This window comes from Euleptes europaea, chromosome 4 (genome assembly GCF_029931775.1).
Source record: "Euleptes europaea isolate rEulEur1 chromosome 4, rEulEur1.hap1, whole genome shotgun sequence".
NCBI lineage: Eukaryota > Metazoa > Chordata > Lepidosauria > Squamata > Sphaerodactylidae > Euleptes > Euleptes europaea.
In genome coordinates, this window is record NC_079315.1 from 63,554,689 (window position 1) to 63,843,046 (window position 288,358).

At 41.1% G+C, this 288,358-nt stretch overlaps 2 protein-coding genes across 2 annotated transcripts in view; one reads left to right on the forward strand and one right to left on the reverse strand.

The window, feature by feature from the left end:
• The first annotated feature begins 28,921 nt into the window (after window positions 1-28,921).
• Window positions 28,922-234,986, forward strand: FBN2 (fibrillin 2). The gene is made up of 65 exons (XM_056847979.1): window positions 28,922-29,184; window positions 31,696-31,778; window positions 42,887-42,985; window positions 46,258-46,353; window positions 65,401-65,496; window positions 84,960-85,157; window positions 91,440-91,565; window positions 107,730-107,855; window positions 113,020-113,172; window positions 114,166-114,399; window positions 118,134-118,271; window positions 122,106-122,225; window positions 123,659-123,784; window positions 127,664-127,786; window positions 128,270-128,392; window positions 130,147-130,299; window positions 133,741-133,794; window positions 135,590-135,715; window positions 136,218-136,343; window positions 144,426-144,545; window positions 150,011-150,148; window positions 153,994-154,044; window positions 154,899-155,024; window positions 158,719-158,946; window positions 163,426-163,551; window positions 169,034-169,162; window positions 169,771-169,896; window positions 171,402-171,527; window positions 171,904-172,026; window positions 172,723-172,848; window positions 174,899-175,024; window positions 176,984-177,106; window positions 179,244-179,366; window positions 180,851-180,976; window positions 183,520-183,642; window positions 183,995-184,117; window positions 185,040-185,201; window positions 186,263-186,331; window positions 187,218-187,343; window positions 187,932-188,057; window positions 188,847-188,999; window positions 189,998-190,066; window positions 191,015-191,140; window positions 191,924-192,049; window positions 192,910-193,035; window positions 193,322-193,438; window positions 194,176-194,304; window positions 195,167-195,286; window positions 200,054-200,179; window positions 200,982-201,134; window positions 201,861-201,926; window positions 202,403-202,528; window positions 202,627-202,746; window positions 204,038-204,160; window positions 204,546-204,677; window positions 213,418-213,543; window positions 214,923-215,129; window positions 222,499-222,624; window positions 223,773-223,895; window positions 225,381-225,497; window positions 226,146-226,274; window positions 229,196-229,315; window positions 230,333-230,564; window positions 233,100-233,265; window positions 234,134-234,986. Exons 1-65 carry the CDS (start codon window positions 28,922-28,924, stop codon window positions 234,497-234,499), a joined length of 8,733 nt encoding a protein of 2,910 aa, XP_056703957.1. The 3' UTR covers window positions 234,500-234,986.
• An 11,092-nt stretch (window positions 234,987-246,078) lies between these two features.
• The window catches only part of SLC12A2 (solute carrier family 12 member 2), a 65,824-nt gene continuing 23,544 nt past the window's right edge, over window positions 246,079-288,358 (reverse strand). Inside the window, exons 6-27 of the mRNA XM_056848036.1 lie at window positions 286,798-286,908; window positions 284,633-284,741; window positions 280,235-280,362; window positions 279,573-279,657; window positions 274,441-274,592; window positions 272,822-272,929; window positions 271,992-272,115; window positions 270,633-270,734; window positions 270,041-270,196; window positions 267,907-268,006; window positions 266,490-266,601; window positions 263,142-263,282; window positions 259,119-259,225; window positions 257,071-257,150; window positions 254,612-254,737; window positions 252,963-253,010; window positions 250,878-250,991; window positions 250,667-250,778; window positions 250,118-250,204; window positions 249,100-249,235; window positions 248,869-248,936; window positions 246,079-246,278 (exon numbers count right to left, since the gene is read on the reverse strand). Of these exons, the coding sequence (XP_056704014.1) occupies window positions 246,143-246,278; window positions 248,869-248,936; window positions 249,100-249,235; window positions 250,118-250,204; window positions 250,667-250,778; window positions 250,878-250,991; window positions 252,963-253,010; window positions 254,612-254,737; window positions 257,071-257,150; window positions 259,119-259,225; window positions 263,142-263,282; window positions 266,490-266,601; window positions 267,907-268,006; window positions 270,041-270,196; window positions 270,633-270,734; window positions 271,992-272,115; window positions 272,822-272,929; window positions 274,441-274,592; window positions 279,573-279,657; window positions 280,235-280,362; window positions 284,633-284,741; window positions 286,798-286,908 (2,442 nt within the window). The 3' untranslated portion in view covers window positions 246,079-246,142. The remainder of the gene's footprint in view (window positions 246,279-248,868; window positions 248,937-249,099; window positions 249,236-250,117; window positions 250,205-250,666; window positions 250,779-250,877; window positions 250,992-252,962; window positions 253,011-254,611; window positions 254,738-257,070; window positions 257,151-259,118; window positions 259,226-263,141; window positions 263,283-266,489; window positions 266,602-267,906; window positions 268,007-270,040; window positions 270,197-270,632; window positions 270,735-271,991; window positions 272,116-272,821; window positions 272,930-274,440; window positions 274,593-279,572; window positions 279,658-280,234; window positions 280,363-284,632; window positions 284,742-286,797; window positions 286,909-288,358) is intronic.

A 288,358-nucleotide genomic window follows, 5' to 3' on the forward strand; every position in this document is an offset into this window, starting at 1 on the left:
CTCATGCCACAGCCACTATTTTCAGGAAGGGAGTCTCAAGAAGTGAGTCAAATTGAGGTGCTAGACATACTGTAGAAACTCAAATCTGATAAATCTCCAGGTCTTGATGGCATACACCCAAGAGTTCTTAGGGAACTCAAATATTAGATAGTTGATCTATATTCAGCTGCTGCACCAGAATACCATAGAGTAGCAAATGTTACACCAATTTTTAAAAAGGGGTCCCAGTGCCAGCAGGCAACATCAGGGGTAGGCCTCAGCCCCTGTGTCCTGTTGCTGGCCCCCAGAAGAACTGGTTCGCCACTGTGTGAGACAGGATGCTGAACTAGATGGACCACTGGACTGATCCAGCAGGGCTCTTCTTATGGGCTGAAATCAAGGTGCTGGTGCGAACCTTTAAAGCACTTTATGGCCAGAGAGCCACCTCTGTTTGGTAGCTTCATTCATCGCAGCAGTGGTTTCTCTCCCCTCTTTTTTAATATGGACAGCCATGGATGAAATTTGGATGTTTACAGCTGCTGCCTCCAATTTATGTAGCCTCCTTAAATATATGAGAGAAGCAGGTTAAGTTGTAAGGGCAGAAGAAACACAACAGCAGCTTAGAAGGGCATTTGGGGACTCGTAGAAAGGCAGCAGTATGGAACTGATGAATGGTGGCTGGCTTTGAGAGCAAGTTTTAATTTTATCTTTAATTGTTTTAAATTGCATATTGTTACCTGCCATGAGTCCCAGATGTCTAGGAGAAAGGTAGGCTTATCAATATTTTAAATAAATATATATATTATGTTAACAGCTGTATACCTTAATTGCAGTAATAATGATATTGTAAATGGGTGTATGAGTGATGTTATTCTTTTCCTGGAGAATAAGGGTTATTTAGAATTTAGCTTTTAAACAAGGATGTTGCAAAGTTTCTTTTGCCTGTGGCTGACCAGAATTACATTTTGCAATATCTATTTCCTTGGTAAGAGTGCGAAACATATGAAGCCACTATGCCACGTAGCTCAATAAGAACATATGCCTATTAAAATAGAAAACATAGTAATAGAAAACACAGTTAAGCAAAGAAAATTGCCAAATGGCATGACTAATGAGTGGAAGGAGGGTGGAAGGAACACTTGCTGTCCATTGTTGGCAATGAAATATGAAGCAGGAATGCCATTTGCAACTTTTCAACTCAGTCCATGAACCTGATACACAGGAGCCCTTGGGTTTAAGCCAAACTCAGTGGGATTAATCAACCTAAATATAAGTATTTGTACTTGATTGTATTTATGCATTAGGGTTTGGTTATCCCTTTTGGTATCCCTTTTTGAAGGTGGACAGGACTCACTGTTTGAGTTCATGATTATCACTTGAAGCTCTTTTTGACATAATTTTAAATATGAGAGACCAAGAAATTAAAATTATGTCATCATTCTAAACAAAAAAACACTAGTACACATTCCCTTACAAGCAAAGGCATTTTGGGGGAAAATTTAAAATGTACAGTTTTCTGAGTTCCAAGTAATAATTTACAAGAAATCTCAGTGGCTTGTGTTAATGTAAGGATTGGCAGTGTCTGATGGAGGTGGTAATTGTATCTGAATGGACTGAAATACCCCCTGGCATTGATAACTTACCTGGGTTGCTCTACAGGTCAAGCCAGCATCACAGTTTCTTCATATTGTCTGAAGTACTCTATGGATTGCCTCCTACCAGCTTTTTGGCTGGAAAAAGAGGGAAGATGGGCCTCTTTTGATCATCAAAAAGATTGTGTGGACTAAAGTCATGTGGGATAGATGCTGTAATAAGGAGACAAATCAGGTAAGAATGAGCAGAAAAAGTAGTATGACCCAACTATATATTCCAAGTGTTTACACACTTCTTACCAATAGAATTAGGTCTAATAAAAGGTATTGTCTGTCCTAATATGGGTCCTTTGTTCTCTTAGACCAGAGCTGAAGTAAATGCTGTGCAGAAGACCAAAATGACGGGCAAGCAGAATGGATTCCTGCCTCTTGGCCTTGCTTCTGAGCTCTATGTGTTCACTGAGTCATCTGTTGGTATGCATGTAAGCTTTGTGCCAAAGACCCAGTCAACTGCATAAAAGAGGCATGGTGTGTGTATGTGTGTATATTTAAATATGTGCAACCAACTTATGTCTACCCCAGCAAGGGGCTTTCATGGCAAGTGAGAAGAAGAGGTGGTTTACCATTGCCTTCTTCTGCAGAGTCTTCTTTGGTGGTCTCCCTTCCAAGTACCAACCTTGCTTAGCTTCCAAGCTCTGACAAGATCAGGCTATTCCATGCCACCTTCCCTCCCACACATAGATAGAACAGGGTACTTGAATAATAAATTTGCATTTATTGATTTATATTCAGCTTAGGGCACTATTTTCCCCTCCTACATTTTCTCACAAGAACAACACTGTGAGGTAGGCCAGGCTGAGAGTTTTTGAAGGGCCTGAGGTCATCCAGCAAGCTTCCATAGTAGAAGAAGGGATCTGAACCTGGGTCACCCAGGATCCTACTCTGCCACTCTATCTACTACATCATACCAGTTTACAGGCATACAGCATGTACATGCATAGGCACTGTACACAACAGCTAATACATTTTAAATGCCAGTGGACAGTTAATATGCATATAGGTTCTGTGCAGAGTACCCAATCAATATGTCGAGGCCAATGGGCATCATCCCACTCACCTTTCTATGCACAGAGGAAAAAGATGAAGAAGTTGGTTTTTATATGCCGACTTTCTCTACCACTTAAGGGAGAATCAAACCAGCTTACAATCACCTTCCCTTCCCCTCCCCACAACAGACACCCTGTGAAGTAGGTGGGGCTGAGAGTGTGTGACTAGCCCAAGATCACCCAGCTGGCTTCATGCGTAGTAGTGGGGAAACAAATCCAGTTCACCAGATTAGCCTCTCATGTGGTGAAGTGGGGAATCAAACACTGTTCTCCAGATCAGAGTCCACCACTCCAAACCACTGCTCTTAACCACTATACCATGCTAGTCATCTGCACAGGACTACACAGGCAAATAGATTGGTGGTTTTGTTTTATGATCACAGCCATCCAACATGGCATGTTCACCTATCAAACAAGTTTTCTGAAAGTTTGTGTCATCCCTATCCACACGTCTACTGCCCTGTCTGTCTTCAAGCATGTGCAAGCAAAGCCCCCTCCAAGCAAACCTCTACTCCCTGCCTACTGTGAGATGGATAAGCCATTATTCACCATATCTGCTGCTTCTTTCCAGCCCTCCCCAAATATAAAAATCAGGTAGGGTTAGAGGAGAAAATGAGCAGAAGCTGTAGGCTCTGCCTACCCACACCCCACAATATATCTGATATCTTTTGCCCACTCTTTCTCTGAGGAGATCAGAATAGCATACATGGTTGTTGCCCTTCTTCATTTTATCTTCACAACAACCCTGTGAAGTAGTGTTAGGCTAAGAGACAGTGACTAACCTAAGTTCAACTGGTGAGTAGGGATTTGAACTCAGGTCTTCTGGAATGTCCAGGGTTAGCAGCACCAACCTGGCCTCCTACTCCCCCCCACACACACACACCACCATCACCACAGCTTCCACACTGATCCCAACAGCCCTAAAGCCAAGCCTGATGCCACCACCGGACCTGATGCCACATGAGCCCTCCGTCTACCTTTCTCCCCTGGCAAAGATCTCAGCCATGGGGGAAGATGCAGTATGGATGCCTAGGAGTGTCCCAGGCTCCCCAACAAGGAGCAAACCCCAGAGGTCCCCTCAGAGACTGCAGAGCTGCAGTCGCCTGAGGAGGAGAGGTAATCACCTTGCTCCTCAGCAGGCTCAAGGATGTGGGAGGGAGGGAACCCTCAATGGAAACCAGCTGTCAGTTTGGCAGCGCTTGCTACAGCCAACAAGAACCCAGCAAGGACACCTGAGGCCAGGAACCAGCCAGACAGATCACCATGGAGGCAACAGCCTAGCATAAGGGGCTGCAAGGGTGAGGAAGAGGGCCAGCCAGGTTGGAAAAGGCTGTTTAAAGGGATGGTTCTCCAGCCCCTAGCCCAAGTGGTGAGGGCCAGGGAGATGGGGTTGTGGCTAACTGAGGGATCAAGGTGAGGCATTTAGGAAAGCTCCAGTATCATATCAGGAAGGAAAGAGTAGGTAAAAGGAGCAACCTCCTGGGGACGAAGGCAGGCTTTGGTGCTATAACTTTTGCTCCTATCTCCTTCACCCCTGTTCTGAGCCTTAAGGAGCCCAAAAGAAATAACATGTGATGGTGGAGGAAAAGGGGGTGGCCCCAGAGAGAGAGGACCCTCATACAGAGCTTAGTTGAACATGCTCGGTAAGCTTCTGGTACGCATCTCTGTTCCTGTTTTATTATTATTATTATTATGCAGTATATTTGTTTTAATCTTTAAAAAGCTGTAGTCCTTAAAATGTACTCAGCATTGTACTTTTCAAAATGGCGTTCTACTTTTGAAAGTATTAATGGACTTTGATTTTACAGAGGGAGTAAAGGCTCATGAATAGGAACACAGTAGTAAACAACTAGACATTTTACAGCTCACTAAAGAATTCCTAGAGAATTTTCCATTACAGATATGGCCTTTAAAGGCTATATGAAGTCGGCCATAACGTAAAGGCTTGGTTAGTGGAATGACTACATTGTTCACACGTGGTTTCACCATTAACAGGTTATGCAGCTACACTCAGTTTAGTACTAAAAACTGTTAGTAATGTCAACTGTGTCCGAGAACAAAAGAGAATAAGATGTCTTATGTGGGGAGGTACATATCTTACAAGTGTATTGTTTAAAGTCATTCATCATTATATTTTATTTATCAAGCATGTCAACTTTCTAAGTACAGTGTAAACTCAAGGCCCTACCCATAGGTCTGTACTCTTACAATATACAATTGAAAATATAGTATCCTAGCACACAATTCTGGTCTATGTTTATTTAAGATAGGCGTATCCTTACCTTTTGATTGAAGCAGCTATGAAAACATAACCTAAATTTAAATTAATTAAAATAATAAAATAAATATTTAAAACAGCAGTTAAAAACAGTAGCATTATACAGTGGTACTACTAAAATTCTACTTTTCCTATCTATCAAAGGCTTCAAAGATAGGCTTTGTTTCTCTTGTACACTAGCAAAGAGAAGCAGTAACAAACCTCGTGCGGGGAGTTTGTGTCAGACAATTGTACCCAATACCAAAAAGGCCTCTTCCTTCCTACAACTTTCTTGCTACTGAAGAAGAATGCACACATTGCAGGGCCTTTCCCAGAATTACTATTGATCTCCAAACTACAGAGATCAGTTCTTCTGTAGAAAATGGCTGCTTTGTAGGGTGGACTCTGGGGCATCACATACCTACTGAGCTCCCCACCCTCCCTAAACTTCACTCTATCCAGGCTCCACCCTCAAATCTCTGGGAATTCCCCAACCCAGAGCTGGAAACTCTAATCATGGATGTATGTATTTGGAGGTAGGTTCTATTGAAATGGCAAACTGTACGGGTGATGTGACTGTTGGTACACATTGACACAAGAAGCTGACTTATACTGAATCAGACCCTCGGACCATCAAAGTCAGTATTGTCTACTCAGACTGGAAGCGGCTCTCCAGGATCTCAGGCAGAGGTCTTTCACATCACTTGCCTGGTCCCTTTAACTGGAGGTGCTGGGGATTGAAGCTGGGACCTTCTGCAAGCCAAGCAGATGCTCTACCACTGAGCCACAAACTAACATCCCATTCATGAGCCAGCGGGCCAAACGGGCTTAGGAGGTGACCATCACCTTATGCCGGAGTCCGTGCCATATTGTGTGGCCCTTAGATGCTGGCTCGGCCTCCCGCTGGCATCCTGGGAGGGGTTCCTGGGTCATTCTGGGAGGCAAGCTGCCAGTAGGCAGCCTTCTAACCCCTTTCAGCCCAGGAATGCCCCCTTCAGAAACAGTAGTGCTTTGCCAGCTTTTTGTTGGCACAGAATCACTGTTTTCAATGGGGCTATTTTCCCTATTTTGGAATTTTTATTTTTAAAAGGTTTTTTTTTCACCTGCAGTGGCTGCGAATCCTCTTTGGAGGCACCGCAGCAGCACCTTGATCACGCCGTCCCCAGTCACTGCAGGGCTCAGGAATTATCTGTATGTAGATTCAAATGCCATAAAAAGTCGCTTGAACTTTAAATCTATTGGGAAATGTTCATGTCGTAGATCTCATTTTGGACATTGATTGGCTTGTCATGACAAGTCTCATCCTTCAGCAGTCAAATAGAAAAGAGAGGAGTTAGTTAAATATTTAATTGAAATGGCAGGAAAGAACTTGATAGTAGCAGCTGCATCTCATCTAGCTGAATGACTCTCATCCTTTGGCTTTTACCGTGAGGGTTGCAGCCGTGAGCTGGTAGGAAGATCATTCAGGAGAGAGAGGAAGACTTCCTCTGTACTCAGAAGCCTCCCCTCTCCCCTATATTTTGTTCTCCGCTTTGGGTACCCACTAGAGAGAAAAGCGGGATACAAATAAACAGGCACTGTTCACATTTACCACTAACTTCTTATAATATTCAGAATCATAAATAAATACAACACAATTGCAATTCCTAACACACACTGCTTCCACAGGGACTTTTTCTCCACCTTTGCTTCCAAACTCCTGAACTGTTCTTTCTTTTTGTTTTTGGAGCACTGACATCTCTAATGGTCCACTTTCAGTGGTTTTCCTCATCTTCTGTATGCTCTTTCTCGAAATCTGCTTTACCACAAGCTTTTTTGAATGAATGCAGTCCAAGCATGTGAGCACACCATCTGGATGGGAAATTTCACATTTTTGAAGGTCCTGCCCACATCGGGGCCATTTTTCTTTTGGCAATCCCTTGCACATGCCATTCTCCTACTGTGCCATTGGGTTTCTGAGGTCTTTCTTTAAGAAAAAAAAATCAATGATTGCCATAGCACTACAGAGTTACCAACTTTTACAATGCCCTCAAAAATCCCTCTGGAGGCATGATGGGGAAAATGCAAGGGAAATGGTGACTGAATGAGGCAAGTGCATAGAAAACTCCCAAATGGATGCTCCATGGCCAGTCCATTTGCAGCCGCAATGAATACAAAATGAAGAAGAGAATCTGTGGATGCAGCACATATTCATCTGTGGCAAAATTACCGTTTATAGTCAAAATGTAGGACTTGAAAATTACAGTTTATAGTCAAAAGGTAGGACTTCTATAGAAAATTCCCCTTACTAAATCCTCAGCTAGCTGTACTGATTTATATATCATATCCTTGCTGGGGTTTTTTTTTTGGGTAAAGTATTACCCAAATACGGAAAGCAGTTGGCTTGTTACTTGCCATATAAAACCATCCATTGACATCAAGCATATATTTTACAGACTGCTCACACAATGATGTCAGCAGTTATGCCACATATGAGATAAGAGCACAACAAACACATTACACCAAAGTAGGTTAGCTCAAAATAATAAGCTGCAGCACTCACATTTTAAGTTTCAAAAAATAAAATAATTTGCACAACAAATTATTTTAAATTACAACAGAATTTTTCACAATGAAGTAGAAAGGACTGAAACTGAAAGAAATGCCTTTGTGTGTCGTCATCATGAGAGCTGTTCAGATTATCAAAGTTATACAGGAAAGCAGGATCCACCTGTAGGCCATTCTTATGACTCGATCCCCACTTTTTGCAAAAGTCAGATGGAAGAACCTATAGAGCTCTCTGTAAATATTTATTTATTTAAATATTTGGCTCAATGTAGAATCATAGAATCAAAGAGTTGGAAGGAACCACCAGGGCCATCAAGTCCAACCCCCTGCACAATGCAGGAAATTCACAACTACCTCCCCCTCCACACCCCTAGTGACCAGAAGATGGCCAAGATGCCCTCCCTCTCATCATCTGCCTAAGGTCACAGAATCAGCATTGCTGACAGATGGCCATCTAACCTCTTCTTAAAAACCTCCAGGGAAGGAGAGCTTACCACCTCCCGAGGAAGCCTGTTCCACCGAGGAACCGCTCTGTTAGAAAATTCTTCCTAATGTCTAGACAGAAACTCTTTTGATTTAATTTCAACCCGTTGGTTCTGGTCCGACCTTCTTGAGCAACAGAAAACAACTCGGCACCTTCCTCTATATGACAGCCCTTCAAGTGCTTGAACATGGTTATCATATCCCCTCTCAGTCTTCTCCTCTTCAGGCTAAACATACCCAGCTCCTTCAACCTTTCCTCATAGGACTTGGTCTCCAGACCCCTCACTATCTTTGTTGCCCTTCTCTGGACCCGTTCCAGCTTGTCTACATATCTCTTAAATTGTGGTGCCCAAAACTGGTCACAGTACTCTAGTTGAGGTCTAACCAGAGCAGAGTAAAGCAATACCATCACTTCGCGTGATCTCGACACTATACTTCTGTTGATGCAGCCCAAGACTGCATTTGCCTTTTTAGTTACAGCATCACACTGCTGACTCATGTTCAGTTTTTGGTCTACTAAGACCCCAAGATCCTTTTCACACGCACTACTGCTCAAACAAGTCTCCCCCATCCTATAATTATGCATTTGATTTTTCCTACCTAAATGCAGAACTTTACATTTGTCTTTGTTGAAGTGCATTTTATTAGTTCTATCCCATTTCTCCAGCCTGTCAAGATCATCCTGCATCTTGGCTCTGTCTTCTACCATATTTGCTATTCCTCCCAATTTAGTATCATCTGCAAATTTAATAAGCATCCCCTCTATTCCTTCATCCAAATCATTTATAAAGATGTTGAACAACACAGGGCCCAGCAAAGATCCCTGAGGAACTCCACTAGTCACTTCTCTCCAAGTGGACGAGGAACCATTAACTAGCACTCTTTGGGTACGATCTGTCAACCAGTTGCAGATCCATCTAACAATAATAGGATCTAACCCACATTTTCCCAATTTGTCAACTAGAATACTATGTGGAAGCTTATCAAAAGCCTTACTGAAATCTAGATAAACTATGTCTACAGCATTCCCCTGATCCAGCAAGGTAGTAACTTTCTCAAAAAAGAAGATAAGATTAGTCTGACATGACTTATTCTTGAGAAACCCATGCTGGCTCTTAGTGATCAGATCCATCCTTTCTAAATGCTCAAGGACGAACTGTTTGATGATTTGTTCGAACACTTTTCCTGGTATAGAAGTCAAGCTGATGGGTCGGTAGTAACCTGGATCCTCCTTTTTCCCCTTCTTGAACATTTGCCCGCCTCCAATCTTCTGGCACCTCACCTGTTTCCCAAGACTTTTCAAAAATAATGGACAGAGGTTCAGAAATTACATCTGCAAGTTCTTTGAGTGCCCTTGGGTGCAATTCATCTGGCCCAGAGGATTTTGTTTCATTTAAAGAAATCAGGTGTTTGTGCACTACCCCAATGCCAATTCTAGGCTGCAAATCCCTTCCCTCATCACATGTTCTGTTTATGCCATGTTGAGCACCACTTCCCTCACGAGAAAAAACTGAGGAAAAGTAGGAATTGAGGAGTTCTGCCCTCTCTTCATCTCCTGTTACAATTTCACTTTCCGGTCCATGCAATGGGCTTATCTTGTCCTTGTTTTTACTCTGTACATAGGAAAAGAACCCTTTTTTGTTGCGTTTAGCAACTCTTGCTAGCCTAAGTTCATACTGAGCTTTAGCTTTCCTAACACTCTCCCTACAAGCAGTAGTTATTTGCTTATATTCCTCTTTGTTCCCTGTGGTTTTCGTTTCTGTACTTACCTGTGAGTTTATGTTTCCTGGCATACATGCCATGATATTAGGAGTGGGCGAGCAAGCATGATCCCACTCTCATGCGTGTGTACACATGGAACATTCTTTAAATGGTGAATCTAAAAATACAGAAACCAGAGGTACTATAGAGGATAAGACTACAGTCACTGAATTGATAATATATACATTATGTTAAAGTAGGCAATAGTTTATTGCTTTGGGACATTAATTTTTCCATAGTGTTTCTGTTTATATGGTGCAGCTTACATTAACTTCCGAATAGCACATTTTTAATTTAAGTTCGTAAATTCGGGGGGTTTGATGGTACTCTATGGAGGCACAGCACAAACATTCATCTTTGACATGTATGCTTGGGAGGTTCAAAGAAAGGGAGGCCTGTGCATGCCTCCAATATTCCCATGTTGAATCTGGATGGCATTCACCTCCCTGGGGATGCTGAGTCCACACAGAGAAGGATAGTGACCAATGCCCATGTTTATAGATGAGTAAAGTACCGTATTTTTCGCTCCATAAGACGCACTTTTTTCCTTCTCAAAAGTGAGGGGAAATGTGGGTGCGTCTTATAGAGCGAATGTGCGCACAGAGCCGGCTGGGCGCGCTGGGAGGCAGCCGGGGAAAGCTGCCTCGCGCCGTTCCAGCGCGCCCAGCCGACTCTGTGCGCTTGCTCGCCTCCCAGCTGGGAAGCGGAGGCGGGGCGGCTTGGCGCGCCCGCCCGCCTCCTCCTCGCCCGCTCTGAGCGCTTGGCGCGCCTCTCCCGCCCAGCTCCTCCCAGCTTGCTCTGAGCTCTTGGAGCGCCCGCCCGCCTCCTCCCCGCCCGCTCTGAGCGCTTGGCGCGCCTCTCCCGCCCGGCTCCTCCCAGCTCGCTCTGAGCTCTTGGAGCGCCCGCCCGCCTCCTCCCCGCCCGCTCTGAGCGCTTGGCGCGCCCGCGCGCCCGCTCCTTGCCCTCGTTTTTAGAGGAGGAAAACAAGATTTTTTCTTGTTTTCCTCCTCTAAAAACTAGGTGCGTCTTATGGAGCGAAAAATACGGTAAGTGAAAGGGAAGTAAAGTGAAAACATAAGGCTATGCTCTTGCAAGTTCTTAAACTATGGTGAGGATGAGGAAAGCACAATTTGCATTTCAATGTCTTTTTATGAAACTAAAACCTGTTCACACATTCAATTAGTTGTGTGATCTTATGAAGTCACAAGAGAAGCTTCAAGGACAAGTTGCACAGTTTCATGGTTACCTTACTCTGAGATAGCCTTTTATTCAATTTCATTTCATCCAATGATTTATCAAAGTTGACCGTGCTAAGATGGAATCCTTCTACAGCTATGTCTTCTATGGACACAGAATTGTATGGTCGCTGGGCATGCTGTTACACCAGCACTGGAAGCACAGAGATAACTGGAGCAGTGTAGGTTGCCAACTGAATCCTGCTGTTCATCAAATATATTGCTGGAAGTGCCCAGAGCCATGTTTTGGCATGAACATATCATTGGATATGGGGGGATATCTTTGAGTTACTCTGGCAAAGGGCTTAGCTGGTATTCTAAGATGTTCAGAGACGGCACTTAGCTTTGTGGTGTTAAAGACAGCTGTTTAAGACATGCTGCAAATTGTAAAATGGGAAATTTCCCACTTTCTTCAGCAGCTGCACTTAGTAGTTGCCATCCGGTAGGAGAGCTGTGCAACATAAATTTTATGACTTTCAAAGCATTTCAGGTACTATTCCATTGTACCAAGCTTTCCATTATTTTTGGCAGTAGACATTAGGAATGTCTGCTTTATTCAAACATAGCTTTGGTGCCAGCATCATGCTGGGACAAAAACAGAGACCTGCATATATATATATATATATATATATATATATATATATATATATATATATATATATATATATATATATATATATATATAAAGAAGGGTCTGAAAAAGCCCCTTCTACAAATTCACTTGCACAATAATGCAGTTAATATGCCACATGACCACTTTGACCATTAAAAAGTTAGAATTTATAAGCAAGACCGAAAGGTGTCTCAGAAGCTTTTATAGGTATCTCATTTACTTAGTTGGCTGAAGAATGCAAAAATGACCATTCATGCAGATGAAAACCAGACTTCAGTTACTCCAGGCTGGGGGAGGGGGACCATAATTGTAGAGTGTAATTGTCAGAAAAGCACCTGCTTAGAACACAACTACATACTTTTGGCTTATTAATAAATTAGCTAAATGACTGATAACTCCAAAGATTATTAAAATACTGTTGAAAGAAGAGACCTACGTAAGTCTGTGTCTAGACTTATATTATGATGGAGGTAATGAACTCCCTATGCTTAATATAATTGTTTGGCTATTGTTTCATTAGACCTTAAGGCTTGGTATTTTGCCCAAAAGTGCCTGAAACACAGGTCTTCTTGCCTAGCTGTACTTCAACACAGGGAAATTGTTTTCCAGTGACAGATCAAATGTCTTTTTTTCTTATTTTAAGCAGTGCAGAGAGCACAAAGTTTTCCCTAAAACAAATCTAATTGAAAATATCAGACACATAGGAGGCTACTGGAGTGCAGTTTGGTTCTAGCTGCATGGATGACAGTTTCAGGCCTGATAAAATACACAAACTGCTTGGAAGTGTGTGACTCAAACACAGGAAATGGGTTATCCCCTGTTCTGTGTGGGTCTTCACTCATGCTAAAGGAGCAAGTTCATACCTTGGGGGTACTCCTGGACCCAAACATCCTGTTGGATAAAGTGGTGGCCAGAGGTGCCTTTTACCAACTTCTGCTAGTTAGCCAGCTGCAGCCCTTTCTGGTCAGAAAATATCTTTCCACTGTGGTGCATGCCCTGGTAACATATAGATTAGATTACTGCAATGCACTCTGTTTGGGACTGTCCTTGAAGACTGTCAGAAGCTACAGTAGGTGCAGAATGCTGCAGCCAGAGTGCTGACTGGAGTAGGTCTTAGGGATTATTTCACTCTAGTCTTGTTCCATCTATACTGGCTTCCAATTTGCTTCCAGGCTCAATGCAAGGTGCTGGCATTGACATTTAAAGCCCTGGACCAACATACCTTAAGGACCACCTTCTCCCATACCTGACATCTTTGGAGGCCCTACTTCAGTTGCTCCCACCTCTGAAGCTAAATGAGTGGCAACATGAGAAAGGGCCTTCTTAGTCATGACACCAAAACTTTGAAACTCTTTCCCCAGGGAGTTTCGTCTGTCTCCCTCTATTGGTGTCTTTCACCAGCAGGTGAAGACTTTTTGGGTTTGTCTGGCATATCCCAAATAATGATTACTGGCCTTCCTTCTGGTGTTTTTGATTTAATTGATTTAATTGTGTGTTTTAATTGAATTATTTATCATTTTAAAATGTATTTTTAATTGCTGAAATGTTTTGATGTTTCTATGTTTGCCGCTTTGTGGATCTTGATCGGGTAGAAAGGTGGCAAAAATGTTTTAAATAAATAAGTAATCTAGGTGCAGCTCTTGCCCTTTGTCATTTTATTTATTTATTTCATTTATATTCCATCTTTCTCACAGAGACTCAAGGTGGCAGGTTACAAAAAAAACCCAACGATACAATAAAACAATAATACAATACAATTTCAAAAGCTAACAATAAATACCTATATAGAATATTTCCACACATATTAAAATTGCAACACTATTACCCTTTTATGAAGCCCTCCTAGAGTAGATTCATTATCCCATATGATGTTGGAATGCGATAATTCTTATCGCAATCAATGGATTACCCCTATCTTAATCAAATTTCCTGAAACCATAACAAAAGATAAAACAATCCCCTTTTTTGCTGGCGGCTAGAGACCCAAGAACAACATTGGTGGTAGCCAAGTATCTATCCACCATATTTTCCTTAATGAAATAAAGGCTTCCATTTTACTGCTCAAGACCTTTTGGCCAAAGGAGCTTGAAAGAAGGAAAGAATAGTGCCCTCCCGAACTGTCATCCCCTTTCGCACATTCAAAGGAACGAGAGTGGGGTGGCAGCCTTTCTGACCTCGTCAGCTCTCTGGACCAGCTCTTGCTCCACCCACAGAATGCCCCCGGCTCTTCCTGTGCCAATCTCATACAAGCATTGTCAGGTTCCAGCTCATCTGGACATCAAGTTAAACTTTATAACACTGAAAACGTTAAACTGCACATTATAGCATATAATTGTGAACACAATTAGTCATATTTACACAATATAGATGCTTGAAAAAATGTTGTAGTTATCTATAATGTACACAGGAATTATCTAAGGCTGTAGATTATTTTATATATTTTTTTTTAAAAAACTTCATGCTTCACATTCTGAGTAAGTAAAATCTTGTCTTAAAAAGTGTTAGGCTCAGTTAAAAAAGGAAAATATTTCATAGGAGTACTCCCCCAAATGTCTATCCCCCCATTTTTCTCCCTTTTCCCCTGGGCCTTCCAATCCACACTTGATACTATTTTTGATTGCTTGAGATTTACCAATTCTCCAGCCAAGATACAACATTAGTCCGTTAACAAACATTGTTTCTGCTTTCACTCTATTTGGATCTTACTCTTCTTTTCTAGCATGTAGTCACATTCACCACTTTGTCCAAAATCCATTATTGCAATTATATGGGTCATTGCCTACATTTTGGGCATCTTTTAAACTGGGCATACAGCAGAAACCAGCAGCTTATTAGGAATGAGAGCTAGCAGGTGATTTCACAGGTGATTTCAGTGTGAATGAGCTTGCACTGGAAAATGGGCCAGCACAAGTCTAGTGATCACTTGTATTTTGCCCACACACAATAACAAAACATGGAGGGTAGTCCACCCATAGGAGGCAAACACTTCCACGCCAACCACCTCTCTTAGTTGCTTCAATTATGAAATTGCCTTCCCTTCATTAATGAACATTGGACACTGGTTGAAATCACTGTGAGAATCCATTTTCTATGCTCAGTCAACCATAAAATCTTTAACCTCAATACTCGCTAAAACATGGGGCAATGTCTAGAAACCTTGAAGATGTATCAGGACACCTTGTAAAGCATCCATGTTTTCAAGCCATGGAATACAAAATAAACAGTCTGAAAAGAATATGTTTTGGAGATGAAAAAACAGGAACACAGGCTTCAACCATAGATGAAAATATGCATATATTCAAAACTGTCATGTCTGGCTTAAACCTGAGCACAGGCCCTGGGTATTGGTGTTGATTTGCAAAACCATGTAGGAAGGAATTCATCCATTCTTCTTGTCCCAGTTTGAATTGAGGCCCTGTACAGGTGCTTTTTCTAGTTTTAAAATCCAATCACAGATGTCTACAATCTTACTATCATACAATGACGTGACATAAAAGTTAGGTTCCAGGTCTCCCTAAGAGCAACCAATGGGACCTGACAGAACGTTAGTGAGAGGAACAGCTGGAAAACAGTAGTTAAGGGAGTTAAAGACAGCAGTGAGGGAGTTGAGAGTGTCTGGCTGAGTGAAACTGTGGAGAAGAGCTGCTTAAAGCTAACTGAAAAAAGAGTCAGTTTGTAACAAAAGATCCCAAATGCTAGAATAGGGAATCAATTAAAAAGTTCAATGGAAAACAAACTTTGTAATCTCTACCTGACTTTCTCAGTGTTATGTTCAAACCATAAATAAAAGTTGACTTTTTGTTTGTTTAACCCTGTGAGATGGTTATCTCTGGGAAACACACACACACACACACACACACACATGCTAAGACCTTGGTCTACATATATTTTAAGATGTGAATAAATGGTGGCAGTGTGTGAATGAAACAGTGTTTGAGTCCCCAACCCCAATAACTGTGTCTGAGTGAGGGGCAATTATTAAAGGGGGCAGGGTAGACATGTGATGGCCTGACCTACCTGTAACCCTGAACCTGAGAGAGGTTGTAGAGGGTGTGAGAGATGAAGCTGTATCACAAATGCCCCTGATTCAGAGTTTTCTTTGACTAACACAGAGAGGTCTCTATACATAATTTCTCTTGATTAGAGGGAGTAGTCCTGGCCATGCAATTTTTTCATGTACGCAGAGCTGGAATGGATGGGGAAACCCCTTGTGCAAGATCTGTAAATGTACATCACAAATCCCATATCTGTAATGAAATGCTGGGTCAAGTGGTGTGCCTGGGTTTCAAGGTTCAAGCTAATGTTTTATTTCTAAAATAATCAAAGTTTCAGACACTGTATGAGATGTAGATTTTGTATATGTCTGACTCATTGTTTGTATTGGATTTATATTTGACATTTGGGGAACTATCCAACTAAAAGGGTGTAAAATTTAACAGATTGTTTTAAAGATATATTTTACTTGCTATGTTGTTTATTTAAACAGTCAGAAAAATATTCTGGTTCTATACACACTGGCTGTATCTCCTATATTTTGGGATCTGTAATTCCCTTATGGTTAGAAGTGCTGAGTAGAGATTTTTGCACAGCTGCACTTTTGTCTTGTCATCTTAATTTCGACTGCATATTACAAGTCTCAAGAATGTAGATGTAACACAGAACATAACATGGAACAGAAAGAGAGCTAGCATGGTGTAGGGGTTAAAGTGTTGCACTAGGATCTGGGAAACCCAGGTTCAAATCCCCACTCTGCCATTCACAGAAGAAATCATGGTCATCTGTTGGTGGAAAAAATTTCCAGAGGTGAAAATGGAATGAGCAATGAGATGCACATACAGGAAATAAGATAATCAGTGAGGGGGGGGGATTAGTCCAATGCTCCAGCATTCTTGCGCTAGTCACAATATAATCAATTAAAAAAATAATGCACAGGGGGAACAGGAGGGAGAGGGAAATCCAGTCCTTGGGATTGTTTGGTGCAGGAAACATATCAGATAACACTACATCATGCCCCTTTCGTGGGTTATGTCTACTATAAAATGAAGTAAGCAGCAAAATCAACCGGGGGGGGGGGGTTAGTCCAACGTTCCTACTATCCTTCACTAGTTGAAATATATTAAATCAGAAAAAAATTAAAAATAGGGAAATAGTTGGTGGGCAGGGAGGAGAGGGGGAAGGGGGGATGGGAGGGAAATGGGCAACAAAGTGGGTGTGGACAGTAGTGCCAGACAGATTGAGATTATTTTAAACTATCTAGTTCAGGTAGGTAATCTTCATTATGAACTGTACACTTTTATAAATTATTATTTGTTTCTCTGCAGGCTGATTTGGATAGATCGATAGATAATCAACTGATCAATTTAGTGTAATCATACATGTACTGTATTGCTTTTTTCAAACCAGAGATCGACTGTATGTTAAAAAAATTAAGAAGTGTGTTGTCCCTCAAGCACCATTCCATTTGGTCCTCTCCCAGTTCTCCCAGTTTCCCTTCCTATGGTGCCATTCTAAGGCTGCAGCTAATGTCTGTGTCTCTCACTATCCAGAGACTGGTTACCACAGAGACAGTTTACCGCACTTTCGAATTTCCAATGAAATAGTAATTTACCAGCTGACCACCCTGGCACCCATTTTGAATAGCATGTTTGAATGGTAGAGTTCTATGTGGTACTGAGAACAACCACCATTGTGGAAAATAGAAAAGAATTTATTAAAGTAAAAGGTCCACACACATAGTCTCTGCACAGCAATAGATTGAGCAAGGAATTTTTTTTTAAAAAAAAGGCAATTCCCCTGGCCCTCATGATGACCTTATTCTAAGGCAGGCTCTTTAATTTAGAAGTTTCAGAGTTCTAAAATCTTCCCAATACTTTGGAGTCTTTGTCTAGGCAGCCAGCCTTTTGTCTGCTCCACATGGCAATGGTGCCCATCAAAGGTGAGCTCTGGTATGAGAGTGCCTTCTTCCAGATGTAATCTGGCTATTAGCTAAGGCTATTAGCATTTCCAAAGCTTTGGTGGTTGGTACTTGGCAAGTCTTGGGAGCAACTAACTTCCCTCCTCCCTGTTGTCAGCTAGGAGCCACAAAAGTTTTAAAAGTCAATGTGGAGGTTTTATCAAGCTCAAACCTCCAAATAAGACGCATTTCTCCACAAGGTGTTTGTGAAGTATAGAGGAAAATGACTCCAGGTATATATATGACTGTTCACATTCAGTGACAATAATGTTGCATAAATCTTTGTTAAAAGAAGCATCAAAAGTTATAGTAGCTATAACTGAGAAATCTGATGTCATTCACTTTCTTCTCTAAATATTGCCTTTTTTGAAATTGCTAGTAGCAGTCTTCAGTGAACATGGTGAAAAAGAAAGGAAAAAACAGAGAACACAAAATCTGCCTTGTTAAAAATAGGAATGCATAAAAAATACAAGATTCCTAAAGTTTAATATTTATAAGCTGTGTCTACAAACAGGGATTTTGCAGCCACTTGTACCCTGCAGGGTTTACAGTTTTCATAGATAATAGAACATTCCTGGAAAAACTGAGCCTATTCCTAGAATGAACTTACCTTACAAAATCTGCCCCAACGGACTATACATTGGTCTAAATAGAGACAGACAATATTTTTAAGAGAGTTGAAGACTGTTCCTCATAGTATATATACTGTTACCATATACAATCAGGGGCTGTGCGTGGAGCTTATTTTCTAATGTTTTCCAAAAACAGACCTTCCTTCTGTTTCCTCACACTCTAGGATTGCCAGCGCTGGCCTGGAAAATTCCTGGAGATTTGAGGGTGGTGCCTCAAATGGTTAACCTATGGGATTTCCGGAAGACTGGGGCCCTAATAAATGCCATGTCCTGTTATGAACTATTTGTTAAACTTTTCTTTAAAGATTATATGAATACATGAATGTTTCATAGTATACAGTAAGAAGTTCTAATCTCATTCCATGATGATATCTTTGAACTTTTATGTATCTGAAAACTATCCATATGTAGGTTTTTTTAACAAACTGTTTTCAAACATAAATGTTTATGTAAAACATTTTTACAAATATGGATTTGTATTAGCCTGCTTTCTTTGGTCATGTGGTGGTAGCTTCAAAGCTGTTGGGTTCAACTGAGGAGAAAAGCTGGGAAGAAATAGGTAGTCATCGCTTAGTCTTTGTGCCTGATACTTTACTTTACAAAATTTGTTCTGTTCATACAACTCTCAGCTGCATTTCCTAGCAGAATGACTTCAGGGGGGAAGTGGATCACAGAAACTCCCACTACATCTAGACCAGCAGTGATTCTTTACACCTACAAATTGGCTCCTTGTATTCATCTGCCCACATCTAGTACAGTTTTCCAGATTTTGGAAATGTACCCAGTGGGGAGGAAATGTACCAATAAATTACCTGTGTATCTGGCTATAAACCTAGACAGAATGTGGCTATACACCTAGACAGAATGAATTCAAGAAAAATAAGACAACATGGGATGAATGAGGTACAATGATTCAAACCCAATGAAATTTTGAGTTCCAGATGTTCGTTTTAATTCAAGATTATGAGAGAGAACAAACACTACTGGGGGAAATGTATGTTGATGGCAGTAATCCTGGAAAAACAGACTATTATGAAAGATTTTGGAAGCCTACAGGGGAATAAAAATGGCACATTGAAAATGTAGTAAGAAAAGAAGTGGAAACTAAACTGAAAAACAAGCAAAGTAATGCCATCATCACCAATAACACTGCATATAAGAACACCTGCTAGAATAGTATTCTGGCATTTATTGGCTGTTTGTTGCCAATCTAAGCTTAAACTGAAATGTTTATAGTTATTTAGCTGAATTTAAAGTTACATGCTTAATTGTTTAAATTTTTAATTTATGGTTACCCATTAGATTCAGATTCAGACACCTTTATTGGCATTGTAAAATAAAACAAGGGAGCATAAATAAAGGCACCCGCAAGGATTCACAAACAACAACTGACCAAAACTCAGCCATCAAGTTAAAACACTTCAATCTAAAAACCATAACAATACATAAGAACATAAGAACATAAGAAAGGCCCTGCTGGATCAGACCAAGGCCCATCAAGTCCAGCAGTCTGTTCACACAGTGGCCAACCAGGTGCCTCTAGGAAGCCACTAACAAGAAGACTGCAGTAGCACCATCCTGCCTGTGTTCCACCGCACCCAAAATAATAGGCATGCTCCTCTGATACTAGAGAGAATTGGTATGCAGCATGACTAGTATCCATTCTAACTAATAGCCATGAATACCCCTCTCCTCCATGAATATGTCCACTCCTCTCTTAAAGCCCTCCAAGCTGGCAGCCATCACCACATCCTGGGGTAGGGAGTTCCACAATTTAACTATGCGTTGTGTGAAAAAATACTTCCTTTTATCTGTTTTGAATCTCTCACCCTCCAGCTTTAGCAGATGACCCCGTGTTCTAGTATTATGGGAGAGGGAGAAAAACCTCTCCCTGTCCACTCTCTCCAAACCATGCATAATTTTATAGACCTCTATCATGTCTCCCCTCAGCCACCTTCTTTCCAAGCTAGACAGCACTAAGTGTCTTAACCGCTCCCCATAAGACAGTTGCTCAAATGGCTGAATGGGGTTCCAGTCAGTCCAGTTCGACTATTAACTTTACGGATTCACTGTGTTCTGAGCAAATACATCCATTTGGTAGTGCTTTGGTTGTGTTGACTGATGTGGGGCAAGTTGCAGCCTTTGGACCAGGTGATCCCATTGGATCTTTGACAAGGAAAATTGGAGACACTTTTTTACTGGGATCACTGTTGGTCTCATATAAGCTGAGGCTCTGAGGCAGACTATTTAGTAATTCCTCAGATCTATGGTGGTAATTACAAGCCTGGACGATGTAATTAGGCACTCTCTGCCCTTTTTCATCTTTAGAGAGTTCTGGGATCCGATCAAACAAGGAGGATGGTTACCCATTGCAAGTTTTCAATATGGACATGCTACTCATTCACATAAATAAAATAAGCTTCAACTGATGTTAAATTTATTTCTAAGAAAATCTGTGTTTTTTTGCAGCGGATTATGTTACTGATGAGTTACTTTTCCACTTGATTCACAAGCTCTTAATAGTAGAATCCTAGTGTTTTTGCAAATGGCATTGCCTCTCATAGGAGTCAGAATTACTCATTTACATCATAGTTCCCTGATGATATGTTTGTTTTTATTTACATTATTTTGCTGCTATTTATTGTTTAAAATGACTCCAGTATTTGTCACAAATGTTTTCTCTGGAAGAAGTTCAGTGCTAGCACTGGAGCAAATAAGTGATCAGAAAAGTTGTATGTGTGGCTGTAGGGTGTTTACTGTTGGAAGAACTTTTGCTTGCTTTATAACACATCCTTTAGAAAGTAAAACAAAAAAATTATCTTACATGCATTCTATGAATAACAGCCCATTCCTGAAAATGGGCTGAAAGTCCATAGGAGGCAGCGTAATCTCTCCACCAGCGTAAGTGCGTGTAATTACACACACTTACACTGGTGGCGAGCCAGGCCCACCAGCGGCAGAGAGCCGCGGGACCACGCCTCCCCCCTCTGCCGGCGCGGCCTCTCTGGCGCCAGCCACAGCGTAGAGAGGCCGTGCTGGTGCAGGGGGGCATTCTGGGGTGGGCCGGGGGGAGGAGTTAAAGAATAATTCCACTTGGGAAATCTCATCATTTTTGTCTTCTCACATCTACTAAAGCACATATAGCAGCAATCATGAGATTCTTTTATCATTCAAAAAGGTAATCTACTCCATTAGCTCTGGAAGTCTATATGGTAAAAATTAGATCACCTGCTTTATGGAGCTCCAATTTGGTTTCCCACATTTTCCTTTAAAATTGAATCTTTGCAATCAAAAATTTTACATGCCATCTTTTAAGCACCTAATTGTATCTCAAACTCGAACTTATACTGGGCTCCATCTCCCTATTAGCATGGAAAGCTGTGGTGAAGTTCAGTTTTTTTCTTTTAGATCAGGACTTTCTTCCTGATCTTTTAAAATGGATTGAGCTTGACCCTTTTGTGTCCTCTTGGACACAGACAGCAGATAAAAACTTTCAAGTTTACAGATTTCCTTTCCAAGTTTTCTCTCAGACCTCCCTTTAGTAATGAAACAGATACAGATTTTGAATGTAGGGACCATCTTAAACTATGTTGTGATGCCACAAGGAAATGTGCACCCTCTTTCTGGGGACAGAGTACCCCATCTTTTCCAGTGCTACCAGACTAGAATTCTTAACCATTCCAACCTTTCAAAGACTTTTCCTCTTGGCCAGATGCAATGCCTTACTCCTCAATGAATTATTTGGCAGATTCCTAGATAGCAAATTCAAACACAGAGTCTGCCCATGTGGAAAGGCAAAGATAGAAACACCCATTTTTTATTCAGTTGTGATTTATATTCTTCTATGAGATCTCTTATTACTGTATTTATTTCACTTTCCTGTTTGTTCTCACGACTATCATTTAATCCATCTGCTGTCGGGTAAAGATAAGGCTGTTACTCTATCCGTAGTTTATTATTTAATGGCCACTTTGAAGAAATGCCAAATGTTATAAGCAAGTTACACCTAAATGCTTATTTGCATACAGGTGCTCTTTTTGCACTGGAAATTAAACATTCCACTTGAGTTATACTGTGTTTCAAACACGAAGTCATAGAATTCAAAGATTTTTTAATGTAAAATGTATAGAAGCAAAACTCAAGAAATTGGGAACTTAGCTAAAAATGAAGCTCTGCCAAGATCTGTTTTATTTGGGAAATGTGACAAGTAGAACTTGAAACTGAATGCACTTTACATGACTGTCATAATTTCAAAAGCATAAGAAAGTTGCCACTAGGGATGTGCATCAAAAATGGTATTTTTCAGATACAGGTATATTGGAGCTGAAAAAATATCAGCATTCCTAATATCCCTGAATTCCAATATGGGTACAGGATTCAAACTTCCAGTTTTATTCAGGAATCCAAATTTATTCAGCTCCATTATATAGGGAAGTTATCTGGCGGTCGGTGGGGCTGTTTTTTAAGCTAGCTGTACCAAATATGCAGCAGAGCTGCTGGTACCTGTTGTCCACAGAAGAACCACCAAGTTTCAAGAAGATTGGGTCAGGGGGTCCAGTTGTATGGGCCCCAAAGAAGGTGCCCCCATCCAGCCTCCATTGTTTCTAAAGGGGAAAAAACAGCCTTTTTTCCAGGATGACATTGCTACTTTGTTCTTACTAGATGCATTTTTGTTTCATAGATGGTACCATAGGGATAGAATTGTATATTTTGTAGATATCTGTTGAAATATAATTATTTGGTTTATTGTCCTGTATGCTACTGTTCAACAGCAGCCATCCCACAAAAGCCAGTGCTGTGTAGTGGTTAGAGTTTCAGACTAAAATCTGCAAGACCCCGGTTTGATTCCTCACTCTGATGTGGAAATTCATGGAGTTAGCATGGGCTAATCACACATGCTCAGCCTAAACTACCTCACAGGGTTGTTGTGTGGATAAAAGGAAGGATAGGAGAATGATGTAAGCTACTTTGGGTCCCCATTGTAGAGAAAGGTGGGATATAAATGAAGTATATACATAATAGATTTAGCTGTGGGAGGCAGATAAGAGGTTGGCTGATTGGTGGGAATGATAAAAGGAAGCGGGAAAAGTTGGTGGTATGGGGGCTGCCAAAGAGAATGGAAAGAGGAAGAGGAAGAAGTATTGGAAGGGGGTTCAGGGGGAAATCAGGTGCCCCATGGAGGTCCTTTTGAATTCCCCACCATGCAACTTGGCCGAGCCTGGGTAAAGGCTGCCAGGGGAGCAAAGGAGGAAAAGTGGAAGACAGTGGGGAAAATAAAGGTTGGTTGGCTGGTGAATGTGAAGGAGAGAAGGAAGCAGGAAAAGGGGAAGGGGCTATGGGGGCTTTTAGTGAAAAGAAAGCAGAAATAGTAGGGAAGGGGGAAATTAGATGCCCCCTACAAATCTTGCAGGTCTCCCACTTGTATATATTGAAAACTGGAAAAACTTCCTTTGGATTATAAGAAGGAAGGAGAGTAACTAGCTTTTTTTTTTCAGATTGAAAAATACAGGAATGCAATAGCACATCTGGATGGAATTAGTATTCTTCCTTCCTACTAATTCACAGGACTGCAAAGCTCCAATCTGTGATCAGAGCCCTTGATCGCTCATAATGCCAACATTCAGCATACCTAAGAGTTGAATTATTGAAAATTGGATATGAGCATGTTAAGAAACAAAAGGTACTATCAAATTGCATAGGATATCCAGCACTTCTATATACTTAAAAATTTGCCATAGGATATTGCACTATTGGGACTGAACATAAACATTTAACAGTTGACAAGTACTTTGGTTGTGCTGAAAGGCTTTCTGTGTCTGTTGCAGATTAAGATTTACAAATACAATTAATATTAAATACAAAGTTACCCATTTATTTTCAGCAATGTGCGCGCAGAAAGGAAAATGTACTTTGTGCACTTCCACTTGCGCAAGCGGTAGCACAACAGCTGCAGTAACACATAACGCTTTAATATAATTTGCAATGAAATAACAATGTAATGGAACAATGGAATGTACAACAGATGGCCCACATGATTTCATTTAATTTGGTTTGAAATTGTATCCAAAGAAATACCTTGTGCTATATTTTGTTAACGTGGAAACAATAGTGGGGATACAATCACTTTTACTTAGCAGAAGCAGACAGCAAGGGGTAATCTTAACACATCAACTTGCACAAGAACTGTTGTGCATGCAAAAATATTCCATGAGATGCAATCCACTATTTGTATTCTATGTCAATAATAATGTTCTTATTATCCTCTTATCAAATACTTATTCCATATCAGGGAAGACATAATGTTGGTATAAAGAATTTTGGTAAACTGTTACTGTTCTGTAGACTTACTAAAAGTCTGAAGAATTAAATTTCTGATAAATGATTTAGAGGTTACTTCTTAATGCTGAACAATCAACATGCAACATTAACTGTTGTACTGTTAGAAACTAGGTGGATTCAACTTCAAAGTGTTAATGTACTTTTTACATTTACAATGAAATCCTAAGAACACTTTCCTGGCAGTAATCCCCACTGAACAGGCCTGAGTAGGATTCTGAGCAGACCTGCTTCAGTTTGCTCTTACAATGAAGTAATGATTAGTAAAATTGTAATTATGTCATAAGTAATGCCAGCTCTAGGCAATGCAAACAGAATCACACAAATGGTTAATTAATGTGTTATTGTTTCAGAAAGAAAGTCGTAGTAGTAGTAGTCACCGACTTATGGCAACCCCTTTTGGGGTTTTCATGGCAAGAGACTAACAGAGGTGGTTTGCCAGTGCTTTCCTCTGCACAGCAACCCTGGTATTCCTTGGTGGTCTCCCATCCAAATACTAACCAGGGCTGACCCTGCTAGCCTGGGCCATCCAAGTGTCTGACATAGCTCAATGTTATGTCAATAGGGGATCTTTGACGGGCCCTGGGAGGGCTGTTTTTTAAGCTAGAGGCACCAAATTTTCAGCATAGCTGCTGGTGACTCTCCTTACACAAACCCCCAAGGTTGGTGAAGATTGGGTCGGGGGTCCAATTTCATAGGCCTGCATTTTTTCTCCATTTGGGGGCCTATAAATTGGACCCCCTGGCCAAATACTTGCACTTGTGTCTTAAAAATCACTGTTGTGACTGGTTTCAAGCAAGCATAATGTATGGTTGTTAGACCAGCTCCACAGTGTATAACAGAATCACATTAAAGGTTTATTATTATTCTTTTACCAAGTGTGTTGCTACATAGTAAAGGCTCATCATCTGCTGCATCAGAAATTTCAACTTCCCATTTATTTTATGGGACAATGTAAAAATCATATCTCTGTGTCATTGTGAGTCCAGCTGCGTGCCTCCGGCCCAACTTCTCAACCCTAGGTCCCAAAGGGGACCCCTCCCTTCCTCCCCTGCACTTATCATCAGGGAGGGAATGCCGCTGCAGCATGGCAGCTTGGCCCAGGAGCCAGCTGCAACCCCAGGCCTACTGCTACCCTGAGTCCCGGGCTGTTGGATGAGGCCACAGGACCAAGACGTGGCCAGGGGCAGGAAAGGCTTCCAATGGGCTCAGACGACATGTTGGGCTTGCGGCAGTGTCTGGTGAAGGTGTGGCCTCATCCCGACCCAGCCCCCTCTCCCAGGCCTTCCAAGGCCAGAGATCAGGCTGCCGGGTTGACCCAACATGGCATCGGGAAGAAGGGGAGGGCCCAACTAAGATGCCCAGCCTCCACAGACGGCCGGGGGATGTAGGGCTTGAAGGAGGGAAAGGCAAGGGAGATGGAGGGGATGAGCAGGGCAGGGAAAGAGGGTGCACCTGGTGAAGGGGGTGGAGCTAGAAGAATAAATGGAGAAGGAACCACCAGCCAGGGCGGGAAGGGGTGTGTGTTGTGACTCATGGGAGAGAAGGAGAAAGAGTGAGTACTCTGTGAGGCAGTATGCTGAGGGGAGGGAGCTAAGAGAGCTTGGCTCAGAGCTCCTGTCCCCGCTTTGAGGCTGGTGGAGGTGGCAGCAGGGTCAGAGATGGCCGAAGGGGGAGCACCAGAATGTGACAGCATGGTGGAGAATGTGGGCACTGGCCCCACGCGAAGGTGACCCCTCCCAAGGATTCCTGCACCTGCTGGGTGGGGTTGGTTCCACCGCTCTCCCTGGGCAGCACAGACCCATCTCCCGCCTGATTCCAGCTGCTCCTTGGATAAAGACTCTACGGTGGGATACAAGTCTCCCTGTGAGGACATGGATTTTGCCCAGTTCGGCTAACAGATGGCTGAACAACAAACATGATTGCTGAGGGACAACACAGCACAGCAACAGGAAGCCCAAGCAGCAGGGTCAGAGGCAGCCAAAGGAGGAGCGAGGGATGTGGCGGGAGAGCCAGAAGAAGAAGAGTTGGCTTTTATATGCCAACTTTCTCTACCACTTAAGGCAGAATCAAACCGGCTTACAATCACCTTCCCTTCCTCCCCCCACAACAGACACCCTGTGAGGTAGGTGGGGCTGAAAGAGCTGTGACTAGCCCAAGGTCACCCAGCTGGCTTCATGTGGAGGAGTGGGGAATCAAACCTGGTTCTCCGGATCAGACGCCACCGCTTCAAACAACAACACCACGCTGGCTCTGTGGTGGATCCATGCTTTCTGTGGTCTGAAGTACACGTGTTGATGAGATTTGTGATTTAACAGTTGATTTTGGAGAAGTCCCATAGTCCATGTGAAGTTCATGTAAAAATCATGATCCATTTCATGCAAAAACCATGAGGATCTAGAGCTCGGATCCATGCTTTTGTGCCACAGTGGCACTATGAAGCAGTGCTTTTGTGCTTTTTAGGACGTAGTCTTTGGCAGGGAGTTAATCTGTGATTTGACTGCGGATGGTGTGTGTGTGAAAAAGTATGTTAAAAAATAGAAAATCTGTAAATCTGGCTTTCACTCCTACCCACCATTATAAACTTCAGTTCCATGCAATGTAGAGGATTATTTCGAGGTAAGACTTGTTTGCCCCCCCAACTGCTATAAAGTTCAATTAGATGTGACCATTCAAACAACTTTACATGTCTGTTTCCCTCACGAATGCTGATGAACATTTCATCTGGTTGGAATAATCCTTTGGGAATTCCCATCCTGCAAAATCTTGTTGGTTTTACACCCACAATAGTACTCCTGTTATACAAGTGACAAAAGACTAGACTGCCTAGTATCAATTTCCAGTTATTACTAGTTTGCGATGCTCGGTTCCCCTGTCTATCCAGACGGCTAGGAAGAGTGAGCAAGCCATTTTCTTATGCGGTAGAAACAGCGTCTCCACTCCGCTCTTTTGAAACTGAAGCAGGGCAAAAAGGCCGCTGATGGAAGGTGGCCAGTTAACTTGCCCTTCCCACTGAGATTCAGTTTCCTTAAGAATCCCAGGACGGTCTGCAGGACTTCATCCAGCAAGAAGCAAACGCTCCTGCATTTCGGGAGCCCCGCACCGAACCCTCCTCCGCATCTGCCAGTTACCCTGACCAAAGCTCACCGAAATAAGCATTCCCATTGTCACCAAGCGGCTCTGGCTCAGATTCGAGCTGCATGTGGTTCCTTTTACAAGGGGCGTGGCCTGGGGGTCTCGCCAGGCCTCTGGGGAATTAAGCCTGCCAGAGAGACAGGCCGGCCCCGGCCAGAGATCTCCAGATACCCCCGCAGCCCAAATACCGCATCCTTCCCCCAAGGATGGTAGACGTTTCCGCAGCGGCGCACTCTGGCCCGAAGGACCCATCGCTGCAGCCTTTTCCCCTTAAAGTCACTGAGAGCTGGTAGGAGAGGGAGCCGGGAAGCGACGGGGACGCGCCCCCCTGGGTGCTGGCTCACCGCTGATCCCTGGGCGCAAAAAGAGGAGAGGCCGCCCGAGCCGGGGAACGAGCCCGGCCCCTCTTTTCCCTCCCCGACACCCACTGCCCCCTGACTGCCTGCCCGCCGCCCCTCCCCACTGCCCCCTCGTTTCCTTCTCCCCCGCGAACCGAGCCTCTGCCTCCCCGCCGGCCCCTTCGTCACCGCCGCGGAGCCTCCTCGCCTCCCTTCCTCCCTCTGCTCCGTATCCTCCTTCGCTCCTCCGGCGGGCTCCTCTCCCACGTGTTTGGCGCGGCTCCCCTGGCTCCCCTCTGACAAGCGGGCGGTCTCCCTCCCTCCCCTCCCCTCCCCTCCCCTCCCGTTGCCCCCTCCCCTCATTCTTCTCGCCTTTCCCTTTCCCGCGGGCGGCTCGGAGCGGCGGCGGCAACTTGAAGGGGACCCCTTCCCCTTCCCGCGCCTGCCCTCGAGGTGGACGTCGTCGCCCGGTCCAACTTTGCAGGGGAACTGGCGCTCTTCCCTTATTAGCGGCTGATTGAGCGAGAGCGCAGGGGAGGGGAGGGGAGGGGAGGGGGGCGTCTGTTCTCCACACGGGCAATTGGGGCCTCGCTCCGGAGTGGTCGCGGTCCGCCGGGAACCCCCCACCCCCAACCTTTGAGAGAATCCTCTTCTATTTCCGAGAGGCGAACTGGAAACTTTGCGAACTCGTTTTCTCGACGCTTCCCCCCCTCCTCCTCCCTCCCCCCCCCCGAAAGCCGCCTTCCAGGGGCTCGGGAGGGCCAGAAGGGGAAAGAGCGCAGGATGCCGCGCGGAGTGACGCCAGCAGCCCCCCTCGCCGCCGATACGGCCCGCGGAGCGTCTCGCTGAGGGGAGAGGGCGGCGGCGGCGGCGAGCGGCGGCGAGCGGCGGAGTTTGCCTGGCGCGGGGAGGAAGCGGGCCGAAGCGGCGGGGCTCGGGGCGTCGCTGGCGACCATGGGGAGACGGCGGGGGCTCTGCCTGCAGCCCTGTTTCCTGTGGCTGGGCTGTGTGGCGCTCTGGGCGCAGGGAGCAGCCGGGCAGCCCAAGCAGCAGCAGCAGCAGCAGCAGCAGCAGCAGCAGGTCCGTCCCGTCGCCGCCGCCGCGGATGGAGCAGCAGGCGGCGGCGGCTACCCTGCCTTGGAGAGCGTGGCCAGAGGGGGCGCAGCGCCTGCCGCCAGCCGAGTCCGCAGGAGAGGCCAGCAGGACGTGCTGAGGGGGTAGGAAAGCGGGGTGCCTTCGCACGCCCCGTAGGTAGGCCTAGTTCGCACGAAGGACAGGCGAGGGAGTCACGCCGGGGCTGGATTGCACCTCTGGAGACTGCAAGTGGGGGGTGGGGGGGTGGCTGATACGACACTCCCCCATGCCCAAAGCAAAATCCTGGAACTTCGACCTAGGCTCTGGGGATGGGCTGTGGCTCAGTGGGAGAGCCTCCGCTTGGCGTGCGGGAGGACCCAGGTGCCACTGAAAAGGACCAGGCAGCAGGTGATGGGGAGGACCCCCACCTGAAGCCCCAGAGAGCTGCTCCCAGTCTGAGTAGACAATGCTGACCTTGATGGGCCCATGGTCTGATTCAGTAGAAGGCAGCTTTGTGTGATTTCATTTGATGTCACGGACAAAAGAGTTTTAGCTTATCCTCGCCCTTGGCTTGCTAGTTTAGAGTGGGGAGGGACCTTTGGGGAAGGTTGAGACATCCTATCATGTGATACCTTCACCTGTAATCTGAGGTGGTACAATCCAGGCACCGGGTTACTACCTCTTCTGCGCTTCCTGAGAACTATGCCACACACCTGCATCCACACCTTTACTGGGACAACAGCCTCCAGCTTCTCAACACCTTTTCAGACTTAAATATACCCATGTAGCCTCCTTCAGTACAATCCAGATGTTTCTGATTGTCTCAGGCAAAATTCTCAAGTACTCTTTCATTCTGCATCCAGTTATAATTCCCCTCTCTTTTCTGCAGTGCTCAGTATCTCATATGCCATCTCGGGTTAACCACCCAGCTTACAATATTGTGTCTTCCAGATAAATCCTTGTACTCTCGAAACGTTGCAAACATTCTGTTCTCAGAAAAGGTTCAGGTTCCAAGACCGTACTTTGGAGCATTCATACTTCTCTCCACCCTGTAACATACAGTAACTTCTTAGTCTGTCCAGGAAATTCATTAACTTTCTTCCTGATTCTCCTTTCCTCAAGCACTTAATGCAACTTGTAGGTTAATTTTTGCTTACTCTCAAAAATTTTGACTAAATCATTACTTGATCCTGACTCCATAAAGTTTGCATGCATCTGATAGCTACTTCATCAAAAGCTTAATTATCATGGTCAGTTCCATGCAGTCCATAATGAATCATGACATCAAGTCCCAGTCAATTTCCTAGCACATTCTCCTTAATCTCTAAGTGGTCTTTATCCCCCTTTTATTAAAAAAAGAAAAGAAAGTAGCTGTCTTTTGATTATTTTAGTCCACTAAAGCAATCCTGACTGCTACTGTCCTCTATCTCTAAGCAACCCAGTTACTTGTCTAGCATCTTCCCTGAAAATTTCTCTTCCCTGTGGTCCTGTTCCATCCCACATCCCGAACAGGGTGATAATGTGCTGTCTTTTAAGCATTCTAATGAAGCATTGCCATGCATTTGGTAGGGCTTTATAGAGCAACAGTAGTTTTCTATTACATAATGTGTTACATATTTGAAAATCAAATGGGCTTCCCTCAATTTCTATTCACCCAGCCACAGTGTCCCTTATTTCTGAAGTTTTTCACTACCTGATCCACAGTAGCATCTGGTTTATGGCTTGATGTGTTGGGCAGCCGGTTCCGTACATTCCACTATATCTTGCCCCATGCTGTACCAGCATGTTCTGTGTAAGCTCCAGCCATATCCTTGCTGCCACCTTTCTATACAGCTTGTTTTTCCAATCAGTCCTGTAAGATTCATCATATATCTGTGTAGTCTCTCCAGACCTTCAGCACAAATATTTGCAGTTGTCTCCATTTACTCTGCTCTAAGTCTCTTCCTTCTGTAGCTGTTGGTTTTATTTTTTGAAATGACAGTTCTATTTTAAATGTTAATATTAACTTTTGGTAGGTTGGAAAGTTTCTTGTGTGTTGGGCATTGCTATGTGGTGCAAAAAACATCTGGCTTTTGCACCACACTAATAGCAATACCAAATGTGGCAAATCTTGCCTCAGTTTCATGATGAAGTTTCAAGGGTCTTTAGTATAGCAATGCTTGCGGGTGATTTCAATTAAAATCTGCTGAAGAAATATGTTTTTTTTTTCAGATTGGGTGAGTGAGACTTTAAAGTGTGAGGTTATAAAATCCACAGTGAATCCTTTCAATTTCTAAAATATGCAACTTGTATATCAGTGTTACACATAACATGTAATTCTTGTTTTAAGATGGACAATTTTAATGTAGGTGTCTTTAGAGTGAGATTTTACTCTGTAAAAGAGTCATAGTAGGCAAAACTGTGCTCCATTGTTCCTTCTCATGCTTTTGAAATCCTTTAAAAATGGAGCCCTTACTAAATACGGAGTCTTTTTTTTTTGTTATAGAGGAGTGTTCTTTGGAGGGAGGGGTCTGATTAAATTAAGAAATAGGACTATGAAATACAACTTGCATTGTTTCTGTGGCCAATTACATGTTTATTTTGCATTGCTAAAATTTGAATTGATGTTTTTACTGAACTATTTTTTTATGTACACACTTGTTTGCATGTGACAGGCCAAATGTGTGTGGCTCCAGATTCCACTCCTATTGTTGCCCTGGATGGAAAACACTCCCTGGGGGAAATCAATGTATTGTTCGTAAGTGTTTGACATTAGACTTGACTTCAGATTTTATAAGCTCTGCATAATAATCTACCCCCAAAAGAATTGTAACATCTCATTACACATAGAAGTAAGTAAGACATGAATCAAGTTTGGCTGTTTAGGGTTTCATTTTGTATTTAACAAACAGAAATTGACATTCTATAACAGAAATACTGGCAGTAGAGCAAATCTGTGAATAACAGAAGCATTTTAGAAGTTCAGAAATAGCTATAGTAGTTACCTTAAGTATTATTTTTATCTGGAGTAAGGTGGCCATCTCTAGGTTGGGAAATTCCTGGAGCTCTCGGGGTGGACCCTGGGGAGGGTGGGGTTTTGGGAGAGGAGGGACCTCATCAAGGTATAATGCCATGGAGTCCACTCTTCAGAGCAGCCGTTTTCTCCATGGAAACTGATCTCAGAGGTATGGAGATCAACTGTAATTCTGGAAGATCTCCAGCTCCTTCCTGGAGGTTGGCAACCCTAGAGCTGTGTTTCAGCACATTCAAATTAACTAGATTAGAACTTTTAACAAATATCTTAATAGCTCCATTATTTGTTTGGGTTAGTTAACTGTTGTTACAATAAATCTGGCTATTGACATAATTTGGCAAAAACATGTAAGTCAGTTGAACAGATTCTTCATGGCTTTGTTTCACCAGAGCTGAGCCTTAGAAAAGTTGTTGCTAAGGCCAGCCCTGACGGGTACAGATTTGCACTTGTGCTGAATGGTTTTATTTCACTAGTGATCAACAATATCAAGCCATCACACCTCCATGATTAGAGACGTGAAAACCAGACTAGGAAATCTGGTTTTTAAGGTTGGTTTGAATTTTGGCAATAGCTAATTTTGAAGAGTGGTTTATGGCATGATGTGAGGAATTGCTACTTTGACACAGTAACAGTTTGTTAGATCAGGTTCTAAGCTTCCAGCAGTAGTGCATGGGCACAGTCTATGCCTTTACACTAATACTGGGGCCCTAATTCCTTTTTTTTTTTTTTTTTTTTTTTTTTTATAATTTTTTATTGAATTTTACAATATAAAAAAAAAAGAAAAGAAAAAAGAAACAAGAAAAAAAAGAAAGAAAAAAAATACATATATAGATATAAAAGGGTATTCACATAACATATTGAATACATTTCATTTTTTAATACATTCATCAAAAGAAAAATACCCTTTCCCCCCACCCACCAAAAGTGACCCATCACCATGACTTCCATAGAAGTGTCCGGTAGCTTTATTTATTTATCTAAATTCTAATATTGCTTAAAGAATAATTTTCTATAGCTCACTAAATAACAAAGTAAAATCCATTTTTGCCAACTTATCCCAATATGAGGTAGCCTTAAACCATGTTAACTTAAATTCTTCCAAATCATTTCCATGCAGAATTTCTGTTAATCTGGCCATCCTCATATATAACCACACTTTCTCTCTCCATTCTGTAATTGAGGGTTTACTTGTTTGTTTCCATACTCTCGCTATCACAATCCTTGCAGCAGCAAAACTATATTGACAAATAATCCTATCCCGATCATGAATATCGTTTGTGGGTATTCCCAATAAACAAAATAATGGTTTTCTTTTCACTTTACTATTAATCAAATTATTTGTTTCTTTTATTATTTTTTTCCAAAATTTTTTGATTTTTTTACAAGTCCACCAGACATGCATATAAGTTCCTCTTTCTTTTCCACATTTCCAACAGATTCCTTTATCTTGACTGTTCATTTTAGATATCATAAATGGGGTTATATGCCATCTATAAAACATTTTATAGAGATTTTCTCTAATTTCATTAGTTATTGTAAATTTAAACTCCCTCTTCCATAAATTTTCCCATTTATCCAGGTCTATATTGAATCCTAAATCCTGCATCCATTTGATCATGACTGGTTTAATTCTTTCTTGTTCTAAATTAATAGTCATCAATAATTTATACATCCTACCAATCAATCCTTTATTTCCTTTATCTAATATCTTTTCTAACTCGGATTTATTTTTACTGAATCCAAGTTTACTATCTTTATTAAAAATATCTTGTAGTTTATAATATAAAAACCAGTCTTTTATATTTAACTCTTCCCTGCTTTTTAAAGCCCATTTACTCTCCTTCCATTCAATAATACCCCTATATATCTCTATATCTAAGTTTAATTGTTTTCCCCTCTTCATATAAGCTTCTATTGGATTAATCCACCCCGGGGTCGTATTTTCTAAAGTCTTCTTATATTTTGTCCAAATTTGAAATAACCCAGCTCTAATAATATGAATTTTAAAATCTCTGTTTACCTTTTCCTTTTCATACCACAGATATGCATGCCAGCCATATCGAAGATTATACCCTTCTAACTCTAATAATCGATAATTTTCTAATTTAATCCAGGTTTTTAACCAGAGAAAGCAGGAAGCCTCATAATATTGTTGCAAGTCAGGTAAACCTAATCCTCCTGTTTCTCTTAATTGAATCAAATTTTTATACGCTATTCTATGTTTTCCTTTTCCCCACAAAAATTTTTGAATATCCTTCTTCCAAATTTTAAAAACTTTGAACCCCTTAATAATCGGTAAATTTTGAAATAAAAAAAGCATCCTGGGTAATACCATCATTTTAATCACCGATACTCTACCCCACAATGATAAGGGTATTTTTTCCCAATTTGTCAAATCGGTATTTATTTGTTGCCATGTTTTTTCATAATTATTTTTAAATAGGTTAAAATTGTTAGGAGTTAACCATATTCCCAGATATTTTACTTTATGTTCTATACCAAAACCTGTTACTCTCGCTAATTCCTGCTGCTGCAAGAGTGTAATATTTTTGACCAATATTTTAGTTTTATTTTTGTTTATTTTAAAGCCTGCAAGTTTTCCGTAAACCTCAATCATTTTGCTCCATTCAGCTATCTGAGTAATAGGATCAGTTAAAAAACACACTAAATCATCTGCATATGCCTTAACTTTATAATGATTTCTCCCTATTTTATAACCTACAATCTCTGCATTCATTCTAATTTTTCTCATCAATACCTCTAAAATAATAATAAACAACAGTGGTGAAAGGGGGCACCCTTGTCTGGTGCCCTTTTGTATTTCAAATTGTGATGATAATTCTCCATTAATTATTAGCTTAGCAGTTTGACAAGTATAAATATTTCCAATAACCTTTTGAAATTTATCACCAAAACCCATATATTCTAACACTTTCCTCATAAAATTCCAATTTACATTGTCAAACGCTTTTTCTGCATCTAAAAATATCATTGCAAAAGGTGTATTATCAAATTCTGCATATTCTAGCAAGTCTAACACAACTCTAACATTTTGATTGATTAACCTCCCCGGAAGGAATCCTGCTTGGTCTTCATGTATAATACTATTAAGAATTTTCTTCAATCTATTCGCTAAAATCATCACAAACATTTTATAATCATTGTTTAATAATGATATTGGTCTATAGTTTTTAACTTCCATTAAATCAGCGTTTGGTTTAGGTATTAAAACTATATTTGCTTTCTTCCAGGTATTTGGAATGGATCCTCCCTGTATACAATTATTCATAACTCTCAATAAATTTGGTGATAGTTGATCCATAAAAGTTTTGTAATAAAGATTTGTGAAGCCATCTTCTCCTGGTGCTTTGTTTAATTTACTTTTCTTTATTACTGATTTTAACTCCTCTAATGTTATTTCTGCATCTAATAATTCTTTCTGTTCCTGTGAGATTTTATCCCATACAAATTGTGTTAAATATTTTTCTATCTCTTTTTCTAAAACTATTCCCTGTGTATAAAGATTAGAATAATAATCTATAAAAGTTTCTGTAATTTTTTGTTTATCTAATAAAATTTTTCCATCCTTCCTTATTTTCAATATTGGCTTTCTCCTCTCTTTATGTTTAAGTTGCCATGCTAACATTTTGCCTGGTTTATTTGAATGTTCAAAAAATCTTTGTCTATTATATAATATTTTTCTTTCTATATCGGTAGTTAATAAAATCTCATATTGTTGTTGCCAAGTTTTTATTTTATCAATCTGTTCTTGTTTAAGTAATTTGGTTTGTGCTTTTCTTAACTGTATTTCCGCCTGTTTAATTTCCTCCAGTATTTTTTTCTTTTTTGACTCTCTTTCTCTAAACCACCGCGAGTTTTGTTGTATTAAAATGCCTCTTATCACTGCTTTCCCCGCATCCCAGACAACATCTTCAGATGTGCCTTTATTTATGTTATCTTGAAAATAATGTTGTATTTCTACTTTTATTTTGTCTGTAATTTTCTTATTTTTTAATAAATATTCATTAATATGCCAAGATTTGTTTTTCTTAATTCCCAAATTCATTTGCAACAACAGTGCATTATGATCTGAAAGAACCTTCGGTAAAATTTCAAGGTCATCTAGTTTGCATATAATATCTTTAGATAGCCAAATCATATCTATTCTAGAGTGAGATTTATGTCTTGAAGAGTAAAAAGTATATCCCTTTTTATTACCTTTTTTCATTCTCCACGCATCAAACATTTCCCATTGTTCTGTTAAATGATCAAAAATACCAGGTATTTTACCTTCAAATTTCCCCTGTTTTTTTTTTGCTGATCTATCTAAACGAGGATCTGTTACTCCATTGAAATCACCCATCCATAACATATTTTCCGTAGCATATTCAGCCAATGTCGATATTAGATCCATATAAAATAATTTTTGGTTATTATTAGGTGCATATATACCGACTAATACTATTTTTTGGTAACCACACAGAACCTCTACCATCAAAATCCTCCCTTCCCTGTCTTTATACAACATCTTTGGTTCAAATATTAAAGGAATGTACATAGCTATTCCATTAACCTTTTTCTTATCATTACATGAAATAAACAGTTTACCTAATTTATTTTGTTCTAATCTTAAAACCTCTTTTGTTAAAATATGTGTCTCCTGTAAACAAAAAATGTTAGCTTTTGATTTCTGTAGATGATAGAATATTTTTCTCCTCTTATTTGGAGAGTTTAAACCATTAACATTCCATGATAGTATCTTCATCATTTGTTGGTTAGTAACTCAAATTTTCCCCCAGGTATAATACCCCTTCCCCCCCTCCTCCCCCAATAGTATCCCCATCTCCTTCTCATAAATCCTCAGACCCTAATTCAGTCTGTGTCCTCTTCTTCCGTCAGAGATTTTCCTCCTGAAGCTTCTGCAGCCTTCTCATTCTCTGTAAGATTCTTTTCAACCAGTTCTTTAATTGGTTGTTGTGGTGGTTTACTTAATTCTCCTTCATATCTCCGAAAGAACTGATCAACTTTAGCCATGTCAGTAAGTTTGAACCTCTTTGTTTTGAATATAAATGAGACTCCTTGAGGGTATTCCCATCTATGTTGTATTCCATTATATAACCATAGTGCTAGGTTATGATTGTTATGAGCTGTCATCAGTGGTGCTTCATCATTTCCTCCAAGTCTCTGCAAGTGTAGTGGCAGTACTAATGGTCCCTTCTAGTGGACCCCAAGGGCTGTTGAAGAATTCCCTTGCTTGGTACCCACCTGTTTTGCCTATTCAGAGAAGTAAAGTCATCTCAGCAAGTGAGACATAAACACATACTCTGTCTCATCTCCATTGCCATTTGAAGGTGCCAGCATAGCTGTAAAGGCCAATGTGGTTGTTAAGGAAACACACAGGATTGTAACGTTAGAGGAAACCGATAAATGAAAATAACATTAGAAGGATATTTCTGCTAGTTGGGTTATAGCTGGTTTCAGATGAGTGCTCTTTTATGCTTTGATCATCAGTTCTAATGAGGCCTTCCTTAACAGATCATTGGTTCTAGTCCATCATTATTTCACTTTTTTTTCTTTCTGTTTATTTGTCATAGCTCTCTTGCTAGTATTAACTGTGCTATACATCCCAGGTTTATCTCCTGGTTTTACAGATGAAATATAATTGCATATCTTGTAACTGAGAAATGCAATGGAAAGGTTGCTAACTATAGTAACAGTGCTGACCATAAATTCAGTATTTAGTACACTTTTTCAAGTGGTGGAAAACTCAACTTAATGTTTATTTTAACTTGGGTCTTTGTTAGGGATTATCTGTACACACAAAGTTGTTTTTATATTGCAGCCCTGTCTCCACAGAGCATTTTCATACCTGATGTTTAAATTGGATTGGATCCAAAGAAACACGAGTGAATCTTCCACTATAGAATGGATTGCCACCTCTCTCTTCCTATTGCAACCCTCTGCCTGCTCTCAAAGCTTCTCCTGGTAGTTGGGCAAACCCTATGGCACTGTAGGTGGTTTAGAGTGCATTCGTAAGGAGAGTTACTCCAGTCTAAGCCTGTTGAAATGAATGGGCTTAGACTGGAGTAACTCTCCTTAGGGATGCACTGTTAGAAGTCTGCAGAAGGGGGAATAGATGGAACTCGCTTCTCTCTTGAATAAGTGGAATTATTATATCAAAGATTCACAATTAGCGGGTACAATTAACAACAGAAAGCCACAACGACATATTTAAGATCATATGAGAAAAACTTTCAAAGTACTATTACTTAATATTGGTGAAGTGTTTAATAGAGGTGATCCGTCTGAGTTGGGTCCATCAACCTATTAAACCCCTCCCCCCCAATAAATCAGTGTGTATAATCGTTTTTAAAAATATTCATTTCCATGTTCCATTCCTGTTTTTAAAAATATGCCCGAAAAAGTATAAATTGTAGGCACTCTTATGATGCATCATTTCTTTTTTAAATAATTTTTATTGAAATGCAACAGTACATGATTAGAACCAGTATACAAAGCAAACAACATGTCCAGTTCACAAATTAAAAACAAAGGTAGAGAATGTACAGAGTTATTCCTTTCTTATCTATTCATTTCGAGCAGTTTAAGGATTATTGTTGGGCATAATTTCCATAGTGCCTGATTTTAAATTTCTGTCAATGCAGTTGTAAGAGTTGCACCTTTATAAGCAGTAGAGGTTGATCCATTATGGTCAATGGAGCAGTACCACACCAACTTGCACTAGCCCCAGCCCTCTCCTGTAGGTCTCCTTACTGTCCTCAGCAGAGAGCGTGGAGGTGCCAAGTTAACAGCAAAGCCAGTCTCTGATGTCTGTTTTAAACTCATCACTGTAACCAAAGAATCTCCCCCTAGGGCCAGAGGCCCCTCCCGCTTAAGCCAGGCCCTTCCACACTAGTACGTTAATTTATTGGGCAAGGGGCCATCCTTATGTTTGCACCGCCCCTGAGGCCAAAAGATTACCCCAAATAAACTTCCTGTTCATATTCCAAAACTCTGTATAATTGCTTAAGAGTGTTTTTTAGCTGATTGCTTCATTGACCAATTAATCATATGGCCTTGATAGGGAAAAATATTCAAAATGATTTTGTTATGTTATGTTCTAAACTCAAGAATGGGGATACAGGGCATGGGGTATGGATATTCTTCTTGTAGACCCCACCCCTTCCCCCCTGTTTCTCCTCATTCAGCCCATTTACAACAGACATCTTGTGTGACATTGGAGAAGCTCTTTGGCAAATCTTTTGGCGTCAGGGACGGTGCAAACTTGTCCATTTGGAATACATTAAAAATCCTATCTGTTCTGTGAGTAAATTAATCTTCTCAAATATTGTTGTAGGGTTTCTGAAATTAAAAGAGTTCGGGATGCTAGCATGGCTAAAACCTCAGATCTCTTATTTTGAGTGGCATTCTTTTTCAGAATCTCAATCCAGGGCATCCCACTTGATTAAAGAGTCCTGTTGAAAACATACTGAAAGATCATTAAAGCTGGAGGGAACTGGAATATCATTAAGTAAAGGATCAAATCTGTTGGAAATAGTTATTGGTGAGAGGTTCTTTAAAAATCCATCCATTTTACACTAGCGAGCATACATCCATTTCTTCCCCATGTGAATATAATAACTATTTGCTTTAATTGCCCAGCTTAATTACCAAATTAATCTCCTCAAATTTGTTGTTACTTATTAGCTGCAGCTTGAATAAACAGAAAATATTTAATAATTAACAATTGTCCCCAATAATTGTCCCCAAATATTATAAATATAACATACAAGATAAAATAAAATTTAAAACCCTGTATTAGCCTAGCAACTTTATTTTATTAATACTTGTAAATCTCTTATTATTACAACTAAATCTCCTGTTTATTTAAAATTATTAAATTAGATAAAACTAAAATCTCATCAGTTCAAATCTCCTTTTACAAGGAGAAAATAAAATCAAACAACAACATTAGTAGAGGCTCATTATCGGAGCTACTCTCCAAACCCAGTGTAATAAAACAAAAAACAAGCCAACAGCAACACAAGGCTACGTCACCAAACACAGGACCCCCCCCCCTCCCAGGTTGGTTATACTAAGCCAGCCCTGAATGTGGATTCAGCTGTGCTCAGAAAGAAATGCCCAGGCTTACCGAAGCCAACTACTTCCCAAGTGACAAACAAGCTTTGAACTACAAACTTCAAAAGATAAACCCAAACAAAAAGAGAAAAACCAATTAAAACCTGGTAAACCCAATAGAAAACTACCACTAAAATTTAAACTAAAATAAAAGAAGAGCTCTTCCTGGAGCGCACATCTGCAGCAGCACCCAACCAGAGCCAGAACCTTTCTTTTTTGCTATATCTGCACTTTTTGTCAATTGACCTAAATTATGTTAAAAGGATCCCAGGGTTTATAAAGGGCAAAAGGTTTAAATTGCATCCTCCTCTGAGAATCCCTTCATTGGTCCTTTCTAACCAGAAATACCTACAATCGTATTTTCCAAAAGGAAAATTTTTTGCTAGTGAAGAGCATGGCCCAGAGGAGGAGAATGGAGGCCAGCAGCAGTGGGGGTATATTAATAAATAGAGCTGATAAGCTGCCTCGTCAACATCCTGCAGACAACGAACCACTTATAGATCTTACTACCACCGCTGAAAGGAGTAAGAAGTCGGTCAAGTCTGCAGTAAGGAAACAGTTGAATAGTCCTTCCTCCTTGAAGAGTACTGTAAAGCATGATGCTTTTGAAGAGGATCTACTTGCTTCTTTTGGCGCATTACCCATTCATGAGCAAGATCACATGCTTATGAGGTTACAGTTGCTCATTCATGCTTTAAGCAACATTAAAGGTCAATTATCCTGGAGTAAACATGCTGAGATCACCCTGATTTCAAGACTTGGTTACCGTATATACTCGGGTATAAGCCGACCCGAGTATAAGCCGACCCCCCAAATTTGAGGCCAGAAAAGGGAATTTCTTATTGACCCGCGTATAAGCCGAGGGTCAATAAGAAATTCCCTTTACCGGCAATGCTGCGCTCTAAAATGCCGGCCGCCATTTTAGAGCGCAGGGCCCCTGCCCCAGGTCGCCCTCCCGCCGGCCTCCCAGGCCCTCCCACCCCACCCCAACCCACCCCACCCCAACCCCAGTGCCATCCAAGGGGGGGAGGGGGAAGAGCCCCTGAACACCCTACTTACCGGGAGACGCGGCGAATCGGCGGCGAGGCCTTCCTGGGCCGGCAGGAGGCCTTTCCAGGCCCCTGCCGGCCGGAGGAAGGCGCTTGGGCGCGTGGGTGGCGGCGGAGCAGCTGGCAGAGACCTCCTGCCGGCCCCTCCAGGACCCTGCCGGCAGGAGAAAGGCTCCCTGCCGCCTGGGCGGCGGCAGAGCGGCCGGCAGGGACCTTCTGCCGGCCCAGGAAGGTCCATGCCGGCAGAAGAAAGGCTCCCTGCCGCCTGGGCGGCGGCAGAGCAGCCGGCAGGAACCTCCTGCCGGCCCCTCCAGGCCCCTGCCGGCAGGAGAAAGGCTCCCGGGCGAGGCTGCGAGCGGTAAATTCCTCCCTCCCTCCTCCCTCCTCCCTCCTCTCCCCTCCCCTCCCCTACCGTATTGACCCATGTATAAGCCGAGTTCGGCTTTTTCAGCCCTTTTTTTGGGCTGAAAAACTCGGCTTATACACGAGTATATACGGTATCTCTTTATAGTGACTATTTCTCTACTTTTATGGAAATAAGATTGTGTGTGTCTTTAATGCCCTGCTTTGAAATAAGTATCATATCAGAATCCATAGTGCAGTGGTTTGAAGTCATCTGGGTGATCAGCATACAGCCTAACTACTTAGGGGAGGGGCCGTGGCTCAGTGGTAGAGCCTCTGCTTGGCATGCAGAAGGTCCCAGGTTCAATCCTCGGCATCTCCAGTTAAAGGGAGCAGGCAAGTAGGTGATGTGAAAGACCCTGGAGAGCGGCTGCCGGTCTGAGTAGACAATATGGACTTGGATGGACTGAGGAGGGTCTGATTCAGTATAAGGCAGCTTCATGTGTTCATGTATGTTCAGTGGAGACTATCTTTGCAACCCTGTATTTAATAACAGACCTTTTCTGCATCATATTGTCGAAGGCTTTCACGGTCAGAGTTCATTGGTTCTTGTAGGTTGTCCAGGCTGTGTAACCGTGGTCTTTTCTGCATGGGTTATTTGTTCCCCATCTGATGTTTTTGGGAAGCGAGTTTTTTCTCCCTGCAGCATTTTTTTCTGATCTTTCCCATACCTGTCTTGCTGCAAAGTTTTGTGAAAGATCTTAGCAATGCCTGTATGACTTCTGTGTTGAGCAGGAGAATCTGGATTTTTCCAGTCCTAGTGATACAAAAGTCATTTTTTCTTCCCCAGTCCCCATGCGGACAACCTCCCCAACATTGACATATACTGATATAACTGTATTTCACATTATCCATTATAGGTATTTTTTTTAAAAAAAATCTCGAACCCCCTCAATTGTATGGTGGGGGGGATGGCCACCACAGAGACTGGGAGAGAGAAAATGTGGGGAACTCGTAATCTAGAATCCCTGTTGCTGCTATACTGCATTGGCAACTGCAGCAACAAGGTGGCTTTCAAAGGAAAATGTCACTATGTGGAACAGTCTGCAGAGAAGGAAATATACTAAAATAATTTAAAAATGCAAAGGCAGCACATTTAAAAAAACTTTATTGTTTCGGAATATATACTGTTGTGTATGCGCTTGCTTTTTTGTGACTCTTTTAAACAACAGATTTCCCCCCCCCCCCCAAAGAAAACACCTCAGGACTAGAAGTATTACAATAAATTGTTTTCTTCCACAGCAATTTGTAGAAATAGTTGTGGCGACGGATTTTGTTCCCGCCCTAACATGTGCACTTGCTCCAGTGGACAGATATTGCCAACCTGTGGAACAAAATCAAGTAAGGATTGAGAATATATTTGATTTTTGTTACTCTTTAGCAGTTTTCCATTTTAATGTTTAGAATAAATGTAATATTTTAAATGCTTTAAAGTATATAAATATTACAGTTGCAGTACAATCTCCCTTTTTATCCTGCCTACGCATTCCTGCTAAGTTTGACAGTTCTGGGTGGGGAAATACCTGGAGATTTTGGGGGTGGAGCCTGGGGAAGGTGGGGTTTGGGGAGGGAAGGGACTTCAGCATGGTCAGTGCTATGGAGTCCACCCACCAAAGCAGCCATTTTCTCCGCGAGAACTGATCTCTATTACCTGGAGATCAACTGTAATAGCAGGAGATCTCCAGGCCCCACCTGAAAATGGGCAATCCTAATTCCTACCTAGGTAGTTTAAATTTATATGCTGAAGTGTCCTGCCTGATTCCCTTTTTCCACTCATCAGACCTGTGTTTAGGGAATAGTGGTACATATCTGATGATGAGTGTAAGGGACTGGCTGATTGTGTGCTATGACTTTTGTATGTGTGTGTATATACATATTTATATAAATAAAATATTCACCCTGATTCAGCTGGAGGCTATATGCATGAAGAAGCAAATTTCCATGTGTGTACATGTAGCTTGATGAGGAATTATGTATTCAGACTGATGCAGTGTACATAGTTCCTCAAGCAACCCAGCAGCCAAGGCCTACGCACTGATAGCAGAAACTGGCATTTTGCCAATTATTCTGAAGTGGAAGAGAGCCTGGATTCAGTCATCCTCCCTCACTCTGTTGTCCTTCCTCACCAAGTCGATTGGCTTATTTTGCTTGGCCAGAAGCGCACACCCTGGGAAGTTACATGCACTGCATATATTTTGAGAGTAGTGTTCAGAGTCTTTAAATAAAAGTAACAGTTAATTTGTTCTGCTTTATAAATTTTAATACTGTTTTCTGAAGGTGTAATTGTATACAAGGCACCAGACATAAAATAAAATACGCACAGTTCTAGAACCTAACAAGTATAAACAAAGCATAAGTTCAGGGTAATCACTTGATTACAAGCTTTGTTATATGAATAGAAGGAGTCGTACCACATTGCCATTTGATACTGATGCTGTCAGAAAAGGTCATGGGAGAGGGGAAGAAAAGAATAAAGAAAGTATTTTGTTATAAAAAGTAACAACATGGAGATTATTTTATACAATAAAACAACAAAGACAAATATCGGTGGGGGAATGAATAAAGTTAATTATGTTGTATTATATTAAGTGAAGGGATAAAATATATCATTTGTGTATTTATTGCACTGTTTCCTCACTTTTTGACTGCAAGTCCACCAAACAGCTCACAATATATATAAAATGCAAAATTCTGTTTATGTAACAAAAATACCTTTCAATATATTGAAACCATAAAATAAGAGGATGGGGAGAGAGGAGAGCAGATTGAAAATTTTAAATATTAAACTTAAAAAAACTCAAAGGAAATCAGAAAAATATATGAATAAATACCATATTTACTTGAAAGGAAGATGACCCCAAATGTAAGACAGCCCCACCCCCAAAAAAAGAGAAAGGGAAAAAGGAGAAAAATTATAACTACACATTCAACATGCTTTGCTCTTCTCCCTTGTACCTTCTGGCATGAACTGGAAGGCACAAGAGCTCAGGGAGGAGCTTGCCGCACCCCCATGACTTGCTGGACTGCAAGCAGCCTAGCATGCCATTCCAGGGAGTGGGGGTGGCGTGCTTCTCTCTCTGCTTCTCTCTGTGTCCTTGGCTACTGTGGAGGTAGAGGGACTAGCTGACCAGCTTCAAGTGGCCCAGTGAGTCAGCCAGTGGGAAAGGGTGTGGCACACTCTTCTTCATCCTTGGCTACCACTGAGGTAGAGAGAGGTGTCTACCAGCTAGCTGTCTGAACTTCAGACAGCCCAGGAAGCAAGATGTGGAGGGGTTGACGTGGAAGCAAGTGGATTAGGAGATCTCTAGGACACACCACCAGAAGTCTTGCTTTATAGAAAGCAGTGTTGTTTAATTTACAGTGCACAAAAGACAAACTGTCACGTACACTTCTCATCCACTACTACTTCCCCGCGACAGTGTTATGGTTACATAATAGACTGATATACATCCCAGCACCTGAAATCAGTTAGGCCACCTGCAGACCTGGCCACAGTATTACATCACCATACTGCTTTAAACTGGTTAGATGCAGTTCACCTGGGACCTTCAAGACTAATTGCTACCTCTTGCATCAGCTTAGATGTCCCAGATCTGACAGCACCTGTCAGCTGTCTGTCAGATTATTATGATCAACTTGATACTCTGACGGGTATGCTCCTGTCCACCTCCACGGCTTCTGCAGCAGGCTGTAAGTTGAGAGAGAGGAATGCTCCCCAGGAATGTACCCAAATGGAAGAGGACATCCCATTTTTTGCAAAGCAAAAAAGGAAGGAAAATATTGTCTTCCATTTCAGTAAATACAGTCATCTTTCCCACTAATGGAAAACATGGGATAGGGAAGGGATAGAAGGTGGAATCTAAACTGAGCCAGCAGCAAATGTCATTGTTGCAAACAATTAATTGCAGTAAGAATGGTGAAGCCATTAACTTTAAAGGGAAACTTAAAGTGACACCAGAAAGTGCAAGGGCCTGCTTAGAGATTTAAGGCGAAGCTGTTATGATCAGAAGAATTAAAGGAAAGAACACTTGCATATGGCAGCCTACACTGAAGAGGGGAAGGTTATAATTGTTTATTTTTTATAACTGCTTAAATCAGAGCACCATATACCGGTATATTGCCTTTCTGGAAAAGAAGCATCACTGAGAATACTGCATGTCTGAGGGAGGAGAGGGCAAACAGAAACATGTGTAAAGAATAATGGTGGTAGTAAGAGATCTGCATGAGAGAGGGAGGAAGAGAGAGCCCAGAGGTAGGCAGAGAGATAGGTTTGCGCATTGGGTGTAGGAGAAGTTGTGTGTGTTGGATTTTAACTGCCAAATGGCTGGCTACATGCTAATTGTTTATATTGTTGTACCTTAAAATACTGCAACAAATGCTTTATAATTGCCTTTTGATGTGCCCAAAAAGTGTGGTTATTTTTAGGGTGATTACTTGTCGGAACTTGGTTTATGTTGTAGTACTTGTCACAAATATTAGAATCGTGTTCAAATATGTATTTTTATTCTTGTAACATTGCATGCTTGTTTGGATGCCTGTGCTGTTTAGCTATATTTAGCTCCTTGCTATAATATAAGTAATTAGTATAATGAACTGTTTGTGTTTTACTGCAGTACAACAGTGCAGTATCAGATGCATGAATGGTGGTACCTGTCTGGATGACCAGTGCCAGTGTCAGAAGGGATATATCGGCACTTTCTGTGGACAACGTACGTAATTTTTTGTTGTTGCTTGAGATCTGTTTGAGTAACCCTTACTTATGTATGCTAGTCCTGTTAATTTATGACAATAAGAATTGCTTTGCTGAATCAGAATACAGACAATAGTCAACAATAGTCAGCCAGATGTTTCAGCAAAGCATGATTGAAGTCTTCTTGTCCTGTGGTAAGAGCCATTTAATAAATTGTTCATCTAGGCCAGATTTACCATAGCTTCAAATAAACAAGGCTATCCCAGCCTGTTAAAAACTTTATTTTATCCATAATATATATACAATTTTTGATTTTTTTTTCTATTTGCATGATAAATAATGTTAATAATCCTCTGAATATTGTTAGACAGCATCTTTTAATAAATTGGTTTATATTTATATAATTAACAGCTATTTAATATTACTGTGATATATTTCTGTTTAAAGTTTATAATCCAGATTGCGGATCTTTGTCTTTCTTACTAATCACTGTACCATATTAAGATAAGACCATGAAAGTGTATCAGGTCAGCTGTTTAAAAAGTCTGTTAATACAGGAACTGAAATTTGCCAGAAGTGTTTACTTTTCTAGCTGTATGAAAACACACTGGTTTTTTGGCGGTACAGTCTGTGGGACCTGATCTGGATGACTCAGGCTCGCCTGATCTCATCAGATCTCAGAAGCTGAGCAGGGCCAGTCCTGACTAGTACTTGGATGGGAGACCACCAAGTAATACCAGGGTTGCTATGCAGAGGAACACAATGGCAAACCATCTCTGTTAGTTTCTTGCCTTGGGGTCCTACTGGGTTGACATAGGTCAGCTGTGACTTGATGGCACTTTACATACCACAGTCTGTGGACCTGGCTGTGATATGTGATTTGATGGTAAGTTTGGGGTGAGCCCATCGAACAGTCATGAGGATGTATATAAAACCATCTGGTCAGCTATGTAGCATCATGAATGAAATCCAGCGTTTTTAATCATATAGAAAAATGTTCTTCTTGACTGTCCATCTCACCAGAGAACTTCCAATTACCCACTGGAAAAAAAAGGAACAGACTTACAACTTTTGCAAGTGCTTCCATTAGCTTTAGAATGTGTGCTTAGAATGGTGTCATGCTGAAATTGAACCTCCAAATAAATCACTTGGGGAGGGAGGTGAGGTTTCAGCTGCTGAAACGAAGCCCCCCCCCCAAGGGAAGACATTTATACTCTAAATTAGCATGATGTTGATGTATCTAGTACAATATTAGCAACTATTGTGCTATCTACATTGAAAAATCTAGAATCTGTGTTAGAAAAGTGCTGGGAAACTGAAAGAAAGTTCAGTGTAAAGGGTCCATTGAAATAATTGTGGGTTGCCCATCAAAAAACACTTGAGTACAGTAAGGTTTTATAAATTGTGTGAATACTGAATAATGGACAGTAAATAATGAGAATTTATCTTATAATATTGTATGTAGTATGTGTGTCTATCTGTGTACAGGTTGAATTTCCTATCAGTGTAATTCTGATGAAGTGTTAAATTTGTATAACAGGAGATAAAACACTTGAAATTTCCATGAATACACTATCAGGCTTTGAGAACCTTTAGCAAAATTAGTTTCTTGTATTTCTGTAGACTTGTCTGCTCACTGAGATATTTTTTATATTACTTATTTATACCCTTCCTCTAAACAGCATATTAGTTGCATAGTGAACAATTAAGTTTCACTGAAAAACAGTGATCTTTCCAGGGCCTTTCTGTTAAATTGATAGTTGCATGTGGATTTGAAATTCATGCAATCAGTACACCCCTCCTTTACATGAAAGGAATATTAGGTTTCTGCCCACATGCACTTTCTTGAATTCACTTGCAAGTTACAGTTTTGAACAGTAATTTTAAAAATCCCTTTTCGATGGGGAGTGGCTGTGGCTTAGTGGTAGAACCTCTGTTTGGCATTCAGAAGGTCCCAGGTTCAATCCCTGGCATCTCCAGTTAAAGGGATCAGGCAAGTAGGTGATGTGAAAGACCTTTTCTTGAGACCCTGGAGAGCCGCTGCTAGTCTGAGTAGACAATACTGACTGATGGACCAAGAGTCTGATTCAGTAGAAGGCAGCTTCATGTGTTCATGTGATACAAAGAAGCCAGACTCTATGTAAGTTTCTTTACCGGAATTGTTTTACATTCAGGGTCATCATATTTTCAGGTTGATATAGTACTTGCTGTCAAACCCACAAATATTATTTTCCTTCTTTTCATGCCAGTGTGCTTAGAAATGGATAAAAAGAACTCTGAAGATTTGTTTTATCAGTATGCTATAGTATATAGTGCATTGAATAGGCTTTTTGGGAAGTGTGAAGGCGAACGGAAGTGGGAGTAGCATTCAAAAGTGTCAAATTTTAAGGCTCTCAATCATTGTATGGAAAATATGGAAAGACTTGTTTCCGTCAACTGCAGTTGAACCATTGATCTAAAGAATGTTCCTTTCATTTCTTATAAAACTAAAATGACCACCAGATAAGATAGGGGCATTGTGAAACCCCTACATAGCTTGGGACCAGGGTATCTTCTCCCATATTTTTCTGGGAATTAAGATCACAGGGAGAGGCCCTGTTGACTGTCCCATCAATCAAAGAAGCACTTTTGGTTGGTACACAAGAGAGCCTTTTTTCAGTGGCAGCCCACAATTACAGAACAACTTCCCCAGGGAGGTGCACCTGGCTCCCTCACTTTCAGTTTTCAGGAGGCAGTTGACAGTTTTATTTAGGACTGCATTTGGTTAAGTTTATTAGCAGTCCTGAATTGTGATTTTAAATCTTGGTTTTTATGTTTTTAATGTATTTAATGTATTTTATCTATGCTGTAAACCACCCTGAACTCTGTAAGGAAGAAAGGCAGTAAATAAATAAACTATATTGGTTCTTGTAGGTTATCCGGGCTGTGTAACCGTGGTCTTGGAATTTTCTTTCCTGACGTTTCGCCAGCAACTGTGGCAGGCATCTTCAGAGGATTAACACTGAAGGACAGTGTCTCTCAGTGTTAATCCTCTGAAGATGCCTGCCACAGTTGCTGGCGAAACGTCAGGAAAGAAAATTCCAAGACCACGGTTACACAGCTCGGATAACCTACAAGAACCAATGAACTCTGACCGTGAAAGCCTTCGAAAATAAACTATACATAAATTTAAATACATAAACGGGGGTTAACAAATTACAGCCTTTCCCCTCAGAATTACACAACATGATTTATGGAGCAGCAGGCAGAACTGGAGATTTTATTTATTTACCAATTTTCTAACCATTTTCTAGACCAGGCGGTTAATGATTGGTTTCCAATGAAGAAATAATCAAAGGCATTGCTTCCCAAAACAGGCTTTGATCCTTCTTAGTAGGGTGCAAATGATTCCAAAGACCAGCGTGGGAGCTCCTAATCAAGGGATTAAGCCAGGCAATGTCAGCAGTAGTTGGGCAGATAGGAATCCTCATTCAACTCCAAGTTACACTGTTGTTGAGTTTGTGGAGGAGGAGAGCAGAAGTAGTACACTCATACATTTCGTGTTTTTCCCCTGTTTTCTCTCTTCATTCTGTTCCCTCCCCCTTTCTTCATTTGATTTCTTTATCCTCCTTTGTTTTTTAGTGGTTGCCTCCCACTGAGAATAAAAATCTGATCTTGCTATAAAATATACATAGCTTGATCTCTGTTCTAGTGAGGCTGCTTTGCAACATCAGCGTTTGAGGTTATTTTTGTGAAATGTGCAGATTAGGGTTATGTATACCAAAGTGCATTTAATGTGAAAATTAGAAAAACATTATTCTTTCAAAATATTGTCGAAGGCTTTCACGGTCAGAGTTCATTGGTTCTTGTAGGTTATCCGGGCTGTGTAACCGTGGTCTTGGAATTTTCTTTCCTGACGTTTCGCCAGCAACTGTGGCAGGCATCTTCAGAGTAATAACACTGAAGGACAGTGTCTCTCAGTGTCAAGGGTGTAGGAAAAGTAATATATAGTCAGAAAGGGGTTGGGTTTGAGCTGAGTACTGTCCTGCAAAAGTAATGTGCTAATCATTGTCCTGTAAGTATCAAGATAATGTGCTAATGAGGGTATGGTATGTTAATATGGAACCAATTGTATCCTGAAGTGATCTGTTAATGTGTGTAATCCAAAACTAATCTGCATGGCTATTGTTGAATGTTGTCTTTGTTAGTCTGGAGGTTTTCAGAACAGGAAGCCAAGCCTTATTCATTCTTAAACTCTCCTCTTTTCTGTTAAAGTTGTGCTGATGTTTATGAATTTCAATGGCTTCTCTGTGTAATCTGACAAAATAGTTGGTAGAATTGTCCAGTCTTTCAGTGTCTTGGAATAAGACCCTGTGTCCTGTTTGTGTCAGTCCATGTTCAGCCACTGCTGATTTCTCAGGTTGGCCAAGTCTGCAGTATCTTTCATGTTCTTTTATCCTTGTTTGTATGCTGCGTTTTGTGGTCCCGATGTAAACTTCTCCACAGCTGCAAGGTATACGATATGCTCCTGCAGAGGTGAGGGGGTCTCTTTTGTCTTTTGCTGATCGTAGCATTTGTTGTATTTTCTTGGTGGGTTTAAACACTGTTTGTAGGTTATGTTTTTTCAAAAGTTTCTCCATCCTATCAGTGACTCCTTTAATAAATGGCAAGAATACCTTTCCTATGGGAGACTGTTTTTCCTGAGTTTTCTGATTTTTGTTTGGTTTAATGGCACTTCTGATTTCATTCTTGGAGTAGCCGTTTGCTAGCAGTGCGTGATTTAGATGATTAGTTTCTTCCTTGAGAAACTGTGGTTCACAGATCCGTCTTGCACGGTCCATTAATGTTTTGATTATTCCTCTTTTCTGTCGGGGGTGGTGGTTGGAGTTTTTGTGTAAGTAGCGATCTGTGTGAGTTGGTTTCCGGTAGACCTTGTGACCTAACTGAAAGTTTGTTTTACGGATGACAAGGGTATCAAGAAATGGGAGTTTACCCTCAATTTCCTTTTCCATGGTAAACTGAATGTTTGGATGGACCAGACTGTAGGTTTGTAAGGTGCCGATTCTAATGCTGTCTTTTCAAAATATTCCATGTAAAAGTTTGCTATGGGAAGTCCACTCAGTCCTGTAATAGCAAACTTTTACATGGAATATTTTGAAAAGACAGCATTAGAATCGGCACCTTACAAACCTACAGTCTGGTTCAGGTTCGTAGATGATACATTTACTATTTGGAGCCATGGTGAAGAAAAATTAATGGACTTTCTAAACCATCTTAATAATATCCATCCAAACATTCAGTTTACCACGGAAAAGGAAATTGAGGGTAAACTCCCATTTCTTGATACCCTTGAGAAGAAACTAATATAATGCTGCTAATATAACTAAAATATCCATAATATAATAAACCAAGCACTACTCTATCTAAAATCTGCCTGATTGTCACTTCCCTCCCTCACTGCGATTTACACATTGGAGTGTTTTTTCCATCTTTGAAATTGTTACATTCCAGCAAGCGTCCAGTTCTTCTGTATTTTTGTCATTATTATAATGCATTATAATAAGCATAGGTTTCTTTAACCTTATCAAGCCAATTATTTAAATCAGGCAGTTTTTTGCCTTTCCAATATCTTGCAAGATTTGTTCTTGCAACTGTTAGTATATGGAAAAACATAACTTGAAAATAATTTAATAAAATTGTTTCTGGTCTTACTGGAATAACAATTTCAAGGCTGCTGGATATGATTTCAATCACTTTCATCCAATATGTTTGGGTTCTACTGCAGCTCCACCACATGTGTAGAAAGGTAATGCCTGCTCTTGTCAGCTCTTGGAAGCTAGCAAGGTTGGTACTTGAATGGGAGACCTCCAAGGAAGACTCTACAGAAGAAGGCAATGGCAAAGGGAGACATTATGGGGGTTGTCATGGAGGGGAAAGGCAAAATAGTGGTGGAGGAGAAATGAGATGCCCCCCTGCAAGTCCTTGTATCTAAGACACTTGTCTTAGCTATTATCTAACAAAAGTGAAATTCCCCATCTGAGCAGAATAGGGCTGTCAAAAAAAAAAAATTCGGTACAGTTCGGATTCGGCCGAATTTGGCCCTTGTGGGTTCGGTACGTGCCGAAGTCCAAACTCCCCCACTTCGGATCCGTTCAATTCGGCGGGAATTCAAAGTTCGAAAAAAAATTCGGCCGAATATTGCCAGTTAAAGTCCAAACAATGAGTCTCGGGTGGCGGCTGCGGGGGGAGGGGCATATTTTGAGCGGGACGTCCAAAACTTTCATCATTGCTTATTTTGACCCTAAATGAAAGGACCACCAATTTTGGTAACGATGGGTTCCCAGGGAGGCGAGATATGGAACCGGGAACCCCCCCCCCATTGCCCATCGCAAAGCATAGAATAGACCGTCCGTGACTCGGCTGCATTTGCAAGTTAGAACAAATGATGCAATGCAACACATTGGACTCAGAGAGCCCACACACGCAATTCACATACTGCATCCCGGGGTGAGGCGCGAAAGATAAGCATTGCACGACTAAAAGTGGTTGAAGGAAGGGAAATACATTGGCCCCCCTTCCTTTTTTCTGTGTGTTTTCTCCCGTCTATATCTTCCACTTTGAGTTGTGGCCGCTGCCCAGCGGCTTTTGGCAAGCCCCGGTTGCAAAGATTGGAGGGGGTCGGGGGCGAAAGTAACGCTGGATTCACGACCATTAAACGCGACTTCCCCTGCCTTTCAGAATGAGGTCCGTGGTTGCCTAAGCCGTTTGATGGAGAAGATGGATCACAGGCTGCAAGCGCTGCGCTGCAGCTCGCTGTCCACGTTACGGACAGCCTAGTAACTGAGTGAAGAAGCTGCCCACCCCAAGTGGTGGTGGGGGCTTCGGAAACATCACTGTAAGGTGATGCCCCCCCCCCGCAAAAGATGGACATCCGACTCAAAGCCCAACCTTCTTTTTAAATCAGAAAACCAGGTACCATTCGCTTAGGTGAAAGCAACCTTGTTTGATAGCTGTCAAATCGCCGGCCGCAGTCAGAGACCGAGTGCTCCCGGCCGTGAAATTGACATGTGCTAGACCGGTGTCCGTGACAGCTCTGTCTGTGGCGACTGGCGAGGCAGAAGTACCCTACACCTCCCCAAGGAGTTGCAGTAGCAGAATAATGTTAGACCGTGAAGAATTGTCCTTGTGGCGGGGTGAAACGGAAGCTCAGCCAGGCCAGCTGTCAGTCACTAACCCCAGCGCCCCAATCTCTGAGAAACGGTTTTGGGAAAGGAAGAAGGGGAGAACGGAAAGCTTTGCTCCCCCACCTCCCTCTCCCTCTCCCCCTCCCCCTCTGAGGAAGTGTTTTCTCAGTGTGCTTTAGACTTTCAAATCTCCCCCCCGGCAACTCCCGTCATTCCCCATCCCCACCCCTACACGCCGCGCGTAGCTCCGCCCCAGCACTGGTCCTCGTGCAAGAACATGGTGGCGAGAGCAAGACACGCCCTGCATTGGAGGGGCGTTGAGATGGAGGAGATGCTGAGGATCATTGTCCGACGTGGGCTGGCCTTTAAGGTGACCATCAGCGACCTCCCCCAACGCCCCTTCTTTACGAGGGTGGCGCGACTTCTCTCTCGCGCGGGATACGCGCGGAGGAGCGCTGCTGCCTGTTATAGAAAGTTCAACCTCCTCTACAACTCCCTCCTGAGATACGAGATGGAGGGGGGGGAAAGACCACCCCACTACGACCGGCTGGTGGAGGTTCGCGATGCGTCCCACACGGAGATGGACGTTCATGTGGGTGAGTCAATCGCTTTACCTAGATCTTTTGTTTTGAAGTAATGGGCTTGTTTTGTTGGACTAATGACACATTAGGGACCATTAACGCACATTTACACAGTTAAATGGGAACATCTGGTCCTGCCTCAGGCTTTTATTCCAACTTCAGGTGACCTTGTAGTTCCAGGTTGAGTCACTCTCCCTTCTCAGTTTTGGATTTGTATTTGAAAGCCCTTTGACATATCCCGGGGTGTAAGCTTTCAAGAGTCCAAGCTCCCACCCTCAGACCAAGGGGATCTTAAGACATGACACTCTGCAGATCTGGTTGGTCTTCAAGTTCAAGGTGCTTATGGAATTCAATTGAATGACCTCGCCCTCCTTCATTCTCCCTTTCAGGGCACTTTCTTTTGTGGAATTCCCAACTCTAACTTCCCCTTCTCTGCATTCTGGTGAACCTCAGTCACCTTTGCAAAACCACGGTTAGGGTGGGGGTGCAGGTGAGGGTTTCCCTGGAGAATTAGGGGTGGAGCATGAGGAGGGTGGGGTTTGGGGTGGATGGGCATTCCTTGGGTTAAGGTGCCATTGAGAAGACCTTTCACAGTTGCTGTTTTCAAAGTGTGCTGGAGATCCAATGTGATATCTCCAGCTACCGCCTTGAAGATGGATAACCCAAGCACTCTTCAAACCAGACCCTGCGCCCTCACACCTCCTGCCCACTTGCCATCCCTGTGTCACCTTCTCATCCCAACCTCAACTCTGCACAGGAGATTCTATCATGTTCCTACCTCCTTGCATTCCTAAGCATCAGATTCACAGGCACTCAAGCAGCGCCGTGAAGGGAGGACAATTTCATATTCTTCCCATCATGGTAGCTGGCCAATGATGCAAGGAATTAATTGGTTTTATTTTTGCCCCCGCATCATGGACAGAGAAGGTCCAAGCTTCTCCTCCCAGCTTCATCCAAGCCTTGTGGAATAATTTTCTGAAAGTTACCACTTACTGGTTTTTGTGCTGCATGCATGTCGAATCGTTGATTATTGTGTCAGATGAGCTCTGGTCTTCCTGATAACCTAGAAAGATTTGGTTTCTCCCTTCTGAAATGTTTGCACTCTCCAAGTGAGTGCATGGTATGAACCGAAGAAGGTGAATGTGTCAAAACAGTGCTTTGTATCATGGGCCAGGTATGAGGACACCACAGAGAAGCATATAAAAGAGTTATTAATTTTTATTCAGGCGGCATCACATTCCTGGCCAATTTTAGTGCACAAGGTGGGGTACAATGTTTCCCTCAACTTGGGATCTCTCGCATTTAATGCCCCTTCTCATATCATGAGCATTTGCCCGTCATCGCAGAGTGTTGATCTCCTGACCCGGGATGCAGAAATCATACCCTTAATGAAAAGTTTGGCATTTTGAGGGGTGGGTGGGGTCTCAATTGGGACGGCCACTTAAATTCCCTCCCCTTACCACTGCTCCCCCAGTGTTGTGAAGTGTTGATTGTCTCTGCCCAAAATGTTCCCTGCTTGGAGCGACGATTTAATGAACCGGCATGCTTCCAGAGCGCATCATAATGAGTGAATCAAGATCAAAGGATTCAGCAGGGTAAGACTAACCTACCTGCTGAACTTTCCAATGAGAATGCCACATTACTAAACAGTTTGAGCCAAAGTCTGGAATTGGATAAATTAACAGGGGTTGCAAGCCACCATTACAACTCGTCAAAGCGGGCAGCAGCACAACGCTAACTCACACATCCAGAGAGGAAGTCAAAGAGTGGCACTGAGTGCAATTTCTGGGTGGCCTTGCGTTATAGTAACCATGCTCCTTCTCTCTCTCCGTCTCCCCACAGAGGCGGAAAACCGAATGGCCATGGCGGGACGCCAGGGCATTCATCAGTGGCTCCACGAGCGGTGAGTATGGAGGTTACGCTGGGTAGAACCGTTATAGGAAATGTTGCCATCCCCCCGTTTGCCATCATTTCACATACCTTAAAGGCCCACTTTCTGTGCCCCTTTCCATCTCCCTCCGACCCGCGGCTTTAAATACACAGTGTGTGTCTCGGACTGTGTCCTGCCCTGCAGTTAGCAGAGACACAGCGAGCCTATGAGCGTCTGCCCACACAGCATGCTTCCCCCATGAATGGCCGCTTCTACATGTCGCAATGTCATAATCTGGTCTTTATGTCAATTGAAAGTATTGATCCATTAACAAGGCCAAGAGTACAGTAGCACCTTAGAGCCTTACAAAAAAAGTGATGGGAGGGTATGAGCTCTCGTGAGCCACTGCTCACTTCTTCAGATAAGACGGTGAGCCGTGGCTCACCAAAACTCATGCCCTCCCATCACTTATTTCTGTAAGGCTTTAAGGTGCTACTGGACTATTGCCCTTTTTGACTGCCACCAGAAGACTAACGCGGCTGCCCCCTGTGAATAATCTCACTGAACAAGGTTTTCCTCTTACAGAGACCATGGCCATGGGACAGATTGCGAACTCTGGGAGGTGGTGGGAGAACTGCGTGCCTCCGGTGAGTCCTTTCAGTGATTTGACCTATCTTTCTAGATTAAGAGGGACCACAATTGAAGCCCACATTGCTTAACCCACTTAGAAGAGGCCAGGCTACCACTATCTGTGTTCTCTTCTCCAAATCTCAAATCCCCCCCTCACCCGCACGTGACTTGCCACAGAAGCATAGCTCAACAGTTGATCCTGTACGCTTTCAAAGGTTTCTATTTCTAAGAAAATTTTAAGCTACATGGCGAGCTTTGACCTGAGGAGCGCTGGGATTTTGGTGGCAGCTCAGGTCAGCCAACGCGTTGCCCACGGAAGGATTGTGACTGGCATTGCTTCCCCCCCCTTTCAACATAGTAAAGTTGTGACCTGACATGTCAACACTACTGTCTCTCCCCCCCCCCTCTGCAGTGGAAAACCTAGAGCAACGCGTGTTGCACCTGGAGGAGGAGCGGCGCCAACCAGAACCACGGGGAACCTGAGGAGAACACAAAGTTAAAAATTGTTTTTATCTTTCTACATGTTTGGGTTACACTGCTGTTATCATGAGGTTTTTTAAATTGTTGAGTTTGAATAAAGAAAAATTTAATCTTTTGCATTAAACACATTTACTGATTAAGACAGATTAGGTTACAGACATTTCCCCAATGTGTCCCTTTTTTTTAAAAAAAGGTGAGAAGCCTCAAAGTTTAGCCTCTTTGCTCGGGCAGCTGTACAAAGCGTTTTATTTATAACAGTAATCCAATGTGGGGTTTTCAAGATTGAGAGCTAAAATTGACTAGTCCACCATGAGATGGTGATCAGACCAGGGGGGCCAACAAACACCCACGTTGAAACCGTTAAGGGAAGGCCTCAGAGCAATGGGGGGAGGGGTTTTATTGCGCCTGTGTCCAGGGCAGCCCTCTCCGGCGCAACACATCAACAAGCAGCGTGCAGACGGAGAAGCTTTTCAGTGTGCGTGCCCACGATGTCATCACTGGCCTTCCTGTTCAGGGACCCACCCCCCAACCCACAGAAGCATGCTGAACGTTGATGGATACGGCCCACACCATGCTGTGGGGCCTTTGGAGCTGGGGGGAAAACAGGGAACGTGTTCCTTTGGAACTAATGGGTCATGAGAGGCGTGGAAGCTCACGCAAAAGATCAGGCCCACACTTCAATTAGATGGCGCTCAGTGACGGTGGAGGCTTCCTGGATGGCTCACGCCAGAAAGGAAAATCTGACCTGTGAAGGAAAAAAAAAAGGGGCACATGAAGAAGGGAAACTGATTGCCAAACAGCCCCAAGTCTGCAGAAATTAGTCCTTCAGTAATGAGAGGTTTTTCTCCTCCTGCAAAATCAGATCGGGGACGATGCGTGATGCAAGCTTCTGGACTTGAATCAGGAACAGTGGTGGGGAGCAGACCAGAAGTGGCTGCAGGCCTAATTCTTACACAGACGTTCTTCCCCCCACCGCCCACTCCCAAAAAGTAAAATGGCAAGTCATGAGCATTGCGCGTGAAGGGGTCCCCCTTATGCTCCGTGTTGTTCGAAAGTGTGGAGAGAATTCCTGACCTGACACATGACTGTTGGGGGAGAAAACAGGCGGGGGAGGCCATGACTCTGATAAAGTCTCACCTTTCTGTGCCTGAAGCTTGGGTGGAGTAGAAGCCTCCAGGATGGCACCCAGCAGAAAGAAACACCAGAGCTCATCAGGGATGCAAAAAATCATACAGAGAAGGTGATTAGACAGGTGAGAGAGCTTTTTGAGTTTGAGTCATTACTCTAGATTTAGACCTCATTTTGGGTTGTCAGGGGTCAAATAAGTCTGGAGAGGGGAACTGATGCTCTATCCTGTCCATTTTTTAATCGGGAAAGAGCGCTTCACCCAAACCCCACCGACACAGTCCACGAGGACATGCGGTGACAACACGCTTGTGCTCACCTCATGCTTCCTCAGTGTCCAGGTCGGGGAAGCCAAACACGGGCAGGTTGACCTTTAGGAATGCCAACTGCTCAGCGTGCCAGGGTGCCAGGCTTGCACGTTGTGGGCGAAGAACTTCACCCAAATGTGAAAATAGGCTCTCACTCTGGACGCTCGTTGGAGGGCAGGAGAGGAGCCTCTGGGCCACGAGAGCGAGGTCCGGCCAGACTGACTGTTTCGAGGCCCAGTAGCTCAGCGGACACGTCATCTGCGACTCGTAGGGCTCTGAAAGGTACTCCCTCACCATCGCTTCTCCCGTGTCCTGTCTCCTGCTCCTAGACAACACCTCGGAGGGGCCAACTGCCCACTCGATGACGTCCATCTCCATCGAGGTGGTGGCCTGCAGGGGGACGGCACGAGATGATGAAGGCGGGGGATGGGCAACAAGGGAGTCGTCCCCCTTCTCCACCTCCTCAGTGGCAATCCCCCTTTGGGCCCGCAATCGCTCCACACGCTCGGAGAGCTCGTCTCTCCAGCGCAGAAGCTCGCTGGAACGCTCGGCAATGCTGCCCTTGATGCGCGGGTCACACATGCTTGCCAACATGTAGACCGGCTCCTGGGCGACAGGCAGCAGATGGTTGGACACACCGTCCAGAAGCCTCTTCACTAGGCCAGGCAAGGCTGTCATATCATCTCCACGTTCCTGGTACTGCTGCAGAAAGGCGCTCATCCTCGCATGGAGCCTGTGGGCCATGGGGGTGAACAGAGCCAGCATCGCCGTGTCAGACGAGAGCATCTCTGTGCAATGCTTGAAGGGCTCAAGCACTTCCACAGTCTGAGCGATAGTCTGCCACTCACGTTGGTTGAGCTGCCGATCAGACCCCACGGAATCTGATTCGAGAAACAGTGCTCTGAGGGCCCTCTTCTGCTCCACCAAACGCTCGAGCATGGCGTGAGTGGAGTTCCAGCGCGTGTCGACGTCACCCTTCACACGGTGCTCGGGCACGCCTTCTCGGACCTGCATCTCACGCAGTGTGTAGTTGTCCTTCAGAGAAGTGACTCGCAAGCTGCCGGCATTTCACCATGAGCTTTCGGAAGTTGCGAGTCAACTCATCCTGCTTGGATTCTGGTTGGGATCCGAGGCCCAGGGCATCTTTCACCACGAGGTGGTGAAGGTGGGCCGCACAGTAGATACGTGCCTCAACGCCCAATTGCCCTGCCGCCGCCCTGATGTTGGCGCCGCCATCCGTCACCATGAATCCCATGGTGAGTTCCCTGCCTAACCAATTCTGTATGTGTGGCTTCAGGACGGCGACTATGTTGGCCGCCGTGTGCGCCTCCGCGAACTCCTCCGCGTGTAGCATGGCCTTGCAATAGCCGGCCCGGCGCCAGTCTCCCTGCCTAACGCTGCCCACCCCACCCCCACCCACGAGGTCCTGTGGTTGCCACCAATGCGCGGTGAGGGAGATGAAAGATTCTGCATTCAGACTTGTCCAAATGTCGGATGTGAAGTGCACAGTCCCGCCGGCAGCGCGCGACAGCTGCGCCCTCACATGCGCCTTTGCGCCCTCGTACAACGATGGCACAATGGATGTTGCCATCATATTGCGAGAAGGTAACTTGTACCAGGGCGCAAAGAATTGGATCAGTCTCCGGAAGCCAACCTTCTCTACAACACAATAGGGCATATCGTCCACGGCAATCATTTCGCCGAGCAGACGAGTGCCCTTTTTCGTGGCTGCTCTGACCCCACCTCTCGGCATCCTACAGACGCTATCCCCCACACCAAACATCTCTGAAAGAGTGGTTTGGCGGCTCTTTTCTACGGGCGTCGCAGCACGGGGCGCGATAGGGAGAGCACCAGACGATGGTGGTGCCCTGGCCGTGGGCCCCTTTGCCAGCGAAGTACCAGCCTGTCTCTCCTCCTGGAGCAGCACCGCGTTGTGGTGCTTCCGGAGATGGTTCCGGAGTGCGGTGGTCGAGAGATGCTTGAGATCTTTCCCTCGACTCACCCACGCCCTGCAGAGCTGGCACTCGGCAATGCGGGGATCATCCTCTGCCACCTGGAAATGCTTCCAGGCCGAGGATGTGAAGTGGCTCCCATGCGGCTTGTCCACGGAGGTTGCCGCAGGAGCAACCTGCCTGGAGGTGCTCGGGGCAGACTCGTGGTGTCTAGGGACCTTGCGGGGAGGGGACGGCGGGGGAAGGGTTTGAGATGGCTCCAGCACCAACAAACTCTTCCTCTTGCGACTCCTCCACCCTCTCCTCACATTCCCTAGTTCCCAAACTGCTGCTGGGAGTTGGAGAAGCAGGCAAAGTCGGCGGGCTGTCCATCGACCGTGCAAACTCCTCCACCACTCTTCTTGAAGTGGGGGTGAGATACCTCAATGCATCGGTATCAAAGCATTCAATCCCCAATTCCTCCCCAGACAGCACCCCCTCCTCCTCCTCCCGCTGCTGCGTGACAGGCTCCTCCACGTCAGCAATAGGAGGAACAGGTCTGGACAGCAGCAGCAGTCCCTCTTCCAGTGCCAGCATCACCTGTCTTCACCTGTGCAGGAATGGCAGCTGCGGAGGCACCCTCTGAAAAGTCGATCCGCCACTGCACCCTGGAGGGTGCCACCGAAGCTGATGTCCGCACAGGGCGGGGGTGAGCCGAAGCCCTCCCCTCCCCCCCTCTGGTCTTCTGCAGTGCTTTCCCCCCAGGGCCCCTGTTTCCTGGACGCCTGGCACTCATCTTTCCCCTTGGCAAAACCCAGAGGCAGGTGTGCTGGATCAACTCAGGTGGCACCCAAGCACGGTGGAGGGGGTGGGATGGGGGCGCGCAAGCCTCGGCGGCGAGAGGGTCCTCGCACCTCCGCACGGAGACCCCTCCTCGCCCTTCTCAAGCCAACCCGGGGGGGGGGAACCCAAGCAAAGCGACCACCCGCACAACTCAAAGACCCCAAGACAACCCAGAGGCAGGTGTGCTGGATCAACTCAAGTGGCACCCAAGCACGGTGGAGGGGGTGGGATGGGGGCGCGCAAGCCTCGGCGGCGAGAGGGTCCTCGCACCTCCGCATGGAGACCCCTCCTCGCCCTTCTCAAGCCAACCCGGGGGGGGGAACCCAAGCAAAGCGACCACCCGCACAACTCAAAGACCCCAAGACAACCCAGAGGCAGGTGTGCTGGATCAACTCAGGTGGCACTCAAGCACGGTGGAGGGGGTGGGATGGGGGCGTGCAAGCCTCGGCGGCGAGAGGGTCCTCGCACCTCCGCACGGAAACTCCTCCTCGCCCTTCTCAAGCCAACCCGGGGGGGAACCCAAGCAAAGCGACCACCCGCACAACTCAAAGACCCCAAGACAACCCAGAGGCAGGTGTGCTGGATCAACTCAGGTGGCACCCAAGCACGGTGGAGGGGGTGGGATGGGGGCGAGAGGGTCCTCGCACCTCCGCACGGAGACCCCTCCTCACCCTTCTCAAGCCAACCCGGAGGAGGGAACCCAAGCAAAGCGACCACCCGCACAATTCAAAGACCCCAAGACAACCCAGAGGCAGGTGTGCTGGATCAACTCAGGTGGCACCCAAGCACGGTGGAGGGGGTGGGATGGGGGCGCGCAAGCCTCGGCGGCGAGAGGGTCCTCGCACCTCCGCACGGAGACCCCTCGCGCAAGACCGTGGAACCCCAAACCAACCAACCACCCGCACAACAAAAACACCACCAAACACCCTCAAACCAGTTCCGATTGATGAACTCGGGTGGATCTCTCACAACTGCAACAATTCTGCTGGCTGGATCTCGCCACCAAAATGGCAAACACTGGGGAAGGGAGGGATGGACGGCAGGCGTTTAAAACTTTCTCTTGGCCAGTTCAAAACTTCAAATCAATGCTCTGATTGGCCAGGAGAAGAATCTGCTGGGCTACCATTGGCCGTGGGAGAAAGCGGCCGGATCAGCTCCTGCGCATGCGTCTCCGCCGAACCACCGAATTTGCCGAATTTACTCGCCGAACACGCCGAACATGAAGAGTTCGGACTCCCGGATTACTCTCATTTTGGAGTTCGGATCCGTCCGAACTGAAAAGCGCCGAATCGAGGAGAATTCGGTTGATTTTCAGTTCGGACCGAACCGAATTGACAGCCCTAGAGCAGAATACAAGAATTATCTGTAGCAGGTACAGAAACAAAGTTATTCAAAGTTCATAATAACTAGATCAGCTAAAGAAAGCACAACATGTTTTGAGCCACCCATGGTCCTTTTTTCAGGAAAATTGTGTGGATTAAAAACATACCGACTTTGATTTGTTGGGAGATATTTTCTTTTCTTCAAGATCTGTTTGGTATGTTATAAAAATACAAACTTCGAATAAACAAGGGAGTAAATAAGCGTGCTGGTATGATAATTTATTCTCTGTATATTGTGAAAACAACAGAAAATATTGTGTAGGTCTCTGGGAGCACAATTTCATTTTGTCTCTTGCTTATTCAAAGTTTGTGTTTTCTTGCTACACTTGTCCAAATTGACCTTGGAAAAAAGGGCTCTCTGGTCTGCTCTTCTTTTCTGCTCCATTCCCCTGATAAAAGGCTGGACACCCTGGACATCTTGAACTGATCCTTAAATTTATTTTAACCTTCGAATACATTTTTTTATCCATTCACTTATGAGCTGTTCTTGGGTTGCCATCTCTTAATTATGTGCACACATTGGTTATCACATGCTTGTGTCTTCATAACTGTTTCCCCTTAATTAGTAAAGAAGATATGCAAAGATAGGGTAATTTTCATCCTCCTTAGCATCACTGTTAAGAATTACAGGAGATATGTAGACTTGATTCCATCCATGGAGCATAATTTTTCTGTCATTCCCTCCTGTGTCAGCCCAAAGCCCCCCTGTCATCTTGTTCCTGGGGGTCCTTATCCCTCCAACTAGCATGGTGTACTGGTTAAGAGTGGTGGACTGTAATCTGGAGAACCAGGTTTGATTCCTTGCTCCTCCACATGACCTGCAGACTCTAATCTGGTGAACCAGGTTGGTTTCCCCACTCCTCCACATGACCTGCTTGGTGACCTTGGGCTAGTCACAGTTCTCTCAGAACTCTCTCAGCCCCAAGGTGTCTATTGTGGGGAGGGGAAGGGAAGGTGATTGTAAGCCACTTTGAGACTCCTTAAAGGTAGAGAAAAGCTGGGTATAAAAACGAACGCCTCTTCTCAGAAACAGAATTGGGGGATGGGGGATTTCAGTCTGCTGTAAGGAGAAAGTGAGAAGGTTTTGCCATAATTTCCAGGTTTTGCTAGCACAGTTTTTCAGTCTCAAACATATGTGAGCCTTGATTTATGTAGAACTGATTTTATGCCATTGGCATTTGTTCAACAGTTTTAAAGAATTAGCTATTTTTTCTTTCCAGTGTTTTACAGCTAAAGTCACACTTACTCTGATCTGGTCAAAAGAGGCCTTTACTTCATTACTTTTCTTTGCCTCCTCTTGCTATCTGCATATGTGTTTCTGGTCTGGGTATTTCCAGACTCTGTGGCACTGCAGACAAATATCATTGTCCCCTGAGGTGTTTAGATATGGAAGGGAGAGGAGCGGGTTCTGCTTGTTTTCTCAGAGGCCCAGTATGAAATCTTAGGGGTTATAAAAAGAAACTTTTTGAGAGAATGTATGCCTTTTACATAAGTTAATGTATTTGTGATTTTATCATCGTGAAATATCTATTTCAAATAAATTTGCTACATTAATTCACAAATATAATTACTATAGAGATTCTTTTACAGTTCTTTTTTTTCTACTGAAAGAAATTATAGCTTGCAGTTTGTTTCTGTATTATGTATATTTTTGGTAGGGGAAACTTTATGCTGTATTCATGTAAGAGTTTTTTAGTGCTAAAATAGCATATTATTTTCATGATTGGTTTGTTGTAAGATTTTTCTGTTCAGCTATTAAAAATGTACCTTTGAAAAACTGATGCAACTTGCAGGGAATGTTTCCATGGCATTTTACAAGGTTGAATATATGTGGTCACCCTCCATATTGTCTTTTGCTTAGTTATGTCAGAGACCAGGTTTATTAGCAAATTGGACAAATTCATAGACACTAATTATGACAGATAGTATTGTGAAAATCAAGTGGCAGCCAAGTGTAGAGCATGCCTGATATCGGTGAGTTCATTGATTTAAGTGGATTAAAACCTGCTATTTGGATGTATTCCATCATGTTTTAATCCCACTTTGACAATAGATATTTTCCCCATTTCATACTGGATCTGTGTGTGTATATGAGTGTGCTGCCGTCTCTACTCATCCATTGCAGTAGACTTTTGGTTATAAAAGCTCATGTTCCAACAATCTTTGAGGTTACTTGGGACTTACTTTGGAGAAAATACTTTTGTGATCATGCTGCATATTGTTATAGGAGTTTTGCTGAAAGTGATGATTATAGCTGTTCTTTTGGAATCTGTTCATACTAAGTTCCTCTTTTTTTCTTCCTGTCACTATGTAACAAAAGTGCTAGTTGATAGCAAGCACAACATATATAATAAAAACAGATACTTTCTAATTATATATTGCCTTTATATCATACCGTTCTTGCTTGCAGAACTCAAAGTATTGATCTTCCATCCAGGCACTGATAAGATCCATGCCTACTTAGTTGAGGAAAGATTAATGTATCAGCAGGTTTTCTGAATCATGCATCTTCAACCATAGCTTGGGACGAACTGTTAAAGCTATGTGAAAGCCTCTTTGCAGATTTGGCCTGATTATTGTGTTGGATGATGCCTTGGGTACCCTGAGTTGGGGGGAAAGGTGGCATAGAAATGTTTTAAATAAAGAAATTATAATTAATAATAATTATGATTAGAAATTATTAATTTACTTATGCAGTGCCTTAAGTAACCTTTCAGTATAAATAAGTTTCATATTTTTTATGTTGAACACAGCTGTCTGTGAAAATGGGTGCCAGAATGGTGGTCGTTGCATTGGGCCCAACCGATGTGCGTGTGTATATGGATTTACAGGGCCACAGTGTGAAAGAGGTAAGTATTTATTTTTTAAAAGGAAAAATTAAAGATACCTAAAATCTGAAGACATGCAATATGTTTATGTATCTGCACTGAGTGCATGTGTGGGAGGGACTTGTAACGTCAGAATCTATCTGCCTTCTAAATATTTGCATTATAACACCAGTACATAGACTATGGTGTTCTTTACACACAGGGTCACACTTGTGTGGTTTTCCTGTTACTGCTGTGGCCACAATAGGGTAGCAGAAATAGGGCTTCTACATGGCAAATTCCCCTTCATTTTCTCTGCCCCAGTCCTCTGGTACAGGGCTTCTTAAACTTATTCCACTCACAACCCCTTTTCGCCTTAGAAATTTTACATTTTCCCCATCCGAATTCTTAGAGCTCTACATGGGGGCTTATTTTTGAGTTTTAAGAATTTGGATGGGTAAATATGCAACTAGAGAACAGCAAATCCAAGGCAAAACCTCCCATGCATCAATGGCCATACAAGTATGTGTACATTCTCTTCCTACGTGATTGTTCATTCCAGTTGTAAATTTCAGAAAACTTTTAAGTGAAAAGCCAGTTGAAGAACAGACCTCAGTATTTCTTTAAGTTATATTAAGTCTGTACGTTCAACATACTAATTGTAATTCAGATGACATTCAAACACTGCTTTGTTTAGCAAGCAGAGCATTTATATTAATGGATAGACTTTAAAGGTTTGGGTCAGCAAGTTGACACAAGCCATCTAAGGAGGAAATAGTAAATAATCAACATGGTGCACAGGTGTTTATTATTTCGGATTTAAAGGAAATGTTATCAACAAAAGTAAAATGAATCCTTTATTTCATAGCTAAATAACAGCCAGTAATCTTTAGATCAGTGGATGCAGGTCTCCAATCAGTCCAAAAGACTCTTCCTGATTTTTGTTTTCCAAACAAAACAGAAAAATCTTCACTCACTGACAGAAGCCACCGATAGAGACAGACAAATTTCCCTGGGGAAGTTCCAAAGTTTTGGTGCCACAAACAAGAAGGCCCTTTCTGGGGTTGCCACTCATCTAACCTCAGGTGGCAGGGGCAACTGAATCTGCACCTCTGAAGATGACTAGAGTGTACTGATTCATAGAGGAGGCAATCTTTAAGGTATGCTGGCCCCAAGCTGTATAGAGCCAACACCTTGAAGCAAATTGTGAGTCAGTGTAAATGGAACAGGACTGGAGTGATATGGTTTCTGTGACCCACTGCAGTCAACACTATTGCCACAGCATTCTGTACCAACTGTAGCTTCTGGACAGTCTTCAGAGACAGCCCCATGTATTACGCAGTGCAGTAATGTAATCTAGATGTTGCCAGGGCATACACCACAGTGGCAAGATCTTTTGCAGCTGGCTCACCAGCTGAAGGTGCTGAAAGGAGGCCCATGTCCAGAAGCACCCACAAGCTACAAACCTGCTCCTTCAGGGGGAATGCAACCTTATCCAAAACAGGAGATAACCTATTTCCTGGGTCAGACATTCCTCCCACCAGTAGCACCTCTGTTCTGTTGGGTTAAGTTTTAGTTTGTTAGCCCTCATCCATTCCAAACTGTCTCCAGGCATCTGTTCACAGTTTCCACAGCCTCCTTGGGATCTGCTGGTAGCGTGAGTTAGAGCTGAGTGTTATCTGCATATTGGTGGTAACTGCCAAAATCTCCAGATGATCTCTCCCAGTGACTTTACATAAAGATTAAAATGCCTGAGGGACAAGAAGAAATACTGGGGAACCCTGTAGACCTGCAGCCTTTGAAGTAGGACTGGAACCACTGCAGAACAATCCAGAAGGCTACCGTGATTGATGGTATAAAAAGCTGCCAAGAAGTCCAGTAAAATTAACATTTCCTGTTCATTTCCCAGCATGTCATTCGCCAGGGCGACCAAGGACATTTCGGTCCCATAACCAGGCCTGACAACCCATTTCATTCAGAAATCCCTGAAGTTGTCCAGCCATGTCCAGCCATGATATTTCTTTCTGGGTTTTCTAAATATTCGTTAGAGACCTTTAAGAAGGCGAATACAGGATGTCTTTCTGCAGGTATTGCTTGCTTAGTTCCCGTGAACTTGGCAATTAAGGTCACAGAGCTTCCTAGTGAGCCCACATTGGTGATGGCTCTCTATTTAGAAATATGTAAGTTCTATTTAGAATTACATAAATTATCTTTGATTATAATTAATTCCTGCATTCCACCAGTAATGCATTAATCAGATCTGGTAAAATATTGGGGTAAATTGTACAAGTTTATCCAGAAGATTACCTACTTGTACCCTTCAACGGCTCTTATACTGGCAGATCTACATGCCTGTACTGGCAGAATTAATTAGGATTTACACCCTTAAAAATTTGGGCAACAGTTATCAAATAATTCCATCAGATGTTTCTTTGAGTCATGCAAACCTAAGGAGAGCAAAATAAATAGCTCTGGAAAAAGGCTTGCATTCCTTATTGTTAAGAATGGTTTAATTCTTAAAATAAAATAATCATGTAAATGGCTGCCTTGAAATGACAGAGAAGGGACTACATGTGTAATTGATTATTTTATTGAGTTAATAGAGTTGTTGAATGTAATCGAAACTTTATGTGTTACTGACTACAGAGGGAGTGACCATCTACCCTTACAACTTTTATTAAACTTGCAAGGACATAAATTTTCCTCATTTGCTTTTTATTATCGATGAAGTGAAAATTGTGATAATCTCAGTCCTTTAAAATGGAATAAAGATATTGAGAAAGCAGTGGTGAGATTAATGACAGGTTTTGAGGCCAGACAAAATAATAATCTTTTTGACTCTGGGTTAATTGAGGCTGTTTCAACCACTGTATACATCCCATTTGCAGAACGAAGATACCTACAGCTGGATGAATTGTGAGGAGGGGTTGTATGATTGTATGGCAATTAATAGGGTGATCCATTATAAACACAGGAAATTTAGGTCATACAACAGTAAAGAAACACTTATAGAGTTGCTCTTGCTTAAGTGTGAATTTTAAAAGTTAGTAAAAGCTAGAAAAGGGTGTGTGGTGTTGGATGAATGGAATTGTTTGATCCGGGCAGTAAATCCAAATACTAAAATATTCTGGAATATAGTGGTGAACAAGTTAAATTGGAGATCTCCTGTGACTTTCTATATTCCTCCTAACTGCTAGGAAGAGCATTTTACAGCTTTATTTGCTGCAACCAAGATGGATACCAGTGATATTCCAGTCTAATCTTTTGAGATGGTTGAATGGCCTTTAATAACTAAAACAGACATATTTTTTTTTAGATATTTTTATTGATTTTTAAAATTATCTGGGGATACAGGAAAGGAAAAAGGGTAAGGGAAGTGTAAAGAAAATACGTTTGTTACCCCCTAACATAGTTTGCTTAGTCATCATTTTTTAACATATTGTATTTAATCACCAAAATCATTTTCATAACATTTAAAAGAATCTATTACTGTTTTCTAATCTTGATAAAACAGACATTAAGGGTCTAATAAATCAGATGAGAACTGGTAATGCACCAGGTCCTGACTTGATTGCTCCTGAATTTTTCACTCAAATGCTGATTGGCAGGCAGAAATTTTTACCCATTCAGTGAGACTGGGTTAATGCTTAGGATATGGCACTATGTGATAATGGTGCCAAGCTAAAGGGTGATCCTTTAGATCTGGATAATTAAGTACAGGTAATGGTCCCCTGTGCAAGCACCAGGCCATTCCTGACCCATGGGGTGACGTCACATCCCAACGTTTCCAAGGCAGACTTTGTTTATGGGGTGGTTTGCCAGTGCCTTCCCCAGTCGTCTTCCCTTTACCCCCAGCAAGCTGGGTACTCATTTCACCGACCTCGGAAGGATGGAAGGCTGAGAGTCAACCTTGAGCCGGCTGCCTGAAACTGACTTCTGTCGGGATCGAACTCAGGTCGTGAGCAGAACTTTTGACTGCAATACTGCATCTTAACACTCTGCGCCACGGGGCTCCTAATTACCATCCATTAATTTGTTATCCGTAGTGGGAAAGCTGTATAATTCAATTCTTTATATCAAGTTATCAATCTGGTTGAAATAGGCAGTTCTGGGTCTAGAACAGGCCGGATTCTGGAAGGGTATTAGTGCTGTTGATCATTGCCACATCCTCCAGTTATTGATAGACAAATATACTAACTTTAATGAAGGATTGCTGGTGGTGGCATTTATAGACCTCAAGGCTGCTTTTGACTCAATACCTAGAAAGAGGCTCTGGGATAAGTTAAGGAACACTTATGGACAGAAGATTATTAGTTTTGATGCAACAACTCTGTGATTCTCCTGCTCAAGTGAGGTGTGACCCCCCCCCTCCCCCGGTTAACTGTCAGGTCAAATTATGTTGAATAAGGGTGTGAAGCAAGGTTGCATCTTTGCATCACTGCTATTTAATATTTATATTAATGATTCGTGCTCTCCTGTCCCGTAATTATTTCCATTTACCATACTTTGCCTCCCTTAAGTTGCCAGCACTACTATATGTTGATGATGCAGCATTGCATTCAAGATCAGAAGTGGGAATGCTGGCCTCGACTGGGGTCAGGGCTTTTTCTGCCCTGGCCCCACCTGGTGAAATAGCCTCTCTAGTAAGACCAGGGGCCCTCAGGAACTCAAAGAGTTCTGCAGGGCCTGTAAAACAGAGCTATTCCACCAGGCTTATGGTTGAGGCCAGCTATGGTTCCCTATATATAAATGCTGGCCTGCCTAACCTCCCCACTGCAGTAATATCTTTTCTATTCAATCTGGTATTTATTCCATCTGCTTGGCTAAGTTGAAGTTTGTGTTTTACACTCTAGAGGAGCCTTAGGTAAACTAGGATAATGTTTATATGATTTTATAGGGAACTTTTAAAATGTTTTAATGCTTTTACTGATTTAATAGGACATTTATATTTTGTAAGCTGATCTGAGCCAGGTTTTGGTCAGGGAGAGCAGGGTAATAAGTGGAAATAATAAATAAATAGGTGCAATCATGTCAATTGCCTGTGTCATTTCCTCTTTCCAGAGGTCAACCAGGGCAGTGACAGGAGTGCCAACCATATCAACAAGAAAATACCCTAATGCCACCTGAAAGCCAATTAGATCCATCAGGCTTTGAGGGCAGATAATCTTAATTGATCCCCACCCCTGCAAAGTCTTGGTATCCCTGTAAATGTAATTCCCAGCAAGTAGCTATCTATCTATGACAAGGGGACCATCTTCAGTCCCCTCCCCACCTTCAGATCACCTTCTTCTTGCCCAGAGCAAAAAACAAACAAACAACAGATCAAGAGTGCTGCCTGCAGTGTCTGGGACCTGTTATATTACCTGAGACATGGCCGTGGTTATCATGGAGATCATGAATCCTGAGCCACTCCAGACAAGGTAGCCTCAGCATGGATGTTGAAGTTCCCCAAAACAACCAAGCCTTGGAGTCCTCAACACCACCTCCAAGACTACCTCCACCAGCTGAGACAAGGAGGCAGTTGTGCAGTGGGGTTGGGTGGTACAAGAAAATTCCAGTCCTGTCTTGCAATCCCAATTTAATTTTGAAACTTGTGCACTGTTAAAGGTATCTTATCACACTGGGGTCTTCCAGGATTTCAGTTACAACTCTTTAGATTTGACCACACCAGTGCAGTGTTTAAGATTGATCGAGTGCAACCTATGGATATACATATTGCACTTCAGTACTTTAAGAAATGGCACTGCCTGGGCCATGTAAATATTGGAAAGTTGAAATCTAATATGTTTCTATTTTCGTACATGCCAGAATCACTGGTTCCTGGGTCATACATCAAAGGCATGCAAATACCATGTGATTATGGTCTACAGCAAGAGTGAATAGTCTTTACAAGACTATGTTGGTTGTGTGAAGCTCCTATAAAGATTTGTATTATTCATCTGTTTCCATGTGGTTGCCAATATCTTCTAATCAATATTTACTTCTTGGAGCTTGATGTTTAAAAGGCAATTAATGACCCGGCAAGTTATTCTGTTTCATTCAACATTGCTGTGGTTTGCAGACATATGCAGGTTGGAAAGTTTGTGTGATAAAGTTTTTAAAAAATAAAATTAATGTTTTAAAAAGTTTGTGTGATAATGCTATACCTAGAGAAGAGAGTGCAATTGCCATTCTCATTAAGAATGGCTGGGAACTGGGCAGTGGGATTTGCATCTCACTTCTAACTCACTGCTGCTCATGCACCCTTAATTCACTCTTTTTATTTATTTGTTTGTTTATAATTAATTAATTAAGTGACTAAAACATTTATACCCACCTTTACTTAACTGACAATATAGTCAATATAAGAGGGAATTATAGGTGAAGCACTTGCAGGCTGTGAGAGGAAAATAAAAATCCAAGATTCTGGTGACTCCTGTTGAAAATTAATAGCTTATTTGTGATCTCTTAAGTGTCTATTACCTCACAAACCACTGGGTGTGATTTAACAACAGTTGTGGCTGTTTGGGCAAGTTGGACCTTAAAGGGCTGCTTGTGACCTTATTCCCCTTAAAAACTATTGAATGCAGCTGATGCGTTACTGAAGAGCTTTGCAGCAATACCAGTAGTCCTCTAGTGCAGGGCTTCTTTAACCTTTTCCACTTGCGACCCCTTTTCGCTTGAGAAATTTTTATGCAACCCTGTGTATGTAGGTATATAAAATAGGTATACAAATCAAACATTTACTGATAATAAATCATAAAGAAATTTATTTTAAAACAATTCATTGGTATACATATAATTTTACCATTTTCTGTTGCCAGATTTTTCACAACCCCCACATTCAGTTTCCCCATATGGGGTCGCAACCCACAGTTTAAGAATCTTTGCTCTAGTGCTGCTGGTGGAAGCTGGTGATAAGATCCTATGTTCCACTTGGTTTGTGTAGCAGAGTATAGGTAAAAGGTAAAGGTAAAGGTCCCCTGGGCATTCCTGACCCATGGGGTGACATCACATCCCGACGTTTCCAAGGCAGACTATGTTTACGGGGTGGTTTGCCATTGCCTTCCCCAGTCATCTTCCCTTTACCCCCAGAAAGCTGGGTACTCATTTTACCGACCTCGGAAGGATGGAAGGCTGAGTCAACCTTGAGCCGGCTACCTGAAACCAACTTCTGTTGGGATCAAACTCAGGTCGCGAGCAGAGCTTGGACTGCAGTACTGCAACTTACCACTGCGCCACGGGGCTCTCAGCAGAGTATAGGAACAGCCCAGAAGTCAGGAAATTTTAAAGTTCATTCATGATCCATTTCTGATTTTGATTAAAATATCTATTTATCTTTTCCCCAACAACTGGAACTGAATACATTTTAAAGATAATCATGCTAGGAAAAGTTGAAGGCAGTAGGAAAAGAGGACGACCCAACAAGAGATGGATTGACTGTATAAAGGAAGCCACGGCCCTCAGTTTGCAAGACCTGAACAAGGCTGTCAAAGATAGGACGTTTTGGAGGACATTGCTTCATAGGGTTGCTATGAGTCGGGAGTGCCATGATGGCACTTCACTCACACACACATTCTTTCCTCCATATGGCTGTTGTTTGTCTGTTGTTGCTGGCTTTCAGCACAGTTGTTGTGCCACCTAAGGTAATTATGCTTGTTTGTTTGTACTAGGAAAGATCAGCTAGGACAATGGAAATAATGAATGGAAAGTTGAAAGAGGCTCCCACTAAACTAAAAACATCTGAAAATAATCAAATATAATAATGAGAGAATTTTTTTTCCAGTTTAAAATTCTAGCATGCGTAAGTTAGACATCTTTTGTTTTTATGGGAAATAACTTCTCTTGTGCTGGAATTGTCTGAAAGCCTGAAAATTACAAGTAAGCCAAACAATTCAAATGTTGCTATGGCTTACCCTATGTGAAGCTAATATTTAATTTAAATGTCCTATAATTACTATTTGATTGGTTTAAAGAACATGCTGCATGTTTGCTTTTATTAAGCATGTTTAAATTCTACTTCATTAATGGCCTATATTAAAATAACATCCTTAAATATTAGGGAAAAATCAGTATTGTTGTTTTTGGTATTGTTATTTTGCTTTAGTTTTTGAAGGTCAGAAATATGCACACTCACCCAGTATGTTAAAAGCATGTTATATATTTTTTAAAGCACAACTTCTCAAGGTTTTCCCTTCCTTTGAATAATCCTTCACCATTTCAATTTAAACTTTAAATGTTTAGCTTATGTTATTTGATGACTACGCACTTGTTATAGTTGACCTGTTGTACAAAGCCTGTGCCGGAAAACTTGGGAGGCAGGTTAAATTCTCTTAGATATTGCTCACTCATTAAAGTCAATGGCTTTAGAAGGGTGCCCCGTGGCACAGAGTGGTAGGCTGCAGTACTGCAGTCAAAAGCTCTGCTCACGACCTGAGTTCAATCCCGCCGGAAGTCGGTTTCAGGTAGCCGGCTCAAGGTTGACTCAGCCTTCCATCCTTCTGAGGTTGGTAAAATGAGTACCCAGCTTGCTGGGGGTAAAGTGTAGATGACTGGGGGAGGCAATGGCAAACCACCCCATAAACACTGCCTAGTAAACGTCGGGATGTGACATCACCCCATGGGTCAGTAATGACCCGGTGCTTGCACAGGGGACTATTTTTACCTTTTACTTAATGCTGTTTAAAGTTAAACTGTTAGATTTTTAGATTAAGCCCACTGGTGACAGAATGCAATTTGTTTTCTTGTCTGTCTGATATTAAGATCATGGCTTTGTTGTAGTGTGTTTCTACTCTTTTAAATGTTAGAGTTCCAGGGTTCCAACAACATACAACATATGTAAATGGGAAGTAGTGTAGCATGCTGCAAAGGCCTGCTGCGCAAAATAAAACCACTTGCAACTCAATTGGTGAGAATATTTGTTTTGAATCTAACCAGACTTTTCCCGACAGCAGCCTGTATTTAATGCACTCAGTTTCACAGATTTGAGGCTCTCAGATGCCTGGATGGATTTTTATACTGCTCCCTAATTTTATTACTTTATTTTTAGAACATTTGTATGCTGCCTTTCTACCCAAATAGGGTCCCCAAGGCAGTGAACATTAAAACATTTCAACATTAAAATGTTTAAAATATATATAAAAAAATTAATAAAACATATAAACACATGTAACACCAAATGGTGTTATACAATTTATAGTTGTGTGTTTATACCTAAGCGTGCACCCTAATTATCTTTTTGTTGGTGTGCGGTGATGAGCCATTTTATGTCACCTTGCCAACAAAAGACATTAAAGCAACAATTTAATTGTTAAAAGAGAATAAGAAACATTCCAAGAATGCTGATCTACCTCAGTGGAATTTTCAAGGACAGCTCTAGATAAGCTAAAACATAGAACTCATAAGAACCATTTTGTGAAAGTTTTTGTGAGTTGCTTGTTATTTCCTGGCATGTGCAGAAGTTGTTTTCACAGAGTGGAGCTTAGAGCTTAGCTTTATTTTAGCAAGACCTATAAAACTAGCTCTCCCTGGGTCATATCATGTATTTAGCCCTACCAAATCTAAGGTAAATCTCTTGTGTTTGTGGTATCAGGTAGAATATAACAGAGGACATGACTAGTATAATGGGTATAAATTACAGGTATTGTGATATTATTTTGTTGCACCACTAGTTCATGATAGGGGTTTGATAGTAATTCACATAAAAAACAAAATGTAAATTGTATGAAAGTCAGTGATTAAAGTTAGTTTTCTTAAATAGTGCCCACCATGTAGTTTACTTGAGATCAGTAGAATAACTATAAGCGTACAAAAAGGACTTAAATGTTTTCATTAACTTACACAAGTGCATAAAACTTAGTTGTATTTGAGTTGTATTCACTGTCTGAAGGCAACTTCCAATGTATTTTCCCCAAATGTATTTTCTCCGATTTAGTTTCACCAAAAAACTTACCTTTGTGGGGTAAGAAATCATTGTTTCAAAACACCAGATCCTGTCAAACAATGAGCATTATTGATTACTCCCCCCACCCGCATTTGTGCTGTTATTTTACTACCTCATGTGCTGTTCTGCACTTGGTGAAGTAAATGCTCCCCAGTAAAAAAGGATCACCAACTGGCCTGAAGAAAAATGCAAACTGAGGGCCATGGCTTCCTTTATAGTGTCAGTCCATTTCATGTTGTTTCTTCCTGCCGCCTTCATCTTTTCCTAGTGTTATTGTCTTTTCCAGTGACTCTTGTCTTCTCAGAATGTGACCAAAGTACAACAGCCTCAGTTAAGTAATTTTAGCTTCTAAGGACAGTTTGAACTAGAACCCACTTAATAGAACAGTTTGAAATAGAACCCACTTATTTGTCTTTTTGGTAGTCCATGGTATATGTAAAACTCTCCTCCAACACCACATTTCAAATTAATCAGCTTTCTTCCTGTAGGCTTTCTTCATTGTCCATGGCATGAATTATCTTGATCTTTGTTGTGACACATTCTTACACTTAAGAATTTTTTCTAGCTCCTTCATGGCAGCCCTTCCCAGTCTCAATGTCCTTTAATTTTTAAATTTATTTTATTTTATTGATATCCTGCTCCTTTCCTGGCAAAGTCAGGCTCAGAGCGGCTTACAACAAACAAGGCAACCATAAAAAATTAGAAAATACACACCTTTTCATCGATTCAATAAAAATGATAAATACATTAATAAAATATTTCTGTTCAGGTTTATCTAGCAAGGCACCCCAACATTTCTGATTTCTTGGTTGCGTTCTCCCTTTTGGTAGATGATGGAGCCAAGGAATAGAAAGTCTTGAACAATTTCAATTTCCTGATTGTCAACCTTAAAGTTGGGTAATTCCCAAGTAGTCATTGCTTTTGTCTTCTTGACGTTCTGCTGTAGTCCTGCTTTGGCACTTTTCTGCTTTAATTTTCACCAGTGGTTGTTTCACTGTTTTCTACCAGTAATGTAGTATCATCGGCATATATCAAATTGTTAATGCTCCTTCCCCCAATTTTCACTCCACCTTCCTCTAAATCTAATCTAGCTTTCCTTATGATATGTTCTGAATAGATTGAAGAGACAGGGAGAGAAAATGCATCCTTGGCTAACACCTTTGCCAATTGGAAACCTTTCTGTTTCTCCACATTCTGTCCTAACAGTAGCCTCTTGTCCAGAGAACCGGTTGTGCATCAAAAACAACCAGATGCTGTTGCACACCCATTTCCTTTAAACCAGCCATAGCTTTTCATGATCCACACAGTCCAAATCTTTGCTGTAATCTATGAAACACATGCTGATTTTCTTCTGAAATTCTCTCGTATGCTCTAGTAACCAACATAAATTTGCAATATGATCTCTAGTTCCCCTTCCTTAATGAATTCAGCTTGAACATCAGGCATTTCTCATTCCATATATGGTAACAGTCTTTGTTGTAAGATTTTGAGCATCACTTTACTTGCATGAGAAATTAATGCAATAGTCCAATAGTTGCTGCAATTTTTGATGTCTCCTTTTTTTGGAATTGGAATGTAAATTGATCGTTTCCAGTCTGTGGGCCATTACCGTATATACCCGTGTATAAGCCGACCCGCGTATAAGCCGAGGTGCCTAATTTTTCCCAAAAATGGGGAAAAATTAGGCACCCGCGTATAAGCCGAGGGTCAGCTTATAACCCCTCCCCCCCAGCAGGCTTACCTTCGCTCCAGGCCCGGCGAAGGTGGCGGCGGGACCCCCCCCGCGGCCGCAGAAGGCCCTTCCAGGCCAGTCCAGGCGGGGGGGAGCCGGGTGCGCCCGGCGGAGGAGGAGGCACGGCCTTCCCGCATCCGCAGGAGGCCCTTCCAGGCCGGTTTAGGTCTGGGGGAGCCGGGTGCGCCTGGCGGTGGCACGGCATTCCCGCGGCCGCAGGAGGCCCTTCCAGGCCGATCCTGGGCGGGGGGAGCCAGGCGTGCCCGGCGGCGGCGGCAGGGCCTTCCCACGGCCGCAGGAGGCCCCCACAGGGCGCTCCTGGCCAGGGGAAGCTGTGCGGGCCTGGCAGCGATGGCGGCGGTAAGTTCCCCCCTCCCTCCTCCCTCCCTTGTCTACCGTATTGACCCGCGTATAAGCCGAGGCCGGCTTTTTCAGCCCTTTTTTTGGGCTGAAAAACTCGGCTTATACGCGAGTATATACGTTATTTTGTTTTCCATATTTGCTAGCATATTCTCATTAATATTATTGATGGACTCCATTTCTGTGGCTTGGAATAGCTCTATTGATATCCCATTTGCTCCTGGTGATTTGTTTCTCCCAATTGTTTTCAGTGTGGCTTTCACTTTACTTTCTAAAATTGTAGGTTCTTCTTCAGAAGATTCTTCTTGGAAGGAATCTTCATCCTTTCATCTCTTCTGTATATTGTTCTCCAGTGTATTGTTCCCACCATTTCTTTATTTTGTCCTGTTCAGTTGATTGTTCAGCGTCCCTAACCATGCTTTAGATTTCCCCTTGATTTCTTGATTCTTGTGGTACAAATATCTTGTTCTTCCATTTTGTTGTTGTTGTTCTCTTCTATTTCTTTACAGTGGTTATTATAATAGTTCTTTTTGTCTCTACGTGTGAGTCACTGGAACGCTGCATTTAGACTTTTGATTCTGTTTCTGTCACCTTTTACTTCTCGTCTATCTTCAGCAATTTTAAGAGTTTCCATCGAGGCTTTTCATGTTGTTTCTCTACAGGAGTAATCTTTGTGCATTCTTCTTTAATAATATATCTAGTTTTAACCCAGTTCACATTCACCTGAACTTAGTAAAGCAAATTTCTTCAGGAATGTTGCTTAATTTGCATTTTGGCACTATGAATATTTTGGTGTTTAGCTTTATTCTAATTTTTGATATTAACAATTCATGGTCTGTACCATAGTCAGCTCCTGGTCTCGTTTTAGCAGAGAAAATAGAGCATCTCCATCTTCTGCTTCCGATTACGTAATCTATTTGATTTCTATATTAGCTGTCTGGTGATATTGACGTAAACACTTGTATATTTGGTTGCCTGAAACATGTGTTTGCAATGAACAAATTGTTGTCATCACAGAATTCTATGAGTCACTCTCCTGCTTCATTTTGTGGTCCTAGCCTAAATCTATCAACAATATTTGATACAGCTTTGTTTACTACTTTTGCATTCCAGTTACCTATATGATCATCAGCACATCTTGTTTAGTTTTGTGATCAGTTTCTTCCTGGAAGCATAAAAGCATTAAATTTCTTCTTCATCAGTATCTGTGGTTGGGGCAGAAACTTAAATGATGGTTATGTTGATAGGCTTTCCCTGAAGTTTGATTGATATTATTCGGTCAGACTTTGCGTTACAGCCCATGACAACCTGTGCTACATCTCGCCTCACTATTAATGCAACTCAATTTCTTCTGTTTTTGTCATTCCCTGAGTAAAACACTTCAGGTGAAAACGCATGGTCGCTTTAGCCTCCTTTATTCCCTGTTTCAGCCAGGATTCAGCCAGGATCAAACGTACGTTTGGTGAAATGCATGCGTTCTATCCTGGCTGAACCCTGGCTGAAACAGGGAATAAAGGAGGCTAATGCGACCATGCATTTCCGCCCTTTGTAATTTTCTGACTGAAAATGTCCTGACCCAGTCCAGTTTACTTCATTTACTCCCAGGATTGAAATGTTTAAACATTCCAATTCTCATTTTAAAATTTCAACCTTACCATGATTCATGCTTCTCATGTTCCATATATTATTATTTGCATCAAACAGCTTTGGACTTTCCTTTTGCATCCATTCACATCAACAACTGAACATTCTGTTTGCTTTGCTCCATTCTCATCATTAAGAATAGTGCAACTCATATTTGCCCTCCGCTGTTCCCTAGTAGCTGACTGAGTGCCATCCAACCTGGGGTACCACCTTCCAGCACGATATCTTTTTTCATTTTAGATTGTCTCATCACAGGGTTTTCGAGGTAAGGGTTGGTAAGAAGTGGTTTACCGTTACCTTATTCTGCGCAGTACTAACCAGGGTTAGTTGTAGCGGCACTGCCGTTGTCTATGGACTATCCTCCACCAGTGTCACCTTCTACTACTGCTGCTGCCCAGTAGCTAGCTTTCAAGGATTCCTCTGCCCCATCACCATTGAAGTTGTCTGTTCTCATCTGCTGATGTGGCCGTTGATCCCTGAAGGGGACGGGCACATCTTAGTCTGGTGTCTCAGCTGTCACCATTCTTCTTTGAGTGACTCTGCTAGGAGTTTAACCTTGTGACAGAGTCTAGACCCCTTACTGTATTGCTCTCAGCTTCGTTGACACACACAGATCCAAAAGAGGGAATAGAGGCTTAATAAGATATTATTTAACAGGTGATGTTTACCTTCATTTCTAATTCTACCCATTAAGGTCTGTTAAAGGACCAGACTTTATTTTTCTAGGTAAGTTAGTAACAATAAATGTGTGACAACCTACAGACAACTGTAACACTTCACTTTAACACTGCTCTGGCTCAGTTTTCTTTGCAGAAAAGCAACGGGATTTTGTTTTACCCCAATGCATTACAAAAAGCACTCAGTTATCATAATCAGTAGATTTTTGAGGGGTTGTTTTATGCCCCAGCTGTTTTTCTATTTACAAAAAAGATAGGTAGCTTTATTTTGGGTATATTTTTTACTAATGTGCTGGGACAATTTCCTAAAAGGACAAAATTATTGACTCACTTCTCTGTTCATTCAGCCTACCTAAAATGTAGCCAGAGTGACTTTTTACTCTCATCCTAAATATTTGCGCAAGCGTATTTGCCATTGATGCTAAAGTGACATCGTTGCAGTGCTAATTTGGTTTGGAATATTTTTTCTCACTTTATATTCATAGTATTAGCTAGGCAAATATAGAAATGTCTATTTGAAAAGCCAGAGTGATGTAGTGCTTAGAATATTGAACTAGGATATAAGAGACACAGGTTCAACTCCAAACTCTGGCATGGAAGCTTTTTGGGTAACCTTGGGCCAGTCATGTGCTGCATCTGAACAGTTTTCAAAGGCAAAGTATAATAACCTCATCTTAAATGCAGATTACCAGTGTTCATCAGGGTTTAAAAGTCACTAAGCAGGCTGTAATATATAACTTATATTCCATATGACCGAATTATTACCATAGCAACAGAGGACAGAAATAAATTGTGAAAGTCATAACATGACACTTATCTGTGATCAAAGAAAATATGATGAAATTAACTTTTATTTATGTTAATTTTATCCTTAATTTAATTACATTCAAGTAAAAATTGTCATCAGCCTAAATGTGGTATGTACTAAGATGTTCTTCTCTGTGCTATGGTAATAAATCATATTACCAGTTTTTAATTGGTTGCTTTGAAATGCCATTGAAGGTATGTGTCTGGAGAATATCTGCAGATTCTTGTAAATGTGGGCTTCTAGCTCTGATACACTGGTGACATGCTTCTCACTGCCCTCACAAGGAGTTCAACATATGAAATTCATACCCTTGTCCTTAATTTCATAGGACAATAGATGATATCTTAAATTCCCCCCCCCCCATGATAGCAGGAATGATTTAAATGAAACTACCTCGGCAAGTCAAGCACATCCAGAGAACGGTCTAAAAGCTGTCCCTTTGTTAAAGCTAAAAAAGGCTTAGTATGAACCAATGTTTCCTAAAGAAAGGACAGGATATAAAAAATAAATCCTAAGGACGTTGCTTGAAAGTGGCCTGCTTTGAAGAAAAAGAAACAGGCCAAATGCACCATAATGAAATATTTGTGTAACAGGAAGGAAATAGGCAGGATACAGTTGATTCAAAATGAAGTAAACCAGAGTGCAGCTGTAACTACTATTTTTTGGTGAGGGTCTAGAAGTGTAGGGCTGAGTTTCCAGGAAACATATCTTCATTTTATTCTTCATTGTGGAAGAAACAGAACTATTTTGTAGAACACAGAAAAAAATGTAACAAAAGACCTTGTTTTCATTATTTAGCAGTAAGTAACTAAACACAGTCCAAGTTGGCTGTTTGACAACATGCAGACTGGAACAAAATTAAGACAAACCTAAACACAGCAGTGGAGCAGAGTTAACAACAGCTCAGGGGTCTTTTGATAAAGTCCCCTCTTGACTTACAAGCATGTCAGTAGAGGGGCCACAGCCATGGTAGAGCATCTCCTTGGCATGTGGAATGTCCCCAGCATCTCCAATTAAATGAATCAGTTTCTTCAAGTAGACCATTAAGCTGAGGTTAGATGGCCATCTGTCAGCAATGCTGATTCTGTGAACATAGGCAGAGCATGAGAGGGAGGGCAGGAAGGGTTGCATCAGTGTTTGGCTCTTGTGGCCCTTTCTTACATGCCCAGGGTAATGTCAATTGCCACTTGGGGTCAGGAAACAATTTTTCTCCAGATCAGATTGGCCAAGGATCCTGGAGGGGTGCTTTTTTATTTTGCCATCCTCTGGGCATGTTGTAGGGGTCACTGGGGGTTTGGGAGAAGTAGTTGTGAATTTCCTGCATTGTGCAGAGGGTTGGACTAGATGACCCTGGAGATCCCTTCCAACTCTATGTCTCTATGATTTTTTTGTGTATTACATGCATTTGGATGCTGGGATCATGGCCTCACTCAATTTTTTTAAACCTTCAGTGTGTCCTCATATGACTTGTTTTTGAAATCCTTTTGTAAGAGGTCTCTGAATGCTCTCCAACTTGCTTATATTTTACTTAAACTGTTTCAACCGAGACCTACCTAATATAGCTTTCAGCCTCGTTATCTGCCAAGATTTGCCTGAAGTTGTTTTTGTTATTGTGGCCTGTCTGGAAAGAGGCTTGGACTTTATAAAGCTGAATATAAAAATTAAATGTACAATGTGGGTTCATAGTCTTCACTTCAGCAGCAAGAAATTAAAGCCAAAACTATGTAGAAGTTTCATTGCAGACTCAAATTCTGAATTCTGAAACACTCTGGGGGGGTTTTCACGGAGGTTTGCAGCGGTTTCAAGTCTAATTACCGCGCTGCTAATTTTTGATTTTTCATGACAGCTTCGGATTTGGCCAAAAAAATCGCGTCATCCCCGCGTCTTCTCAAACCTGTGTTGGTGCGATCTTTGATTTTGCCGTGCGGTTTTTGCCACTGGGCTCCATGAAAATTTTTTCCTAGTTCAAACTTCACATCAATTTTCCCCGCCCATGCCGGCTAATTTCTCCTCCCCAGTGAACGGCGATTGGTTGGGGGAGTTTCGCGCTCGTACAAGAATACCGTCCTTTTTGCTGCCTGCCTGCCTGCCTGTGTGGAGTCATGGCACTTCTCTCCCTCCGTCCTGGAGGCAGGCGGGCGGGCAGGCAGCATGCCTTCCCCGCCCCTCGCCCGGGATGGGCCTTGGAGCCGGGCCTACAATTCCAAGCCCAAGAGGACGCCGGACGGACGGCTCCAGGGGGAGGCCAGTGGGGCCATGCCATGTGGGGGCGGCTCAGTCTAGGGCAGCTGGACCCGCGGGGGGTTGTTCAAGGGAAGGGGCTGTTGGCCCCCCCAACCCAGCGGGGAGGGGAGGGGGGATTTTTGAGAATTTGGATGGGAAAAATGTGCATCCTGAGAGCAGAAAACCCAAGGCAAAACTCCCTCCCATCACCATTCTGAAGAGGGGCGGCCTGCTGCTCTGGGTCTCCCTCCTCTCTCTCTCTCTCGATGCACTGGGGCCGGATCGGGGCCGGCGCACAAGCCAGGGGGCTTCTTTCCTTTCCCCCTCCCATGCACATGGGCTGGATCAGGACCGGCACGCCAGCTAGGAGCCCTCTCTCCTCTCTCTCATGATGCACTGGGGCTGGATCTGGGCCGGTGCGCAAGCCAAGGGGCTTCTTTCCTCTCCCCCTTCCGTGTACACGGGCTGGATCGGGACTGGCACGCCAGCCAGGTGCCCTCTCTCCTCTCTCTCATGATGCACTGGGGCTGGATCGGGGCTGGCACGCAAGCCAGGGGCCTTCTTTCCTCTCCCCCCCCCCATGCATCCTGTGCATCCCCAACCTGGTAAAATAATAGAACAAAGGAACTATGGAAATCTTGGAAAAGGGGGAGAGCAATGTGTCCAGTTCGGCATGCTGCGAAGGGAAGGCAAGGGAGACTGTTTGGTCATTAATGCATGGGAGCATGATAAATAGAAAAATTATATCAGGAAACCAGAGGGACTGGTGCTTTTTTTATTTGTATATGAGTGGGGGGACATACTCTGGGAAATCGCTTTAATGTAAGAGGTTTATGCATGGGAGGTTTTGCCTTGGATTTGCCGCTCTATAGATGCACCTTTTCCCCATCCAAATTCTCAAAATCAGCCCCCAGGCAGAGTTTTGAGAATTCAGATGGGGAAAATGTGCATCTAGAGAGCAGCAAATCCAAGGCACTCCTCTTGAATCGGCACAGGTTGGAGATGCTCCATTCCCACTTTCTGCTAAACACTTCTCTGGGCACATGGATGCAATTCCTGCCCCCCCCCATCCTGCCTGTCATTGAAGGGCAATGGGTTCCACACTTATAGAAAATAGAGGGAAGCTTTGAGGAAAGCGCTGCCTTGCCTCCCCCCATTGGAATCTGACTGTTCTAAAAGCAGAACAGAGCAAGGGTGGAAGAAAAATGTAGGGACTGGTGCTTGTTTTTTGCGCTGGGGCCGTGCCCACAGAGGTGAACTGCATGAGGTAATCTGCTGGGCGGACTTGGGACGGAGTTGGGAGCGGGCATAAACAATGAGCTTGCTGGAAGGGGAGGCCTCCTGCAAAGAGGACAGACCAAACCCTTGTCGTACTTTGTTTTATGAAAAACCAAAACTTCATCAAGATTGAGGGGGATAAATCGCGGCCATGAAAAAAAAATCGGTTTGTTTTTTTTGCTCTGTGGCAAGACAGCTTCAAAATCGTCCGTGAAAAGTTGGCCTCTGAGAAGGGGACAGTTTTAGTGCAGAATAGGAAGGAAGGGCTTAACTCTACCTCTGCCAGCTGTGCTTTAATCTTCACCTATAGCTATGTTTAGTACAGGGCACTTATGTTTGTGAGGTAAATATGGATTCAGAAAATTTATAAAGTAAAAGCAGCTTTGGGAGGAGGGCTTGGGAAAAGTGGCCAGCAGGGAGAGAGTTAAGAGCTCCTTAGAATCTGGTCACTCATGTAAATGAGAGAAGAGCCTGTTGGAGCTTTTCAGTATAATGTGTAGTTTGCTTCTAAAGCCTGGATATCCTGGTTTATGATGGTTCACTGGGGAAACTGTGAAATTTTGAACAAGTTTTATGACACTTGCATAATAATCCATGCATGCATACTTAATAGTAATGATCTTTGTAAATCCCTTCCTTAATTAAAAGATAGGATATTTGTTCTAATTTAATTTGTTCTAATTTAAAATGGCACAGCATTCTGTGAAGTCTTAAAACTTTTTTGTGTCATGAACATTTACAGATGTGTGAACTACACTGAGAAGTTGCTGTGTTGATATGTGCGTGTTTGTGTTGTATGTATTGTGTCAGAGGTCGGATGATGCAGTCCTCAAGCATTAAACTGTTTTCTTCCATTTCCAGATTATAGAACAGGCCCGTGTTTCACTCAGGTCAACAACCAGATGTGTCAAGGCCAGCTTACTGGAATTGTGTGCACGAAGACACTTTGTTGTGCAACCATCGGACGTGCATGGGGCCATCCTTGTGAGATGTGCCCTGCTCAACCTCAGCCATGTCGCCGAGGTTTCATCCCCAACATCCGTACTGGTGCATGTCAAGGTAAGCCCTTTTGAATAAATAAATTACTGTAACTGAAATGTTTTCTTCCTCTAGAGCAGCTTCGAACAAATGACTAAAGCCAGATGACTATTTTGTATATTGTTTACTATTATTCAAAACATGAGACATTTCTGGTTTTTGTTGGGCTGCATTGATATAATAATGAAACAAAAATGTTTGGGAAAGAATTAATTTAGCCCCACACACTATAAATAAAATGTGGGAGAGCAAAGAACTGTCTGGTACATTCACTCATTTTGATACTGTTCTGTTTGTTGGAATAGATGCTCTTTCTGTTTCTCTGCTCCCTGTTATCATGTTTATTCAGTGCCTTTCATTTGCACTGAAAAGTACAATAGCTGCTTTTGAACCATCTGTTTTGTGATATCTGAGCTCAATCAGATATCCTTAACTAAATCAGACCATTGGTCCATCAAGATAATAATTGTCTACTTAGACTGACAGTGGCTTTCCAGGGTCTAAGGTAGAGGTTTTTCACACCAGCTACTTTTTTTAATTAGCCAAGGATTGAACCTGGGACCTTCTATGTGAAAAGCAGAGACTCTTCCACTTAGCCACAGCCCCTCCCCACCTTGTGATTAAGCATACAACTCACCCACTAACCCTTTCTATCATATTTTTATCTCACCACTGGTCACTTAAACACAGGTAAAAAAAGTATAAACATTTTGAAATGTTCACATCTTGAATTTCAGGTTTTCTACTCTGTTGCAAATTTATGTACAGGAAGACACACATTGTCTTTAAAGATACTTGCAGTTTCACTATTAGAAAGCAAAGCATTCAGTCTTTTGAAAACCTTCAGTATTTGCATTTTTGTACTGTGGTACACTTTAATAGTAATACACAACTGGGGAGCCTGAAAGACTTGTGGGGGAGAATCTTATCCCCCCATTGCCTAGCCTGGCACAGCCCCAGGCCCCACCGCCCACCCATGGGGCTCAGCAGCAGTGGTACCTGGGAGCTGCTCTGAGCATGAAGTGGCTCCAGGCGTCCTGCGCTGTGGTGGCCAGGCCTAGAGCAGCTCCAAGCGTTTTTTGCCAGGGCAGTCAGGCCCAAGTGGCTCCTGGCATCTTCTGCCACTTCATCTGGGCCTGGATTGGCTCCTGACATCCTCTACTATGGCAGCCAGGCCTGGAATGGCTCCTGGTGTCCTCTGTAGCTGGGCCTGGAACCATTCCCAATGTTTACTGTGACTGGGCCTGGAATGGCTATCTGTGGCTGCGGACACCTGCTCTGCAGGTAAGTGGATTGTAGATATCTACAGATTGGGGATTGGATTGTAGATATCTACAGATTGGGGCTACACATCTTTATTTGAAATATAGGTACTGTAGAATTGATAAAGCTCATGTGGCCTCCTTTTGTCTAAAGTTAGAAACTCCCTCATAATATTCTTTTGTCTCATCTTCATGGAAAAAAGACATGCAGAGAGAAATAAGCAAGCAGTTACCTGATTAGAGATACAACTTTGTATTGTATGGTATATTTAGTTTATTTTTCCTGTTCAGCGTGATGTGGATCTCCTAAAGAGTGGAGGAGACTCATGTTACAAAGAGTTGTATATGCAACTCCTCATGGTTAACTGAAGTATTGGTGAATTCATTGTGAAACAATATTAACTGAAACATTTCATGAAAAACTTAGCTTGTTGCGCCCTAATGATCAATGCTTGGAGCCCTTGGTCAAGACAAATATTTTTGAATTGTTTAATTAATATAGTGATGCTATATTAATCCAGATTCACATATTCCATCCATGTTCACCTTTCTGCTGGGATCATAATGAGGATAGAAACTACGATATCTAGTGATGGACTTACTGTACAACAGTAGGCTTACTATAGGGTTGGACTGTAGTTATTCCTGAACAAAACCAGTTTCTAAAGTGATTTCTTCAGTATTACACCAAGAATTCACTTGCGTTTGTAGTTTCAAGGCCTTTGAAATACTTTTTCCGGTCTTTCAGAGCTTTGGTTGCCAGTTAACTGAGCGTGACAAATATTTCTAAGCTATCCCATGAACAGTTGACATTGTTGCAAAATTACACAATGAAAATTGAAAACAGTGTGGTAATTTAGCCTGTGAACACTAAGTGCTTAAAACAGCTTTCCCCCCTCCAAATTCTAAAGTATGTAATTTCACATTGCTTTTTAGGAAGGGCTGAATACCCTTCATTCAACATGAATTAGGATCTGAGCTACTGAGCAGCTTGTGGTCTCAAATCTTTAATGAAAGAAGACAAACATCAAAGGCAGAAAGAAAGATAACATCAGAATTTTGACAAGGGATAAATCCTGAGAAGTGCTGAGTATCTGTAATTTTCATTAAGCTAGACAGAAAGGCCCAGCTGTAAAGATAGGCTGTAAAATTCCTGAACTATGGATGGACTACTGATTCCAACTTTCTTCTAGCCACCAGTAGTCAAAATTTAGGGCCTGGTTATGCATAGTATTCATTCAGTTATAACAGAGGAAGAATGAAAAAAGCCCTCTCTTTTCATATAATAATGAACAAAACCTTTGTCAAACTGGAGATTCAGGCAGAATTGTTATTTTTGATTTTAATGAAAGAAACATTGAGACTTGCAGAAGCAGCAGTTTTACATTGCGCATCCAGATAAGGGTCTCAGTTTTTCTTTTACTCATGTAATATGTATAGTGCTTGTTTTGTTAATAGGTGTACCGGTGCTGATGTATGCTAAATGCCTTCCAAATATATATCTATTTGAATGTTTGGCTACTTTTTTTTCTTACTTTCTACTAAATGTCTTTCTCTTTCTTTCTTTCTTTCTTTCTTTCTTTCTTTCTTTCTTTCTTTCTTTCTTTCTTTCTTTCTTTCTTTCTTTCTTTCTTTCTTTCTTTCTTTCTTTCTTTCTTTCTTTCTTTCTTTCTTTCTTTCTTTCTTTCCTGCAGTCTAAGACCATTCATTTCAGTGGGCTTAGGCTGGAGTAAATATGCATAAGGTTCCACTGTAAATCATATAAAGCTTTTTCCTGAGTAAAACAAAATGTTTTATTCAGTACTTTTAAAAGCTAAAACTAATCCTTCAAGTCTATGAATATAAGCTGCTGTTCAGTGTTTATTTAAAAATATTTTATGAAGCCTCAATTTGTATCAGCATTTCTGATCTTTAAACTTGAATATAAGCTACCCAGTCATCAGGAGGAGAAGTCAAAGATAGCTGTTTTCAGAAGTGTGTGTTCAAATCTCATAGGTAGTTATCATTTACTTAGAAAACTGTCCACACAGGAAAAGAGCCTTTTTTCACTTGCCAGATATTATCAAAATCAGGAACACATGGAAACATTCTACTTAATGTATAGCATACTGAACCTTTTGGAAAGTACAGCTTGGCCTGCACAATAAATTATTTGGTGTTGTTATGACATCAAAGCTATTTGGCAGCTTATTTGATCCTTAAAAGCATAAATAATTAGAAACTGGACAGTATGAGAAACTAAAAAAGTGTCTTATCAGGTTGTTTCAGGATTTTGTAAATTGAAGTAATACAGTTTTGATTTAACATTGATAGTTTGCTCAGCCAAACGATTCCACAATCCCTTCTCAGAGTGTGGCACGAGAAATATCATAATCTTTAAAAGAGCAACTTGCAGAAATTGAAACCAACATGGCATGTAACCAGTGACCTATAAAACCACTGAAAATTAATTTGCCACAATTGGACAGACTCAGAGCCCTCACTGTGTAAAGCTGTGTGATGTGTCCAGCAAAATTTATGCACTTATCTCCATATGTATTAATAGCTTCTCTGAGGCCTTAAGAAAAAGTACATTCATAGAGCTGTGCAGCATAACATGTCACTGGCCTTTCCTTTTTCTGAACAGATATTATTGTAAATTGGCCTAAAACTGGGGAAAAAAGATTTAATAATATTTCTCCAACATTAAAATGTTTTTTCTTCCAAGAGCGAGGAAAACTTAGCATCTTTTTATTTCCTGCTAACATAGTAATTAATTTTAATTATTTAATACCGTCATCTCATTCAGCTTTGAAATCCCATGTGAGAAAGTGAAACAGAGACCCTTTTTGTAGAAGTAATGGTCACCAGAGGACTTGTATATTGAAGTTCGGTCATTAATTTACTGCTTACAATATCTGTAAATTGTTAATATTAGCTACTGCCCTGCTGATACAGTTGGCTACATTTGAATAATCAGCATGGGCAAATGAAAGGTGTACTTATGATGGATACCAACATCTATTATGTACACATTGAAATACAAGGCCGAAGGTCGAACACAGTACATTACAGTTAAGAACTGAAAGAAGCTATTGGAAATACTAACATACCTTGTTTCTAATGAAACAGAACTTTGAGTGGTTAATACAGACTTTTCCCCCTACAGAGATTTTTTTTCCTTACAGTATTTGGACTTCTTCAAATGCATGCATATATGTCACTAGATTTCTCACCATTTAATTATTCAGCAGATAAACTGAATAATGCCAAATGCCTGAGTTGACTCCATTCAAACCTGTTGGGTTTGAAATGATGTGAGCAGATAAACTGAATAAAGCCAAATGCCTGAGTTGACTCCATTCAAACCTGTTGGGTTTGAAATGATGTGAGGTAACATGAAAATGTTGACTGTCGTTTTATTTTGAATGTCTTGTTCACGAATGCGGATACTTAGGAATGAATCTTCAGGTGATGAACCAGCATGTATGAAACAGCTCATCATGTGGAAGGAATAGTAGAACTAGGGATGTACTTTTCCACAAGCTTCCCCTTACTTTCAGTTTGTGATACTGCCAAATCAATGGAACACTATTCAGGAAAATGAAGGTGCAGTGTGGCAATAGCATTCTCCTTCCAATGTCATACTTTGTCCATATGGACTATGGCACAGCCTGTATCTATTCGGATCAGGGTGGTTTGCATATTGCTAGTAGATGGGTTGAAGCTCTTAAATGTACTGAACTGGCATTGCTATCACACAAGATAAATGTCATTGTCACATTGCCATAGATTTTCTCAATGAATGATTAGCTTTGCAGCCACCACACAGACAAATGTCAACCATCTAACCTCTAACGTGGAATGGTTGCAGAGTCCACTGCTCTTTGGGCCTCTTCAGACAATCAAGATCCAGTGCACTTGTACATGTGAAGTATTTCTCATTAGGTAGGAAACCTGAGCAAGGCTGGTGGGACATTTTGGAAGTAATCAATTCATAGGGTCACTATGAGTTGAAAGAGACTTGGTGGGCACTTGGAAAGCACACACAGAAAGAGAGAGAGAGAGAGAAAGAGAGAGAGAAAGAGAGAAAGAGAGAAAGAGAGAAAGAGAGAAAGAGAGAAAGAAAGAAAGAAAGAAAGAAAGAAAGAAAGAAAGAAAGAAAGAAAGAAAGAAAGAAAGAAAGAAAGATCAAATCAAGCCTTATTTAAAGTCTCCCAAACAGGTCAGACTTTATATCTTCTGGGAAGGATGTGCAGGAGTGCACATGGCTTTACCTCATCTTTAGTCTAAATGATGCATTGGGAGTTTGTACTATTCTAAATAAACTCAGTACAGTTTTAGGAACATAGTATAAACATTTACTGCAAATTTACTTAAATTGTTTGGCAATCAATGGTTATGATAAACTGTGTTTAACTAAATTACTACATCCAAAAGTCTTCTAAACTCTTCTTGTTTGCACTGTTCATGCCTTGGTCACCAGATCCCTGGAATGGAGAATGTTTTTTAAAATAAAACATTTCTTATTAACAATAGGTATCAATATCAATGCACCCGGAGACCTCCAAGGAAGACTCTGCAGAGGAAGGCAATGGCAAACCACCTCTGCTTAATTACTTGTCTTAAAAACCCCACCAGGGGTCGGTATAAGTCGGCTGCACTTTACACACACATCAATGCATCTAAATAAAAGGGGAGATTCTGAGGCAAATGTAATAATTAATTTTCAAACTTTTTTTGAAAAAAAAAACTTTTATGAACATGAAAAGCAATATATTTTTTGTAAAGGAATGAACAGATGATTTTCTAATATAAAACAGTGAAACTGGTCAAATGCATATTTTAAAATGCACTACCATAGCTCCTTCTTACCGTTGTTATCATCAGTTAGAATACTTTCCGTGTAAGTGGTGGCAGCAATCAGGTGAAATTGCTACCAACCTTTATGTACATTGTGTATGTGGTAGTAGCAATCAGGTAAGAGTTATTTTATAGGATTGCTAAGGACCTAAAGACATTCATTATTCAAACCAGTTTTAACTCCCTATTTTCTTTGCAGATGTTGATGAATGTCAGGCTATCCCTGGAATCTGCCAAGGGGGAAACTGCATCAATACAGTTGGATCATATGAGTGCAAGTGCCCTACTGGCCACAAACAGAATGAAGTAACACAGAAATGTGAAGGTAAATCTAAATTACTTTGATGGTGTTTATCGTCTTAAGTTGGTTTATGGTTTTAAAAGAAGTACAAATAACTAAATTAAAGAACAGTGATTGGCTGCAGAGGTAATTATCTGCCTTTAGAAGTATAGGCAATTTTTTTTGCTGATTCCCCCTTCCGCTGTAGCCCCCCCCCCCACAATTTTGTTGCCTATACTGTTCCCCAGGAACAGAATTTTGTGTTGTTCATGAGTTGCAGGGGGTGGGAGGTGGGAATTAATGAAAATCTCATCCCCCATCATAAATAAGTTACATCAGTGAAAAATAACCTTGGGTTTAGTTCCAGATCAAAAACAAAAGTTTAGCAGTCTTCAAATGTTATAATGTGTTGTGATAAAGTCTGGTAGAGTTAATTTGGTTCAGTTTTTGTAAGGAAGATGGTGGAGAAGTAGCCCAGGAGCTAGGAGATCAAAGGGGATGGTGCAGAACAGCCAATGGACTAAGAAAGAGGATTAGAAAGGAAGAGTCAGTGAAGAATAAGAAGGAAAGGGAAGAGAAAACGGAACTGCTGCAAGAAAGATCTGAGATTCTGAGGCAACTACGCAGCATGAACACCCTCCCCCAGGCCAAGAGAAACTGCATACCCAATTTATATCCTATAACATGCAACCATGGTTATTTTTTAAAAAGCTAAAGTTCTTTAGCTTCTGTATAGGCATTATCTGACATTGATTAAGAGTTGGTAAACAACATTATTGACAGAGTTCCTTTGGTAATGATACTAGAGTTGAGTTTTCTTCTGTAGTCCCAGCTTCATATGCTGTGGTTCTTCAAACATCTTAGTTCTTATCCTTGCTTCCTTCTCCTTCATTGTTCTCTTGTTGAAAATTTGCCAAGGCTTTCCTCCTGCTTCTAGTCTGTTCAACAATTTCAGGACCATGGTATAGATTCTGAACTCCTTTTTCCCATTTGGCTGTTTAAACATCTTGGAAATTTTCTGGAAACTTCCCCTAAGTTCAACCACTCTCCCTTGGCTCCGTCTTCTGCTATTAAATTAAGGCCAAAAGTCTCAGTCCTTTGGATCAAGGAATGCTCTGCCAGCTCAAGGAATATTCTGTTTCTTCAGGACAGCATGGTAATATAATATTGTTGCCTGGCATATAAATGTATGTGCTTGTTTATGTGTGTGTGAATTATCTATTAACCCTTACTAGTGAACCATGTATGTATTAACTTTTTTTTTGTTCATTTTTAATATATCCACAAAAGGAAAAACAGGGGGCTTTCATTCCTAGTCTATTCCCAGATACAGCCCTGGGAAAGGGACTACTGTAACAGGGACAAGGTATTTTCATATCTGTAATGTTCCCTAAAATTGTTAGTTGCTTCTATTCAATATCATAAATAATAGATATATGGACATCATAAAACCAATAAATCAGTACTGAATTTGGATAGAACAAGTACCTTATTGAGGGCTCTCTGTGAATGCTCACCAGGCTTCTTTAGAGTTCCCTACTCTTATGCTATTCCAGACTAAAGGCGAAAATGCATGGTCACTTTAGCCTCCTTTATTCCCTGTTTCAGCCAGGATTCAGCCAGGATTGAATGCACGTTTGGCAAAACGCATGTGTTCGATCCTGGCTGAATCCTGGCTGAAACAGGGAATAACAGAGGCTAAAGTGACCATGCGTTTTCACCCTAAGCTAACAATCCCTCATTATAGAAGAGCATTTATGCTTCCTCAGTTAAATTGTTTCCCCTCAGCCATACTAAAAGGCCAGTTCACAGGCATAGCGTTTTCAGACAGAGTTTGTTAAATGTGAATCTAGTCAGCTTGAATCCTTAGAACATATTTAACTGGAGTGTGAAATCTGGTCTGATTTGAGAGAAAGGTCTTTTTTCCTTAATAGATTATGTGAATGTACCTTCTCAAAAATCATCTAGTTTTTCATTGTAGATGAGGGTTGGTAAACCACCTTAGCAGTCAATAAATATTTAGCTGCACTGGTTGCCTGTAAGAGTGATGGATCTCGATCTGTTCAAGACCATTGGGTCAAAAGAACAGTAAAATAGAAAGAAGAAATAATAGATTTGTAACTATAGATAAAACCAATTAAGCTTAACAAAAATGCAAGCAATATATTTTTTTTATGACTCAAGTTTTATTAAATGAAAGAAAAACATTTTGTACAAAGGTAGAAAAGTACTTACTTGGAATGGTATCATAAATAAATCAGATATGGAATAAATAATAAAGTTAGTGATAATAATAAATAGAGACATTGTATATTTTCTCTGTGAAAAACCCTTCAGTCTTTACTGAGTGAAAATTTGAGGACATGCTGTTTTCATAATAGCAGCAGAAAAAAAGAGGTGAAGACAGCTGTACTTGCTAAATATAACTTCACAGAGTACGGGTATCACATAGACAAAGTAAGTGTGTCTGTGTTCTTGGCTTTTGTGCTATACAATGGAACATTGCTTTTTCACAAATTATTACTGTATATAACTATATTTCAGTTTGGGTATTTTTTACGTAAACCTTAACTTGGGTAAGGAATGCATGTGTGGTACTGCTCCTTCTCTGAAATGAACAAAAAAAGTCTTCATATGCATTCTACATCAACCTGCATGAATGACAAGTTAATTATTACTAGTGAACAGAAGAAAAAATGCAATTACCACATTCAGTTTTGTATTAAAATCTTAGCACTTTCCTTTTGTTTCTACTAAAATGCCACAGCTCTCATTGATAACATTCACAAGGAAGTCATCTGTGAAAATTAATTTATTGTATGGAAGACTCCAAAGCGTAGTGTTGATTTAACTGCCCAGTCCTGCGAAGCTCTGATAATTGCGGCAATTTTAAAAACTGGTTTGCGCTGGCTTACTGATGAGCCATATGGTATCTCCTAAGCATCCTTCCCTGTATTTCACATCTTTACTGTGTGATGAAGCTGATGCTGGGTGTGCTGAACACAATCATTCCAATGGATCCCAGAGAAAGTTGTATAAGAAGGTCAAAGGAATGTTTTACATCTTACCTGAGCCTGTCTTGCTGCATCTTGACCAGTGTTGTTAAAGGGCCTGTGCAATGCATTATATATTTAGAAAATGTTTGTATCTGTTGACCCAGCACTGTTTTAGTTCCTGTCATAAATGCCCTAGGAGTCGAATAAGATAAGAAGAAATTAACTGAAAGTTAGGTTATCACATGTTGCATATGTATTATCTCGTTGTGATCCGCCCAGAGCCCACCTTGGTGAGAGATGGCTGAATATATTATTGTTGTTGTTGTTGTTGTTGTCGTCATCATAAGTGATGGAATTTTATTTCTTTGTGAACAGTTCTACAGAGTATATTCCTGCAGAAAAAGTGAATACCCCACGTGCAACTTGCAGAAAACTTACATTAACTGACATTAAAGAAAATTATAATTATGTGAGCAGCATGAAGTTTTAAAAATGTTCAGTCTACAGACAGGGCAGGTCCTGAAATTGTTGCAGACATTACCTATTCTTGGCACGAACCAGCTAGAAAAACAAGATATTATATGTTTTAACATACAGTAATGTGAATACCACAAACCTAAGAATATTCCTCATTACACATGGGTTGAGCCCTGGAAAGTCTAGTGAACCATGTAAATATACTTTCAAATATATTTGTAGTTAAACCTACAGAATTATTATTCTTGTGTGTTTAGAATGCAATGACCTTGAATGTGGCAGGCAAGCTTCTCTTTTTATTAACCTTTCCAAGTATATGCTAGTGGGAACAGAGCACATATTAACTAATTAATAAAAAGTTCTACACAGGTGAGTTGACTGCTCAGACTTTGCCTTATGGAAGAAATATAATTGTATGATTTGGGAATCAGGTCTTAGCTTCCATAAAAGATAATTTTCTTGGTTCTTTGGCATATTTTGCCTTTTAACTGTTGCCTGTCATGGGAGTCTCTGGTGCCTAATGGAAGACAAAAGAAAGCCTACAACATCTTAGTAGACACAGAAGCAGCCCCTGTATCTCAGTAGAGAAGTCTCCTAAAATAGAAGTCTCCTAAAATAGGACACCATGTGAGCATCTGGCTGATAAAATATAGTAATAGAACTTTACACTCTTGCATAAAATATTGTTATATAAGTACAAACTTGATTATCTTAGATAAGCAGCATCACCTCCTCCCTCACAGCAACCATACCCCTTTGTCTTTGGGCATGCGTGTGCCTTACTGCCACTCAGCTTACCCTCAGCTTGCCAGCAAGATGTCACCATCCATTACTGGGCTTTTGACAGTTGGCAAAACAAGCTGATATCATCCTCATGGGCCTTCTTCCCCTTCAGCCTGCCTTGCGCTGTCATAGGCCAGCTCTGCCAGAGGGCTCGTGGGCAGCTGGCATGCTTGTCTGCCTGCTTTGTGGGGGGAATGGGAAGGTTCCTATCAGGTGTGGGGGCTGTCTCCTTGGTCTTCCCAGTAGGGTGTCTTTGGTTGCTGCCAATTCCTCTGAGTGGCAGAGCAGTCAACTTGAGTATTTGCCACACTTGCAAGCAAACTGGCAAGCCCTATTCCCCACGAGTGCCAGATAACATTTTTATAATAAAGTTCAGGCATGTTTTACTTCCCAGCTCAATATGGTGAGTCTCCTCCTCCTGTCCTACTCCAATATGAGGGCAAAATGTCCATCATTCAGCACTCTCAAGTGCTGATATTGCAGCAATTCTATAATGTTCATGAACATTGTCTCTCAAAGTTGATACAAAATGGAATCAATCATTTATGACCTCAAGATAATTTCATAAAGATCTTCAAAAAACATCCAAATGTATATGCAGAAGCTAATTATCCTATTCCATAAGGCATTATTCATGAGCATAAAAATCATACAATATGTCTGAGACTTGGTAGTCATTCAATGTACAGAATACTTTCACATCATAATCTACAGAACCTGCTTCAAATGCAAATTCCTATTGAGATAGTAAAGAATATGTTTTCTTTATTGGCTCCTTTTTTCTTTTTTTGGTAGGCTACTTGTAGCCAAAATTTCAAAATTTAAGCGCAACTTCTCAGTAGCATAACTTCTGAAATATGGATGTGATGGTAAATTTCTGTGTTTTCTAACACAATCTCTCTCTCTCTCTCTCTCTCTCTTTCTGACATACACACATTTACACACTGTACTCAGTTGATAAAAGTTTCTTTGATTTAATCTGGATTTTATTTAATTTTTTTTTTTACAGAAGTGTTCTCACCAGTAAGCACTCTGCCCACTCCCTTCCCTTCCTCCAGTACATCAAGCCAGATCAAACATTACAAAGGGGCAAAAGTCTTGCTTAGGCAAGATGCCAGTTTTTAACAGGAGTGGTATTACTTTGACATTAACTAGCCAATTTTTTTGAAAAAGAAAATAAACTAGTAGTCATGCAATTTTAATTTCTTTTTCACCTTTTAGACTTCAAGAACCAGATGTGCTTCAGCTTGCTTAAAGGAAACCTTTTTCCTGGCAGTAATGTGAATAAGTGTTCACATTACATTGTCAATACCTTGCTGACCAAAATTGTTTAAATAACTTGAGTGCACAAAACCTATGGTAACTTAATCGAACAAGTACCCTTGTCCATTTCCTGTGGATGCATAGGTTAATTAAAGTTTGTACTCTTGACAGTTTCTTTTTATTCCCAAAGTTTTCTGTTTGTTATAGTATTATAATATTAGGGAGAAATTGCAAAGGCTTAGTGATTTCTTAATGTTATATGACTCAGATGTAGTATATATTTGTTTAGTTAGTGAAATTATTAAAATATTTTTTAAAAGTCAGGAAAAGTAACAACATTAAAAAAAACTCATACAGTGTTTTAAATTTATAGCAGCCTTTAAAATCTGTTTGTGTGTTAAGTGCTGTCAAGTCACTTCTGTCTTATGGCAACTCTATGAATTCATGACCTCCAAAACATTCTATTGTTAACAGCCTTGCTCTGGTTGCAAACTGAAGGCCGTGGCTTCCTTTATTGAATCAGTCCTTCTCATGTTGGGTCTTCCTCTTTTCATGCTGCCTTCAATGTTTCCTAGCATTATTATTTTTTCCCAGTGACTCTTGTCTTCTCATAATGTGACCAAAGGATGATACCCTCAGTTTTGTCATTTTAGCTTCTAGGGAGAGTTCAAGCTTGATTTGATCTAGAACCCACTTATATGCCTTTTTGGTGGTCCATGGTATCCATAAAAGCCTCATCCAACATCACATTTCAAATGAATCAACTTTGTTCCTGTCACCTTTCCTCATTGTCCAACTTTCACACCCATACATAGTAACGGGATGTACTATAGTATGCATTTTCTTGATCCTGGTCACCAGCGGCACATCCTTACACTTAAGGATCTTCTCTAGCTCCTTCATGGCTGCCCTACCCAGTCTCAGTCTCCTTCTAATTTTTTGGTTGCAGTCTCCCTTCTGGTTAATGATTGAGCCAAGGAATTGAAAATCTGTAACAATTCTAATTTCTTCATCATCAATTCTAAAGTTGTATAATTCCTCAATAGTCATTACTGTTATCTTGATGTTCAGCTGTAATCCTGCATGGTGTAGTGGTTAAGAGCGGTGGTTTGGAGCGGTGGACTCTAATCTGGAGAACCGGGTTTGATTCCCCACTCCTCCACATGAGTGGCGGACGCTAATCTGGTGAACCAGGTTGGTTTCCTCACTCCTACACATGAAACCAGCTGGGTGACCTTGGGCTAGTCACAGCTCTCTTAGAGGTCTCTCACCCCAACCTACTTCACAGGGTGTGGGGAGGAGGAGGGAAGGTGATTGTATGCCACTTTGATTCTTCCTTAAGTGGTAGAGAACGTTAGCATATAAAAACCAAGTCTTCTTTTTTGGCACTTTCTGCTTTAACCTTAATGAGTAGTTGTTGTTTTCTGCCATGTTAATGTATCATCTGCATATCTCAAATGGTTAATGTTCTTTCCACCAATTTCCACTATACCTTCATCTAGTCCAGTTTTCCTTATGATATGTTTTTGTATAGATTGAAAAAATAGGGAAATAAAATACAGCCTTGCCTGACATCTTTGCCAACTGGAAACCATTCTGTTTCTCCATATTCTGTCCTAACAGTAGCATCTTGTCCAGAGTACAGGTTATGCATAAGAACAATCAGATATTTTAGCTTAACCTTTTCTTTTAAAAGTAACCATAGCTTTCAATGATCCACGCAGTCAAAAGCTTTGCTGCAATCTATGAAACACATGCTGATTTTCTTCTGAAATTCTCTTGTATGCTCCAGTAACCAACGTAAATTTGCAGTCTGCTCTGTAGTGCCTCTTCATTTTCTGAATCCAGCTTGAACATCTGGCATTTCTCATTCCATATATGGTAACAATCTTTTTGGTAAGATTTTGAGCATCGCTTTATTCGTGTGAGACAGTCTCAGATCTTGTGGAACTGATCTCTTGTTCTTCCTTTTTTGTCGTTCTATTCCTTTGCACTGTCTATAATAGTTCTCTTTGTCTCTGTGTTCCAATTGGTGGAACACTGCATTTAGACTTCTGATTATATTTCTGTCACCTTGTACTTTTGCTTCTCGTCCACCTTTAACAATTTTCAGAGTTTTATCGTCCATCGAGACTTTTCATATCTTTTGACTACAAGAATAATCTTTGCATAATCTTCCATTACAGTATTTCTGGTTTCAGCTCATAGTTCTTCTGATTCCTGTTCACTTGAATTTAGTAATGCAAATCTGTTCTTTACAAGGTCTTTAAACTTTTCAAGAATGTTGTGTAGATTGTATTTTGGCATTGTAAATGTTTTGGTGTTTCTCTTCAATTTTATTCTAATTTTCAATATTAACAATTCATGGTCTGTACCACAATTCATGTAATTTATTTTATTTCTTTATTGGTCATCTGGTGATGTCCACATGTACAATTGTTTGCTTGGTTGCCTGAAATGTGTGTGCAATGAACAAATTGTTGTCTTCACATAACTCTTTGAGTCACTTTCCTGCTTAATTTCGTGCTCCTAGCTCAAATCTTCCAACAATATTTGATACTGCTTTGTTTCCTAATTGTGTATTCCAGTCACCTATGATTATCAGCACATCTTGTTTAGTTGTGCGATCAGTTTCTTCCTGGACACTTGCATAAAAGCTTTCAATGTCTTCCTCATTGGCATCCGTAGTTGGGTCATAAACTTGAATGATGGTTGTGTTGATAAGTTTTCCATGAAGTCTGATTAATATTATTTAGTCAGACTTTGCAATTTAGCTGCTGACTGTAGTGCTACCCCTAGTCTCACTATTAGAGCAACTCCATTTCTTCTGTTTGTCATTTCCAGAGAGGAACACCTAGAAATTTTCTGATTGAAAATGACTTTAGTTCACTCACTTCCAGGATTGCAATGTTTAAACGTTACTTTTCTGGTTTTACGATTTTGATTTTACACTGATTCATACTTCTCACATTCTATGTTCCTATTATATGTGTTCAACTGCTTCAGACTTTCCTTTTGCATCCATTCACATCAACAACTGAACATCCTTTCAACTTTAATCCAGTTTATTTATGATTGTATCCTTCCACCCATCCACAGTTTCACCCATTGAAACCACCTACAACTTTTCAAACCTAAAAAACATGCAAAGAGGAATGTTTAAAGATGCAAAATCATGATGAGATAGAATGATTGAACCCCCTCTCTGTTCTCTTTGCAGTCCTGATCTGAATTGGGGATGTATAGGAGGCTAGAAGATACAATCATGGATCTCCTAGCATCATTGGTCTAGTATAAGCACTTCTAGTTGTTTCAGGAGCCCTGTGGCGCAGAGTGTTAAGCTGCAGTACTGCAGTCAAAAGCTCTGCTCACAACCTGAGTTCGATCCCAACGGATTGCTGGGGGTAAAGGGAAGATGACTGGGGAAGGCACTGGCAAACCACCCCGCAAACGAAGTCTGCCTTGGAAACGTCGGGATGTGACGTCACCCCATGGGTCAGGAATGACCCGGTGCTTGCACAGGGGACCTTTACCTTTTTAGTTGTTTATATGAGATGGCACCTATGTTCTTTAGGCAAATTCCAACTATGTCAGGGAAGAATCATGAAAATGGCAGCTTCCCCTGATAGACTGTAATTGTCTCAGACCACTTGGGTACCAGTAAACATAGATGGCTAACTGCATGGAGATAGTTCGTTTCCTTTTGGGTTCCTGAAAGTAATAAGGTCAGAAGTATAATATCTTAAGCAGGCCTCAGTATCCATGTGCTATTCATACTTTTGTTAGAGCATTAAAAAAACAAAGAGGCACAAAGCAGGTAGTGGTCTTTAAGTTCTACAGAGACCAATCTATGTAAAGCTTTAGAGCATAAAACCCAGCACCTTGACTTGTACCCAGAATGATGAAGGAAACCAGTGCAAACATATTACTGTAATAGGCTCTTGGGGGTCGAGGAGGCAGGAGCTGCTGCATTCTGCACCAGCTGCAACTTTTGAGCACCTTTTAAGTGAGGAATGAAATTGGTCAGAGGATTTGAGAACCTCTCTTGTTTTTTGAGGACAATACTCTTAGTTTTCCTTTTCAACCAACTTAAAAGGCAGCTGAGGGAAAATTATTTGGCTATAGATTGAGACATGAAAACCCCACAGAGTTTCACATAGCTTCAAAATGGAAAACATAAGTCAGTTCAAGCTTTATGGAAACTTGGCTTAAACTTGATTGAAATTAATACCAGTTTAAACTTGGGCCCACCTCCAAGTGTGTTACAAAACCTGAAAGCTGGCATCTTAAAGAATGGTGATAGGTTTTATGAAGAGATGTACATTACCAGAAGTCACCATAAAACTGTAACTTTATTAGAAGATAGGTATTAGAAATGATGCAGTTGTATGATTAAGTGAACTAGATATTAGGGGTATGCACTTGAAAATAATTGTTTAAACTGTGTAATAATTTCAGAAAGGTCAGAATTATCATTTTCAATAAATGTTGGGAGTGTGTTTATTGTATCAGAATATCACATTGGGGAAAATTTCCATTTTCATTAATGTCAGATCAGATGCCTGCCCAGTATTTCCTATGGGGGGAAATGGCAGGATTTCTAGAGCAGCTAATTTTTCACCCCATGACACCAAACTTTCAGTGCATCTAGTCCTCCCTCTGTACTAAAGACCTCCTAGGTTTAAAGTGAATTGGACATTCAATTTTACAGCACCCTAAGGAAGGCACCTCTACCTATCCTTCTATTATAATTCCTTATGGGGGGAAATGGCAGGAAAATGGTGAATTTTCCAGTGTGGCTATTTTTGCACAAAATGACACCAAAATGTCAATGAACCTATGCTCCCTCTTGACTAAAGACCCCCCCCCAAGTTTCAAGTGGATTGGACAAAGGGGTCTGATTTCATAGCCCCTGGAAGAATGTGCCCCCAGCCACCCTTCTCCCCATATGGGAAAAATGATTTCTGGTACAACAATTTTAACTAAATATATCCCCCAGGAAAACCTCCCACATCAAATGAACAGGTAAAATAAGAACAGCATGTTAATAGCAAATTAGCAACTCCCCCCACTTCAGAAAACACAAGTGTGTCCCCTTCATAACTACCCCCACTCGAGGGGGGAAAGAAAAATGTAACATTTTGCTTCTTTTCTGAGACCCCACTTGTAATTACTCCTCTCTGTAGTGTTCTGAGGTTATGTGTGTTATACTTTCCTTAGCATTTCCTACTTATTTTCACTGCCACCAAAGTATCTCGCCTTAGACATCTTAGTTAAACCAAAAGAACAAGATGGCTTAATTATATTTGGTAGAATGACACAATGGTCAATGTGTGGGGATGGCTCTGAGGTAAAAGTAATGTCTAATTCACTTTACTCTAAATAAAAAAGCTGTTTTCTCTTGAACAGAAACAGAGTTTATTTAGAAGTATAACATCGTGATGGTTTCAGTATGGTTCATAAATGTAATGGTTTCTGTCTAGGATAGAAGGTCTCCCTCCTTACTGAGCCACAGCTCTGTGAACCCTCCCACCTTGTTTTGCCAGCAATCGGGTAACAAAACTCCCGCTGAGTCCACTCAGCATCTTCGGTAGCTGCCACCCCCCTTGCTTAAGACTTAATTCAGGCTGAGGCCAAGGTCACCTCAGGCTGACCCACACGGTTTAGAACTGAAAAACACATCGACCTTGCAGGGAAACTCTTCTGCAAGGTGGAAATAACAAAAGGGTTTGATTTGGTAAGCGTGCTGCCCCAATCAGGACCACTAGATTTAGTTTGAAGCCAGTAACGTTAAGGAGTCAGACAAAACTAAGGTTAATAATTTATTCAAACTTGCACTCCATTCCAGTTTAAAATATTCATAAGCACAGCAATTAAAAATAACAAAGCTAAACAAAACATCTAACTATACAGTAAGGTTTAGGTGTTGCAGAGTCTTGGTAGACCAAACCAATAATTGGGGTACATCCCAGTTCCCTGGACCTCACCAGTCTTGGCATCCAGGATGGCATTCAGAGAATCAAACAGCCAGAGTCCTTCCTGCTAAATGAAAGGTAACATGGGGATAGTCTCCATGCCCACCAGCATTCTGACAACTACCTCTCCCCCCCTCTAAACTAGCCCCCAAACACAAGATGTTTATCCTTCGGACCCAGATTGGGTTGAGCTCATAGCCAATCTGGCTCCGCCATGGCTGTTGGCAGGTGCCATTCATTTTACTGAGTCAGTAGTTTCCTTAATTGCTCTCCGGTCTTGGAGAATTGACTTGGGATTGTTCCCAGCTGTACACTATCCACAGAGGTGTAAACCATTCCAGGGGCCTTAAGACACCCTTCATGTACCAAAATGCCTCTGAGACTCAAACAGGCCCAAATTCAGGCCTGAACCAAGGAATGATTTGGACAAGGAATTGTGGCTGCTCAATTCCTTGACAGTTTCAGACAGGTACAGTTCTTTCTCTAAAGTTCCTTAAATAGACAGGCTCATTTCACAAAGGCTCATTTCCCTCACTTGCCACTTAGGCTAATAACTTCCACAAAGAACACAAGCTTCTCTCACTCTCCAAAGCGCCTCACTCAGTCTCTTTTCCCACTCAACTTTCTCCTCCCTTCTCCCAAACCTTCTGAACAAACTAGTCAACTCTGCCCCCTAGGCTACCATCCAATCATAACACACTTCATTCACCCACCTAATCCCCCACTTTCTTACTGAATTTTAAACCACATCAACATGCACATAAAACCCCATATTAACAGCGCATTCCTGAGAGGAATGCCTGGTGCCAAAAATCCGTGCAACCCTCATAGGGTTGCACGTGAGATACGCTGGCACTGTAATGCCCCGGGAATGCCTCCCGGGATTAGGGCTGTTGAAAATTTTTTTGGGTAAAATTCTGGTTCGGCAAAATTCGGCCCGTTTTGATTTGGGAAATGATGAAGTCCGAACTCCCCCCGATTCGGATCCGTGGAATTTGGCGCGAGATTTGGTGTTCAGGGGAAAATTCGGTCGTTTAAAGCCATTAAAAACACATTAATGCCTTTCCGTGGCTCCGGGGGGCATTTTGTGAGGTAGAGGTCCCAAACTTTCAGAATAGCTTAAGGAGACCCTTCTTGCAAGAACCCCCAAGTTTTGTAAAGATTGGGTCAGGGGGTCCTGAGATATGGGGCTCGGAAAGGGTCCCCCCAAAAATCACCAATTGGAATAAAGGTATTAAAAACACATTTGCGCCTTTCCGCGGCTCTGGGGGGCATATTTGGAGGTAGAGGTCCCAAAATTTCAGTGTAGCTTCAGGGGACCTTTCTTGCAAGAACCCCCAAGTTTTGTAAAGATTGGTTCAGGGGGGCAGAGTTATGGGGCTCGGAAGGGGTCCCCCCCATCTGCCCATTGGAATAAAGCCATTAAAAGGGATGTACTAAAACGAATGACAAGTCAGCCCATTGGAAGCAATGGGAGAGGCTGCCCAGCCCATTGAAGATAATGGGAGAGGGGAATGTTGGTTGACTTGCATTGACTCCACATTACAGGGGATGTACTAAAACGAATGACAGGCTAGCCCATTCGAAACAACAGGAGTGGGCTGCACAGCCCTTTGGAAACAATAGGAACCAGCCAGGGAAAGACTCACTGACTCACAGTTAACTCCACACGAAGTTGGCAACCGGTGTAAACAGTAGAAAGCACAGTCCCACACAGAGGCAATCAAGCCCACCCCCAGCAGAACAGGTAAACCCATCCCCTTTGGCTTCCCCCCTCTCACACACACACACACACACACACACACACAGAATCTTCCCCACACATACACACACACAGGAAAAAATGGGTCTTACTGTGGATGTCTTCTTCTCTTCTATCAGAAGCAGGGACTGGGAGTCAGGACTCAGGAGTAATCCAATATGATTCTTTCAGACTCACACACACATACTCTCTGGCACGGGAGGTTTTGCCTTGGATGTGCCGCTCTCCAGATGCATATTAAGGATTGCCTGCTCCCATTCATTCCAATGGGTGGATGGGGGGACCCCACAACTCGGGATTAATTGCCTTTTAGTCAGACCCCCGTGCCGGGGTAATGGTACAGCCCAACTGCCGAGGCAACCAGAACCCCGGGCTGGGGTAATGGTACGGCCCAACTCAAATGTGTTTTTAAAGGCTGTAATGGGCAGATGGGTGGGGGGACCCCTTCCAGGCCCCATAACTTGGGACCCCCTGCCCCAATCATCACCAAACTTGGGGGTTCTTGCAAGAAGGGTCACCGCAAGCTTTTGGGGCTTCTACCTCCAAAAATGCCCCCTCAGAGCCGCAGAAAGGCACAAATGTGTTTTTAATGCCTTTATTCCAATTGGCGATTTTGGGGGGGACCCCTTCCGGGCCCCATATATCAGGACCCCCTGACCCAATCTTTACAAAACTTGGGGGGTTTGCAAGAAGGGTCTCCTCAAGCTACGCTGAAATTTTGGTACCTCTACTTCCAAATGTGCCCCCCCAGAGCCGCGGAAAGGCGCACATGTGTTTTAATGCCTTTATTCTAATTGGCAATTTTGGGGGGGACCCCTTCCGGGCCCCATATCTCGGGACCCCCTGACCCAATCTTTACAAAACTTAGGGGTTCTTGCAAGAAGGGTCCCCTGAGCCCCTGAATTTGCCGAATTTATTCGGTGATCACCCCGAACTCGCCGAATTTGGCTTGTTGTTTTACCGACTTTTTAAAATTCGGTTCCATGCGAACTAGAAACCGCTGAATCGGGGAAAATTTGGCTTTTTTTCGGTTGGGGACAAATTGAATCAACAGTCTTACCCGGGATGCTGTTACACCATAGGAACGCCTCCCGGGTCGTCGCCACGTCCTTTGCTGCCGTCCACACACCGTCAGCAGGCTCCATCGGCGTACGGGCCCAGCGCTGCCACGGCAGAGGCCAGAGACCAGCGTCTGGCCCTGCATGCCGGCGCTGGGGCCACAAGCGCCAGCGTGCGCCTTCCTGATGCCAGTGCTGTAGGTCCTTGCGCCGGTGTGAGCCGTTGCCAGCCTCCAAAGGCCTTTGGCTGCAGCCGCTGGCGAAAGTCAGGAATACGCGGTAAATTACAGAACTCAAACTCACAATGTAGGAGTCCAAAGTCCAGTGTAACAGTTTAAAGTAGAACCTAGTAAAGTAACCTAGCACAATCCTAGTGACACAAATCCCTATTAGAGGATAAAGGGGGGTGTTTTCTAAATTCAATAAAAGGACATCACCCCTTGTGAACAAATGTGAAATTGCTTCAAAATAATAAGGTAGCAAACATTTAATACAACTTATTAAACATTTAATGTAACAGTACAACTTATGCAACTTTAAGTAACTAAATAATTACTATAAATATAGCCACACTATACAAAATCTTCAGTACCCTTCAGGAAGGGCACTCAGAACATTGGTAAACAACACACAATTCCCAATAATAAAGAGAGGAAGAAAGAAAAGTCCATAACTTTAATTCAAAATGCAGGGCTGTTTTTCCCTTTGTTTTTGATTAATCCTGCTGCTGAAGCTGCTGCAGACACTCTTTCTCCAGTCTGACCTGTAAAGGGAAATGAGTAGTCCCCTCAGTTGAACTCTGGGCTTCCCTTTTCCTTGCCAGCCCAACTGACTGAGGGGTTAAGAGTTTAAACTATACCTTAAAACCTTTTTATTATCATAATTCTTACAGGGAAAATTCTAATGCCCCCCTTTCTTTCTAACTTGGCCCACACATACCTGTAAAGGAAAATGATTAGTCCCCTCAGTTGAACTCTTCCTTGCCAGCCCAACTGACTGAGGGGTGGGGCTGATGCAGTTAGTAACGTATCTAACTGTTCATGCTCTGTGAGCTCCCCAGGTCCTAAAGTCCACAATATTGGCATGGGTTACACTTGGTAAATCACAGAACTCAAACTCACACAATGCTTACATAGTGAAATACCACAGAAAAGCTATCTACTGCTGATAAAGCAAATCAAACCAGTCTCTAGCCCTGGTGAGGGTCCAGCGTAGGAGTCCAAAGTCCAGGCCTGGGTTTGCATACTGCAAGCACAGTGCAGGCAGGGGACTTAAAAGTAATTCACGGCATTTTCACAGCCCACGCCACCAAAGGAGCAATGGGAGGAAAATTGCTGCCTAGGATAGCATGATTGGGCAAGGGCAGCTCTACTAATCCCTTTCAACAGTTAGATTGGCTGTAGAGTTGCCTATCTTTTCCCCATCCCTCCCTTTTGCAGAAAGTATGAACAAACTGCAAGCAGAGAACAGAATAAGCCTCGGATGAAAATTATCATTGTTTGGAAAGCTATGAGGAAGCTTTTTTGCTATATTGAATATTGCCTGTCTGATCTGATAATGGGGAAGTTACATGACTTTTAGGTTTGACAATATCTGATTGCACACCCCTACTAGACATTTCATAGTGTCCATTTTAACTAAGCAGTAAAAATCTCTAGGCTCCAACTCTGCCGGTTTACATCTGTTCTTTGCCCTTTTTTAAAAGAGGAAACGGGAAGAGATGCTTTGCCACAATGTCCCCCCCCCCCCAGAGGTAAACTATTGGAGGAAAAGAAAATCAAAGATGTATTAGTCCAATACTTAGCAAGCTTTACTAGTGTGATGGTAACAGCATAGATCATAATATTTGAAATAAAAACTATATAAAAATATTTTTCATCTACTTCTATCTACAGATATTAATGAGTGCAGCCTTATTCCAGGAATTTGTGATGCTGGCGAATGCTCTAATACTGTTGGAAGTTATTTTTGCCTCTGTCCACGTGGCTTTGTGACATCTACAGATGGTTCACACTGCATTGGTAAGTGTAACAGACAATTCTGACATTCTCAAAGCTAGATAACAGCCATTTCAGTAATCCTTAATCTTTGCCTACCTAGCACTTTTCATGTGGTCTGTACTCTATTAACTGATTTGTTAAGTCTTTTTCTATCTCACAAAAATGATGCCTTTCTGTAATTTCTCCATTGTAATGGAGCAGTGATCTTAAATGCAATGGTCATGAAACAGAATTTGCAAGTGCATTTCAGCCTACCTCAATATATTTTGTGTGAGTTTCTATTTGCATATATTCAAGGAGATAACTTGATTCTCAAATAGTTGTGAACAGACATGAAAAGCTAAATCATACTATTAAATACCTCTGCTGTGGTCAAAACGAAAACTCAAATTAGTATGCATTGACCCTAATTCTGGTTTTTGTTCAGTATTTTGTGGTTTGTCTCTGGTGATTAAAACAACAAAGGTAGTGTTTGAAAACTATTCATACAAATAGCACCGCTCCATTGTAGTCTATGGGGAATCTTTCCGGGGCTCGGGGGGCATGTTTTTCAGGGTAGAGACATCAAATTTCCAGCATAGCTGCTGGTAACTCTCTTGAGAAGAACCCCCCCATGTTTGGGTCAGGGAGTCCAATTTTATTGGCTCCCATATGGAGGATGTATGGGGGCCCATAGAATTGGACCCCCTGACCCAAACTTTACCAACCATGGGAGTTCTTCTAAGGAGGATCACCAGCAGCTATGCTGGAAATTTGGTGTCTTTTCATTTAAAAATACCCCCCCCCCCCGAAAGATTCCCCATAGACTACATTGGAGAGGGGTGGGATTTAAACACCTGCAGAGGTGGGGTTTTTTCTTTTAGTGGCTGTAGCCAGCGATCCTGAAATGATCCCCCAAAAGCTGGATTTTTCAGTATTGCTGGCTACAGGTTAAAGCCACATTTTTTTTCCAGCCCAAAAAAGGCCAAAAAATACCGATAAGGAATTTTTGACTCTTCTCCTGGTTGGGCTTTGTCAAATTCACACCCCTAAAAATTATAAAAATATGATGTAGCTGATCTGGCAGTGCATATCATATATTTACAGCCAAGTATGCCCCCCACACCATACATTAAAATAAAGATTTGCAGAAAAATATGAAAATTTAAAAACTCCAAAGCAGTAAAAGTGGTGTCTGTTCATGAGCAGATGTCTCAGTGAAACAAAAAAGTATTTTAGGTAGCAGTTTGGGTTGCTTCAAAATGTCATCAAACAGTGAAAGGAGGTATGTATGGAAGGGGGTGGAAGGAGGAAGTGCAGGCAGTATGAGAGGGGGAAAGTAAATGAATGATGGGGGAAGAAATGGCAGTGGAGAAAGCTGCCAGGAGGAGGAAAGACGAAGTGGGTATCAAGAGGGTAGCTGTCCAGGAAGGGTGAAGAACATGGCAGGGAAGAATTGGGTATGGAGTTAAGGGAGGGTGCTGGGAAAAGGAAAGATTAAGCAGGTGGTTGGGTTAGGAAATGAGCAAAAAAGGGGGAGGGTAATAGGTGACTGGGGAAAAGGTGTGCGTATGAAAGTGGAATGGAAGGAAGATGGCAAATGAAACTGGAGGAAGGGCTGGGGAAACAGACAGTGGAGGCTACACTCTTAATTCCTTCTAGTTGATAAAGAGTGTAACTTTGAAAGATGGAGTGAAGGCGAGTCCATAGGCCTATGCATTGCCACTACCAAATATGACTAAGGTTCAGAATGGTTGTCTATAGCTTTATCAGAGGCACTAATTGTTAAGAAGCAGCTAGGTGTTTGAAGAAAGAGCAACCATTGTCTCTACTGATTAAAACAAAATAAATCATGATATGTTTGTCAGTTTATGAAACAGTTGCATTCCATGTCAAGTTTTTTTCTTCACACGCACCTTCTGGGAGAACTAGGAAGAGTCACCTCCTCCAAACTCCCATAGATACTTTACAGAATAATCAGGAAGCTGTCTCTGAAAAATTAGTGCCCATTGAGAAAATAGCTGCAAACCATTCTGACTAATTACTCTAAGAAAAGCTATGTCAGGTTACATTTGCAGTAAGACTGTTACAGTTCAAAGAGGTACATTTGCTCTGAGTCCCTGACAGGGTTGCCAGGCCTTGCCTGGCATTCTGGGAGGATTGAGGGCAGGAACATGGGAGGGGGAACTCAGTGTTGTCTTTGCCACTTACAGGGAAAACATGGAAGTGACGTAGGGTACCTCAATAGTGATAGTGGGGATGTTAATACATTTATAGACAAATAAAAACAGTAACTTCTTAAAATAACATGATAGTTCCAATCCTGTTGTCCTGCTGCATCCTGCTGTCCCTTCAGAAGTTGTTTTCTTGGTGGTAGCTGGACCTCTAGAAACAGACTTGGGGACCAAGTAGAGGTCTTCAATGGAGGAAGAATCACTGGAAATCCCCCCCCACACGCACACAAATTTTTTCACTGGTAGGAGTAGCTTAGTCATTTTCTTTAAATCTGCAAATATTATTGTTTCCTGTATTCCTATTATTTGAAACAAGGGGAAACCTGCAAGGAAATTGCAGAAGTGGCCATCCTATTCCCTCTGGTTTTGCTTCCTTTCCTCTCCCCCCCCCCCCACCTCTTGTCTCACTTTCTCTCTCTTTGGCCATTTTTGCAAGGTAATTAGCAGCACGTTCCAGGCTTAATTGCCCCACATATTTTTTTGAATTTTGCATGCTGAACCGTCATTCTGGAAGTGACTGCGAAGCCGGCGCATACCTGCTTTGCATTACTAAAGAGCCCATTTAACGCGGACTTTGGTGTTTGCCGTGAACAATCCCCCTCAAGGAACAATGCAAAACAACAGAGACGTGTTAGCTATGCATATGCTAATGGATATGCAAACAGGAACAAAGGAGCAGGCGAGTGGGGGGAGTGGAACTTCTTTTGCGTCAGGACCGTGAAAAGGCATTTTTAGTTGCATTTTTAAAAAAGAGCTTTGAGCGAACATCAAAATTAATCATGCAAAAATGGCCTTTCTCTCTTTTGGTATTCTCTCTCTCAATCTCCCTCCCCCATGACTTTCTTTCTTTATCTGTCCCCCCAACCCCCGTTGCCTCTCTCGAAACACACACACTCTCCCCTCCCCCAGGGCCCCATCTCATGTACACACTGCTGTAAATTTCTCTTTCTTTTTGCATCCCTCTTGTCTCTCTCTCACACACAGTCCTTAATTTCTCTTTTTTTATCCATCCCTCCTTTCTCTCTCTCTCACTCACACCCACAAACTGTCCTTCCTTTCTTTCTTTCTTTCTTTCTTTCTTTCTTTCTTTCTTTCTTTCTTTCTTTCTTTCTTTCTTTCTTTCTTTCTTTCTTTCTTTCTTTCTTTCTTTCTTTCTTTCTTTCTTTCTTTCTTTCTTTCTCCCTCCCCTCTCACACACATACACTTGTTAATTTCTTTCTTTCTCCATCCTTCCCATCACACACACTCTCTCTTGTTACCTTATGTCCTTCTTTCTCTCCCCAACTCGCTCACTGGTCCAACCACTCACTGGCTCCTGCCGTTCCCCCCTGTGCAGCTCAGAGGGGGGAGGGCAGCAATTCCCACTCCTCCTTCCCTGCCTACCTGCCTGCCCACCAGGCGTGCCACCTCTGCCTCAGCCCCCCGGCTCTTCCTCCCTTTCTCTCCCCTTTTGCTTACAGTCTCCATTGCCTAGCTTAAGTGGTGGCAAAGGCCTCTACTCCTTCAGCTGCCAGGCACGGCCTACCCTCCATCTGCTGCCTCCACTTCTAAGAGGGAGATGAGGCCAGCTGACAGAATCACATTCTATGTACATGTTCAGACAACCTTACTGTGTTTTGGGGTAATTTAATCCCCCCCTCTATTTTTGTTTGAGATTCTCTGACTTTTGTGCAAACCAAGGGGTTTTCTAAGTTTGCAGAAAATCTGTGCAATTGGGCCTGATTTGTGGATTTAAGTATCTGCAGATGGCCCCTCCTTCACTGTTAGATGGAGATGTACATGAAGACTAGTGAGTATTTATTAATGACACTGAGCGTGCATACATTAATTCAGTTTCTGTAGCATTGTTGATGTTGTTCACTAAAGTTTACACATAGTTCATGAAATTTACGCCAAACACTATTCAGTTTTCTGCCGAATAATAAGAAAAAAAGAATTATGCCTAAGATTAAGGCACAGGTGCTGCCCCCTCAGTTCAGGGAAAGGGCATGGCGGAAATGGATGCAGTCTCTCTGGCATCTCTAAGAATGGCCCAACCCCAACATTAAATACAAAACCTGCTTTCTTAGCATACCAGGATCTCCCTCTGCCCCCTCTGTAACTCAGCCAGTTTTCTTGAGGTGCCAGATGCAATCCTGTGTGCCCACTGTATAACTCTGCCTTCCTTTTTTGGAGTCCAAATGCCATCCTGTGCCTACTCTGTAATGCTGCCTGCCTTCAGGAGGTATCAGGTATTGGCCTCTTCCCACTCTGTAAATGAGAATTTAAATTACTTTTAAAGCGTGTTCCCCCATCTGCCTGAAGTTTGAAAAGGATCATTCCTTTGATGAAGTTCCATTCCAATTAGATGGAAAGCAAAGCAGATACCACTTAGCAGTATTCCCAGTTAAAATGTATTGATCATTGAAACCAATGGAAAAACAAAAAACAATGAATGCAGCAACAAATGAAACAAAAATAAGTGCATTTCTAAAAACAACAAACCAAAATAAAGAAGAAGAGTTGGTTTTTATATGCCGACTTTCTCTGCCACTTAAGGGAGACTCAAACCGGCTTACAATCACCTTCCCTTCCCCTCCCCACAGCAGACACCCTGTGAGGTAGGTGAGGCTGAGAGAGAATGACTTGCCCAAGGTCACCCAGCTGGCTGTAGGAGTGGGGAAACCAACTCAGTTCACCAGATTAGCCTCCACCACTCATGTGGAGGAGTGGGGAATCAAACCCAGTCCTCCAGATCAGACTCCACCACTCCAAACCACCGTTCTTAACCACTACACCATACTAGAGAAGTTCAAATGAACTTCTCTAGTAGCCAAAATTATAGCACACACCACCACAAGCGTCTTTTTCTATGTTGATTAATTTTACATTTGTTTACACTGTTTCTTTAAATGCTGTTCTTAGATTAGGAAAATTTTTAAAATGTCTCATACAAAAGGTCTACTACTAATTTTCTCATTCTCAATATCCAGATCAAAGAGCAGGAACATGTTTCTCTAGCTTGGTGAACGGCCGCTGTGCACAAGAACTTCCTGGGAGGTTTACCAAAATGCAGTGCTGCTGTGAATCTGGGCGATGCTGGGCCCTTGGGTCCATTCCAGAGATGTGTCCTGTCAGAAGTTCTGGTGAGTGTCTTTAGATGCCCATTCTGGTTAGTGTCACCCTGATGATGCCCATTAGGTTTGGCTTAATAATATCTCGATTGTTTTAAAATCCAGTTTTGGGGGCGGGGGAGAGAAGAGTTCTAATAAAATTCAGCTTTAAATTTTTTCCTCACAACCTGCTCAATTCTTACGTAGATCCAATCTCTTGTTGGACACATTTTTTTAAAAAAAATTTTTTTATTGCTTTTTTATAATTAAACAAAAACAAAACAAAAATAAAATCATAATACAATACAAAAAAATACATAAAAATACAAAATCACACAAAGGGCACTATTACATCTATAACAAATGCTTTCCATGCTATCCTTTATAAAGAAAACATTTTTTGATAAGTAGGATTCTTTTCAGGAGTCCATGCTCATTTGCATTGAAAGAAACAGCTACCATTTCATTTCTTCATACTAATTTGAATTTTCAGAGTACAGTACAAGATATTTTGCTTCTGTCTGTCTATTTAATTTTTATCTGTCCCTTAGAGTAGTAACATCCTTGTGATGTAGGTTAGGCTGAGAGAGAGGGTGATTGGCAAAGGATCACCCAATAGGCTTCGTACCTAAGTAGGGATTTGAAACTGGGTGTTCCAAATCCTAGTTAATCACTAACCATTACACCACATTGGCCTTACTTCGTAGTTGTCATCTGTCTTACTGTACCTGTTTGAGTATCCCATGATGTTGCTGGCGAAGCTGGGGAAAAGTCCACTTCTAACACTAGGATGAAACTGCATGGAGTGGATTGAATGGCAGGAAGTAAATTTAATAATATAATATACTAGATTTGCAGGGGTTATTTATACTCAAAGCCAATTGTAGAGGCAACATCTCCATTCAGTTTTAAAAATGTTTTAGAATGAGGATTTTATTTTCCAAATGGACACACTAATGTATATTTTTGTCTCTTTATTAAACAATATCATGATGCATCTTGATGTTTGTGGTTTACTTTTTGTAGATGAATATCGGAGGCTTTGCATAGATGGCATTCCAGTTGTAGGTGGTACCAGACCTGGTGGCACAGGAGCAAACGGCTTCCTTCCTGGTGGAAATGGAAATGGCTATGGTCCAGGTGGAACAGGATTCATTCCAATTCCTGGAGGAAATGGCTTTTCTCCAGGTGTGGGAGGGACTGGTGTAGGGACTGGTGGTCAGGGCCCCACAGGGAATGGCCCCATCATTACAGGGCTAAGTAAGTAGTTTTTTTGGTTAATTTTTTTGGTCCTGTAGTAAACACGTTTATGTATCTGTCTCTTTCCACTTGAAGTTATGTGCTAACATTTGGATATTTTTCTTTTCACGCTTTAGGTTTGGAAACAGTTCATTTCTCAAGTGTGACCATTTTCTCCCAAGCTACTTTTCAGTGTGATATATGTATCTAGTTCTCAAGTGCAAAGTAAAAGCTTTGTTATCTGGCATTATTCAGAATGCTCAGTTGACTGGCACTGGGCATAGGACAAGCTCCCCTTCCTCAGCTGTCATAACATGCCAGGCATATATGCACACCCCACTCCTGATTTTTACCCATCCAGCTTGATACCTGTGACCATTGTTGACCTTCTGATGTCATCCCCAGGTGCCTCTTCTTTCCCCTCAGTTTGCCTCGAGCAATCAGGAGCAAGTTCTGCCTGAGGTTTCCTGGGCAGTTGGCCCACTTTTCTGCCTGCTTCATAGGATGGTTCTGGTTCAGGGAGGAGAATCCCATAAGATGTGGGGACTATGGCCATGTTGTTCTAGGGTGGGGATAGTTGCTGTGGATTTCTCTCTTTAGGGGCTGGTGCATTAATTCATTGTATTCATAAAACGCTTGGCAGTAAAAGTTACAGCTTGTGATGCAGATTAGCAGGAGAATCCACTGAAATGTTTTGCTGAACTGGGAATTGGAGAACACAAAAACATTCAGCCAGCACACTGCAGCACAGCACCATAGTCAAAGTTTTTGCATTCATACAGTAAGAGAGACACTTCATATTTCTGTATTTTATAGCCTAATGTGACTGGAGTGAGAGGTAGTTTATGTAAAAAATGAAGTACCAGAAACTTAAATGTTGCATGTCTGGAGTCTTCCGTTTTAACTAAATGATGGGGTTAAGAGATCAGTGCTGTGAGCCAGAATCAAGAATTGGGGTGGCTGAAGTGATTGAAAATGTGGAGGCAAGTAATAAGGTAAAAACTAAACAGAGAGAAATAGAAGAATAAATGTTTAGAACAAGTATCAGCTACTGAAGGCTCCAGGTGCATTCCCTGCACAGTACATACTACGAACTCAGAAACAAGAGAGGTGCATGAACGGAGTAGTAGTTATGGGCTTTCTGGTAGTTCAGTTTGGGAATGGGGGTACAACCCAGTATCCTACTGCACTCTGCTCTGACAGAGAATTCTTTCTTGCTTAAAAAGCAGCAGTGCAGCTCCTAGGTTAGCAGAGATTATATCTAGGCAACGAAATTCTTGGCATTTGTAGTACAGGGTTACCTATCAGAAATATACATTTTTGTCTCTGGCCTCAGCCTGGTGGAATGCTGTGCCCAGTGAGTTTAGGCCCTGTGGGTCCTAAAACAATTCCATAGGGCCTGTAAAACTGCACTGTTTCACCAGGCATATGGTTGAGGGCAGTGATGGGCTTCCATCTAGCTGGCCTCCCCTTCTCTTTTTCCTCCTCCTCTTCCACCTCCATTATCCCCCCACAGATAGTAAGTTCATGTATTGCTGCTCTGGTCCTATGTATTATTAATTGCTGCTGTGATATAAATGAGCACCTGGGGTTTTAAAACTGTAATCTATGAATAAAGCTGTCATCTAGGAATAAAGTTGTCATTCCAGGTTTAGTCTTCCTTACTATCATGGGTTTCCTTGATACATCATATATGTACTAACTGTAGTCATTTTTTTCATTGTTTAGCAATATTTTGCCATGAGGAATATCCTGAATGTAATTTATATATATATATACACAAATTGTGTGTATATGTACACAAATTGTGTGTGTGTGTGTGTGTATCTATATACACACACAAGCAGGGGACCTGCAAAGACTTGTGGAGGCACCTCATTTTCCTCTCTTCCACTGTTTCTTTTTTTGCTTTCCTGAAAGTCCCCATAGCTTTTCCCTTTCCCTGTTTTTTACTCTCATTCCCATCCACTAGCCAACTTTCTATTATCTGCCCATCTGTCTTCAACTTTCCCCCCTTCCCTCCCCTTGGCAGCCTCTCCCAAAGAAAAGTCTGGCCAAACATGGGGCTTTTCTCAGGTTTATAGGAAGATATGTTTTGTTCATCCATATCCCCAGTCTCTGGATTTAAGTATCCACAGATGGGGCCATGTTGAGAATCAGATATATCAATGCTTGCCACTAAAAGACCACCAAGGAGAGGACAGTAGGACATCACATAGCCCAGAAATTCAGAAAAAAACTGTCTGTAATAGAATTGTCTCAGAGCTTTAACAGAAATTGGTAAGTCGGAGACCATATATCTTGTTCGGTCCAAGAAATGCTGATTGTGTTGCCTTGATTTGCCTTAGGGCTGTGCAGGGAATAATGGGTTAATCATTCAACCTCCACTCAGTTTTAGAATTAGAAGCTAGGGTTCCTCTTTTGTTATTAGCATTTTAATTGAGAAATTTGTCCTTCTAAAAAAATGTAATTTCCCATCTTTAAAATGCTAATAACGAAGCAAGGAGACTGATTTCAATAGTGAACTGAGTGGAAGTTCTGAGTGTTGAACTCTTCCTTCCCTGCCGGCCCTGATGCAAATTGCATGAATCAGCAATTTCCATTTTATGGATGGAATGAGAAGCATAATGTTTTCTATTTGAGCCATTACAACGCCTTCTAAAAACCAGCAAAGAAGAAACCCTCTGAACTTCCTCCGGGAGGCCACTCGAGAGGATCTAGATTGTGACGGGCAGCGGGATGCAAGGGGGGGGTTGATTCACTGGGGATGGTGCAGCCATGGCACAGCCAGGCCATATCCTGAGCAGCTTGCTGCACTGAGGTGAGCAAGCCACACAGCCAAACTCCTCATACACCTGTGGAACTGCTGTATGTAGTTCCAGGGTCTATGCCACCATTTTTGTTGGTATAAGTTCACCCTGGCAAAAATGGGTGTTCCTGGGGCAAAAGGACCTAGGGAGCTGACTAATGTCAGCCCCTGGGAACGCCCCTTTGGAGGAGTGCTGCCACCAAGGTGTCTCTGTTGCCTGTGCCTCACACTGCTGTGCTGCTCCCTGGTACTGGCATAATTGCCCATTTACATGATGCAAGTGACACTTATGCTGGCACAGGGGTCACACCGCCTTCAAAGGCCTTCTCTCCCACCCCCCCAGGATTGCATTGTAAGTCCTGCAATCAGGCTGATGATGATCTCACAATCCTGTGACATAGGACAGCAAGCCACTAGGGGGAGTGAAGCTGTGACACAGGTACATACCAAGAGAAATGGCTCTTCTTCAGTATCTTTGCAGTTCTACATAAGGAACTGGAACTATGCAGGAACCTTTAGAAACTTTAGGTGGGGAAAAGCGCTAAGAGTTTTGTAGAATATCCATTGATGATTTGAAGAGGTGCAGTACAATATTATGAACTACAGAACACTTAAGTTACAGGTAAGCAACTATGGTTTGCTTTCTGCCACAAATATAAAACATATCTTCCATGTCAGTGTTATTTCAAGGCAATAGACAATATTGTTGATTATATATGAAAGTCAATATAGTATGAAAAGAAATTCAAACTTGTTTATTATTTGGACCCCAAACTCTTTGATAAGTCCTAAGGAGTTAACCAAGAGGTAGTGGCTAGATTGAAATGTATATGATACATATTAATCCTCAAAGTTCTGCTAGTGGTAACATGAAATCATAAACACAAGTATAAAAGAAAATTTAGTTTCATGTTCTAATAGAGCTTGGTTCTTTATTTTTTCTTAGCAATACTCAATCAAACAATAGATATCTGTAAGCATCATCCAAATCTTTGTTTAAATGGGCGCTGCATACCAACCATTTCCAGTTATCGTTGTGAATGCAATATGGGGTATAAGCAAGATGCAAATGGAGACTGTATTGGTGAGTATAGATTTCTGTTTGGCTCTTATTTTTCTTGCTAAGCATCCTCAACCCAAATATCACTTTCTATTAAAAAAAAAAACCTCTCATTTCTTTTAAGCTGAATTTATATATCATTTCTTGGTCTTCTACTGTGCTCTGGAGCCTTCATCATAATGAAATGAGACAATTGCACATGAGCTTGTAACAATGAAAAATTGTGTTAGTTATTTGTACCAAAGTAATATACAATGAATATTTATTAGAGGAAAGTTAGGTTAAATATTTGTTGGCTAGCTCTTGCTCTTAAAAATGTTGCACATTTTTTCATAAGTAACATAACTGCCCATATTGCAGATTGGCATACAATTTTGCACTGAAAAATGACTAAAAGATGCTAAGGTTGCTTTGGTTCACATAAATTAATGAAAATTATACTAAACTCTGTGCAATGTCTAGATGATCTGATGGTCTCCCAATTAAAAAAAACAAACCTGGAACAGTTTTAGCAACCTCATATCAGGAGAGTCCTATGAAGTGGAAATAGTTACTGAACTGTTAGAACACATTTGGAAGCAAGTGTTTGAGATTGCTTCTAAATTATTGCAACAGATCAGTAACAAATGACCAATAACCGTTTTGAACTAAACCCTTGTTAATTTATAAAAGCATTCATAAGGAAACTGTTTTTGAAGTTACTGGATTGTTCTTTGGGAAAAAACCATAAACTGCTAAGTACTTTGTAATGAACTTCCACAAGAGCTAGGGTACTAAGGCTAGCTGCAGGGACATTAAGAAAATTGGAAGGTGTTCAAAGAGAAACAGTTTGAACAGTAATAGGGTAAGTTGGGTGGTACAGTGGACATATGATAAGGAAGGCAAAATTGCACTAATTGAAGTACAGAATGTGCTTTCATGTGGAGATTCAGTTTTTGTACCAGAAGATTCTGTTTCTTTGCTGTGATTTTCAACAAAAATCAAGAATTTATTCAATGTTTTATGAAAAAGCCACGGTGCATTTATCTTTACTTCCTTCTATTACCAGTATGTAATAATATGGGAATTTCTAAGTTTAAATTGATGGATCTGAAGAGAAATAATATATGTCTTCTGTGGAGGTCATGAAATAAGTGACAAAGAATTGCCCCTCGTAATTCAGATTTGTTATCATTTAAGGCAAATAGTTTTCCATATTAAAATAAAAAAACATGAACATTTCTTGCAAATTATGTTTTCACTCCAAGCTATGTCCTGTTTATTAATACCTTCTGCCCACAAGCACATTAAGAGCTCAATAATGTACATTCTTCCAAGATAATCTTTTATTTTTATGTAAATGAAAGTTACAGTTATGAGTTATATAAGCTATTACATACCAAACATTCATATCTTCATATGGCTTTGTATGAAATAATACATAAAATGATGAGCTTTGTTGTGATGAAATTATGTTCAACAGTATAGTACTGAGTGCAGAATCAAATCCAAAAGGGCAGCTTCATTTGCTGGAAGTGAGAGTAACAGTTTTCTTTATGTTTGACTATAAAGTAGTATGGGGATAAGGAGTATAAACTGCTGCATACAGTTCAGTAGAAGATTCAAAAAGTCTGTGCTGAAAGGCATCTACATTTTCAGAGCCATCCTATGGTACACTGCATTGGTAAAATGCCAACATTAATGTAATTTAAGCCACAGTTTTCTCAGAAATCTCTCAGCCCACGTGGAGGTAGGCAATGACAAACCACCTCTGAGTGTCTCTTGCCTTGAAACCCCTATGGGGTTGCCGTAAGCCAGCTGTGACTTTACAGCACTTTCCATCACCAAGTGTAGCTTACTTGGTGCCTGTGTTATGCAAGCAGAGGAATCAAAAGAAAAATTGTCACCAGAATCTAGTCCATTCCATTCTATAAACCTTTAATGGCATAGACATTATGACAAATATCACAAACAGAAAACATACATCTTAAAATCGGTACGATAAGATCAAAACTGAGAACCATAAGTATCAAAGATTTTAAGGTTTTGGATTTTCAACACTTCAACCAAAAACTTGGCTACATCCACAGTGATCTCTGGAGTTACATCATTCATTAAGAATTGGCATTTTATTTTATTAGGCAAGTGAGACTTGGCATGTAGCCTATTTCCTAACCATTTCGCACGTGGTGATACATATAAAGAGCAGTCAAGTAATATGTGATCAAGCGTATCCAGGGAGTTAGAGTCACATGGGCAAATTCGATCCTGAATTGGAATTTGGTGAAACCTTCCGTACAAAATTCGAGATGGGAAGGCATTAACCCTGGCAAGAGAAAATGCTCTCCGAAGGGAAGGAGTATCCAAATTATAAAAATATTGGGGGATACTTTCAGTTTTAGTCAAGAGACCCATCATTGCTGACAAACAGACAAAAGGTTGAGTGGGATGTAACCACTGAAACAGAATCTAGTCACATTGCAAGTATCAACCAAACATGAAATGGCATGTTGCAGCACCTACATAAGCCATGGAAGGAGCCAAGGACACATAGCAACAGTAGCCCACCTCCTTGATATCATCTTAACATTTCCACAGCTCACTTGAAACAACCAGGAAAAAAATGACCTCTTCCAGAGGCATTGGGAGAAAATGCACTTGGGATGGGAAGAAGCATGCTCGACTGTACGTCCTGTTGATTATAGGCAGCTTCTTAGTAAATTGGCTTCAAGGAAAGAGGCTTCACCTCAATTCCCAGACCATCTAGGAATTGGTGATTAGAGTTTGTACCAGGGAAGGCAAGATTATCTCTTCAAATTTAAGGAAAGAGAATTAATGTGTGGGAAGCATGTGGAATCTGTACCAAGCACTACCTTCTTCTGCTGGGTGTTCTGATCAAGAAAAAGCCTTGCCATGATTCTAAAAGCTTTTAACTTTTTATTTTGGACGATTGTTGAATTTTTACAGGGGTAATCCCTGTATTAGCTCCAGTCCTAATTTGCCTGAGCAGCTATTAGTTTTTTACGGAGGCATTTGAGGCCAATAGCCCCTTCTGATAATTTTAGCAGTCTCAGAAGGAATGCTTATACTTCTCTCAGTATTAGGCTCTCAAACCAGGACATGAGTTTAGGATCCGATAGGCTTTGTCCCCTGAGAGATCAGGCTCACAAAGGATGAGTAGCTTCTAGCTTTGCCCTTCCAAGTACTCACTGCAGTGTTTTGGGCAATAGTAATGGAATGAAGGTTCCCCTGGTGGGACAGTGAAGATCAAGCAATGTTGCTGGCTGCCTTTGCCTTAGAAATGGCACCATTGTCCAGAAATAGTTGCCAGCCAGCACCTGTTGGTAACAACTATCAGTAGCTGGATATACAAAGTCTTGGCATGCTTCTGAGAGGGAAAATATATGTAGTTGAAATGCAGCATCTTGAATAAAGTTGAAGATTCACAACAAAATAATGTAGCATTAGTGCTGAATTTTCCAGGAGCAGTGGCTGGATGCATAATAAACCACTCCCCAAGCAAAAAGAAGGAAATAGCATTTTTTGTTGCATATGCACATTTGCGCAGAAGGTGTTGGTGTAGTCTGTGGAATTTCTGTGGATGTCTGCCACCATAAAGTGGAACAATGAAAAATTCTGCATAAAGTTTTTACAGTCCTTTGGATATTTACATATTTTTGTAAATTAGGTTGCTGCCATTCTCAAACACTTGAAAATCTAGCCAAAAATTGTATGAAATGTTCATTTAGTTTTATGGTCTGCCTTTCTATCAAATGGCCTTCAGAGCCTTAAGAAATGTGTGGTCAAGTGTGATTGAATTTGAGAAAGCTATTCTGCAAATATTGTGAAATCTGATTGTCTTCTTTCTGATGCCAACAGATGTTGATGAGTGCATATCAAATCCATGCTCTAATGGAGACTGTGTGAACACACCTGGATCCTATTATTGCAAATGCCATACGGGTTTCCAAAGGACTCCTACAAAACAGGCTTGCATTGGTAAGTAAGTGTTACTTGCACATTTGTAGACTTTACACATGCTTATGTTTGTTTTGAGTCAGTCCACTTGGGATTTTGAAAACAAATGAGTTTTGTCTATTCACTAAACCATGACCATGGCATAGTGTCTGAAGGAATGTAATTAAACCTACAATGAGAAAAAATCAACAAATCTGCTTGCACATGAAAGTATCAGTTTAAAACTCTGATGATCATATAGAGATAGAAATGTATCTCATTTTGAGATTCAATCATGATAAATTGTAACTGCAGACCCCAAAATCCAAATAGGAGGCCACTGAGAAAATAAAAATTATTCATCATTAAATCCCATTGAAGCTCGTAATGAGCTGGTACCGAACAATCTCTGAATCACCATGGAATTTGAGTGGTCTTTCACTCAACAAAATTTTGAAGTCTTTGGCAAATCAAGGATTGATTTAGGGCATCAAGTGTGCTTCTTTTCAGTCTGTTTAAGCTGATCAGTTATAAATTGGACAAAGGGAGTCTGCTTTTCAGAAACTGAATCCAATAGAATATATTAGTTTTATAAGTAACTTCAGTCCTGTTAGTTTCAGTAGGACTTAATCACAACTAACTGATTCTGATAATTAGGCTTCAAAACTAGGTAGAAGCATTTTCCTTTGTAATGATGTAAACTTCACAAAATATTATTTAATATAGCATCCTGTTAGTGTTAAATGTTTTGTTGTGTGTGTAAAAATAATTTACTGATTACTGATGGTGATATATGTTTTATTTATTAGGTTAAATTATGGCTAGGGAAGATTTACATTAGAAAAACAGTTCATGGGATGGGTTAAACACATCTAATGCCATGATCCTGGTCCAATTCAGACTTGTTTGTATCTGTTGCTTATAGATCTTTAAAGAGTCAGGTGTTATGATCATAATTCTACAATGCCTTGTCTAGTTGCACCTTAAGGCAAACAGCGCTTGGCCTAGTGGTGTCCATCTTTATATCAGGTCAGGTCCAAGTCCAGGTCTGTCTCACCTGCCAGGGTTTCTTTTTTTGGACAAATCTCCCAGGGTAGAGCCTCAGAACAGAGTGCGGGGAGGGGATTCTCTTCACCTGATTCCCACACTCTCCCAATTAGCTGTTGGAGTCTGGCTCTTCCTCCCTAGCTGTTCTTGGGCATGGTTTTTGAATGCTCCCCCAGGGAAGGGCAACTCCAGGTTCAGCCAGTACTCCCTCCCCACCCCAGACCTGGGGAGTGATGAGTCTTTGGCTTGCTGGTGTGATGTGCCTTCAGTGGGGCTTTGTGTCCCCTGAGGTAAGTACAGAGGCAGAAGGGTCGACCCAATACAAATCTGCATTAGCTCCATAGAGTTAATTCAGATACATTGAACTAAACGTCATCATATTTTGTTACTGAAAAAAGTGGAATGTTCATTTTATTCTTTTTTCTTAGATATTGATGAGTGTATTCAAAATGGTGTCCTTTGTAAAAATGGTCGTTGTGTGAACACTGATGGAAGCTTCCAGTGCATTTGCAATGCTGGTTTTGAACTAACAACTGATGGGAAAAACTGTGTTGGTAAGAATAGCTTAGATTTTGCTCTTAGTTTTTCTCCCTCCTTGCAGTTTGTTCCTGGGCCCAATTCAGCATGCAAGTGTTGACCTTTAAATCCGTGCATGGTTTAGGACTGGCATACCTTAAGGACTGCCTACTCCCATACAAACCTTGTCATCCACTATGGTCATCTTCTGAGGCTTTATGTCGGATGCCCCTGTTTTCTGAGGTTAGATAGGTGGCAACCCAAGAATGGGCATTCTGGGTCATTACATCAAAATAATGGAAATCCCCCCTCAGAGAGATTTGATTGTCCCCTTCTATCACTGTCTTCTACTAGCAGGTGAAATCTTTTTTCATTTCATCTGAATTACCTAAATTACTTCTCCTGCCTGCTTTAGGTTTTAATTGCTATCTCTGTGCCTTATATATGTATTTTCGTTTTGTTTTAATTGATTTTATGATGTATTTTTATTATGCTTTGTTTTTATTGTTAGCCACCTTTGGTTGTCCTGATAGGGCAGAAAGGTGGGATATAAATTTTACAAATAAATAACTACTTTGCAGTGGTGGTGGTCAAAAGTGCCATCAAATCGCAAATGATTTAGGCTGACCCCGTAGGGTTTTCAAGGCAAGAGGCATTCAGAGGTGGTTTGCCATTGCCATCCTTGCAGTAGGGTTAGTATAAAGACTTACTTGTTTTGAGATAATTGAGATTCCTAGTGTTATGATTGTGTTGTGTTTGTTTGTTTGTTGCTTGCTAAAGTTTCAGGTAAAGCTTCAGTATATTTGTTTGCAACAAATTAATCTGGAAGATAAATTTAGTATTCTTATAGCATCTGCTAGTTGATTGTGATTTGGAATGTACACCATTTACTCTTACATAGCTGTGAGATAGTATGTTAAATTGATGTTACTGTTTTGAGAATAGAGGTTACTGAGATTAATCAAAGGCCGTTATTGGAGTTCATTATTGAGGTGAGTCTAAACTTCCAAGGTACTAACCTAACAGTATGCTTGCAACAGGCAAGGTTGGTAACAGACAGAATATTTCTGTAATATTGAATTTGTTACAGCGCATTCCTGAGATGTGCTGGTGGCTGTGCAGAAAGACCTTAGGAGGCCAGCACCGGTGCAACCCGGCGCAAGGGCCCACACCGCCAGTGCCCAGAAGATGCACGCCGGCGTGAGTGGCCCCAGCGCCGGCATGCAGGCCTGGCTTCCAGTCCCTGGGACCAGCATCTGCTGGAGCCTCCTGCCGGCATCTGGAGGCCATAACTGTAATAAATGGCAGCACGTGGCTTTAAAGATAATAATATGAAATATACCAACTGGAAAAGAAAACAATATTATAGAATATAATAATTCTATTTTTTGAAAAATCCAAAACACAACATATATTCATAAACACTGTGTTGAAAGCCACACAGAAACCTCACAGGGTCTAAAATAACAAAAAATGTATAATACAGATTGCTTTAAACAACATGAACAACATAAATTCAAGAATTATTTCTATGGCTTTAGCAAGGGCTCATGTATACTCAAGAATTATAGTCCATGAAAAATCACGAAGAGACGAAGAAAGGTCCAAGGTGGGTCTATCACAAGTACGCGTTTCGGAATCCAATCCTTCCTCAGCTTGGCGACCACAATGATGTTTAAAGAGACCAAAAAATGGCTTCACTGCTTTTCAAAGAGTTCAAGGAATCTTCAAAAGGAAATTCATGGGAACAATTTTCCCCCGGCACAGGCACAGGCCGTGGCGGCAAGCCAGGAGGCATTCTGGTGCCCCGGGAAGGGTTCCCTGGGGTATTCCTGCGCCAGCCGGGGGGGGGGGGCGGGGCCGATGTTAGTTGGCCTTCTGACACCCCTTTTTGTGTGTGGTGGCGTATCTCCCATGCAAACCTTATGAGGGTTGCACGTTTTTTTTGCGCTGGGTAGAGGTTTCGGAGGTGCTGAAACCTCCTTAGGAGGCAATGCTGCTAGTTTGCCTCCTAAACCTGGCACAGGCATTCCTCTCAGGGTTAGGGTTAGGCACAGGTCGCGGCGGCGAGGAACTTTAGGAACTGTAATTTGGCAATAGATGGAGAATAACATTCCTGAGTAGAGACAGCAGAAATCATATCATTTATATCACCGTCTGTCTGTCTGTCTGTCTGTCTGTCTCTATATATCTATAAAATAGATCATTAATAGATCATTAATATATAGGTTGAACAATAAAGGGGCACACACCCCTGACATATTCCCTTCTGTAGGGAAATTATTTTGGAAAGTTGTCCATCTAACCCATAGCACACTTGGGCAATGGGATTAGAATACATAATCTCAATCAGAGCCAACAGTTTCTTGTCAACAGATGTTGATTTTAACTTGTGCCACAGTTGGGCGTGAGGTACAGTATCCAAAGCTTCCTTCAGATCCATGATGGTGGAAACAAGGATCCCCCTATGCTTGGTTTTATATTTATTAAGAACTAAAGTCAAAGCTGATCATCTCTACCAGCCTCTTCGCTGAAGCCAACCTGTTCCTTCCCCAGGATGTTATTAGTTTCCAACCAGTCCACAAGTCAGTAATAAAGAGACAAAGCATAAAGCTTCCCGACCACTGATAAAAGGCTGATTGGCCTATAGTTGGACGGGTCAGCTCTGTCTCCCTTCTTATAAACTGGTATTATGACAGCATGTCTCCAAGTTGATGGCATAACTCATTTATCTGAGTAAATACAGTTGGCACTATATCCTCCCACCAGGAAATATTGGCTTTGAAGAGTTCTGGAGGAATCCAGTCTGCACCAGGGGCCTTCCCATTCTTCATTTGAGAGATTGGAAAACAAATTTCAGATTGTTGAGGGGGGGCACTCCAGTTATTCAGCTGGATCCCAAGTACTCTGATAATCATAGTTATTACAGGAGCTAGCAAAAATATTAACATAGTGTTCCTCCCAAGTATGCAAAGAAATATGAGATGAGTGTGGACTCCTAGGATGTAAAGCAAACTAACCCACTTCCAAAATTCACTCACATTTCTATTATTTATGGCAGCTGTGACTAGCTTTTGCCAATTAGTAAAGCAAGCTTCTTCTTTACTCCTGCGTATAGCTTGATAATATGCATTCTCCCCCAAAAGCTTGTAGTGCTGTTGAAGAGATAGCACGCCTATATTCCATAAGTGCCTGGCAACAAACTTTTTTAAAAAACACACTCAAGGTTAAACCAGCTATTTTTATAAGTTTGAAGGCCTCATCGCAAGAGATCAGTTTAGCATAAGTGGGAAAATAAGAGAATAAATTTGATCTAATTTACAACAGTTATCATGCCCACAAAAATGACTTTAACTATAGCCAAGTTGATAAAAAAAGGTTCAAGAAAAGGTTTAATTAATTAAGGCATCTTTAAGCTGCCTTTCCACCCAACTTAGGATCCCTAAGACAGCAAATTAAAATATTAAAAAAGATTTTAAACACATAAATATATAAAAAACTATTTAAACCACATAAACACATGAACAGGAGGAAGGATAATTAAGAATCCCTGAAGGAACACCATACAAAACAAGAATTTTTTCACCTGTGGCAGAAGACAGTGATAGAAAGAGTTAAATCTCTCTGGAGGTGGAATTCCATAATTTTGGTGCCATAACCAAGGCCATTTCTTAGATTACCACTCGTTTAGCCTCAGATGGCAGGGGCACCTGAAACAGGGCTTCTGAAGATGACTGCACTGGCCAGGTAAGTTCTTAAGACATTATCTTAAATGAATATGTAATGTATTAAAATAGATTTTCTTGTAGTGAGAATTTTTTCTTACCCTTCTGAAAAGGTGCATATCTTGGAAAAGATCTGACTTGAATCAAGCACTTTTTTTTCAGGGATATAAATCTTTGCTGTTTCCTTTTCAGATCATGATGAATGTACTAGTACCAACATGTGCTTGAATGGGATGTGTATAAATGAGGATGGTAGTTTCAAATGCATATGCAAACCTGGATTTGTCTTGGCTTCTAATGGACGTTATTGTACAGGTATTTATATCACATCGTCTTAAGAAAATCTTGTCTGAACTTTTACCTGTCCACTAAATTATTGACACCTTACAAATATGAGTATTTTGCATGATGCACAGAAGAGAGGCTGTGTAAGGATATGAGAGGTGCACATAGACCTCCTGTTACCTACCCTCTTGCCTGCATGCCTGCCTCTGTGCTCATGTTGACACAGTAAGGGGAAATCCAGGCTTTGTTGAGCTCTGTGGAAGCCTCCATACATTGGTACTACACCATGCTGAACTGGTTCGGGCCATATTGGTGCCATTTTGGTGTCAAGCCATATTGTGTCATTTTTAAAAGAAATATCATTAGGTACAGAAATATGAAAGACGTTTAAAGACTTTAGATCTGACAAAGGAAGCTTTGTCTCCTGAAAGTTTATATTCTGAAAATCCTAATTTATTGGATTTGTAATCTGTTATATAGTACTAAATAAAAGTTATGCTTTTCTCTGGCTAGATATCGATGAATGCCAAACACCAGGAATTTGCATGAATGGCCATTGTATTAATACTGAGGGGTCATTTCGTTGTGAATGTCCACCAGGTTTAGCTGTTGGTGTTGATGGTCGTGTATGCGTAGGTGAGAAAAACCTTTATAGCTCTATATGATAGAATGTATTCTGATTGCTGACATCATTTTGTCTACTGTTTTGTCTGCTGTTATAAATTAGTTTTGGTTTTCTGTAGCACTGGGCTAATCATATCTGAAACTATATTATCCTCTTTTTGTAAGTATCATAGTCCCAAGTACTTAATATTTTGGGTACTAAAATTATTGTTTCTTGTGTTTTTATAATGTTTTATTTATTTTATAAGCCACCTTGATTTCAGCAAGGGAGAAAGGTGGCTAATATATGTTTTGAATAGATCATTTATTTATTTATTTGTCTATCTGATGAAAACTAGGTAACACACATGTGCTAAAAATTTTATAACAATGCAGGCTGCATTGGTGTTCAGGAGCTGTCTTGTTTTTTCCATTAGTCCCACAGGGGCAAGCCTGAAAAGCTTTACTCAGCTGGTGAGGGGGCACATATATGCTGCCACCACCAGGCCAGCTGCCAAAGCCCCAGATAGGGCAGGCATGTACAGCTCTTCTTGCTCTGTGCAGTTCTTCAGCTAGTTCAAAAGGGAAGATTATTCTTTCCTGTTGAAAGTATAAGTTTCAGGACAGAAATATGAACTCACAAAAATCTGGCACACTGCTATTAGTAATATGGCTCATGATACCATATTTTTGTTTATCATAGCACTATTTCTTCATAAAAAATGTATCAGGACTCATTTAAGAAATTTACAGTGCCATCCTAAGCAGAGTTATACCCTTTTAAGTCCATTGAAGTCAATGCGCTTAGAAGGATATAGGGTTGCCAGCTTCAAGTTGGGAAATACCTGGAGATTTTGGGAGAAACCTGAGGAGGGCGAGGTTTGGAGAGAGGAAGGATTTTAATGCCATAGAGTCCAATTGCAGTATGGCCAAAAGCGGCCATTTTCTTCAGGGGAACTGATCTTTGTTATCTGGAGATCAGTTGTAATAGCTGGAGATCTCCAGCTGCCACCTGGAGGTTGGCAACCCTAGAAGGATGTAAGTCTGCGTTAGGTCCTATGCAAAGATACTGGCGTAACACTGCATAGAATTTCACTGTTAGTTGTCCAACACAATGATATAATTGCTCTAGACATGCAGTATTGGGAATAATTCCAGTGTGGTGCATAATGAAATTCTTAATCATTTTTGCCAAATTCTGTGAGCAGAATTTCAGAGTGCATCTACTTTAAACAAATTACTTTAGATGCTTCTTTGGCTTCTGAAGCCTTCTTGTTGGCTCTGCTGTGTGATCTGAATGATTTAAGTGATGTTATTCATAAGCTGGAGGCAGTTGAAATGTATTTATAGTCTGAGAATTGCCACATTATTTTGAACATTTTCCTTTGGGCTGTTGGTAATTCTGACAAGTAGGTGAAATATTTAATGGAAGAGACCAAAACCACATTACAATAAAGAACTTAAATCATACGTTGACTTCTGGGTACTTCAGGTATTACATTTTTCCTAGTATGAAATATATTGACACACTTGAATGTCATGAACTAGTTGATAACTGGTACCGAATATCTGCTTAGGTAATATAAATCAAAATATATATGAAAGACCACTGCTGGATGCCAAATTTCTGTTAGTATTGGGGCTTATGGAAGCAAGTCTCACATTAAAGATTAATTCATTTATTACATACGCAAAGGCTTTTGGGACCCATTCTTTAGGGGGTAAAGTTTTTCATACCATTTCCAGAGTAAGACAACTCTTCTGCTGTTCTTCCTGGCTCTTTTTAGATACTCATATGCGCAGCACGTGCTATGGTGGGATCAAAAAGGGAATATGTGTTCGTCCTTTTCCTGGAGCTGTGACAAAATCTGAATGTTGCTGTGCCAATCTAGACTATGGGTTTGGAGAGCCATGTCATCCGTGCCCTGCCAAGAACTCAGGTAAAGCTGCACTCTTCTTTTGATTTCATAGTTGGCATAAACCAGACACCCAAAAAGATCCACATACTGTGTCTTTTCAGAAAGTATTGTGTTCAGATAAATTTTTGCTGTGAAGGTCTCTATTACAGTATAGGTGTCCAAATCTATCACTGGCCAATGCATATAAGAGAATGGGTTTCTGAGACCCCACATATTTTTACATTTCAGACTATAATTTAAATTACATGGAGCTGTGCATACCAGAGAAAAGTAGGCTATTGGGGGGGAAATCCAAAGGAGATTACTAAAGATATAACTGAGTGTAAAAATACTGTACAGGTAGAGTATCCCTTATCAAGACATCCCATGTCCAGGCTGAACCGAAAACCGGACTCTTCAAGATGGAATGCCAGCAGATCCGTGCCACCTGCTTTTAATGTAATTTAAAAATGAGTTCACTTGTCTTTTGTAGCTGCCTAACATGGATGGCCCAGGCTAGCCTGATCTCTTCAGATCTCAGAAGCTAAGCAGGTCAGCCCTGGTAGTATTTGGATGGGAGACCACCAAGGAATACCAGGGTTGCTGTGCAGAGGAAGGCACTGGCAAACCACCTCTGTTAGTCTCTTGCCATGAAAACCCCAAAAGGGGTCGCCATAAGTTGGCTGCAACTTGACGGCACTTTACACACACACACACAACATGGTTATTATTTGGGTTTTCTATAAATGTGAAAGATTCTGGTACTGTTAAAGAAAGAATTGTGTTAGGGAGAAATCAAAGAGGATAAACTGCAGTGGCATGTTTTTAAACAACTTTAGTTAAATTCTATGAAATTCAAAAAGTCATTTGTAATTTTAAAGAATTATGGAACAATATTCCTAGTTGAGGCAATATTTAATAATACCTTAATCTGTAATGTTAAACTATTAATCAAAGCAAATACAATAGTTTAATTCCCTATAGTTACATATTTCATTAATCTTGTAATGGTTTTCTATTTCGTCCATATTTTAAAGTTTAGGAGGACAAAAAAAAGTTGTGGATTGTATTTACCTTAATCCTGCTAAATACAACCCTATTTGTAACTGCAACATGTGGTACATAGTAGAAGAAGAAGAAGAAGAGTTGGTTTTTATATGCCAACTTTCTCTACCACTTAAGGAAGACTCAAACCGGCTTACAATCACCTTCCCTTCCCCTCCCCACAACAGACACCCTGTGAGGTAGGTGGGGCTGAGAGAGCCAAGAAATCAGAAGGAGATTGAGACTGGGAAGGGCAGCCATGAAGGAGCTAGAAAAGATTCTGAAGTGTAAGGAGGTGTCACTGGCCGCCAAGATTAAGTTAATTTATGCCATCGTATTCCCTATTACTATGTATGGTTGTGAAAACTGGACATTGAAGAAAGCTGATAGGAAGAAAGTAGATTCCTTTGAAATGTGGTGTTGGAGGAAAGTGTTACGCATACCGTGGAATGCCAAAAAACAAAAATAAAAATCAGTGGGCTATAGATCAAATCAAGCCTGAACTGACCCTAGAAACTAAAATGACTAAACTGAGGCTTTTGTATTTTGGTCATATTATGAGAAGACAAGAGTCACTGGAAATGACAGCCATGCTAGGAAAAGTGGAGGAAGACCCAACAAGAGATGGATTGACTCTATAAAGGAAGCCATGGCCCTCAATTTGCAAGATCTGAGCAAGGCTGTCAAAGATAGGACATTCTGGAGGACATTGATTCATAGGGTCGCTATGAGTTGGAAGCGACTTGACGGCACTTAACACACCCACACAGGGTTTGGGGAAGGGAGAGGCCTTAGCTGAATATAATGCCATAGCATCCATTTTCTCCAGGGGACAGGCCTCTGTCCTCTGAAGTTCAGTTGTAATTCTGGGAGATCTCCAGGTCCCAACTGGAGGCTGGCAAACCTAGGCCTGGCAGCAACCTCTGGGTAACTTGAGACCACCCAGCTTACATATCTCAACTAGGCCTGGCTGCTTGCAACTGTTCAACAGCAGTCACCCAGTGAAAGCTAATGTGATATAGCAGAGCTTCAGAGTAGGGTCTTAGAGACCCAGGTTTGGTTCTCCATCTTGCTGTGGTAGCTCACTGGGTGATTATGAACCAGGCACATACTTTCAGCCTAACCTACCTCACAGGGTTGTTGTACGGATAAAAAGGAGGTGAGGAGAATAATGTAAGCTCTTTTAGTCCCCACGGTGGAGAAAGGTGGGGTATAAATGAAGTAAATAAATAAATATACATGAAAATGGGAGGCAGATAAATGGGATGTTGGTGAATGGCTGAGAAGGAGAGAATAAGGCAGGAAAAGAGTAGAGGGTATGGGTGTTACCAGTAGGAGGGAAAGATGAAATAGTGGGGAGGGGAATAGAGGGGAAAGTGAGGTGCCACCCCACAAACTCTTGAGGTTTCCCAACCATGCAGGTGGGCTTGGCCCAGAGGCTGGCACAACACAACTTGGCCACAGTTTTCCTAGGGAGAGGCTGCCAGGGGGGAAAAGGGAAAGCTTAAGACAGAGGGACTTATAAAGGTAGATTGGCTGTTGGTGGAAAAGAGATATGGTTGCCAACTCTAGGTTAGGAAATTCCTACAGATTTGGGTTGTTGAGCCTGGGGAGTGTGGGATTTGAGGAGGGGATGAACCTTGGAGGGGTGTCCACTCTCCAAACAGCCATTTCCTCCAGGGTAATTCAGGTTGCCAACCTCCAGGTGAGGGCTGGAGATCATCTGGAATTACAACTGCTCTCCAGATGACAGAGATCAGTTCCCCTGGAGAAAATGGCTGCTTTGGAGGGTGGACTCTGTGGCATTATTCCCTGCTGAGGTCGCGTCCCTCCCCAAACCTTGCAGTCCTAAGGTTCCACCCCCAAATCTCCAGGAATTTCCCAACCTGGAGCTGTCAACTCTAAGGTTGGGTGGTCTGTTGTGATTCCTGGAGACCTCCAGGTCTTATCTGGAAATTGGCTACCCCAGAAGGAGAGAAAGAAGCAGGAAAAGGGGAGAGGCTATGGGGGCTTTCCGGAAAGAGAAATAGGAAATAATGGGGGAGGGGAAATTAGATGCCTCCCGCAATACCTTGCAGGTTCTCACTTGTTTTTATTTATTTATTTAATATATTTCTGTTCCTCCAGTTCAAAATATGCCTCAAGACAGTTTACAATTAAATTTTAATTTCTAATGTTGGTAGAGTGCTTATTCCAGTTAAGGTGTAATGTGTTAACATTTGGATAACAGTCTGCAGGTATTTGTTATGGATTCTTTTGTCTGAAAATTGTTTCTTTATGAAAGCATATTAGATTCTTGTATGTTGAAGAAGTAGGAGTTGAGCTAATGGGGCCTTCAAAAGAGATATGAATTTATATTAATAGTAAGGGCTGAAAAACATTAAATTTCACAATGTCCCTTGTTTCTTTTATGGATCAACTTATTTTCTGTGTGAAAAGCCGAGTTCCATGGTCTGTGTAGCAGTGGAGTGGGGATTACTGTTGATGGAAGAGGTAATGTTTCATAGTATTTTGTAATGCTCCTATAAAAATAAAGCAAATGATAATTAATCTTGTACGAGTAATGAGATATAGTGACTACAGAATTCTATTTCAATTTACCACACATGTTTATTTTTAATATTGTACCATATTTTGGAAATGAAACAGATCTTGAAGAGTGACCCGATTCTGTTCCCATGTTGCCTATGGCTAAACTCACTTTTGCCGCATCATTATAAAATTTTGTGATAATGTTTTAATAAAACAAAGCAACACTTATTTATTAAAATATGTATTATGATAACTTTAAAACATCTTTTATTTAATTCTCTAAAATTGTACACCCGTGATCTTCAACTCATGGGTCAGGACCTCACTGAGTCCCATCTGCTGGGTTGTGGGCCCCTACAGAGCTACCATTTTTACTACCTTTTGGAAGAATTTGCTGTTAGTTCAGAGAGAGTGTACCATGACTTCTGCCTCTTTTTTTATAACACTTTCTGAGAAGATTCAGTGGTAGAGAGGATCCTTTCATGGTTTGACTCTTCGTTTGCGCTTCACAATGCTTTTCTATCTTGGGTGTGCTGTCTCTGACCTTATTTAAAATGTATTTTATCTTCCTCTTCAGTGTACTTGATTAACTAGTAGGTTTCCCTCATTTGTAATACGTTCATATGTCCTGTGTCATCATTATAGCTAATTCTGAATCAGGCCCTAGAGTGTGGATCAAAAATCCACACAATGAGAACAGGGGCAGACATGCAGGGATTTTTCTAAATGTTTGAGGAAAGTCCTTGGGTTTGTAGAAAAATCTGAAATCTAAACAAACAAACATTGGGTTTAAAAACTCCATAATTGAAAAAATGTCTGTAGCTTTAAGAGTTGAATATCCAACACCCAAAATACATGTTTTTGTAGCACAAGATTGCCACAGGGACTTGGAGCAGGAAACCAGCTGTGAGTTCCTCAGAGTAACTTAATTCTGAAACAGCACAGGGGCCTGATTGGGTTGGAATTATGGCATGGGGCAAGGAGGGTGCTTAAGCCTTCTCCTGTGTCGTTTTCTTGACCCAAAATGCCAGTGAGGCATTATTTGCCCCATGGAGCCATCCAATGCTAGTATTAAATGCATTTGCCTGTGAGGTTTTATTTGTTTCACTGGGGTTGCACGTGCAAGTATTCAGACCCTCCTGATTTGTCTTGGCTTGGAAAAATAGAGAGTGGAGGAAGGCTGCAGCCCTCTCCCCTCCCCCCGCTGAGGTACCAATCTAAATTGGTCCCCTGTAGTTCTCCAGAACTGCATTCCTATGGTATGGCTACAAGTCCCTGTGGCAATCACATGTTGCAAACAGTATGTAGCTGGACCTGAGATTTCATAAGTTCCGAGAACTTAGTGGCCATTTTGCTGAGCATTCCAAGCCTTGGTTTCAGTCAGACAAAGACTGGAGGAAACACTGGAAAAAACTAAAAGAAAGAAAGAAGCAGATAAAGGGGAGAGAATAAGGAGAAGCTGAAATGGGGAGAAGAGGAAAAGGTAGCAGGGTGGGAGAGAAAGAAATGGGAGAGGCTGCCAGGGGGAGGACTGGGGGATCTGATATATAGAGAAGTTGGTTGGTGGATGGGAGGAAGATAAGGAAGCAAGGAAAGAGGAGAGGTTATAGAAGCAGCTGGTCTAAGGAAAGAGGAAATAGTGTAGGGAGAAGGATAGAGCGTAGTAGGAAAATGAGATTCCCCTGCAAATCTTCATGGGTCCCCTGTTTGTTCAGATTATAATAACCTGCATTAATAAACTTAATTACTGTTACAGATATTAACGAGTGTGCTTTAGATCCTGATATTTGCGCCAATGGAATTTGTGAAAACCTTCGTGGCAGCTATCGTTGTAACTGTAACAGTGGGTATGAATCAGATGGCTCAGGAAGAAATTGCATTGGTGAGTTATTTAAACTGTGTTCATATGGAGATCAATGACAATGACTTCCATGGCAGCAGCCTATGACTTTGAATATATGGAAATGAATGAACTTTTTGCTATGATATGACCAAAGATTGCTACTAATTTATCACAGAATTTTCATGTTTTTCATTAGTATAATTCCAACTACAGCTTGACAAATTGGTCCTTCATGAACACAGATTTCCATTTGTTTCAAGAATGGCTTTAGTTTCTAATCCTATTCTTCCTTTTCATTATTTTATTTATTAGCAATTTAAAAACAGACAATTGATGACTACAAAATAACATTATGGCCCATTTCCATGTAGAGAGCTTTTAACTTTGTGAGAATTGTGGTGATTGAGATCCCAAAAGGATCCTTGCTAAAGCTATCATTGGAGACTGAAGGAGCTGTGTGTGTGTGTTTGTGTCAGTTCGTCTGTGTACCATTGGGGAGCACTATTATGATACTAATGAGTACGTTTCACTTCCTCTTCAGACGTTGATGAATGTTCCGTGAACAGATTACTTTGTGACAATGGCCTGTGTCGAAATACACCTGGAAGCTACAGCTGCACGTGTCCAAAAGGTTATCTATTTAGCAGTGATACTGACACATGTGAAGGTAAGCATTTTCCTGTCTTTGGCTAATCTAAGCAGGTCCAACCCCAAGGGTTCATGTTATTGGACGCAGGTGAAGGCCCCACATACTGGCAGAGAGCTCACCCGCAACAGTCATTGCTAGGTTGAAGAGAATTGCACTCTACCAATTGAGCCAGAGGCGTCTGCAACATCGTATGGATTTCTTTGTTGCCCCTTTAGGGCTGTTAGCCAGTGGTGCTAAAAGAAGTACAAGAAAGCCTTACTTGGGTTTTCTTTATCATAGCTGCAAGTTGCAGGGGTGGGACAGGGAGAGACACTCATATTCAGACATTGCTGTTACTGTCTGGAGTCTTTGCTGTCATTGCTCTTACTGTCTTTACTCCCCCCCCCCACCTCCATATTTTTAACAAAAAGCTAGGATTCTTGCATTTGGACAGAATGATCAACCAGAGTTGTTATCAAATGGAATTCATAAGCCAGACTGTAACTGTAGTTGAGAAATCTCAGTTGGTGGGGCCCTTCTATCAATCAGTGTTAGTAGAATGGCTAGTATTTTGATCATACTAATCAAAGTGGGGTTTATAAACTACTCTTTTGCAGAAAGTTTCAATGCAGTCTTAAAATAGGCATGGTACCATAAAATTATGCACCACAACATTGGTCTAAATCAGCTTCTGGACCGATTTGGTAATGTCTGAAAAATATTTGCATATTGATCAGTAAAGTTTATTCTGCCTATATAGTTCTCACAGTATCTCTTGAATTGCCCTGTAGATTTGAATAGCTCAGCTTTGCTTATCATTCAGCAAGTGCATTTAGACATCATAAAATCAGCCTATAAAGCACATTCTATCTATGAATATATACTAAATATTAGGAAAGTCACTTAAAGTTATGGTGCTGTTGTTTAGATTGCTTAATAAGGAAATACAAACATGCAAGTGTAAATCTGACATTATTTTCCACTCAATTAAGTTGATATGGTAGGTATAGTATTGTGCTATCTTCTTTAAAAGTCATTCTTTAGTGCTAAACTTTCATAATTTTTTAAAAAAGGGACTTGCTCTGAAGAAACATAACCAGTGGACAGAATGAGGAATAGATTACTGAGGAATAGGTGGTAGTTTATGGTTTTTAAAGCCGGGCCCATGGTTATTTTGCTATTAAATGTGTGTGAATGTGTGTGTGTGCATGTTTTATGTTTTAGTGTCCTGGGGAGCTAATTGTAGGCTGAAGACTGGAGTAATACTACAAAGACAACAGGGAGATACTAAATGTATCATCTTCATATTTCAAAGTACAGCTTCAAAGTACATCTCTGGCCGTAAACATGTTCACGCTGTTGAACGTCAACCCAGAACACAAACAACCAGACATAAGTCACTGAAATGTAATCACGAGGGACATCTCCAACTCTGGCTTTGGCTCAGAGGAAATAACTAAACAAATAGGTTTCTTAAACAAAAGGTCAGAAGATAGCTTGGCCGGTTTTCTTAGCATCAAAATTAAGATTTCAAAAACAGATTGGGTGTATACTGTTATTAATGTTGGAGGATAAAATTTTCCAGTATAAGAAGAATGACAGTTCATGTTTTACGAAGAGGTCACTGCAGACTTCTATCTTATTTGTTGAAGTATATAAATAGTGACTGTTTTGTTGCCAATTTCTACAAAAAAGAAAACAGTCCTCAAATTATATTTCAAATGATTACACAATTCTTCTTCCTTAGCATATCCTAGTTTAGCAGTTGCACCAAATGTTCAAGGACTCAGGGAAAGAAATTAATAAGGTGATGAAAAAATGCAATATGGAATTGCATTGGTTCATTATAAAACCAATTACGTTGAAAATTGTGGAAATTACAATTTGGTTTTGATTCAGAGCTTTTCATTGCCTTGTCCCTCCCAAGAGCTCCTTGCTCCATAGACAAAGAACGTTTAATTTAATGGGACCATTTAAACTGAGAGCCAGCATGGTGTAGTGGCTAAGAGTAGTGGTTTGGAGCAGTGGACTCTGATCTGGAGAACTGGGTTTGATTCCCCACTCCTCCACATGAGCGGCAGAGGCTAATCTGGTGAACTTTGTTTCCCCACTCCTACACGTGAAGTCAGCTGGGTGACCTTGGGCAAGTCACACACTCTCAGCCCAACCTACCTCACAGGGCGTCTGTTGTAGGGAGGGGGAGGGAAGGTGATTGTAAGCCGGTTTGATTCTTCCTTAAGTGGTAGAGAAAGTCAGCATATAAAAACCAACTCTTCTTCTTCTAAAAAATGTGTGAAACTGGTACGCTAAAGCCTACTTCATATGTAAAAAGGTGGCTAATTTATATATTTAAAATATTTATATCCTGCCTTATCTCCTTACATATAAGGCAACTAACAATGTAACAAGTTGAAAATGCATAAAACAACAAGTTAAAAAGAACACACAGGATAAAAACATACAAGATAAAAAAACAGCTGTCAAAGCAGTTTATCCTGTATCAAATGCCCTCTGAAGTAAAACCATTTTACATACCATGTTGAACGCACAAAGTGCAGGCACTATCTGGTAAGCCAATCCAGACTAGACCTACCACAGAAAAAGCCTGTAACCTAAGAAAGGACATCACAAGAAAGTTTTCTGAACAGTCCAGCTGACATGTGGGAGTATACCAAGAGATGCGGTCTGATAAGTATGGGGGCCCTAGGCTATGAAGTGCTTTCAAGCTAATAACCAACGCTTTGAACTGTGTCCAGAAGCAAATGACGCAGCACTGGAATTACAGGGTCTAAGAGTCCGCCCCAGACAAGTCTTACTACCTCATTTTATACCCATTTACACTTCCAAGATGTCCTCAAAGGCAGCCCGATGTAGCTTAAAATCAGTTTTTAGAAATAAACAGAGAGACAGGAGGGGCTAGGAGAGAATCCAGCTTGCCACTGTTGTTTCTGAATAGCTAAATGGAACTATTGCTCATTTTCTCATGGAGGATATGTGCCTGATGCCTTAGCTGATCATGTGTAGTGTCATGGCCACAGTTATATACATTCTCATTCTATCTAGATTAGATTACTTGTCTGGGGGTGGCACCCCCCCCCCCCCGCACTTACCTGCTACCCATACTTGTCCTCTGCTCTTCCCCAGTAGCTGATTGAGTGTCATCCAATCTGGGGGTACCACTTTCCAGCACTATATCTTTTTTTCATTTTGGATTGTCTCATCATAGGGTTTTCAAGGAAAGGGTTGGTCAGAAGTGGTTTACCATTTCCTTCTTCTGCACAGTACTAAACAGGGTTAGCTGAAGTGGCACTGCCGTTGTCTATGAAAGATCCTCCGCCAGTGTCAGCTTCCACCACTGGAGCTGTCTGTTCTCTCCTGCTGATGTGGCTGTTGATCCCTAAAAGGGGTGGATGCATCTTAGTCTGATGTCTCAGCTGTGACCATTCTGCCTTGAGTGACTCTGCAAGGAGTTTAACCTCTTGATAGAGACCCTTCATGGTATTCCTCTCAGCTTCACTGACACACTAAAAACCCCTCCGCATGATAAGGTGTTCATCCAAAAATCTTCTAGATGCTAGGCAAAGATGTTTTTATTTTCTCAGTCTTTTTAGAAGTCCCTTTGTTTTTATGCTGTGCTGCTGTGAGGATATCTTAAATTTTAATCTGATGTTGTTTTAATTGCTGGTACTTTTAGCCCTCTGTCCGCCTGTGAACAGTACCTGTTCAGATTGTAAGAAAAGCTCTTTTCAAATCAAAAAGTTATGGATCACCAACAATACTAGTAGTAATTTGTGTATAGTGTTTGTACTGCAAAAAGCTATCCTGGACTGATCCCTTGATTTTCTTTAATAATTAGAATTATAAATCAAATCTACCACATTGAGTGAAATATACATAAAGAACATGTTAATGATTTCATTGGACACAAACCGTTGATGCAGAATTGAAAATATTATCACAACAGGGACTACAACCTGTTCTGAAATATTCATATGCAAAGTAGTCTCATTTAAGGATGCTTACTGCTGAAGTTATTTTCAGTCATCTGTTCTGATAAATGAGGTCCTCAAAAGTCAAACAACTTCATAAGATTTATTTTATGTAAACATTTCCCATCGTATGGAAATATAGGAAAACCTATGCTTCTTTGCATTCTACCTAAAGGCACTCTTACAGCAGTCCAGAGGAATTCCAACATAAGAAGAGCCTTGCTAGAGAAGCCAGCAGTCTATCTAATCCAACATCCAGTTTCTAACAGTATCTAAGCAGGGCATGGAGGCAGCAGTCCGCCTCTTATTGTTTGCTCTCCCATCAACATTTTTTTATGTTAGAGGTTACACTCACACATACACCCTCCACAATTTTGTCTAATCTCCTTTTGGCCATCATCACATCTTTTTGTAGTGAATTCCATAATATAAGCTTTGAGTGAAGGTGTAGTGATTAAGAGCGGTGGTTAGAAGCGGTGGACTCTAATCTGGAGAACCAGGTTTGATTCCCCACTCCTCCACATGAGCAGCAGACTCTAATCTAGTGAACCAGATTGGTTTCCCCACTCCTACACATGAAGTCTGCTGGGTGACCTTGGGTTAGTCACAGTTCTCTTAGAGCTCTCTGAGCCCCACCTACCTCCCAGGGTGTCTGTTGTGGGGAGAGGAAGGGAAGGTGATTGTAAACTGGTTTGATTCTTCCTTAAATGGTAGAGAAAGTCGGCATTTAAAAACCATCTCTTCTTCTTCCTCCTCCTCCTATTCCTCCTTCTCTTCCTCCTCCTCCTCTTCCTGTTGTATGTCCTGAATCATTCTCATTATAATGTATGAAAGGGAGGAAATGTTTTCTCTAATTATTTTCTTCACACAATGAATAATTTGACAGACCTCTATTTTGTGGTACTTTAATTAGTCACTGTTTTCATGGGGATAGTGTCCCAATCTCATGATCATTCTGGTTCTCTTTTCTACAACTTTCCCAGGACTTTGAAATCCTTTCTGAGCCAGAACTTTACACAGTATTCCAACTGTTGGTGTTCTATAGATTTATATAACGGTATTATGATACTGGCCCTATGCATTTAATTTGCTGCCTTTCCTCTGATTCACAGTGATGGAATTTTTTACCATATAACAAAGTATCTTTTTAGGCCCAACCAGTATATATGTATGAAATTAGATTGTTGATTTTTGCCCCATGGTGATTCACTTATAGCAAATACAATGCAGCAGCACAGTGATATTGCAAATTTCAGTGTTGCATTAACTAAACTGCAGCACAGATAAACTGGGATGAAGCTATGGTATAGCAACATAAAGCCAAATATCTGGGAGGTCCGGCACCTATTCTGTCATGTCTGTCTCTTGGTCTACCACAGCTTTATTTTAGCTTAAGCAGCTGGCTGATTCTTGTGAAGAGAGTGCTATAGATGTGAGTTCCAAAAACACTTCATACCCCCACAGTATGTAAATGGAGACCACCCACATTATAGCCTTAATACGTTTATCCCAAAATAAATACTAATGAATTTTTTAAATGTCAGTGTTTCTTGTCAGTAGATAGATTCTGTTAGCTGATAGAATGCTATTCTTTCCCATTTATTTATTTACTTATACTAAAGTACATAATCCGCCTTTCTTTCAAAATATGAAGAACATAGCAATTTGCATAGTTAAAACATAGCAACACATCTGGAAAACTGATTGTCATCATAAGATGATCAATTGAAACTAACCATATGGAAGTATTTCAGCTAGACCAAGTTAGACATTGAAACAAATAGACAGACAGATAACGTGGAAAAAAGAACATTAAGACGTTCCTAAAGAGAAAGCAGGTATCATAATTAACAGCAGTTAATGCTGTCAGATTCTTGAATATACAAGCTGTGTGAAAGCCATGACAAAAATATAAATAGTAGAGCCCTTACTTGGGGTATTCCCTTCTCACCTCAGTTTACCTTTCTGTACACTGAATAAAAGTGATCTGCTTGTGAGGGTTTTTTAAATCCTGAAATTCAGGAGCATTTTTGCAATCCCTCCCCATTTTCCATTAGGAAATAATGTGGACAGTAGAGAGGCCATGTCTACCGCTCATAGGAAATAATGGCTCCATTATTTCTGGTGGGTAGTAGACCAAACCTCTAAGTCCATGTCTCCCCAATGAGCTGATAGTTGGGGGGGGGGGGGTTCTCCAGTCCCTTTAAATTTTAAAGGGCCATTATTTTTGATGGAGGTCTTCCCATAAAAAATAATTGCCCTTTAGTATTTAAAGGGAGGAAGATGCCACAAAACACTCCCCAAAACAAACACTCCCAAGATAAATTTTTGTTCCTCCCAGAATTTGGATGTGCTATGGATCATTTCAGGCATCCTTGAGCCAACCCAAAACAGGTAATTTCCAGTTTCTGGCTCAGGTATATCCAAGTGGACGCCTCTAAGCCTTTTTAAAACATAGCATCTGATCTCCCTGTGAAGTCCAGGGCCTTCCTTTCTGAGGTAAAGTGTGAACTGTAGAAACTTGAGTGGCTGAACATTTTGTAGTACAAGAAAGAAAACAACTAGAGCAGGGTGATCTTTTGTAGGAAAATCCTTGGGAGAATGGCTGAAGAATGCCAGTCTTCTGCTTTATATAGCAGTCTGCATAGTTGCATTTTGAAAAAGAAAACTGTCAAGGATAAACTGCATACAGCTGAGTGTGTCTTTTAGTTTGGCCCTTGGTCCTAAATTTTATTAATGGCGTATCTTCCCATAATGTTCTTTCAACTTCCTTTCAGTGCCAGCATAATGTGATGTCTGGTGCTTCAGTCAGCTGAGCTCCATCCAAATTGTTTCTTTACTAGTGCAGCATGTGCTGGGATCATTCTGTTCTATGGCTGTTTCCCATTATTTATGTAAAAATGTAATTCAAAGAATCGTTAAACAACACTCTTCTTATGAACCCAGAAGATGTTAAATGGGGCAAATATCTAGAGAAACAAATTTCTGGGGTGGAGAGGAGATAGTATAATAGCTATTTTATCTATTGGTGGTGGTGGAAAGTGCCATCAAGTCATAGCTGACTTATGATTACCCCGAAGGATTTTCAAGACATGAGACATTTGGAGGTGGCTTGCCATTGCCTGCGATTAGATACAATTACAAAGTAGTTACCCAGAATAAGTGGGGCATTTTTATTCATTTCCCCTGTTTATTATTATATACTAGTACACATTTACCTAGATGATTGAACAGTTTTTGTTGACTGAACTAGCCTTATGTTTAATTTTTCACTTTTTAAAAAATGTATATGTTCACATTAGTTCTTATTCCTTCACGGATAACATAATTATGCACTACATTCCTGAGCCACTATAGAAACTCTCTGTTTGGATTAGTATTTCTGATGTGATTTAAGTCTCATGTCAGAATTAAAAAGGATAAACTACAGAGGCATAGTTAGTTATGCAGCACTGATCTTTAAAGAATTATGCTTTTGAGCAAGAATGTTCTACTTTTAAAGCAATTTTTTCTTTCAAGAAAGATTGCTATAGTCCTATGGTGTCTCTACAGACAGATGGAATTGCTTCAAAAACCACATGATAATGGCAAAGGGGGGAACTTGGAGGTACAAGCAAAATAAGACAATATAGAGTATCGGTTAGATGAACATGCTAAGTACAGTATTATAGTTACAGTTTGAATTTTTGAATAGTTAACTTTAGTTTCTGACAGTGTTTTCTTATTTTCCCCAAAGTATTATGGAGCCATAAATGACAGAAACAATAAGATCTTTGTTTGGATACTGCATGTTGTGGCTTAGCATGTATCGCTTTCCATTAAAATGGGATTTCTCACAAGACAATTATAATTGATTCTGGGGAAAAAATTAGTCCAAGTTCTTGGAAATTTCTAGCTTATGTAAAGCAGCCAATTAATTAGCACTTCTAAAACTATGCAAGCCGTTTTGTGTTCAAGCAAACTGCCTGTCCTACATTCTTTGAATTATAGACATTAGGTTAAAACTTTTTAAAAAGTGAACACATTTTCCAGACATTCTGGCATAAAATGGTTCATGGCAGGGTTTATACATCGTAATATTTTCCAGAAACACATGGCAAATCTAACAGTGTCTTTCCCTTCTGGATTATAGATATAAATGAATGTGAAAGCAACCCTTGTGTCAATAGTGCCTGCAGGAACAATCTTGGTTCTTTCATCTGTGAATGTTCATCTGGCAGCAAACTAGACACCACAGGCTTGATCTGTATTGGTAAGTCTATTGGTCTTTCATTTTAAAAAAATATGAACATAGTTGACTATCATAGTTAGTTAAATGAAGAAGGAATTATATAAAGGTAAGTATTATTCCTGGTAACAAAACTAAGTGTTACTCCCTATGAGGAACATCTGGCTTAGTGACAGGATTGATCAGATCCTGGCGGGTCTGACTTTTTTCCCTAAAAGAGTAGTATCAAACTACAGAAAATGTTTTCAAGGATAGTATTTCATGTAGTATATCAGCTGGATCTGATGAACTCTGAATATCGTGAAAAAAGTAGGTTTGGATTTTTTTGCTATGGTTTACATTTTTAAAGATTCTAGGAAGATATGCCATTGGGTCTATCAAGATATACGGCAGAAGGAACAAAATCATCCTAACAATATTTCATGGAAAACGCAAAATCCAAAATTGTAATTTAATTCAAATGGTTTTTCCAAAAATGCATAGTATAGCCCATTTTAGCTGGCAAGTAGAATTTCTTGGTTGACCTAAACAGATCCTAAAAGATACTTATTAGATTCAGGATAGAAAAAGAAAATACATTTCACACAATGTATAGTTAACTTGTGGAATCCATGGTCATGGACTGTGGGGATCACCACTGTCATAGGTGGCTTTAAAAGAAGAGTAGGCAGCTTCATAGAGGATAGCAACAAAGGCTGTTAGCTGTTTATTTGTTTATTTGCTAAGAATAATAGAATCATTGCTCTCCTCTGCACCCGCTCCATTCTGTTCACATCCTTTTTGAAGTGAAGCTCCCAGGACTGCAGTGTTCTCCAGGTATGGCCAGACCAATGCTGTGCAGAGCAGGACTATGACATCTTGCAGTTTGGATGTTATTCCCCTTTTGATACACCCCAAGACTGCACTAGCCTTTTTTGCCGCTGCATCACACTGTTCATATTCAGCTTACAGTCTACCCATACTCCTAGATCTTATTCACACAGTGTTACTCAGAAGTGTATCTCCCATCCATTATGTGTGTTTCTCATTTTTGTTACCCAGATGTTGAACTCTGTACTTGTCTTTGTTGAATTGCATCTTGTTGACATTTGCCCACTTTTTCAGTGTTTTCAGATCTCGTTGAATTTTATCGTTATCTTCCAGGGTATTCACTACTCTTCCCAATTTGATGTCATCTGCAAATTCAATGAGTAGTCCCTTCACCCCTTCATCCAGGTCATTTATAAAAATATTGAGCCTTTCTGCTATATCTTTGTCCTCTGTCAAAGTTTCTCCATTTTCACCCAACAGTGGGCCTATTGCCTCTTTTACCTTATATTTACTCCTCACATATCTGAAGAAACCTTTCTTGTTGTAGTGAGCCTGCCTGGCCAGCCTCAGCTCACCTCAAGCTTTGGCCTCTCTGATGGCTGACCTACAGTGTCTAGTAACCCTCAGATACTCTTCTTTAGAGGTATGTCCTTTCCTCAATTTCTTAAACATTTCCTTTTTCTTTCTTGCTCATCATGGAGTTCTCTGACCATATTGGCTTCTTTGATCCTCTACCATGTTTTGGTCTTGGTGGAATAGTAAGCTTGAAAGAGCTCTTGTTTTAGGAGAGCCCACCCTTCACTTGCTCCTCTCCCTTCCAGAATTCTTGTCCATGGAATGACACTCATTATGCCTCTGACTTCATTCAAGTCTGCCCTACTAAATCTAAATTCATATCTTCATTTATGGCCCACCGTTGTAGCTGATACTCAAGGCAGATTACAAAATGTTTAGAAAGATACAATAGAACAGTATAGTACATACAATGAACAATTCAAAAAAACTGTCAAAAATTTACAGCTGCCATGATGGCAAACTAGAACCTCAACATTCGAGGTAGCATAGCTCCCAATATCAGTTGCTGGGGAGCAACAGTGGAAAACTTTGGCCTTGGCCTTTTAGAACACCTGGTTAGCTGTTGTAAGAAACAAGATGCTTGACTAGATGGAATTTTGGTCTGATTCAGCAGAGCTCTTCTTATTTTCTTGTGCCCTGTTACATCAACTCACTTGTGCAGTGGTGAGGTGTATATTTAATGTCATTAAAAACTATTTGGTTCTGGAATAAAATTTCAAGTAGCACAAGCATTACTAAGCATATCTAGTATCAATTAGTTTGTAAATGCCCCTGCACTTAATTGAATTTATAGATGGTATTGGAGCCACCAGCCCTTTGGGTATTGTAATGTTTGAGTTATGTGTAACATTTTTATCAAATATATGAGATATTTTATATCAGTAGATAGCATCAGTTTTGTTATTTTTGTATCCAGTAATAAAAAATTATTATTAAAGACCTGATGATATTTATCCCATGGTTGATGGCTATGCTGGACTTCACTGATGAATGCTGATTCTTGATAATGGAGATTGTATGTTACAAAAATGTCAAGTGAAGAATCAATTACAATAAAGTATGTGAAAACAAATGGGTGTTTAATTGAACAGAATCAATAGCTGAAGAACTGAGGGCATTAAGAACAGTAGTTTTCAGTCCCTCCTTTCACATCTCAGGAACACAAGAGCCTGGTGGGAAATGGGAACAGTGCCTCAGGCCTGAGCCAAGGGAGCTAGGAAAATGGTATGCATGAGGTAATGCTTCTGCATTTATGACAAGGCAGGTGAGATTTGTTGCATCATCTACCCCAGCCTGGAATTACAAATCACATGGAAGAACTCTTGGGGAGAAATTCTCCCCCCACACACAATTATTCTAAAGTCAAATGTAATTTGCTAGGCCCTCCCCATTATCTCCATATCACTGCTCACCCTCCAGCTGCTCCTAATGACCTCAACAGCCCTACCGCTCAATCCCTTTTATTTGCAGAGGTGGTGGCCATGAATGTTGATAAGTGAGAGGAGTAGTGTTGCCAGCTCCAGGTTGGGAAATATCTGAAGATTTTGGGGGTGGAGCCTGAGAAGGGCAGGGTTTGGGGAGGGGGGGACTTAAATGGAGTATAATGTCATAGCGTCGTCCACCTTCCAAAGCAGCCATTTTCTCCAAGTGAACTGATCACTGTCACCTGGAGATCAGTTGTAATAGCAGAAGATCTCCAGCCACCACCCAGAGGTTGGTGACTGTAGAGAGGAGGGAAGAAAGCATTATACCGTATATACCCATGTATAAGCCGACCCGCGTATAAGCCGAGGTGCCTAATTTCTCCCCCAAAATGGGGAAAAATTAGGCACCCGCATATAAGCCGAGGGTCGGCTTATAACCCCTCCCCCCCCCGCAGGCTTACCTGACAGGGCTCTCCAGTGGCGAGGGTCCGGCGGTGGCGCGGCCCGGGGGGGCCTGGGCAGCCTTCCTGCAGCTGCAGGAGGCTGCCCCAGGCCCCTCCCGCCCGGGAAAAATGGCGGGGGTGGGGGCGGGAAGGGCCGGGGCAGCCATCCTGCGGCTGCAGGAGGCTGCCCAAGGCCCCTCCCGCCCGGGAAAAATGGCGGCGGGGGGCGGGAAGGAGGCTGCCCAAGGCAGGGGGGCGGGGGAAAAATGGCGGCGGGGGGCGGCTGCAGGAGGCTGCCCAAGGCCCCTCCCGCCCGGGAACAATGGCGGCGGGGGGCGGGAAGGGCCGGGGCATCCATCCTGCGGCTGCAGGAGGCTGCCCCAGGCCCCTCCCGCCCGGGAAAAATGGCGGGGGGGCGGGAAGGGCCGGGGCAGCCATCCTGCGGCTGCAGGAGGCTGCCCCAGGCCCCTCCCGCCCGGGAAAAATGGCGGGGTGGGGCGGGAAGGTCCGGGGCAGCCATCCTGCGGCTGCAGGAGGCTGCCCAAGGCCCCTCCCGCCCGGGAAAAATGGCGGGGGGGGGGCCAGGGGGCCGGGGCAGCCTTCCTGCGGCTGCAGGAGGCTGCCCAAGGCCCCTCCCGCCCGGGAAAAATGGCGGCGGGGGCCGGGAAGGGCCGAGGCAGCCATCCTGCGGCTGCAGGAGGCTGCCCAAGGCCCCTCCTGCCCGAGAAAAATGGCGGCGGGGGGCGGGAGGGGCCGGGCAGCCATCCTGCGGCTGCAGGAGGCTGCCCCAGGCTGCTCCCGGCGGCAGGAAGCGACACGGGCCCGGCAGCGGCGGCGGTAAGTTTCCCCTCTCCCTCCTCCCTCCCTCCCCCCGTATTGACCCACGTATAAGCCGAGGCCGGCTTTTTCAGCCCATTTTTGGGGCTGAAAAACTCGGCTTATACGCGAGTATATACGGTAAACTAAAGAAGGATCCCTCTCTATAAGAAGGACAAACAGACCGGATTCGTCATAAAAGAATAAATGGACACAAATCTGACAATTTTTTTTTTAAAAAAACCTGTTATTCAGATAGCTGTGGGAGAATATGTCAGTCTTGGACACTTTCTGTTTCTGACCTAAAAGTCACTATCCTTCAACAAAAGAACTTCAGAGAGGCTTCAGCATGAAACAGCTGAGTTGGGATTTAGTAAAAGATTTCAAACTATCTTTCCCACTCTGGGTTGAGCCTGGACTTGGGATTGTTATCTCACTATAACTGTGACTTTATTAACAAAACCTGTGATTCCCCATACATTTTAGCTGTTAAGTAGCTTACGAGCAAATGGCAATTCTTCCTAATTTGATTTGAATTTTACATGATTACGTTTAACTCTGTTCTTCTAACATTTCATGATCCCTTGATCATGCTGTTTCTTTGTTTTTTTAAACTTCTACCTAAACTGTGTATTCCTTACCCCGCGGTGGCCTAAGTGCTTGGTTATCCTGGGATAACTGGCACTTATGCAGCTGCAGAAAGCATCCCTGCCGGCCCCGGGACACCATACTACAGTGCGGGGCTCGGGCCCTGGCAGAGCCTTCCACCAGCATTCTCCTAGCTCAAATCCCTGCTCCAGCATCCCAGAAGGCATTCCCGGGGCGTTCTGAGAAGCAGAGCTGCTTTTAGGCAGCTTCCAAACCCCTTTCACCCCGGTAACGCCTCCCTGGATGGCGGCGGTCCTGTGCCACCTTTTTAGGTGGTGCAGGCCTGCTTTCCCCTATGGGAGAAAAAGCCTTTTTTCCTGTTTTTATTTTGGAAGAAAGGCTTTTTTCCTCTTCCTGGAGGCTTCTCAGCTGTGCCATCCCCGTCGCCACAATCTCCCCGCCCCACTCAAGAATGGGCTCAAAGTAACTGTATAATGGGGAGAGGCTATGGCTCAGTGGGAGGAGAAGTCAGGACAGAGATGAGGGAGAATTCAGGATAGAGATGAGCAGAAAGAGAGGCAAAGAAGAGGATGAGCTCTTTTCTCATTTAGTTTACAGTCTGAGCTGGAGAAGAATTCAGGGTAATATTCTTGCTTTAGCATGGAAGGCAAACATTGCAAGCCAACTCAATTTGAATTCCATGTGAAGGGAATACAAACTTTGGTGGCTACTGTACTCTAAATAAAGCACCCTCCTCCCTCTCCTCATGTGAAAAAAATGTGTATTGTATCTCAGATAGATTAAGACCTTATTTTATTTTAATTCATTATAGACAGTTTGAAAGGAACATGTTGGCTGAATATCCAAGACAATCGTTGTGAAGTTAACATCAATGGAGCCACTCTGAAATCTGAATGCTGTGCTACTTTGGGAGCTGCTTGGGGTAGTCCTTGTGAACGGTGTGAATTAGGTATGATTTTTACATTGGACCGTTTTCAAGCTACATGGAACATGTCAGAAATAGTGGGTGATATAATTATACCTAATTTAATTTATCAGAGTAGTTACAGTGAAACAATATCTGATTATTAGTATTTTTTGCCATCAAGTCAAATCTGACTAATGGCAACCCCTGGTGGGGTTTTCAAGGCAAGAGACATTCAGAAGTGGTTTGCCAGTGCCTGCCTCTGCATCACGGATCTGGTATTCCTTGGAGGTTTCCCATCCATATACTTGCCAGGCCAACCCTGCTTAGCTTTTGAGATCTGACGAGATCAGGCTAACCTGGGTGCTATTCAGGTCTGGGCAATATCTGATTAGCACAGTAATATTACAGTAAAAGTTTCATAACCCAGGATTTAATTATCCAGAATGCTCAGATAATGGGCATCTTCCAAAGGAACCCTCCCCCCGCCACCATATTCCTGAATCCACTTCTGCTTCTCCAGCTGGCCAGCTTGGTGTCTCTAGCCATTGCTGGTCTTCTGACAGCTGGTACTGCCAGCTGGTGTCACCCTCAGCTGCCTTTCCCCCCTTGGCTACCTGATGCTAGGTCTGCCAGAGGACTCCCAAGCAACTGGCCCACTTGTTTGCCTGCTGCATATAATGTCTGTCTGGCTTGTATGGGAAGGTTCCCCTGAGGCATGGGGGATGTTGCCATGGCATATCCAATAGCGTGGGGTTTGGTTGCAGTCGATTCCTCTGGGTAGGGCACAAGGCAGAGCAATAAGCTTGAGTATTCAGCACACTTGATTCACAAGAAATCCTTGTTCCTCATGAGGGCTGGATAATAAAGATTTTACTGTATTTTTAAGCTAAATGCATGCATTCCATAAGCTTTTAATTGGTTTGTAAAATAATAATATAAGATTCCCTATGTAACTGTACACATTGTGATTAGGGCTGTGCATATCGATAAACCTGAACCAAAAATAAACACGAAAAGGGCCTTTTCAGTTTCTTTCAGGTTTAATTTAACCCGAATATTAAAACTGGGAATAAAGCCAAAGCCGGATAGTCTATCGCCAAATCAGGTGAATAGGTATTTGGCTTTTTTCAGCTTCGGCTTTCTCCAGGCTTTTCCCTATGGGAACTTTTTTGATGAGCTCTGGCGTAAGCATTTTTAGAGGTAGAGTTCCCAAATTTTCAGGGTAACTTCAAGGGATTTTCCTTGCATGAACCCCAAAGTTTGGTGAAGATTATGTCAGGGAGTCCAATTTTATGGCATCCTGAAGGGGTTGCCCCACTCCTCCATAGAAAATTATGGTAAAGTTTACAAAGCTTTTCTATAGAGGAGGGGGTCAATCCTTCAGGACCCCATAAACGTGGACCCCCTGATCCAAACTTTACCAAACTTTGGGGTTCATGCAAGGAATGTCCCTTGCAGCTACGCTGTGAATTTGGTGATTCTACCTCAAAAAATGCTCCCCTGGGAGAATTTTAAAGTACTTACTTTTCATAGTCTGTAATGGCTGCTTCGTCACTAAAGAATCATGGGAAAACTCAGTTTCCCATGAATGCTTGCAATGGGTCTGCACAAAGCTATAACCCATTGCACGCATTCGTGGGAAACTGAGTTTTCTCACAATTCTTTGGTGAGGAAGCGGCCATTACAGACTATGAAAAATAAGTACTTTTAAAATGTTCCCAGGGAGAATATTTTGAGGTTGAGTCATCAAATTTGCAGCATAGCTGCAAGGGACTCTCCTTGCATGAACCCCAACATTTGGTGAAGATTGGGTCAGGAGGTCCAATTTTAAAGGGTTCCGAAGGGTTGACCCCCTCCTCCATAGAAAAGCATTGTAAACTTTACCTTGCTTTTCTATGGAGGACGGGCCAATCCCTTCAGGACCCCATAAAATTGGACCCCCTGACCCAAATTTCACCCAAGTTCGGGTTTCATGCAAGAAGAGTCCCAGGAAGCTACCTGGAAAATTTTGTGAGACTACCTCCAAAAATGCCCCCACAGGAACTCTGAAAAAAAAAATTCGTAGACTAAAATGGGCCCAAACGTTTTCAGTAAACGCAGAAATAAAGCCGAATGCCCCTTTACCGGTATGGGTATTCAGCTTTTTCCGGGTTTACTGAAAAAAATCAGGCCAAATATACCCAAACCCGAAATTTACCGAGTTTTTTTTTTTTGCACAACCCTAGTTGTGATGATAGAGACAAGAAACTCTTTTTCCCTGTTAAGAGTTCTGCATTGTTAATTGCTTGCAATTTAATGTTTACTCTTTATTTCCCATTTTATACAAACTCTTAATTTCTGAACTGATTTTCTTCCATTTTATTTGTTATTGTTTTGTAATGGGTGTATCATAATACTATAATCTTTGAAATACAATGATATAAGTCCTCATAACCAAGAGAAGACACTGCCCTTAATACTGCTTTCTTTAGCATTGAAAATACTCAAATTTCCCAACTGCTGCAAGGCTTTAAAACACCTTTTTAAAACTAAAAGTTCAAAAATGGGGGGAAAGGCCCCATTGAAAACAGCGATGCTGCGCTAGGAAAAACCTGGCATAGTAACACTGTTGCTGGAGGGAGCGTTCCTAGGCTGCAGGGGCTTTGGAAGCTGACTACCGTCAGATCCACCCATGGGAATGCACCAGGAACACCCACACACACACATGCCACCACCACATTTCTCTTCTGGGATTTTGGTCCCAAAGAGACTGCGGTGTTGGAGAGGTGGTGTGCAGCTCCACAGCACCCAGGCACCAACGGAACTGCCCCTGTCCCCAGCATAAGTGCCTCTTATTCCTTGATAAGAGGCCACTTAACACTGGCGTCATCGTCACACTGCCTCCAGAGAACGTTCAGCCCTCCACCTCAGGAATGCACTGTAAAGCCCATTTCTATTCAGATATGCATATGTACCATGAGGAATAAAGGAGATAACTCTTTTGGCTCAGGAAAAAAGGTTGCTAAATTTGAAACTGAAAATTATACAACTAAAACCCATCAAATCCACTGATCCTTCTGTACAGACATGTGCAAGAATTTCCTTGTAAATCTAGCTGTCAGTTCTGTCAGTTTTAATCACCTGTCGAGGAAGAGAGGAGAAGGGCATGGCTAGGTTCAGTCCCCTTTCTACTTAAGCAGGTAATTGCATTTGGCAAAGTTGACATTTGACCATGTTTGTGTTGGTTCTGTGCTCAGTCCAAATCCAGCAAGGGGACACTGTTTATATCTCAAACTGTTGGAAACAATTTTAGAGGTATACATAACATTCTTTTTATTCACATTTATTCCTCTTCCTAGGATAGGGCATAATTTTTTTGTGATGGCAGACAAATGATAGTCTTTATTCATGTGTCTGTTTATAACTCCAGAACTGCTTCCTGTTTCTAGCTTATTTTACAATAAGGCTTATTCCTATTTGATGGTAGTTTTACTATGTGAAAAAAATCTATGGCTAGAAGGAAGGAAGCCTTTTCCTCTGCATGTAAAGGGAAACCTCTATAGAATTAAACAAATACATTCTAAATAAACACAACTGTTCCTTGTTAGGTCTAGAATATAAAATGAGTAGAGCATTTATTTGGATATACTGTATTTATGTTTTCTTAAAATTGCTCATGTGCTGAAATTATTGTATTATGATCCAGTTTAGCCCTTGCTGAAGGACCAATCTGAGGAGTTTGGGGGTGGGAGGGACAAGTGAACTTCAGTTTGTTTCAGTTTGGTCTCCATGCCCACACACAGATCCACTCAAATTTCTCACCATGAAATAAACACCAAGAGTAACTATGTTGTAAACCCTGTGTTATCACTTTTTGCAATAAGTATTGTTTCATTACTTTTCTGAAGACACAGCATGCCCAAGAGGATTTGCCAGAGTTAAAGGTGTTTCCTGTGAAGGTAAGGTTGTTTTTTTTAGCTATTAGCCTATTGATTTCCTCGAAGAATAAAAAGCTGATGTTCCCCATCTCGCATGTTAGACATGTAAACTAGATTTTTATCTGACCGTCATCACAGAAAACTCTGTAAAAATTGGAAAGGACCCTGAAACAGAATTTTTAATACCATCAAATACCTTTTCAGTTAGGCAGTTCCTGCTAAATCTTCGGAGGTCTCCTTTATACAGTATGAAACTGTTTGCTTTAATATAAAGAATCACATAAGAATCCTAGTTTTAACTATTACCTAGAGAGGAAAAAGAATTACAACTCCAAGCTGACTCATGTCCAACAATAGTAAGTTCTGGAATGTGGACTTTTTTATTTTGGCTGCAGAAACAGAGAGCAGTGCTTTCCAACTTCTTTGAAATACTTGCTGAAATATCTGCAGCGTTATCTTCAAGTTTCCCCATAATTTTTTTTAAGTTAAAAATGCCTTGTCCCTTTTACAAATTACTATGATGGATTTAAAATATATTCTTAACAAATGTCACAGACAACTATCTAAACACAGAGTCTGGAAAAGTCCTTGCATTCACTCTCCATGGGATCCAAGTCACTGATTTGGTCTTACATTTTTAAAAGCTACTAGAAATAAAGAGAGATGTGATAAATGCTCTTCATGCAACATGATTTGATCTCGTCCAGTAGGGCGATTATTTCTTATATTACTTTAGCAATTGGTTTATTTTGGACCAATTTGACTCTGTGAATGAAAATATTATTTATTTCACAACATGTTAAATATCCACTATGGAATGTGCCTGTCTTGTAAATAAGAATGGACTGTAATCTTATATTTGTATTTCACATGAGATGTAAACGAGTGTGAAGTGTTCCCTGGTGTGTGCCCCAATGGACGGTGTATTAATAGCAGAGGATCTTTTCACTGTGAGTGTCCGGATGGCCTGACTTTGGATGGAACGGGCAGATTGTGCTTAGGTGAGCAATCGAGACATCCCACAGTTTTAGTTGTATGTTTGATTTTGAGCCAATTCACACAGGAACTATATGCCCTGAATATGCTATCTCATTCCCTCTGGTTAAAGCAAAAATCCTCCTTTTGGTTGTGTTCCTCATTTATTTTAAATGAACATACAAGTCTTTATTTTTCCATCATTTTGTTCCCCTATGCTGAAATTTTCTGGTTAAAAGTAACATATCTTTCAGCATTATCTTTGTGCCAATTTTGTATAAATGATAATGTATATATTGAGTAAAAATGGAAAGTAAGAAAGAAAGAAACAGATTGAGAACACCAGCAACAAAAACAGATAGAATGAAAAGCCTTACAATGACAGTATATGGGAAAAAAATGTAAAAGAGCATATTTGAGCCTAGTGTCGAAGCTCCTCTACTGACCCTCAGTTCTGACGGCAACTTTAAGCTTGGAAACCCACAGCTGCTATACCACCCACTTATCCTTTGTGATCCTTGCCAGAGAAAACTACAGAATGACCACGCTGGCTATTTTCCTTCCTTATTTCATGCAGCAGCTGTTAATTTTTACCTGCTGTTGGGAGAGGAAAAAGCAGAAAAGACTCTTTAAGTCCTAAACAGTCTTAGGCCAAGAGGAAAAAATAGATGAAAGCACTCATTACAGTAAATGGATGTGAGTACTTCTCTTTGTAAGAAAGAGCCAACGCACATTCACTTTACAAATGAACATTGTATTAAAATATTGGGGAATCAAAATAACTACCTCCTCCGAATCTGCAGGGCACAATGGCTTTGTCTGTGTGCTGCCTATTGACAGCAAAAAGCAGTGCACAGGTTGAAGGGAAAGAGGCAGCTTGTCTGCAGCCTGAAGGGAAGGAATTGAGTTCAGAGCATACATTCCCTCAGGCACTTATTTTGGAGCTAATAATCCTCCCCTCCAGATTCTTTAAGTTACAAGAGAAACTTCGAATTGCAGCTTAAAAGACCATAAGAGAAAGGAACTGGCCTCAGAATAAGTAAATCCTATGAACTCAAATCCCTCTCCCATAGAATGTGTTAAACTCTGAGGAGCAATTCCTCGTCACGGTGTAAAGAATCCTCTGATGTGCAGTTTAGCCTTGAAGAGCAGTAATGAGACACTTGGATGGACAGCAGTGGTGGGGAAGTCTGGTTTAAACCTTAGGAAGATAGACTTCCTCTGATGCCAATTCACTTCCCCTGCTTTACACTTCACAATTTAAAATAGATGAAATATCACAGAAACATTTTCTGCCATTTTGTGATGACAGCTGTGGTCAATTCTGGTATAGGACATCTGTGGTCTTCAGCATGCTGACTCTCAGATTTCATGCAGAATGGTAACATATCCTGAAAATGCAGTTAGCATGCCCATAGCAGGTACATGTGATGACTAAAAATATTAGGAACAGAAACGTTTTGATCATTCAAGAGAAAAAAAAAATCCACATTCCATTGTAGAGAAAGCAAGTGTATACCTTAAAGACAATTTATGGATTTGTTTGTAGAAAAAAACAACTGTATACTTTTAAGATCATCAATGGAAAAACATTTCTATTGGAAAGTATATAAGCATTTGGAACAGATAATAGGTAATGTTGACAAATAATATGGAGTTTTAAGTTTCTGATGTATGCATAGCTCAGTCCTGTGCATGTTTATTAAGAAGTCCTACTTTGTTCAGATGAAGTTAATACTAAGTAAATATGCAAAGGACCTAACACACTGCGTTTGGTATCCATGATCAAATCCCACAAATGTAATTTAGCATTTAAAAAGCAACTGGAAGAAAATGGATTTGGGCTGAGCTGCTGGGGAATGATACTTTGACACCATTTCAAAGCCATTTTCTTGACTGAAATCTCTTGCTTGAAAAACAAAGTCATTGTCTCCTGGCCCACCTTTTTTTTACTTGCAATGGCAGACCCAGTGTGTTGGGTTTTGCATGCTTGCATATAAGTTGGGGGGCTTGTATGTGGGGAAAGACTCCCAGCACCACAGTCCCAATTCAACTCAAGATCCCATGGCTGCTTTTTAATTAACAGATCCTCAATGTATCATGTCATTTGGCTGACCATCATTTCTGGCAGAAGTACTCAGAAAAATACTGTGTGTCAACATGTATCGATTAGGTTCAGCTGGGAAAAAAAATAATACTAGGAAAAGTTGAAGGCAGTAGGAAAAGAGGAAGACCCAGTATGAGATAGATTGATTCAATAAAGGAAGCCATGGCCTTTAGTTTGCAAAATCCAAGCAAGGCTGTTAATGATAGGATGTTTTGGAAGACATTGATTCATAAGGTCGCCATATGACAGAAATGACTTGACAGCACATAACACACACACCATTCAGAAGTGCTACCCTTTTAAAAGTGTTAATTGGTTTATTTGCAGTTGTTTTTTTCTAATCACTTCGAAGAATTGCACATTCAATCTGTACTTATTCAATGCCAGTATTTGTAAAGCAGCTGAGGACATATTGAATCCATTTTAAAGTGTTATAGCCAAAAGAGAATGAAAATTAGAAACAAAGATTTTTTAAAAAAACCAACAAGACAAAATGTAAGAATCATTCAGTCTTTTTTAAAAATTTATTAATTTTAATATATGGGGATACAGAAAAAAAGAAAATAGGGGAAAAGATTTGGGGGAAAGATCATGAAAAAAAACATATCTGTGCCCAAGTTTCTCTGTTTAGATAGCTATATTCCTTAGTGCCCTAGAAACGTCAACATTCAACTGCTGGATGCAATGACTACTAAGCTGATTTTTGTATTATTGTCTGTTATAACAAATACTGATTTAAATTGCTTATTATATAAAAATGCTATCTTAAATACCTCATATATATATATATTCCCTGAGGACATATTGAATCCATTTTAAAGTGTTATAGCCAAAAAAGAATGAAAATTAGAAACAAAGCTTAAAAAAAAAGAGAAAGGTAACAATCAGTTAAAACGAGGAAGCAACTCTGTAAACCTGCTCAAGAAAGATAATAATAATAAAATAGTTGGGATTTTGTTCTGTGCAAGTTATGGAAAATGATACCTAGAGACACTGGCTTGCCTTAGAGCACAGAATGCTGACAATCTCTGAATATGTAACATTTTAATAGGCTGCCCTTTTTCCTCTCTTAAGTTAAAACTGTGATTGGCTAACTACCTACTTAGTGTTTTGAGTTTAAAAATCTCAAATATTTAGAGCTTGATATTCCATTATGGTGGTGGGAAAATTCAGAGGTAATTCTGTATTAAGTGTAACATATATTCAGAACCTGATAGCCATGTTGCCTCGCCTTTTGTTGATGACTTCTATCCACAGAAGCCAGAAGCTTCAATGAACTGCGGTCAGTTTTGTGTCATATAAGAATAATGCACATTTTGTGCATTTTAAGTGTATAAATATATTTTTATGTTGTATATTGGTATTAATATATTCTGTCAGGCATTTCTCATTTTTAGGGATGTATTTGCCCAGTACAACCATTGGGGTATTAAGAGATCAATCCTCAGCAGATCTTTCAGAATACTGCTTGAGTGTTTTAATGGGGCTTAGCTTACTCCCAGGAAAGTATTCTTAAAACTGCACTGTAAGTCACTTATTTGGTAATGTAGAAATTTAGACTAGAGGCTTAGACTACATCATGTGGTATTACTTTTGTTTAATAAACTCTGCAGATATCCGCATGGAACAGTGCTACTTGAGGTGGGATGAAGATGAATGCATTCAGCCTGTTCCTGGAAAATTCCGGATGGATACTTGCTGCTGTGCTGTAGGTGCTGCTTGGGGTTCAGATTGTGAAGAATGTCCCAAGCCTGCCACCAAAGAGTATGAAATATTATGTCCCAGAGGGCCAGGATTTTCCAATCGAGGAGATATTTTAACTGGCAGGCCATTTTATAAAGGTAAAATGATACTCTTATCCTATTAGTGAAGTTCAGTATTAATTGTATTTTTTAGTTTATCAGAAAAGATCATGATGTATTTTATAGAGTTTTATACAGTATTATAGTATGAGTTAAGTATCAGTATATCTAATTCTCAGCATGTATCTGTAGATACTTAAAATCCAGAGATTAGAGCCATTAACAGACAAGGCAGATCTTTGTACAAGCCTGAAAAAAGCCCTAGGATGAATCTGAAATTAAAATATACATAGAAAGAAATACATTGCCTGTAGCTTTAAAAAATGAATGGCCTCACTTGCTGTTGCTAGACAACCACAACAGAATCGCCAACTTTCAAGCCTTGGTTTCTGTCTCTAAAAGGCAAGGAGAGGTGACAGGGCTCTCTCCAGGGGTTTTTTGGCCATTGAGAGAGGACTCACCAGGGCCAAGCCTGGCAACAACCACTGGGCTACCATACAACACGCATGATTCAGTGAAGACTGGCTGCTTGCTGTTGTTCAGTAGCAGCCACCCCATGAAAGCCAGTGTTGTGTAGTGGTTAGAATTTCAGACTAGGATTTGGGAGGTTCGAATCCCTACACTGCTGTGGAAACTGATAAGTCTTTGGAGGTTCCTTACTGTGCAACAGTGCCTGCCTGGCCTCATGGCTGGCACCATGCAACTGGGCAATAGTTTTCCTGAGTAAAGGCTAGAAAAGGAGAGAAAGCTGAAGATGGGCCAGCAGATAAAGTTAGTGGTTGTGTGAGACGGGGAGAAAGAAGTAGGAAAAGATGAGAGACTATGAGGGCCTTTAGGAGAGACAAGGGGCTTCAGAGAAAAGGAGAGAATCCTTTTTGCAGTGCAGAGATTGAAAGTATTGCACTGCCTCACCCAGCTTGGAGAAAGGGGGAAGAGAAACAATCTCTTCCTTTTGCAATGCAGAAATTAAAAGTCTTGCATCTATCCCTGCCCAACTCGGAGAGGGGGGAAATGAGTTCTCTCTTTTGCAATGTGAAAAGCATTGTATCTGTTCTTCAAGTCGGGGAGAGAAATGAGTTCTCCCTTTTCCGATGCAGAAATTGAAAGCATTGCATCTGTCCTCGTCTAGCTTGGACAGAAGGGAAGACCTCCCTTTTGTAACATCACTGTGTAGTATTTTGCCGAGAGGGCGGAGTAGATAAAAAGGACTCACAGCTGATCCCCAGATCAATTGTGAGTTGACTTTTGACCCACAGGAAACTGCAGATTTTTTCAGCAGCTGTTCAAGTTGCTCGAAGCAATCCAAAGATATCCCTGATCAGCTCCCATTCTCTTTGTGAGTGTCCAACAATGTAAGTTGGTCTGCTGAACAAATTTGTTGAGAAATCATGGCGTTCATAGACATACTTTTGGGCGTGGGGAGGCTTAGGAAGCCAACTAACACCAGCTGTACCCATGACATGCCCCTAACACTATTCAATTCTGTGCCGGGATAGTGGTTACACTGGTGTGATGCTGGCAGGGCCTGCCATTGGCATATCTCTGAGATATGCTGGCATTGGGAAAGAACACTTAGTAACCACATGAAGCTTCCAGTCTCTAAATACCCAACTTCCTTGTAGGATTAATGTATACTTTCTCAAAAACGTGGACAAAAGGACTGAAATACTGCTCTGTAGTAAGAAAAAATGGGTGAGAACTGCCCCATATATTTCTCTACTTTCCTGACTGAAGATGCAGTGTGTGGAATCTACGGAGCATAGCTTCTTCTAAGGACATAACTAGATCTGATGGTGTCCCTGGGTTCACCCTGGAGAATGCACCTCCATTCTGTAGTGCCCAGGAAAGCCATTTAAGATAACCTCCTCCCCCACCCCCCCCCGGACTGTTTTTCTAACCCAAAACAACACTAGGGGTGTCTGTCAACAAACATACACACCCTTTGCCATTTTGGGGTTGGAAAAAAGTCATGAGGGGAGGAAGGTGTCCAGATCACGTGAAGTGATGGTATCGCTTTACTCTGCTCTGGTTAGACCTCACCTAGAGTATTGTGTTCAGTTTGGGGCACCATAATTTAGGAAGGATGTAGACAAGTTGGAACGTGTCCAGAGGAGGGCAACGAAGATGGTGAGGGGTCTGGAGACCAAGTCCTATGAGGAAAGGTTGAAGGAGCTGGGTATGTTTAGCCTAAAGAGGAGAAGGCTGAGAGGGGATATGATAACCATCTTCAAGTACCTGAAGGGCTGTCATATAGAGGAGGGTGCCAAGTTGTTTTCTATTGCCCAAGAAGGTCGGACCAGAACCAACGAGTTGAAATTAAATCAAAAGAGTTTCCATCTAGACATTAGGAAGAATTTTCTAACCGTTAGAGCGGTTCCTCAGTGGAACAGGCTTCCTCCGGAGGTGATGAGCGCTCCTTCCTTGGAGGTTTTTAAGAAGAGGTTAGATGGCCATCTGTCAGCAACGCTAATTCTATAACCTTAGGCAGATGATGAGAGGGAGGGTATCTTGGCCATCTTCTGGACATGGAGTGGAGGTCACTGGGGGTGTAGGGGTGAGGTAGTTGTGAATTTCCTGCATTGTGCAGGGGGTTGGACTAGATGATGCTGGTGGTCCCTTCCAACTCTATGATTCTTTCCTTCATGTCATGGTGGTTCTAACCAGAATAAGGGGCCCCACAGTGATCTTAAGCAGCTTTCTGGGCATTACAAAGGATTGTACCCTTATTCCAGACTGAAGACACTTGACAACTTACTTGCCTGTATTTTTTTGTAAGTTACATGGGTGTGGAATTGATGTATGGCAATGGTATAGGATTTAATGCAAGACACCTGTTGGCTTGACAGAGTAAGATTGGCCTTGTCTTAGTTCATGGACATACATATACAAACTTATCAGAATAATATTCCACTCCAAAATGTTACATTTTATTACTGTGACACCTAATAGTCTGGCCATTCAATAGTCTTCCTTTTTTAAAGCATAAGGGACAATCTTTCCTAGAGAGAACTCAGTAGCTGTTCATGGAGTGAACCCCAAAGACTTAAGAGAACTTAATTTTGACACCACCACCATCCTTTTTGATCTGCATGTGTGCAAGCACTGTTGCAGGGCATTACAGAGAAAGGAAGAGCCACGCATGCCTCTATCTTGTTTCCCTTCTCAAGATACCAGACGCCGAACTAGACATTACATAGCAGATGTGTCTAACAGTTTCAGTGAAAAGCATCTGAGTCTGAGCAGAGAAACAAGGGAGAACTTCTGCTTGAACCTTTGTTCCTGATTTTCCCACACAAACCACTAGCACTCAAGCCTTTTCTTTCCCCAGCAGGGGTAAAGCTGCTTGGAGAAGTGGTTTTGAGTAGAAAGATGACTGTTGGGAAAGGGTTAAGCAGTGTCTTCATAACACCATTTTCCATGCTGTCACATAACCTCTCACAGCTGCTTTTCATTGAAAAAATATGGCGTGAAACTGTTATGCCACATCTGTCATGCCACAGCATGTTTGATCAGCATGTATCACAATAATGTTCTTCACCATTTTGTTCATTAGTGAAAACACTTGCTTTTAAAAGTTGTCAGATTTAGAGATGGGCAGCAGTTAAGATTTCAGCAGTTTAGGCTTTTGACAGAGAAATGCTCATAACGAGGAATATACTGTTAGGTGGAATGAACTTTATTATACACACTACCCAGCTATGCAGGAAACAGATTGTTGGGCAACTAACGCTTTTGACTCTTGGAAAATAGATTGGTCACTATAAAACTGGCCATCCTCCATCTAGCAAATCCCATTGTTCTGTACTAACGCCAATAAGCATAAGCCATCCTTTACATACAGTTCTTGCTGTAACATAAACCTCTGTAGCCACCCTTAGCAATATTGCCAATTGATAACTATTTTCTGATGTAATCAGTTTTACTTTTTCCATTTAGTTGTCTCCTGTTGACTCTGTCTGCCACAGAGACCAATACCTTCTGATTTAGAGCACTGATTATCATGTTAATATAGTGGTTAAGCATGGTGTAGTGGTTAAGAGCAGTGGTTTGGAGCGGTGGACTCCAGTGAACCGGGTTTGATTCCCCACTCCTCCACATGAAACCAGCTGGGTGACCTTGGGCTCTCTTAGAGCTCTCTCAGCCCCACCTGCCTCTCAGGGTGTCTGTTGTGGAAAGGGGAAGGGAAGTTGATTGTAAGCCGGCTTGATTCTTTCTTAAGTGGTAGAGAAAGTCGGCATATAAAAACAAAGTCTTCTTCTCTTCTTCTTTTAACATATAAGAATAGTCATGCTGGATCAGACCAATGGACCATCTAGTTCAGCGTCCTGTTTCCAACAGTGACTAGCAAGATAGGATTTTAGTATCAGTAGCAGAAATGAAATACGTGGTGTATCTACATGAGTAGATTTAATTGTTCTAGTTAACTTAGGTGAAGTATTGTCTTTTATGTACGTTTAATAGATGACCATCTGAATTGCATAAAATATACAAGCCAACTTTTATGTTTTCCCATTACAGATATAAATGAGTGCAAAATGTTCCCTGGCATGTGCACAAATGGCAAATGCAGAAACACAATAGGAAGTTTCAAATGTAGATGTAACAGCGGATTTGCTTTAGATATGGAAGAAAGAAATTGTACAGGTAAGTGTTACTTTTCAGGGTTTAAAGGTTTTTTGAAGTTTGAAATAGGCTTCCTTAAAGAAATACTGCCAAATGTCAGGGGGTAGATTAGAGCTCTCCTCTCCTGAGTCCTTCCCTGAATGTAGCTTGCAAAGTATTTAGTTTTTCATTGAACATCATGGGTGAAAAAGCAGCTGGGAGGGGGCACAGTTTTGGGCAGAAAAACAGACGGGAGAGGATTAAGCACGCTTCCCCTGTCCTTCCTTCACTTGCAGTGTTCTGTGATTGGTGTCCATTTAAAAATAATTGTGATACTGTTGCTTATGTCTTCTTTATATTACATAGCTGCTCAGTCTACAGTACAATCTTTTTTTCCTTGTCTCTGTGAGCTGTAAAATTCTACTGCCAGACCCAAAAGACAACTAAATGAGGTCCGACAATTACGAAGCCTTAGCCAATATATGTTGTGCTCTAAACATCAATGCTGAAGAAGGCTCTTCATTGACATCTCAGTATTAAACATTGTACCAACCTGTCCAAATAAATCAATGCCTCATCTTCAGAAGAGCTGAGATTGGGGTTTAACTTAACACCTCATAAATGGGTGTGTGCACTGTGGAGGCTACACATTAAAGTAGACAAAATGTTCTGCAGCTATGGAGATTGAATGCACTAGGATAATAAAAAGTGTGGGTGGTAAGGTGTGTAAATCAAGGTTATTCTGTATGTTGGTATAGCTGGTGATTTCCTTGTTTTTATAATGATTGGATTGATGGGAAATGTGCTTGCTGTTAAGCTTAAAGCAGTTCTGAAAGTAGGGAAGAAAATATCACCAATGATCTTTTCTCTCTCAGGTGTATAGAGAGCAGTCTTTACAACTTGGGTAGGATCACTTTCTGGTTGGAAGACAAGGTCAATTTCTGATTTTACTAGAAGGAGAATCTCCCAACATACCAAGAGTGGCCCTGTCTTTTGGGCAAAAAACAGGGGTCTTGCAGAGCTCTTCTGCAAACTTTTAAATTCTTTTAAATCTTTTTATTCCTTCCCCTTACCCATTATTGCTTTTGAGAGTTTCAAGTACTGAATAAACCAAAAAACGGAACAGGTTAAGGAGTTCGTTTATCCTGGTATTCTCTTTTCTTATAATCTGAGCTGGAACCTCCACCAAAAGGTTGTATCTAATAAAATCATACTTGGTGTTGGGGCAATTTTTAATTATTTTTATACCCTGTAGCTATTCAAGTGTTTAATCTAAAAATTATTCCAATTATTCTTTTTGATGCTGCTATTTGGATAACCACATTTGGATCTATAGATTGTCCTTTGCTTCTGTTTTTATGGAGGCTGTTAAATGCCCCTTGGTGTGCCACTGGTGTTGTCCTTCGTTCTGAGTTTGGCCAAATGTCTCTTGAAGCAAGGGCATGGTTGCTTGCCTTTAAGCTACCATTTAGGCTGTTTTTTAGCACTCTAGTTTTGTTTCGTTTTTTGAGACATGACTCATATAGATTTTCATGGCAAAAAATTTTTTTGATGAGAAATTGTCATTGATGGGTATATCGTGGGATATGATAAGAGATCTTGGGAAATCAGAGGCCTTCTCTGAAATAAAAAACATATTAAAGTGATTGATTATGTTAGCACATTGTTTCATGCTTGTTGTGTTTTGCTCGTCTCAGCTTTTTGGAATTCCTCCCCCACATTGCTTGCCTGCTTATACCTATTTCTTGACAACCCCTCATTTCTTATGAGCTTTTTTTTTCTTGCTAGACTAAATGCTAACTCTTCTATGTTTATGCAAAAAGATAAATGGACCTACCGTATTCAGAAAGGACCTGCCTGTGTTCTTCTGGTTCTATTGATTCTCTAGCACATGTGCTCCTGAAATGTCATTTTCATGAGGATCTAAGATCAAGATATATTATTCCTCTTCTAACAGATTGGACTAGTAACTCTGTGTCTGAGCTAATACCCTATTTATTAAGTGACAGTGCTCCTAAGGTTACATTGGCAGTGGCAAAATTTATCTCAGTCCTTATATCCCTTAAACAACAGATTTAGAATTATGCTGCTCAAGATTTATGAATCAAGGAGCTTCTAAGGGAGAAAGGAAAGGAACAGCAGTAGGAGCAGCTGAAGAAGGGTCTTGAATCCATCATCAGCTAAGTCAGTAAACAGTAAACTGCGCCTGATTATTCTGTGGACTGACTTCAGATACCTCATATAGATTCTTCTTTTAGTAATCCTGTCCCCCTTCGTGATTACTGTAGTACAATAGTGTTTAGCCTATGAGTTGGGACCACACTTGCTAGGTTACAAACTCTAAAGAGCTGCTATTTTTAGCACAACCTGCTATGTGCATTCATATATGCAAGCTCTAGAGAGCTGGTATTTTTTGCACAACCGGCTATGTGCATTCATATGTGCCAGTCCACCACACTTCCATTGTCCATGGCTCTGACCCTTTGCTTCTTCTTCAGTAAGGTACATCTCTTGGTACTTGGCTTGTATTTCCTGTCCATAGCTCTCTTGGTCTGCTGCCCACAGTCCTGTCCTTGACATCTGTGTGGTCATAATTCTGCCTCCTCCCTGTCATATGATTGAGGCCATATGACTTTTCATGTGCCTGCAGTTCAGTGGGTTTCTGATCTTCAAATGTTGAGATCCACTGTTGTAGTGGATCAAGAATACTTGAAAGTTAGACAACAGCTGCTGGGATCTAAATAGATTCAGTTCAGCTGGGAGTTCTTGCTGTGATGTTCAGCCATGTGAGAAGGAATCTTTGGCTAAGGAATTGCAATGAGGACCTAGCCTCATTGCAGTTCTAATTGATAAGAACATCAGACAATGGGAAGACGAATTCCCAAAGATGTCCATTAAACAGTCTTCCTTGGAAAGATAGGTGTCTAAAGTATCTCCTTTTATTTAGGTGTGAAGGAGGCAATAATGTCTTTCCACAAAGATGTGGAAAGATTCTACCTCATGGGTGCCATCTCAGTGAGGGAGGAGAACAACCACAGCAGTCTTTTGGAGAAGATCTTCTCTAAAAGAGATTGTAAGGCCAGTGATAGAGGCACCCAGACATGCCTTTGCTAGGAACTATATGTCCTAGGCTGATGCAGACGTTGGTAGAAAGATTTGCAAAGGATTGTAGTTCAATGAGGTGTGTTCCTATTCCTGGAGGGGCCATCTTCAGGGAGTTACTACTTTTTCTCCAGATACATGAGAGAGAACAAAAATTTCTATTATTCCAGGTACCAAGTGGACATTAACCCAATAGTGAATTTTTACACTGTACAGGAGTAGAGTGATCTGTACTCCTAAACGTATGGGGGAAAGGTGGGCAGAGTCCCACAGGACTGTTTCTTACTCCATGGTTTGTGGAATCCACAGGGAGTCCTAAACAGATTGGCTTGGTTGATATTCAGCTATATTTTTGTAAGGTTCAATCAATCATTCAATCAACAACTTTTATTATTTTATTTTATTATTTTAACCTAATTTTGATTTTTATTCCAAGCTGATATTGTATCGAAATAAAACTTGATTGACTGATTGATTGATTGTAAGGTTCAGAGTACAGGGTGAGGGTTTTTCTATTGTTCCCAGTTTAGAAATGGAAGGGTGGAGAGTTCGATCCCCTGGTTCTACCCTATGTTGATCCATGCTATCAGAATCTCCAGAATGGCCTATTATAACATGCCCTATGGGGTTGTCTTTGAAGATGTCTTGGAAGCTTCAACTGGTTAAAAAAAAAAAAACCCCAGCAAGACTCTTGTCTGGGGTTATACACTAAGAGCATGTAATGACTGGTGCTCAACTACACTGGTTACCTTTTTGTGTCTGAGTCCACTTCAGAGTGCTCATTATTCCTTTTGAAGCCCTTTATTGCCTAGGGCCCTCATATTTATTGAACTACATCTCCTGGTATATTCCCTTGCTCTAGCTGTGCCCTTCACACAGCCTTCTCCTTATGGTACCTTCTCTGTCTAGCAACAGCGAGGTCACAGTTTTTAGAACAATTTACCAGAGCTGGGCATAGAGTGTACCCAGCATTCAGGATGGCATGTAAAACTGTCTTATTTCAAACAGCATTGGGGAGATTAGGCTATGTTGTGTTTTATCTTGTGTGCTGTTTTTATCTTGTTTATCAATTTTTATATTGGGTTTAATATATTTGCAACCTGTTGCTTTCTAAGCTACCTTAACTCTACAGGGAAAAGGTGGGATATACCGGTAAATATTTTAAATAACAAATAAATTCAGAAGGCTGACTTTGTCTTTCAACAAGAAGGTGGAGCTGTTCCAAACTGCCCAGTAGACACTTGAAAGAATAGGAATGTATAGTAAGTTTTTTCCTTTTCTTCTCAGCTGTAGTATTTGTGTAGAAGTATTTTTTTTCTCCTATACATTTTTTTTATTTTCAAGTATTTTTATAAGTTAGTAGCTAAATGAGAATAGTCTGAACAGCCTAAAAGTAGAAGGTCTTCCACTTTTGAACAATTAGACAGGCTTCCAAGGTGATAGGTGAAAAGGCAGAGTATGTGTTAAGGAAAGGCAGGTGATTCTGATTTACCACTTTCTTGATTCACCCCAGATTTCACCAATTATTTCCACAGGGATTAAACTAGAATAGTTTCTGGGGCTTTTTTTCTTTCAAAGATCGTTTCTGTGTTAAAGATAGGGTGGTGCTTTTAAAAGCATGTTGTATCAGGGTCCAGGCAATGGTGAGAGGTGAAGAATTGGAAACCAGCCAGTAGTTGTATAAATATTACTAGTTCAGGTTCAGTTTTATTGCATATGGCCAAAGGCCATTACAAGAACTGATAAAAATCCATATAACAGTCACCAATAAAAGTTATATTTTTGTAACAGATTAAAACTCAAAAAGTATATCTCTCTAACCCGCCATAACTTATCAGAATACTGGACAATGTCGTAGAACATTCTTTAAAAATGTAACATTCAAAGTTATCTGGGAATACCTCAACATTAAATAAATAGCAATACCACTCCAGACTTGCAAAGAAATAGAATAAGACCTTATAATTGGGTCTCAAGCCCAAACTTTGAACAGGTGCCCAAATAATGTTCACAGTTATAGTTAGTAAATCCTACTTCCCATTAAAAAAAGAGTTTTCATTTCAGTTCTGTAGGGCCAGCCTGGCCCAGATTTTGTTTTTTTGTTGCCAAAGTGAAAAGGACAACTTTATGGGAGACTATTGACTCTGTATTTGCAAGGAGAAATAAGATCTTATCCGTCATAGTACGTTGGTCCAAATTGGCCAGGATTGACTCTAGAAATTTTTGCCTTGGTTAAGATATAATGGGTTATAACATTACATATCTGTTGATCAAATGTCAGCTTCAAATAAGACCACATAATTCCTGCCCATTTCAAATGTTGTGCTGTTGCCCCTTTGTTTTGTAATTTAGGAAATGAAAAACTTTTTGAATTTTTGTGCTATCAGCATAAAAAAATTTTGTCCCTTTATCTGGGTTCTAGACGTTGATGAGTGCCACATCTCGCCTGACCTGTGTGGAAGTGGTGCCTGTGTCAATACTCCAGGCAGCTTTGAATGTGAATGCTTCGAGGGCTATGAAAGTGGATTTATGATGATGAAGAACTGCATGGGTAAGTGCTGTAGATTTATTGCTCACACACTTGGGAGCTTAGAAACCATAGTAACAACAATGCTCACTTTTGATCATACTTGTATTCAGCAATCAGATATTTCTCACTCAGTTTATTTAGAACAATTTTACACTGTTACTTAAACTAAGGTAGCTTAAATCACACAAAATTATTTAAAAAACCTGAATACTGCAGTAAACTGAAACGGCAGCCAAACAAAATTAAAATGTACAGGTTAAAAAAGTTAAAATTAATAAACAGCATTAGAGTAAAAACCAGTAAAAAAAACGTGTAAACCCCTAAAAGACTCCATATTAAAAACAAAAAAGGAGCTCTTAAAATAATAATGACATAAAAGTAGAGTGATGAATAAAACAGAAGAGTATCTCTAAAACTCAGAGAAATCTAATCAACAGGGCTAGTAAAACTACATTAGGGAAGGGTGAATTTCTAGAAAAATATCTTTGCCTGGTTCTTAAAATATTCTAAAGTCCCACGACTGAGAAAATAATCCTGTCATAGGTTTCTGTTTATTTCCAGATGTTGACTGCATCTTATTTTATCTCAAATTGTCCCTTTAAAGTGTTTTTCATATGCTGTCTCTCCAGATATAGATGAATGTGAACGTAATCCCCTTCTCTGTAGAGGTGGCAAGTGTGTGAATACTGAAGGAAGCTTTCAGTGTAATTGTCCTCCAGGTCATGAATTGTCTCCATCACGTGAAGACTGTGTCGGTAAGTTTCTTGGTGTTTTAGGGTGAAATTTTATGTATATTGTAATATAGCCTTCAATAGAGGTTGCAAGAATTACTTGTTTCTGAAGACATAGTGTTACCACGTATGGTCACAAGATACATGTACCTGAGATTCATGTCAGTGTGAATTAGTCCCACATTTCAGATTTACCCCAGGTTCATAGTTAAATAGCCAGAACATGCTCTCTTCCTTCTGCCACTTCTCACTCTATTCTTGGCTACTGGCTTTCATGTGATGCTTGGTTTGTGGAAATCCTCAGTTATGAACAGTAATCCATACAGCAGTAATAAGAGATCTTTGACTAAGTGATGGACCGCTGTAAGTTTGGAAGGAACACTAAGATCTGGATAAATCTGAAACCAGAAATAAAGTTAATTAATCGGAATAATACAACTATCTTGACAGGGCAATTAGTAAATCTCAAGCAGTCAAAAATATATCAAGCACTCATTGGGCGAAAACGCATGGTCTCTTTATCCTCCTTTAATCCCTGTTTTAGCCAGGATCGAACGCACATTAAGCAAAATGCATGTGCTTGATCCTGGCTGAATCCTGGCTGAAACAGGTTAAAGGAGGATAAAGCGACCGTGCGTTTTCGCCCATTGTTAATATCCAGTACTGGAAGCCCACTAAGATAGCAGTCATTCCACACATCAAAATACTATGCAGGTTTCTACACTCAGCAATGGAGACAAACAGCCAAAGTGACTGAGCAAGAGAGAGAATGCTAGATTATACTATTAGTGTATGAAGTTTGATACAGAAATCTAAGCTACAATAAATCTAAGTGTATAGGCAGCAAATAATCAGAAGAGGAAAGAGGAAAATCCATATTTTATGAAGGCCAGATGGGGTCCAAAACAATTCTCATATATTTTATGAAGGCCAGATGGGGTCCAAAACAATTCTCAAGACACTGGGCAAGCAAACATGTGCCCTTCAGGGAAGGACTCTGTCCCCAGTTATAGGGCAAGCAACAGAGTTCAAAAACAAAAGGTTATTTTTGTATTGTAAATTGCCAGAGATATTTTTACTGGTCCTGATGGGACAAGTAGAGAAAAACTGGTCACAGAACCATGAGGGTGAGATGACAATATGATTACTATTTCAGTTGTTGTTTGTTTATGCGGATTTAATTTTTCTGTTGATTTTATTGCTGAGATATATATGTTGTATACATTTTACTTTATTCTGGGGCCAATTTTAACATTACACTAGTAGTGTGATTTCTGTTTCCCTGTTGTTGTAACACTAGTAACAGAAGAGTAAAATCATGGGTGGATTAACCATATCAGTCTTGTACTTTAAGAACTGACTCTTAGCTGCTCATTCAAAATGAGGTTAAAACTTCACATGGAAACATTCAAAATGAAATGTAAACTTGTATCAGACCCTGTTTTTATGTCAGTTCTAGCATTTTATCTATTGCTACATTCTAAACCTCACAGTGGCCAAAGGTGAAATATGCAGGTTTTGTTTTTCAGATGTTAATGAATGTTCTTTGAGTGATAACCTCTGCAGAAATGGCAAATGTGTAAATATGATTGGTACATATCAATGTTCCTGTAATCCTGGGTACCAAGGCACTCCAGACAGACAAGGCTGCATTGGCAAGTATTGGATACTTTGACATCCAGATTTTCATTTGGATGTAAACACTTTACATTTGTTTTTCTGTGAACATTGATATCATAACAATGAATTAATCAAAAGATATTTTAAAATTCACATAGATGTAAGCTATTTATAGTTTATTTTATTTTGTGTAGTTTATTTTATTTTGATCATTAATTTCACATCATAATCAAATCAATTAATGCCTAAGAACAGTTGCTTTCTTCCACTGAGGAGAGGAGGAAGAAATGAGGACAAAAATATGGGACAAAAACTCACTATTTTACAAATATTGTTAAGGGAAACAGCAGGGGAAGGTAGGCTGCTTTGCCAACTGCCAAACATAATCTCTTCTAAATATTATTTCTCTAGATATTGATGAATGTATGATTGTGAACGGAGGTTGTGACACCCTTTGCACTAATTCAGAAGGCAGCTATGAATGCAGTTGTAGTGATGGTTATGCCCTGATGCCAGATATGAGGACATGTGCAGGTAAGAGAGTGAAGACTAGTAGTTCAGATTTTTCCTCACAACTTAAGCCACAAAACACCAATGAGTGTGCCTAAACACCATTGCACAGAGAGTAAATATACTACAAGAGCTTAGAGCATGAGCTGCAAACCAGGAAGCCTCTGTTTCAAATATTTCCTTAGTTGAAAATTCACAAGGTGCCCCTTGGCAGGCCACTGTTTTTCAGCTGTTCATCTGACAGTAATACAGATGTTACTAAATGTAAAGGAATACTAGGATATTAACTAAACATGAATAGGGGCCCAAGTCTGTCCACTAATTGTAAGGGGGGTATGTTTGTTTTTACAAAAACAGGATGAACAAATGAGGGGAGCTGTATCCTGCCTCTTTCCCTTGACTTACCTCATTTAGGCTGTCTTTTATTTTTTCCTCTTGACTTAACCTCATTTGGACCCTCTTTATTTTTAGAAGCCATTTCCTGTAGCTTCTGGGTGGCTGTGGGAAACCTGATTTGGGTCTGGGGAAACTGGACCCAACTCTCAAGAAGGTTATTGTCTAGTTGGGTCTTAAAATGATGAAGTCACAGTACAAACCACTGCAGCTAATGAGATACATTGGATCCTGCTGAAAATCAAATCCAGTAATAAAAGTAAGCATGATAGTTCTCTACAAATATTTGCCTATTAGACATTTTGCAGTGATGTACATATATTCCAGATATTGATGAATGTGAAAACAACCCAGATATCTGTGATGGTGGGCAGTGCACCAACATTCCAGGAGAATATCGCTGTCTTTGTTATGATGGTTTTATGGCTTCTATGGACATGAAAATATGCATTGGTAAGTAATGTAGATGTAGATTTCAGAAGCCAAATTAACATACATCTATTCTTAATATATCTAATATATAATTAAAATGTTCAAACATAGATACACCCCCAATGTATCAGCATGTAAATATGGAAATTATTTTAATGCTGTTTTTTAAAATGCTGTAAAGTAATTTGCTTAAATATTAAGACCTCTTAAAAGTTCCTTAAATATAATTAGAGAATGTCTTTCAAATGTTTTTTTCTTTAGTAAAAATAATAATTGTTTATAATTTTTGTTTTTCAGAAAATCCCAGGTTTTCAGGAAATTGTGTTTTTAGAAAAACAATTTAAAAAAACCCTCACAGCATAAGCACAATGTCTGCACATGTGCAGACATCACAGAACAAATGTTCTAGTGTCGTTTTGGGTTACTGTAGAAGCCCCAAATGGCACCTGATGTTCTTGCAGCAACCATGGCTGCTTCCAGAAGGAGGGTGGGAACAGCATTTAAGGGGAAGGAGAGACTGTGGGAAGTCCGAGAGAAGTGAGGAGAGCTGATGAAAGGGGCAAAGGAGAAAGATTCAGCTGGTGAGAGGAGAATGGGGAGAAAGGAAAACACAGCTGTGGACCCAGCAGCGTGTGAGAGAGGGAATTCAGAGCCAAAAAAAGTGGAGGCGTACTGAGGGTGGGCCAGGGGGTAAAGCAGAAACTGTAGCTAGTGGAGGGAAGCAGAGCAGGAACAGAGGCGGGGGGAGGGATTGGCAGGGGACTATAGGATTTCCCCTCCATAGGTCCCTGCTTGTTAGCTAGTCCATATAGTCTATGTACACCATAATCTATATCATCTTTATTAAAATAGGGCAAACTCTACCAACACTTGATCAAGTTCAGTTAACACCATCTCCCTCTGCCAGGAATCTGGGGGTGATCTTGGATACCTCCCTTTCTATGTCGGTCTTTTTCCACCTTTGCCAGGCCTAGCAACCTATGCCCTACCTATCTCATTCTGACCTAGTGATCCATGCAAGAGTCACCTCCAGTGATTCATGCAAGGGTCACCTCCAGATTAGACAGTAACTCGTTCTATACAAGGCTGTCCTTGAAACTGCTCTGAAAACTGCAGTTGGTCTAGTATGTAGCTGTGCCTGCTGGAGGCATATAGTCAACCTGAGCTCTGCCAACTGCATTGGCTTCAGATCGATTTCCAGATCAAGGTGTTGATGCTCACCTTTAAAGCCCTAAATGGTCTGGGACCTTTGTATTTGCAGGACCACCTCTTCCCTTAAACCTTCCCCAAAGAGCCTTGCACTCTTCTTCTGATAATTCTTCTGGTTAACCCTGGCCCAAAGACCATCCAAAGGTAAAGGTCCCCTGTGCAAGCACCGGGTCATTCCTGACCCATGGGGTGACGTCACATCCCGACGTTTCCAAGGCAGACTTTGTTTGCGGGGTGGTTTGCCAGTGCCTTCCCCAGTCATCTTCCCTTTACCCCCAGCAAGCTGGGTACTCATTTTACCGACCTCGGAAGGATGGAATTCTGAGTCAACCTTGAGCAGGCTACCTGAAACCGACTTCCGTCGGGATTGAACTCAGGTTGTGAGCAGAGCTTTTGACTGCAGTACTGCAGCTTAACACTCTGCACCACAGGGCTCCTCAAAGATCATCTGGCTGTCCTCAACCAGGGCCATGGCTTTTTCAGCCTATGGTTGAGGATAGCGACAGTTCTACATCTGTGGCATTCTGTCTACTGGCCTGCATTTTTAGGCTTCCTTCCTGCTTGCTTTTCCCGCTTCCTTCCTCCTGCCTCCCTTTCTCTGTTTTAATCAGGCAGGTTTTTGATATTTTAACATTGGTTGAGCAGCAGCCATATTTTTAGGTTGTCATCTTGCTGTATTTTAATGGTTCATCCTTCTCTTTGTATTTTATGTCTTATTATTTGTTATTGGTGATGTATTTTATCCTGTTGTAAACCATTTGGAGCCCTGCTTGGCAGGATGAGGGTGAAATCTAAATGAATTGTTGTTGTTGTTGTTCCTTAAAAAAAATAGTTTGAATTTTCAAATAATATGCATTTACAGATGTGAATGAGTGTGACCTAAATTCAAATATCTGTATGTTTGGAGAGTGTGAGAACACCAAAGGGTCCTTTATTTGCCATTGCCAGCTGGGCTATTCTGTCAAGAAGGGAACCACAGGATGTACAGGTGTGTTGTACTTCGATCAGATGTCCTTTTAATGTTATCCAAATTACTTTCTAGAAACTAGTGTTTGTTATTGTGCACCAGTTCTGTATTCTTTTCAGTTTTACAGACACAGCAGCATTAACGTATTTGAATCTTTGCCCAGCACACACACTAGTCATTCTTGGTTGTGAGCAGTTAGTTGGTCTGCAGTTGAACAGCTAGATTTGAGTCCAGTAACACCTTAGACAATATTTTCAAAAATCTTGTCAGCCTCTATGGTGATCCTTCAATCAAATCTGGCTGTTCTTTTCACAACAGCTTTTCCAAACATTGGGGTCCACATTGCAAATTAAATATACCCATAATTGAATGTGCAGTTAACATTACATTTAGTGTTCTATATGTTTGAAATATTTTGCTATGATACATGGAATATAGAGCTGGAAAGGATCTCAAGGGCCATCTAGTCCCACCTCCTACATAATGGAGGAAATTCACAGCTACCTCCCCAACAATTCTCCAGTGACCCTTGCTTTATGCCCAGAAGAAGGTATAAAACCTCCAGGACCCCTAGCCAATCTGGCCTGGAGGAAAATTCCTTCCAGACGATCGGCATTACCCTGGGCATGTAGGAAAGAACCACAAGACCTAAGCAGTGACTCATACTTTCCTGCCCTCCCTCTCATGATCTGCCTAAGTTTACAGAATCAGCCTTGCTTTCAGATGGCCATCTAGCTTCTGCTTAAAAACCTCCAAAGAAGGAGAGTACATCTGCAGTGCAATCCTAACAGAGTTAGAACTTTTTAAGTCCATTGACTTCAGTGAACTTAAAAGGGTGTTACTTTGCTTAGAATTGCTCTGCCAATAAAGCACTAATTCAATTATTTAATTGATCTCACTGGAGTCATGCATCAGGTCCAGCACTGCGTAGTAAACCGAATCCATTATGTTTAAAAACTTTAAGCACCACTGTTGTCTGATAGAAAGAAGATTAATAGTGCCATCCTAAGCAGAGTCAATGGCTTTAGAAGGGTGTAAATTTGCTTAAGAAGCCGCTGGTAGCTACTGAAATTTTGAGTCCTTTGAGGACTAAAAGAACATTTTAGATTACAAGGAAAATAAAAAAAATAAGTATCCGAATATGGTGTTCATGTAATTCAAAATATAATTTTATATACTGAATTTCCAGGCTGTGTATCAGTAAAATTTATATTCCAAATGTTCGGTGAGTGTGCAACTCTGACCTAATATCCTGGCAATACTAGAATAACAGTATTTCATGACACTGAGCTCAGGAGCATTTGGCTTGCCCTCTTGGTGATGTTTCATTGTAGTCCTAAACACATAAAGTGAATCCCATCTATTTCCATGTGCATGTGGCTACTAAAATGTAGGTGTGCTTAGACTAAGTTTGTGTTAAAATGTTAAGATGTTGAATGAATGCAGACTATTTAACTGTTCAGTGCTGTCCACTTATAAATCCACTGCAGGCAGCATTAGTTGCCTCAAGAGTTATTTGTCTGTAATATCTCACCTCATGGTGAGAAAACTTTTGTATAATCTTACAGTTTATAGGGAATGTGACATTGCAGGAATATATATATATATTACAAACCATTTTTATAAAAATAAAACAATGTGAAATCATACTACTCAATATGTTGTGTGTGTGTAAAGCTCCTTCAAGTCGCAGCCAACTTATGGCGACCTCTTTTGGGGTTTTCATGGCAAGAGACTAACAGAGGTGGTTTGCTAGTGCCTTCCTCTGCACAGCAACCCTGGTATTCCTTGGTGGTCTCCCATCCAAGTACTAACCAGGGCTGACCCTGCGTAGCTTCTGAGATCTGACAAGATCAGGCTAGCCTGGGCCAAGATCAGGCTAGCCTGGGCCATCCAGGTCAGGGCACTCAATATGTTAGATAAACATATTTATCAGTGATTCTGATTTCAACGTTTTAATGTGCAATTTGGTTTTCTTAGATGTGGATGAATGTGAGATTGGTGCCCATAACTGTGACCTTCACGCTTCATGTGTCAATGTCCCAGGAAGCTTCAGGTGTAGCTGTAAAGAAGGATGGATTGGAAATGGAATTAAGTGTATTGGTGAGTGCAAGTTGATTTCTCAATTCACCAAGTGATGAACTTGAGTTAATTGATTATTAGTGGGTAGTTTGGTTGTTTGTATTATAGCTGGAGCCAGCAGAGGATTCTTAGTCCTTTGGAATTGTCATTCCTACCCTTACAGGAGGTAGGGCCAGTTGGCTGATTCCATTCTCTGCGTGGAAGAGGGGCTTCCTATCTCCCCGCCCAGTCACATCTAGAGAGTGGGATTCAGGCTTTCATAGAGCTCTCTGGTGTTCACTCATGTAGCTTAACTGCAAACTGTGTTTTTTCTTCCTCTCTTCTTAGCCCTACACTTCCTAAATAGGGGTAGGATGCCACATGGGTGATGGAGGAAAATATCATCTTGAAATTTAGGCTCTGTCATATAGTATTCATGGGACCACTACCAAGCATGCTGAACTCTTCAATTACATCCTTCCAAGCCAACTTCTAGCCAGGCAGGTGGGATATGAGACCATATGGTCTATCTGTGCTGTGCTGATGGCAAGTTGCCGTGTGTGCTGGCATAGCATAAGTTGGCACTGTATTCTTCCATTCCCAGCTGTCCTATGGTTTGGACCAGTGGGGAACAGCAATAAAAGGAGCCCTTGTCCTTCTCCTCTTCCCCCAGCCATGCCGTTCCCTCTGGGCTGAATAGAAATTAAGGTATATATTAAGGTCTGTTTCATTTCAGTATCCATTTGTTGCTTTGTGATCATTTCCGTTCTCCCTTCATGGTTAAGAGGAATTCTACATAAGATTAGATTCTGTCAAGTCTTGTTGAATAACACTTTGGGGCATAACAGAAATGAAAGTATTAACTATCACATAACTGATAATATGAACTTAGAAACATCTCTAATGGGAATTAAGTAGTACTGATCCATATAGCAGCCCCTGAAGACACAGGGGCAGACATCTGTTTTTTGTCTCATCCTTGATCCTGCAGGTAAATTCTGGATCCATATATCCACTTAAGCAGCACCAAATCTGTAAGGCTTCTTATTATTTTAGTGATGAACCTGTTGTGGAAGCAACAGGAGAAAAACTGGCACAAGTTAAACGGATGCCTGAATTGTCATATCTCAAACTTTATTCCCCACTTTCTCCTGGAACAGAAGGGTAGTGTAGCTCTGCAGATGACTATTAGGCCAAGATATCATTCTGAACTGCCTTAGACTAGAAATAATTTATTTGTTTCTTTATGTAGCTTTTTACATATGACAGTATTAAAAATAATTGAGAATCAAATCAAAACACCATCCAGACTAAAAATCTATCAAGAACAGCAGCCATCATCTAGAAAAGAACCATCGACTGAAAAGCCATCCTGAAAAAATTCAGCCTTATAGCTTGTGAAAGTGCAACCAAGTGGATGCCTTCCTGACACATTTCAGGAAGCAATTCCATAGAGAGCTACCACCTGCCCTGGGAACGCCTCCTGGGATGCGGTCACGGGGACTTGTGCCAGGTGGACGCCGGCAGAAGGCTGCACTGGTGAGGGAAGACTATGCAGTGCTGCAGCACGCAGGCACCTGCGGAAATGCCCCCATGCTGGCATAAGTGCCCATTATCATGGGATAAATGGGCACTTATGCCAGTGCTGGGTCACGTCAGCTCCTAAGCCGATTCTGGGGGGGAGGGGCTTAGGATTGTGCTCTTACTCTTTTTAAAAAAATGAAAGCTGGGGATTCAGACAACCTGCTTGACCTATCGTTACAGCAGTAATGCAGGTGCAGCCTCGCTATTCTCAATGGGGCAAAATGCCCCATTAAAAATTTTAAAAGCTGCCGAAAGGCTTTTTAAAGCCTTTTGGCGGCCAGGAAATGGGTTAAAGGTGCTGCGGCAGCGCCTCGGCCATGCCGTTCCCAGCCGCCAAAAGGTAAGGAATGAGCTGTATGTATAGAGGTTATCTGAACCATATAATAATGTGATATAATTTAAAACCTGTAACATGAATTTGTCAAACAACATTCACTCTATATTGCTTAAGTACTTCTGTGCCCGCTGATACAAAATATAAAGATATCCTGAAGACTGAGGGCTCATTTGTGCAAAAGACTGCTAATGCAAGCCAAAGATACTCTTGGGCATGTGTGAGATTTTGCTCAGCCCTTATCACTTTGCTCTTTGGCAGATCTTGATGAATGTTCCAATGGAACACACCAGTGTAGTGTGAACGCTCAGTGCACAAATGCTCCTGGATCTTATCGCTGTATCTGCGCAGAAGGATTTACTGGAGATGGATTCACTTGTTCTGGTAAGACAGTTTTAAGACTTTTTCTGGAGGAATTATATGTCATCTGCTAGTTTCCCCATGGCGCAGTACTGCAGTCCAGTCTCTGCTCACGACCTGAGTTCGATCCCGATGGAAGTTGGTTTCAGGTAGCCGGCTCAAGGTTGACTCAGCCATCCATCCTTCCGAGGTTGGTAAAATGAGTACCCAGCTTGCTGGGGATAAAGGGAAGACGACTGGGGAAGGCACGGGCAAACCTAAGTCTGCCTAGTAAATGTCGGGATGTGACGTCACCCCATGGGTCAGGAATGACCCGGTGCTTGCACAGGGGACCTTTACCTTTACCTTTTAGTTTCCTTAAGAAGCAGAATTCTGAGAAATAATACAGGGGAAATAATAAAGGAGTTCCTCTTCAATACAGGTTAGGATCTTTTCACAAAGTCAACAAACCCATTTGTAGAACTACCTGGCATTTATTTGTTATTTTGGTTTTCACCCTATGAGCCTTGCAGTCCAGAAAACAATTCTTCACAGCATATTTTTCTTTCACTTAGCCAGTCTGCACATGTTCTGCTATCAGCCAATATCAGTTAGATGAACTTCATGGCTTAAATCAGGATAGGGATCAGAAAACCAAGATATTTTTCAAAAATTCAGGAACAAACTCTTGTTTTTCTAATCCTGATTTCAAAATTGGGAAACCCCATTCCACTCCTCTTGACATCATTAGGTACAGAACTGAGTCTTCCCTCACCCCACCCCAGAAACACCCAAGTCCATGATCCACAGAACGACTACACTGAGACCTTGCCTAACAGCAGCCAGGAGGCTTCTTTGCAAGACCTGTGCTGCTTTGTTGTGCCTGGAATGCTTAAATGAGGGTCTCAGGGCCCCAGGGGCATGTCATTTTCTAGAGTGCCTGAGGATGTCCTGGACCTCCTATGTCCCAGGGCATCTTCTACCTGGAATGTTGTCATGCCAGTGCTCTTTGGCAATCCTGGGGAAAAGAGCCCTGGGACAATAGTTTCCACACTGAAACCAGAGAGGGAACAATATCATCACTGAAACAAGAATTCACACAATTTTCTGACTTCTAATACTTTTTGGCACATCTGGATATATTTCTTGAAAAATCTGAACAAAGTCTGATTACCCTTCCATTATATTACACCTACACACAGTTGTAGTTTTGAAAACAGGATATATTCTCCAAGGGATAAAGTAAGTATTTCCATTAAGAGGCTTGAAATAGTAAAGTAATTTTTTTTAATAAAAGAGATTCTTTTCAGTCATTTTACTAGCTTATTTATTTACGTACTTCATTTATAGTCCATCTTATCCCCAGCCTTAGAAAAACTACACAATTCTGCTTTACGTTAGCCAGGATTTAAAAAGTAATAATAAATTTGAAAATCAAAAGTTGAGCGAACAAAATTGACCTTTAGCAAAAGGGGCAAAATATCCTGAAGTTATAACTGTTAAATGACAGTATTAATTATGTCCAACAGATATCGATGAATGTGCAGAGAATATTAATCTGTGTGAGAATGGGCAATGCCTGAATATTCCCAGTGGATACCGATGTGAGTGTGAAATGGGTTTTACCCCATCTTCAGACAGTAGATCTTGCCAAGGTAAGTTACCACTACTCCAACTTCATTTTATGAATTTATATTGGATGACAGGAGAGAAACCACAAGAAATACTGGGAAGAGTTGCGCCCTTCAGTTCAGTAGAAAATTCAATACATAGTTAACATATACAAGTAATTTTTCTCCCAACCATGATTTATTTTGTGGGGCCAACTATGATAAAGGTGGCCTTAATTTTTAAATATTTGTTTGATTCTCTCTACTTGCCACTAGCTTCTATTTACCTCATAATTTTTCTGCTATACTTCTTTCCCTGTTTTCCCCTTCTCTGTCTTCTTGGGACAGAGCTTCAGAAAATGATATCTTGTTTCCTAAAGGGATATCTTGCTTCTTAAAAAGCCTCATTGCTTCTCTGAGCCACTCATCCTTCTCTAGCCATTGTAAGTATCATAATGGTTGTGATAATGATTTTGCTTCACAAATTTAAATAAAATATGGATGGTAGGGGTCATTAAAATGTATTTTTGCAATTGTCTTCCAAGTACATTGGTTATTAATTCACGTTAAGATTAAACATTTACACATTTTCTGACACTCCAAATGTATCACACAACTGCAGGTTATATTTCTTTTTGTTTCAGTTTCAAGGATATGCAGGAATAGGAAGGGAAAGACAAAAAGATGCCTACCTGTTGTTAGTTGGCATCTCTGCCCATTTAAATTTTAAAGGGACTAGCCCCACCTAACATCTGATAGTCAGGTAGATGGGAAGCCAGATCTGTCACTGGAAATAATAGGACCATTATTTCCTGTGGGTATCACCTCATCTCTCTGCATCCCATAGGAAATAATGCATCCATTTATAACAATGGCAAGGCAGCCCTGGTCTCTGTCCACTCAACTGTCACCTTTTAGTGAAGGGGGACTTAACTGGATGGCATCAGAAAATGGCAAGTGGTTGTTTGGGCTGGCGGGCAGGCTCTGCACTCCTGTGAGGTTTCACTGCCTCACCCAATTCGCTGGTGGGCTCTTGCACTTCCAGGAGGCTTGGCTGTTCAACTAAGCCTCTGGGAAGAGCAGAAGCCCACCTGCCAATTCGGTGGGGCAGCAAAGCCTTGTGGGAGTGCAAGAGTCTACCTGCCAACCCAGACGGTCACCTGCCATTTTGCAATGCTGACAGGCATTGCCAGGTAGGTGACTAACAGCTGATAATCAAGTGAGCAGAGAGCCTGTTTTCCTGCCACTGGCAGCACATAGAAAATAATGGTTTCTCATAGCAAATTACAACCTCTCTACAGCCCATAGGAAATAAATAATATTTTCAATGGCTACTAGACCTGGCCTCTGTCCACCTGACTGTCAGCTGTTAGTTGGAATGAGTGAACTGCTCTGCATCTGGCAGGTAGGCAGTAAAAGTCAATGTGAGTGAGCAGGCAACAGTCACAGTAGGCTGGAGGCAGGCATCAAGCAGGCAGGGAGTCAAGGCACTAATAGCAAGCCTTATGGAAGCTGTTGAACCAGCAAAGCTCTCAAACTTCTGCAGGATTATATAAGAGGCTGCAATCCGCACCTTTTCTGATAACATGTTTAAAGATCTGGCTCCTTTCACTAAGTACTACACCTTATCTCCTTCATGGGGGGAGGAGAGAGAGAGAAAGAAGAAGAGGAGGAGGTTTTTATACCTAGCTTTTCTCTACCTTTAAGGAGTCTCAAAGGAGCTTACAATTGCCTTTCCTCCCCACAACACACACCTTGTTGGGTAGGTGGGGCTGAGAGAGTTCTGAGAGAACTGTGACTGGCCCAAGGTCACCCACCAGGTTTCAGGTGGAAGAGTGGGGAATCAAACCCAGTTCTCCAGATTAGAGTCCACTGCTCTTAACCACTGTGCCATGCTGGAAGCCCCAAGCTGCTTGTTGTGTATTCCTTCTTTGGGTCCCTGTCTCTGCCCTGGTCCTCTTCCATCCCTGATCCTGGTGCTCTGGGGAAGACCTTGGCGGGTGTCCTGTAATGGTTTCAGGTTATTGGGAGGTGCCAATGGCTTGCAAGGCTCCTCAGTTTCTTCCTGGTCTTTTGGCTCTTTGGGGGTGGAATCCAGATCTGGTTGCCAGGATCTGCCTGAAGAGTGTTCAGAAGGGCATGCACCTTAGAGATCTCAGGGCCTGAGAGGGATTCTTCATAATCTAAAGAGTTTGCCCCAGTGGAACTGGAGTGAGCCATGACAGTCAGCTGTTAGGCAGGTCTTCTAGTCCCTTTAAAATTTAATCAGATGGGAGATGCTGACTAACTGTTATTTGGCAGGGCCAGCTTCCCTTCCCTTCCCTCCCTGCTCCAGCTGCCTCTGGTGGGGGAGGGAATGGGGGGAATTGAAAAATGGTCCCAGATTTTTGGGACTCCTTCCCTCAAAATCCCAAAACAGTAATGAACATCTGAAAACTTTAGGATTACAAAAAACATGCCCGCCCAGAAATCCAGATCTGAAATTAATGCCAACATTTTTGAAGTGCACACCCCATATGCATTCATGCATACTTCAGAATATTTATCATACTGATATCCATTAACTAATTATTCTGTCATCATTTCAGATATTGATGAATGTGTCTTCCAGAATATCTGTGTATTTGGTACTTGCAATAACTTACCAGGAATGTTTCACTGTATTTGTGATGATGGCTATGAACTGGATAGAACAGGAGGAAATTGTACGGGTATGTCTTATGTATCATACAGTATGTATATATTTCTTTATCACACTTTAATTGCACTCTTTTTCCAAGACACCTCGGGTAGTGTTCAATTGGTTACTCCATTTTATCCATATCAGAGTAGGTTGAGAGATGGTTAACCTCCTCAAACTCACTCAGAAAACTTTTTGGCTAAGTGAATATTTGAACCCAATGTGATACATGACTCACAGACTTTCAAAAATATGACCCAGCTTTGTATTATCATAAGAAACCGGGAAGTGGATTTGGAACAATATTCTGGGATATGTGTTGTGTTTAACTGAAGGAAACTTTAAAGACTCCGTTTCAGTTATCTTTATGTTTCTTGCTTTAGACATTGATGAGTGTGCTGATCCTATCAACTGTGTTAATGGTCTTTGTGTGAATACTCCTGGAAGATATGAATGTAACTGCCCTCCAGACTTTCAGCTTAATCCGACTGGAGTTGGTTGTGTTGGTAAGAGAGCCATTATGTCAGAGTGTTCCATGCTAGGCGGAAAGTTTTAGAGATTGCACATAAAGCTATCTTGTTTCATAACTGGAATAAAGCCAGTCAAATTCTCAACAAGTTTGAAACACACTCATACGAATTGGGGAAAACAGAGTAGATGCTGATTCCAAAATTATGTCCTAAGGCAAAATCTAAATGGGTTTAAGATGATAAATGTATAGATATAACATGATTCTGATATTTCCATTATGCCATGTTGTAGCCAGAAAGGTGCCCCCCATTAGATTTTTGTTGTATTCCTTTTTCTGGTTGACAATGAACTGCCATAATTATACACAGGATGCAGTATGGTACAGAGATTTAGCTAGTGATTCCCTTAATAAGTCTTGGTGAAGTATCCTCCTTACCATGTTTGAGGTTGGCAAGAACTTTTTATCCTTGTCAGATTGGCAGTGGCCTTTATTGGGATGGAGGTTGCCTTCTCCTGTAGCATGTGGTTTGACTCATTTATGCAAATCTGTGAAAACTCTTAACGCTCACTTGCTTCTTTGCTTTTGCCAAATGGTGTGCAAAATTCTCTAAATTGGTAATTGGAAAACTGATGGATTAATGGCCCCGCCTTATTGTGAGAGAGATAAAAGACAAAAGGATCATTTGGCTTTCTTCTAGTTCTAATATTCTGTTTTTCTATTATCTCATTTATACAGATAAATCTTTGAGTGCCTCCTATTCCCCATGTACACATTTTCCTTTACACAGATGAGTTGTTTTAGAACCTGTCCAATAGTACAATCTAGATATTTATCAGAACTCATGGACAGGGTTTAATATAAAAAGTTGTGTTTTTTCCTGTTGATGGTATTTATGGTATGCATTATAAATACCCGTGGATGGTAAACTCAGCTATATTTGCATGTTTTCTGTATAGATAATCGGGTTGGCAATTGTTATCTGAAATATGGACCAAGAGGGGATGGAAGTTTGTCCTGCAATACTGAAATCGGTGTAGGAGTCAGTCGTTCATCCTGCTGCTGTTCTCTGGGGAAGGCCTGGGGAAATCCCTGTGAGATATGCCCACCTGTAAATAGCAGTAAGGAATTATTCTTTTTATGTCTATATAGCTCAGGTGGTGATGAAAAACTAATAATAATATACGATGAAGAGTAAATCCGATAAAGTCATCCATTCAGTCAGTGGTTGTGTATATCATGCATTTTTCTAGGGTTCTCAGAACTTAAACAGAATCTTTGAATTTGCAGTCAGTGGTGCCACACACAGCAGCTATTGTCTTTGTGTATGGTATACTTTCTGTATAGTTATTCTGTATGGTTCCCTTCTGCTATAGGAGGGATCTTCCATTGGAGGATAACTCCTTCTGTTGGATGATGGAGTGCTTCCAATGAAAGTCTTCCATTAAAGGATCTCTTACTTAGCAGAAAAAACCCACTCAATCTAGCTTGTGTGTAAAACAGAAAGTTAGGGCTGCTGTACACACTGCAGAAAATATGTATTTTTGGGATTTCGGATCCCAGTGGCAAATCAATTATGTTTTAAGGGTGATGGATGTCTGGAAATGCCTTGGCAATCATGGCTCTCCTTAAGTTCTAATCTAACATTTGCTTCTGCAGTGGCGAAATAAGTACATTATTTTTTTTTAATCAGTGTTGTTAAATAATTTGTGGTGACTAACTAATGAATGATTTACATATATGACTTAAAATGCCGTTGTTACTATCGTTATTATCCTAATCCTCATCATAATTGTAATGCCACATTTCTCCATTGGCTACTTTGATGATCATGAGAACAGGAATCATTTTGCATTTTTTTGCTTTTAGATATTTCTATTTTCAATTTTTAAAAATTCTATCAACTATTACATCTGTGGCTTGTGATTGTCCCCATAGGCATCCATTCATATGGTACTCTTGGTGCTGCTTCCCAGGGAAAGTAAATCTGTGTGAAAGGTTTGGCTTTAGCATCAAAAGTATAGGGTTCTGTACAATAAAGTCTCATTTAATATTAAGATGGTAAATGTCATGTGCCATAAATAGTAGACCTCTCGTGGACTAAACAACTGAATGACAAGGAGAAAAACAAATGAAATTGTTTTCTTGCTTTTTATTATTAATTGTGCCCATTTCTCTCTAGGTGAATATAATACTCTCTGTCCAGGGGGTGAAGGATTCAGACCAAATCCCATAACTATTATCTTAGAAGGTAAGGTCATCCTGAACTCTGACCACTATGATTTCTGCTAAAGGGAAGACCATATTCTGTAAAATGTCTGCAGGTGGAAGGTAGAACTACTGAGAATCACATTCACTGCGTATCTGCTTATGAGAGAAAAGAACTGCAGATTTAGACTGGTGCTGTTGATCAGCAAGTTTCATTGAATGAACTGTGTATGCAGATCCATAGAAAAACTGAAATGCATACCTTTTGTCGCCTCTGTTTGATTGTTCTGGTCATTTAAATCATGGAACAATGTACAGAAATTAGTTTTCAGTGATTCATATCTGCATAGGCTTTGTTTTTTTTGTTTTTTGCTGTCAAGTATATTCTATACACGCACACTATGTATGTATGTATGTATGTATGTATGTATGTATGTATGTATGTATGTATGTATTTATACCGGAAACACCTAAAGGCACATTCCTTAACAACACATTAAAAACTAAAACTAAAACAAGTTATGCCTCAACTAGTAGTGTATTCCCCTTTCATCCAGGCTCAGGCTTTACCCAAAATTCTACAGAACAGGTCTGTTTTGCAGCCTCACCAGAACACCAGAAGGGTATGAACCCCCCAGACCTTTTCACAGGGCAGCCACTGAAAAACGCACAAGTCAGGGCCATGGGGGAATATGCTTTAGACAGTGGGGGGACTGATATTTGAGAATGTTTAATATTTATATTTGAATTTTTCTTGTTGAATTCAGAGGCAGTTGAAAATGCTTAATTTAGCAGTGACGCACTATATTTTATAATGGTGTATAGACTTAGAACCAGTTAAGCAAAAGTTTATTTTATTCAGTTGAACTCCTATAGCTTTTCATGTAACTTCTGTCAGCTAGAAAACATGGCCTTCTCTTTCTTTGCAGACATTGATGAATGCCAAGAGTTGCCTGGTCTCTGCCAAGGTGGAAACTGTATCAATACTTTTGGCAGCTTTCAGTGTGAATGTCCCCATGGGTACTATCTCAGTGAAGAAACTCGTATCTGTGAAGGTATACATTCTCCCACTTCTTGTCCCCTGGCAGGAGACACTTCCTTTCTCAAAACAGAGTTTTGCTCTGCAGACCTTTTTCTTCTCTTCCTGATCAGAATGCTGTGCAGACAGTGAATCTCGAGTTGTAGATTCTCAGCTGTGAGAACTATACTATACTGACAAATGAACTATAGAGTGCTGTAAAAGAAAAGATCTTGTCTCGCTTACATCCTGTCCCTAAATACATAATCTTAGAAGCAAACCTCACTGATTACAGCGGGACCAATTTTCAAATAAACGTGTTTAGGAATTTGCCCTGAATCAGGCATATATACAAACAATCAATTAAGAACGATTCAAAAGTTTTCCAGTTGTTAATTTATTTCCAATATATAATGAGATTGTCTCATAGGATGATGCATGAATAGGTGTACTACATTTTAATAGATGGCATTATTAAATTATTCTTAGGAAACTCAGAAGTTTCAGAAGAAATCAGTTCTTAAATAATGTTTGCTTCCTTCTCTCCAGTTGAGAAATTCTGGTGTCGTTCAATTTGTGAGCGCTTGGCTTTTTGTTTCTAAACCTTGTTATTTCATCTTTCCAGATATTGATGAGTGTGTTGCACATCCTGGTGTCTGTGGCCCTGGGACATGCTACAACACCTTAGGGAACTACACCTGTATTTGCCCTCCAGAATACATGCAGGTGAATGGAGGACACAATTGTATGGGTATGTCAGCCTTCACATTTCTTCCATTTAATGAGGAAAGTATGGACCTCAGCAAGCAGCCTACAGATCCTCAAAGGAACAGATTATACTTACAGTCGGCCCCACAACAGATGCCTTGGGCAACTATGGTCACCAGGCTCATAATCAGGCAGCATTTTTGGAAGCACCATTTTTATGAGATGACCAAGTATAATGTCTCTTTCAACTAAACTAATGTTAAACATGAATGTTTATTAAATAAGTTAAATCTCGGTTCAAATCATTTTTGTTATATTCAGCTTTAGCATATCACAAAACAATCTGAACCAAGATTTAAGCCCAATGTACATCAGAACACATATAGAGATTGCTGCTTTCTCCACCCCGTGCGTTTGCAATATTATTTTTCTCCCACCTCCGTTTCTCTAATGAAATCCCCTCATAGAGCTTTGACTCATCAATGGCACTGCAACTGAGAACAAATTGTATTAGTTCATTCATAATCCTCTATGATAAGTTGTTATTGGGGTGATTCAATAAACCTATCAATGAACTGGACCCCCATGAGGTCATGACATCATAACCTTATGGGTGGTCTAAAAATGCCTGAATTTGCCACCTGTTGAGCTTCTGCCCCAATTCCCTTGGATACATAAATATATCTTATTGGAGTGTTTTCTTCTCCACTAGACAGGAAACTTAATTGAGACACTGATTAAGAAACAAGACTGAGATCATGGGATGTCCAGGGAAATAAGTGTATGGTTTAAGATGATTGTCAAAGTACATCTGACCTTTCTGTACATGTAGATATGAGAAAGAGCTTTTGCTATAGAAGCTATAATGGAACATCTTGTGATAATGAGCTGCCCTTTAACGTAACCAAAAGGATGTGTTGCTGTACCTATAATGTGGGGAAAGCTTGGAATAAGCCTTGTGAACCATGTCCAACTCCAGGAACAGGTAAAAACTGCTGTTAACTCGGCATGCTGTATATAACCTTAGTTGGCAAATATTCAGGAATTGTGTACCAAAAACTTGTACTGAAGAGACACAACAGGAAACCATACTTTATCTTAAGTGTGATTAGTTTATGAAATCAGGATTTTGTTTGCAGGCCATCACTGAATGCGTGCTTGTTTCAGCAAATCTTGGATTCAGTACCTTCACTCTCCCTCCTACCACCTCCACACCAGAAGCCTAGCTACCTTAGGAAAGGAGGAAAAAGATGTAGTAAACAATTGACTAAAATTAGTATAAGTTTTGCTCCTGGTTTCAGCAAATAGTATTACAAATTTGGTTTCCTAAGCCTTATTTTACAATTTTGGACTGGAGGTACATAATCTCATGAAATATACCAACAATGAAAGAAAATAATGAATGGAGAAGTCTTCAGTGGTTTATTGTACTTACAAAAATCAGTTGTTCTGTAAAGGTGCTGATATAGATATAGATATGTAGAGAGAGAGAGAGAGAGAGAAAGAGCGTTGAAATAGTTTGGGAGTATTCACAGAAGTCCTGTGGGACAGTGTATCTCCAATAATAATGAAAGAATCTGTCCATTTGTCACATGCTTAATTCTGCAGAAAATAAAGCTAGGAGTCTCAAAATTGGCCACCGGCTTCAGGATAGTCATGGGAGTTGCAGGGCCAAATGTGAAGGGAACCAGAACATCCTGGGCAGTGTAATGGCCAGAAACCTACACACACACACTCAAACACACTTTGTGAACTAGAAGGAATGGTTGTCTCTGGTAGGCATAGTGCACACACACACACTCAAACCCACTTTGTGAACTAGAAGGAATGGTTGTCTCTGGTAGGCATAGTGCACCAGAAAACATAGCTAGACATTTGAAAATAGGACATCCAGTTCAGGATTATGATGGGTGTGCCAAAATGAAGGGACTTGGGACAGTTATGAAAATTCTTTTTTTAAATGTTGTTCTTCTTTATTTTAAGTGGATTTCAAGTCACTATGTGGAAATATTCCTGGCTTCACCTTTGACATTCACACAGGCAAAGCTGTTGGTAGGTTAACTTTTAACAGCTATAAGTAGAATTATTATATGATGCATGTGTGACAAAAATACCTTTTTTATATTTCATATATATCCAGAGCCCATTCAGATGTTTAGATGTACAGGGTTATACCCCCCTATGGGACTATCGATTCAGAATGTATTGAAGTAGAGCACTTGTTTAAAAAACAGCTTCCATCTCAAAATCCCTGTGTATGTGGGAAACTATCTCACCAAGGAGACAGTGGAGAGTCTGAAGGCCTTTATACACATTGTGGAGTACATTAAAAATACTGCTAAAATGATAAAATTCTATTAAAAATATGTAAACAAACAACCCTAGAAATAGGGCCAATAACCATTATTGGGGGTATGCCAGATTAAACAGCAGTCATTACCTGGTGGCAGAAGTTCCAAAGTTTTGGTGCCATGATGGATAAGGCCCTTTCTTGGGTTGCCACTCATCTACTTTCAGATGACAGGGGCAACCGAAGCAGGGCTTCCGAGAATGACTGAAGTGAGTGGGTAGGTTTGTATGGGAGAAGGCGATCCTTAAGGTATGTTGGTCCCAGGCCATACAGAACTTTAAAGGTCAATAATAGCACCTTGAATTTAGTCTGGAAGCAAATTGGAAGCCAGTGCAGATGGAACAAGACTAGAATGATATGGTCCCTACAACCCACTCCAGGCAGCACTCTGACCTCAGTATTCTGTATTAATTTAGCTTCCAGGCAGTCATTGGCAGAAGATACATATGAGGATAGAGAGGAACTATATGAGGATACATTTATAACTTCATCCTTGACTTTTATGTCCCAGCTCGTTGTAAATAAAATACATAAAATAAAATTTAGTACTAAATTATTTTCCTTGTTATAAGCTATGGGTAACTGAGAAAGCATGGGTTTTGTTGGAGGCCTAAACATCTGCATGTGGCGAATTAATGTTCATTTTTCAGATATTGATGAATGTAAAGAAATCCCAGGGATTTGTGCAAATGGTGTTTGCATCAACCAGATTGGCAGCTTCCGTTGTGAATGCCCCACTGGATTCAGCTACAATGATCTACTCTTGGTTTGTGAAGGTGATGTAAAAGACAATCTTTTCCAAATTAAACTCACAAGCAGGTTCTTAGAATGAGTCTTCTCAGCAAGTGACCCCACTTTGATACTATCGCACAGTGTTTCTCCAATTGGAATTCACAGACTTCTAGGGATCCATGTGGGTACTCCAGGGGGTTCCATGGTAGACAGCAACTAAAGGCATCCATCCATACAGCCCTTCTTACTAACTTGGTCACTCATTCCAGCAGCAGTGGCAGCAGCAGCAGGAGGGAGGTTATGCAGGGATGTTCTCCAAGTTCAGCAATTGTTATAGAAAATAGAGCTTGAAGCAGAGGCTGCTACTGTCCCCTACCTGGGCATCCACTAATATAGATTGTCTCTGCCATGAAGACATAGTATCTAATAGCCACTGATTTTGTTTTAGCAAATTGTGATGGCCAATGGCTATGTACAATAAAAAATTCATTCATTCATTTGTAATAGCCACTGATAAATCTGTCCACTGTGCATTTGTGCAGTGCCTTTTAAAGCCCTTTAAGCTAGTGCCCATTACCAAATCCAATAAATTAATTTTGTATTGTGTAAAAATTACTCCCTATTGTCTATCCTGAATCTACTTCATATACATTTAATTAAGTTCATCTTATTCTTTAATATAATTAGCTAAAAGTAGAAACACTCTAATTGAAATCATTGGGGTTTAAAGATGCTTAAATTAAGCTGAATAAGTCCATCATCCTTCTCTTGCTTAGAAAAGAGATAACAAAAGCCTATAGTAACAGCAAGGGTTTTGAACATTACAGATATTGATGAATGCAGCAATGGCGACAATCTCTGCCAACGAAATGCAGATTGTATTAACAGCCCTGGCAGTTACCGCTGTGAATGTGCTACAGGTTTCAAACTTTCACCCAATGGTGCCTGTGTTGGTAAGAAATTTCTTTTCCACCATTATTCTTTTATGTGCATATTTCTTTTAAAATAACAGGTCAGATTTGTACATGCATTTCTCCCATTTTGCAGATACATTTTGTTGTATAGCACATTTTTTTTTGTATTTAAGCAGCAAAAGGAAGTGGAAAATACAATAATACAAGTGGAGAACCCTCAAGGACTTGCAGGCTGCATACAAAGAGCCTGGCACATCTACAGATTATTTATTTACCAATGAGGCCAGTGTAAAACAATGATCTATACAGGAACAGCCTCTCCTAAAATGCACCTGCTCTTCACCTATGGCTTCTTTATCGTCTATTGCTTAATGGGATTTACTCCCAGGAAAGTGTTCTTAGGATGGCATTTATATTTCGAAACCAAAAGGGGCTTACAAAATCAAAAAACTACAGGAAATAGATTGTCCCACTTGAATCATGTGAGGAGAAAACCTCATTTGATTAAAAAAAAATGCCTTTGTAATCGTAATCTATCGTTATTGAGGAACATATTTGCATTAATTGTTATTGTACCAAGATGCAACTTGACCATCAGCTAGGAAATGCATATCATTTTCATCTTGTTTTCCCCTCTGTTCTGAAATACTCAGCCCATGCAGCTCTTGATAACATTCATAATACGTATGAGCCATTGAGGTCACATTGAGTGAATTCCAATAAGAAAAATAGCATTCGCTGAACAAGGTTCATTTTATTCATCATACTTAAATCTACTTTAAGCCCCAAACAAGCATTTTTGGGGCAATATAGCAGGCCTTCTTCTGGGTACCATGACAACCTTCTTCAAGATTGAACAGGACCAGATTAATACCATGTGTTTTATATTTTTGTTATAGATCGCAATGAATGCCAGGAAATTCCTAATGTGTGTAGTCATGGCACATGTGTGGACAAAGAGGGAAGTTATCACTGCATCTGTGATAATGGTTTTAAGGCATCCCATGATCAGACTATGTGTATGGGTATGTAAAGAAAGCACTTTCCATATTGAAATTTAAATTGGAAGAACACTTTTGGGAATGCATCACATATTTTTAAAAGTTTGAGTGGAACTGATCAGAGTTGATAACATTCTGTAACCCCAAGTAGATCTGAGTTCCATATCCACAGATAAACATGGTGATTAAGTTGTCAAAGCTGGAATAATCTCTTTAGCATGAAACTGTATTATTAAAAAGGAAAAAAATATTAACATAGTCATTTCCAGTGCGGTTTATACAAATAATAATCCCTTTATTCTCTCTGTAGATGTTGATGAATGTGAGAGACATCCATGTGGAAATGGAACCTGTAAAAATACAGTGGGATCATATAACTGTCTATGTTACCCAGGCTTTGAACTAACTCATAATAATGACTGTATGGGTAAGAGCTTTCATAAAAACTAGAGATGGGTGGGATTTTCTCAGTTCTGCTCTGTTATTATTCCATGATTCCATGGTAATTTAGGTTGTGGTCTGGTTATTTTCTGGAACAAGAGAACAGATTTCATGTATCTTTGATACATATATACATTGAGATCTTTAAGATGTATACATTTTTAAGTTAAATAAATGACTCCCATCACATTTTTAATTGTTGCCTTTCTACAGAAGCACAAAATAGGAACAGTACTCCCCTGTGACAGGAAAAATAAACCCCATTGCTAACTGTGTGATGAAAAATGTATTTTACATTTTATAATTTTTTTTGCAAACGGGCTGCTTTTGAGTGGCCTTAATCAGTGCTATCTGCAGTACACAGTTTCATAAACAGAATATTTCAAAGAGGTTAATAGCAAACTTTTAAGGAAGATTAGAAATATGTAAAATATTCAGATACAAATTCTCCCAAACTGCCAGTAGCACCTTTTTTTTGTACATGAAAGTGTGCCTAGTAACATGCCTCAGAAAGTTCATTAAATAAAGCATCTCCTTTAAAGTGGTGGATTAAGACATGCTTTCCATTCACAAGTATCTCTTCCCTTACTGGCAGTGATTTGTCTTTTCCATAAAATGATTTATTGAACATGTTCATCACATGTTGTGAAAATTGTGCTTGTATATACATTCCATTTTGTAGACCTCACTGGAAATGCTAAACTTTCTTTTGCTTATTTATAGATATTGATGAGTGCAGTTCCTTCTTTGGTCAGGTGTGCAGAAATGGGAGATGTTTTAATGAAATTGGCTCTTTCAAATGTTTATGTTATGAAGGTTATGAACTCACTCCAGATGGCAAGAATTGCATTGGTATGTATGAAATCAACTCATGAGTACAAATGTTTTGTGACCAAGCTACAGCTGTACATGTGCTTACTCATTAGTAAGCAACATTGAAAGCAGTGGGACTTTCTTCCAAATAGTTAGTTTAGGATAATGGTGTTAGAAACAATGATGCTCTTGGGAGATTTTGAATAGGAGATTTTGAATTTTTGGCATCAAGTTCTAAGAACAGAAACTTATATTAAGAAATGTGATATCAAGTATGTGATAGATCTGAAATATTATCTTTCATTTTCAGAAGTAAACAGCCTGTATCTATGCATGTTAAGTCAGAATTAAGCCCCCTTTACTTCAGTAGGGCTCACTGTCAAGAAAGTATACATAGGATTCTCAAGAAACTATTGAAAAGCTCTGAAACTACTACCGTAGATTGGCTTATACTGCAGCTAAAGTACAAACCTGCACCTGAACTAGAGCCATCTCAGGAAAACCCTATTCATTCTCTTATCAGTTGTTTGGATTGGTTCATGTTTTCACATGACTCCATAGCTCCATGTAAGTCAAGATGACTATCTGAATTCCATGCAAAGGGATATGAAGGGACCCTCAGCCTGTCCCAACTAGGATCTAGGTTAGGTTCTAACCTCCGTAACCTTATGATGGATCCTATGAGCTTCTGACTTAAGTTCTCTAAAGGAAGATCCTCTCAGTAGAGGCTCTTTGTTGAAGATGACAGTACTGGAAATCAATATGAAGGTATATACAACAGAAAAGAGGCAGAAATATGGGAATGGGGATCAAAACTGCTACTCCAGGTTCTTCTTTACATATTATGCCTATAAGTATTCATTCCAGAATCTCTGAAAAATTTTCTTTTTTTTCTGTTGAGACATCAATGAGTGTGTAGCACTTCCTGGCTCATGTTTTCCTGGAACATGTCAAAACTTGGAAGGATCTTTTAGATGCATCTGCCCACCAGGATACGAAGTGAAAAGTGAAAGCTGCATTGGTGAGGCTGTCTTGAGGCAGTAGTTTCTGATTTACACACTGACAAAGGTGTAACGAAACTGATGGAAATGAAATTTTAAGTATAGCTGTGTGTTTATAGATGTAGTGACTTTTAGACAAAGCATGGTTTTGTTGCAATGAGGAAAGCAGAGACAAAGCTTTGATGGGTTTTTAATGCAAACTGAAAAATGGTTATACGGATTCACAAAATCAGTAGTACTCTTTTATTTCCAGTAAATGAGTGAAAGATCTAGCAAAATTCATAGTGTCTAAAAAGATTTAGACTTTTGGCAGGCATCCAAGTTGTTCAGAAGTGTATTGTATATAAAGTTAAAAGGGGTTTAACAGCAATGAAGCTCTTCTTCCTAGGGTAAAGGAAACTTTCCATCTTCTTCTTATAATAAATAATTTATATTTATATGTCTTAAAACTGATAAAGTTTTATGTACAAGTTGTAAGTAGATTCTGAACCACATATATGTCTAAAGTGCAAAGAGAAAATGAGGTTTTCGTGTAGATTTTTAATATTGTTTATTTCAGTATCAAAGGTACATGTGCTAGTAATGCAAGAACTTAAGAGAGAGCTATAAAACTATAATGCAAATTGCATTAAGATACATGGAAAATTATTAGAAATATAAAAGCAGATTCTAAATACATTCTAATTAACCATGGAAGCAGTAAATCTTTATGTCTTTACCCTACCAAACTCCCACAGATGTTAGTAGGATGTTTGCCCAGTTTGTATATGCCTTCAGTGGTCTATATCAGAGCTTCTCAAACTGTGGGTCGCGACCTCATTGGGGTCGCATAAATGCATTTTGGGGTCGCGAAAAAGCAAAGCAGGAAGCGCCAACAAGGAGGAGGAGAAGTGGGTGTGGGGAAAAGAAGAAGACGGGTGGGAGAAGGGAAGACCAACTTGCTTGTCTCGCTTCGAAGGAGTTGGGCGCCGGGCAAGTTGTCCTCCCCTCTCTGCCCGTCCTCTTCTCCCCCCACTCCGCTGCCCTGCTCCCGCTGGATAGACCGACCCGCGGCGGCGGCCACTTCCCCGTCACCCTTTCCTTCCCCGCCCTTGCCCGTTGGAATGCTGTGCCGTGCCCCTCGCGGGGCAGCTGGTGGGGAGGAGGCTGCAGTGCAGGGGGGCGCTGGCCGGTTCCCCTCCGGAGCAGGCGAGGGCCTTCCGAGGGCAGCAGCAGGGAGCCCGCCCCAAGCAAGGAGCAAGAATGGGCGCTGCCCTTCTGCAGGCCCCCACCTTCTGTGGGTGGCCACCGCGCTCCCCCCCCCACGGCCCTGGAAGGACAGAAGGGGCAAGTGGAGCAGCTGCCTGCGGGGCGGGGGGGCGCCAGCTGCATCTCCCGTGGCCGGGCTTTTGTGCCTGGCCAGCCCCTGCTGCTTAGGCCCGCTTCTGAGCCCAGAGCTGTGGCCTGTGGGGGGTGCGCGGGCCAGAGGAGGGTGGCGCCCCAAGGAGCCTTCCAGAGCCACGGGGGGGGGGGGGGTCTGCCTTTGCAAAGTTGGCAGCCAGGAGCCCCTCTGCGAGCAGACGGCCGTGCGGACCCCACGACAAACAGGAAGGGGTCTCCGAGGGCCATGGTGTCTGGCCAGGCAAAAAATAATAGCAATTCATGGCTATTAGTTAGAATGGATACTAGCCATGCTGCTGCCTGTTCTTTCTAGCATTAGAGGAGCATGCCTATTATTTTGGGTGCTGTGGAACACAGGCAGGATGGTGCTGCTGCAGTTGTCTTGTTTGTGGCTTCCTGGAGGCACCTGGTTAACCACTGTGTGAACAGACTGCTGGACTTGATGGGCCTTGGTCTGATCCAGCAGGGCCTTTCTTATGTTCTTATCCACATGTGCCAAGAAAAGGCAAATCAACGAGTGGCACCTTTCTGTCTGCGCCGTTTTGTCGTTTCATCCATCGAGCCTGTCCTCGAGTCCCCGAATCCACCAGCCTTGCCCCCACCCCACCCCCAGCCTGGAGCTTCAGTCAGCAGTTTCCAGGCTTGGGGGGTTGCTTGGCCCGGAAGGGACTCTCTGCCCACCTCCCCTTCACTGCATCCCGCGGCCTCCCGTCCTGCCTCGCCTGGCACCACGCGCAGAGGGCTCGCCTGACCACACTCAGCGACTGGAAATGGGCAAAGGTGGCGAAACTGCCACGCTGGGAAACTGCCACTGGGGTGGCAGTGCTGGTGCCCTCTGCTCCCGGAGAGCATGCATAGGGGGCATGTTCTTGCTGGGGGTTGCAGCAGCATTCTCCTGCCTGTGTTCCACAGCATCTAATATGTTCAGCATTCTCCTCTGATTCTGGAGAGACTAGTGTTCATTTTGACTAGTAGCCATGGATAGCCCTCTCCTCCATCAACATGTCCACTCCCCTCTTCAAGCCTTCCAAGTTGGCAGCCATCACCACATCCTGGAGCAGGGAGTTCCACAGTTTAACTATGGGGTTACCACACTTTGTATTCCCAGCGATGTATTAAGAGTTTGAAAATGTTATTAAAAACATCGCTTTTAAAGGGTTTTTGGATACCACGGCTTATAAATGGTTGGAAGACGTCTTCACAGCTAAAGGGGCCAAACAAAGTGTGAACAGTATTTTTTATAACATTTTCAAACTCTTAATACATCGCTGGGAATACAAGTGCGGTAACTTTGTATGAGTTGTGTGAAGAAATACTTCCTTTTATCAGTTTTGAATCTCCAGCTTCAGCAGCTGACCCCACTTTCTGGAATTATGAAAGAGGGAGAAAAGCTTCTCCCTGTCCATGCATAATTTTATAGACCTCTATCATATCTCCCCTTAACCGCCTTCTTTCCAAGCTAAACAGTTCTAAGCGTTTTAACCACTCCTCGTAAGGCAGTTGCTCCAGTCCCCTGATCATTTTGGTCGCTCTTTTCTGCACCTTCTCAAGCTCTGCAATATCCTTTTTGAGGTGTGACCAGAACTGTACACAGTATTCCAAGTGTGGTCTCACCATAGATTTGTACAAGGGCCGTATGATATCAGCAGTTTTATTCTCTATTCCTTGTCTAATTATGGCCAGCATGGAATTTGCCTTTTTTACAGCAACCACACACTGGGTTGACATCTTCATTGAGCTATCCACTACCACCCCAAGATCTCTTTCTTTGTTTGTTGCTGCCAGCACAGATCCCATCAGTGTATATATGAAGCTGGGATTTTTTGCCCCAATACGCATCACTTTACACTTGACCGCATTGAATGTCATTTGCCATTTTAATACCCATTCTTCCAGTTTGTAGAGATCCTTTTGGAGCTCTTCACAGTCTCATTTAGTTTTAACCACCCTATTTTATATACCTTATATACCTGGGGTCCCCTAAAAATTTCTTGGCTAAAAAGGGGTCACGAGTGGAAAAAGTTTGAGAAGCTTTGGTCTATATGAACTTAATCTACACAAGTCAAGGAACTAATATTTGTTAAAGATGTTGGGCTTCCTTCCTTATATATTTTCACAACTGCTTTTGGACTGTTTAGTGACATTACAATGGCAGTTTCCTCCTGATGGCTAAACAACACCCCCAGGACCATTTCAGGGCAGGAAAATGGGGGGTGGGGGTGAAGCTCCTGGACCACACATGCTGAGGTCCTGATCCAAATCAAGCACTGTGCATGTTAGAATTCAGGAGAACCCATATCTCATTTCACTGTTACACAGGACACAGGGTAGGGACCCAGACCAAATCTGTGTTCTCTGTAATGTGTAAACAGGCTATTTTAAAGACTGTTTTTCTGCCTAAATAACTTGTTCTATATAGATCTGAATAGTTTATTGTTGAAAATATATGGAAAATGCAAATCTTTCTTGTGCTTTAAGGAAAGAGGCTAATAACTACAAGGTATAAAGTTAATAAATTAGTCATTTTGAAACAAAAAAATACTCTGACTTGCTTCTCAAACAAATATTTGTCTGACTAGGGTTTGCAGCAAAAAAAAAAAAAGGTAAATTTCGGGTTCAGGTTTATTGGCTGTTAATTTTTTCAGTAAACCCAAAATAAGCTAAATACCTATACCAGTAAATAGGTATTTCAGCTTTATTTCCAGATTTACCGAAAAAATTCTGGTCCATTATAGTCTGGAGATTTTTCCCCTGGCAGAAAGAGCTGCTTGGTAGGCTGGTGCCTCAAAGTCTGGGGGCCCCATTCATATCTGGGACACAAAGCGTGATGTCCACGCAAATTAGCTTCCAAAGTGAGGGAAACAGCTTAAATGCAAGAAAAATAAGGCACAGAAAAGATTTCTTTTGGTGGCAAATGACAACCTGTGAACAGTCCTTTATTATAGTCACCAAAAATCTGATTTCAAGACATGGTCACGGTGCGGGGAAACAAAGCCACTATTTGGGGCAACCTTCAATTTGAGAACAGGTTTTCATGGGGAGGGGTGATATCGGAGCTAGCCAAAGTCATGACCAAGGCAGCTCTTGTAAAGGAGATTGGTCATCTGCGATAGACAAATGGAAGAAAGCACAGAGCTATGCATCTGAGCAAAGGTGAATAGCCAAAACCCGAATGTGTATTCAGCTTTTTGGGAATCTCCTTTTCAGCTTCAGGTAGATTCACAGGTTTTGGTATTCAGCCAAAACAAAAGCTGAATATTGCCAAAACGGCTAATTTCAGGTTTATTTTCAGTTTGGGTTTATCAATATGCCCAGCCCTACGGCAAATAAATTCTTAGGAGTCTTAGAAAAAAAACTCAAAGGAAAGGAAACAATGTCATGATTAATATTTCTAATGAATGTTTCAGATATTGATGAGTGCAATGAGGATCCCAATATCTGTCTCTTTGGATCTTGCACTAATACTCCAGGAGGATTCCAGTGCATCTGTCCCACAGGCTTTGTGATATCTGACAATGGCAGGAGATGTTTTGGTAAGCACTTGTTACTTGCTCTGAGTTAAGCTACTGGTTCTAAATTTTGTCCCTGGGCAATCATTTTTTCTGCTAATTTCTTTTACCTGCTGCCTGTTTCATTATTTTTAGTGGTATAGTATGAATTGGCTTAGGATTGGCCCTGGTTGGTATTTGTATGGGAGACCACCAAGAAGTATCAGGAGATTGTTTCTTGCCTTGAAAATCCTGCGGAGTCACCATAAGTTTGCTGGGACTTGACAGCAAAAATAATTATAATAATATGTTTTCATGGTAACCCTTGAATATCTCTGTTGTTTTAAACTTGCTTATCAGTTTTGGTCTGGTATAGAATTTTTTTAATAAATTATTTTTTCTCTAAAAGGGGTAAGACATTTGCTTCTGTTCACATCTCAGAACTCACAAAAATTACAAAGGGTGAGTGTACTGTATCTTGAGAAAGATCTTGCCCCCCCCCCAAAAAAAATCCTTCATAAGGGCAACCATACTCCAAAACTCAGCATTTCAAGAAATCTCTGAATGGCTATAAGCAGATTTTTAGAAGGGTCTGACAACTGCAGATCCTTAACATTGGTTAGAAAAATTAAACCCTGCAGGTATGATCTGATGTAATAGAATGGACTGAAGTGATTTGCTATAAAATTCTTCTTGTTATCATTATTAACAACAACAACAACAACCAGTAATTTCCCAAGCGAGAAGTCCAGCCTATACTAATTCATTCCTCTAACTCTGCTACTCAAATCTAGCCTGACCATCCAGGTATTAAATGTAATTTTGTGTCATTTTGTTTCTCTCGTAGATACTCGGCAGAGCTTCTGTTTCACAAACTTTGAGAATGGAATGTGCTCTATACCAAAGGCTTTTAATACCACTAAGGCAAAATGCTGTTGCAGCAAGATGCCTGGCGAAGGATGGGGCTATCCCTGTGAGCTGTGCCCAAAAGAAGAAGAAGGTTAGGAACCACATTTTGGCTTAAGATCCTGTTGAATTTACACTGGGTGGCAGGATTTCCACCCATGGAGCATAGCTGTCTCTCTTCCACCCTCCCACTGAAGTCCCAAATGCCCCCCATGTACTGCTCTTGGGGTAGAGAAGCCTCCAAGGAACAGCATGAGGAGCTAAGGTGCTGCTTTAGGTGAGGGGAATTGAAACACCCATACATACACATGGACATGTTTGACAGGATTCAATCCTTAGTGTTTTCAAAAAGAGGCAGAAAAAGGAAAAATGGCAATGAGATATAGTACTTCTCCTTCTTGCACCTTCAGAGCATTTCTAGTAGTTCACTACGACTTACAAGAAAGTGGCTTCAGAAATGGTATAATCAGTGAGTGAAATAGATATGCAGAGTAATAAACTAGCCTATTGAATCCCATTCACTGTGTTACCTTAGAGCTGGCAAATTTGGGCTGAGCCCCAAATACCCTGTTAATGGCTTTCATTTTGGGGTTATTCCTGTTGTCTTACATTAAAGACAATTTACTTGTCACAGCAACAATTACTGATTGCATTAGCATTTATAGTTTATATAAGAAAAAATAAAAGCCTGTCTTTTAGTCGAGCTAAAGTAGGGTAAAGTGTTTCTATTTCAGTTTCCTACAGTGAGCAATTTCATTATGGCCGTTTTGGGTGTGTTTTTTTTGTGAGTATGAGTTGTTTCAAACTTGTTCTTGCACAGTTGCTTTCCAGGATTTGTGTCCATTTGGTCATGGAACGATACCTGGGATTGATGATACACGTGAAGGTATTGATGTATTTTGGCACCACTCCTAAACACTTTCTCATTCTTTCTTTATTGAACAATATTACAATATTCCATGTAAAGCTGTGATTATTTTTTTTCAAGACTGGCTTTCTTGACCAGGGAAAGACAGCATAAGCCTCTTTCAAGAAATGTTTCTTCCCTACTCCCCCGCCCCCAGTGGGGAATTGGCACTTGGCATCACAAGATTGTATAGACCTGGAGAAAAGCCTTGGTGGGCTTCAGTTCTGTTCCCCTATTTCTTAAAGCGGCAACGCATGTTTTCTTAAATGCTTTTGTCAATGTCTTATTCAAAATTCTTTGTGTATTTTGGCATGAGAAAAACAAGTTTCTTTCTATTTTCTTGGAGGAGAAATTCAATTACTGTTCTTTAACTTGTATTCTTACTGCCTTAAACAGAACTGTGAAATGAATAGCAAAACAGAATAAAACACTTGACATTACTTTCTACATTTCAGATGTCAATGAATGTCTTGAAAGCCCAGACATTTGTTCCAATGGTCACTGTATAAACACAGATGGATCATTCCGCTGTGAATGCCCCTTGGGGTACAAGCTAGACTACACTGGAGTGCATTGTGTAGGTGTGTGCTGATTTTCTACTATATGGAAAATCCTTAAAGTTCATGAACTTGGCTTTCTTCCCAGTTCTCAAAAGTTTGTTTTGCTTGTTATATCCTAGATACTGATGAATGTTCAATTGGTAATCCATGTGGAAACGGCACATGTTCCAATGTGATTGGTAGCTTTGAATGTAATTGCCTTGAAGGATTTGAACCTGGGCCAATGATGAATTGTGAAGGTAAATTATGATTTCCTTTATCTTCTTACTAAATTTGGGCTGCTAGCCTGTCCTTAGTTTTTATTTAGATACTCTTCTAATCTCCTCAAGTGGAGAGAAAAGATTTATTTTTTTTTATTTTTTTTGTAGAGTATCTCCTTTTTTAATATCTCACATATCCTTGCCTTTTTTTCTGAACAACTTTTTCACATCCGGAATTGTTTTGTTTTTTCCCCCTTAAAAAGCAATACATTGATGTGCGCCATTGGAACAAGTCAGTTGAGTGGTGGATAAAAATGCATATTGGAATGTGCATCAGAACATGCATCTTGCTGCATGTAATTCAGAGCTGAAACACATCTACAACAGGATACACGTTCAGTGTGTTTTGTTTCGTTTTGGGTTTTTTTCCAATTTTTTCCTCAGGAAGTTTTGGAATTATTGTGTATCCTATAAAACAACAATATCTGTGTCAAAATTGATGATCTATTACAGCATGATAGTAATAGTTTTGAGACCCAAACTGTGAGTGTAACTAAAAGATAGGATTTAGTAAGTCCATGGAGAGATGTGACGTAGTAGTTAGGTATTACGCTAGGCTTGGGACATACAGGTTCAAATTCCCCCCTGCCATGAAAAACTTATGGTGATCTTGGGCCAGTCATTGGGCCAGTTTTCTCACAGCCAAACGTACTTCACATGATGGTTGTAAAGATAAAGTGGAGGAGGGAAGAACCATATACATTTTCTTAAACACCTTAGAAAAAAATAGGATAAAAACATACTTAACAAATACAAATGTGTAATGTGGTCTCTAAGATCAGACAAGGTTGGTAATCCAAGCACGGCAGTTTTGGTATGAGTGGAACGAATCACGATATAGTCATGGAAAGTTGCAGGATGAGACAGCTTTACTATGAATGTAAAGGGAAATATGGAAGGTTGGATATAAGGCTTTTTGTGAAACATAATTAGTAGAAGTGATTTTACCACCTTTCCTTTCCACCCAGAAGCCCCATGAAATTCCTCAAAAGCTGTTGAGGGAGTCACCAAAATCCCTCACTCTTATGAAAGCAGAGCAAGTTTAATAGATTCCCCCTTGTTGCAACCCTTCCCCAGCTTCATTGAGGGCTTCATGAAGCTCTGTGCCGGTCTTTTCCCACATGTGAGTGCCCTACACATGAGCTAGATGGTGTCCATAGGTCATTGTTTCACTAAATCAACATACTAAGCTTTATTTTAAAATTGCATTAGTGACTATATTATAAATATGCTTCAAAGCATTTATGGTTTCTTTTTTCTTGTTATTTAGATATAAATGAATGTGCACAAAACCCTTTGCTGTGCGCTTTTCGTTGCATAAATACGTACGGTTTTTACGAATGCACTTGTCCAGTGGGTTATGAATTAAGAGAAGATCAAAAAATGTGCAAAGGTATTGATCTTTTTTTAAAAATTATGAATATTGATAACTTTTGTGAATTACTTTCATTTTGTAGCATATCACTTTTTACTCAGTGATCAGAACAAATGTTGTTGCATCCCCAAACCACAGTATGTTCTGAAAAAAGTAGGGCATACTGTAGTTTGTTCTCACTGTAGAATTTATGTCAGAGATAAAACACAGGCTACTTGTAGTTCCCTTAATTTCAAAATGCTATGACTTGTTCTTACTAAGTAGTACAGTTGCATGTACCACTAACTAACCTACTGTTCATTTTGCTTGTCACATTTAGGAAACTAAAAAAGTCATATGTATATTTTCCAAAGAACAAATAGTAGTTATTACTAAATAGATACATTATGTTTCTTTTTACAAGATCTTGATGAATGTGCAGAGGGTCTCCATGACTGTGAATCAAGAGGCATGATTTGCAAAAATCTTATTGGAACCTTCATGTGTATTTGCCCCCCTGGAATGACTCGTAGACCAGATGGCGAAGGTTGCATGGGTAGGTATTAAGATGGGATTCTCTGTTCTCTGAAACTAAAAATAAATAAATAAAATAAAATAGAACTATGATGAAGAAAGCTTGAATCTGTTTAAGTGAAGTATACCAAACTCTGTATAGGAATCTGACCATTAGGAAGTTAATATCAATATATCTAATTCTGAGTGTGCCCCCATCTGTGGAAACTTAAATCCAGAGACTGGAGCCATGAACATACAGGATAGATAATTCTACAAGCCTAATTCTACAAGCCCAGGTTTGCAGAAAAATCTGAAATCTAAAATGAAATACATTGGGGAATTGAAAACCCCCAATAGAATAATATTTCTAATATTTAAAATTATAGAAGCAGCGTGTGTACCTTTAAGAAACAAATGTCCTATACTGTGGCCATTTTGGAGGCTACCAAGCAACCATAACAGTATTGCCACCGTTCAAGCTGGTTTCTGTCAGTAAAAGGGGGGAGGCAGGGCCCTTTCCAGGACTGTGTTGGTGTTTGAGGGAGGATTCATTTGGGCCAGGTCTGACAGCAACCACTGGGAGGCCCAGCTGCTCACTACTACTCAAAAGCAACCATCACACAAAATCCAGTGTAGTGTAGTGGTTAGAGTTTCAGACTAGGATCTGGGAGACCTATGTTCTAATCTCCACTGTTCTGTATAAGCTCACTGTGTGGCTTTGGGCTAGTCACACATACCCAGTCTAACCTACTTTACAGGGTTGTTGTGACAATAAAATGGAGGACAGGAGAATGGTGTAAGTTGCTTTGGGTCCCCACTGGGGGAAAAGATGGGGTATAAATGAAATAAATAAATAATAAATATAGCTAAAGACTGAGGGCAAATAAAAGTTACAGTGAGGGGAAAAAGTATTTGATCCCCTGCTGAATTTGCGCGTTCGCCCTCTGACTAAGAAATGACCAGTCCATAATTTTAATGGTAGGTTTATTGTAGCTGTGAGAGACAGAATAACAACAGAAAAACCCCAGAAACCCAGAAGACAAAAGTCAGAGATTGATGTGCATTATAATGAGTGAAATAAGTATTTGATCCCTTTGCAAAAGATGACTTAGAACTTGGTGGCAAAACCCTTGTTGGCAATTACATAGGTCAGACGTTTCTTGTAGGTGGCCACCAGGTTTGCACACATCTCAGGAGGTATTTTGTCCCACTCCTCTTTGCAGATACTCTCCAAGTCAGTAAGATTTTGAGGCTGATGTGTAGCTACTCGAACCTTCAGCTCCCTCCACAGATTTTCGATGGGATTAAGGTCTGGAGACTGGCTAGGCCACTCCAGGACCTTAATGTGCTTCTTCTTGAGCCACTCCTTTGTTGCCTTGGTCGTGTGTTTTGGGTCATTGTCATGCTGGGATACCCATCCTCGACCCATTTTCAGTGCCCTGGCTGAGGGAAGGAGGTGCTCACCCAAGATTTGACGATACATGGTCCCGTCCATCGTCCCTTCGATGTGGTGAAGGTGTCCTGGCCCCTTAGCAGAAAAACACCCCCAAAGCATAATATGTCCCCCTCCATGTTTGACGGTGGGGATGGTGTTCTTGGGGTCGTAGGCAGCATTCGTCCTCCTCCAAACACAGCGAGTTGAGTTGATGTCAAAGAGCTCGATTTTGGTCTCATCTGACCACAACACTTTCACCCAGTTCTCCTCAGGGTCATTCAGATGTGCATTGGCAAACTGCAGATGGGCCTGTACATGTGCTGTCTTGAGCAAGGGGACCTTGCGGGCTCTGCAAGATCTCAGTCCTTCACGGCGTAGTGTATTACCAACTGTTCTCGCTCAGAGGGAGAAGGACATCTGTAGAATGGGTGTTTTCCGTTCCTCGTTCTCCGGGAGGCAGGACTCAAAACTCAACTTCCTGTCCCTTGAGGGAAACGCCCCTCCTTTCAGTTTTGTTTCCTGCCTCGTCGGGAGAGCAGCCTAGAGTCGCAGCTCTGCGCAGACCTACTAGAAAATAGAAAATAATCTGATTACTTCCTCTTCTTCTTCTTCTTCTTCTTCTTCTTCCTATTCTACTACTATAATCACTTATCTACTACTAATTATCTATCCCTAATTCTGTCCTAAATTTAACCTACATTAGGATACCTGCCTTCCCGCCATTCCAAGATGGCGGACAAGCAGCCCGATCCCTTCATAGTCCCGGGGGATCTGGACCCGGGTCTTTTGCAGCCCACTCAAACTTCGCAGGAGCAGCCATCCTGCAGCTATACCTTCGAGGCTAAGGGTAAGCAAAAAGGGGGCCCCGGAGCGGGAAAGAGGAAGCGGACCGGCAACTCTAAAACTGGCAAAGCTAAACGCCTGCCTAAAGCCGATCGCACCTCTCCTTCTTCCACCGCGCCTACAAGCGGGAACAAAGGGAAAGACGCGGCGGCGCCCGCCCCGCAGGCCGCCCCAAAAATACGAGCCGACCAGACGGGCGGGGGAGAAACAGCAGCACACGCCGCTTCGGGTTTTGTAGCACGCGCCGCCGATATTCAAACCGCTGCTAGCGATTACGGCGCGGCTATCGCCCCTCCCCTCTCCATGTTTGGAACCGGGGAGCATTCAGCGGCGTCTGCCGCTCCTCCCTCCTTCAGCGCACGGGGGATTACCCAGGCGGTCGGCGTCTCGCCAGTCCCTTCCACCGCCATGCTCCAGGGCGTCTCGCCCCTGCTCAACCCCAGCGCGCTCATGGGCGTCTCGCCCCCTCCCCTCCCAGGCGTCTCGCCTCAAAATATACCCGGCGTCTCGCCTCAAATCGCCTCTGGCAACATTCTACCAATGAATCCTACCTTCCCCCCACCCCCCCTGCTGGATACTAGCAGCCTCTCCTTTCTAAAAGCAGAGCTCTCTACCTTATTTAAGGAAGCCCTCACTGAAGGCATCAGAGCAGCACAAATAGCCTCCCCACCTCCATCCATCATGGCTGGGCACTCTGCACCCAGACCAGAGGAGAGATCCAGAGCTCAAACACTGGATCCTTACTCCAGTCAATTAATAGGGAAGGGACGTAGGACCACTGTTGCTACTCAGGACAATGTCTTGCAACAGACCACCTCCCCTTTTTCTTCTGAAGACGAAGGGAGTGACAAAGAGGAGGGCGAGTTCTCTTCAGAGGGCGAGGAGATTCCTGACCAACCAAAACAAAATAGAATCTTTAATACTGAGGAATTTCCCCTGTTAATAACTAAGACGCTTGCAGCGTTGGACCTCTCAGCAGAACCTGATAAGCAATCAGAACAGCAAAAGAGAGGATCCAAGGAATTTTTCCATATGCATGAAGCCCCAGACAGGACAGTCCCTGTCCCAGACTATTTCCTGTCCTTACTAAAGGCAGAATGGGACAAACCGGTGGCAACCAAACAGGTCCCCCTAGCCACTAGAAAGTTATACTCTATAGCCAATAGCACAGCTGATCTGCTACAGGTCCCTTTAGTGGAGTCACCAGTTACAGCTCTACACTCTTCAGATCTGGTCACTGAGGAGGGTTTAGTGATGATCAGAGACCCAGCTGATAGGAAGACGGAATTAGCATGTAAGAAGTCTCATCAGGCGTCTGCTCTAGCCATAAGCTCCTCCATAACATCGGCCCTGGTTTCCAGAGCGGCCATCATATGGACTCGCAAACTAGCTCAACTTATTCCGGCAGAGGAGAAAAATGCCCAGGAGGGAGTGTCAAGAATTCTGAGAGCTGTGTCCTTCCTGGCAGACTCTACTCTAGATACGATGACATTCGCTGCTAGAGCCATGGCTACCGCCTCTTCCGCTAGAAGGGCGCTTTGGCTTCGACCTTGGCAGACAGAGCACAGATCTAAATCAGTCCTCATGGGATATCCTTACCAAGGGAAGAGGCTTTTCGGAGATAAACTGGACTCCATCCTGGTGGAAACCAGGGACAGAAAGAAGATGCTTCCCAAGAGTCTACGCAAGGACCCCAAAGGTTTCTCATCTAACACATCCTTTCGACCCTACCATACCCTCCAGCGGTTCAGACCAGAACAGAGAAGAGGCAATTGGAGTTCCAACCGTGGCTCCTTTCGAAGAACAGGTCGATTCTCTAAATCCAACAGATTCTCCAACTTCCAAGGGGAAAAAGGAGACAAGACTGCTCGCCAAGGCAAACAGTGACGCCAACCCACCTCCGGTGGGGGGCAGACTCACTCTATTTTACCCTCAGTGGGAAGCCTCCCAGCCAGACCCTTGGGTGCTTCGGCTAATACGTCAAGGCTATCAAATCGAATTTTTCAGACCTCCGTCAGATCGGATGAGAGTTTCACCGACCTCCAAGAACAGGGACAAACAACACAGGACCTCCCAGGCCATCCTACACCTTCAACTTATCAAGGCCATAGAACCTGTCCCACCATTGGAACGCTCCTTGGGAATCTACTCAATCTTCTTTACCGTGCCCAAGAGAGACGGAGGATGGCGTGCCATACTAGACCTCAAACACCTAAACAGGCACGTTCTCAAAAAGCGCTTCAGGATGGAAACCCTGAAATCCATCGCGGAGGCCCTAAGACCGGGAGACTTCCTCACCTCTATAGATCTGACAGAAGCCTACCTTCATATCTTAATTCACCCTCAACACAGAAGATTTCTAAGGTTCCAGTATCAAGGTCATCACTACCAGTTCCGGGCGCTCCCCTTCGGTCTGTCTTCAGCCCCACGAGTCTTCTCCAAGGTGCTGGTGACAGTGGTGGCACTGCTACGAAAAGAAGGAATACGTCTACATCCATATCTGGACGACGTACTTATTTGCGCTTCATCCACCGAGCAAAGCTCACTGCACACGCAAAGGGTACTGGAATCCCTAGAAACTCACGGATTCATGATAAACTTCAAGAAGAGCCATCTAGATCCCACTCAAAGACTCCGTCACCTAGGGGTCTACATAGACACGACAATCAACGCTCTCATCTTACCAGAGGACAAGATTCTCAAAATACACTCCATGGCCAAATCTGCCTTCAAATCCCGAACCGTAAGCCTCATGACCCTGGCGAAATTACAGGGCCACATGATTTCCTGCATACCAGCTGTGCAATGGGCTCGCCTCAAAGCAAGACCTCTCCAGCGGTTCCTCAGAGCCCATCAGAAGCATATCATCCAGAAAAGGGACAGGTACCTAATCCTATCAAAGGCGGCCAGGTCCAGTCTCATCTGGTGGACACAACCAAACAATCTTTCCAAGGGTCTTCAATACATCAGACCCACCCCTTTGCAGATGTTCACAGATGCCTCCCTCTTAGGATGGGGTGCAACTCTACTTGGACAACCGGCGCAGGGGTTGTGGAACCCCTCCGAGCAGAGGCTACATATCAACATACTGGAAACCAGAGCTATATTCAAAGCCTTGCAACATTTCCAAAGACAACTGGTGGGCAAGGACCTGATGATCAGAACAGACAATGTGAGCGCAAAAGCTTACTTGAACAAGCAAGGAGGCTCCAGGTCATCGGCTCTCCACCGGGAAGCCACAGCAGTGTTGCTATGGGCGGAAACTCATCTCTCATCAGGGGAACCACGAACATACAGGCGGACTGGCTCAGCAGGCAACACCTAGACGAAGCCGAGTGGTCCCTCAACCCAGAAGTCTTTCCCCTCATCACTCGCCGATTCGGCACCCCACTAGTAGACCTTTTCGCCTCCAAGACCAATCACCAGCTCCCGAGATACTTCTCCAGGTACCAACAACCAGGGGCGGAACAAATCGATGCCCTCCTCTCCCCTTGGCCACAGGGTCTTCTGTATGCCTTCCCCCCCCTCCCTCTCATCCCGAGAGTCTTAAGGAGAGTCCGGCTTCTCAAGGCCTCAGTCATCATGGTGACTCCTCATTGGCCCCGTCGTCCATGGTTCCCGTCTCTGATAGAACTGTCCAGACACAACCACTGGAGGCTCCCGGACAGACCAGACCTTCTGATACAGGGCCCGATTTGCCACCCGGACCCGAATTGGTTTCAATTAACCGCATGGCTATTGAACGGAGCAGACTGTTAGACAAGGGTTACAACCCCGAGATCGTGTCCACCATTCTTGCGGCCAGACGGCCATCTACCCAACGGATTTACAACACCACATGGAAAGCCTTCGCTCGCTGGTGTAGACGGAAACACCGAAACCCCCTGAAACCATGCGCAGTCGGCATTCTAGCCTTTCTCCAGGACGGTCGCATTCAGGGTCTGGCGCCATCCACTCTCCGCAGACAATTAGCAGCCATCGCAACTATAGTTCCAAAAGTTTCTGGATATTCTCTAAACAAACATCCCCACATTAAGTCCTTCCTGCGAGGGGTCAGCCTTGCCTCACCTCCAGTCAAACACAGATTCCCCTCATGGAGCCTCCATACCGTCCTCACGGCCCTCACTAAACCACCATTTGAACCACTCACTCAGATAGGTCTAAAGTGGCTACGCATGAAAACCCTATTCCTAACAGCGGTCACTTCGGCCCGCCGAGTATCAGAGCTGGGGGCCCTGTCAGTTAGACCAAACCTTTGCATTTTCCACAAGGACAAAGTAGTCCTTAGACCAGATCCTTCCTTTATCCCAAAACGCAACAGTCAGTTTCACAGGGAGCAAGAGCTAGTCTTGCCTTCCTTCTGTCCTAAACCTAAGACCATAACGGAAAAGGCCTGGCACTCCCTAGACCTTAGAAGAGCCCTCCATATATACATAGAACGCACGAAAGCGATCAGAAACTCTGATTCACTATTCATTAATCTCACAGCCCCTAACAAGGGCAAACCTATGTCTAGGGCATCCATCAGCAGAACCATCACACATTGCATCTCACAGGCATACAGAGAAAGCAACCTTCCCATTCCTTCAGGGGTCACAGCCCACTTAGTCAGGAGCGCGGCCACCTCCACCGCCTTCGATAGAGGAGCCCCACTGGAGGAAATATGCAAGGCCGCGACCTGGTCCTCCATTTCCACATTCGTGCGCCACTATAAGTTAAACGTATACGCCTCTGCGGACGCCGCCTTCGGCAGGCGCATCTTACAAAGTATACTCCAGGACGACTAAACCCTACCCGGGCCGGGACAGCTCTTGTATGTCCCATTCTACAGATGTCCTTCTCCCTCTGAGCGAGAACGAGCCTTGGCTACTTACCGTGAAGGCTTCTTCTGCTCAGAGGGACGAAGGACATCTGGCCCACCCAGACGTCCTATCAACTCGATTGGCAGTTAGCAGACAGTTCCTTAATGCTCTACACTACAGGGTCTCCTCCTAAACCCTGTGATAGTTGCACGTTCTTAGATAGTTGCACGTTCTTAGTTTCTGTCGTTATTCAGGTGGTTATCCTCCATCTTTAATATTTATGTTTACCTATCCAACTTGAAATGTATTTACTCGGAAAGTCTTTAAACTGAAAGGAGGGGCGTTTCCCTCAAGGGACAGGAAGTTGAGTTTTGAGTCCTGCCTCCCGGAGAACGAGGAACGGAAAACACCCATTCTACAGATGTCCTTCGTCCCTCTGAGCAGAAGAAGCCTTCACGGTAAGTAGCCAAGGCTCGTTTTCATTGACAAGTTCCCCCCGTGTAGTTCTGGGCTGCTTCATCACCATTCTCATGATCATTGCAACTCCATGAGATGAGATCTTGCATGGAGCCCCAGACCGAGGGAGGTTGACAGTTAGGGTTAGGGTTAGGGTTGTCACCTTCTCACCAAGCTGCTTGGCAATAGTCTTGTAGCCCAGTCCAGCCTTGTGCAGGTCTACAATCTTGTCCCTGACATCCTTGGACAGCTCTTTGGTCTTGGTCATGGTGGCTAGTTTGGAATCTGATGGATTGATTGCTTCTGTTGACAGCAGAACCCTAACCCTAACCCTAATCTGGCTGGTTGATAGGGGATCAAATACTTATTTCACTCATTATAATGCACATCAATCTCTGACTTTTGTCTTCTTGGTTTCTGGGGGTTTTCCTGTTGTTATTCTGTCTCTCACAGCTACAATAAATCTACCATTAAAATTATGGACTGGTCATTTCTTCGTTAGAGGGCAAACGGGCAAATTTAGCAGGGGATCAAATACTTTTTTCCCTCACTGTAGGTTTCCTGGTGGGTGGGAAGGAGAGCACACACTTTCTGTCTTTTTCCTTTGCTGTGCGAGAGGTTTTTCCTACCCTAAGTGCCTTTATTAACTCTCTGCTGTTTCAACACTCGGGTTAGTCTTCTATCTACTCCATTTACCCTTTCCGTAATTCTTTGATTCTGTTTCCCTTATTTCCATCATCCTGTTAATTTCTTAGCTCTCTTACTCCTCCTCTCACTGCACTGAATATTAATTCTTAGAAGACTGAGGGGGCTGCTTTCTTCACAACAACTTCACTTGTTAAACTTCTGTCCTTTCCAAATAGAACCTGCACTGTTATATTTCTATAATTGAGCCTTTTCCTTTAGTAGTGGAATGGAAGGGTGGGAGCAACACAGCAGCTTAGACATCTTGTAGGCAAAGAGCATAACAGACAAAAAAATGATAGCCAATTTTAGCACATGGTTGTTATGCAGAGTTAGCCAAATTTAGCATATAATTGTGGAAAGTGCAGTCCTATGGAGAGGTACTCTAATTTTAGCCCACTAATTTAAATGTCTTAGACTAGAGAAACTCTTCATAAGATTGCAATGTAAATTCCTTAAACTATGTTTTGTTTTAAAATGTTATTTTTAGCATAGTTAATATTCTTGCTGATGTGCTTGTATGTTTGTGATTTATTTTTGTTCCTTTGTTTGTGGTAAAGATGAAAACGAATGCCGCATCAAGCCTGGTATTTGTGAAAATGGTCGCTGCATCAACATTATTGGGAGTTATGGGTGTGAATGTAATGAAGGGTTCCAGTCAAGCCCATCAGGAACTGAGTGCATTGGTAAGGAAATTTATGTTCTTTCATGTTCAGTTAAATGAACATGCAATAAGGGATGTATTTGCCAACTTGGATTTATGTTATTTTGCTAAAGCAAAATACAAGAAACATTTTCTATGCTTTCAACAATCACATTTTTGAAGAAAAACTAATTAAATTAGAAAAAACAGAAGAACGTTTTTAAAGAAAATATAGAGGGTCCCCTCTGAGCATTCTCTGTTGCTACAATCAGGCATGCCCATAGTTTACTCAGAAGGTTAGTTGGGATTCTGAGAATGTTCTTAGTTAACATTTCACTACATTGTGTTTATATGTTAGTTTGCTGAAAGTAATCTATTGTATTTTAGCAGTACAGAAAAAAAATTAAATCCATAAAAGCAAGGAAATCTAACTTCAGAGTTTACCTTGTACATTTTCACATACAACCTTTTGGTCTCCTTTAAAGATTGTCATTTTGTGCCACACACTCACTGGCAGCTTCAAGTCTTCAGAAGATAAAGAAATGTTAGTAGCGTTAATTTAAAAACATACAGAAACATATACCCAAACAATGTAGATATTATTTTCATAGACAACTATTATTTCTAATAAAGTCCAGCTGGAACCAATTCAGGACAACATACCACAACAAGATATTCAATGGCAGGTTGCTGTCAACAGTGCAGCGGATCAAAGTGGGTTTGCTGAAAGCAGACAGGCACCACACGCGCACACACCATATTATTTTAGTCCATACCATTGAATCTGGAAAAATACTACAGGCTTGTGTGCAGCTCTAAACACTGTTACTCCACCCTAAGCCCATTGATACAAAGAGTGAGACTATTTAGAGCCACATTCTACCCAAAAGCTTCCTTTGAGAAACTGACCACCCTCATCTTGCCACCTTTTACTATTTTTAACCACTATCATGTCAGAGGTCTACTTCACACAACACATAGTTAAATTGTAGTACTCCCTGCCCCAGAATGTGATGATGGCTGCCAACTTGGAAGGATTTAAGAGGGAAGTGGCATGTTCATGGAGGATAGGGCTATGTTCATGGATGATAGTATCCATGACTACTAGTTACAATGAATACTAGTCTTGCTGCATACCTATTCTCTACAGGATCAGATGAGCTTGCCCATTATATTAGGTGTTGTGAAACACAGGCAGGATGCTTCTTCAGTCATCTTGTTTGTGGGCTTCCTAGAGGCACCTGGTTGTCCACTTTGTGAACAGACTGCTAACTTGATGAGCCTTGGTCTGATCCAGCAGGGCTTTTCTTATGTTCTTATGAGGTCCTTTCTTCCCTTCTAGAATTCTGTTTAAATGCTATGTCAGTGCATAAGAATAAGAGCTGATGATACTAAATGTACACCTTACTATTCACTTTACAGATAACCGCCAAGGCTTCTGCTTTTCTGAAGTCTTACAGACAATGTGTCAAATGGCATCTAGTAGCCGTAACCTTGTCACCAAGTCAGAGTGCTGCTGCGATGGAGGAAGAGGCTGGGGCAACCAGTGTGAGCTTTGCCCACTTCCTGGCACTGCTCAATACAAGAAACTTTGTCCCCATGGCCCAGGGTACACCACTGATGGGAGAGGTATTGTTTGTCAGAGCTGGGCCTTTTTCTAATTCTTTACTGAATATTTTATTCTGAGCATTTATTACAGACCATGCCCACAATGTCTTGCAATGTGCCTTCAAACAGAAGAAGCAGACAAACAACTTTATGTTTGAGATTGACCCGAACACCAAAAATGCAAGGATACTGTGGCATGTCATGGAAGTTCTGAAAATTACACATGCTCAACTGCAGAATATATAGAGCAGTGGTACTCACACAGTGGCTCATGGAGAGCTGTAGTCACAATTGCCATGAACCAGAAAAGCCACATTTACTTCTATCCCTGGCATGAGGCGTATATCTCAAGGAGGCTTACAGCTTGCCTGTTTCTCCAGTGGTGGCCATTTCAAGGTGGGAACTATCTGCCAGAAAGAAGCTCCACTGGACGAGGGTCTTGCCCACTTTCTGAAAACATGGGGCGTGCTATCACAATCCCTCCTGGGTCTCTGTGTTGCATGTTTGCCTGCATGTAAATATCGCGAGTTCAGCGTGCTTAGTCAGTTGTCCCAAGACACTCCACCAGACGTTGACTACTAGAAAAGTGCTTAGTTTATTTACAGTGCATCAACTCTCCAGCATACATATCCAATCAGTAACACATTCCAGCATAGCCTCCGGCTTGGCCCTCATTAACTCCCCAACACAGAGCCCTAGAGGCTACACACTTATATACATATTGTACATCAGATATGCATCAGGCCACCTGCTGCTACACCCACAGCATTGCATCACCTTTCTGGCCATATCTGGGTAAATCCAGTTTACTCTGCTGTTGCAGGCCATTACTGCCTCATTGCATCAGCCCAGATCCTCTGGATCTGACAGGTATTGACAGCTCCTTCTGACCAGCTGTCCTGTCACAATATTACAGCATGTTTGTATTTCTGACACTCCTTCTCAAGCATCTATAATATTTTGACCAGTTACTTATATCTGTCACTGGTAACAATTTTAGTGAACAGATCTGCCACGTTATTTTCACTCTTGCAACACATAATACATACATTTTTCCTGTTTACAGCATCTACCACATTCCCAAATATAGAATAAACCCTGAGGTAGATTTTGCTCCTTCTTGGTCACCCCAAGACGCATCTGTGTACCCAACCAGGTTTCCATCATTTGTATTTAGGCATAATTGATTATTTATTGTCCCCTTTAGGTACCTCAAGACCCTTTTTGCAGCCTTCCAATCACCTTGAGTTGGATTCATATTCTTTTTACACAGGCAATGCACCGCCTGAAATATGTCTGGTCTAGTTCAACACGAGAGATATAGCAGACATCCCACCAGAGATTGATACTCTGTTCTGTCACAATCCTGTGTCTCTGCTTCATTGCTCCCATAACCGGGTACCATCGGGGATTCAACTATTTTTGACTCTTGCATACTGAGCTTCTCCAGTAGCTGTTTTATCTTATCAGCCTGAGACAAAGAAAACATCCCTTCAGAGTCTCGGCTCACTTTCACACCTAGGTAGTTGTTTATTGGTCCCATAAACTTCAGCTTAAACCGGCTGCTTAATTTCTCTTCAAAGTACTCCTTGTCTCTCTGATTATTAGTCACCAGACAAATATCATGTACATAGATCAAAAGATAACATGCCTTTGATCCAGAGCACTTCTTAAACAAACAGGCATCAGATACACACTGTTCAAAACCTATTTGCTTAATGGCCTCAGTCAAACAAATATTCCACTCCCTTGCTGACTGGTGCAACCCATATAGAGCCTTGTTTAGTTTCAAAACCTTGTTTTCCTGTTTTATTTCATACCTAGGTATTTGTTGCATGAAAACTGTTTCTTTTAATGGAGCATTTAAGTAAGCTGTTTCTATGTCATAATGGAATACATCCAAACCTTTTAAACCAGCTACAGCTAACACAGTTTTCACAGATTCACATTTTGCAGCGGGACTGAAAACCTCATCGTAATGAATATGTTTTTGCTGGCTGTAGCCTTTGCACACAATTCTTGCTTTTCTTTTTACTGTGCCATTGGCTAACGTCTTCAGTTTGAAAACCCATCTGCAACCTATTACCTTTTCACCTTTTGGTAACTGAGTGGGTGTGACAACCTTGTGCTCATTTAAAGAAGATATTTCACTGTCCATGGCTTCCAGTCATAAATTCCTTTGTTTCTTTCAGTGACATTACCTCCTCAAAACTGTTAGGTTCCACAGCTTGCACATTAAATACATGTTCACATTCATCATACCCAAACCTCACAGGATTTACACCTTTAGTGATGCGGCTTGACACTCTAACCATTTCCTCCTCTGCCCCTTCTTCTTCTGGAGGTTCTGACTCCACCGCCTCCCTCCCTGGGCTTCTCCTAGGAGAAATGCTGTTATTTCTTCTGGCTTCCAGCTGCTCACTAATTGGCAAAGTGATTACGTCAGGCTCCTCCGAGCCGTGCAGCCTTGCCCAGTTAAATGATTCACCGAAATTTGCAGATCTACTGAAATGTTATGCGATTGTACTGGTCTGCAAAACGGTATGACTTGGCCGCATTCTGATATCCCACAAAAATTAATGGCTTTGATTTATGTCCTCCCTCCCTCCTATGTTTCAGCGGGATATTAACCCAAGCCTTTACACCAAACATCTTTAAGTGCTTTAAGCATGGATTTCTTTTGTACAGAGCTTTGTAAGGAATATTGTCTATGCTTGAAGTCCATAGCCTCTTGATAAGGTAGTTAGCAACCTTTATGGATTCTGCCCAGAACCTAGGCTTTAAGTTTGCATCCTCAAGCAATGCTTGCATCATTGATTTGAGATATTGTATTCGCCTCTCAGCTATGGAATTTTCTTGAGGTGTACACACATTAGCCAACCTCTGTTCTATTCCCTTACTTTCCAACCACCGGGTTAACTCTTGGGATAGGTTTTCTCCTCCCCGGTCAGTTTGTAAACTTGCCACCTGGAGACCTAGCTGTCTCTCCACCCTCCTGATCCAGTATTTGATTGTTTTAGCTGTTTCACTTTTCTACTTAAGGACATACACCTATCCAAAACGCGTGAAATCATCAACAAGCACAAGTGCCCACCGGTTTTTGGAAACACTCTCTGGAAAGGGGCCACAGAGATCCAAATGGACGAGTTCTAAAGGTCTATTTGTCACTCTGTTACTCACTTTTGCCACTGGGTGACATCTGCTTTTAACTGACTTGCAGACAGTGCAGTCCAAAAACCTACTGCATTTGTTTATTTTAACATCCTCCTCCCCTAGTAAGCTCAGGGTTTTTTGGAGTATTTCCCAACTTGCATGGCCCATTTTTCTGTGTAACAAATGCAAGCAGTTAGGGTGTGGACTTTCATTTACAGCTCCAACTGTGCTAGTGGCTTGCTTAGCACCCCTGGCTACCACATACACATCCTGCTGTAACTTCCCACTTAACAGTGTAGCTCCTTCTTTGCCCACCTGGCAGGAGTTCCCAACAAAGTTAACTTCAAACCCAGCTTTCACCAATGCTGACACGCTTAACAAATGGTTTTCTAGGGACGGAACACACAGCACACCTTGGAATGTGTGGTTCAGCTCAGGAAAATACAAGCTTCCCTCACACTTTACATCCAAACGCTGCCCGTCAGCTAAGCTTACATGCGCTCTGGCTGACTTCTTTTGATTTGTTAACAATGACACCTCATTAACAAATATTTTACTGGCCCCAGAGTCCAAAAGCCATAATTCCTCACCACCTCCAGTCTCTGCCAACACCACAGCCGTGTGTGTAGCTTCCTGGAACTGTCTCTCAGGCTGCTTCTTTTTCCGTTGCTGAGGACAGTCTCTCTTTAGGTGACGTGTGCTCCCACAAGAAAAACATTTCCTGTCAAACAGAGCACATTCCTCTGGTTCTTGCTTGAAACTCCGTCTCAGCCTTCCGTCGCCCCCACGTTCCTTCATCCCTCTGCTGTGCGCTGAGTAGACCTCTTGCCCGTCTGGGTTGGTTCCACCGCTCGGCTGAAGTCGTCGGCGTGGACTCTATCCAGTCTCTCTGCCTGGGATGCCACTCACACTGCGGGGCTGTCACGGAAGATGGACAAGTTGTTGGTTTCCCCTCAGGATGATATCTCTCTTTGGCTGAGGTCATCTGATTCCTCCCAGCCGACGTTCTTCGTCTTCCAGGATCCTCCTGCTGACATACTCAAACGTTAATTGAGCCGACGACATGCATTCCAGAGCTGTTATCAGCATGTCGAAGCCGTCGTCCAAAGGCCCAAGTATAATGTGCACTTGGTCTTGGGCTGAATAATTTCCCCCCCTCAGTTCCAACTGCCTGAACAACACAGATAACGTTTTGAGGTGCTCTGAAGCAGACATGCTTCTTGATTTATGGCACCTATAAAGTTTCCTTGTCAAAGCCAAAATAGTGCCCGCTGAGTCTCTTTGATAGACTGTTTTTAAGGCGTCCCAAGCCTGTTTTGATTCCGTTTTCACCACAACGTATACAATCTAGCTATCACCAACAGATAAGATTATGTTGACGAGGGCTTTCTTATCTTTTTCCCAGTCTGCTGCATTTGCTGGAGCTGCTTCAACTGCCTCCCACAGACCTTCCCGCTTTAAATACTGCTCAAGCCTCACCGACCAGACACTGTAGTTCTCCGAGTTGAGCTTTTCCACGGGGATGAGCGTCTGTGCCATTTTCCTGACTCAGCTCCTGCACCAGTAGCCTCTGGACGTCTTGGACACTGTAGAGCTGCTACCACACTCAAACCTGCGGTACAGCGGTTCCGGCTGGGCCCATAACCCTATCGTGAGGTTCAGCATGCTTAGTCAGTTGTCCCAAGACACTCCACCAGACGTTGACTACTAGAAAAGTGCTTAGTTTATTTACAGTGCATCAACTCTCCATCATACACGTCCAATCAGTAACACACTCCAGCATAGCCTCTGGCTTGGCCCTCATTAACTCCCCAACACAGAGCCCTAAAGGCTATACGCTTATATACATAATGTACATCAGATATGCATCAGGCCACCTGCTGCTACACCCACAGCATTGCATCATCTTTCTGGCCATATCTGGGTAAATCCAGTTTACTCTGCTGTTGCAGGCCATTACTGCCTCATTGCATCAGCCCAGATCCTCTGGATCTGACAGGTATTGACAGCTCCTTCTGACCAGCTGTCCTGTCCCAATATTACAGCATGCTTGTATTTCTCACAGTAAAAGCTTGTTTCCTCTTCGTTGCCACCACCCCAAGATATAAAACCCAGCCTATCACATAACTTGCACCATGGGATATCCTGATAAGGCTGCCTCTGAGCAAATACAAAGGATAGAGCATCCAACTGTTTTAGCTCCCCCCATCTGTGCATTTTAGCATATATAAGTGGTCTTCAGTATGTAGGTGGGATTTGAGACATAGTCTGCTTTCTTGAACAGGAAAGAAGCTTTGTTACTAAAGACTGAACTAGAGCACATACATGGAAAATGGCTATCATACTTAGAAGATACAAACCTAAGAAAATAAAATGAAACATGAGCCTAAGTTACAATACAATACAGTTACCTTAGATGGAGCAAACCCCCCCCCCAACCTCCTTACAGTCCGCCTGACTGAAGAGGATGAGGCCCACAGTCATAGCATCTGAATGAAGTATTTGAATCCAGAACAAAGGAAAATTTCACCTGGTAAAACGTCTGCTGGATTAGGTGAAAACCTCCCCCACCCATTCATCATTTCCTTTGGCAGGCAGGCCAAATGGCTGGTTTTCCCGTCAAAACCAAGTCCCATTTTCCCTGACTCTTCCCTCTTGGGAAAATAGACAGTTGCCATGGTTTCAGGGTCCCGGATCATAACAGGTGCCACATTGAGGGATAGTGCTGTGAAAAGCCACAGGTGGCATGTAAAAGAGCCACCTGTGTCTCCAAAGTCACTGAGTGAGTATCACTGATATAGAGCCACTGAGGTACAGTGATTAGAGTGTTGAAGTAGGATCTGGGAGACCCACGTTCGAATCCCCACCCCGCCATTGAAGATAGCTGGGTGACTTTGGGCCAGTTATACTCTCTGAGCCAAACCTGCCTCACAGGATTGTTGTGTGGATAAAATGTATAAGGGGAGAATGATGTAAGTGGCTTTGGGTCCCAATTGGAGAGAAAGGTTGAGTATAAATGAAATAAGTGAGTAAATAAATCTATATAGATTTTATTGCTTTAATTCAGTAGATTGTTTTTCTAATAAATCAGCATGAGAATTACGTGAGTAAATATTACTGATGTCAAAGTTTGCTGTGGACTTTATCTCAGATAGTATTTTGTTTCTCAGGAAGGGATGTAATATAACTATAATGGGAAAATGTTTTTGGTTATCTGTTTAGAGAAAGGTAAAGTAACCAACATTATACAAACCCATCTACTATCTACTGTTCCAGTTTTCTAATGCCATTAGTCCTGACAGATATACACTACATCTATACTGTTGTTCAGTCCTGCTTTATCTTGATAAATCCTCATTTCAGTGCTTTTGCCCTTCCCCTTATCTCCCCTGCAAAGATCTGCCTGGGATCCTGGTTTGCACTGTTGTACCTAAGGGCAAATCCTTGCCATCTCACCAACTCCCTTTGTAATCTTCAGCTACTTTCAACATGACAAGTGGCAACAAATCCACACATCCTTCTTCAGATGCTCACAAAGCAAGTTGCCAGGTTTTTCACATTAACCCTTCCCTCCTCATACCAAATGTGAGGAAACCAATGTGCAGCTGTAAGTTTAAGTGCACCTCATTCACATAAACATACCCAGTGGTCCAACAGGCAACTCCTCTGTAGTATCATTCACATTCCTACATCACAGACAGCCATACTGATTAATATACCCGTTAAATAGTTAATAGGTGCCCCATATTCTGATGATCAACTAGCCGTACTTAGCCATGGTTTCACAGGACGTCTGAGCCACACTTTGTTATCGAGCCCAATGTGTTTTGTCATGCTTGCAAGAAGTAGATGGGCCAGTGTTGTGCTATTTGCATGGTGTTTCTTGTGTGTGTGTTAAGTGCTGTCAAGTTGCTTCCGATTCGTGGCGACACTATGAATCAATGTCCTCCAAATCATCCTATCCTTAACAGCCTTGCTCAGATCTTGCAAACTGAGGGCTGTAACTTCCTTTATAGAGTCAATCCATCTCTTGTTGGGTCTTCCTCTTTTTCTGCTGCCTGCTGGTGGTTCCTAGCAGAAGTAAATTCTCAGAACTTTTTAAAAAGATGAGATAGTCAAACAAGTAAATATAGGTTTTATTTACGTTTCAGAAATTTACCAATAATTGTTGACTAGTGTTTCCATGGCAGTTTAGGAAATCATGTTTATTTTTCATATGTATTCTATTTTCCCACAGATATTGATGAGTGTAAAGTCATGCCAAGCCTATGTACACATGGGCAGTGTATAAATACCATGGGCTCTTTCAGATGCTTTTGTAAAGTTGGCTATACCACTGACATTAGTAGTACATCATGTGTGGGTAAGTATTACCACCATATTCTATTTCATTCTTCTTAGGTGAAATCTGTTCTGTAGCTTCCCATGTTTTCCCATTAAATATGTGAATTAAAGCCTTGTAATAAAAAATTAAGAGCCCCGTGGTGCAGAGAGGTAAGCTGCAGTACTGCAGTCCAAGCCCTGCTCACAACTTGAGTTCGATCCCAATGGAAGTTGGTTTTAGGTAGCCAGCTCAAGGTTGACTCAGCCATCCATCCTTCCGAGGTTGGTAAAATGAGTACCCAGCTTGCTGGGGGTAAAGGGAAGATGACTGGGGAAGGCACTGGAAAACCACCCCATAAACAAAGTCTGCCTAGTAAACGTCGGGATGCGACGTCACCCCATGGGTCAGGAATGACCCGGTGCTTGCACAGGGGACCTTTACCTTTTAAAAAAATTACATTCAGTGTTTTTAACTGGTATAAAGGTAAAGGTCCCCTGTGCACTCAGGTCGACCTGCACTCAGTTGCTGGTAATAGCACAAGATAGCTAGAGATGAGTATAAGCCATCCCCAGCTGCCCCTAGATAAGAGATGGTCTGAAGTCTGATATTCAGAGGATCCTCCCTCTGCTCCTTTTGCAGATAAACCAGCAGTATCTATCCTGCTTTCTGAAGATAATTTGGCTTGGTTAAAGAAAGCATGGGCTTGATACCCAAGTTAACCAAGTTGACTTGTGGGTGGAGACTGGAGAGCACAGCCAGGATCTGAAGCAAAATAAGGGGCCTGTGCAATACCATAAATTCAAGACAAACGGGCCATAGCAAGTGACACACTCTCACCTAAACTACTTCACATAATTGTGAGAATAAAATGGAGGGGGGAAGGACTATGTAATCCCCTTTGGATCCCCCTGAGGGACAAAGGCGGAATATAAATCAAGTAAATAAAGTGCAAATTAAGAAAGATAATGAGCATGTCTCATTCCAAAAAGACAATGTATTGATTCTTCTAGGGACAACTAGATGAGATCCACCAAGTGCCTTACACTTGAATTCATTCCCTCAATAATTTACCCATGAAAGAAATTAGATTTCTTACAGTTGTTGATCTCTTCAGATTGTTTATAGGGTTGTTGTTGTTGTTTTGCTTTTAATACACTTAAGTACTAATTGTTCATTATCCTAATCAGATCTTGATGAATGTTCCCAGTCTCCCAAACCATGCAACTTTATCTGCAAAAACACTGATGGGAGCTATCAGTGTTCATGCCCTCGTGGCTACATCCTCCAGGAAGATGGAAAGACCTGCAGAGGTAAGTGACTGAATGGTTTAGGAAAATGTTTTTTACTCATTAATTTCTCATAATATACTATTTGAACTGCCACTTCGACATTATTCTAATGCGGGAGAACTAAGAAAATAATCCCTACTGATACACTATATAGTAGCAGCCACACTTCAGTTGTAAGAGGAGTTACTTGACCTCTGTCAAATTTACATAGATCAGGATTAAAATGTTATGCTAAAAAGTCAAGGGAAGGGAATGTAGTCTTTGTCAGGACATTCATGACTAAATTTGGACCCAGACTTGGATCCTAAGCATAGCAAAGAAAGTCATTTTTTCACCCTCCCTATCCTCACTGCAGACTTTTTTGTCCCCTGAAGTCATGCTCTTTTGAGTTAGTTGGCCCAAAGAAGAGCATGGAGGGCAAATTGGGGGTCTGCAGCAGGAGGGGGACTTGGCGAGAATTACCCTTCCCTCCCCGGTAGCCAGAAAGCCATTCCATTGGAGGAGCTGCTGCTGTGTTTGTTGATTGAAGGCACCGTAGGTGCCCAACCATCAGCTTCTGAAAACACTGATGACAGCAGCACCCTCCCTTGAAAATCCTCATTATTTTAACCACATGCGAAAGAAAATATACTGTCTCCACAACTGGAAAAAAAATGCACAAGAAAGGCTGACGTGCAGAAGAACCCTCCCAAACCAATTCCAAGGCTTGTGGATTGACTTTCAAGAAAATCAGGAGTAACTCCCGCATGCAGGGAAAGGTCTCAGTGCTATTCCTCCAGAGCACATTTAGATGTCTCTTCATTAGTGTTTTGCTAAAACAGTTGTCGTGGTGTTGTGTCAGATGCCCACCAGCAGTAGACTTTAGTGCAGACATGGCTCTACAGGGGCTTGAAGGAGCTCCACTGCAGGCAGTAAACAAGCAGTCAGTGCATTCCTGAGGGACTGAAAGCTCTCTGGAGGCTGCATGATCCCACTGCCAGCATAAGTGGCCGCTTATCATGGAATAAGAGGCACCTACACTGGCAGTGGGGCCAGTTCCATCGGCACCTGTGCGCCATGCAGCTGCACACCACCACCCCCGACGCTGCAGTTTCTCCGGGACCTAAATCCCAAAAGAGATATTTGGCACCGGCGTGAGTGGGGGTGTTCCTGGAGCAGTACTGCTGTTTGCTATGGGGAAAAAAGCCCCATTTTCTTCTTAATTTTTTTTAAAAAGGCTTTTTTAAGTCTTTCAGCGGCCGGGGATCTTCTTTGGGGGCGTGGTGGCAGCGCCTCAGCTATGTTTTCCTCTGCTGCTGCAAGGCTCAGGAATGACATCACAGAACTGATTTGGCATTTCTTGGCAAGCTTGGCAGACTGGCCAATTCTGCTATACTTCTCAAAGGACTTTGCTTAAATACTTCTAGCTCTATAGTTTGAGCAAAAACATGGGATTATTATGTAAGAGAGCATGTTTTGCTGCTCTGCTGAAATCGAAGTAACTTGTCTTGATCATTTCACTTTTAGATCTTGATGAATGTCAGACTAAACAACATAACTGCCAATTCCTTTGTGCAAATACCCTTGGAGGTTTCACATGTAAATGTCCACCAGGTTTTACACAACATCATACAGCTTGTATTGGTAAGACCAACTGAAACAATGAATTTTCTTTCATTAAACAGAAACAGGCAAGGTTCTGTTTGAACATTGTCTACTTTACATTTAAAAAATTCTTTTCTGCTACATATTTATGCATTTGTCATCATTGTACTACTGCTCAGGAGTTCCAGGGGAAAATGTATATAATTAAGATAAATAAAAAATGTTGGAAGAAATCAAAGCTTCTACTCTAAGCATTTTCTTTGTGAACATTTGTGTGCTGTATATTACATTGTAAATGTAACCATGTGGCAACAAAGGGGTAAAGTATTATGAAAATCATATTTAAAAATCCAGTTGATCAAAAACAGATTAAAGAGTATTTTTCCATTCATCTGTCTGTAGCCACCTTTGAACTCTATCCTATGTTGCCAATTAAATTCTGTGGTACATTTTTGAAATTTACGCCACCTTTCCCCCTTCCCAGTTGGTATATTGTACTAGCACTCTGGAGGCAAATACTTCCCATATCCCACTGCATTTGAGATTCATATCAAGAATTTAGGATGCCCAAAGACATGAGTTTTCCATATAGTTCTTGATGCATATAAATTTTAATATTTTAACATGTCTTTGTATATTTTGCTAATTTCCATATCCTTTGTAGAAAAATAATATGCCTTTTTCTAGATAACAATGAATGCGGATCACAGCCTTTGCTTTGCGGGTCAAAAGGAATCTGCCAGAATACTCCTGGAAGTTTCACCTGTGAATGTCAGAGAGGTTTCTCTCTAGATTCATCGGGATTGAACTGTGAAGGTAAAACTGAACACCAGCCATTATTTACAGACGAAGGGTTAGGCCCACTGGAAGAGTTCAGGGATGGTGCTTGCAAAGTGGATCTTCTCCAACTTCTTCCCTTTCCCCACACAGCTTTTCATTTATCCCCCCACTCCTCTCTAATGATCTGTAGAGCCTCACAAGCAAAATTCACCACAGGACAGTGGGATGCAGAGACTAGAGGGAATCAAGTAAAATCACCTCTTTCCCCCCTCTTCCTCTTGCCAACACTTTCTGTGACCTTTTTCACTGGATCCAATCCACTGCCAGTTCAAGTCAGTTGCAGTATAGCAGTACTTGAACAAGTGTGCATAATATTATACTTTAGGTTTATACCACAATTTTGTGCATACTTGTTCATTGTGAAACATCATTGCAACAACATTTTGAAATTTGAGTTTAGCCTACTATAGTTCATCAGTAGGCAATTTTTTATTCCAAGATAATCTGTGGACTGTTGTATTCTAGTGAGCGCCTCATGTTGTATTAGAACTATCTCCTGATGTAATGAGACTTAGTTGTACTCCTTGGTTATTGAGGTGCTAATCACCAGAATCACAGGAAGGAGGTGGTCCTGCATTGGCCGCTCACAGGAAGGAGGTGGTCCTGCATTAAAATGCAGGGAGAGAAAGGTGAACCAGAATGGAGAGTTGATGCCAACACCATGAGTTTCACATCAAGTGTGTTTCTATCTATGTAAGATCAGTTAGGATAGTAAGATCAGTAGGATAGCCTTTTTGTCTTTAGGATGAAATCTACAGCATTTGTTCCATAAGGCATTTGAGGCATAGTCTTTATGTTATTGTCTTGTATAATAGCTATTACACTATTTTCTAACATATTTTAAAGTTTGATGATGTTTTTAGAGGATATTGTTTTTTAATTTGGATGTTCTGCGAGTCCATAATTCACATTTATTATTATGTTAATAATAATAAATAAACAACACAAAACAATGGCCCACAGACTGGAAACGATCCATTTACATTCCAATTCCCAAGAAAGGAGACATCAAAGATTGCAACAACTATCGGACCATTGCATTAATTTCTCATGCAAGTAAAGTGATTCTCAAAATCTTACAGCAAAGGCTCTTACCATATATGGAACGAGAAATGCCTGATGTTCAAGCTGGTTTCAGAAAAGGAAGAGGCACTAGAGATCATATTGCAAATATACGCTGGTTACTGGAGCGTACGAGAGAATTTCAGAAGAAAATCAGCTTGTGTTTCATAGATTACAGCAAAGCTTTTGACTGTGTGGATCATGAAAAGTTATGGCTGGTTTTAAAGGAAATGGGTGTGCCACTACATCTGATTGTTTTGATGCGCAACCTGTACTCTGGACAAGAGGCCACAGTTAGAACAGAATATGGAGAAACGGAATGGTTTCCAATTGGCAAAGGTGTCAGACAAGGATGTATTTTATCTCCCTATCTCTTCAATCTGTATGCAGAACATATATTTAGGAAAGCAGGATTAGATTTAGATGAAGGTGGAGTGAAAATTGGAGGCAGGAACATTAATAATTTGAGATATGCTGATGACACTACATTATTGGCAGAAAATAGTGAAGATTTGAAACAACTACTGCTGAAAGTTAAAAGAGAAAGTGCCAAAGCAGGACTGCAGCTGAACATCAAGAAAACAAAAGTAATGACTACAGGAGAATTACAGAACTTTAAGGTTGACAATGAGGAAATTGAAATTGTTCAAGACTTTCTATTCCTTGGCTCCACCATCAACCAAAAGGGAGACTGCAGCCAAGAAATTAGAAGGAGATTGAGACTGGGAAGGGCAGCCATGAAGGAGCTAGAAAAGATTTTGAAGTGTAAGGATGTGACTCTGGCCACCAAGACTAGATTAATTCATGCCATCATATTCCCTATTACTGTGTATGGGTGTGAAAGCTGGACAATGAAGAAAGCTGATAGGAAGAAAATAGATTCCTTTGAAATGTGGTGTTGGAGGAGAGTGTTGCGGATTCCGTGGACTGCCAAAAAAACAAATCAGTGGGTTATAGATCAAATCAAGCCTGAACTGACCCTAGAAGCTAAAATGACTAAACTGAGGCTGTCGTATTTTGGTCACGTCATGAGACGACAAGAGTCACTGGAAAAGACCGTCATGATAGGAAAAGTTGAGGGCAGCAGGAAAAGAGGAAGACCCAACAAGAGATGGATTGACTCAATAAAGGAAGCCACAGCCTTCAATTTGCAAGATCTGAGCAAGGCTGTCAGAGATAGGACATTTTGGAGGACTTTCATTCATAGGGTCGCCATGAGTCGGAAACGACTTGACGGCACTTAACACACACACATTATGTTAAGAAAACTACAAACAAAAAGGAAAAGATTCTAAGGAGAATAACAAAGACAGTAGTGATTAGTTTCAGATACTTGAGAAAGTTATAAAGGAGTCCATGAACCAAGTATATTTAGCTTTTTAAAAAGACAAAAGTGTTCAAATATCCCTGTCAATTCCATGAAGGAGGACAACTATTTATCAAGGTGACTGAAGGAAGAATGTGAAGCAGTGAATTCAAGTTGCAGTAAGGCACGTTTAGATGATATCATTCCTTCTTAGAGTAGTCAACTAGACAAGGGATCAGGTATCCCCGAGAAGCTAAAGAGCTGTTTCACTGGAGGTTTTCAATAAGGTTTGAGCCTTTTCCCAGGGAGGAGAGGATTGCAAGAAGGTAATTTCCATCTCCATGTTTCTATGGAGAAATTCTTGTTAAGATTATGTATAGTTTGATCCTATGCGTACTTACTCAGAAATAAAGTCTGAGTTGAATTGAGTTCCGCATAGCTTATTTAGAAGTAAATATGCATATTATTTCAGCCTCATTTATCACTAACTTTACTTGTTTTGCTTTTATCTCACTATGTTTCTTTGCAGATGTAGATGAGTGTGAAGGAAATCACAGGTGTCAACATGGCTGCCAAAATATTCTTGGTGGCTACAGGTGTGGTTGCCCACAAGGATATGTTCAACATTACCAATGGAATCAGTGTGTTGGTGAGACTGTTTTGCAAACAGAATACTTGAGAATTAAAGTTTTTTATGACTAAAAAGTAAGATTAGCATACCAAATTTCAAATTAGAATCTGGAAACAATGAAATGTTGTTAGGTTATGAATTTCTCATTATCTATTGTACAGGTTACCGTTAATAGCATTACCAAATCCAAAATTTCAATAAGATTTTTAATCCATTCATATGATGTGGCTAAATCTATGTTATATTGTTTGCCAGACACTTGAACTGCTTTTTTACCCTCTTTTAATTGCCTTTAAATGTTTGATCAAGATTCCCAATGGGAAAATACATACCTGCATTTATAAAAGCCAGTTCCAATATTCCATCATATTCTATTGTGACGGAGCCTGTGGCAGAAAGCAGTTTTGTCCTGACCTCAATAGTTTATCTCTTTAGATTCTTTCCTATAAATGAATGTTTGTATTGAAGAAATTACAGTGCTGTTAGGGAATACTGTTCTGGTAAAGGCGGCACCCTGTCAGTGGGACTCCTGACAGAGATTTGAAAGAGGAAGGTGGAATACACTGTGTCTTTTTCATTCAAGGACTGCAGATACTACCCCCCCTCCGAAATACCATTCGAGCAGAATATACAAACCTTCCCATCAATCTGCAGTCTATATAAACTGAATTATTTCTTGGTCATATTGCTTTTTGTGGGTTTGTGCACTCTGGAATCCAGCATTCACAAGAACTGGGAGAGGCAGTGCATCATTTCATGTGACAAGCACATGCATGCAATCCTGAAACAACTTCACCCCAGCACCTTCCCTTCCTCCCACATTTTACCATAATCACTGGTGGGGTATTACCATTCACCACTACACAGAAGCATGCTTACAAGGGCACTTACCTGTATCGAAAATGTCTTAAAATTAGGAATTCGGGTATTATTTAGGAAATTTTTGAGCACTGAAAATTGAAAACTGGTTTGACCAGTATTCCTTTGGTAGCCTGTTTTGCTTCAATAAAGAAAATGTTTTCACTTGTCCAATAGATGAAAATGAATGCTCAAATCCTAATATTTGTGGCTCAGCTTCATGCTACAACACACTTGGGAGCTACAAGTGTGCATGCCCCTCTGGATTTTCTTATGACCAGTTCTCAAGCGCATGTCATGATGTAAATGAATGTTCCTCTGCTAAGAATCCCTGCAATTATGGCTGTTCCAATACGGAAGGTGGATATCTTTGTGGTTGCCCACCTGGATATTACAGAGTTGGACAAGGGTAAGTATTCTGCTGTCTCCCCCATAGGACAGCACCTGTTATAATACTAAGTGGATCACAACATGTTTTACTACATGACTAAATCCTACTTCCCTACAATAATTACGCAGCCCAAGCCATTATCATACTGAAAAAAATCATATTCAACTGAAACAGATGGGTTTTCTACCTCTAGAGTACCTTTGAGATTCTTGACTGATGGCAGGAGCATATGAAGTATAATTTTCCATTTCTTCTGCTTTTCTTATTTTTTAACCAACTGTTAGGATAGAAGTGTCAAAGTAATAGACTGGTATAATATTACAAAGATACATGTGACAGACTCCTATAAATCAACCAAAGGGGCCCACACCGCCTCTTAAGATTTCAGGGAACCAGATTCTTAAAAATAAAACTTTCCCCTTAGTTATAAGGTGTAGTTGGAGTAGCAGATATAAAGGTTTTGGGTTCAGTGCCATGGGGTATATTTTGCAGTGAGAAAGAAGGATAGAGGTCACTGAGGCAGGAGTTGTACAAAAATAACAAATTAGATTTATTTATGTACAGATTTGGCAAACCACCTCTGAACATCTCTTGCTTTGAAAACCCTAGGGATCGCCATAAGTCAGCTGTGACTCGATGATACACACATGTACAAATTGCTTTTTAAGAACAGTTTGGCAGCATAGGTCTCCAGACAGTTCCAGAAGGCACTTAAACTGAAGCTAGTTACAACAATAATACAATCTCCTTTATTGGCATAAAATCGAAACATGGGGTATCTAAACTGAAGCTAATTATGGCCTCATGTTGTCAGTTCAATTCCCTTTAATACTTGTGCTTACAAACAGAATTAATTGCCTAGCCACCATGTTGGATCCTTTCAGACACACACAGGATTCCACCCCCACTATGCCCTTTCTCAAGAGTTGGACTAAATGGTACCAGGTCTGCTCATCAACAGAGACAGGCCTCACAGCCAGGTACAGTGTCCTGTCCCAGTGGTAGAATTAAACCACTTTGCCACGCAACCTGCCAGAACTAGCTCTGAAACTGTGTGCTGTTTTGCTGACCCAAACTGATGGCTGCTGTGCTTCCCGCCAACATGCTAGCCTCCCTCTGAAAGATAACTGGATGTTGGAACAGCACTCCCATAAGTGCAGGTGCAAAACAGCTGGTTGGCTGTTTTACCTTTCAGGGCAGGACAGCCTCCTATTCATCACAGTACAGTACTCTGATTCTTGTTCCTTTCTACACTTTATCCCACTCCATGTTTGTGTTCAACACAGATACCAAATCTGCTGCAATCCCAGGATTTGTTACAGGAGCACATTAGTGTATATGTAAAAGCATATCACAGCGATGCTAGTAGAGAGTAATGAAAATGCTACATCAGCAATACAAGCCACTGCAATGATTATTGCAGATATCACCTGTTTTTACTGCAGTGCCTGTGCCTTCTGTATTGTTTATACAGAAGTTGGCTGATAATGCTGTAATCCTATTGTTCATTGGTTGTTTTATGCTGTGTACCTACACTATTTTATGTCCAGTAATCCACTGCGAGAAAGGCAGACTGTAAGACAAGTAAAATTATATATACACCACCTTTATTAAGTTTGTATGTGTGTGGTGTATGTGTGTGTGCCATCAAGTCACAGCAGACTTACGGCAACCCCGTAGGGTTTTCAAAGCAAGAAATGTCTGGAGGTGGTATGCCATTCCCTGCCTCCATGTGGGCTGAGAGAGTTCGGAGAGAACTGTGACTGGCCGAAAGTCACCCAGCAGGCTTCATGTGGTGGAGTGGGTAATCGAACCTGGTTCTCCAGATTGGAGTCCACCACTCTTAACTACTACATCACTCTGGCTCTCCTTAATTAATTTTACTTAGCCCTTTTTTTCTTTTTCTTTTTGCTAAATCCACAACTGGCCATCCACCCTGCAGGTGGTTAAAAAAAGAGCAAGGCAGACTCCTAAGCCAAATGAATTTTATTGTACATGGATTACTACCTTGAGTTTTTCTTTAGAAAATAAAGGCATGGTGTAAATATGAAAATTAATTAAAGTTATCCAGTTTGTTAAGGGAAAAAAGTAAATATAAAAACATTATAAAATGTGTACAGATGTTTATAAAATACACTAATAGATAACTAAGAAGCTTTTGGAACTAACTGCAGTAAATAAAATGTATGCCTTCACCTCATTTAGCTGGCTTTTTATTTTGAAAGCTTCTTTACCTTAATGGTTCAGTACTATGTCAGGGGAAAATTCTCATTATATTAAGATGTAGCATGGAATGGTTTAGAAATTGTCATATAAGCAATGGCAAGTTAGAACAAATTATGACTTGTTATGTCTGAATCTTCAAACTCTGGGTGTGTGCACATGAATGCACTTCACACAGTATCTACTGAATAGTTATATATTCAGCATGGTTCTGTATGTTAATGTTTACCTTATTTATTTTGGGGAGAGCATCAATGCATGCTGAGGACATAGAACTGGAAAAGCTACAATGTGACTTAATATTTTGAGTATAACATATTTTTTCAACAGACATTGTGTCTCAGGTTTGGGATTTAATAAAGGCCAGTATCTGCCACTAGATGGTGATGAAGAGAATGCTTTATCTCCTGAAGCATGTTATGAATGTAAAATTAATGGTTATCCCAAGAAAGACAACAGGAGAAAAAGAAGCGTGAATGAAACCGAGCCTGCTAAGGTAAACAAAATTCAACTGGCTTACAGTTTATGCTCCTGAATTAAGTCCCAGAGATTTTGCCAGATAGGATTGCTGACCTTTTCCTTCTGCCTGTAGTGGGAAATTTGCCAGTAGAGGAGGGGAAACGATGACTACTGAAGAGCAAGATGAGTACTCTTCTGTCCACTGGGTGCCATCAATCTATGTTAGTTATCATAGCAGGAGTATAGAGTTCTGTAGATAGCTTTTTCTTCCCTGTTTCAAAGAAGTTTTGGTATTTCATAGTTTTGTGCTTAATAAAAAACAGAACAAAATTTCTGGTCTGACAATCATAATGTACAAGAAGGAATAAATGAGTAATCAGTGTAATGGAGGCTTCTGATGGGAGCAATGGTTCACGGGGGAATTCTGTGCCGTACTGACTTTCATATGGTCACACCATTTAATCAAGAGGAAATTTATGTTTTTGGATTTTGAAGCATCCTTAATCTGGTTCTTCTCCACTTTATTCTGCCAGCAAAGTTTGTTTAGCTATTCTCTAGTGTTAGTATATTATCCATAGTTATCACAATATATGTTTCTGGAAATAAAGTTTCCTGTTGATGTTCTGGAAGTTGTTCATTGTAGAATTTCCCTTTATTCTGTCGCATGTACTTTGAGATGTTAAACATTTCCTAGGTTCTGCAAAAACCTATACTTTTCCTTTAGTCAAACAGTTAAATTAATATAGTGCACTGTTGGGCTGTGTACAAAGGCAAGTATTTTTTGTTAGTAAAACTTATCTCAGAGAACTTATCTCTAGAGAACTTATCTCAGAGAAAAACGTCTGGGATGTGGCAGAGTTTTTGTCTAAGCCTTCTGGCCTCAACTTTCACTTCTGGTTGAATAGATCAGTTTGGAAAGTTTGGACATCGACCATCCATTGAAGATGAAGATGAACATCTCTGGACTTGGCAATAAGGAGCACATCCTAGATCTCATGCCTGCAATACAGCTCCTCACAAACCATGTCCGCTATGTCGTCTCCTCTGGTAATGACAGCAGTATCTTCCGGATACACCAGGTGGACGGGCTCAGTTATCTTCAGGTTGCTAAAAAACAGGCTGTGCCTGGCACTTACACACTGGAAATTGTTAGCATTCCTCTCTACAAAAAGAATGAACTAAAGAAACTGGAAGAAAGAAACGAGGACAACTACCTCCTAGGAGAGCTTGGAGAAGCTCTTAAAATGAGGCTTTATGTTGAACTCTACTAAAACCTCCACTACTAAGTTCCACTTCATGAATGACCCACTTCTATTGGTGTACTTATCCTCCTGAACATATTTTGCTTTTCAAAGGCTTTAAAGGAATCAATGGTTTGTTTTTTTGTAAAGACCAAAGACAATAATGGATAAAGACCTCTGTATAATTTCCATTCTGACCAAGACTGCAGAATGGCCGTTTGATACTACCGTGTCCAAAGCTTTGACTACAATTCCAATCATGGTTACTGTATCTTCTATATAACCTCAATTTCAAATATATTTTTTAAGAATAAAAAATGGACATTCAGGAGGTCAGCATATGGCACTAAATGGCACAAAAATGTGAGTTACCCTTTTTCCTGTTAGCAGTCTAGCATGTTAGGTATTTTGCTATAGTTCCTAAATTAAAAAATAGAGATTTTATTTATTTTTAATGCAGTAATATATGGAGAAATTAACAATCTATGTTAACAAAAAAGGGAAACACACTTGTTTTTCTTTGAGATTTTATCAATTTGAACTATTACAAGTAAGAGATCCTTTCTTTTAAAGAAAAACCAGTATATTCTAAAAAAAAATGCTTCCTGTCACAATTGTGCCAGTCGTCTATACAGCATAAAAACCGTTTTTCAAAATGCTATAATAGAGCCAAATGAGCACTGTAGTACACTTCTAGAGAGACAAAAATGATTTTTTTCCAAGCAGCATTTAAATCAGGACACCATAAGTGACTATGGGCAGAATACCAATAACTGTAAGACTCAGTACTAATGTTCACCTCACAGCCATAGGGACTAGATTCCTTATCAAGGAGAAGCAAGAATGGAAGATGATGCACAATCACTGTAGCAAAATACCTGGACTGCTTGTGGTACCATTCACCTTGCAGGCCAAACTGTACTGTATTTCCTTCAGATAACCTCAGCAAATCACATAACACCTCATTCATTACAAACTAAAGGTGCTCTACGTACTTGCATTACTGTAGGCAGCTGAATACAAACTTCCTCAGACAGGAACACCTGATTTCTCATTCTGTTTGGTGCTTGCTTGGATTAGTGCTGAAATGAATACGACTGAGCTGTTTCAGGACTGCTAGATGTGCACAATATTCATGCTGCACAGAAAAAAAGGAAATTTGAAACCAATTAAGAAGTTTCATTAATACTGTAGTTACACACAATATGCCTCATTTTATCATAGCTTATTTTGTAAGAATGACTTTTGTACAATGAGTTGGCAGTTAGTTTATTTTAGTATTTTTTAAAATGTTGTGCCATTATGTGTTAATAAGTGTATGTCGCCATGGTGCTTTTATTGACAGCTGGTACCTGTAACATGTTACGTAAAAGAACCTCACGTGTGAACCAATGCAAAGCACATCCCAAACCTGTTTTCACTGCAGTCATATACCTTTGCTGACCAAAGAGTTGCAACATGTTACACTCAGTGTTTGGATTCATATTTTGTATTTTCGTTATGAAAAGAAGAAACCATTGTGAATTACAATTTTTGTTTTTGAGAATAAAAGGTTTTGTTCTGTGGGCCTTTGTACTAATACAACACCACTTTTCCTGCAATAAAACTTATTTTCTAGTAGCTGTCTTGCTTTGTTCAGAAGGGTTGCTGTGTTTGTCTGTTGTAGCAAAGTCCCATGGAACTTTACTGGCTAACAACATTTATTCCTATATGAGCTGGAGTCAGAGCTCCACTTCCTCAGTTAGAATGGAAAGAAAACTGTTTACCTCATTTTAAGAACCGTAATAACGTCATCAAGCTGCATTCCATCTGGAAATTCCTTTATAAAGATAGGGCCCTCCAGCAGATCAGTGTTTTTGGATAGTGGGTGAGGCACTGATACTCATTAGGTGCAGGAGATCCAGACATTTCTTTAAAGTAGTACTTTTGAGGATATCAGTGTTTTGTGTTTCTGGGAAAATATGAATTTCCCCCAGATAGTATGTTGTTTACAATTGTGAGTGTGCTGTAGTCAATGCCCTTTGCAATTGTCATAGGTACCAATTGGCTATAGCCTGAGATGCCATGAGCAGAACAGTGATAAAACCCCTTCCCCATTTCTGCACTATATTGTTAATGTTAAAATGACAATGTTTATTATTATTATACCACTGAGAGCATATTCCTGAGAACTGTAGCCGATTGGGCTTAGGAGGCAGCATGACCTCGTCGCCAGTGTAAGTGCCTCTTGTTCCTGCTCCTCCGCCAGCGCAGTCTCCCCGTGGCGCAGATCACAGTGGAGACTTGCAGCGCTGGCGTGGGGGGGGGTGTTCCCAGGATGGGCCGGGGGGGAGGTGCCGCCATTAGGCACCTTCCTGTCCCCTTTTGCCCCGTTGCTGCACCTGCTTTTTAGGAATGCGCTGTGAATGTAACTCTATAGAAAGATGCTGGAAGGTCAGTAGTGCCCATTTGGAAATATTGTAAATGCTCCAAATCTGAACAGAAAAATTTGAGGCCAGGGAGAAGCCTTCTGATTGGATGATTAATCTAGCACCTCATGTCTGGTTTGTTTCTTAGGCTGCAGATGTGAGTGCTAGGGTAGCAAGGAGATGTTCATGTGTCAGGGCTGCACACATAGTACGCAGGCTAAATGCTTTGCTTGTATCTTCCCAGCAAGTGGGAGAGATACAGACACAGAATTTTTACCCAAATCAGTCCCTGTACTGTACAAGTGTCCACTACAGGTGTACAGTCAAACACAAGAACTGGAACAAAATTGGAATAATTCAGTCTGATGTATAGTCAACTCCCAGTTTTGGCAGAAAAAGGATGAAAGGGAGACAAAGTGCTTAACCGGTAAGTAACTTTCATTACCTAACAAGATACAGGCTAGAAATGAAGTGATGGAAAACTGAGACAGGAAGCACTTGTATCACAAGAACCAATAAACCAGTCACTTGCACAAGCCTAATGTGTATTTGTCTCTCTTTTAGTTCAAAGCCCCAAGTAAAGTGACTTTGAATACTAATTGTGTGCCTCCTACTTGACTAGTTCAGAGCAAATCAACCCTCAGAGAAGATAGATGAGGGGTTGCCCAATATTGGGACCAGAAGGTGTGGTGGAGCTTAGGGTTGGGGGAAGGACTCCCTAACCAGAGTACAATGGGGAAGGGATGACAGTAGTAGGAACTGGAAGAGCTAGGAGTAGGTGTATGAGTAAAAGGACATTAAGATTAAATTAGGGAAAGAAGAAAAGAAATCATACTTGGTCTGTCTTGAAGAGGAAAATTCACAGTGGGTAGCCATGTTAGTCTGTTTGCAGTAGTCAAAAAGGGCAAGAGTCCAGTAGCACCTTAAAGACTAACAGAAATATTTTCTGGTAGGGTATGAGCTTTCGTGAGCCACAGCTCACTTCTTCAGATACTGAAGAAGTGAGCTGTGGCTCACGAAAGCTCATACCCTACCAGAAAATATTTTTGTTAGTCTTTAAGGTGCTACTGGACTCTTGCCCTTTTTGAAGAGGAAAGGTTGGGTCGTGTTTGTGGGGATGGGAGATTGTTATACACTTGAACTTACTTTCGATGCCTATAGAGAAGAGTTGCTATGAGGATTTGCGATGGATCAAAACTTCAGAGACTAGTTGCCCTTTTGTGAACTTTGGGTTGCGTTCTGATTGGCTTGCCTTTGGGACCCTATTTGTGCAAAGTTAGGATCCAAGCTATGATAGGACAATATAAACAACCTTAGAGGAAAGGGACACTAGGATATGCAGGGAGAACATACCTGGAAAAGGTGTTAAGATTGCCTCAGAAAGTATCTGAGAAATGGTTCTTCATTTGGCTTATGCTTGTATCTTTCATGAATTGCTTTCGCAGTCGTTCTATTTATCCAGGAAACCTGAGTCTTGGTTTTATGGCAAAGAAGGTATGAAGAGCTCTGAAGGTTTAAAAGGGGGCTTTGATCAATGGGGATGTTAGGCTGTTCTCTGCTGGGAGTGCCTTTCCTTTGATCAAGAACCCTTCCTTTAATGAATGAAAAGAAATGTGTTTCATCTCACATCTGGCATCGTGGAGCCGAATGCTCTTGGGATATATTTCCCACATTGCTGAGGATGATTTGCTTATGCCTCTGGTCTGTGTATGCCAAAGGATCTTTGGGGTGCACACATTACTGTACTTAATGGAGGCAGTAGGCTATATAATTAAGGCTACGGATTCCCATCTCCCATAATAGGTAGGCAGCACCAACCTATCCCCATGATAGATTCAATGCTTCCCTTCTTGTTTCATAGGTCTTCTGCTATTGCCCCCTAGGACAAATTTCACCCTGTTAAAGAATGATTTCCCCCTATTTTTAACTTGGCATAATGAGGGAATTATCGTTAGGGTGCCATTTTAGCTAATTCAGTTTTAAATGTTTTTATAGTAAAATGTGCATGTACGTATTTATCGTTAGTCAACATATTAAGAGACAATTGTATATTATGTTTGCTGTTAGCCTCCCTGAGCCCAGCTTGTGCTGGGAAAGGATGAGGTAGAAATCTAATAAAATTAATGCCCAGCAAGGGCACAGCAAAACACTTTGCTTGTACTTGTTGACAAGCAGGGCTGAGAAGCGAGAAGGGAATAGGGACAGAGCCCTAGGTTTCCTCTTCTACCCCAGCAAAATGCAATCCACATCCCTTGCATACTGACTGAAGAACATTTTTATTTATTTAATATATGTATATATCACACATTCAAAAACTTCCCAAGGGAGAGAAACACAGGCTAAGAAAAATCCTCAAGGAACTATTGTAGAGTCCTACAGCTTCTGCATCCATTCCAAGAAATCAGTGTTGTGTGGTGGTTAGAGTTTTATACTATGATCTGGGAGACCAGGTTTAAATCTCCTCCCTGTAGATGCTCACTGGGTGACCTTGGTCCAGACACACACACTCAGCCTAACCCACCTCACAGGGTTATTGTGAAGATAAAATGGAGAAGGGAATGATGTGAGCTGCTTTGGATCCCCATGGGGGAGAAAGGCAAGTGTAATGTTTGTTCTTTTTTTAGCCATGGTTTGCAAAAAAAAAAGGATGATTGATCTTGCTGCAGCAATTTGGCAGGAGGCAGAACAGCTCAGAGCACAAGTTACTGGGTTGGCAAGTGAAGTGAGCAGCAACACCTCTGTTATAAATCTAATTTTGCATAAAGCTCACCAAAAAAAAGGATATTTGCTCTTCCTGTTGCTTTGTCCAATATTGTTTCAACTGTTTTGGCAGGAGGTAGAACTACTTTTTCAATATTCAACCTACCATAAATTATTGCAACTCACGAGCACAGTGAGCCACAGAGCTGGTGACTGGAGCAAGTGGGCACACCTCTAGATCTATATAAAACTACCCTAAATCCCTATGAAATCCTTATTTTGTTATGTGGTTAACGTTGATTTGGGATAGTAATATGGCACTGGTTGACTCTGACAAACTCATTTCCTTTGAGGTGAAGCACATACTCCCTTAATTTCTAGGTTGATTTATTTTGTCTTCCTCTAAAGCAACAATTCTCTCTGTGGGTTGTGCTATTGAATATATATCTTGTAGCCTGGTTTCCCCTTAACCATAATTACCTGCATATATTGGATTATAAAAACACAAGCTTTATTCTTTTCCATTATACAAATGACTGGTCAATTATGCAGACAACGTGCAGTTTTGGGGGAGAGGAGAGGGATACAACAGCTAACTATTTGGTTGTTGTGAGATTACATTTCACCAGTGCTCAAGCTTAAATTTACAGTGCTGGAATGACTTGTGCATCCTGACCCCCACCCCACCCCAACTTTAGGCGTCTTATAGAAGAGGTGTGTGTGTGGTTTAAAATAAAATATGTAAAGTTATCTAAATATAATGGAATCCTCTATTAAACTTGCATCAGCACTGACCAGGCTGCCCTCTGACTGCAAGATGAATGTAGCTACTCTTTGCTGACATTGCCAAACACTAGGAAATCATCTCAGATATGCGTTGTCCCGCTAGAACAAAGTTGAACTTCTCAGGTGCTCTGTGAAAGAATTCAGGTTTATGCATTATGAAGCTGGGATTTTATGACTGCAAATTGCCAGAACTGTTTAGTGAAATAATGCTACAGTAGACAGATTTAACTTCTCTGTCGTGGATGGAATATCAATAAGGACCATGATAAAATTTAGGGCCTACCTGAACACTTGGGCGCCTGGCACTTAAAATCCAATCCAATTTAAATTTACAAATTAACTGGGTAAACTTAAACAGGGTTACACCTTCCTAACTGTTGAACAATGAGTTAGAGAGGTGTAACTCTTCTTTAGGATTGCACTAAGTAGTTGTAAACATTTAGGGTTTCATTTCTACCTTCTCGGTGTACTGTTATGCTTCCTCAGCATAACATTCCTGACTAAGAGCCTATGGGAGCAATCCTAGGCAGTCTTCTCAGAAGTAAGTCCCATTTTGTTCTGTGGAGCTTACTCCAAGGAAATTGTTCTTAAGGCTGCAGCCTACGTCTTTTGACACTTAGTGAACAGGCAAAGCAATCTGATTTTCAAGATTTCAACTTCCTGATGTTTTTACAATGCTCTCAGCTTAGAAGCCACATTCCAAAGCTGCTTCAGTATTTGCTTAGTAGTTTCAGCACAGGGTTTGCAGTTTCTAATCAAAAGATTAGATCATACCTTTATAAGTACATTCTATTCACATCTGTGTTGGTTCAACACACTGGAATGGGATCTTTTCTCATAGCCTTCTTTATTGCTTTATAGGGACCTCCTGTAATAACTATATATTGTTGAACACAGCAAAAAAAACTTCACATATTGTTCTACCATTTGCCTTACAGTATTATCCTACTCTTGATTCAGCCTCCACAGATCTTGGGTCTAAGCAGGGTCAGTCCTGGTTAGTATTTGGATGGGAGACCACCAAGGACCACCATGGCAAACCACCCGTTAGTCTCTTGCCTTGAAAACCCCACAGTGGGTCACCATAAATTGGCTGTGACTTCATGGCACTTTACACACACACACAGAGGATAGGGCTGCTGCAAAATATCCATACATTGGCAGAGCAAAACATAATCATTCCAGCAGCTACCAGACCTGAATCCCCATACTATGGGTTCCTCCTCCCCATCTTTTTTCAAACATCCAAAAAATGTTGGGTCTATTGAATCCTATGGGAAATCTTTGTGGGGCTCTGGGGAGGGGTGTTGTTGTTGTTTTTAGATAGAGCCACCAAATTTGCAGCTTTGCTGAAAATTTACAAGTTTTGTAAAGATGGGTCAGGGGGTCCAATTTTATGAGCCTGTATTTTTCTCCATTTGGGGACCCATAAAATTGAACCCCTTACCCAATCTTCACCAACTTCGGGGCTTGTGTAAGAGGCATAGCTGCTGGTGATTCTCCTATCTTGAAAAACAGCACCCCCCGCTCCCTGCAAAGACCCCCCATTGACATAACATTGAACGATGGCAGAGCTGAGAATCGCAGTTTTCCCAGCATAAGGAAACAATCTTGTTTCCACTCACTTTTTGAAGTGCCAAAACCACCCTCCACAACTATTTCAACACTTCATAAGGTGGGGGTGAGGACAAGATTACATGGTACTGCTGCATCATAGGCCTAATTAGGTTCTCATTCAAAATGGCCTTGATGGCCATAGTTGTCCCGGGCTTACCCATAACATGTAGTTGGGCTGTTTGCCTTGGGAGTAGATGGGGCCATGGGAGAGGGGTAGGAGCAGAAAAATGAACATACTGTTTCATTAAGCCTGGTATCTGAAATTTCACTGCAGAAGGACAAATGGCAGACAAAAGAAAATAATATCCAAACAGTCTTAACCCCTCACCTATTGAAAAATAAGGTATTTGGAAGGTTCAAAGTAAAGACAAGGATAACCTCTTCTGTGTATGCCGATGCTGCAAACATTCTGCCTATGCGTGCTTTTCCCTCACTACACTGTAACCACATGTACCCACCTGGCTAGTATTCAAAAGTAATTTCTAGTTTGAAAAATAATTTACAAGGAGGTATAACTCAGGAATCTCCCATTTTAATAATCATGGCACTGGTTGTCATCATCACACATCCCTCAGCCTTCCTAACACCATTTTGGAGGATCTGTTTGGATATCATCATTCCTCCATGTATTTGTCTAATCTCCTTTAGTGTCATGTCTATTAATCTAAGAATACCAGTTATAACTGTCATCAGAGAAGAATAAAGTCCATATAATTGCTAAAATTTCAGACCCCAATTAAAGTTTATTTGAATTTTTTTAATGCAATCGTTAAAAATGCTTCCATAGATGTGTCCATTCTCACCACAAGATGGAGCTCGAGGGCTTAGAAATGAAGCAGGTTTGATAAATGGCACTTACCAACTATTCTCTTCTCCCCCCCCACACACACACATCAGGTTCCATTTCCCAATAGTGGTGGTAGAAACAGTATACTTATGTTATTTCAACAATGGGGAACACTGCAGAATTTTATTATCATTACGAACAGTGTGTGGAAACTGAACAGGAGAATTTATCAGTTCAAAGTATCGGTTATTCCATGGAAGTGACTAACAAGATATTCAAAACAAAACCAAACATTTCATTCTTACTGGGTGATGTGGTGGCCACTGAGGTAGGCAGTTTAAAAATGATTACATACATTCATGGCAGGTAGGTCTGTCAACGGCATGAATTAAAAATCTGTAGGGACTACGTGCCTTTTCACATTTCCCGTTAGCAGGTACCAGGAACAAACGTGTCTGCTTCCATTTTGCCTCGCTTATGATTTTTAGCAAGGGGCCATCTGGACAGCCACTGTCAGGCAAGATTGCTGGGCAGGGTGCATCAAGGTTTCATATCAGAATGTTGCTCAGGTTCTACAGCTCATATCAGTGACTGTACCTAGTCATGCTCTGGGCTTTTAACAAGTATGCGAGACTCCAGGTTCAGCTCCTCCCTAGCCACGGGATCAGGAAGTTTAAATTCAAGTCTATATCGATATGACCAAAAGGAGACATTCATTTTTAGAGGGAGGGGAGACTCTCCATAGGATTAGGCATAAAAGGACATTCCCTTAAAAGCACTGTAACACTCTGCTTCTGAACACATCAAATTTCTATACACATCTCAATATTTCTTGAACATATTAAAGTGATTCCAATAGGAAAAGTGTACTACAACCAGAAGTAAACGAATATAATCAACAAAGGTAGGCTAGTTTAGGCAACTTATTTTAATTCACTCCCTTTTATTGCAGTAAACCTTCCTCAATACAGAGTAGTAACTGCAATATTCAACGTTGTTAAAACATTAGAAAAGCCATTGTGTGCAACAGTTACAGTATAGTATTATCAAAATATGACATTTTCAAACTGTGGATAGTACCAACCAAAGCTCAATCTTTAAATTAAGACCATAGATCATTTTTAAATAACAGAAAAGTATATAAAAAGATGTAAAAAGTAAAGCCTAATACAAACATAAGAAAACAAATAAATAATTGATTTAATTAGCTACTTTCCAAACAGTTCCTAATTCAATAAAATAAAATTTTATCTATAGAAATGGTATTGCTGAGTGTCAATGGAAAACAATTATTTCAAGTCATTACTGATTGGAACTTAAGAAAACATGGTACCAAAAAGAAAACTTCAATTTATACTAAATAGAAATTGAAATGGCTATGTCCCAAACTTGCCTCTTGCTAACAATTTGCAGGAGGGTTAGAGTAAATTTTACAATTGCTGAGTTGTTGGTGGGATGTTGTGTGTGCGTACAAATTCTCATATGAGAAGCAACCTTTACATATATTTGATATCACTTTAGACACAGGGCACACGCACGTGCATAAACACTTTTCATTTGGTTCCTTTAACAGATCACAAGCAATGGTTATTCTGTATGGGCAGAACTTTGAATAAGTGCACATTGTTGCAATAGCAGCACGAAGTTCATGCCCTATTGTCCATCTGTACATAAAAAAATGAAATTCAGATTTGCTGAATGTTGTATCCCCTACCCTCATGCCAATATGTACTGCAAACCTGTATCAATGCTATTAATTACACACAGGGAATGTTTTTCGGATAGTAAACTGCTCTTTTTACAACTTCCAATTTCCTTTGAAACATAGATACTGGCACTGATTTACTCTACCCTAGCAGCCAATTTGTATTGCACTTCTGAAAAGACAAAACAAACAAACCAAGAACACAATCACCATTGGGAAAGACAATGAGAACTGTAACTTATTAGACTGCACATCACTTTCTGAAATAATCACCTAAACAACTGGTAGCTTTGCCCTTCCAAAAAGCACTGGTAGCTTTGCCCTTCCAAAAACTGGATCTTGTCCTGCGTAAAAATATATTGTTATATTTGCTTTCAGTGACAGTGAAATTATAGATGTTCAGTCCAGTACAGCACCCCATATTGATGCAGAGAGGCTGCAAGGTTTTTAATTTGTTCTTGTGAAGTATAGAAACAAGCCCCAGTACTAACCATTGAATAAAAGCTTCAAGTGATTTTTCAATAAGCAATTTAGAGATTTAAAAAATCAGAAAGCAGTCCACACACACGCACATGCCCCCACACACAGACTAGGAGGGCACACAAATTGGCAGTTCTTGAATTCACAAGATGTCATGTACAACTTAAATAGTAAGGTTAAGAGGATCAAACCTGAGCATTTAACAAGATTGAACGTAGATTCTGATAATGGAATGAATTGACCTTGGAACAACTTGAATAAAATGTGGTTCATTTAACCAGGTGAATGAATTGACAGATTTATTTAGATGGCCTTACAAAGATTCTACATACCATCTATGGAAGTATCCCGTTAAACAGTATTCCATATCACATCCTATGTGACATCATTCTGTAACAGAACTACAGTATCACAGCAGAACTGCAGAATGAAGACTGGCCTACTAATCTGCACCAAAATAATCTATAAAGAGAAATAGATACTATGGAATTTGAGAACCAGGTCTCTCTTATTTAGTATATTTTAGCTTTATTCAGTGGTACAAACTGAACAGTACAAAGTCCTGGACATTAACGTTATGAATTTGGTTTTTATTACAGTCAACCTGCCACACTTTTTCTCTTCTGTTTCAGAGCCAACAGACACCTTTAAAAAACGAACAGCTACCATTCTGAACAATAGGAAACTTACAAAAGTAAAAACTAATAGCTTAATGGAAGACTAAAACATAGATTTCTTATTGTAAGATGGAAGAACCTAGAAACTAAAGATTGATCTAATGGCAGACTTTGACATTATTTATAAATTTACAAAATAGGATATATGGATGAAATTTGGTTAACTTCAGAAGGCACCTCAAGGCTAAAAGGCTTTTATAAATCTATAATCCTTTTATTGATCAAAAATAAACACTTTTATTGCTGCCGTTCAAGTAGCAAAGAAAAACCTGTTTATTCATTCTTCAGTCTAACAAAGAATCTTCCCCCATTAAGCAAGGTTAAATTACAGAAGAATTAGACAACTGAAGCTTTCACAACTTTAGGAGTACAGTGACTTTCCTTGTGTGCTTTGTTCAAGTCAGTGGAACAGTGAAAGAGTAGTCACTTTTTGCCTGCATGTGACATCCCAGTCTCTCTCCTTTAGGCACTGAAGTACCATTATCTTTGCAGCTGTACGTTGTGCAGTAGTGTTTAGGAATAGAAAGTAAGAACGCTCTGATGATTCCCACGAACAAGGAGAATTGGTGGCAGATCCTTTGAAAGAGCTTCTATCCAAGCCATGTACAGTGCACTTGATACTGCGCTTTTTCGTGCCACTGGCAAACTCCTACAGGGCAAGGAAGGAAGGGAAAAGGCAAAATGCCAGGTTAATAGAGTTGGTTAATGTAAAAATGTTTTACTACTAAGAGACAGCCACTACTTACACTTTATTTCATAAAAGTTAACTGACAATGGTTTGGCACCCAAAATGTTAAATAATACTTTGTAGTAATAACAGATTATAACCATCACTTGGGACAATGCCTTAACAATTCTGCCTGATACATGGCTTTTGCAAAGTTAGCAGTAATCAGGGTACTTAGCATTACAAGCCTTCCAAAATATCAGCAGTCCATTAGAGAAGTACCTTGCCTTCCATCAGAGAATACACTTCCACTTCACACCACCCAATCTGAGACTGAAGGGGAATTCAGACCACTAAACTTCATTGCCTGCTGGAGTTTTGGATGCTGTTATGAAGCAAACCTCTGTGGAGGACCTGAGCATCTGGAGACATGCAATGTGCTTTCTGGCTTAACTGCTGCACTCTCAGCCTGGCCCTGACCCAAGCAGAGGTCCAAATTCTACACCACCACCAGTAGTAGTTCCAACAGGTGGTTCACATGTGTATTCCTTATAAGCTTCCTATATGAGAAAACATCCAATACATTGAAGAAACAATGTGAACAAAATGTGATTTTAAGTACGCAGAGTGTAAAAACAATCCCAAAGGTACAGCATCACAATCAAAATGAAGTTCATTTTTAAGAAACTGGAACATTATCAAGAAACATCTAAAAGTGGTAAAAAGTAAAAGAAAGAATACCCACATTCCTATACTGAGCACACAGTATAGGATCCTAAAGAACACAGGACCCTAAACATACTTATAAGTTTTCTGTTTTAAGCCATTTTTCAAAATTTCCTAGTAACTTGGCTGAACCCAGCAGGAGGTCCAGCTATTCAGGCTGAACTCGCCTGTGCTGAGCAATACCCCATTGAATAACTGAGACATACTGAACTGAGACACTTTCAAAACTTGTGAATGGGATAAATAGATCGTAAGGGAACCAGACAAATAGCCAGTCATAAAGAGTAATGCTAAAACATTGAACTTAAAATGAATGTCTGGTCTGGATGACATCATTTGTGGAAACCTCTTCACAACTCTGGAGTGATCTGGCAGAGAGATACAGGGTATGTCATGCCTTCTGCAGAATTATCTGGCCTGGCATAGGAAGTATTTTACATTACTTAAGAAATTAAAAGTCTAGCTAGAAGATGCCAGACACGGGAATTCCACAATTAGACATCAGGAAACAGGCTTCAGGCAAGGCAGTGAAGCTTTGTTGTACATACAAAATGGAACTTGATCAACCTGAGCAGTCTTAAAAGACTGCATTCATAACTAGTCCATGTCTTGAGCTCTGAATTAAAAGCATAAACATTTTCAGACTTTTCTAATAGATTCAAGATTATTGCTGAATGGATTCTGCTTCATATCTAGACTCCTATATGGGACTCTCAATTAAGACGAACAAGTCCATATCTGCTTAGCTCCAGCAATACTATAGCATCAGTTGCTCCCAGACTATTCAATGGACCCATGTGATGGAACAGCTTAATTGTTACAGGCTTGTCAGGGCCTTCAGAAGGATGACATCACACATCATAGCATTACATCAGGTTCCTCATTTCTTACCATAAGAAAAGGTGAGTGCACTTTGTGAAAACTGTAATCAAATTTAAAATGTCTGTTGATTTTTTCAGCTGTATATGTTTATCACAAATTACAGTGATAAATCAATTTTTTTTAACAATCTAACGGCACCTTGGGCACAACTTTTGGGTTGTTCCATTCTGAACTGAGCACACAGTATAACCAGAGCATATTTGTGGGGTAATTACCTAATCCCGATGGCTCAGCTATATTACAACATTTTGACATCATGATGTTCCTTACATGAAATTAATACCTAACACCAAATATTTTTGTTTCCTATGGGGGAAAAAATTCCCTTGACAGACAGGAGATATGGTCAATATCAATACAGCATTTGGGAATGCTTTGGGAGATAAAGACGATGAATAAAATGCCCCCAGTGGCTAATTAAGCTTATTTTTAAAATATATTGTACCTTGCGTCTGAGAACATAAGTGGGTTCAGGCTACAAACTGCCTGCACATGAGGTTGCAGAGGCAGATGTACCCTTCCTCCGCATTGTCTTCAGGAACACCATAATCCACACACACAAAAAAAAACCAATGGTAAGAATCACAGTACACACATGAACAAAATGCCACAAGCACAAAGGGCTGAAGTAAAGAAGGGGCTAGTGGACAGCTTACTCCATTGAGCTTGCTCTGCTAACAAACAAAAGCAAATCATCTTCCTACGCAACTGCCCCTTTTCACTGAAGCCCTCCTGGCATTTTATTCAAGATGGTCCTGCAACCCTCCACATTGACTTTTCAGGAGTATGCTAGGGGAAAGACCTACTAGCACAAAAAATAGTTTGTGGAAGCTGTTCATAGGAGCCAGCTTTTTTTGTGTTTTGTTTTTTGGTAGTGTCAGTGGTACTTGTAATATTTTCTCACCAGTTATGGGATTATTTGTTTCTAGTGCAAATGTGAAGAACCATAGAAAGAAGTACTTACATAACAATTAGATTAGCTGTGCTTGAATGCTCTTTCAGTAATTCATTTAGCCGAATCTGGCGGTGACTCTGCAATTCAAATTAGAACATTGGTGATGTAAGACTAAGTAGAAGAGACCTATTCACGAGAAGTCTGATTTACAGTTGTGACAGATCAAAGCCAACTGAAGAGTTACATACAGAAGAGTTAATAACAGTCAAAACTATGCATGAAGGGGAATTACAAATATACCTTGGTTTTGTACAGCTCAATTTCATTGTCTGTGATTCTCCAAGGTTCATCTTCTTTCATTTTATCTGCAATGTCTTGTTCTTTATCTTCTTCATGAAGTCTGAATGGCTCAATCATTTCGTCAAAAGCTGCAACGCTGGAAAGCATTTCAGTACACAGTTGGTGCTCAAATTGTGAATTGAAATCCTTATACTAAAGGCATGGAACGAAAATGCTGCTTTATGCATCCACAAAGATGGGAGATGACTGTTATTTTTCCCATGCTATACTGTAATGTATTTAAAAGACCACAGAACAAGTCAGGCAGGATTTGCCATTTCTGAGAATGCAATGGCTCAACCTTTCCTGGCAAACTTTAGAAAAAATTTCCCACCTTTTTGAAACTGCTTTCAAAGCTCCCTGCACTTTTACAAGACATTTGCCATCTAGCTTAGGGAGCTGAGAAACAACAGCTCAGAGCTTCCTTCAGTATACGATAGCATAAATAATAAAGAACAGATTTAAGTTTTAAGGCCATTTATATTTGGAGTTTATTTACTAGTTTAAGATTTCAGATTTATTATGCCAACACAATACAACTCTGTTAATGTTTTGCCTTACTAATTTTTTAAGTAATAATTTTATACTAATGAATGAAAAAAGTTAAATATTCTTAACCAGAATCAAACATTTTACTTTTGCTCAAGCTGTGTGGGGGAAATGTACTATTTAACACTGTGGCAACAATTTGTTTTTTATGGCCAGAAATCAGAGCAAAAATGAAGCAAGAATTCCATCTGAATTTTACTATTATTTGAGGTTAGGCCAAGTATTTGATATTTTTATTTTATTCTATTAAATGGCATACAATTCATTAATGCATTTCTTTCAAAATGGCTCACTCATTAACGTTACCTATAATTCTTTATTTCCATAGTAACAGCTGGTGACAGCTGACAACAGCAGCTTGTAGTTGTCAGCTACACAGTTATAAAAATGATATAAAAAACTGAAATAGTCCACACACATATAAACTTACTTTTCTTTCTTTGGCTTTGTATTAATATCCCCAAGGACCATGATATCTGAGAAATCTATTCGAAATTTGCTCAGCAACGTAGCCATCCTAAAAGAGTTCAAGAAGTTAAATGAATATTGTCAATTAACAGTTAAATGAATATTGTCAATTAAATTTAATCGAACAATATTCAATTCATTTAATCAAATACTGTCGATTAAATGAATACTTAGCCTGAATTTAGCCCACATTATCCTGTAGTGTCAGAGTAGCCATATTTTAATGCTAAAAATATTGTGCCTATTTAAACAAACTAAAACAGTGTGCTTAAACAAATACTACATCTCTTATATAATATTTACTTCCAGAGGCTGCACAATTTAATAACATTCACAAAAAATTAGAACAGAGGATAAAGGTTATCATTTTGTTAAGTTCTATAAAATCATGTTAAATTCAAGCCTGTGTTTGAAATGCTAACGCAAATTATTGTTCCCAATAATCTGGAGAAATGCAAAATGCTGATTTAAGATGTGATAACACACTTGACAAATGTTTGAATTCACTTACGCTCTTCTGTCATGATCTATTCTGTTTATTTTCCCACCAATGAACACCCTGATCTTACAGTCTTTCCACTTTTTCTTGGTTGTCAGAAGATATGGAATCAATAATGTCAATCCTATATGAAAAAAGAAACACATCACCATTGATTCCACACTAACATTTTGCAATACTAACATTTCTAACAGTGCTGCAATGTTTTAAACATTTATCTTACCCCCATCATCAAAAAGCCACCAGACATCGATATTGTTTTTGCCTTGTTTTTTCTGAAATTGAGAACTTGCATCGAGGAGCCTTTGATCAGCCATGTTCAGAGGAGCAGATGGGCCTTTAGGGTCTGTCAAATTGAGAAGAGATGCTTGAAAGAAATGAAACAAGCAGAAGTGTTGATAGTTATTTCCCACTACAGAATGTAATTGCAGATTGTTTATTTCTAGCATCACAATTTCACCTCCTCCCCAGCTTTACTTTCTGGAAAACTATTGGAAGACCTTTGTATCAATGAACTTCAAGGTACCAAGCCTCCAGAAATGTGAACTTTTGAACAAACTATTCTCCTTCCCTACCCCTCTGGGTAAAGGACATGACAGCTAAGCAATCTCATTAGGGAGCAACAACTGTTTTTTTTTTTCTTCCACCAACCAGTACAGCAGATGGAACATACAGTGCTTTAAATCCCATCACAAAGCTACAGAAGCCCAACACTGAGCAGGTCTTGCCCTAGTAAGCAGGGCAGAAATCTCATGACAGCCCTGCATAGCAAAACTGACTGATACTTCATCTACTTCTACATAAAGGAGGAAGCATCAGTAGATGTCATCCATCCCATTAAAAACCAGACAAGGAAACTATACAAAAGCTGCTTCATTTGAGATCTTAAATCAAAATTAATTATTTTCATTTTCTTGCTAAAATGTTGGCTTAGCACCTTATTTTACAGACCTCTTGCAATTTTGTGTTGCTTGAGTGCACAAAAGAACCCTTCAAAGTCATGGCTACAGAGAATCTTAAAAGACTTTCATATTTAAAAACGTTACTCTGATCAACCACAGAATTTAACTATTTTCTGGAATAAAAATCCAAGTCCTGTCCAGAATCTAAAGAGACAAGTTTGATGAGAAAGACACAAGCAAGTAAGATCTATTAAAGAGGAGATGGAAAGACATGGAAAAGAGAGAGAAGGTTCCTGTGAAGACTGCAGAGTCTACAAAGATGACAGCTGTGGAAAGACTGCAAGCATAATGACAGGATATTAGAAAGGCAGAGGTAACACGCTGGCAAGTGCTTAGGACCCAATGTGTTTCAGAACAGGCCCTCCTTCCTGCGCATCACAGTAGCTCCCAGATGCCAATGATGAAACTCTCCAAGGAGGAAATGCCATAGCATGCATAGAAAAGGAATGGCAAAGATGCTCAAAATATTTTTTGCCCAGGCACTCAAAAACTCTATGATTACCTATTCAGGCAGAAGTTTGAGGCTAGAGGACTAATGTTCTGAACAGCCTATTATGCAGATAAATGATGCTGTCCAAAGCCCACGTGAAGGTAAGAGATATTTCACTTCAGGCAATGGATGTGGCACAAACAGAAATGCTAGTAAGTGCTGCCCTTTCTGGACAAAGCACATCTTTAATGATGGGCAGTGCCTATATTGTAGACAGTCCTCATCCCCTGTCTGAGGAGACCAAGTGGTTGCTCCCTCAGAAACTAGGCAAAAGGAGTCATGGGCAGTACCAGGCAGACAGGAGAGAGAATAATGCACTCAGTATTCTACCTATGGCCACAACTTAAAGACCTACTTTAAGATGTACCCCAAGTGAGTTAATGTGTGTGGTATCACAGTTTACTTTCCTTTTCCGAATAGCTCCCCTCCACTTCATATTGTTGACTACTTAAAACACACTTGCTAAGGCAGAGAGTGGAATAGTGTTTGTAAAAGATGGCAAATTTAAATGTCCCACTGGGCCGAGGTTATGATGATGTCCTTTGGATACTGTATGTGTGTGTAAGACACTATACAGTTTTGTTCATTAAAAGCTTGGCACAGCTTGTCTTCACTATAATCCTGTTTTCATTTTGAACACAGATATTACAAAACATGTAAAATAAATTAAATTCTTCCTAAAAGCCAAAAAAAGCACATCCTAGCTGTGATGTTTCTCACAGGATTCCATAGGAGCTTTCTAAGTATGAAGTTTTATCATCTGAGATATGTTGCCTCAAACTAAAAGTATGAGAAAATATAGACTGATACGGTATGGAAAAATGGATTAAAATCAAGAGATGGAAAAATGGCCTGCCTTTTTTCAAAAGTGGCTGTGTTGGATTCTTGACATCATCTTCATCTTCTAGATAAGGCAAGGTTTAAAAGTAAGAAAAAAATTAAGATGTTATTAACTGTATTAACGAAAATGCGAACAACACTTATTTCTAAGGCTTAACATAAAATGGCATTATGAAAAAGCAAACGTGAATGAATTCAACCAAATCCTGCTGATTAGTATGTCCCACACTTTTTTTTTGTAAAGTCCTGGGGGGTGGGGGGGTGGGAGATGAACCAGTTGTCCATTTTTGGTTTAAACAAGTGATGATTAGGAAAATTATTTTTTCCCTGAAGAGGGTATGGTGCAGGAAGAAAGGAAAGAGTTCACTGCAAATTTACAACCCTACAGTATTCTCCCAATGTAAGGAAGGGGGAAAGATTTCCACAAACTTCCCACATCGGTAGATATATGCTTGCCATGTACACATCAGAACAAAAGAACAGCCCTGCTGGCTCAACCAGTAGTTCATCTAGACCAGCAACCAGTTTCACACAGTGGCCAACCAAATTACCCTGGAGAGCCAATGGGGCAGAGGCCAAGTCCTTCTTTGATTTTACCTCCTAGTACTGGTATTCAGAGGTTTAATAATTTAATATTATTTAAATGTAAATAGATTAATGTAATAATTACTATGGGCAGTAGCCATTGATGGACTATCTTCCACAATCCATCTAATCCACTTTTAAAGCAACCTATGCATATTTATTTATTTATTTATTTATTTATTTATTTATTTTTTACCCCATCCTTTCCCAGTCAAAGTCAGGGTGGCTAATAACCAGTAAAATACATACAATTTAAAATAAATACACTATACAATGTATAGGTCAACCTTTGAAATCATTACCAGTATTAACATTAAAATTCCCAGCGTCACCCCTACTAATAACAAGAAGGACAAACAGGGGGGTGGGAGAGGAAAGGGAAAAGGGAAGGAAAGGGGAAGGGAGGGTAGGGAGGCCAGCTAGAGTGGAGCCATCACTGTCCTCAACCAGAGGCCTATTCATGACTATAACATCCACTGGCAGTGAATTCCACAATTTACTTGTTGAGTAAAGACATATTTCTTTTTGTCTGTCCTGAAACTATTGCCCATCAACTTCATTGGGTGCCCCCTGAGTGCTACCATTGTGAGAGAGGGAGAACTCCCAATCCACTTTTCCTACCCCATGCATTATTTTCTAAATCTCCATTGTCAGTTGCCTTTATTCTAAACTGAATAGTCAAATTATATTTCTCACAATATTGGAGCAGTTATGCCTGTGCATAAGTTACCTATCCGAGTGTTAGTCTGCAAGTGGAAGTCTCTGAATATGTTTGATCATTCCCTAAAACTGACGAAATAATTAAAAAACTGACTGGTATTCATATCGTCCACTTAATCTCAAACCATGAACAGTACAAAAAATGTGAAATAATAAGTAAATATCTTCCACTGGGCTAACATCTTGTTGTCTGGAAACAAGTTTCCTCAAGTTTAAACGATCATTTGAAATGTGCCACTGGATATTAAAGAAAGAAAGTCCGTGAGCTGTCCATGCACACCTCTGGATTTTTTTAAAAAATAAGACTGAATAAGGATTCCTGCACTGCAACAAACAAAATCATATTCAGTAAATTGTTACCTTTCTGAATAGGAGCTTTTTCACTCACGGGCATAGAAGTGACTGTCTCTGGCTTCTTGCTGTAGTCCACATTTACTATAATATCTTTGGTTACAGGAGATTTCTCTTGTGATGACAGTAATTCTTCTGTGAATGTGAACAAATTTATGTAAACAAATTAATTACAAGATGAAGACCATAATCAACTAATTTTACGTCAGAATACATGGCCAATGTTAAGGTCAGGCAACTGGGGGGGATTAAACAGCACAAACAGTGTTCAGTCTCTCTCACCTAAACACCCCCATTTGTGTTGACCACCTAAAGCTGGTCTCGTAAATAACAACAGCTCCCCAATAGTATGGCTTAGATCCAGCTCAGTGTTCCTGTAGGCGCGAGCACTTCTGTCCACAGAGTGTGGCTCGTGTGTGTGTGGAGGCGTGAAACTTGCATTCTGCCGGTGGAAGTCCTTCTTCCTGAAGAAGTACAGCACTGGATCTGGTCCTATATATCTACTCCTAAATCTCTGCCCAGAGGTAACCTGTTGTTCGATTCCAGAAAAAAATCCCATGAAAGCTTATAACCTACCAGAAATGTTGTTAGTCTTTAAGGTGCTACTGGACTCTTGCTCTTTTCTGCTGTAGTAAAACCAACAGAGCCAGCATGATATTGTCGAAGGCTTTCACAGTCAGAGTTCATTGGTTCTTGTGGGTTATCCGGGCTGTGTAACCGAGGTCTTGAAGCAAAAAATACCAAGACCACGGTTACACAGCCCGGATAACCCACAAGAACCAAAGAGCCAGCATGGTTTAGGACTTAAGAATGGGGGACTCTAATCTAGAGAACTGGGTTCGATTCTCCACTCCTCCACATGAAGCCTGCTGGGTGACCTTGGCCAGTCACTGTTCCCACAGAACTCTCTCAACTCACATGGAGGCAGACAACGGCAAACCAGCTCTGAATGCTTTTTGCCTTGAAAACCCTACAGGGTCACCATAAGTCAGTTGTGATTTGACGGCACACAGATACACACAGTAAAACCAAACAGAAGTGTTGCATCACTTTAAAGACCAACAGATTTAAAGTAGCATATACTTTCATGGCTAAAGCCAATTTCACCAGAGAATCCTCAGTCAGCAGATACAATACATTACTAGATACAGAGGGCGGAAACTGTAGGGTTAAAAGGGTAGGGTTTGTGACATTCTGAAGCAAAACTCAAAATATAAGATAAGCACAGTGATCTTTTAAAGCAACTGTAACTGTGTCAGTTTAAGCCACAGTAAATACAATTACATCTCCTGTTAAATTCTAATTCCATAATTATTTATCTGTTAAATCTTCAAGGTGTCTAAAATTCTTTATATAGAAGCAGAGCAGCCCATTAAAATGTATTTTGCCATGGAGTTATGATCATTTACAATGACTTAGCAGGTATCATGTACTTAATGATGAAGAAATTAAAAATAAAAGAAAATGACATGCCAGGAAAATTTCCAGGAACTTCTCTTGTACTGTTTACGAAGTAATATCTGGGGGAGGGAGGCAAAACTGTACCTTGCTTGGGGGAAGAAAATACCTTGGCTGACTCTAGGGCCTTTTATACAGGGGAAGTTTGTTGTTTGGTTTGCCCCACAGTTTTCTGACCCAAATTCTCAAACATCGTATGCATGGGGGCTCCCCCACCCCTGAAGAAATTCGAGGAGTACCTTGTGATGAATTATGAATTCCCAGTGACACTCGGAGCTTCTGAGTCCCTCCCCCTGAAAATGCAGCCTTGTTTCAGTTTACTTGAAGGGGGCAGGTCAGCTCTTAAAGGGACTGCTCCCTGTTTGTGTGCGTGCTTTTGCAAAAATGGGTATTCCTCCCTCTCCTTTCTTCAACAGCTCCCTGCCAGGAGCGGCCTTCCAGCCTCTCTCCGGTTGATGTCTTCCTACACATATCAGCAATGTTTCACTCCCTCTTTTGTGCATTCTCATTAACAAAAACAGCTTCCTCCATTGTCATCCTTGCCCCCACATGGGTCTCCCCCATTTCTCTCCTCCTGCAGAACCTTTCCAGGAACAGCCACCCACCACCCCATTTTCCCCCAAGTCCTTCCCCACAATCCCTCTCTAGCAATGCATACACCCACCCTCCCTCCCCATACTCACTGTGAAAATAAACAATAAGCAGCCTCATAGCATTCCGGGTTTGAGGGAAGGGATTGGATGGGAGGGACAGACACGTGGGAGGGACAAGCCAGAATGGGCATGGGAGAGAAACCCAAAGTTAGGACTATGCCTGGAAACGGCGGCGATTTCCCTCACTCTTGCCTCAAAGCTGAATTTAAGTTCGTGTTAAAACAGGAAAGAACGAGATGGGAGTGAAGTCACTTCTGAAGGTTGGTAAAATCCTGAATAATGCCAAGGAAGCCTTGAAGCAGTCCCACAGGAAATGCAAGCTGGCATAAATGGCCTAGATATTATGATGAGGATTACCTTGCCCCTGAAGATGAGAAATATCCAGACCTTCCCTCATCCGGATAACAACCACTCCATACTGAACATCAAAGGCATCACTGTAATAGATCAGGTAGACATTTTAAAAAGCAATTCTAGCTCAAAAAAAGTGACTGGCTGTATTGTAAATGGAACCTATAGAGAATAGATGTCATTTACCAATCTGGAATAAAGGAATTACTTCATGTCTCAAGCAAAAGCTTCAGCCCCCTACTTTCAGCATTTTAGATGAACTAACAGATCTGATGCTGAGTTTTTAATATTATTGTTTAAAAAAACAAAACAAAACACCACCCCAAAGCAGGCTGCAAATTGATTATCTTACTCTGTCTATATAGGATTGCACTGTTAATAAACTAGGCCCAGCTGCTTGCTACTGTTCAACAACAGCCACCCCACAAAAGCCAGTGTTATGTAGTGGTTTGAGGTTCAGACTAGAATCTGAGAGGCCTAGGACTCAACCACCACTCTGCCATGGAAACTCACTGGGCGACCTTGGGCCAGTTACACATTCTCAGCCTAACTTAACTCACAAGGTGGTTGTGAGGATAAAATGGAGAAGAGAATGATGTAAGCTGTTTTGGGTCCCCATTGTAGAGAAAGATGGGATAGAAAAGAAGTAAATATAGATGAAGGTGGGGGCAGATACAAAGTTAGTGGATGGTAAGGAAGATGAACACATGGGGGTTGCCAAGGGGAAGAGGCATTAGTATGGGAAGGGGGATGCAGGGGGAAATGAGTTGCCTCCCGCACGTCCTTGTAGGTCCCCCATTGTGGAACTGGGGGTTGCCCACCAGCCAGCATCACTTAACTGGGCCATAGTTTTCCTGGGTAGAGGCTGGCAGGGGGAGGAAAGGATGGAAAGCTGAAACAAGGGGGTAGATGAAAGTAGTTTGGCTAGTGGATGGGAAAGAGTGAAAAGGGGAGAGTCTATGGGGCTTTCAGGGATAGGAAATACAAAACAGCAGGTCAGGGGGAAATGGGATCCCTCACAACTCCTTGTGGGTCCCCTGCTTTTCAACACATCTAACTCTGAATGTGGCCACATTTGTGGATTGGGGCCATGGACAGACCTGAGGAAAAACCCCAGGTTTGCAGAAAAATCTGAAATATTAAAAAGATACAGTGAGTGTTAAAATAACCCAAATCATAAAAGGAACACCTGTTGCTTTAAGAAATGAATGTCCTCAGTGGCCATTGCTAGATAGACATAATAGTATCACCAGCCTTTGAGCCCTGGTTTCTATCAGGAAAGGCAGGGGGGGGGGGAGTCAGGGCCCTTCACAGGGATGTTTTGGCCTTTGAGGAAGGTCTCATCGGGCCGGGCCAGGCTGCAACCACTGGCAACTTGCTACCATGCAACTTGCATGTTTCAACTAGGACCAGGTCCTTGCTACCATCAACAGCAGTCACCCCATGAAAGCCAGTGTCATGTAGTAGAGTTTCAGACTAGGATCTAGGAGACCCAGATTTGAATCCCCACTCCATCGTGGAAGCTCACTGGGTGACTTTGGGCCAGTCACATGCTCCAAAAATTCTACAAGGGCCCAATTCTGATCAGTCCTAGAGCTTAGTGGTTCCAGGTGATCTTGTCCCCCATGGATGCCTTAATGCCTAGCTTGGTCCTTGTAGAGCTGAACTCAAGCCAGTTAAAAATTATGGATGTCATAATGTGTGGTTTGGCCCTAAGCCTAACTGATCTCACAGAGTTGTTGTGAAGATAAAATGGAGGGGAGGAGAACAATGTAAGCTGCTTTGGGACCCCACTGTGGAGAAAAGCAGGATATAAATGAAGTAAATAAATAATAAACATTGCTGAAGGTGAGGGGCAGATAAAAGGTAGGTTGGCTGATGAGTGGAAAGGAAAAAAGGAAGCAGGGAAAGGTGAGAGGCTATGAGGAAAACTGCTGGGATGGGGAAAACAGATGCACCATACAAGTCCTTGCAAGTCCCATGATATACTAATATATGGATTCCAGAATTACATCTTTTTACACAGAATTACATGTGTTTAACCTTGTACTTACTGTAGTAAGTTGATGTAGGTATCAACATCCCTCATGTCAGCAAACTGCCAATCTTTTTTAAATCCAATAACAAGAGTGTTTGGCTTCATTCGCCCCAAACCTGCAGCCTAATAACAGAATCACATTAAAACCTTTTACAAGCTTAAAGTAGATTCATTCTAAGAAAGTAGTCTTGACAAAAAGACTTGGATTGCTTGGAAAACTAGACGGTGAAGAAGATGGCTGGTTTGAAGGCTGTGTATATGAATAAGTTTCCCTAGTTGCTCTACTCAGATCTGTGGCTTTGTTCAGAAAGCTTGACAGCTCTAGCTATAATACAGATAAGAGTCATTACTAGAAAATAATACCCCAAGATTAAAAAACCCGACCCACTAGGCCAGGGGTCTGCAAACTGCGGCTCCCGAGCCGCATGTGGCTCTTTGGCCCGTTGAGTGCAGCTCTCCGAACTTGGTTCGGAGCCCCTGCTCTCGCGCCTGCTCGCGCCGGCAGCCGGGCTGTGGAGCCAGCGCGCTTGAGAGAGCGAGAGAGATAGAGCAGGCGAGCGGGCGCGCTGTCTCTCCCCCCCCCCCACCGTGAAGAATGGCCAGGTCCCCCTTTCCCTTGCCCTCAATGGGTGGGAGGCTCCCCTCCCCTCTAGCCATGCGATTGCTGGGCGGGCGGCTCGGCGGTTCCTGCCCCCCCCCGCCTATCAGCTGTTGGGCGGGGCGGGCTTCCTTTGGTAGACCTGGCCTCCGGCTGAGTCCCATTGGGAGCCCATGTCTACCCACTGGCTTTCTTAGGGGAAGACCTGGACTCCGAGGAGGAGAAAAAGTCCCCCTTCAGAGGTCAGGTCTACCAATTGGCTTCTATGGGCCTCCGGAGGCCAGGTCTACTGCCAAGAAAGCCAGTGGGTAGACCTGGCCTCCCAATGGGACTCAGCTGGAGGCCAGGTCTACTAATAGGCTTTTATGGTGGTAGACCAGGCCTCCAGACGAGCATTCCAGACGGGGAGGGGGAAATGGCAGGGACTTACAATTTAATTTTTATCAATAAATAAGATCACTATTAAGTATGATATCAAGTTTTATTCAGTGTACCTATAGTTTAATTAAGACTTAAAACTTTAATTAAAGTTCATTAAGTTAATAAACATTAAGTACCTACCTATATAGTTTAAGAAATTTGGCTCTCAAAAGAAATCTCAATCGTTGTACTGTTGATATTTGGCTCTTTTGACTAATGAGTTTGCCAACCCCTGCACTAGGCAATCACAGGATTATTTTTTCAGCTACTAAATACCCCCATAGGGGAGGGCCTGAGGTTTGGTGCATGCATAGAAGTTCATGCCCTGCCAACCTCTGGACAGCTACCTCTTCAGAGGTCTGGCCTGCCAACATTTAAGCTTTTTTTAAATAATTTTCTTATTATTTTTCAAAATTATTAAACATAAAGTTCAAGAGTTAGTATAAACAAAGAATAAAATATAAAATGCAATAGAAAACATTGTTAAGTATGATCAAAAATATATTGACTTCCCCTACACCTCCCTCCATCTACTGATTAATTAGTAATCTCTTTTGAATAAACTTCTAATCCTAATATTATTACTAATACCTATCAATCTCTTTGGCATTTATATTCTTTAAAGAGAGAATGATTAATGATTAATACAATCATAAAAAAGAAGAAAAAAAATTAGTAAATCTCACTAATAATAAATGGATTAGAACAATAGGAAACATTTAGTTTTCATTAAAAATTAATTATTTTGTAAATCCTCCATTTCTCCCACTCATTTTAATACAAATTATATTTCTAGTATATTGATATCTTATGTTATTTCATTTCCATTAAAACCAAGCCTTTTAACCAATTCCTGTTTAATCCCTTCCAGAAGACAAGCCAGACTCTTTTAAATCAGTTCCTTTGTCTGGAATTTCCAGCATTTTTTTCTTTTCTTCATTAAGACTAGACATCGAAGAGCATCCTTGGAAATTGTTGGTAAGATTTCTTCGGCTGGTGAATGATCTTCATAGTAGATCTGCATTGCAGTTTCTTCCATCTCAAAGTCAATAAAGGAGATCCCCATAGCTCGTTTTTCTACCCTTTAGGTCCTCCAAGCTGGTGTTAAAAAGTTCCTCAGGCAGATTATAAAAACAAAGATCTAAGTCGCTCGCATTCAGATCCATTGATGCCAGCTGGACTATTGCAGTTTGTTTGTTGTCATTCTCCATTTCCTTTGCAAGGTTCTTCTGTTCTTCATCTTTCTTGTCATCTGAAGAACCCTCTAATCTCACCTCCGACCTCATTGTGATGATTTGAATTTTTATATCTTTAAGGTCATCTAAGATAAAATCCAGTTTTTGGTTCATCAAAGCAGAAAATTGATCCAGCTGTTTAATCAAACATTCCATGGTTGCTACTTCTGAAAGTTGCGTTGAGACTTAGTTGGTAAAGTTTCGACAAAGACCGGTTATAAACAGCAGAGAGGTTCTGCAGGAATCAGTGTCGTAAACCTTCCGTCTTCCTTTTGTTCAGGAACTTGGGAGGTATTTGCCAGTTGCACGATGATGCCACACTTCCGATTCCAAGTTCTCTGCTACTCTCGCAATGATAGATTATTTCCAGGAAGGACGTGGTAGGAAGACTTAGTGTAGTTAGAAAGACGACACCTCGCGAAGTGGGGGGATTACTCCTCCTCCCTCCTCTTTATACGTCGTAGTTTTTGATTGGTAGCAGAGACGTCTTTCAAAAAATCTTAGTTGTTGTGTCTTCCCACCGATCAAATTGATAAGATTCCTGCCGATTTATCTGATCTTCTCTTGTTTTCAAAGAGTCATTTATACATTAAGTGGGGAGAGACAGATTCGGCAGATGTATTTAGCAATCTATTGTATTTAGCAATGTATTTAGCAATTTAGCAAAAGAGTTCTTTTAACTTACTCAGATTTTAGGAGAGTAGGTATTCTTGCTTCTGTGTAGTTGCTTAGATGGTGATAGATAGGGGAGATCTGAGCCTAATTCCAAAGAGACGTTTTCGGCAGTCCGAAGACTCTCTCAGCAAAATTGGGGGTCAGACCGCTCTTGAAGGCAGCAGGGGTGTTCCTGTTCCTCGGTCCACTAATTAGACCCGGGGTGGGGTGCAAAAATTTGCCCCCAAGTTCAAACGTTTCTTGGTTCTCTCGAGAGCCCCCGAGAAACGTGGCGCTCAGATCAGCGTCCCTAGCGGAAGTCGCCAACATTTAAGCTTTCATCCCCTTGCAGAAAAACAAACTTCAGAAAGTGGATTTGGGGCATATTTTATTCCCATAACAAGATGTCTCATCTTTGCACTAGGCTTGCAGTGCACTTCCCTAGCATCCCTCAAAACTATTCTTGAGGTCCATTTAAAGAAATCCAGGAGGGAGGGCTTCAGCATAAAATGATGGAAGGGATGGGACATTGTAAATCCACTGTTAGGGGGTTTACCATTCTGTTGCCACCTGGTCTCCAATACCAGACTTTTAACTCCTGCTGTGAGCAAAGATACAGATCCTGTTACCTTGACAGACTGGCTGGCTGAGTGGGCATGTGTCTGAAAGTCCTCCTGGGCTTTGGGCTTGTCAGCCAGGCAGCTCAATACAAATTTCAATCCAGAAGCTTCTAATATGGAAGAGATGTCTTGAGAAAAAAAATATCCTCAGTCCCTTCTTGCTATATGGTAATGTGCGGGGAGAAGAAAAAGGTGTTCATTTCCCTCAAACTATGAGGATACCAAACTTTTAGAGAGGTTTCTGCCAAGAGATAGCAAAATTTAAATTGTGAGGCCTAGGACACAATCATCTTGATTTCTTGCAGGACAATAATTTTAAATCCTACCTTCTAACACAGAAAAACATGGATTACCTAGTCATGACCACCAAAGTTACTGTACAGTGTTAGCAATAATCTTAAAACAATTAAATATTTTAGAATTGGACTGTGATATCTAGTGCAGAATTAATTACTCAGTATAATACAACATATCTCGAGAACAAAAGTTCTCTTTTAATAGGTATTACGTACCTGCATTAAGTATTGTGCACCATCTCTCAAATCTTCTGCATGTACTGGAGCATAGAAGGCTTTCATTTTGTTTTTAATAAGCCACCGCTGGAATCTGGGCATGTCATTAGTCAATTCTTTCATGGCTTGCCTGCGAGGACCCTTTAAAAAAAGGTATATAGTCACACACACTTCTAAATTCTTTTCAGAGAAAATAGTTTAAAATTCCTCATTGAGGATCAACTGATGCCTGTACACCTCCCCCACCCCAAAAAAAGATGTCTGACCAATTTAACTGTAAATGAGATCACCTAGCTTAGAATCTGCTTAGGGCACTTCTACATAAGAAGGTGGGAGTTTTGAGAATGGAGCTCACCGTGTTTTCAGAAATTTAATTTTAAGGTGTGAAAGGGCCTAATACTGATTGGATTCACACCATGAGGGAGAGCATAATCCTCCTCCTCACACTGATTTCTCAATATGAAATAGTGCTGGAGAACTGCCATTTGCTTTGTTGGGGAGCCAAACAGTGACTCTTCAGGGCTGTTTCAAATTGGAAAACTGAGATAGTGCAGGGGGGCTTAAACCCTCCAGTCGTGCTCAGATCATATTCAGAAACTGACCCCAACATCTAGTTGAGCCTTTCAAGTACACTGCACAGCACATCACCCAAACTGTAACTTAACTCTTTTTTGGCTACAAAACCAGAAAAACTGTTTAATCTTCAACTCTTGTGCCTAGAACTACTGTCAATCCAAGCTGCATATTTGGAAAATTCTTTTTTTTTAACATGTATCAAAAGTTTAGTTGCAATGACTTCCAGTTGCCACACACCTTGCTATAGGAAATATTCCTCTGATTTATGAGTTTATGCCTTTAGTGTTTGTACGATGTTACCAATTTATCTACACTTTGAGAATTCCCTACACCTTCTCGAACCAACACAAAAAAGCAAATAACATCCAAGTATATTTCAATATATTTCGGTCTTCAGAAGTGGGGATATACAAGAAAGTGTGGCAATACTGTCCCTCTCCTTTCAGCAAGATGTTCATTTTTTAAGGCAAGACTTCTTTTCATGGGATATTTGATCCTGGTGGATCCTTTCCTAAACTTTGCTATAAACTTTTATTGCACTTGTTTTAAATAGCCTCCAAACATCCTGAACATATATACTCACTTTTTAAACTAATTCATTTTAAAGACAGGTTGTGAAATAAAATGTATCCATGATATACTCCCTAGGTAATTCCCACTCATATATATGTTGAATTGGATCAAGCTGTAGTTTCTGCCCCCAAAGCAGTTCAACAGTGCTTGTATCAGCACCACGTCTATTACAATTAAGTCAATATTATTATAAGACAAAGGTTATTTCCCTTCTAGTCAGCTCCATGACTAATAATACAATCCTATGCAAAGTTACATCAGTCTAACCTGCTGATGCCCATGCCTTTAGACCAAATACTTCTGCAGCCATTTATCATATGTAGAAATTCTGCCTGTCACATATATACTTAATGTGAGTGCAGCTGATGTACAAAATGATTTTCTTTGGTTCTATTCTTCTCAAGATCACCACCGAAAGGGCTTTAGTAAAGAGAAATATACCAAGTTACTTTCCGAGTCAATATGTGGAACAGTATCTTCTCTTATGTTATTTAGTTTATCGGATTCTATACTTACTGTCCTGACCTGGGTGGCCCAAGCTAGACCGATCTCATCAGATCTCAGAAGCTAAGTAGGGTCAGCCCCAATTAGTACTTGGATTAACAAGGAAATCCAGGGTTGCTACACAGAGGCAGGCAATGGCAACCTCTGAATCTCCCTTGCCTTGAAAACCCTACAGGGTCACCATAAGTAACTGTGACTTGATGGCACTTTACACATACATGCTTTCTGACATATTAAACAACTCTTCCCTCAATATGCTTTTGTCTTTTTATTCCTTTTTTAAATTTAGGAGCATTCACATCGCATTGATTCTCACTGTACCACAAGATTTCCCTTATACCCACTATATCTAAATTCTCTTGTAGTAGCAAGCACTCAAATTCCCCCAATCCTGGCCTGGAGAATTCAAGCATTATCATGCATAGCATATACTTCTCCAAATGCCCTTTTTGTGTGCATTTTTCCCTACCACTCTTTGGTCTCTTTATATAGGTGTCATTTGTTTCAGCATGCTAGTCAAAAGACTAACGTATCACCACTGAGGGCATGAAACATTTACCGTACATACTCGGGTAGAAGCCGACCCGAGTATAAGCCGAGGTGCCTAATTTCACCCCAAAAATGGGGGGAAATTAGGCACCCGCGTATAGGCCGAGGGGGAAATGCAGCCCCTCCCCCCCTCAGGCTTACCTTAAGGCGGGCGGGCAGGCAGCGGCGGCAGCCCCTTCCCTGCGGGCCAGGAGCGGCCTGTGGGGCCTCCTGCATGCAGGGAGGGGGCCGCCGCCAGGGAAGGCACGGGCAGGAGGCAGTGTGCAGGAGGCCCCACGGGCCGCTCTTGGCCCGCAGAGAAGGCGCGCGGGCAGGCGGCGGCGGCCCCCTCCCTGCGCCCAGGAGGCCGCTCCTGGCCCGCAGAGAAGGCGCGCGGGCAGGCGGCGGCGGCCCCCTCCCTGCGCCCAGGAGGCCGCTCCTGGCCCACAGAGAAGGCGCGTGGGCAGGCTGGCGGCGGCCCCCTCCCTGCGCCCAGGAGTCCGCGCGGGCCACTCCTGGCCTGCAGAGAAGGTGCAGGCAGGCTGGTGGCGGCGGCCCCCTCCCTGCACCCAGTAGGCCGCGCGGGCTGCTCCTGGCCCGCAGAGAAGGCGCGCGGGCAGGCGGCGGCGGCCCCCTCCCTGCGCCCAGGAGGCCGCTCCTGGCCCGCAGAGAAGGCACGCGGGCAGGCTGGCGGCAGCAAGTTTCCCCCCTCCCTCCCCCTACCGTATTGACCCGCGTATAAGCCGAGTTGGGCTTTTTCAGCCCTTTTTTTGGGCTGAAAAATCCGGCTTATACGCGAGTATATACGGTAGATCACCATCCCAAAGGACAATCTGCCTTAAGCCAGATGCTCTCCAACTCCTGCTAGCTTTCCCCAGAAGTCAGTTGAAAGAAGATGTACAAGATTTTTTTGATGTTATAATGTCAGTAGTCTGGTTATAATGCAATTCAAGTGCAGCCTCATTTTTGTACAATCTCATCTTGTTCTAAAATGTTTTCCAACGTCTAACAACTTTAAATCCTTCTCACTTAACACACTAGCACGTCTACACATTTGTACTCTTCTCTAGTACTGAATCATCTTAGGTGGTTTCCCAGAAAAGAGGGGCACTGTGGAAAGGGTTATAAGTAGTTTTATAAAAAGTGTAAGAAATTATTCTGACTTACCATATGTACGTGACCACAGATCATTAATCCTACATTTTTGGTGAAGGCATGTACTAGGTGAAGCAATGCAGGACGCGAGTTCGGAGGACCACTCATGACGAGACATTGGGGCCTAGTTTTAGATTTGACAGATAAATAGAATGTACATGTCATAAATTATATCCAATCTGAGCTGTTCTTAATAAGCTTAGATCCCACCCATACAGCTACTCAGACAGCATAACATTTTATGGAATATCTCCATACATTTCAGGTGGCAAGTGTCTTCACTCATCACTGATTAGCAGAACTCCAGCAAAGGTGACAGAAGAAATGATCAAGATACCACTAGGGGTGTGCATCACTTTTTCCCAGTATTTTTGGGTTTGGGTTTATTAAACCCAGAAACTTTCAAAAAGCCAGAAAAGCCAAAATATAATGGATTCGGCTTTTCGAACATTCAAAATTTTTTGGATTTAATAAACCTGAACACAGAGCACTGTCCTCAGCAGCTTCCATGATTGGAGGCTGCTGGGGGTGGCGGTCTGAATGATGGGCTGCCACCCAGAGCTTAGATCGCCACCCACAGCAGCTTCCATGATCAGAGCAAGCTGGGAGCAGGAATCTGAACACTAGGTGCCATTTTTTTACCAGTTAAAAAAAAGCCCACCCCAAAATACTGAAAAGGTACTTTTTGGGGGTTTTCAGTTTGGCTTTAGCTGAATGCACACCCCTAGATACCACCAATAATTGCCTGAAACAGCATTACCACAAGAAGGATGAATACTACTGAATGGACCTTCTGAGCTCCTGACACTACACTGAAATCCCAAAGAGATACGAAGTGTGGGTAATGGCCTTTTCATCTCTTCCCAACCAATGCCATCCAGTGGCTATATTGGTTGCCTCACAAACTTTCATGCAGCTTGACTGATGGGGACCAATAACGTAACAACCAACTTTTTTGTAAGCTGTGTTCTATGTCTCTTCCTTTAATGTAACATTCCTGATCTTTTTGGTTTGGTTCTGATTCACCTGGGCCCAGGCTGTGTACAAGTGCTCCAAATCAAGTCCACATGCATTTACTTTGCTATGAGGTCACTCAACCAAATCCAGCAAACAAAGTGGCACAGTATGAAAGCTGAACAGATCCATACATAAGCCAAACTACATTTACTATGTCACTGCTCAGTTCACTTTCAACAGCTAATGAGTGTTGATGCTTATAAAATGTAAGGATGCAATCACTTTCAGCACATGCTGAATTCTGGGTGAAACCATTCAAACCATATTTTCAATACACCACTTTAGAGATGGGAATACAACTTCCCTTTCCGTATGTGCGATCATTTTGGTTTCCACTGTTATGTTAGATGTTCCCTATGGTATCTCAAGTTTACTTGTATTGTCTAAAAAGTATTTATTTATCTCAAGTTACCTGAAGTTTTTCACATGGTCTTCCACACCTGTAAGGCGAACAGCATGCTGCAGTGCATTTAGATAAGTCAAGGCTTGAGTTGAAGATCCCCAATTTACATCTGTAAAAGGATTGTTTTATGTTAAAACAGAAAGAGCCCATTGAGGTAAAGTCATAGATACGGCTGATTTGAAAATGAACAGAAAAGGGAAGTATTTTAGTGACCCCATTCTCATTCTAACGCTCAAATAGAACACAAGAAGTGGAAAAGAAGTACCAAAGGTATCTGAAGATGTGAACTGGTTTCCATATAGCACTGATAAAGAGAAAACCTCCTTTCTAAAATGCTCAAAGCAAGAGATTTCACTAGTATTTTACTGAAGCAAGCTTTTAGGGTACTGTTTAAGAACATCCACGAAGCTGCCTTACACACAGTCAATTCACTGGTCTATCAAAGTCAGTACTCTGATTGGCAACAGCTCTCCAGGATCTCAGGTAGTCATCTTTCACATCACCTATCTGATCCTTTTAACTGGAGATACCAAGGCCTGAACCTTTGACTTTGTGCATGCAAAGCAGGTACTGTTGGTGAGCCACAGCATCTACTATACTAATGAACTAAACAAGCGGTAAACCTGTTCATGTAATGTTGTAATATTATATTTCTTACACAACTACCATACAACACTTCAACGAAGTTGCTGGCTGCTTCATCATCTCTTCTCCCAACCTCATTTTAATAAACTTTTAAAGGGTCCTCTTTATTGCTTAATTTTTAAAAAGTAAACAGATTAGAAAAACAACCTATTTTGTAAAGCACTAAGTATATTTTAGCGTATTTCAGTCTTCACAAGTGGGAATCTACAAGAACTTGTAGCAATACAATTCTCCTCACACAGAAAGATATTTATTTAGGGTTTGATTGATGTAAACTGAACATGGAAAACTATTGTTACTGAGAGATTAACACACTGGCACAAATTGTTTCCAGGCTTCTTCTCATTCTCCCTCCACACTGATGAACAATGTAGTAGTGGATAAGTCACTAGAGCCCTTGCTGCTTACCTCAGGGGCAGCCATCGCCATCCCTCCTTTAAGTACATATCAGTGTATGGAATTGGCTTGGCTGAATGAAATGAAAACAGACCATAGCTCAGCCCAAAGTCCTCCTTCTGTTCCTGGTGTTAGGATCCACTCAGTATTTAACTTATCCCAGTCAAAATGATAGAACAGTGGAGGATTCATTTGGGTGGAAGGGAGACAGCATAACTTGCTGGTACCTCACCACCTGCTTCAAAAGCAGGTTGAACACTAAAAAGCTGGCACCTACATCCTGGTTGCCAGGGTCATTCATAATGCAGGTGCCTCTTGATACCATGGGTTTGGGGGGAGGGGAGATAGGAATGGGTTTAAGCACTGTCATTTGGCAGAGGGCAAAATTAAGGAACATTGCCAAACAGATTCTTCCCTTTCCTCATCTACACATTTATATGAATGGCAGTAAATAGATGTGAAGCTGGGAACTAAAATCGTTTGCTGTCTCAGTGTGTGATTTATTTATTTACTTCAATTATACTTTGCCCTTCTCCCGAATGGGGATCCAAAGTAGCTTACATCATTCTCCTCTCTTCCATTTTATCCTTGCAACAACCTCTCTGTGAGGTAGGTTAGGTTAAGAGTGTTTGACTGGCCCACGGTCACACAGCAAGCTTCCATGGCACAGTGGAGATTCAAACCTGGGTCCACAGATCCTAGTCCAAAACTCTAACCACTACACTGCACTGGCTCTGAGGCACAGGACCAAATAAACAGCTTTCAAAAGAGTTTTATTATTCCTTTTCTGGACTGTGACAATGTTTCTTTCAACAATGGTACCTTCCAATTTCTCTTGAGAAAATGCCTACCAACCTCAACCCCACCCCCACCCTGAACAACATATCTAATTTCTTGTAATATCTTTGCATGAAGTTCACTTTTGGCTCGGTAAATTGTATTACCTAATTAACTTTTGGTTATGAAACAAGTTCCTGTCAGGAAATAGCGTTGAAAAGAAAAATAAGCTATCATGTACATGAGGCAAATTAAACATTTTTAAAACTGTGATCATATCATTAATCCTATTCACTGACCTAGTAGCTCCTACACATGCACCCACCTGGCTTCTTGTAAGTTACATAAATGTAGAGTCCTAGAACGATGACATATGTGAGAAGTGCTGCCCACCAGTTAATGACAAACATCACTATACAGCAAAGTATTGCGCCAACCAGGGACACCCACATGTTGTAGTATTTAAAAGCAGGACGCCAACCTATTCAAAAAGCAAACAGAATTAAGTGAATGAACAGAAAGTTTCTCCTTTACTATGTTCTAGCAACCTCAAGAGCATTTTAATACCATGCAAAAATGTAAATAAATATATACAGGGCACCTTGGGGCCAAAGAATAGCATAAGTATTTTAAAAACACACACACCAAGTTCCCACAAAAGAAAAACGGACAGCCATCATTGTCAGTGACAACGAGAGAATACTGACGTGCATGCCTTTAAGTTTACAAGTTGCTTTAATGCAGACTGCTGCCCATAGCCTGGTTAGCTGGACAGTGGAATATAAAATGTTTGTTCTTTGTAGTCCAATAACAGTTTGAGCAAGCACTTAAGTTTAATTTGAAAGAATTTTTAAAAAGCCCTTTTGCCTGCATTTATTTGTTTAATGTCTATAAGAATAACAACATAAAATTCATACCTGGGGATTTTGCAAGTGAAGCATGGAACACTGAGAAGTTAATTAAGGCATAAGAAGCCAGGAAGAAGTTGGAGATAATTGGAGCAATGAGATTCAATTTAGCTGTAAAGACAGGAATGCCATTGTACTGTTACTTCAACTACTAGGGTAAAACAAAAAGGTATACATGTAATTTTGTTGTTAATTTTATGCTGCTATTTATTTTTTATTTTGATTAAAATATTTTTTAAATATTTTTTTATAAGCAACCTTGACAGCTTTTGAACTGAAAGTTCCGGGTAAAAATATTTTCAATAAATTAAAGACTAAACCATTGGTATTCTTTGCAATCACACCAAAGGAAACAAGTTATTGAGGGGCACAGCACCAAAGACAGGACCTTTTAATCTTACAGTTTTAATGATCTATGTACAGGATGAGGGAATGCAGTCCATACTTTCTCACCCATGGTCATAGAAGAAAACACAGCTAGAGATCATCAAATTTGATGTCATGAGCTCTGAACCTTTACTGAGGAAACGGCAAGCAAAACATACATTTGCACAGAATACCCACCAATAGTTACATGTTAGCTATGGTTGCAAGTTAGCTACTCTGTTATTGGTTTTGCATAGTCCATGTACATGAGCTGAGCAAACTGACCTACCAGAAGACAGGTGTAAAAAGATGGAAATACAAAAAATTAGTATGTGCATTTCACTCTGTTTTGAGTCCCCAATGTGAGAGAGTAGAATAAAAATATTTAAACACAACCCAAAGTACAGAGTAAATGGGCTGCACCATACACAATCAGTGAGTCAAAGTTCTATACAACTAGAAATGTATCATTTAATCAGTGCTGACAATAGCCCTGTTCACAGGTATAGTAAGCACATGCCCAAGCCATGTACAGTATAAATTTGATTTTTCCTTACATGTTCATTGAGTAATTCTCATGTTACATTCAATACATGTACAGATGAACATGTGATTTAAACCCCACATTTATCCAGGTATAGGTCCTTTGCTTTATCTGTCCCGTGAATGCACATTGGCTCTTACAATCAGGCATAAGTGTGCACATGCAGGTTGTAAGTTTAGTCACTGTAATATGTAAAAGGGGCTAGTAAGGCTGTATTGTTCAAAATCTGATTCTGTCAAAAACATATATAGTAAAAAGTAGGTTACCAGTATCACAGAATCCAATATAACACTAACATGTGGCTTGTTCATTGTCCTTAGAATTCTTACACGGTCAAGCCAGTGGTCTAACTGGCTGTCTAATTTCTAACGTGGATAACATTCAGTGCTTTGAGAAATTCAACATGGAAATTAGGCAAAAATGCTTTCTAGCAAACAAACCTCATAAATCAAACCCACCAATTAATATGAATCCAAGCCCAATCAAGAAGGTCAAAAGATATCCTCGTAAAGGTTCATTATTCTTCCCATAGCCCTTAGCAAACATCGAGAATCCTGGGTAAATATTGTCTTTACACAGAGCCTAGGGGGGAAAAGATGACAGCAATTCAACTATAGTAAATACCAATCTAAGAGCAGCAAATCATCAAATATTTTTAGATCATTCTTCAGATGACCTGTGCGTGTTGAATACAGTTAAGAGTCAAAACTGTACTGATTTTTCACATCACAAATCCAACTGTTCTTTTCAGTTTTGTGGGAAACTTATAAGAAGTGGACAAGGAGAGGCCAACATTGTTCCATCTAGTTAACTGTTCTATATTTGTCTTTTATAAGCAGACAGTGCTTCTCTGATTTTGGTTTTTTTTGCTTACAGTTAATATTTTTCTGCAAACCATGGACTTCCCACAATCTTTTAGAAAAACCTTCTCCTACTCATCCCTGGCCCTACTGTGTGGATTTTTGACACTTACTCTAAGGTCCAGTTCATAAATAGATACACAGATGAGTGTTCATGAGCCCTCCGGATATGCAGGTATAGACAGATTTGGGGAAATAACTAAGAAATCTAGTTTTAATAGTATGTATTACTTCCAGTTATCACAGTTACCAGCATACATGAGTAGAGTGAGATTTACAACAGATATCATCATTATCTTATATGACACAGTTTGGTTTTGGCCCTGAGACCTCAGCTATCGTGAGAAACCGTATATGAACCTCAAGTATACAGATTTTTAAAAAGCCATTTTAAAAGTGCTGATTTCAAAATTCTGCAAACTTCTTACCTGGAAAATTTTAGGTGCGCTGACAAGAGATGCTAATGCAGAAGAAAGGGTGGCAGAAAAGATACCAGCTGAAATCAAAGGTGCAAATCCTGACACCATACTCATTACCTAGAAGTAGAACATGACTATAAGACATGCAGATCTAACATAAGCAGCTTTAGTGTGAAATCAAGTTAAATTAAATCTTGTAGACAAACTTCAGTTAGGTTATATTGTCCATTTTATAAGGACATCCTTTCCACGTATCTCACCTGCAGAGTTGTTAAGAAAATAAAATGGGAGGTAGAGAACTAAGATATTACTACTCACAACATTTATACATTTAATAATAAAAGATTAATGAAATGTGATTGTTTCTCTACTTTCAGTAGCTATGAGTACTAGAGGGCTAAATACAGGTTTTGAAGTCTGAAAGCCATTATAAGATCTTCTGAGGACGGAAAAGGAAAAATGACAGTGTGAGCAATCCATTGATCAAAGCAGCTGTTATACAACTTCATTTTGGTGAGGGCTTGTCAAAAAAACCCATATAAAATCTAAGTGGGAAATAGGTGCACAGCAACAATGCTTGATAGGTTCTATGAAGTACTCGGAACAAGAGCGTTTTAAGCCATTCTTTTATGCTGTTGTCCTACATGTTTTACCGCCAAAATGAGAAAATTTGTATTTTTAATTCCTAAATGGATTGTTCCACACACAGTTCACTTATAAGCGTTTAGCTTATAGGAAAGCTTGATGTAAGTGTTAAACAGCTCATTTCCTAAGAAACCTCAGATACGACTCCAGATCAGAAGACCAGAAGAGAAGTTAAAGGCTAACTCAATCTTAATTATTTCAAACCATATACAGTAGATAAAAATAACACCTTGAGCATATGTATTAGAGTTTTTCCCTTGTTGCACAAACTTTTACACTCGAAAATTTATTTTATGGTAGATGAAGTTAAAATTATGCCATGCTTAATTTTTCACGCTAGCAGTAAGTCAGTAGTATTCTAAAATTAATTTAACACCAGATAAAATAGTGACTTATGAAGTTGTAGGTGTATATAAATGTATCAAGGCAGGAATGATAGAGACATAATAGTAAAAAAAAAAACCTGTGTGCAGTGATGTTAATGAAGCAAGTAGTATCCTTCTCTATACATTTTAAAGGGGGGGGGGAGAATCTGTTTTAGACACTTTTGCCAAACAGGTTTGGCAGTCTTGCATCTTTCAAAAGCCCATTTGACCAGCGATAATGATAAAAGCAGTGTGTACATCACGAGAAGCAATGCCACTCTTGCACATTTTCTGCTAAAAACCTCTCTCTAGTCACACCAATTGTAACTATATAGTAGTTGCTGGCATGGCATTTAAAAATGGTTCAGTCTGAAAAGACTAAGCTCAGAGTGAAGAATCTGAATATTATGAACAGAGGCCCACAAATGGAAGCCATATACAGACAGATCTACTTTGCTCCTATTAACTTCCAAAGGTCTGGGTTTAAAAGTTTGACCAGACATTTAGCATATGCACATAATACTCTATTGTAGTCTGATCCTACATTAATATCTAGCATGGAAAACATCAAGAACACACTAAATGTATACTGCCCAATTTAGGAAAGTCACAGCTCACCTGGAAGTCTTTCATTAGCCCATACGGGCACCCTGTCTTTTTACAGGAAGAGAAGTCAAACTTCAGCTTGCAAGCTGCAGTAGTGCAATTTGTTAGCTCATGGATAATTGTATCATTGATGCTCCCAGTTGCATCCCGCACAACACAAGAACCTAGAACAGAGTATATAAGTAATTATCTTTAAATAGTGAAGCCAACTGCATCATATTTGACTTCATTATACTCGAGGAAAGAACGATGATTTCTAAATATTTACTAAACATACATACACACAAACTCTCACCCTCAAATTTATACAAAACTTAGGTTAAGACCCAAGCAGTCACAGAGCTAGTTTTAGCCGTAACACTGTAACAGAGCTGTAAGGCAAAAACATATTATTATTTTTTGCACTGGGAACACCTAAAATAGAATAGAAAAATATAAGTATCTTTAGTCAGTTCACAAACATTTGCTGGAACCAAGTGAATCTCAACTACCATAAAATTACTAGACCTCACAGATATGGAGAAATACGTAATATTAGTGTTCCAAAAAGTAAATAAGAAAGGCCCAAGCATTTGGATTATGACAATTTCAAAGCCAGACACAAACTTGTATTCATTTTATTTGAAATATGAACTGAACACTTCTCACACTTCCTAAAATGCTACGAACCGTGGTCTGAAAACAAGAGAGACATACAAGGCTCTGCAAAATTAACATGACAAATTCTGAGAAACTGAGATGTATGTTCTACAAAACATTGTTTACACATTTACAGACAGGCAATATCTATTCCTATTTATATACATCTATGATGCTTCAGTTTGCAAGACCTAAGCAAGGCTGTAATGATAGGACATTTTGGAGGACATTGATTCATAGGGACCCCATGAGTCGGAAATGACTTGACAGCACTTATCGCACACACACACAATGATGTTACAGAATAGTGAGCTACAAAGATTAATTTGTTTTTCTCGGTTTATTTAGACTATTTATGTCTTACATCTCTCAAAAGTTCAAGGCAGCTTGCTTGAACAAGCAGAAGACAACTATCTCAGCTGCTGGAATTCACCCAGTTTGGGGTGAAACTATAATCTATCATCTCTGAGCAAAATGACCTCGAATTGACTTGTATTCTGGCAACACACAGAAGGCCTATCTGAAGGGTCTAACGAATTTGAAGTGAAGCTTTTAAGCATTTTAAGCTGTAAAAGGACAGCCAAACTTCCTTTTCAAAAAGCAAGTGAAATGTAAGATACTTAATTTTTTCCTCGATCTGTTGCTCAACTGTGACCTATCAATGTTCATTTGCAAGCTGTCATGTCTAGTGAAAAATGCAAATACAGTAGAATCTGTTGGAGCCATTAGGTCTGCTAACAGGCCCCTAATGCTGGGGTGGGTGGGAAATCACATAGTTTTAGCATTAGGCTGCTATTAGGTCTTGCTCTCTCAGACTGGAAACTTAGATCTTTAGAATCTTAATCTGTTTTGTGTAGTCAGTGATTTCAATTTGTTCCTCTTTCATTAAAGACTCCAATATTCTCCAACACCTCACACTGAAATAGCATGAGCAAAGAGGACAATCAGGCACTTGCAGAGGCCTGTGATCATTCAGTAGGTCATCTGTGTTGTGAAGAGAAAAGGGCTGTACTACCACTCCTGCACCCTATTTCACCAACATCATTTTGGTGATGGCAAAACCAAGCATTCACTAAATATACAGCAAAATAATTCTAAGGCCTTGCATCAGTTAGCCTGATTATGTCCTTGTTAAAATGTGACTATCATAACATGATGTTTCACAGCACTGACCCCTCCAACATAAATCTGACCCATGATAACTGGAAGTTCAAGGCCAAATGATGTTATGGATCTGATTTCCTGATTTATTTTAAACCAGAGGAAAGAAGGAAGAGGCAATTTGGTTTGGGAAAATGCCCTCTCTCTGAACTACTGAAGAAACGATAAGGGCATGAAATGGTTGAAACCCCTCCCCCCCAAGCATCATGACTCCGATCTTGACTTCCCACAACTGCCTTTAATATTAAAGTGCATGTCAGGAGGCCTGGAGATGAATCCTCAGCATAACATGTAATTTCAGTAGGATTAGAATAAGTAACCAGTATTTTAAAGACTTTTCTTCACAAGTATGAATACTGTAATGCCAAGCTAGTTGGATTTCTTTCCAACTCTTACAGTGTAATTCCAATCAGAGTTACATCCTCTAAGAATCATTTTTAAGTTTTAATTTTTAAGAATCACGATGATACAGCTTAATAGATTTTTGGCACATGAGGCATGCAGATACCTTAACTGCTGGTTCTACTGAGAGTCAAGTGAACATATTTTATTAAATTACTTTCAGAGATTGAACTGAAGGAATTCTCTTTTGCTTTTACTGATCTGCAGATTAACTTTTTTTTAGCAATGACAAGAAGGTCCTGGGAATTATACCTATCATGTGACTGAGGTCAGCTTGGAGGGAGGGGAGAACAGGGGAGACCAGTTACATTAGTACATTACCAAGGTTTGAGTTCTAAAATACCAGCTCAACATAAATGCTGCTAATAAATCTTTTATCCTACGCTGAACCTGACTATATTACAATTCTGGATGCTTTAAAAGCATGTGTTTCTCTCTAGCAGTCTGCGACACTTAAACAAAAGCAAATGTGTTAAAGTTATAAGAAACTTTAGAAACTGCAAGCATGGTTCTCCCTGAAGCTCATAGCATCTCCCTAGTTTGAACAGGGATGCAAATTGGATTCTTACAAAAAAAAAACATGCTGGATCCAGACTCTTTAGAGATTTCTATAATAAGACCAGTATCCTGAACAGTGCAATTACAAATTGTACAGCTGATACTAGATCAAACCAAAAAAACCCTCATCCAATTAGTAATCAAAGCTGGCAAGCAGAAAATAGTGCATGAGGGAGAGAACTCCCTTTCCTCCCAGTGTCAAGTAATAATATGGCAGAGACCCATCCAGATTTGTAGCTACATCTGAAAGAGGCATAAAGAAAAAGATCATGCCACACATGCTGGATAATGTCTACCCATAAAGTTCTGCTTACTTAGAAGAAAGTAAAGAACAATGTGAAAACCACTTGTATAATGGAATGCAAGTAAGCACTGTGCCAGAGTAATGTAGTGGGGTTAGAGTGTTGGACTAGGATCTGGGAGAACCATGTTTGAATCTGTTTGTGCCATGGAATCTCGCAGGGTGACTTTGGGCCAGTCACACATACTCAGTCTAACCTACCTCACAGGGTTTTCATGAGGATAAAAAATGAAAAGCAGGGGGAAGGAGTGTAAGCTACTTTGATTCTCCACCAGGGGAGATAAGTGGGGAATAAATGAATAAATAACACTCCTTGCCACTCACTCTTTGGTATTCTTTTGACCAACATCTTGGCCATTTTTGCATGGTAATTAGCAGCGAGTTCCAGGCTGAATTGCCCCACAATTTTTTTTTGAATTTTGCATGCTTAACTATCGTTCTGGAAGTGACTGCAAAGCCAGGGCTTACCTGCTTCGCATTACTAAAGAGGCCATTTAACGCGACCTTTAATATTTGCCTCAAAGAATCTCCCTCAAGGAACAATGCAAAACAGAGGCACATTAGCTATGCATATGCTAATAGCTATGCAAACAGGAACAACGGAGCAGGCAAGCGGGGGGAGTGGAACTTCTCCTTTTGCGTAGGGACCGTGAAAAGGCATTTTTAAAGTCACATTTTAAAAAGAGCTTTGAGCAAGCATCAAAATTGACCATGCAAAAATGGCCTTATAGTTATGTGTAAGCATAAGATAAAAATTACTATAGTTTTGTGCAAAGTAGCAGACTAGTTTTTCTACCACTGTATAAAATTCACTAACAGATGGCTGCCCAAGGAGTACTTGTAACTACACGACTAATTGATGGCCTCTCATTTAGATGAACTTTTCTGCTAGCTCAAATTGCTGGAGATGTGGGGGGAAACAAGGCTTATCTCACTTACAGGGAATGGTCCTGTAGGGTTCCAAAAATGTTGTGGTCAGAAGTGGCTAAGGAAGTTCATTTACCATGAGTTCTTCCTGTTCCAAAGAATCCATGAAAAATTAATTGGCTATTTCCCAAGACAATAGACAAATGGTTCTCAGCGAGCTTAAGGGCCTTGGTAGTCCTTGTAAGGGCGGAAGAGTGGGGTATCAATTGTGTAAATAGTAAATATATAATTATTCCAACATTGCCAAAATCTGGTACAAGAAATTTGGAAAACCAAGCAGCCATCTTGAAAGTCCAAACATGAGGGACAAAAGTGGTAGATTTGGCTTCTAAGACACAGGTTGCTTAAAAGCAGTCAAAACTTCAAAAAGTCTAAAATCAGTTTTCAGAATTCTGGAATGCTGGTTTAGTTGCTCAGCTACTGAGAATCTCTCCCCTGCTATTTCTACTTTGTGCACATGCACGTGTGTTCTCTTCTTTTAAAATGTGTGTCACTAAAACCAAATGCATCTTGTTGAGAAAAATAAAGTGAATGTTGAATATGACTAAATACAGTGGTTGCAAAGCAGCCTCAATAGCCCTGAGTAGTTCAATCTCTCCAGAGCTTGGAAATTAAGCAGGATCAGACACAGTTAGTACTTGGATGAGAGACCACCAACGAAGAATTGGGATGCTATGTAGAGGAAGGCAATGGCAAACAACCTCCACTTGTCTGTTGACTTCAAAACCACATGGTCCTGGGATTGCCATTAATCAGTTGCAACTTGATGGCAAACAATTATTAAAGCAGCTTTATAGTTGCTAGAAACAGAATAGTTATTTTTATAACAGCACCGCAGAAGCAAACTTATCAAAACTCATTATGCTGGCTTATCTGATGTATCTCCAATATTTTTATCAGTATTAAATAAAACAGAAAAATGAATTGTTAATGGAACTGTCTGAATACAGCCAGATGTATAACTGTAAAGGTCATTATCTAGATTCAAGTCCAGTAGCACCTCAGAGACCAACAAGATTTTCAGGGTATAAGCTTTTGACAGTCAACGCTCCCGTTGTCAGATGTAAAGGTCATTATGCATTCAACCGGAAAATACAGCTTCCACAATATGAAAACACGATATATAATTATAAATAATTGAAAGTTAGCTATTTACCTAAAGATACAGCAACTCCTATGTAAACCACAGTAGTAATTAAGATGGCCAACAGTGTCCCTTTAGGTATGGCTGATTGGGGATCCTGAAAGAAACAGTCAATTTTTAAATCCAACAAATGGTTTAAACTGAATGATTCATTTTTATACTGATTTATATTTTAGATTCAGGATACTCTCCCCCACTACAGCAGGGCTCAGGGCGGGTAACAACAAGTAAAATGTACATTTAAAAACCGAAACAATTAAAACAGATTAAAATTAATAAAATACAAATAAGATAGTTCCCTAAGCTCCTAGCAGAGCTGACTCTTGAGAATAACAAAGCTCTCTGCAAAGTAAGTAGGTAGAGGAACCGAGGGGAGCATACAGAGGAGTGGGGCTCTGCCCAGTGATCGGTGGATGTACACATGAACACATGAAGCTGCCTTATACTGAATCAGACCCTCAGTCCATCAAAGTCAACATTGTCTACTCAGACCAGCAGCGGCTCTCCTTGGTCTTTCACATCCCTTACTCACCTAGTCCCTTTAACTGGAGATGCCGGGGATTGAACCTGGGACCTTCTGCATGCCAAGCAGATGATCTGCCACTGAGCCATGGCCCCTCCCCGTGTAATAGAGCAGTAAGATCAAGCAACAGAATATATTCATGAACACTCACCGCAAGATCACCTGAGATATTGGCACCAGCCAAAATTCCTGTTGCAGCTGGGAAAAATATAGCAAATACTGAAAAAAAAGTTTCCCCGTCTCGGAAATCTGGTCCAAAATTCTCTGAAAATATTTCAGCTGTTAAAAAGAAACATTCAAAAACATGTATTTAAATATATAAATACCTACAGTAGTCATTCTTCACCTAAGCAATCCATTAAAAAATATGTCTAAAAGAAGTCACCCTAATTTGTTATAACAAATAATGTTTACTCAGTTTTAAGGAGAATCCAGATATCCCTGGCATACAGTTGCATTGCAGTGTTTTCTATGCGAGGGTTTATGTCTTTTCTGAAATCTAATTTGCTGTGATTTTAATTTAAGAATTCAGCTGTAGTGCCAAGCTGCTTCAAGAGGACAAATGATTGAGATTTCTCAGAGCTACTGTCTTTTAAACACTGTCATTACTTCCATCTCCTTTTAGCTAAATTAATTTGTCTTCTTGCATAGCTAGCTGGTTCTCTGGTGACATTCCTGAATTTTCTAAAGAATGGGCAGTGATGGTAGCTGGCTACAAAGGGAAAAGTAGTATTTAAGCCCTCTGCATCCCTAGGGGTGGTAGTAGTAGTAATAGGAAACTGCAAAAGAAAATGAATTGGGCTAAAAGCAAAAGAACACTGAAGGGAAATCCAGAGGCTCTGCTGCCAAAAGGATCTTTATGTCTTACCAAGCTAAGGTCCTTCAATCTCTGATAGCTAAGCTTCAGTCCAAGGAAAATCTGATTTGGTCCTCAGACTCATGCAGAGTTATAGAGAAACCTTATCTGATCAATCTCTGAAGTCACTTATCACAGTCATGTGACTATTTCTAAGTACCTGGTTGGCTATTATAATAAGCAAATCAGCATAACCACATCAGTTCACTGTAATACATGATGAATACATTTCTGAAATAGCCAGGTAGAAGACCATAAGCTAGCTCATCAAAATAACCATTCAAAAACTTTCCCCAACTTTCCCAGATTACATCAGCTAAAAACTTTCCCAGGCCTAAAACTGCAAGCAAAGGATGACATAGCTACCGGTGTCTCCTTATACTGGGGATGATATCGTTGCTACTGCGACAGTAGGTGCATGGCCAGGAAGGAGCCTGGCTGGCTGGCACCAGCATGTGAAGGTCGGATTTAGGCAAGGAGTGAAGAAACAGCAGTCCTTTGAACAAGTTTTTCCTCCCTTCCATATTCTTCTATTGACATCTAGGACTTTAAAAAACTCTCCAGAAGAGTCACTGCATAGGAAAGCATGAGAAGAAGGCCTGAAGAGACATGGCAGTGTGGTGGGGTGGAATGGGGGAAAGAAAACAGATTTCTAGGTGCCAATGTAACTGCCAAGGATTTTTTTTAAACAATAGAAAGGGGCTAGGCTACCATGGTAGGATGAAGGAGATGAAAGCCATGTTAAGTTCTTCACTACTCAAACCTACAGCAACTTTAACATCAGAATGCAAAGACTTAATACTCAGGCAAACAGGGGTGAGTAGTGTAGTGGCCAGGTTTGCAGATTACACAAAATCATTCAGGATGGTGAAAACCAAGGATGACTGAAGAGCTCCAGGAGGATCTCCACAAATTGGGTGAGTGGCAAACAACAGCAAAAGAAATTCAGTGTTGGTAAGTGTAAGGTGATGTAAGTGTGTTTGTGTAAAGTGCTGTCAAGTCACAACCGACTTATGGCGATCCCTTTTAAGGTTTTCATGGCAAAACTAGCAGAGGTGGTTTGCCAGTGCCTTCCTCTAAAGTGATGTATACGGGGACAAAAAATCCCAACTTCAAGTATAGGCTAATGGGGTCTGAACCTGCTGAGACTGAGAGGGGAAAGATCTTGGGATTATGGTAGATAGCTCATTGAAAGTGTCAATCCAGTGTGCTGCAGAGGTGAAAAAGGCAAACTCTGTTAGTGATTATTCAGAAAGGGACTGAAAATAAAATGGACAATATTATAATGATCAATGGAGTGGCCTCATTTGGAAGATTGTGTACAGTTCTGGCAGCCATATCTCAAAAAGGACATCACAGATCTAGAAAAAGTACAGAAGAGGACAACCAAGATGATTAGGAGTTTTGTACACATTCCCTATGAGGAAAGGCTGAAGAGGCTGGGACTTCTCAGTTTAGAAAAAGGATGAGTAAGGAGCGACAAGATAGAGGTTTATAAAATTATACATGGGATGGAGAGTACTGATAAACAGAATTTTTTCTCCTTCTCCCAAAATGCTAGAGCTCAAGGGGATCCAATGAAGCTGATGAGCACTAGATTTAGGACACACAAAAGGAAATACTTCTTTACACAGTGAGTGACTGAAATGTAGAATTCGCTACCAGAGAATGTAGTGATGGACACGATCATAAACAACTTTAAAATGGGATTAAACAGATTCATGGAGGGTGAGTCTATCAGTGGCTACTAGCCATGGTGACTAAAGGGAAACTCCACATTCAGAGACAGTAAACCTCTGAATACTAGTACTAGGAGGCAAGATTAGGGAAGGCCTCGGCCCCTATACACTGTTGTTGGATCTCTAAAATTATTGGTTGGTTACTCTGTGAGACAGAATGCTGGACTAGATGGACCATTGGTCTGATCCAGCAGGACTCTTATGTTCTTAGGTAAGCAGGGGGAAGTTCATATAGTTTCAGTTTGAAGGTCTCTGCTGCTGTTTTGTTTTTGCAGACAGCTTAAAGAGTTAGCATTCAGATGTAAAAGAAATCAAATATAGTAGTGAATTAGTGTAAGAGGAAAAGTATCTTAATGATTGATAATGCTCAGAAGATGTAAATTAATACCCTTCCTTTTCAAAACTCAAAGTTGTGAGACCAAAAAAGCTAGTTTAAAATTCTCTTGCAAATTTATTCGTGCTTCAAAAATCATGGAAATAGAAAGTTAATGCTCCTGGCTCCACTAGTACAGTCTCACATATTGTGATAATCTAGACTGCAAGTTTAGATACAGTGGTCATTTGAAAAGGCACAGTGATTTCTCAGTTCTGTTCCACTACAAGTTGGGGCCAGCACTGAAGCAGAGGGCAACAGAGGGTTAGCAGACAACTGCTGCCTATTCATTTCCAGGTATGCTTTTTAGGCTCTCATTCAGTTTGGGGAGAAAGGCATACAAGGTTGATAAATACAGGCAATAGAGAAGGGGGGAGGTGCAGCTAGCCGATGAGGCAAGCATCCTGTCATGGGGCTCAGTCAGATTGCTTCTATTTCTATTGCTTCTCTCTCTTCAATCAAGCTTGCTTCTATTTCTTTTCCCCTCTTACTCACTCAAGTTACCCAAAACCATCTGTTAAGGCATTTGCCCTATCATTCCTCCCAATGGCTTGCTGTTGTACACAATGGCTGTTACTTCCTCTGTGTCATTTCGCCCCTTCTTCTCCATGTCCTCATTATTTTACATGTACCGGTAGTTTAAATTACTTTTCATGGTTATCGTAGCAAGAGTGAATTTATAAAAGAATTTGTTCATCGAAGAAAAAGAGAAGCATGCATATGGAAGGAAAAGGCAAGGCATACATAAGTGTGCTCTACAGGATCTGAAGATAACATACAGTCCATTCCTATGCATATCTACAAAGAATTAGTTTACACTGATGTCAGTGGGATTTACTAATAGTTGTCTGCAGAGGATTGTAGCCATAGGGAGCAATCCCAAGAATACTTTTTACTCAATGGGGCTTACTCCCAGGACAGTATTCTTAGGACTGTCCTGTAACATTAGAGGTTAATGCAAGGGTCCCAAACGTAGTGCCCGCCGACACCTTAACTGGCACCTGCCAAGTGTTTTCACAAAATGGGTGGGGCCACTTCTGACTGGCTGTGCAGATTAAATAACATTGATTCAGCAGCAGCTACCACCACTTTTATTCAGTCTTGACCCTCTTTCCCCAGTGTATTCTGAAAGTTACCCAGCTTTTCCTCAGCCTTCAGCTTCTTTTGGGTGTGTATGTGTCTCCACCTCCCATGGCATCTATTTTGTGGTAGCATCCACTACACGGGTGAACCCTGTGCCACAACTCTAAGGGTGCCCACAGGCTCAAAAAGGCTGTGGGCCTCTGGGTGAGTGCAAGTGTGAACAGGAACTCATGCACTGTTAACTATGCAATCATCCTCTGTTCCAGGCCAAGGCCAGATCCAAAAAAGGAAGATGTGCATGAACTGTATTGGACTGATGGATCATTCAAAACCTTTACACTCTGGAGACCTCACACAATAAAAAAATCACAAGACGTTCTTCAGACTTATTATAGTCTTGTAACACAAATTAAATATGACACTAAAAAAAATTCTATTACCAAGTTTCCAAGCAGGATAAGGCAAATTCATTGAAAATGTATTTCATATTACTCTTACCTTTGTAGCCAAAGAAGCCTCTGGGCTTCTTGCTCTCAAATGGAATAAATGATCCTATGACAAAATCAGCAATAGCTAGTAACAGAATCACCAGCAGAACAATCTGTGCCTGTAATTTTAGAAATCATCAAAATCGTTAATTTAATACATTTCTTTCCATATCATTAAATTTTATTAGGAAGTTCAAGACCTGTCACAATTTTATATATTAGTTCCTTTTCTCTAAGTCTATAATCAAAGCAATATAAACAAACAGAAAGGGTATAGCAAATTTGAGAGCTTAAACATTACATTTTGCCTCCAAAGCTTATATCATCCTGTCACATCCCAGCGCTGGGGTAGAATGGATGGAACGGGGGCACTGCCCTAGGTGTGCCAGCAGGACAGCAATGTCACAGAAGGAGGTGCCATGTGGGTCTGCAAGGGTATGGGAGAAACAGATAGGAGGAAGAACAACTAGGGCCAGTTCTCAATGGAGAAAAGACCTACACAAGGGCAAACATCTCCTTTGAAGAGAAGACCTACTCAAGAGTAGGCACAGTGCAGCAAGAGCTGGGTGTGTCCAGGAGGAAGATAAAAAGGCCCCAGCTGAAGGGAGCAGCAGCTGGCTAGGACCAGGGAGATAGAGCAGTCAGCCAGGCTGGAGCTCTCTACAGTCGGCGGAGACACAAGACTCCCCTAGACCAGGAAGTTGGCATTTCTGGATAACAGGTAACCATCAGCACTGACCCCAGGCTTGGGTGGGCCTACCTACCTGAGATGTTAACCCTACCTCAGACAATAACCCTGCCAGAAGGGGCGGTGGCCAGAGCTAGGGGCTACCAAGACCTGGTGAAGGGCCTTACCTGGGAAAAGCAAAGCTGAAAGCGGAGTGAAAGCAGGTGGAGGTTAATAAGGAATTAACCAGCCAGGCTGCAGGCTGACTTAACCTTGGGAACTGGTGATAGGAACTGAGTTAAACAATAAAAGTACAACTTTGTTATCTCTTGAGTTATGACTACTCTTTGACAACATGGATATGCAATGCCAGGAAGATGTGGCACTTGCCCTGGGGTCTCACGTCCCATGCAAGTTAAATTAAAATAAAACGATATTTAAAATCATGTGACACTAATATCTATGCCATCTTTCCCTGATTTTACTGAGAAAAATTAACCATTTTCTTGTTCTTATGTAACTACAGTCTAAGAGCTCTTTCATTCACTTTACTTCGCAGCTTCCCTCAAGTATCCCTGTATTTAAAACATTCCAAATCCTTAAAACAGCAGAACTTAGGAGCACTATAGTTTTGTCATCATATCAAGACTGCTTGATATTACTTTTGATGGTGACTTCTCCACATAGACACAAAAAATGAACACAGAGCAATTTGATAGCATTATTTTCTTTCATGCCATCCAAAGCTTGATATTAGATGGCGATATGAAGAAATCCCACATATCAGAGACCAACACATGTCACAGATGTACAGTTACTCTGGATGTGCCATTTTTTTAGGAGGCTGAACACCAACATGTTCAAATTATCTGCAAAAGTGAATGTGTAGACCTTATATACAAGGTATACAATTCTAAAATAATTGAAGAGAACTAGCCAGGTTAGTCTGTTACAGAAAATACTTTTGCCATGCGGAACCTTAAAGATTATCAACATTTTATTTCAACACAAACTTTTGTGGACTTGAGTTCATTTGGCTCTAATTTTATTCCAACATAATGTTAGTCTTTAAGTACCCAAACAGTTACTGCAAAACACTGTTGTGATTCATATGTACAGTTGGTATGAGCACGTATGCAAAAATCCAGGCCTGCTTTCATGGAGCTACATTCCCCATTCAATATACCTGCCTTTATTGCAGACTTTCCTCACCTTTGCTACAGACAAATTTTTGCTTCACAAGCCAAAGTTAGGTATCTGCAGAATGAAGCAGCTATTTTGTCAAGCCAATTTCAATAATCCTTCTCCTGGCAGCTGTATCACGGTCTCAAGTCCCGTTATTGCAAGAATGTCCTCCAGTTAGAAATCTAAATGTTAAGGCTTTAATTCCAATATACCATCTTTCAAAATTTCTTTAAAATGAATTTTAAATATTATTTAAAATTTGAAATAATTAATTTCGATTTTATTTTTCTCAAAACACTAAATGCTTAGAACATTGTACTTACTTTAGCTTCCCATTCCATTCCTGCTACAGAGATGCCCAACAAAACAACAATTGTTATGGCTCCTATAATTCTGATGTCATTTGCATCATCCACCATAACTGCACCATGTTCCTATGAGAAGATTTGGAAATTATATGCATTGCACTATTTACTAATGATACAGGACAAGAAACTTAGTAATTTTAAATGAAAGTGTGTGTGAGGGGAGGGAAATATATAAATACACATACACACACAGTCATTTTGGCTGCATATCCAATGACAGATATCAAGTACCTTGAGATTTTTTATGAGTTTAATCCAAAAGTGTTACCATGTAATTCTGTGTTGAACCCAGAAATAAAAACCAATGCTCCTATGAGATTGATTGACAAAGCAAGGCCAGTTCCTAAGCCGCACATATTTTGCATTTAGGGACAGCGAGCTAAACCAAATCTGAGAACAAAACTAATTCAGAAAGGGTTTCTCCAGTGAACTCAAACTGAACCCAAATCTCAGTTGTCTTGAACCTGAATGGAATCCCTAGCCACTAAAGCTAGTAACAGTTTAAAAGGAAGTGGTTCAGTAATCAGAAGCTCATGAGATTATTTCAAAGATGAGAGAAAAATGCCGCACTATACCCTTGGGCATGTAGCCTCCTTTTCTGTGTGCATCCAAATCAGAAAATTCTGGTTAGTACTTGCCTTCCAGCTTGCCCACGTAATAGACTGTTTCCAGTTCTGGTTTGGAGGGCAAGTGCTATCTACAGTTAATCAACAGATGCTTTGCAAGAAATTATGGTTAGCACTGTAAATTGCAAAAGAGGAGCTGCAGGAGAGAGGAAGAGAGAGTACAGAAGCCCAGTCCCCCCCCCTCCTTTATGGGGATGATGCAGTCCTGCTTTCTCAAACTCAAAAGGGCCTTAATGGCCTTCTGAAGGCTTTCACAGCATATTGTGAAACAAATTCCCTAACCATCAATTTCGATAAATCGAAGGTCCTGGTTTTGCAAAATCCTGGAAGCCGAGGAACTGGACAATTAAGGGAAATAGGATAGAGCAGGTAAAGTACTTTAGGTACCTAGGAGTTTGTTTCCAATATAATTTAAGATGGACTATGCAGCAGAAACAGCCACAAATCAGGCAAAACTAAAATCAGCGGCCATTTCCCTTTTTTTTATATACTAAAGGCAGCCAGTTCATACCAGCTGCTATACGAGTTTACAAAGTGCTTTCTCAGTTATTTTATGGGATCCCAATCTGGATAAATTCCACTAACTCCAGTCTAGAGCCAATCCAATCTTTTTTTTCACGCCGCCTGCTAGGAATTCCAGACTGGGTAGTGTATGCAATGCTGTGCCTCGAATTAGGGCTAAATTCTCTGGTTACAAGCAGATGGCTTATAACAACCAAATTGTGGCTCCTCATGTTCTTCAGATCCAACTTCTCCAGCCTGAGTTGGTTAGTGTTAACTGACCATTACCAATCAAAGTGGTCCAAACAGATCACTCTCAGACTCAGAGCAACAGGAGTCCCATTAGATGCTCTCTTCATGTCTGACAAACAGCATGCCTATGGGCTATT

What these genes read in the sequence shown, in the direction of transcription:
- FBN2 (XM_056847979.1), top strand. Translation starts at nt 28,922, where the DNA reads ATGGGGAGACGGCGGGGGCTCTGCCTGCAGCCCTGTTTCCTGTGGCTG. An exon ending in CCGTACTGGTGCATGTCAAG is followed by an intron (nt 85,158 to 91,439) that starts GTAAGCCCTTTT and finishes TTTTCTTTGCAG; the next exon opens with ATGTTGATGAATGTCAGGCT. An exon ending in GAAAAGTGAAAGCTGCATTG is followed by an intron (nt 195,287 to 200,053) that starts GTGAGGCTGTCT and finishes TGAATGTTTCAG; the next exon opens with ATATTGATGAGTGCAATGAG.